General features: G+C 37.1%; 2 protein-coding genes and 1 non-coding gene across 4 annotated transcripts; 2 read left to right on the top strand and 1 right to left on the bottom strand.

Annotated features, from left to right (window-relative positions):
- Nucleotides 1-33427: 33427 nt before the first annotated feature.
- Nucleotides 33428-59521, bottom strand: HEPACAM2 (HEPACAM family member 2). Its single transcript, XM_054563855.1, has 8 exons — nt 59128-59521; nt 54880-55164; nt 47099-47395; nt 38449-38574; nt 38339-38363; nt 38210-38247; nt 36868-36941; nt 33428-33541 (listed from the first exon to the last, which is right to left on the bottom strand). The coding sequence occupies exons 1-8, from the start codon at nt 59519-59521 to the stop codon at nt 33428-33430; spliced, it is 1353 nt and encodes a 450-aa protein (XP_054419830.1).
- A 14637-nt stretch (nt 59522-74158) lies between these two features.
- VPS50 (VPS50 subunit of EARP/GARPII complex) lies at nt 74159-203083 on the top strand. 2 transcript variants are annotated; one of them, XM_054564240.1, is made up of 28 exons: nt 74159-74289; nt 81965-82033; nt 96334-96456; nt 97486-97557; nt 100432-100485; nt 101305-101375; nt 102055-102172; nt 102257-102292; nt 103617-103699; nt 116375-116417; nt 117759-117857; nt 119134-119274; nt 139462-139594; nt 143475-143563; nt 148339-148433; nt 148746-148844; nt 155312-155402; nt 157968-158144; nt 160931-161049; nt 163156-163262; nt 176044-176165; nt 183789-183869; nt 191846-191994; nt 192807-192903; nt 193941-194099; nt 196925-197046; nt 199474-199663; nt 202370-203083. In XM_054564240.1, exons 1-28 carry the CDS (start codon nt 74257-74259, stop codon nt 202487-202489), a joined length of 2892 nt encoding a protein of 963 aa, XP_054420215.1. In that variant the 5' UTR covers nt 74159-74256; the 3' UTR covers nt 202490-203083. The 2 variants fall into 2 exon arrangements, with proteins under 2 accessions (XP_054420215.1, XP_054420218.1); XM_054564243.1 differs by lacking the exon at nt 81965-82033.
- LOC129063626 (U6 spliceosomal RNA) lies at nt 156968-157070 on the top strand. Its single transcript, XR_008528394.1, has one exon. It is a non-coding gene; the product is annotated as a U6 spliceosomal RNA (small nuclear RNA).
- Nucleotides 203084-234530: the final 31447 nt, after the last annotated feature.

Below are 234530 nucleotides of genomic sequence, written 5' to 3'. Positions count from 1 at the left end.
AAATGTGGTTCTTGAGGCTTGTAGCTCTCATCTTTCAAGTCTGATCTGCCATTGCAGAAGATCCAGCTGGGCTGATCATAAAGATTCAGAAGAGAAATTTTCTCCCTTGTGGTAGTTGTCTTTTCCTCATATTGACTTGGGAAGTGAAGATTTGCTACGCGGTCTTTCTGGTAAGCTTTGGCTACCCCCTTGCTCTCGGATTCAGGATCAAAGTCCAACACAGCAAACCATTTAATTTCCTTTAGAAACTCTAGGTTCTTTGTTTGGCTTGGATGGCATTTATTAGTTACAAGAATATACCAATTGTAGTATGAATTATCCAGTGACTCTCGGTTTCCTATGAGAAGTTATACCTGCTTATGACCTTCACTCTCTTTCTTATTTTCCCTTGCCTCAAATTTTTCTTCAGCCTCTTTTCTGGATGCTGCTAGCGACTTTAGTGTTTTAGAAAATGCTTTCAATTTTATATCCCGTTTCTTGACATTGGCCCAGATATCCTTAGAGATAACCCCCTCCCTCACAAACAATGAAAGTTCTTCACTTTGCTTCCATGTTCCATTGTCACAGAGATGCATCATAATGTAGAAACACTTTTCTTTACACACAGAGTGTTTTGGAATGACATCTACTTCAATGACAAATCTGTCAGATGGTGTGTTGTCCTGCAGGAGGACTTCCACAAACCTTGGCTCCCGAATGCACTTCCTGGCTTCATTGATCTCACTGTCTTCAAAATACTTTGTGATCATTTCATTGAAGTGGTTAATGAAGCTATCTTTGCTGGTGACTGTCACTCCAACAATTTCTCCATGGGGTTTGTCCTTGACCCCAAAATGGATGGTGCCATTGGTGCGCGAATTCATACAAGCTGATGCGAATCGGAAGACTTCGTTGCTAAATTTCATCCTAATGTCCTTTTCTGTGGCCGTGCCTGGGTTGGTGAGGGCTTTGTACTCATGAGTTGGGTCTATGAGATTGCCTGGTCCTGTTTCAGGTGGTAGAAGGTAATGTTCTATGTAGTGATGGCTGCTCTGGGGCTGATCAAAAGGATGTGGCATGCAAGTCAACTGTTCAGGTTTTCGCTTATTATTTTTTTTGTCTTCAGCGGTTGCTACTTCATTCGAAGCACTTTCTTTCAGAAGAACTGACTGTGGTTCTGTGGTATCTCTGGTCTTGCTGAGATTATGATCAATATTGGATGACGCTGACTTTTGCTCTTCTTTTCTTGTCCGTTGCGTCTTTTCATGGTGTCCTTTTTTGGAGGGTTTTGTATGATCCAATAGTCCAGAATTCTGAGCGTGATTATCCGGGAAACCATGATTCAATCTGTCAAATGCTCGTTTTATCAGAAGTGCTGGGCCCCGTGGTAGTCCCATGTCTCTAAGATCCTTTTCAGTTGATTCTGACAGGACTAATCCTGTCACTTCTTCTACGAACAGCATCTGTCCATATTTTTCATCAATGTTAAGGTCTTTGGTCACCCATTGTTTCACGTGCTCTTTGTTCCAGTCTTTGGTCGCTTCAGGTAGATTTACTTGTTCACTCATATCACAGCTGCAACCTTCTTCCTTGGAAAAAGTAATACGGTAAGTATTTAATATGATACTTCCTCATTAAAATCACAGTCAATTATATATATATTTGTATATATATATATATATAAAATGCCACATAAACAAACACATAAAATATTGTTCAAGGTTGATTCTTGAAACTGCTTGGTACTTAATTCTAACTGTTTTATAGTTCCCATTAGTGCTCTTGTTTCCTAGATGATTCTAATTGTGGTTACAAAATAAGCAGTAGCTGCCTACTAGCATGACACAGCCCCGTATCCTTATTTTGCCCTTTCAAGCTTCATGTAGTTAAAGTTGTTTTTTGTTTTGGGGGGTTTTTTTGTACTCAAAACCAGGATCTTAAATAATAGAGAAACTGGTTCCCAAGTCTGAACATTGCAAATTAAAATACAATCCTGTGTTAGTGGAGGTGGGTTGGAGAATAGTAAACTTCATTGGCAGCTAGGAAGCTGGCCATTTTTCTTACATGGTAACAAGGCCGTGTAAGGTAAACTCATCAGCTGTTGTGTTTTGGAACTCAAGGTGTTTGGCCAATGATAGCTGGAGCTTTGGGGGATGTGGTAGCAAAATGTTAGGTACTTGATTTTGGTTGGCTGATTCTTGTGGCATTCAGAGGCATTTTGGAGTTAACTGAAGTTCAAAGTTGCCTGGCCTGCCTGAAATTAGAAAAAGAAAGTAGCATGCATTTTTAACTTCGTTTAAAATGTTTTAGCCTAAATTATGGATATGAGACTAATGAAGATTCTACAATTATGCACTTTGTTAAACTGCAAGAGCTGAGTATCCTTGAGCGCCCCAGATTAAGTATCCTAAACCTTGGCCCCACATTAGAATCCCTGTGGACTCCACACTGGAGACTCTGATTAATTTATAGAGGGACTGAAGTGGAGTTGAGGCATTAGTACTTCTCAAAAATTTTCCAGAGAATTCTATTGTACCGATACGGTTTAGAGCAATTCTCAAAATGTAGTCTCTGAATTAGCAAAAAGCATCAGCCCTACGTGGAAGCTTGCTAGAAACGTAAATTTTCAGGCTCCAACCCTGACCTACTGCTCCTACCCCAAATCAGATTAAAAACATGAATCAATAATGTGTTTAAATAAGGGAAAATGAGACAGTAAAAGTATTATAAGGATAGCCTAAAAGCATTAAGGACCAACAGAACAAAATATTATATAAACAGAAGAAATACAAACATTTAAAAAGCTTTTAACTTTTTAAAGTGAAAGACTTAAGGGACTAGGTTTTTAAAACGTTTAGTGCATAACCAGTCACAAAGCGTAGCCAGGCTGAAAAGTTGACCCGCCAGTGTGGCATTGCTTGCAAAAGCTTCCTGGTAAGGCCTCCCGGAGGTCAAATGTGAACAATGAGCTAACTGAGGCCTCAGCCTGCAGCCCTCTGACTGGCCAGAGGAGAAAGCCATGCTTGTCATTTATGGTGTGACTCTCATCAACTTACCAAATCCTGTACCCTGTCTACAGGTGCGTCTCCACTGTGTGTAGAAGCTTCTTCTTTCCTTGATGGAGCTAGCCTTGGTGCCTTAGTGCCTCAAATCCTCTTAAGTCACACTGAGTTCAGTGGGCAGGGCGCTGAGTCTGTTAGCAGGACTTTAAGCCCCTGGGAAAAATGGACATTATACAAAGATGGTCAATGCTGTTTACTTACAGTGTAGATGGAAGAGGTTCTAGAGGTTTTACCAAAATCAGTGCATACATTGTTACCTGAGATAAAAATTATTTTACCTTGAATTGTGTTATTTATTCATTCATTCACCTGTTGTTTATTGACCACCTATTATGTACCAAGTATTAATTGAGCACCTGCTAGGCATCATGCTCAAGAAAAATAGTGGAAACCAGAAGAAATGCAAAGTTCCTTCATAGTACTTACAATCCAATGGAGGAAAACACACGCACACCCCCACCCACCCACACTCGCTCACTCAAAAGTCTTTATCAGAGTGACAAGTTGTGATAAGTGCTTTGTGTAAGACACATAAGGGGCAGAGGACTGAGACCTGTGAGGAGGAGGGGAGTATTACTTGGAGCACAGTGGGGACATTGTGCAGGTGAAGTTAAAGGATGGCTGCTAGAGTAGGGTGTGAGGCAGGCGGGGGGAGAAAGCGGAGGAGACAAATTAGGGCATAAGAAATAGTGCCTGGTAGACCACCAAAGGCCTGTCTGGTGGGTCTAAGGAGTATTGGTGAGGTGGTGCTCCAACCGCAGCAGCCAGGTCCTGGTCCTGCCAAAGGGAATTCTGGGCAGAGGGCATCACAGACCAGTAGATGTCCCCCTGACCCTGGGGTCCCGGGAGGCTCCTCCCTGATCCTCCTGTCTGCCCTGCAGCGGCCCTAACTGTCAACTCAGCTAAGAGTCGAAGGAGAGGCTCTGCCTTACCTGTTTATGAGCACTATATGTAGCCAATAGTGTAAGCAGTTATTAATGACCGTATCCCTAATGAAAGATGTTTTGAAGTGAGTGGGAGAAAAGGCAGAATAAAAAATAGGACGACCATGTTATTTTAACCTTCAGTGTTCAACTATTTCATACTTTGAGAATTTGCTGAATATTTGTTTTTTATACATTTTAATATATTGGGTTGGCCAAAAAGTCTGTGTAGTTTTTTTTCCATAAGACAAAAGACGTTTTTCATTTTCACCAATAACTTTATTGATTTGGATATTTTAAAAATTATATTTTAGTGATGATGCAATTACAGGAGCCCCAATATTTCCCCCTTACTCCCCAGTAGCCCTATTTTCTTCGGTAATAAAGCACCCCGCTCTTGAATTCATGTCTGTGGTTCATGCATATAAGTTCTTTGGCTTATTAGATTTCCTATACTGTTATTAACACACCCCTGTCAGTTTTGTACCTACCGGTTTGTACTTCTTTTTTAAAAAAAGATTTTATTTATTTATTTTTAGAGAGGGGTAAGGGAGGGAGAAAGAGAGGGAGAGAAACATCAATGTGTGGTTGCCTCTCACGTGACCCCCACTGGGGTCTTTGCCCACAACCCAGGCATGAGCCCCGACTGGGAATCGAACCAGGGACCCTTTGGTTCACAGGCCAGCATGTAATTCACTGAGCCATACCAGCCTGGGCAGCCAGGGGTACTTCTTAATCCCTGTACCTTTCTCCCCATTCTCCCCCAGGCACATGCCTGGGTCGTGGGCCAGCTCCCCAGTAGGGGGTGAGTGAGGGGCAACCACACACTGACGTTTCTCTCCCTCTCTTTCTCCCTCCCTTCCCCCCTGTCTAAATAAACAAAGTATTTTTTTAAAGGGATAATCTGGATCCAGAGGCACATACATAAGGCAGTCATTTCACTCTACATATATATATAAAGTCATTATGTTTTATACATTAAATATATATAATTTTTATTTTAAAATGCTGCATTTGAAATCTTGTGAGATACAGTGTCAATAATACTTGGAGAGGATATTTAAAGCCTAAATGCTTTTATAAAACTAGAAGAATTATTAAAAAGCATAAACTAAATATGCATTTAGTAAGTTCAAAGAACAAGAGAATAAGGCAGAAGTATGTAGAAGGAAGGAAGAAAAAACTAAAGAGCAGAAATCTATGAGATGGAAAACAAAGTTACAACAGAGAGAACCAAAAGCCCCAAAGTTGTTCTTGATAGAGTAATAAAATTGACACACCTGTGGAAAGGGTGACCAAGAAGTAAAACAAGATGGCACAAATAATATCAGATGCTGTAAATTTGAAGACCGAAGTGAACTGAAAAAGTTCCTTGAAAAATGGACCTACCAAAACCAAATTAAGAAGAAATGGAAGGAGTACAACTTCCTGGTATGATGTAGTAGATTCCACAAATACTCCCACTGTATCAGCTAGGAAAAAAAAAAATCAGAAAAATTACAAAACATATTTTTGAAGTTATCACAGAGATGTAGATGGACTTAATGACAAGGACTGCTTGAACTAAACTTCCAGAGAGGGAAGACCCCTTCCTAGGTAAGCTTTGTGGTACGTGTTCATTCTGGGCTGGGGTTGAGGACTAGACTTGGCCTGATTGGAGGAAGAGGAATCAGCAGGGCTTTTGACAGTCACATGGGTGGATATGGTGAATTGGAATCTAAAAATGCTCCAAAATCTTTAACCATCATGGAAATGCAAAGTAAAACTACAATGCTATGTACCTAGCAGAATGGCTAAAAATAAAGGCTGATAATACCAAATGTTGGTGGTGAGGCAGAGTCAATGGAACATTCATACATTGCTGGTGGGAACGTAAATTGTTTTAGCCACTTTGGGAAAACTATTTGTCAGTATTAATAATGTAGGATACCATTTACCTGAAGTTCAAGAACAGGCAAACTTAATCTATTATAGTAGAATTCAGTGGTTACCTTTTAGCAGGGAGATACTTTCTGAGGAGTGGCACAAAAAAACTGTTTTGTGAAAGTGAATAAAGGAAACCTCTTTCAGCACGGCGTTGGAAAGCCATGAAGGGAGAGCTCTCCCTCTTCCCTGCTTGTCTCCACAATAGCAACTGCCTTCCACTCACTGCCAGTAAGAAACCGCCACAACCTTGTACACTACCCCCACCCCTGCCAGTGTGCTCCTGTTAAAACAACCCTCCCCAGTATCTAAGAACCTTCTCCCAAACTGACTTCCCTTTTGTACTTGCTGTGGTCTGCCATAGTTTGCAAGTCCCAAATTGCAATTCCTCTGCTATTCCCAAATAAACTCATTTGCTGCTTGATGACCTTTGTTGTTTAATTTTTAAGATTGATAATTTTATACCTTGATCCGGTTAGTGGTTACATTGATGAATACATTAAAATTTCATAGAGCTGTATGTACCCTTAAGATTTTTTCATTTCATATAAATTATACTTCATGTAAAAAGCCAATGATGCCTCCAAAATGCATAATACAATAAATTAAAGAGGTGAATGAAATAAGAGAGGTAATTGGCATAGAAAAAGATAATGGTATGTCACCAATAAAGGATAATGATTAATTCAATTTGGGGCATCTGAGGTCTGGAAGTTATACTTGAGATTTATTATTGCAGCCTCAGATCACGGATCAGCTTTTAGTTTTACATGCCACTGTTGATTCATACTAGTTTTATCATTATCTAAAGCCCAGTCCCACATTCTTTCAGGACTCTCTGCTATATGAGTCATTTTCATGTGTCCATCGGCCAAGCCTCATCTACTCCACCCTGTACAAGTTCAGCTCCCTTCTGTTGCACCCACACCATTGTAACTCCTACAGCAGGGGGCGCCCTGATCATTCTGTTGGCTGCGGTGTTTAGGCTCCTGAATCCTCCTACCTGGAGTTTTCATGCCCCATCTATTGCCCCATCGTACCAGTACATTTCTACAGGGCTCTCCTTGACTTCCAGTCCCAGCTTTATAAACTTAGCCCTTATCTCCTAAGTGATATTCAAAAATCAGATTGTGAGACTGAGTGTTGAATTAGATGGATTACTTGATTCATGCATGAGCTGCATACCATATTCATGTGAAAACATAAATCCAAGTGGATGGGGAACAGAGCCTGAATGTTTGGGAATGTGAGCAAATAAAAAAGGAATGACTTTTAACTATTTTCTCTACCAGATTATGGATCTTTTCTATTTTCTTACATTAAATTTATTGGGGTGACATCAGTTAACATCATACAAGTTTCAAGTGTACTGTTCTGAAACACATCATCTGTATATCGCATTGTGTGCTCACCACCCAAAGTCTGGTCTCCTCTTGTCACCACGTATTTGACCTCCTTTATCCTCTTCATCCTCCTCCAGCCCCAGACCCCTCTGTTGCCTGTGTCTGTGATCTTTAAGTCATGATTGAATTGCTTGCGCTTTCACACTGCTTCCTCTAAAGACCTTATCAGAGTCTTGATAGCTGTGCCTTTCAATAACTTACTTTAAAAAAATTGTTGAAAATGCCACTCTGGGAGAATAGGCACTATAGCAGTGATTTTCAACTGATGTGCCGCAAGAATTTTTAAAACAAGCAATACCTGACTATTTAGTCAGGGGCACTGACCTCTTTTCCTTTAGATTGTCAAATAAGAAAGTGGCAACTGCCAATACAACAATAGCCATCTTGTGTGAATGAATCAAAATTACACCTACTTTTTTGTCACATCGACAAAAAATATATTTTTTGGTGCCTCAGAATTTTGATAATTTATGTGTGCCATGAAATGCAGAAGGTTGAAAATTGCTGCTCCAGAGGAAAATTGCTAACATCTATGTTTTCCATATGTATGCTACTGTTCAGAGGTATTTCACATACTAATGATTCCTTTATATCCTCCCTTGTTCTAAAATAGTGTTTAGATAATTCAGAAAATTATATAGGCTCATACATATGTGAAAACACTTGGATAAAAAATCAGGGGGAAAGGTAATCAGAGGAGATAGGAGGCAGAAAAAAAAAATGAAGCCATGGAGTAAAGTTAGTGCCTAAAATAACTTTTCAGTTCTATATACTTTATTAGGAGTGGCCTGAAATTTTGGTTCTGAGCATCTCAGTTACCGACATATAAAAGGAAACCATTTGTTACATGATCGAAACCGCATACATTTATTAGCTGTAGGGTTAACTGTTGCATTTGTCAGCTTTTCTAAAGAGAGTTGAATTTCAGGCCTTTATTTATAACTGTAATCCCCTATCCTCTTGTTTCTTGCTGTGGAGGATATCAGACATAAAATAGTAGCATTTTACAAACCATTTTCCATTTGACCCAAGAATACTCGCCATACTCTCCAGAGGCGCTTGCAGCTGCGGTGTTTATGCCGAGATAATTCGCTGCTTACTGTCCTGACTTTACCCCCAAACCTTGCCACGAAATATCTCCCTTTATTATTATTTTCGCATCACTCTAGTATATCGATAGTCTTTGGAAATGAATGACATCATTCTATTTATAGCATTCTGTTTTTAGTAGTGGCAGTGAGTGCACTTTTTTGTCCTAATGGGAAGTGGGTTAAAGATTTAATTATTTACTGTGAGAGAGAGGGTAAGGGAGGGAGAAAGGGAAACGTCGGTTGCCTGCCCTACATGGCCTGACCAGGGACCGACCCTGCTGCCCAGACCTGTGCACTCACCGCGAATTGAACCAGAGACCTTCGCTGTGCTGCGCAACCCACTGAGAGCTGCACCAGTCAGGGCAAAAATCTAGAATGTTTAACAGGAACATAAAGCTGCCATAATTTCAAAGACTCCTGTAGCAGTTTGTCTCATTGTCTCTCTGGTGCTGGTCTGTCTATATCTGACACTAATCTCTGAGAATCTATCAGGTAGTTTTATTTTCTGGCAGCTGCCTACTTCTCAGAGAGATGGTGGAAGATATCTTTGATTAATGCGAAGTACGTCTTTATTTTTTAAAAAGAAATTTATTTATTTTTAGAGAGAGGAGAAGGTGGGGAGAAAGAAGGAGAAAAAGCAACATCAACGTGTGAGAGGAACATTGACCCATTACCTCTCACACACAGGCCCCCAACTGGGGAGTAAAGCACATCTTTAAATTTTCATTATGAGACTGCACAGCCCATGGTTCCAGTGCCATGAAGATGAATTCCCATAACTTCTGGCTATTAAAATAAGTGGGGGCATCAGAAGAAACAGGGATTTTCAGGAAACTGCACTTAAAGGACCTACACAGACTTAAAACATACGCAAACCCACCCCTTCTGGGATTCAACATCAGGGCAAGAGGTGGAAAGGCGCCAGTCGCATATGGGAGTGGGTGAAGTGACTGGAAACAGGGTAAGAGCCAGACAAACCCCCAGAAGCCAGGCAGGCACAGTCCCCTCTCCGATCCCTCCCCCACATGGAGCCACAAAGTGGTGAAGCAGGTTGTCCCATCCTGGCGATTACCTAAGGCTCTGCTTACACAATTTACAGGGAGTTGAAGCAGCTCTACCTAATACACAGAAATAAACACAGGGAGGCTGCCAAATTGAGAAGACAAAGAAATATGGCCCAAACGAAGGAACAGAACAAAACCCTAGAAAAAGAACTAAAACAAAATGGAGATAGCCAGCCAATCAGGTGAAGAGTTCAAAACACTGATGATTGTGATGCTCAAAGAACTCTTTAAGTATGGTAACAACATAAAGGGAGAAATGAAGATTACACTAAGTGAAATAAAGAAAAATCTACAAGGAACCAACAGTGAAGAGAGGGAAGCTGGGATTCAAATCAATAATTTTGAACATAAGGAAGAAATAAACATTCAATCAGCACAGAAAGAAGCAAGAATTTTAAAAAAATGAGGAGAGTATAATTCAAAAATAAGAGGCGATGTCTTGAACATTTTCAAACATGCCAACATCAGAATCAGAGGGATGCTAGAAGGGGAAGAGGAAGAGTAAGAAATTGAAAACTTTTTTGAAAAAACAATGAACGAAAACTTCCCTAATTTAGCAAAGGAAATAGACATACAAGGTCAGGAAGAACAGAGAGTCCCAAACAAGTTGGACCCAAAGAGGACCACACCAAGACACCTCATAATCAAAATGCCAAAGGTTAAAAGTGAAGGGAGAATCTTAAAAGCAGCAAGAGAAAACAGAGAGTTACCTACAATGGAGTTCCCATTAAACTATCAGCTGGTTTCTCAAAACAAACTTTGCAGGCAAGAAGGGACTGGCAAAAAATATTCAAAGTGATGAAAAGCTAGGTCCTACAACCTGGATTTCTCTATCAGCAAAACTATCATTTAAAATGGAAGAGCAGATAAAGAGCTTCCCAGACAAGGTAAAGCTAAAGGAGTTCATCATCCCCAAGCCATTATTACATGAAATGTTAAAGGGACTTACTTAAGAAAAAGAAGAAGATCAAAACTATGAACATTAAAAAGGCAACAAATTCACAACTGTCAACAACTGAATTAAAAAAATAATAAAGCAAACTAAGCAAACATCCAGAACAGGAACAGAATCATAGATGTGCAGATCATTTGGAGGATTATCAGCTGGGAGGGGGAAGGGAGCGAATGGGGGAAAAGGTGCAGGGATTAAAAAGCATAATTGATAGGTACAAAATAGACAGGGGGATGTTAAGAATAGTGCAGGAAAAGGGGATGTGAAAGAACTTAATATGTATGACCCATGGATATGAATCAAGGAGAAGGGAAGGCTGGAGGGAATGGGGGTACCAGGCAGAGGGGAGGCAAAGGGGGAAAACTTGGGAAAAGTATAACAGAATCAAAAAATATACTTAAAAATAAATTTTCATTATATGTTCTTTCTGAAGATGCTAATACCTTGAATGATTTCATCAGTAAAAGTGCCTTTTGTTTACAGTTGTGGAATGTTATTTTTCATCTATAAAATAAAGCCAATACCTGTCAGAGCAATGAAGTCTAGAGTGTCTAGGCTTAAGTATTATTTTCGGTATTGGGGTATATTTCAATTTTCTAATTGTAGATTCCTTCCTATTCAATAAAATGCTGCTATAGATAGTAATGATAACATTAATAATAGCTATTGTACTTACCCAGATTGTCTTGCAAATCTCTTCTACATAAATGAGGGGGGAAACCATGTATTTCAGTGCAGAAAATGCCCAACGTCTGTGTTTTCTTCCTCCTACGATGTCAAGGAAAGACGTTTTCTTCTTTCCAGTTTTTAAGGAAGTTTATTTATACTCTGCTTCTATCGCAATGCTAGCTCTAATTGGCTCAGAAACAACAGGGTGTGTGTGTCTTGGAAATGGACATGTCAAAACTGGCAAGTATGGGGAAGGAAGTCTGTGGTCTACTTTCAGTTTCGTTTTCCTAGATCTGAGTTTATAGAAGTGACTGCTCTCTAAAAGGCATTATTATTATTACTTTGGAAGCCTTTACTCTGCCACCTTACTCTGCTACTCTGGCCTGTCTGGGTAAAATCCAAAGGTTTCAAATCTGTCTCTTGAGAGAGTTGAGGACTGCTGAGAGCCCTGTTGTTGTGGCTACAGACAAACTCTGCGACCGTTTGAGTGGATCCTCTGGGAATACCCATTTTCACTGTTGTTGGGAGCCTTGTGGAGCATCCTTAAGTTTTCCTAAAGTGTAAAGGAATGGCATTCAGACTCTTGTGAGCTCTCTGTAAGTGCTGAAGTTCTCTGAATTAGATCTGTAGGGCATATCAGTGTTGGGGTCCCTCGTGGCTACTTTGCAGGGATTTATATTTTCAAGGGCAGTCTCAGGACAAGGTAGAGAACTGACTGAGAGCCACAAAAGAGCCATCCTTTATTAGGAATAAAGAAATAATGATACTCTGCACATCAGCATTAAGAGGCTGAGGCTGCCAACGATATATGAAAATAAATGTGTTTTTGGCTTCTCTGAGGAGATAAATTTTGACAGAATGTTTCTGTATTTTGCATCATCACAAGCCAAAGTGAGACTCAATAATATACTGTAAGATCTCAGCAAAGATGGAGCAGGAAATTTGAGCCTGAGAATACAGACCCCCAAAAGGACAAAATCTGTCCTATTTGCCGTCAGAAACCACGTTAACACATGTGGTGGTAGATTGTAAGTGCATTGTATGATGGTGTGAAAATGGCAAAATATAATCCTGAATGGGGAAATCTATCTCCAAGAGGTACTCTTTCCTTACTCTGAATTTAATGCCCAGCTGAGATATAATGTCTTATGGTGAAATAGGTAGAAATGCTGGTATTACCTTGGAAGAATATTGAAAAAGAGGGCACAATGCTCAGAGAATAGAGCAATTCAGAATACATTTATTGTATTACTCCAATGAACCCAATATTTGGTATTTTCTCTGGCAACTGAGAAGAGCACACTCCTTTGCTTAAGGCAATATGGAACGTACCGCTGAAGGCAGCACTACAGTCTTTGAGAAGCTCGGCGGTGGCTGTCTGCTGAGGGCCAGCATTGACAGCCCGAGATAGAGCCGTAGAACTGGCTTCAATGAGGATGATGGCATTCTGGCAAGACAGTGTCCCGGGGGAAACACTTACATAGAGAAGCAAGGTGGAAAAAATAAAAACAATGAGCAGCAAGGTAAGGATGGCAAACCAGGGGCTTCTGGTTTGTCTAATGGGTCACAGTGTGTTCCTAGGAATGAAATGCACAGGCAGTCAAAAACTATGATAAGTATGACAAGTATAACCGAACTTGCACAATCAAAAAGACCAGAGCTGGAGAGCAGATGTCCATCACCACATTAGAAAATTATGTTCCTATTGCCAGAGTCCAGATCTAAGCCCATTTAGAGATCTAGAGCCCATTGACCAAAGGGCAGTTCCTCTTGATGATGGCCCTGCCATATCATAGCATGTAAATATGATAAATATTTCCCCAACCCTTCCCCAAGGGACCTGCATTCATTTGGCTGAGTGTGTAATGAGAAAAGGGGATTACCTAGACTTTTTTTGAGGGATGTTGGATCCTTGGTTGACACTGATGTCAAGAAATCAAAATGCTATTGGTCCTCTGGTTAGAGTGGGGGCTTATGGAAGAAGAAAATCAATAGAGTCCTGGTGCAAATTCATCTCACAGGTGGGTCGAATGCATTTGTAAACCCACTGGTTATTTCACTAGTCCCAGAGTACGTATTGTGAAAAATATTCTTATCAGCTGGCAAATCTCTCACATTGTTTTCATGACCTATGAAGCAAGAGCCATTACAGTGGAAAGGGACAAGATCCTAAAATTACCTATACATTTTCTTACCAAGACAGTGAATCAGAAGCAGTACTTCATTTGAGGAGAATTGCAAAGATTAGCTCTCCCATCAAAAACTTAAAAGAAAGACGAGTAGTCGTTCTCATAATATCTGCGTTCAAATCATCTGTCTGACCCCTGAAAAAGTAGATGAATCAAGCATACAATGGTGGACTACCATAAGCTTAACTAGGTGGTAGTCCCAGGTATGGTATCTTTACTGCAACTGATGAGCACAATCTCTGGGACTTGATATGCAGCTACTGACATGGTTAATGAATTTCAATCTCTATCAGTAATGATAATCAAAAACAGTTTGCTTTTATAGTAGAAGGAGAGCAGTACATATTCATGTGGTTGCTCCAGGGTTACAGTAAATCTCTTAATGTGGTCTGCAAGGACCTGGATCATGTGGATATTCCACCAAACATTGTGCCTGCCCACTATGTTGATAACATCATGCTAATTGGACTTAGTACAGGAGATGGCAGGTACTCTGTATTCCCTAGTAAGACAAACACCTACCAGAGAGTGGAAGATACACCATACCAGTTCAGGGGTCTGTTACATCAATGAGGTTTTTGGGGATCTCACGATCTATAGAGTCTAGAGAAAGATGAAGCTCTGCAGAGAGACCCCAGTCTGTGGCACACGCTGTTCTGCTCTTCAGGCCATGTGGTCTGCCAGATCCCAGGTATCCACCACGGGTAAAAATGCTTCATGGAGGCCCTAGAAAGGCATAATATAAGAAACACATTGCAGATTCTGCAAGACTCTGGAGCAATGGCAGGGCATGTGTGACAAAAAACCAACTGATATTTGAAAAAGAACCTTACATGATACCATATGATCTCACTTATATGTGGAATCTAATGATCAAAATAAACTGATGAACAAAATAGAAACAGAGGCATGGACACATGGAAAAGATTGACAGCTGTCAGAGGGGAGGTAGCAAGGAGAGACTGGTTGAAAGAAGGTGAAGGGATTATCCAAAGAACATACATGCATGACCCATGGACACAGACAACAGTGTGGTGATGGCTAGAGGGGAGGGGGGCGTTGGAGGCTGGTGGAGCTGAGCAAAGTGGGGAAGGATGGGGACATCTGTAATGGCTCAACAATAAAAATGAAGAGCTATATGTATATCATCTATATCTGTATCTCATGTATATGTATATGTATATGTATATCTATAGCTATCTGATACTGTGTGTCTGACCATGTGATATCAAGTAGATGAAGAACATCTACAAAAAAGTCTACAGTTAACATCATATCAATGGTGAGAAGCTGGATGCCTCTTCCCTAAGATCAAGAGCAAGACTCTCAATAAACATAAAATTAACTAAACTATCCTTTTGTGCAAAATAATTGAAGATTGTATTGCACTTTATTAAATTTTGTAAAAACAAAAACCCCAACCAAATCTAAGTGATAAAGTTAACAAGTGAGAGATTTCAAAGACCTATTGATTTAAAAGAGAAACTACCATAAATTTTAGAGCTGATGGACTAGCCACAGTTAGTTACACATTACAAAGACAGTTTCACCCTGGCTGGTGTGGCTCAGTGGATTGAGTGCTGGCCTGTGAACCAAAGGGTTGCCAGTTAGATTCCCAGCCAGGGCACATGCCAGGGTTGTGAGCCAGGCCACCATCTGGGGTGTGAGAGAGGCAACCACACATTGATGTTTCTCTCCCTCTCTTTCTCCCTCCCTCCCTTCCTCTCTAAAAATGAATAAATAAAATCTTAAAAAAAAAGATAGTTTCTAAAAATCCATTTAGATAGTTTCTAAATGTTTTCCAGCTTTATATGTTCAAAGATGATTGGAAGGTCAGGATAGAATACATCTAAGTGATTAGAATTTGAAATAACAATATAGATTTCCTCTTTTTCACTAAAGAACATTATACATTAATTCGGATCAAATTGATTTGTTTATTTTGCAATCTTGATTGGTGTTCATTTTGGGATGTAAATTGAAATAAATATTAAATAGACACATAGCTCTCATCCATATCTAATTCTGGTTGAGAATTTCTAAGGAATGCCAATATGATTTTAGAATAAAGATGTACTTCCCCTAAAAGGAGAGAATTCCTTTTAAAAATAGTTGTTCACCACCAGAGATATCACCAATGAGGAAATGCTAATCTCATCTATAAATGTGAGATGTGAAATAGGAGAAAGAAGCAGCTTTTGTGAAATGCAGTGAGGCAGTGAAATGCAGGGCAAGTTTTGACAAATCTTGATTATGTTATTTCTTATCCTTTTGGTTTGTTTTGTCACCACAACACAACAAAAACATGAGACATAAACTCAATAATTTTAGCACAAAAGATAGATTTGTCAAATGGTATGTACTGTTTTTGTAACTGTTGGTAGCAATATTTCTGGGGCTTAAGACTTTCTTAATGTTACTTTGTAAAATAGGTTTAGGCAGCAAGTAATCTTCAACTTACTGATATCTGTCAAAGTCACTCAATTACTATTTTTATCAATCATAATTTGTTTACTTATTTTGCCATTTGCTCACATGTAAAAATGCCATATAATCACTTGTTCTCTTAGCCATTGAAATGTATGAATTACATGTAAAAATGTAAAGATTTTCATTTTCTCATTAAAAAAAATTACAAGTCAATGATGTCCTCTCTCACCACTCCTCCTCAACATCATAAGGAAGTTCTAGCTAGTATATTTAGACAAGAGTAAATAAATGGTATACTGATTGGGAAAAAAGAAATAAAACTATTAAGACTGTTAAAACTTCTAAGACTAAGGCAGACAAGAAATAACGGTAACCTGAATCAGTGCGGTGATGGAGGTGGAGAGATGATGGATTTAAGAGGTAGGAATAAGAAGCAACAGAGCTGAAGATGGGTTAAATGTGCATGGTGAAGAAAATGGAAGCATCAGGAATGACCGTTAGAATTTTAGGTTGCTTAACTAGATTGGTGATGGAGCCATTTATAGAACTGAAAGAGGGGACTAGCCCTGGCCGGTACTGCTCATTTGGTTGGAGTTTTGTCCCATAACCAGAGTGTTTGATTCCTGGTCGGGACATATGCCTAGGTTGGGGGTTCAACCCTGGTCCAGGCGCAGATGATCCCCAGTCCAGGCACCCATGGAAGGTGGCCTATCAATGTTTCTCTCTCACGTTGAAATTTCTCTTGCTCCTTTCCTCTCTCCCTTCCTCTCTTTCTTGAAGCAATGAAAAAAAAAAAAAAGTCCTCGGGTGAGAATAAAAAAAAACTGAAAGAGGAGAATAAAAGAGTAAATTTGGAAGGAAAAATCATGAGTTAAGTTTTGGTCAAATAGTGATTGAGATGTCTTAGAGACCTCTAGAAGGTGGAGAAAACTACCTATGTATGTATGTATATATGTATCTATCTATCCAGACATGTATTCCTGGAACTCAGGGGAAAGCATAGGGCTAGGGATTAGGGCATGTGAATCATTTGTGGTAATTGAAATTATAGCTAATAAGAAATTGCCTAGGAAGAGATTAAGGAATGAGAAGAAGGCTGAAGACCAAGCTATGATATTTAATGGCAAAGAAGAGGAGGATGAGCAACAAAAGAAACAGAGGAGTGGCAAGAGAAGAGGAGGGGACCAAGAGTAGTAGGTCAAGACTGTTGACGACTGCTGAGACATGCAATGAATACTGAAAAAAATCCATGAATTTAGTCGTGTAGGGGTCACTGGTGATTTTATAGAGAGCTGTTTTAATGGAGCAATGGGGGCATATACTAGGCGGGAGTGGGTTTAGGATTGAGCAGCAAGTGTGAAAATTGTGATAAAAAATAAAAAATTAAAAAGATACACTGTGAAGTGAGAGATAGAGCTAGGACTAGAGTTTGCTGGAAGTGAGGGGGTGGAAAACGTGGGTTTGAATGAGGGATTATTCATTATTATTTTAGGTAACAGGCACTTGAGTATAGTTTAAAGCTAGGGGAACACATTGAACAAAAATGTGGTATATGAAAGAGAAGAAAAGGGATGTTGGATGGTGTAAGTTCTTGATTAGGCAACAAGGGGTAGATCCCAAAGCAGAAGTGATGAGGTTAGGTAGGCCCTTTTATGATTACGAGACAGATGCAGACCCGGATAGAAGCCCAAGGGAAGTGTGTATGTTTTGTTTTAGAAAGATGGACTTCCATTTGGTAACTTATGGGTTTTTATTTTTTCCTGCAAAGTAGGAACTTTATCTCATTGACTTGACTGGTAAATAGGTGAAGGACAATAATCTCTTCCAGCATATTTATACATTCTATATTTCAGGCACATAGTAGTTTAGTTTTTGGGATTATAAATTATATTATTTTAGTGTGCTATTGCACAATGTAGAGTTATATATCTCTTCAGGGTTCTGACAGTTTATAAAAGACCCAAAACCCCTTTTATAGAAAGAAATATTACAGAAATTGATTAAAGGTAATTTTTTCTTTTTGATATATTTTAATTGGATGCATCATATTCCATCCTATATATGTGGTATAACCATTTAAGCATTAAATTCTTTTAAACAGTACTTTAATAAATATTCTTATACACAATAAATATTCTCATCATTTCCTAAATACAGATGACTGCATTAAAGAGTCCAAACCCTTTAAAATTTCTTAATGCATATTGTCAAATCCCTCCAAAATGATATTCTGCCCAAACCCCAAAGACAAAATATAATTGAGTGATAACTATGATAATACTTAAAACCACAATACAGTTCACAGTATCTAGACTTTATATTTCTAACTGACACTTTCTAATTTTGAACCACAGGTGGCACTACAGGATGAAGGACTAAAACCAGACTCCTAGGTTGGAAGGGATTTTGACTGGACCTCTGAGTCACCTGCTTTTATAGCAGACAAGCAGTAAACCATTCCAGGAAAAAAATCCTTTCTCTTCTTAACATCATCTGTAAATCACCTTCGTTGCACATTACACTCCTATGCTTTTAGTCTTAACTGTCTCCCTCACTTGAGACTCTGCAACAATGCAAACCCATCTGCATTTATCTTGTCTTCTAGGCTGTGGAATATACGTCATCACATCATTTGCAAATTATTCTTTCACATCAATTGTCTTATGCAAAACCTTTCACTCTGCTTCTATGATTTTTGTTTTGTTTTGTTTCTTTAAAGATGTAAACATGGTCATGAGTCAGAAAGTTAAAGGCCTCTTGTTTGGTGCCTTTCTAGGTTTTCAGTGTGAAAATTGTGTTTTAAACAAAATATGCAAATGCCAGACTGACGAGTCCTGGTAGAGATGGTTTGGCATGCCCTACTGTCCACTGGAGTGTTAGTGGGGGTTGCCCAGCTCTTGCCATTCATGTGACTTCTTACCCAATGCCTGAGATTTCATAGGCCAGTGACTGAGAAGCAAAGAGGCTCACAAGGTGCCTTCTTTTCTTGTAAGACCTAATAGCCCCTGCTGTTACAGATGAAACATACAGTAAATACTGCTTGCCTTGCATTAACTTGAAATGAAACTATGGGAGTTAGCTTTGCCTCTGCCTTTAGCAGTGACAGTAGAAAATGTTTTCATCAGTCCCAATTTATGGCAGAGTGATTTGGAAAGGAGGAGAAGCAAAGAGAAGCATTCACTGCAGTGCCTTTTTAAAGGTATGTCACAAAATGCTAACCTTTACTACTTGCCACTCAGACTGCAAATACATTAGATGCAGAGGACATATGAATTGGGTCTAACTGTTAAAACTAGTTAACACTAGTTTAAACAAGTACCCACAGTTTCAAAGACCTTTGAGAGAGACATTAATACATACACACTCTTCCTTCATCTGGGCCTTTTTGTTTCCATATAAATAAAGGTCTCACAGACAACATTCTGGGATCAGCTTCATATTAGATATGTGAATTAAAATTCTGGGTACCCAGTGCTAGGAATGTCAAGAACGCTACCTCATCTATTTCTCTCTGCAGATAAAGAGGTTTGCAGTCTGCCTCACTGCAATGGAAACACTGCCTCTATATAGACTTACATATACACACAAATAAAGTATTAATCGCATGACCATCATAGTGCCTCTTTACATCACACAATCACCAGAGTTAGAAACTGCTTTGAAAACTAGAAACAGGGCACAGTTCAATAATTAGAAGTTGCACACTGTTACTATATAGAAACCATGTGCTGATACAGTGCTGCTGTGCAAAAAATGGAAGCCTGCAGATTTGACAAGGAAGCCAAATCATGTGCTTTAGACAACTTTAGGAACCTAGCGATACTGCTGAAGCAAAACACTCAACACAGCAGGAAATACTTTTTAAAAGGCATTCTATAACCAAATAAACCTCTGATATTTCCTTTCCCTTTGAAAATAAATACAGTTAAGGTCACTTTTAGCCTTGGAATGGATATAAGTTTGCCTATGATGATCTTGCCAACCACTACACAATATCTGATGTCTTCTGCTAGGATTACAGTTTTAAGAAAGCCATAGTTACAAAAGGCATCTACTGTAAATACATAGAACTTCCATTTATGGCAATCACTATAGAATTCACTTGTCTTAAACAGTGAACAAGGGAAGATGGCCTCATGTTTCCTTTGCAATAATAATGTATGTTGAGGATCAAGTGGCTTTCAAGCAGCATGGTGGATGTGAAAATGTTTTCAGTTTAGATCATTCTGTTGTGTTTGTGGGTTGGTGAGTTTGCAATGACATTGCCACACTGGGCTGCGGTACACTTTCTAGTTCCACCATTGTCTGAGTGGAGTGCCATTTCTTCTGATATGAAAGTGTTCAAATCGACATCATGTAGTCCAATTCTCCTTTGACTAGCATTTGATCCACTGCTTACATATATAGGAGAGCATGGGGTTCTCGAACGCATGTTCATACTATTAGCCATGGCACCCTAAGACCATGCAGAGCTATGGCCTCCCAGAAGGCCATATATTTGAGGATATACTATATACATATCGGGAGAGACATACTCTTTTTGATTCTAGTTTGTTGATTCTGCTTAATAATAAAATTTGCCATTTTTGTCATTTCCATCTGGAAAGTGGAACCCACCTGAGCACTAAACAATTAAATAGTTGGTATTCTACAGCTGTTTGACTCTGGAAAGCTTAGAGGCCTTAGCTGGGGACACTGCAGGTAAACACATGGCTTGTTGAAGCCTGCCACATAATTTCACAAAGCAGTCTTTGCTGAATTGGGTCAGGAGGGAGCTGAGAGTGACACAGATATTTATTAGCTGGTGACATTGGAGGAGTGACCTAACTTACTCTGTTTCTTCAGCTATAAAGTAGTGATAAGACTTTATATAGTTATTCTGAGGGTTAAAGGAGAATATATTTTAAGCACCCAGCAGAGGTTTGCATATATCACACAATAAATTGCAATAGTTTTATAAGGAACTGCCAGACTGTCTTCCAAAGTGGCTGTATCGTTTTGCACTTTCACCTGCAATAAATGAGAGTTCCTGTTGCTCCACATCCTTTCCAGCATTTGGTGTTGTTGGCGTTCTTGATTTTGGCCATTCTAATAGGTGTTATCTGGTTGTTTCAATTTGCATGTTCCTGATGACATTTGATGTAGAGTATGTTTTTACTTTTAATCTTCAGCTGAGGATATGTTTATTGATTTTAGAGAGAGAGGAAGAGAGAGAGAGAAACATCTATGTGAGAGAGCAACATCAATTATTGATTGGTTTCCTTCCATATGTGTCCCAACCTGGGATTGAACCCACAATCTAGGTTATGTGCCCTGACCAGAAATAGAACCTGCAAACTTTTGGTGCGTGGAATGATGCTCCAGCCAACTGAGCCAATGCTGGAGCATCTTTTTATATTCTTATTTTCATTTATATATCTTCTTTAGTGGGGTGTTTGTTAAGGTCTTTGGTCCAGTTTATCTAATTAGGTTGTTTGTTTTCTTGTTGAGTTTTAAGAGTTCTTTGTACATTTTGGATAACAGTCCTTTACCAAATGTGTCTTTTGCAAATATATTCTCCTGGTCTGTGGCTAGTCTTATTCTTTTGATATTATTTTCTTCAGAGAAAATGTTTCTAATTTTGATGAAGTCCAGCTTATCCATTAATTTTTTTCATAGACCATGATTTTGGGATTGTATCTAAAAAGTCATTGTTATACCTGAGCTCATCCAGGTTTTCTCCTGCATTATCTAGGAATTTCTTGTGCCCTTATTTAAGTAGATAATTTTAAAAAGAAAGAATTCAAAAATACTAACTGGAAAAAGTGTGAACATTTTATTAGTATAGCACTACGCTGCATAATTACTTACTCATGCTTACACGAAACAGTGCCGCATAAAAATGGTATGGGTGCAAGTGAGGTGCCGTGCTATGTTCTCAAATGAGAAGAAAAATTTGTCTACTTTCCGGTTGACTTATTTAAGCAAAGGCAGTGGCAGCTTGCTTAAAATATTTGGATCTTAAAATAACTGTCTGCAAAGAAGGTATAGATATTTTTAGTAACTGAATAAAATCACAAGTATGGAATCTAAAGAAATTAAAGGGCCTATTTGATGCTATCCTTTCATATTACAGACTAGACAATCAGGATTATCACCAAAAGCAGTGTTCAGTTTTGCATGCATATTGCAAAAATTCACACTGGCATTGTGCTCATATGATTTCTCCATTTATAACCTGATGACCAAATGTTATTTCACTTATTTAGAATCATTTCCTCCATTGTCCTGTAGGAGGAAGTGGCCCGTGACCAGGCTCCAGCAGAGTTTTGTGGGCAGCAGGATGGCACCAGGTAAGCTTGCATTGCTGGGTTGGCCACACAGCAGAGGTGACACTGGCTTTCAGTGGGAAAGGAGAATAAAGGAGAATTTTCCAGAAGGACAAGGAGGCAGATCAATTTTCCATTATTGTTCAAATAGGGACATTTTTGAGAGCAGAAGGCATGAAGTGAATGCATTTGAAGTGCATGTGTTAGAACAGTGGGGAGATAATAGGCAATGTCCTTCATGACATGGGAGACTAAGTCAAAGTCACAGGTTGTCTGAGGGACAGGGAATCAAGCAGATCCATTGGTCTAGTAGCATCCTGTATGGTTGCTGGGCAGATCAGTCTCTACTGTTGAGGGTTTGACACTAAGAATCAGGGCTACCAGTTGGTTGATTTCTTAATATAAAAAATAATAAAGTAAAAATTATGTTTAATTTAATTATGTATTAAGCGTATGTGAATTAGACTAATAAAATTTCACTGAAAAAAACTATCAGAGAAAATGTGACTTTGGGTGGTGGTCGTTGTGAGCACAGGAACCTCCCTCAACGGGAGCCAGAATCTTTGGGAACACCCTCTTCCTTAGATATTTATGGATACATGACAATAAAATCCCGTTTTAGTTTCTCTCTCTCCCTGCCTATTTTTCAGTGGGCCCAGATTATCCTTTATTTTTGTTTTGCGGAGGCAGTGAAAGTTAGGCTCAGACACTGATTTTGTCTTTGCCAGCAATTTATTGAGCACAGGTTTGCTGTGAGAATTATAATAATAAGCCAATAGCATACAGGATATTTCTTAATAAGTCAAATAACTAACATACATCAAACACATGAGACTAATCACATTATCATTTCAGGCAAGGGAAAGTGAAGGAATAAAACCCACATTTAGTATGAAGTATACCTTTTTGTAACAGGGAGCACCTCAAGAGTCTGTGACCAACCAAACAAGTGCTGGATTTCCAGTTGCCAGTGGAAAAGTAAAAGTCCCCTGTTTCTAGAGCATGTTGCGAGGGAACAGAAATGACAGTGTGTTGGTAGGTGGGCTAATTTATATCAAGGGGCCACTGAGTGGTTATCACCACTGCCTTTGGGGTAGCTCCCCAAGACAGGAGCAAGTGCTCCAAGGGTCTTCAGAGTTTTTCAGTTAAGGGAGAGTCACCTCCCCTAAACCAAAACTTTCAAATAGTCCTCACAAACTCTCAGTATTTATAATCGAAATATGCCCTTGCCATAGATGCTTCACTACACATTTTTGTTAATAATCCCCCATTGTGGCTCCTCAGCTGCTGGGTTACTCAACAACAACAGATGTAGAATGATTACATCCTGGCAGGACTAACTTTATACTTATTTCAGAACAACTTTTAAATTTGTCTTTATCAAAAAAAGTGGATTATAACAATTTCACATAAGTCCTAAACAAATGGATTCAAAGTCATATTAAATCTACATACAACATCCTTAGCATTTGTTTCCAAGTTCTTTTACTCTCTTAACTACTTACTGCCTCTTAACCTTCCATGTGTCCTCTTTAACTTCCTGAAGCTGCTGTTTTCTTCTGTATTTGCTTTTAATCGCATCCTCTTGCATCCATTTCCACTTGTTTCTCATTTCCATAAGACCTTCGGCTTTATTCAGATACCCACCATTCTTCCACCCAGCCATGGGAGTAAATTCTGGGTATTGTATCGATTAAGATAATCCCACTCCTCTTGGTAGTAATTCCTTAGGAAAGAAGAACATGTAGTATGACCAAAGAAACACTCCTGGAATTTTGGTGGAGGCTGCTGGGAAAAGTTTATTTATACATAAGAATATAGCATAAGAAAAGGTGGTTTTTTCCATATTCTGGACTTTGTGGTGTCTGGATGTAATTTCTGGTATTGCTGCAGCCATCTCGTAACCAAGGGCTGAGAGATGGAAAAGATCTTGGGCTCTTGATGATATTTTTGAGTCCTTAAATCAACCAGTCCTGGAATCCACCTTGCATTTGAACTTTCTGTCAGTTGAGAGAATAAATTATTCTTTTAGTCAATTTTAATCAGAGTTTTCTGTTATTTGATGACAAATCATTGTAAATAATAACATAATTCATATTTCTTTCTTAAACCCAGATCATTCATTGAAGTTCTAATTTTGGATATAAACTACCTATCAGTCATTTGTATTTGGAATCCTAAATTAATCCTGACAAGTGATCTGTGGGTCATATAAAGTATCAGTTATTTTATAAATAATGAGGATAAAATTTTATAGATAAAATCATACTGTTACAACTCTGTGTTCTGAAAGACAAACAGTTTGACAGAGTTCTGGTGAACTGCAAGGAAAAATAGCACCCAAAGTTGTCAAGTGCCCCCGAGAGTCAATCTCAAAGGAACTTGGTTATTGGAAACACAGTAATTTATTTGCCTCCTATAGATGATATTAAATATACAGAGGCAGGTAATCCACTTCAGTACAATTTGAGAAACATGTATTGTCTGAGTTCTAAGGTGCGTACGATAGGATGGATGTCATTTGGGACCCTCAGAAGGGCTGGCTATCATGGAGGGTCTCTGAAAGTCCTTATTTCTTGGGACAACTGGTGTTTTGTAGAATTTAAGGTACTTCTTCTCTGGAGCTTCTGACAGCTTCTGTCATAAACCTAAAGAGGAATTCTTCTGCAGGGAGAAGCAATCTGGCAGTTTATGTCTTACTGTGCGGTGGACAATAGAGCCACCATCTTCCCAATGAGCATATTCAAATAAGAAAGATCTGAGACACAAACAAAAAGCAAATAAATTAATATTTTCTGGGCGACCAATAAGAACTGAAACTAGTGGAGTTCTTTCAAGGTGGGGCTGAGAGAATAAAAACTGGTGTGCACTGTGTATCCAGAGAAACTGTGTGGTGCATTTGGAATTAACCCTGGATTTGGAGCCAGAGGTGCTGTTTGAGAATCAACTCAGCCACTCACTGGTTTGGTGACTTTAGGAAAGTCTTTTAACTTCCGGAATCTTTGTTCTTTCATCTGTAAAGTGAGCATGCTTGCTGTAGCCCACAAGGTTCCTGAAGTAATGGATGTGAAAGTGTTTATAAATTTCAAGGTTAACATGGTAATTCCAATAAACAATGCGTCTGGGAAATGAGAAGGAAGGAGAGTAACAGTGTTAAATCCAAGTGCTATGTCTGTCTTCTCTCTGTTTATGAGAAAGAAACCTTTGCTTTCAACTAAAATACACACATTCATATCGTATGTAAGCATGCATAGGCAGATATTTGATAAAATCCTTTGAAAACCTTATTCAACACCCTGGTCAGAAGAGGTCAGGTAAACATTGGTAATTCAAATAGTTTGTGATGTGCTTACACACAGGGAAGTGAGGTTGAGAGCAGGGATGTTTGCTTTATTTTAAAATGGAGCTCATATTTATGATTTACACTTTATTTTTTTAAAACTTTCTAAACTAATATGATGTACTAATCTCTAATAAAAACAAGCCTAATTGCTTCCTATTTAGATTGCAATATAAAGGTCTGGGTTTTTTAATAAAAACATTGCTTGTTCTTAGATTACAGTATATTCATAAACTAACTCCTGTAGCCTATTTGTTTCATCTTTTTTCTAGTTAGAGAATGTAGCATTTACTTGCATGTAGCTGAACTCAAGCACTAGAGCAGAGTAGAATTACACTGGAGGACGTTTTGTTCTCTCTAAACAGCAGGAAGTCTATACCATCTCCATATTAAGGCAAAGAACAATAAAAATAAAAATAAATCACAACAATTTACATAAGTATTAGAATTTTCTTATTTTGTCTACCTAAAAGCTGTATTATTTTCTCGCATGGGAAAATCAACAACAAAATTCACAAACATCTGCCTGTATTTAGAACATGTTTACATTTTTGTGGTCTATGCCTCCTGAGAGGTAATAATAACATTCTAATTTGGCATCTCTGGGCTATCTTGCCTGGGGTTAACACTGCAATAAAAGAGTAAAGTTCAAGAATTCATACAAACATGCCCCTCTCCCCCTAAAACACAATTCTGAGACAGGGACCATTGCACTGTGGCGCCCTACCACTTTACTGCATGAATATAAATGGTAGCATCACAATTTGTTCCCTGGATCTAATCTCATCAAAGTTCAGTTTTGTTTCAGAATGGAAGAAAATACATAATAGGCTATGTTTGTCCTTAAATAACTCAAGTAAATTCCCTGAAAGTGACGCAGTCCTTCCTTGTTTTTGTATCTTCCTTACCCCCCTCCGCTGTACCACACTCATCTCAAGTGAAAGCAGTCTTATAGCCAGCCAAAGGGAAAACAAAAACAAAACAACCAAGTAAGTCTATCAGTAAGATACACTCTTTAAAAATAATATTCATTGGGAATATAATTCTATTCCATGTTAGAATCAGTAATAAAAAGTTAAAACTTTAACAACAACTAGGTTTACGTTTAGTAATAAAGAAAGAACTTAAGCTGGTTTTTAAAGATTAATTTGTTATAGGTGAACATCTGGGTTTGGTTTATCACTTCCCTTGGAAACCTTGATTAATTTATGAGATTTTCATCCCCATTTACTAAAAAAGCAGTGAGTCATCCAGTGTTACACACCAATGACAGCAAAGTTAATTGGATTCTAGATCCTTTCACATTTTTCCCTTCAGCAATCCTTGCTGCCTTGAGTGGAACCATGCGCTAAGAGAGTCTGTGTATTTCTGTGTGTGAGAGAGAGATACAGAAATGAGAGGAATCACAAGTGATTAAAAGTGAGTTTGAAAAAACAAAAATATGTGTTTGAATTTCCTTCTGCTTGTGGTAAGAAACTCTGGAGGTATACACAAAAGTAGCCAAACCAAAAACTAATAAAAACTGCTATCTTGGTGCATACTTTTTATAGGATTTTCATTTGTGAATCATGCAGACGTATTATCACCCACTCAAGAAAATGCTGCTTGAGATTGTCTATAGTTTGAAGTGTTCCCTGGTTGGTTCTAGGGAAGGGAACACAGAGAGGCAGCCATAGCTCATGGGGGTCTGGGGACTGAAGACTGAGACCAGAGGGAGAGGTGCTGGGGTAAGCATTCGGACCTGGGGTAAGTGAGTGACCAGAGAGGCTGACCTGCTCTTTCATAGCCCTGCAGAATTGCAAGCTTTCTTTGGCTTTGATAATTACAAATTGCATTCGGCTTAGACAGGCACCTGTGAAAGCTGCGTGATCTCAGCTGGATAAAACATGCTCCGAGATGAAGGGGAGTTCACCATCCTGATTATTAACATCATTTCTGCTTTCACCTTGCCTTTGTGAACTCTCATTGTTCTTTCATCCCATCTTCTTTGTCAACTTAATATTTTTAGGTGTATTGTATCTTGTTATATTATGCATTTATATGAGTTACCATAAATCCTTCCTGGAACTGGAATGAATATGAAAAAACATATGCATAACTAATCTAGGAAAATGTTAAAAGATTGTTTTTAAGAGGTAAGATTACAAATGATATTATATTGTTTTTTTAGCTTTATTGAGATACAATTGACATAAAATTGTATAATTTAAAGGTATAAAGATTTGGTATATTTATATATTGTACACTATTTACCACAATAAGATTAGTTAGCATATTCGTTACCTCACATAATTACATTTTTTTTTGTCATGAGAATATTTAAGATCTACTTTCTACTGTTGATTTTAATTATCTTATGGTTAGCCTTCTGCATTTCTATCTATACAAGAGGGAACCCCTAAAAAACCCCTGAAATTATCTTCTGGAGGGCAGGCCCCTTGTAGCACAGGCTTCTCTCGCGAGGTGAGTGTGCCCATTTCCTGATGGGTGATTTACCAGCGCTCCTGCCCACACCACGCTGAGTGTTCAGCAGTTTTTGACCAAAAGCATCATGATCCTCGTGCCCCACCCTCCCTATTCACCTCTTCTCACCCCAAACAACCTTTTTTTTTGTTTGTTTCCCTGATGAAAAAAGTCTTCAAAGGGAAACATTTTGCAGATGTGGAAGAGGTGAAACAAAAAAACAGCAGAAGCACTAAAAATCATCAAAATCGATGAGTTCAAAAACTGTTTTGAGCAGTGGAAAAATTGTCTCGATAGGTGTATTGCATCAAATGAGAGTACTCTGAAAGTTTAAACATATAAGAATAAATACACAATTTTTTATAAATAAATTCCTGGTTTTTTGGGTCCCCCCTTGTATATTTTTTACAAGGGGCATGAATTCTTTTTCTTTTTCTTTTTTTTCTTTCTTTTAATTTTATTTTAATTTATTTTTTCAAATACATTTGTCTCTGCCTCCCCCGCACCACTTTCCCTTCCCCCCCTCCCTCCTTCCCTCCCTCAGCTCTTCCCCTTTGGTTTTGTCCATGAGTCCTTGCTATATGTTCCTTGACTTTCCCCTTCCCTTTGAATTCCTTCTCTAATTAGATTAAATTTTTTTTGGTAACTAGAGAAGAAAACATTTGTGGTAGGACTGATAGACTTTTTCAGCAGAAAATATATCAGGGTGGTAGAGAAAGAAGACCAGAAAGGGGTTGTGGAACTTAGTCTTAATTTTCTTTTTACCATGTGCTTCTATGAAAATATTGGAGGTACAAGTGTAAATATGGTGGTTCACTTGAAACACTCTAAAAGAGAAATGCTATTCTTTTTATTTTTTTTCCTATATAAAATGATAGGCCAGGAGACATAGTTTAAAGTCAGTTTAAAATAGTCATATATCTTCTTTTTTAATAATTGCAGTATGAGCCATTGTATGACTCAAATGTCATTAATGTTATTTTAAAATCCCCTATGGTTGGATATTTGGGTTGTTTCTACCTTTGTTTGGCTGGAATAAAATCCTAAAAGGTGACGTTGTTAGGTCAGAGTGTTGGCAGACAGTATAATTAAACATAAATATTCATCTTTCATCCTCAAGGTCTATAAGACTCAGATGACTGCTCTGTCCCTGGTCCCTGGGCCTCACTGTACCCTGAACAGTTGAGTGTTGTCACTTTGTATACCTGTTCCTTTTTAGGCTTTGGACCACCTTCCTCTCACAGTTTCTGCAACCTGACCCTTGGTTACCTAGTAGTTTTATCTGGTGCCTTTTATCTAGCGCTCTTGCCTAATGATGATTGTTACCAAGATCATTCATTTAATTTGGGGGTTGTGAAATGGTGTTATCTAATTGTACTATTTGGTTTCTAACAGATTTTTTATAATATAGCAACATACAAACAGGAAGTCCTTACCAGAATCAATAATTCAATACCATAAAAATTTCAAGTCTAAAAAACAAAGAAATAGCTGTGAGAGAGCAAGATTCTTATTTTAGTAATTCTTTATAGTCTACAATTTATTGCACATTGGGAAAGAAGGAAAAGGAAACTAATTCTATAATCTGATTTTTATGTAAAATTTTTATTTTACAATACAAAGAATCAAAGCCATATAAAAGCAAAAACAGAATAATTTATTAGAAACCATCTTTTCTTGAACAAAAATAGAAATAAAACTTCAATGAGTCATTTCCTTCAGTGTTTTATGTCTTTTCAAAAATACCATTGGTGATTGACAACCTAGGAAAAGGCACAACCTTGCTTTTGTGACAACCTTCACTATTCTGTGGTACAAATAGCAAGAAGGTAATTTGGGAACAAAATAAAAAAAAATAAATATAGCAATCTTAACAGTAATGAGATCTAATAAAAGAAAACATGCCAAAAATTTTACAAATATGAAGTTTCCACATTTGTATGTTAGATGTGATAGTATCAGTGTTGATAACAGTGAAAGTATAGCTTAGAACTAACTGAGGTCTTGAGGGAAACTTGATACAAAGAGACAAACTGGGAAGTCCCAGTGTTTTCTTCCTCTGAGTCAGCATGATAAAGACTATCCACTGAGGGCATTTTCCCAGCCCTGTTCAGGCAGCACAATGCGTTCTGTGTATGCTAGAGAACCTGCAGTCCAGTCTGTATAAATGACTTTTGTAATGAGCTAGATGTATTGGGCTTGATTTCTTCACTGATTCGGAATGAATATACCTTTCCACTGTTTTTCCTCAAAACATTCCTTCATCGTTCCACTCCAGTGCGCTGCTTGCCCACGAATGCTCACCTGGCAAAGGGATGTTAAAATACGTGACTTACAGATTTCCGATTATAAAGGGAGACGAGCCTGACGTCCTTTTGTTCCTTTCCATAGCTGCAAATAACATGAGTGTTTTGAACTAGTTCAAAGTAAATTACATTTATAAACTAATAAGCATAAAGAGCAAGCAATCACTGAATTCTGTAATTTCCTTTTGAAACTAAAGGTTTACTTGTTTGAATGTCCTATTTTAAAGATTCTAACAGCCAGTCCATAGACAGCATTTAAATAAATGCAGCCGTAAGTTCAATGAATAAATAATTGGTCTGTGTACTAGAATATGAACACAGGTCAACTTACCAATTTGTTAAACACCAGTTCAATTAGGTAATAAACGCATGTAGTTACGAAAGTAACACTGCTAGAATAGCTAAAGAAAAAATCTTTTTGGCTGTCTTTCCTATAGGAGAAGCAACTGTCAAATAGAGGTGAAGCAAAGCAGTAGGTTAAGAATCGTTACCCAGAGCTGGCACATTCGCGTTGGGAAAGGGGGTGGGAGAGCTTCACTAACCACATGTAATACTGCATTATTCATGAAACTGATCTTTGAATTTAATTGGACCTAGAGCATAAAACCCCAGGCAATCAGGAGAGAAAAATGGTCTCTGTATGTTTAGGCCATGTTTATTCTACTGAGGAATATTTGTCCTACTAAGGACCACTAGTCTTTAGTTAAAATAAGCAAATAGAAACCCACTAAGGTATGAAATCCTTAAAAGACTCAGTCCCATTGAATAGCACGTAGTTAATATCCTGGAAATGTTTGTGGATTGACTATAAATAAAATAAGTGCAAAACAGTTTGTGATGAAATAAAAGGAAAATATGCTATTCATTTATTTTTAAAATTTAGAACAGGTGGCATAAATCTGTATTCAAGGAAAATAGCCCTATAACAAATATTGGGTCCCCCTGAGGAAGAGAGACAGAGCAGGAAAATGTTAAGAGATATGTGAGAGGAGAGAGACAGCCTTACAGAGGCAGGCGCAAGAAGGCCGACTCAGAGAGGGACAACATCAAAGGGAGGAGGTACAATAGAGGAAGAGAGTCACCGGAAGACAGAGACACCCAAAGGGAAACAAGGACCCAGCGGGGAAGAAGTTGGTGAGGAGAGAGAGGCCACGGAGATGGGGCGGCACCAGGGCTGGGAGGTGAGCTGATGTTTCCTGGGCTCACTCTCCTTGGAAGACGCACGTCCTCACAAGCAGTTTTGAATAGTCCTTTATGTGCTTGAAAAAGAGCATTTCTGCTTTATTTTCATTCTTTAAAGTTTGTTTCTGAAATAAAGGTTTATATTTCCAAAAAGTTGTAAAGATATTGATCCTATCTGAAAGCGTTTTTGTTTCAGAGGATGATTTTTTTTTTTTTAATTTAGAGATTAGGGGTTTGTTTTTTTTTCTCATGCAAAACCTACCTAATCATTTTGTGTTCTGAAATTGCAGCTGTCATATTCCACAGTTTAAAATGAGCATTTATACTCTAACTGGGAGGGCCAGCGGTCTGGAGCGTTGTCCCATTGACCAGAAGGCTGGGGGTCTGATTCCTGGTCAGGGCACATATGTGGGTTGCATTTCGATCCCCCGTTGGGGCATGTAAGAAAAGGCAACCAATTGATGTTTCTCTCTCTCTCCCCCTCTTCTCTCTCTAAAATCAATGAATATATTAAAAAAGGAAACAAGCATTTATTTCGTTATGAGGAGATTTAAAAAGATAAATCTCCAGTTTTCATTTGGTTTGTTTGCATTTTAACTGGAAAAATAGGTATGTAGAATAAAGGACATATAGAAAACCAGATGAATTTAAATAGGATATAATGTTTAATTGGATACAATCTTGAAATTAGAAAGCAGACAGCTCTGGCTGGTGTGGCTCAGTTGGTTGGAGCATTGTCCCATAACCCCAAAGGTTGTGGGTTCAATTCCCAGTCAGGGCACATGCCTAGATTGAGGGTTCCATCCAGGGTCAGGGTGCACACTAGAGGTCAGATCGATGTTTCTCTTCCTCTCTCCCTTCCTCTCTCCCTAAAATCAATAGGCATGCCCTTCGGTGAGGAGAAAAAAACAAACTAGGAAGCAGACATACTCTCAAAAATTCTTTCTATTCCTTATAGTAAACAAAGAAAAATATCCCTTAATCTTCTATCCCAGAAAGTAGAGGGTTAGGTATCATTTGAGAGAAGTGTTTTGTTTTTGTTTTTAATTATCATAGAATGCCAATGTTGTATTTTACTAGATTAAAAATATGCTTTTAAACAATTTTCTTTCGAAACTGAAAGTTTCTAGCTCCATCAGGGCCCTAATTTACCTGATTCCCTTTTCTCCAGGCTCCCTAGGACAAGAAGGAATGCACTTATGGGGTCCGCAGAGGTGCTCTTGCCATTTATTTATCCCTTCAATGACTGCATGGGTCCCTCGGACTCAGTCTGCTCCCTGTAAGGTGATTTCCCATGCACTCATCCACTGCTAGCTATTATTTTTGGTATTTACCCAGAGGTGTGCACAAAGTACTTTGCTAGACTGGGTTTCTTTTGCCAGAGGGGAAGTTCCCGTGTGTGGTTTTTGGTGTTCTTTTCAAAGTCAATAAATGACCCATTAAGAAATGATGGGAGATGATGTGTGGCAGTTATGCCCGCAGGCTGCTGAAGCCCACAGAAAAGGGAAGTTCATCACACTATTGCGAGTGGCTGTAGGTTTGGTTTCTCTGAGGCTGGAAAGGTTGGTGACTGCTCAGTGTTGGTCCTGAGGTTACCTGGATAAGCAGTCTCCTGGCACTGACCTAAGCTAAGGTTTTATCCTCAGTGCGAGGCCAGTCTGCTTCTATTTGCTTGTGGGTAGACTGCTATGAATCTGTAAAAGGTGGGGCATTTGGGTGGTGACAGTGGTGAGCACATTTTACAGGTTATTTTGTTGTTGTTTTCCTGACCCTATTTATAGCAACAGATCATTGGTGCTAAAGCCACCATTGCCACCGGAAAATCATCCAGATAACCAGAGTAGCTTGAGCACTGGACTGAAGATGGCTTTCATACACAGCTGTGGATTCACTGGGGGCAATGCTGGATTCTGGAATTCTCAGTTCCACCCTTCCGTTGGCCCAAGGGCATGGCCCCAGAGGATCCCTGTGTGTTTGCCTGTCTTGTTTCTTAAGATTACTTTCAGGTGGGGAATTATGTACAGAAGCTATACTTTCCCATATTAATATTTTTCTCCTGAGCTTTTCAAAAAATTCTGGGGAAAGTTGGGGGTGCTGAAGACCAAGCCCCTTCAAGGTAGCATCACCAAACACAAGTTCATACTTACTCTAGACGGTCTTGCTGTTGGGCAGGGATGTGCTGAATAACTTCATAAATCGTAAAGTGCAAATCTTGTCCTGCTACACCGTCAGAGGCTGGAACAGACCTACTGGGCATCTAGAAAATGTAACACATTAAAAGAAACTTATCAGACTAGTAAATAGTATTTCCACTATTCTGCACAGTTGAAAACAACTGGAAATAGTTGGGTTGAGAATTAGAACTGTTTATCTTCCCTACAATGCCCACTTTCTCTTTGCTACAGTTCCTGCTCTTACCCTGTGGTGTTTAGTGTAGCAGCATAGCTATGGGTCAGAAGAGGAGTATTTGACAAAGCAACCAATTTTTTCTTCATTTAAGAAAAGAGTTGGCAGTACTATAAAGGAAATACAATAGAAAGAAAAAATGGTGAAAGAGAAGATATCAGGACAGTTTACAATCAGAGAGCATATGTTCTTGTCTTGCCTTTTTACACCATTTGCCAATTATGTGTGCAAGGATGGTTGAAAAGAAAGACAAAAGCCCTCATCATACTGCAAGTTAGTAAAGTCAGGACCAAGAAGTATAGAACACAGTAAGGGAGATATTTTGATGTGAATGTAGTAATGGGATCTAAAAACTAAAGTCTTAGAAAAATGTGGAAAGTACAGGAGTGTATTTCTGTGTGGTAAAAACCAACATGCATTTTAGTGAACCTGGAATTCATGTTTTGTTAACTGTTATTTCTTGTATTTAATAGTTTTCCTGTAAACACTGCCTTCCAATTATTTAGCTAAAGTCTGGTTCCCCTCCTTATCCTGAACTCCTATTTTTATCATATTTCTGATCACTTTCTATCCTTTATGTAGCTCCATCTAGAGGACTCTGTGCCTTTGATAAAGCATCTGAAAGTGCTTTATCTCATCCCAGTTTGGCTTCCTAAGTAATACCGGAACACCTTAGCTTTATGTTTTTCTGGAAGCTACTTGTTTTCGTTCTGCTTGCTAAAGCTGCCATGGGCAGCCCTAGAAGATGTGGTTTGTCCTATTATTTTTGTGTCAGGGAGATTTTGGTTTACAGTTTGTACTTGAGATCAACTCTTGATTTTTTTTTTTGTGGGGTGGAGGTGTTCAGGGACTGTGATAAAAGCAATCTATAGATGATAACTAACTTACCTAACCTAATATTAGAGCTGTCAACAAGTAATGAATTTGTTCATTTCATGCTATTGTTTTCTGTCCAACTTCTGAAAGAGGTGCTAGGTGGACAGTGAAATGTATAGCAAGTAGAGAGAGGAGGAGTATGCCATCTGTACCACAACCAGGTGGCAGATGATTCTGATTTTTTAAAACTCCAAAACTTCATAGTTTATTTTATTTCCCTTCTTTACTTCAATTTTCAGATCTTGGTTTTATTATTATTTCTCCTTTTCTTCTCTAAGACATTGCATTTGCTGCTTATCGTCACACGTAATTGCCATTCTGGCTCCCTCTCACACAGATCCTCCTACATATGTTCCAGTCCTCATCCTTCTCATCCTCCTCCTGAGGTTGTTGGTGTTGATTTCTCACTTCTTCCCAAAGCACCTGGCACCAGTGAAAATGCAGCCCCCGCCGATTCCTTAGGAGTTTTCAGCTTTGAAGATGGGCATAGCTCCAAATTAAGTTATTCTACTTATGACAAAAATAAGCCAGGCTTTTGATATGTAATCAAAACACTCATTTCTCTTCCTCTTGTTTTTTAAAGAAATTGTTTATGCTATTACAGTTGTCCCAATTTCCCCCCTTTTCCCCTGTCCCCTAACCTCCCTTTCCATAGTCAATCCCCACACTGTTGTTCGTGTCCATGGGTGATGCATATATGTTCTTTGTCTAATCCCTTCACCTTCTTCCGAGTTCCAACCTTGCACCCCACCTTACAGCTATCAGTTTATTCCTTGTTTCTGTGCCTCTCATTCTATTTTGTTTCTTAGTTTATTTTGTTCCTTAGATTTCAGTTATAAGTGAGATCATATGGTACTCGTCTTTCATTGCCTGGCTTATTTCACTTAGCATAATAGTTGTTGCAAAAGGTAGAAATTCCTCCTTTTTTTCTGCTGCATTCCATTGTATAAATATACCACAGCTTTTTTATCCACTCATGTACTGTTGTCTGCCTCATATTCTTGATGATGTAGCTCTTCCAGCAAATAGAGGTCCTCCCAATAAAATCTTCAAACTGAGTACTTCCTAATCACAAGGCTAAATGTAAAGTTTCTCACATATATCTCACTCTTTTCTAATAAATTCCTAGGAATGAAAAACTGTTCCTGATTTAAAATAAACTGACTTCAAAAACTCAGTTTCAAGTCTTATCAGCTCATCGCTTTTCTGTTCTCCCATTTATTTAAAAGCCACACCTGCGAGGTGTGCTTTCTTCTGCGGCGAGATGCGTTTGAATAACAGATCTACCAAATATTGTTTTTGTCTTGTTGGCTGTAGAAGTGGAGGGTGAGCCTATCCTGCCTGAGAGTGACTGGGGCACTGCAAAGCTTTTGCAATGCAGCCCTGTCCTTCGTCTCTGCCGATGTGGGTGCTGGCGCTACTGACACACCCTTGGGAGGATGAAATCCAACTGGTCCCCCGCCGTTACTCACGTGGCAGTTTTGAAATAAAATCTGTGGCCAGAACACGTACTGGATGGTCCTTACATTGATAGAATTCTCTGAACAAGTAAGGTAACCATCCCTAACAACAAATAGTTTTAAAACACCTAGAAGCAAGAAGGCTGTTTATGGCCCTTCCCTTAAGTGAACTATCATAGAGGAATAAGGAAGCTGAGAAAAGATTGGTTGTGCACAAATCTGAGCTGGAAAGCTCAGAGAAACATTCTGCCTGTCTATAAAAGACCTTGTCTTCGCAGACTGAGAAAAAAAATGGCTTGAACTGTGTTAAAGCTCCCCTCTCACATCTCATGCACCTTTAGGATAAAAATAAAGACGTGTGCCTACATCCTTTGGGTTTACATGGTACCTTTCTTCTGAAGAGCATAAAGTACCTCAGGGATATGATCAGCTGTCTTTGCAATGTCCTCAAGAGCTGTGAGGGGGAAATGAAGGGAAAGCTGAGGAACAGGGAGTTCCGTGAAGTGGCAGGCTGCAGTCATTGAAGTGAGGCAGAGTGACTGAAACCAGAGTCTCCTCACTCCCTCTATATTCAGTTCCCCTGACCTTGTACTTTTTTAGTTCTCTCTTCACTGAGTTTACCAGGCCAGGAGTGTTTGTAAATTAGGAAAATCTCCTTATTTGTGTTAGCCTTATTTATGAAGTCTAAGAAAGATCCGGCAATGTCATTCAGAGTGAGCACACTCTGCTGACGATAATGCAGCCGTTGACCACACTGCCCAAGGGCTTACACGAGCGCTGCTTACACCTCTGGTGAAGCAGAATTCTATTTCCTTGCTAATCAGCCAGTAGGGAAACCAACCCTGGGAACACCAGAAGCATCCGGAAAAGCAACAAATTCATATATGCCGAAGTCATCCAAAGCATCTTCATGGCCTGAAATGGAAAGCAAATACTACTTATAAACCAAATGCCTCAACTTATCACTGTGTTTTTAAGCCTTTGTAAAACTTATCTTTACTGTTCTCTTCAGGTGGTATGTATATAAAGCTAATGTAACATCTCCTAATCCCCTGTATTCATATCACCACTAAACAGTGTTGGAAATCACTCCTTCTGAAGCTGAGAACTGAAACTGAATTGGGACAATTATTCTTAAAGCCTGGTGTGGGAACAGCGTATCATATATTCAAATACACACACGTGGGCTGGCTTGTCCTTTGTAACTGTCAGATACCAGAGATTTACAGCCACCGAGGCTTCAGCCTGGCAGCCACAGCAGCTCTTAATCCGCTCATAATATCTACTGCACCCAGCTAGATCGAACAGAGACTAATGAGAATAAATAAATGACGATAGCTGTCCGTACAGACAAAATATATTGCAATACATTGTCAGGGTCACGAACCTCTTATCTGAAAACCAGCGGGAGTGGGATGGATAGGAGGAACCAGATGGTCTCCCTGGGGCCTTTCCCAGCTCCCACTAGATAAGAGGAAGGAGTCCCGTATTTACCAAGCGCCCAGGCTTCCTATTGGGCACTCCACCCACATCATGTATTCAGTGCTCAAAGCCACCCTGAGGGGAAGTTAGTGTCTTTATTATACAGATGAGGAAGTTGAGGTCAGGAAAAACAATTTTCCCAAGATGACATTGGGGGAGAGTGGTATATATGGGCTAAAACCCAGCTCTGTGAGGCTCCAAGTCCCACTGTTAACTTAGAACAACTCAGTAGGGAGTGAGGGGTGATGGCAGTGAGGAGCATTCCGAGGACAAAAAAGCAGGAAACTGTCAAGCTGCCAGCGTTGTATCTGCCTTCAGAATTAAGAAAGTGAGGGAACCCTGGGCATTTTCAAAATCATAATAAGGTCAATGGAATAGGATTCAGCAGAACTCAGTGATGGTGGGCAAGTGACTTAATCTCTCTGAGCCTTAGTTCTCTTGCCTCTGAAGCGGAGTTGAGTGCCTTTCACTTGAAGAGTGCTCATCTTACAGACTTGGGTGACTTACATAAAACCAATGCAAGGGATAGCACTTTGTAAAGTGAGGCACTATTCAAAGGCAAGGGATTTTTAGTACTCTATCAATATTAGCTTTATGTGGATTCTATTATATCAATATTACATTATATGTAACAATTAATAGCAAAAATATAAATTAATGTACATTACATTGATAATAGCCCCTCTCAGCCTAGCCATTACCTGAAAATGTTCGTGCTTTTCTGTATTCTGTTTCTGGCCTAAAAGACAAATTGGCATTTCTGTCAGTCTTAACAATTGAGGAAAACGCATTAAAGAAAAAATTTATTTTCATAGAAACATGTGCATTACCTGCCTTCTAGCTTCTGTTTTATAACTGAAATCAAGAAAAAGAAACACAGTAAATACTTTTTAGTGCATATATAAAACCATTTAAATTTTTTTTTCTAATTGTAACCTACCTTTGTGGGGTTGATATTTTTTCCATAGGAGAAGAAAACACATGGATATAATCAAAAAGAGTGATATTGCGGTTATGCTTGCTAAAGGGGGCAGTGATTTCCCTTTTTGTGCAAGCTTCTCCAGGCCTAAATGAAAGGACAAACACAGGTTTAATATTTTTATTGAAGATCAATAATAAATTGCTACATTATTTGACTTTTTCATGCCTTATTTTAAATGAGACACCACTGCAAATACATTTAGGAGAGAGAATGTGAATGAGAGATGAAATGAAAGGAATGCACTTATTTTAGAATACACAAGTAAACTCTGAGAACATCCACAGTTGGAAGTAAGTGGTAGGCTGCCCAGGGTAACACTGATGTGTTGTGCTAGATACAACAAATAGCTCACGTCACACTTTTCTCCTCCCCTTCCTCCTCCTCATCCTCCTCCTTCTAATGTCATACCTTTCAGTCGTGTTTGCCATCATTTAACTTAGATCTGTTTGATCTGGTTGTATACCTCATCCCCAGATGCTAGGTTATTCTCTCTCTCCTTCCATTCAGTCTTTTCGTATAACTCAGGTATGTGAACTATCTAGGGAGGTGGTATATAATTAAAGGTGTCAAAGGGGAGGTGTTTATTTTAAATACACTTCACTAATTTTTGACCAATAAATTTCATTCTTAGAATAGAATGTGTGTATGATTGTTAAAGTATTTAAAGTCCCACCTTGTAACTAAAATTTCCTTTGTTTTGCAAGTCATTCCTTTCATCGGTATTCCTGTGTAAACCATAGTGTAATAGCTGAGTGCTTGCTTACAATATGTCAGGCTCTGTTCTAAGAACACATGATACATATTCACCCACGGAACGTTCACAATAATCTTATTAGGGAGCTACTACTATCATCCCCTGTTACAGATGAGGAACCTAACGCTCGCCTTGAGAGATTCAGGTAGTAAGTGGCTGAGTCCAGGGGGATCCCAGGCTTTAGATGCTTTGCGCTGCCTCCCTTGGATGTTATTTTAGCACAACTTATTAACCAGGGCAATGTTAGCACTAGTTCCAGATTATACTATGTTTAATCATAGAGTTACTGTAATCTATAAAGTGGAAAGCAGTTTAACTTCCAACCAATGGGAGTAACAGGTGTCTTTCATTTTGTCGTGGGAATCAGATACTGATGCGGAAATGAATCATGGGAGGTGCCTGTCTCAGTCCAGCTTAATGTGGGAGAGACAGTCATGGCACCTCACTTCTATTCCACGGTGGTGATAACAGCCTGGAGAATGTGGGCGTGGTGAAGACATGGTGGCCACTTGGCTCCGCAATAAATATCCAGCCTGCACTCGGTCACCTTGCACCATAAAACCTCTGCTGAGGGCTCCAGCAGCCAAGATAAGGGGAAGCTTCATCTTTCCCTTCTTTCACTGTGGACCTATATGCACTCTTTCGGCTTTCCACTTAAATGCTGTCTTTCTTCATTTTCTAGAATCTTATTATAATGCAGTGTAGATCATATATGTCAAACTCCATTAAAAAGTCATGGAAATCAGTCTGTCTCCTCTAATTTTCCCATACAATGCTGTTCGCATATTCCTTTAAAGTCTTTAGGAGTTAAGCAGGTTGTTCGTCATTATTAAAAGTTTTTACCATCTCAGATGAAAAATTTGTAAATTGCGTTCCTGATATGCGTTCAGAGAATTGTATTTTTAAAATGTTCTTTTTGTGAGATTGTAATACCTGTGTAACATCTTTGTACAGATTTTACTTTTTAAGTATATTTTATTGATTATGCTGTTACAGTTGTCCCAATTTTTTCCCTTTTGGCCCCCTCCGCCGGGTACCCCCCGCCCCCTAGTATTCCCCTCCACTTAGTTCATGTCCATGGGTCTTTCATGTAAGTATGAGAAATGGCTCCTCCCTTTCTTATACTAGTCTTATCATCCCCCTGTCTATTTTTAAACAGATTTTAAATTAAACTCTTTTTAACTCCAGGTGGAAGAGAGAAATGCAAGGTGGTCTAAAGTGAACTAGAATGGCAATTTATTGGTTCTACATCTAGCCTAGATTGCCACAAAGCTTATGAGAATTGTTTTTCCTCATTTTCTCTTTGTTAATCATTTGTAGGACAGTTTATATTCTCCTGCTGCTAGAAAGCTGACTTTTTAGTTTGAAACGGCTTTGGCACCTGGGTGGCCCTCTGAGAGTCTCAGCCTCACTTCAGGCTTCGTGCTCCTGCTTCCCAGGTTTGTCCTCTCCGAAGGGCTAGACAGCTGTGGGTGGGCCCTTGACTCTGAGGGTCTGGGTTTTCCCCATGAGTAAAACGAGGAGGTTAGAGTGATTCAGTTTTAAGTTCTCTGTTGTTCTGCTGTTATATGATTTGGAGCAGCCACAGAGTTTGGCAAAACGTTTATTAGGTAAATAGGACACTATATCCACTGGCATGCTAATTATTGAGTCTCAAAAAAGTTGTGTGCATGTATATATACACACACATACAAAACTTATAATGTTTACTGATACAAAGGATGTGTAGCACATAATTCAGAAATAATAATAAAAATTTCAATACTCTATTTTTTAATTCCCTATATAGCTAATTGATTCTCACGGGATGCTTTTGTTGGGCTTTATGTATGTATAAAACCAAACGTATCGCAGTGCATTTTTCCCATTTATTTAGGGTAGATGTATCATATTAGTAATAATGAAAATACCAAGAAAAATTAAGGCACCATTTCTAGGTACAGATAAAGAAATAGTCTTAGAGAAGCTAAAGTTTTTGCCACAGTCAGTAAGTCCAAGAGCTGAGATTGGAGCATAGGGTTTTTTTTTTCTTTTTTTATGACTGCAAGTTCAATTTTTTCCTGTTAACCTGTGGTTAAAGAATGGTTCTATAATTGGCAGGTGGAGTCCTATATATTGTTTTCCTTTAACCTTTTCTAACACCAGGCTTGATGTGCTTTAACTCTCTGTGTCTTCTTGATTACCAGACTACCTTCACCAAAATTTAATAACTCCTGACCGCTCAAAAAAGTATTCAATGTGAATTTATTCTAGTCAAGCTCCTGCAATGTACTTTACCCTGAGAAAAACTGCAGAAAAACGTTTTAGTGTAGTCTCTCTTTTTTTTTCCTCTTGTAAACATGCAAGTACGCTAATAGTTATTATCTCAGAGTACTTCTCATTCTTATGGTAAAGTTATACTCTGGTATATGTCAGCTCTTTGCCAGGCTCTTCCAAGATCCTGAGGCCTGGTGGTAGGTTTAACATATAATGACATATAAAGAATGGATATTTTTCACTAGATAAGACACTCTTCACCATTTTTAACTTTTTTTCACCTTTGATATATAGGTCCTAAAATGACCAAATTTGCACATTTGTCCTACAGTGGATCCCTATCATTTCCTTTTCTATTGTTTCTTTGTTTCTACAGACTCCTTCCAATCTCCCTGTTGCCTCTCTTCCCCTTGGCTCCTGTTTGCCCTGCATCAGAGAACCACCTGTGGCAGTGAGCGCCTGTCAGCCCAAATCCGCAGCTGTGGCCGCGGCCTGGCATCCTCCCCCTGGAGATGAGGAGCAGGGCTGATCTTTCTCTCAGAGCAAACGCGCTTTCCCTCTGGGCCGCCTTCTCCTCCAGCACATCCTGGCTCTCTGCTCTTAATACAGCTTCATTCTGTCTCAGGACATACAAGATTTCCCAGGTCCAGCCTTTGAAATTTGCTCCCTTTCACAAAATAAAGTGCCAAATGTGTCAAGGATCAAATCAAGGGGCATAGTTGCTGTAGTCTCAGCTGCAGGCAAGTGCATTCAGGGAGATGTGCTTCCAGAAGTACAACCTGAAAAGAAGGCAGCGGGGAAATTCTGACCCCGCCGCCACAGAGAATGCACAAGGATCCTGAATGCAGCTTGGGACACTTCCAGGAACCCCAGTCTTTCTCTTTTCAGAGATGTTTCTACTTTTCAGGACATAGCATGCCATTCTTCCTCTTATTTAAACATGATTGACTCATTTACCAAAGCCTTAGTGCAAATGCTATTTGCTCCCTCCTTAGGCAAACAAATAAAATGAAATAACATATTAAGTGCAAATATGGGCAAGGGGTGTGGTATCCATGGTATTGCAACCCGGCTGTTTGAGAGGCTGCACCTAAAACAGGATGGCCATATGCTACTAATCGTCATGCCTATTTCTAGATCAGAACAGAGTTCTAAGCTTGCTCCCGTCCAATATGTTTGTTGGTTATGGCAGCTGATTCATATCCCCGCGGAGATGTAGGTGCCATATTGAGAGATGTGCTATTTTCACACTCCACCGTGGCCCCACCTGACAACACAGTTATTCTGTGCTAGATGCTAATGGTGATGTCACCTAAGTTCTCAGGGTCGGGGTGTCAGGGATGTAGTTCTATCTCAGTCATTTTCTCCTGTGGCCCAAAGTGCAATACAGCTCCTGGACATCTTAACCTGAGAAATCTCAGGTGGATGGAAGAAATGAGTACATTTATTTTCCTGCCTTGGGTCATGTTCCTATTCCCTTCTTTTACTTTGTTTATGTTACACAGAAATACATTGATATTAAGTAGGAAAAAAAAGGTGTGCAATAGAAATAAATATTAAAAAGTGATTGATTTCTCAGGATCACATGCAAATTTAAAACATTTGTATTATGTGTAAATCTCAAACTACAGCCATATGGACCTTGGGAACTCTAATAATTTGAATGTCTTGATTAAATGTGGACACTTGAATGCTAATGGCTTGAACTAATTTATATATATAATAAATTATATATGAAATATAAATTTCATTATATATAAATATATCTATAGTATGGCACAATAGTGATTCAGACCACACTAAAACTTGTAAATGGGAATACCTGCATTCCAGGAAGTCCTTAATTTGGGTAATAAAATTATTTATTTTGAAAATAAAGATTCTAATTTATTATCTTAATTTCTATTCTTTCCTTGAAACTTATATTCTAGATATTATTTTAAGTTACAGGTATTTTACAATTTTTCATTAATATGAATGTATATACATGTCATCAACAAACCAGAGTATCTCTTTGTAGATAGCACAAAATTGGTTAAGGTGATGGGAAAATACATTTATCTGTATATGTGACATATCTTTTAGAAAGACCATAGTCTTGTTGATATTCTCAGTTCAAAACAGTTTATATAGTGGTTAAAAACAAGGGCTTTGAATTCAGATATCATTTTATTACTTATAAACGATGTGACCTTAAACATTGCCCTGTGTTCTTTAGAATACGTCCACTGAGATACAGAAAGATCAAGTAATAACTGAAATTAGATGTGAATCATAGCCCACAGTGGTGGAAGGCACCATCTTGTGCACACAAGAAAACAAAGAGCTCATTGTGACATTCTCTAGCCTTCCTCTCTCCAACTGAAAGTCCCCAATAAAACTTTTCATTGTTTCCTGACCTTGCTATTTTCTTCTATATTGGTAACCTCAGAGTCATCTTTGACTCCTCTTTCCTTTGCCTTCTACATCTTCTTGCTGAGACTTTTTGGTTGGCCATATTCTCTGCCTCGTTAAAAATAAAGAGATTCATCTGTTTCTTATAAGTTGATTCCAGTTACACCAAACATAGCTTTGTTCTGAAAATATCTCAAAGGCTGGTAAGATATTCCTCAAAATTATTTCAAATTCTCCACAGCTCTTAATACGGATTGGTCATCAGAGTGGTCAGTGAGTGTTCAATTGATAGTTCAAGTAATGTTCATTTTTCTTACTGTAGGTTGGTGTACACTTACCAGTAATCTGCATTGCAAAGGTACATTCATTTTGGAAAACTTTAAAAAAATAAAAATACTTAACGAAACACATCAATACTACTTGTTTTCTTTGCCATTTGTTGCTGTTTTAATGTTCTGTGGATGTCTGAGGGTTGAATACAGCTCTGAAAACCACAGACGTCACTAATGTTGACAACCCTGAATCCCTCTGAAAAACAAGCACCTGCTCCTCTTATTTACCATAATAACAAATGCCTGGTCTTTGTACAGGTCGAACAGGTTTTTCAGAATTTGCAAACGGCAATTTTTTTTGATATTAAGACCATCGCTGTCTTTGAACCTTAGTAATAAGCCCTTAATCAAATATTGGGGGCTTCTGATCTTATGAAAATATCTTGGCTGAATATTAATGGAGAAAGTTTAGGTAGTGGGAAAGGCAGTATACACCTACATATTATAACCATGTTTTCATTTTCAATAAGCATGAAGAACACTCTAAAATGACATCCAGATTACCGATAAACTATCTTATACACTTAATTATGGCTTGCTTCAAAGTCAGGTTTGGGTCACCCACGGAGGTAAAAAGTGGTCAAGCCTATTGAAAACCTAGTAAAATAGAAAGCAAAGGGATGCACTTTAGCTGCTTACGTGAGTGCTACCCAAATTAGGTCAACAAGCATCTTGTTAGCAGGAATTATTTCTTCAAATGGCATTCTCAATGCCTACCCCAGTATTTGACTCATAATAGGTGCTAAATAATGAATGAATAAGCATATGACTTATAGCACCCTATGTACATACAAGCTGTGTGATCTGTAAGGGAACTATATTATCTACTGCCCAAAAGAAACATAATTCAGGCAAAAATTGTAGAACAGCATTGTCCAATATGGTAGCCACTTGATACATGTGTCTATTTACATTTAAATTACAATTAATAAAGATGCAATAAACTAAAACTTCAGATCCTCAGTTGCATAACCATATTTTAAGTGTTTAAAAGCCAAATGGGACCAGTGGCTGCCATATTGGTTAGTGTAGATATTGAACATTTCCTTCATTGCAGGAAGTTCTACTGGATACTACTCTTCTAGAGAGCATGATATTTCCTTCACATAAAAAACCCCAAATCTCATCATGCCAGTAGATAAATTCCCATATGCTCAGATAGTTTTGCAATTATGAATACCCTCAACTTTAAAGAATCCAGGGTGGACCCCATTCACTATATATTTCTTTATCAATGTGTAGGTTTCTGATAGTCTTATAATACTTAAAAGCTCTTTAAGAGATTTTTATTAAATTCAAAAGGCAATATAGAGAAAAAAAACACAGTAAACAAGTGATTGTCACACATATACTTGCTAAATATTCAGATTCTCAGATCCTAGCTGTAAGTTCCTGATCCAATAGGTCTGAGGTGTCTTAATGAAAATACAGCATTTGATCACCCCGGGTGATTTTGATGTGTATACTAAAATGTAGCCTATGAATTACAAAGATTCTATTCTTGCTTCATTTATTTGGCAAAATGTACTGAATCTCCCTATAAGCATTATTCTAGGCACCAGAGCTATAAGACAGGGAAAGAGAAGACATCGATGGAGAAGGTGTTAATGGTTGTTCCTTTTGCAAATTTGTTCTTCCAATCATCAGCACCCTGAACACCACTGCTGTCCAAACCTGCTTTCAGGTGTTCCCCAAGTGGAACCTGGCTTCTTTGTCTGCAAAGGTAAGCCCAGGAAGGACTTGATAGTAGGAATGGAAGTAATGGTAGTAAAGAAAGAAAGGAAAGGAGAAGGAAGTGGAAGAATTGGAGGTGGAAGAGCAGGATGAAGTGGATGAGTGGGAGAGGGAGAAGGAGAGGGAAAAGACAAGAAAGAAAGAAGAAAGGAGAGAAGAGAATGGGTTTGAGAGACTGGAAGGAAGAAGAACGTATAAACTTGGTGATTGTATGTTGGGCAGGGAAATAGGCAAGAAAAAAGTCTGAGTTGGCATTTATATTTCTGGTTCAGGTTGATACATAGCAAGACCACTCACTTAAACAAGGAATACAGTAGTAATTTGGGGGGAAAGAAAATGATTTAGTTTTGGTGTGCTGGACCCATATGCTGCCTCTGGTACTTCAAAGTGAAGATATCTAGAAGGCAACTGGGTATGCAGTTTTGTAGCTTTAAAGAGGGAGGCTTGGGATGCACCAATGATACATGAGACCATGGGAGTGAATGAAATCATACAAGAGAATAAACTCATAGAAAGAGAGGAGTAGTCTTAGAAGAATAGGAATTTGGCAGATATAAATATTTTAGGCAATGATTCTTAACCTTTTGTGGTTTCATGAACTTTCTGAAAAATCAGATGATTTCTAGAGAATGTCAAATATTACAGACTTAACAAAAGTTTCCAGGATCCCCTTTGAGAACTTCCACAGACTTTGGGTATTTAAATTATGAAAGAGGAAGGGAATCCCATGAAAGACTGTGAGAAGGGGAGGCAAATAGTAGGTAAACCAGATTTCCAGCTCATGGAAATTTATTCATCTGGCTTAATGCAACACTAGCTATAAGACTGCTTCCATTATATTCCTGTTTGTTTGTAAAATCAGGAAAACAAGAATGCATATTTAGAAGTACAGAATTTATTGAATTCTCTTTTTCTTCTCAGTTCCTTGTTAGCAGTTAGATTCCTTCTCTTTTCTGTTTTGGGTTTTCTTTCTTTGACTCACAGAAGCCATGGCTTAGTTAACTCAGGAAAGACAGTTTCCTATAGTATATGGGCAATCCCACAATGATGTTCTCTACCACACAGTTATCAAACAGGGTGGAGCGAGGCCAGCATGCATTTGTTTCACGGGGACCCCTGCCTGTGGTGTCACACTCACCTACAGAAGTGATGATGACGGTGAAATGAGTTTCATCTTGCCTTCCAGTCACATTGTTGTAAGCATAGCACACATAGTCAGTTGTCTTCTGCGCCACTTTCTCAGATGCAACTTCCAAGCGGGGCCCATGCTTAATGACATATGTTGTATTGTCAGTCCTCTGGATCCAGGAGTAGGTGTTGGGAGGATACGAATCAGCAGAACAATCAAACAAGATGGCTTCTCCAATGTCAACAGTAAATACTTCCCCCACTTTTAGGCCTTTGTCAGAATTAACTTGAAGTCCATAAGGTCCATCTGCATTAGTTGAAAAAAACATAAAAGGGTAACATAAATAATCATGACATAGATTATAAATTTGGGAGAGCTTAGCCGCATTTCATTTTCTATGAAATTCTTCATGTTAAACTTGGACAAATAGATCCTCATTTAGGCTCTCAATATATGAAAAGGACCTAAAAATGTTTTATTCTGATATCCATGGAAATAACAATTATTTGAGATGTGATTGAACTTATTTGAAATAATGAAAGCCTTGAACCTTAGCATATACAGTTTATAGACGCTATTGTCATAATCATGATGCTAAGCTTTTAGGCAATATATTGATAAATATGCAATGTTGTTAGACAAATTCAATCTTTCTGAACAGTAATTGGATTTAAAAGCATTTTAAAAATAGATTATGGCCATTATTTTCTCTTTGACAATCACACTTTGAGTATTGTGTTTTTTTCTCAGTGCTAGGCAGAATATGTCATGAAAATACTTATAAAATACACTTTCACATGGAACATGTGAAACAGATATAAGGAGTGTTTCATATGTGCATATTTTCATGACATTTTAACAGTTAACAAATTTTTAAAATTCCTCTCCACAGGCTAAGCCTAGAATTCTTTGGAAAAAATATATCTTTATTATAATTAACAAATATTCATTGATCATTAATAAACTACTTAATCATGGATATCCCATGGTGTTTTCCTCACACTTTGATACTCCTGTAGCATTTTGCTGTTTCTGTAGCATCAGACTGCCTGCAGATGAAGATACATTTCCCACTGCTTTCTTCAGAGAGTAAAGAGAGAGTTTAAAAGAATATTCTCCACTTAGATAGGTTTTTCTCATTCAGTCTAAACCCTGGTTAATATTCCAAATACTTCAAAGTTTAGGCATGAGAGTGCTTGTTTTTCAGCTGACCACACTAGTATTTACTGGATATTTGCCATCTGAAGTCACTTATGTAGACAACCACATTTAATCTTTAAAGCAGTCACATTAAGTAGATATTATTATTCCCATTTTAAGATGAAAGAAGAGATATTTAAAAGATTAATTTTGCCTTGGTCACATAGCTATTATATAACATAGCTGGGACTTTAAAATACATGCATTTAATCATTCATACAGCCTCTCTAAAAAATGTTAAGTGACATAACTTTCTACATCACAATAATTTTTTGCCTAATATTATTAGTTCTACAATAAATTATTGTCTAATTAGATGTCAGTTGTTTACTCAGTTAATCAAGTAATCAGAAGTCATTTAAACTTTTTGGGTCTCATTTTTCTCACCTGTACTATAAAAAGGTTGACTAGATGACTGGCTGTTGAAATTCTTTTCACCTTTGAAACACCATGATTCATGCCTTGCTAAAGCTATTTTGTATACTGGCGAGCCAGCATCAAAGGTGAAGATTCCCAGAGTAGTTCCCTATTAGATCAGCATTTTCCTGGCCAATCTACCACTGGGGAAATAACATTTCTGAGATATAACAGAAACAAAATGCAAAAAATGAATTATATTTAGCTAGGGAACATACACTTTACACGTATTTGCTTCCTAAAGACACACAGGCAACTGAAGGAAACCTGCAGATTAATGTGTATATATGAGACGATCCTGCTTTCAGAAAGCAAACATCGAAGTTTGGAGTAACCAAGAACTGGAAATGGAGCATAAAGTGAAGAGAAGTGAATGTCCCTTTTCTGTGACAGCACTAGAGCCCTGTCATACTGTCATTTCAGGCTGTGAGATGGTCTCAGGGCAAAACTGTGCTTTAGAACTGTGTGCAATTCTAAGGGCCCAGAGCCCAGCAGGGTCCCTTCAAGCTGTCATCAGGGTAGAGCATTGGCGAAATAAAGACCCCCCACTGGCGGGCACTGGTTATGGTTCACACAGTAAAGAGGGAGGGCTCAGCGGAGGTTTGTAACAACAAGGGGCCCAAGCCTGTGCACAAAAACTAAAGTCTGAATGCAGAGCAAGGTAGATAAAGAAGAGAAATATGGTCATAAGATAGAGCCATTCAGTTTAAGCCTCAGCCTTCCCACTGGTTTTCAGGGTTTATAGATAGTGACTATAAAAACAAGTTGCCCGATAATTTAACAAACAAAAATGAGTGATATTTTGTTCCAAGCGTGCTGACATTACTCAAAGCCTTTTTTTTTTTTTTAAATCCTCATTTGGAATAGCCTTAGGACCTTGCAACATAATAGAATATGCTCAAAAACAGTAATTCTTCCATTTTAGGGAAATGGTTTGATTTGTAGAGAAAGCCCACAGTCATTTAGAGAGAAGGCTGGTGAATAAGAATGATCATCTAATTTAATGACACTACTCTAATTTAAAATAAAACATGCTTCTAAACAAAAGAATCTGATTATTTTACCTCATCTTCCCTACACTCATGTTTATTTTGATTTTGCTATTTCCCCATTTGTCCTGTTTCATGATGGCATAATCTTTTGTCCCCTGTCTTAATAACACGCTATATCTGGCTCCTCACAGCCAGCCTCAAACACCGCCAACTCCCCCAGGACCCCGCGCCAGCACTTCTTACAGTCCTTAGGACCTCACACCTGAAGCATTTTAGTTGCTTTCTTCTGATATGATTTCTTAAAATGTAACCTATTTTATTTGATTGTACAAGACATACATGTTCACTGCAGAAAATCCTAAAATTCAGAGAAACACAAAGATGAAAACTCATTTTTAATTTCACCACTCAGAGAATGAATATCCATATTTCACTGTATGATCTTCAAGTCTTTCTTCTATTCTCTCTCTCTCTGTCCCTCCCTCCCTTTCTCTCCCCTCTCTTTACCCTCCCTCTTATATAGATCTACCATCTTTCTATCTTTCGCACTCTACACATTGCTTATAAACTATTTCCTTCTTAATACACTATGATGCTATTTCCTTTTTATTAGCACTTCAGGCTGACCATCCATTTACTTGAGGTGCAGCTTAGTACATTATTCATGGGAACAAGCAATCCAATTGTATACATTTGGAGTAATTCGACCAATGTGGTCTCTGACATTGAAGATGAAAACAGAAGGACAATTCTGACTTTGAACTGTGGTTCAGTTTCTTGCCTTTGGCAATGAACTCCTAATAGAAATGAACCCTTGGCCTCAGGAATGGCTGTTTGCTAAATGACTTGTAAAATCACACATCATCTGCTCTCTTTAACAATTTATGGCTGGGTGGGGACAGTACCTAAATTTTCATCATGATGCTGCTTGCCACCCTGCTTGGGAGCAGATGGTAAGTATTTACTGTGAGTGACCTTTTTTTCCTTTAATTTTTTTTATCACTTTAGAGTACTTCCCTGCAGCAGTGCCATATGCTACACACAAAATGCCATGGTTACTGGGTTATTATTTACAACTGGAGCTGGAAGGCATATACATTTCATGAACTGCAAGGAGGTATTTGTCTGAATTACTGGCTTGACATTGTATTCCACCAGGACAAATACTAGATTATGACATCACATCCTCATAAATATAGGGTCAATTCTGATAGATTTTGTTATACTTTTTTTTCCTGCCAGAATAAAAAATAATTCTTGCTTTCTCGTAGGAAGCTGCCATAGAAACAGTGCCTTAAGAAAACAGAAGTGATTCATGCTGAAATTCTAAATTATGCTGTGGACCTCTATGGGAGAATATTGGAATATGACATTTACTAGATGATTGAGGGAATTTGATAAAGGTCAGAAAAAAACCAACAGTGAAGGACCAAAGCACTTTAGGCTCTTATTGTAATGGGAATGTAGCCACTCTACAGCATTATTTAGTAACACTGGAATCTGAAAGAGATATGAAGAAAGACAATGTGCTCCATTTTAGTCAAGTTCAAGAATGGATTGAGTTCTTAATCTGTGTCAAGTATTGCCGCAGGGATACAAAGATGAATAATGCGGAGCTCCTATTTGGGTTTGGGGCACTGATGAGGTGAAGAAAATCAAGGAAAATGCAGTGAGTGCAGTTAGTGCAAAGGGAGAGGTGTGTACATGGTACTGCACGAGCGCAGTGAACCTCTTAGCAGCATAGAAGAGGTGAAGAGAAAGTTGGGACAGAGAGCCTTTCTGGAGAAGGTGTGAAGGAATAGGATGTAACCCGGAGCATGTAAGCAGGTGAAGAAAGAGAAGCAAGAACAGCATCAACTAAGCACACAGGCCCAGTTTGCATGGAATGTTAAAGATCGCAAACATGTTTATGTCACATCAACAGAAAGGATAAAAGACAAATCTTCAGATTATATAGTTTATTTAATTCTTATAATCCCCAACTGAGAAAACAGAACAAAAGCAAATAATAAAATAGGGCTAAAATAGTAATAGCAAGAAGAATTAATAAATTAACAGGTCTGAGTTGCGTTTCTATTATATGTTACATACAAGTATATTCTATACATGTTTCTAAAGGTAGTATTGCTTAGAATAAACAAGACAATGATATTTGATTTTTGAATGAAATAAAAATATGACTGAATGAGTGAATAAATGCATAAATGAGTAAATGAATATCATTAAGTGGTTTTGACCAAGTGAAGCCTTTTGCATTTGAATGTAAAAATAATTAAGAGTATTAATTAATACTATATTCACAATTACCTCTTAAAAAGAGTAAAAATCTTAAACCATGCAGGTATTCATCTTAGCAATGTGCAACTAGAACCCACATTTGTAAATTTTCTCAATGATCTTCTTTCTACTCTCAATCTATATTCGTGACAGACATTTCTCCGTGAGATTTCCATAGACTATGTCTAAAAGAATGTGAAGAAGAAAGTGCAGGCTGTAAAAGAAGATATATTTGAAAATCTGAACATATTCAAATTGGGATATTTCAATTCTTTCAAATAACACAGGAAAGGAAATATGGTATAACATTTAAAGTATAATATTTAACATTTACAGTTGTGAGTATGGGTTTTCTATCCATTTTTATACTTTCTATACTATGTATCAGCATATTCTGTGATAATAATGAGATTGGGGCATGAACTTGAACATGTTGAAAGAAATATCTTAATTTTTGCTTTTCCAGATTAAAATAAACTATATAGCAAAACAAAAGTGTAAAGATGCAACTAATATTTTCATGTGTCTATAATTGCTTATGCAATTACCCCCAGGAATATTTTATTTAAATCTGTGGCCAGAGTTTAAAGATAGGCAGATAGATGGAGAGATAGATAATATAAGAGAGAATTGATGTAAAAAAAATCTTTTCATATAGAAAAATAAGGTATGTTAAATTAAAAAGTGATAATGTTTAGGGAAGAAAAAAATATTTTTCGAAAGGTATTCTTTCAATTTTCTCTTTTCAGGTATCTTCTAAATTATCCAGGCTTTCTGACAATTATATGGGCATAGTTTTGGCTCAAAGGAAAAAAAAAGAGCTAATGTTATTAAGTTCTTCCTATGTGTTACCGATGTCTTTATACAGAAAATTTCACTTAATCCTCTCCATCCCTCTTACATTAGGGAGATTGTAGATTAGGAGATAGGGAAACTGATGCACAGAAAGAGGCAGAACCAGGTCTTCAACCCAGGCAGTCGGATTTCACAGCTGAGGCTCATAACTTTAGTGCTCTCTACTCACCTCTCCAAATGACAAGATGTCAATTAGAGCATGTGGCCAAAACAAAACACCATCAGGTTTTCTACAGTTAACCAGGAATGATCCAACACAATCTCACTTCCTGTTGCCTATCACTATGTCGAATGATGGCTCGTTGGGATTAATATTCAGTAGTTAGTATCTGGTTGATTTAATACCTTGTTTTGTACTTTGTACCTTTTCTATGTGAATGTAAACAATTTAGACCAAATAATAGAGAATAATGTAAGGATGTATCTACATAGCCCTAGATTTGATTCACTTTGTTTACATTTCTTGCACCTTCAGTAACTTGAATGCTTAGGTGTGTGCTACTTCAATATGAATGGAAGTTTTAATTCATATTGGAATAACCTTATTCAGTGAAGAATATGACCACATAACGAGTAGACTGTACCAAATCTGATTTTTTTCACTCCAATTCAATGCTAGTAGTGCATGTAGTAACAGTTTATATTTTTTATATGAATCTATTTCTCAGCAGATGGGATTTTTAGAACGTTTTCTGAATATAAATTTATGTAAACCTACTATAATAATATTACTAAAACTAAAAGTTTAGCTATAAAAATAGTACCATTGTTAATAATATTATTACACCTAATGATTGTATCAAATCACATAATTTGCTTGCGGTGAATGGTGTTTTGGTATTTCTCGGTGAAAAACTCTAATTTCCTTCTTTGGCACTTTTTAATAAAATTTCTTCTTTTTCTGATCAAAGGATCTGGTTCATCTGTAAGACACTGAATTCTGAGTTTACCAGGCTTAATGCGACCCTCATGGTTCAACCAGCCAACACCTCTATTCTCAGGCCGCAGAGGGGAGAAGGCTCCCTCTGCCATGGCCCATGTTTCTTGTTCATGCTGCTACTGTGGCTATGCTCTATGCTACATGCCAACTGGTAAGGAGACTTTATGGTGGGATAGGCCTTTGGTTCTCAACTAAGGGAGATTTTGTCCCCTCTTTCCCATTCCAGGGAACAAATAGCAACACCCAGAGACATTGTTAGTTGTCACAGCTGGAGGAGGTTGGTACTGGTATGTAGTGGATAGAAGCCAGGATGCTGTTCAACATCCTATAACATCCCATAACAACGAGTCGTTTAGCCCCAAATGTCATGAGTGTGGAGGTTGCTAAACTGTGAAAAGCTAAAATTAGAATGCAATATGTAACATGTTAGAGGTGGTGCTATGGAGTAGAGAGGAGTGGGTTGAAAATATAATAAATAAAGAGAGGGGTCTTGTTTGGGTTGGTGATAATGTTACGACATGAACTGAAGAGTTCATTAACTTAACTCTGTACGAGAGGTTCAATGACAGCAGAAAAAAAGAACCAAAGAAGGTTGACACCTGAAATAATTACTGTTCCCTGGGAAACTGAATACCTTACTGAGGAATAATTAAGCCTTCTCTGACTATGATTCTCCTTACATCCTGACTCCAATAATGGAGCTGAGAAAATGGGCGGAGAGAACAGCCAGCCTGGGAACCTTTTTTTCCCCTTTGGTCAGCCACAGAGCACATGCCTCTCCTAGTCAAGGATGACCAACTTTTCCTCCTTGGGGATGAATAGCTGAGTGCCTTCTATGTAGTTCTGGGTTCTTGAAATTGAAGCTCCTATTTTCCACTGGAAATAAGGTTACACAATGCACTAAGTCACAAAATGTATCCTGAAAGGTCCCTGGCCAGTATCTCAACTTGAATTTCAAGAAATAGGGTAGTGCAAGTAACTATATTCCATGAGAAGACAGTGCCTAGGAAGTGTAAGTACAACAGCACTGCTATAATAGTCTCCATGACTACCCTTGTGAGAACTTCCCAGAGGAAAACTCGTTATTATTATTATTATTTTTGACTTACAGTATATGGTGGGCATAATGATGTCACTTTCCATCTGACTGACGTGATTCTTCACCAGGCAACTGTAATTCCCAATGTCTTCTTTGGTCACTGGAGCAATATGAAGGATGTTGTTTTGGGGAGAAAAAGAGTTGGTGGAGCTGATGTGGACAGGTCTCCTATTTTTTAGCCACTGGTAAACTGGTCGGGTGCCACCTTCCACGAAGCATGTCAGGGTTATGTTTCCTACATACTCCACAGCCCCTGAGGAAGGCTGAATCTGCACCACTGGCTTTGTGACAGGGTCTGCAATATCAAGGAAGAAAGGATTTTTACCACCACAACATTATAATAAAAATCTATGATGGGCATGGACAGTAGGATGGTGATTGCTGGAGGGAGGGGGGATAAGGGGAGTAAATGGTAATGGGACAAACTATATTAAAGATTATATATTTTAAAAAAGTCTATGAGATCTCTCAAATATTCAATCCTGGGGAAATGATTCTACAGTTTTATACTTTGTAACTGTAGACAGTTGGTCAATAATTAAAGAAGAGAATTAAAAAGTTGTGGAAATTCAAAATAATAAAATATAAAAAAATCATTTGCAACAGAAATAACCACATTCAAGAGTTTACTTTTCACGGATTTTATAATGAAAACATCTATAGATAATGCAGTTAGTGGTAGAGATTATCCGCTTCCTTCTTTCCTGTTTGTGTGCTTGCCAACATTGTAAAGGTATACTCTAGCAGACCAAATTAATATGGTTAGTCCCCTCTCTTGATTTGTCCTAAGTCCAAAGAACAGCTTGTAGGGTGGATGTGGTAAATCCAAATTTCTATCTATTATTTGCAAAATATAAAGCTCATTTATATTATCCTTGTGTGGAATTGAGGGAAAGTTTTAGAGAATCATATATGTACCAAGGAAATTTCCTTTTATGTAAACAAACTAATTATATATTTTAATTGCTCTGCAATTGTGTAGCAACATTTCATTTGTCACTTCAACAAACCAACACCCACCTTTCAAAACTGGCTCAATCTGAAAATAGGATGAAATCAAGTTAGAGATACAAAAGGCCAATCCAATAGAAATTCCTGTTGGAACTTCAAGACCTAAGAAAACAGTTTTATGTCATGAGTCTGATACACTGTAGCCACATAATATCTGTCAAATGAGTAAATTTCCAAGAATGAGTATATATTTCTTCCCTGAGTTTTAACTCTACAAGTGTTGGGTAAGTATGGAAATTAGATAAGGACCCACATCATTTTCAGCAACCTTCATTAAACTTTGAGGTTCATGACTTTGTTTGATAAAGGACGGTGGCTTGCCCAGAGCTACACAGCAGTCAGTGGCAAAATGAAGAGGGCATTAAGCCTGGCACTGCTTCTCTCCAGCATTTTGGAGAGACAGGCATTTAATAATCTCCTCCATGTATGACTCACTGAGAGAGTGAGATGATACATAAGTGAGAGATGATTGGCTCCAATATTAAGAATCCAATTTCCTATCAAGCTTTTAACTGGCATTGATGTATCGTAAGTAAATCTGTCTCGACTCAAATGATTTCTTGCACTGGAAAATGTTTACTATGGAACAAACAGACCCAACCCATCAGCACAGAGGACATAGGAAAATATGAAAGATCGGGAGGAGGAAGTTGAAAGGGCAGCCTCCGGGCACCTGAGCAGTTCTGAAGCCTCCAGCCTTTCTCAGGGTGGGTGCAATCGATTGGCCTGTCAGTTTAATTTAATCCTTTATCTCTTCTGGCAAGAACAAAGGATTTGGAATAGCTTTATTCACATTATTATGATTAAAAAAATGAGTTGTGTACATTTATTACATCAAGAAAGTATATGTTTCAAATATGTCTGCGTGTGGAAAAATACGTGGTATGAGTTAAGTCAAATAGGTAACATGTCGTATGGGGAGAATCTGTCCTGAGAATAGACGTTACTATTGTAATCACACTTTGGCCTAAAATAGTGTAACTCCGATGTGAAAGTTTCCTGAGAAGACTTTTTTTGTGCTCCCTAAACCCTTATTAAGGCTTTTTAATTGCATTTCTCGAAACAGATCCAATTTTACTACACATTAACAAGTAATGGATGGTCTATTAAAAGTTTAGGGAGAGAGAGGACACTACGCAGGACAATTTCATGAAAATTCCCTTTAAACTTTTCTCCTTTTCTTTCCCTGACTTTGCTCTTTAGGCATCCGCTTCCGCGTCCTGTGTGTTTGCTCCCCTGCCCGTGTGCTCTCCAGTCCCCACTCACTCCAGAGGTACACGCCGGGTACCTGCTAATGGCCAGCAACAGGTTCAGGCACTGAGGGCAAAGCAGGAAATAATACAAAGTCCCTGCTCTCATGGATCTTATATTCTATGTGGGGAAGAGAAATAATAAGCAAATAAAAATATACAATAATTAAGCCTGTCAGAGAAAGACAAGTGCCACATGATTTCACTCATATATCAAATATAAGGAACAAAACAAAGCAAAAAGCAAAATAAGGACAGAATCACAGAGGGCAGGCTGACAGGTTTTGGGGGGTTGGCCAGCTGGGGCCACAGGGTGGAGGGCTTGAGGAAAAAGAGAAAAAAAAAGAGAAAAAGCTCATGGACACAGACAACAGTGTGGTGACGGGGGCGGGGCGGTGGGGAAGGGAGGAAGGTGTGGAGGGGATCAATGGTGATGGAAGGAGACTTGACTCGGGGTTTGAGCGCACAGTACGGTGTACAGATGATGTGTTACAGAATTGTGCCCCTGGACCCTGTGTCATTTTGTTAACCAGTGCCACTCCAAAATTTCAATAAAAAAATAAAATAATAAAATTTAAAAAAATATACAGGGTATGTTGAGTGGAAATAAGTGCTATGAAAGGAACTTAATATAAATTGTTTGCCCCTCACCCTTATTTGGGAATGAAGTTATACTTTACATAAAGTGGTCAGGAAAGGCTTCACAGAGAGAGTGACATTTTGGCTGAGACCTAAAAGAAACAGGGCAGAAAACCATGCTATTAGTGAGGAGAAAAGCAGTTTAGGTAGAGGGAACAGCAAGTACAAAGATCCTGATGTGTGAATGTCTTTGGCCTGTTCTAGAAAGAACAGAGCGTGGGGAAGGGAGGTAGGAAATGGGGTCACATAGGTATTGGGTATGTTGGGGAAACCAATGCAGACCTTGTTGGGCATTGTTGGTACTTTGACTTTTATTCTGAGTGAGACAGAAGGCTTCGGGAGGGTTTTACACTGCAGGAGGGAGAAGCAAAGGCAGGGAGGCTAGGCGGCAGGCTCCTGGGACAGTCCAGGCCGGAGCTCGTGGGCGTGTGGAGCGGCGGGGTGTGCGGTGTGGTGGGACTCTCTGCTAGTTTGATGGTGAAGCTGACAGGATTAGTCAGGGACTGGATGTGGGACGGGAGAGAAAGGATGATGGTCGCAGCAAGGTTTTGGCCTTAGCAACTGACGGAATGAAGTTGGTATTTATGAAAATTTAGGAGAAATATTGTTAAAAGATGTGTTTAGTGGGGTAGAGGGTGGAGGGATTGAGCAAAAAGGGAAAAGGACTCATGAACATGGACAATGGGATGGTGATTGTAGAGGTGGGGAGGGGAGTATTAGGGGGACAAATGGTAATGGAAAAAATACAATAAAGATAAATTAAAAAGTTAAAAATAAAAAAATGGGTTTAGAGGGAAAAAGGTAAAGTAGGGCTTTGGACATAGTATATTTAAGGTACACCACTTAAATACCTCAATAAGGAAAACAAGTGTCTGAAAGTTAGCTGACCCACCACTCTCCCTCAGAGGACATTTGCCTTCTGTTTTTCCTAAAGCATATATGGCCTTTGAGCAGGTCTCATCCTCCCCAACAAAGTGTGCCAAAATAAAAAGCTTCATGTAACATAACTAGGGCTCTCCCCAGGGTGCATTCTGCTACTGAGAAAATAAAATTTTCTCCATCTTATTATATTATCAACTTTATATTTGATAGCTTCCAGGCAAATAAGTAAGTTCTACTTATTTCTTGATTACCTTCAGTTGGGCTCTGTGCATGTCCTTTACATGCACATCTTATGCAACCCTCTGAAAGCCTCATGAGGTAGATAATGTCATTTGTGCTATGAGACACTGAGACTTTGTGGATTAGTTAATTTGCCCAAGGTTGGAGAGCCAGGACCTAAATCTCAGGTCGTCTAATTGGAGTCATGCCTCACTGCCATGCTACCCAGCTACCCATGTCACTTGCAGTGGACTCACCATCAACAGTGACTTGTATCTTCTCACTAGCGGATAGAGTTCCATTGCCCTGAATGTTGACCTTCACAATGTAATTGCCTTCATCAGTGAACTGCAGCGGGTTGATGAGCAGAGATGCGTTGGGCGGCATCATGGTGAACTTGTGTTGGTATTCCAAGTCGGGAACCACAGACTTGTTCACAGAGCCCAGTAAGTACTTGGGCATCATGTGGTGTCTTTCAAACAGCCATATGATCTGGATGTCTGAGGCTGGAGTGTGGAATCCGTAGTGCACGGGGAGGTAGAGGGCCTGACCCCGGGTGCCATGGACGGTGTGTGATGGCACCACCACCTTCAGCCCCGAGCAAACACCTGTCACAAAGGAGAGGAAAGCAGTAAAAACCCTGAGCCACATTTCACATTCCCAAGAGGCAGTGCAGAGAGAACCTGATCAGACAATAATTCCCTTCACAGAAGAGAGGCTTCTAGGCACTGACCATTCTAGAACCGGTTACCTGTAGAAGTAAATATTTGTCTCTAAAACCTTGTGCATTTCAAAAACTCCACCCAAAGACTGTATTGATTGCGCGACTTCTTTAAGGAAAAGCAGAAGTTACTATTTATGACTGTTAAAAGAGAATGGGAAAAGGAGAACTGGGAAGGATTATTAGTTCTAAAGTACATGGAATCTTTAAAACATTTGAAATTGTGACTATATTAATGTCTCAGACATATCATACCCTAATCCAACTATATGATTTGAGAAGCATGAAGGGGCTGCTTCCTCCCAAGAATTATCTTTCAAAGGCTTCGGAAATGGCTAAATAGTCCATTATTGGTAGTTTTCCCTTTTAGCCTAAGTCTTGCCAAATGCAAATATCCCAAGGAGAGTGATCTTAAATCATTATCAGACATGATCAGTTCTTCCTGCCCAGAGGCAGGAAGCTGGCAGGTGTGTTTGAGAAACAGCAAGAGGCAGGAGTAGATGGACCAGAGAGGGGAAGGAAGAGCGTGGCAAGACATGAGTCAGCAGGTGGCCAGGCTGGACCAGGCCATGTCTCTTAGGGTCACGGAAAACACATTGGCAATTATTCTCTGAGCAAAATGGGGATGCAACTAGAATTTTTTGAGCAGAGAGGGATATGATCTTTCTTTTCTTTCTTTTTTTTTAAAGGTGTACTCTTGTAGTTGTGAGAATAGATAGAAATAAGGGCATGAGAAGGAGTAGGAGGCCACTTAGGAGGTGACTGCAATAAAGTAGGCGAGAGATGATTGTGCTGTAGACCTGCGTGATAGTAAGAGATACTGTGAGAAAAGACTGGTGGCACTAACAGGTTTGATGACACATTGGGGATGGGGTATACGAAACCAGGAAGAGTCAACAGTGATTCCAAGGTAGTTGATCAATTGGAAGAATGGAGTTGTCATTTATTAGTGGAGAACTAATAAATTAATCATTGGGAAGACTGTGGGGAGAACAACTTTTCTGGGGGAAGAGATTTGGAGTCAGTTTTGTACATGTTCATTTTAGATGCCCATTAGACATTCAAGAGGGAATACTGAAAGGGTAGACTAGACATGAAAGCCCGATTAAAGTGAATTGAAGAGGGAATGAGGGTCCTGGAGGGCCTTGGGGCATGGACCTCTGCCCAGTGCACAGCCCTGACTCCTGGCCTCCTAGTTGCCTGGGTTGTTTTGGCCCATGCACCTACTGGTGTGTCGGCAGGTTTCTTTCTAGTTTCTGGCACTTAGAGATCTCCCCATCTTTACCTTGAACCATGACACATTGTTTTATTTTACCTAGCATTTCTATGTATTCAAAATTGATTAGAAAATCTTCCTTAGTTTAGGCTACCATGTTGCTGAAGTCCTAATTAAAATCTCTTTGCTTCAAAGTCCTCATTTTTAGAAGTAGAAATATAGTAGCTACATCATTTGAACATTTGAAATAGTGGAGAAGGAAATGGAAGAAACTTAATGTGAAGTATTTTGAAGAGTATGGGGAAAAAGAAAGAATGGAAAGGAAATCAGAGACAGTGAATATAGACAACACTCCTGGGGAGTTTTGCTGTGAAAGGAACAGAAAAATGTTTGTGGCTGTTGGAATCATGCACTAGAAAGAGAAATCTTGATGGAGCAGAATACAGATGGATGAAGACGGAATAAAATATTGTGAGAAGAGATGGGAATTTGGGCACAAATAAATATCTTAAACTCCGGAAAAGAAGAGTTCGTCCAGCTGGCGCTAGCAGAGCCAAACACTAAACACTGAAACCCACAGTGGGGAAAGAGTTTACTAGGCATGGTACTGTGCAGGAGAACCAGAAACTAATGTTCAAAAGCCTGAACTCCCCAATGACATGTAGGCTACCTATTACATAGGGCAAAAAACACAAGACACAGTGGGTTAGAAGTTCAGGGTCATGTTGGGAGCTGATTGGTAAAAAATCATTTCTTCAGGTCTTGGGGATAGCTTTGAGGTCTGTTTTGGGGTTCCTCTGTCCGGTTCATGGAAAAGGAGCCAGGGGGTCATTTCACCTTCAGGTTCAGGAGCTAAAACACACCTAAGGTCAAGTTACTATCTTTTAGCTTAAAATACCTTTTAACTAATTCTTTGTCAAGTCACCGCCATTGTTTCTGGCTCCCTCAGGCAGGTAATGATTTGTCAGGGAAAGGCTAAGTTTTTCCTGGGCATGCTGTGAAGAAACTGAATAGAGTGTTGAATTCAAAATTACACATTAAATAAGTTTTCACAATTTCAATTTCCTCATATACAAAATGTTTATCTTCTTTAATTGCTCCCCCTTTCATCCGTAACTAGGAAGGGAAACTTTCAGCCTTACCTTGGTCTTGTTATGAAAAGCCATCACTATTAGGAAGGGAAAGGTATAAAGTCCTATTATACAATGATTTCTTTGGAGAAACTGAAAGACTTAGGCCTGCTCCTATGAGGTATCAAGTTCTACCGACAGTAAATTTCCGTCTTTCCTTCCCAGGGTAGAGGGGGAACAAAGATTTCCATGGTTTTGGCCTTTGGCTAGCTGGTAGCAGAGGGTAAGACCCTGGGGCCATCAGGGAAGTTAGACCAAAGAGCTCAGGAGGACAAAGCAAAAAGAGGAAGATCAGAGGAGGTTGGAGAAGGGACTCCTGGTTGCTCAACTGAAACTAACTATATGGACTGAAAGTTAGGTGACTGTGGGAAAAATAAACAAGTGTCTTATGGTCTGTCCTTGCCCTTTATGTGTATTTGTGGTTGACTTGTAAATTTTTTTTTTTTTTTTTGATAATGGGCTGTACCTGCACATTCATCTTAGTGATTTGGTCTGTAACAAAAGAGTTACAAAGGTAGGAGGATTTGCTTCTGTTTTCTTTTGTGGAAAGTGCAAGAATGTTAAATTTGAATCTGTAGAAAAAGGTGGAACTGGTTGCTGGGATTTTAGAGTCAGTAAAGTGGTTTGCAGGAAAGGAGTAATGGTTTCTGTAAGGAAATCATAACAGAGAGAGGAGGATGAGAGAGTAAATCTGAGACTTCAGATGGTAATGCCTGAGACATAAGACGCAGAGGCTGAAAGGAGGGAGCAAGGCTCTCGAAGTCACAGATTTGGGAAAGATACTGGGCATTTGGATGGGAGACCAATACAGGAAAAAATTCATTTCACTATTTGTGTTATCTGCACAAAACAACATACATTTACATGCCTGTCATTGAAATTGGTGCTAGGAAGCTCCTGACAAGTTCCTGGTAAGCAATACTAAAAACTAGTTTTTTAGTACCCATTATTATTAACTTATGTAAAATGTAATTTCCACCATATTTATTGTGTGTTGCTGTCTCCTTTTTATTATTAAAGTGCACATAAAAATATTGAAAAGGTTTCATCATTCACTCCTCATCTTGGACTCCCTTGTCCCACTTCTACCATATAGTCTTAAATCCATCGCTTGTTAATTGCCTTGAAATAACGGATTTCAGGAACCTGTTCTCTAAATTTGTGGAGGAAGACTCCTTGATACTTAAATAAAGTTAAAAATTCACCAAATGTGAGGTCTAAGTAAAGGACACACACTTGGGATAAAAATGGGGCTTGATCGGTTAAGTGACCTTAGTAGTCATTTTTATTATGCAGACCTTAGTTTTTTCCAGTGCAAAAAGATGAGATCTTAGATGAGATCTAAGGCTTTTTTTTTTACTCTTAATGTTTATGTTCTTGACATTCTTTTTTCAGAGTAGCAGGTACCTTACATTTGAAGGTGAAAGGCCCATATTTAATTGAGAGAGGGCACAAAGAATTTTGAAGTATTGAGTCCCAGGTTTTAGTGCACTTAATACATTGCCAATCCTTGGATACTCTTTAATAAAGTGGCAATTCTGTGTTTGTTACCAAGGAATCAAGGGGGATGGTGGGAATCCACATCATTGCCTTGAGAATGCCCTGGAAAAGCCTCATGGCCGCTGACACAGAGCTCAGTAGTTACCTCTTTTAGTGAGCAGTGTGGCCATTGATATATAGGTCCATTTAACACACTTCACGGCTCAACCTAGAAACCACTGTTGACTGAGATGTAGCTCTAGATGGCCTGAATGCAGTTTGGCCAGTCTGTTCTTGTCTTTTACGGAAGTCATTGCAAAAGTCCTTGTTCCCTTTTTTGAAAAGGGTAAGAACTCTTTCTTATCTACATTTTTTTCCTTTTTTTAAAAAAATTTTTTTTTTTGCGGTTGCAGTTGAAAAAAAAGAACTGAGATTGTAATATTCTTGAAATGATTGGAAAACACTTAAGTTCTGTGGAGTGCCAGATTTACAAGACCAGAAATGTTGGTGACTTTTAGATCTTGAATCAGAATGTTGAATCTGAATATGAAAAGACTGGTTAGGGAGTCTGTGACTGGGGTTATGAGAAGCAAATTTTATTTAATAAAATATTACACATGAATATTGCAGCCCAGGTAAAAATGACGCTACTTAAACAGAAAATAACATTTTTATATGGCACTTACAATATTGTTTATGGAGTGTGAACTAGTTCTTTGGACCATTTTAGAAACTACATCACATAATACCTTAAAAAGCATATTGCCATTAATACTTCTGCTTATGTTCAATGCTTATCACATCAATGATATGAAGTCGTGTCATTTGAATTATTTTAAATATATGTACGACAGTGAGAACATGTAGCACAGCTGTGACAAGAACTCTTTCCTTAGGTTGCCTGCACCATTTTTAATCAGAAAAAATATAGGTAGTAAATTATAAGAATGTCATCAAGGAATAACATTTTATTTCAGCCACCTAAAATCTTTTCATTTTCGGGGAAGACATGAATCTATTGACATGAAGCAACCCTTACTTGCAGTGAACTTAGGGGAATGAACAGATAATCAAATGCCTCCTCTACATCGTAGGAACACATACTCTCTTGCCATTGCTGTATTTCCCCCTGCAGATGTGATGAATTCATGTGTCAAACAGCAGTTTATTAACTTTAAAAAAATTAGTTTCATTATGAGTATTTTTCAAGTGCTCTTTTCTAGTTGTATGAGAAAACCTAAAGGACTGAAAGTATTGATTTTAGAAAGTCACCCTCTCTATGAACAAATAGATTTAAAAAATTGATATAAAATTGATGCAATTTTAACTTCCTTTTGATATTTCAAATATTTTGACTTAAATGAAAATTTATTTCATTATTATTATAGATCAATACTTTTTGAGATGAAAGAAAACTCATACACTTTTTGCAAATAAGGCATACTAATCTGGAGAAACATTTTTAATACTATTAATAATCTGACATCAAAATTATAGCAATAATCTCCCTAGTAGAGACACCCTTAAACAGTGTAGCAGCAGCATTTTAAAGAAATGTCCAGTGCTGAAGAACACCTGAAGTCATATTGTAAAATTTATCTAAATTCCAGAAACAAAAGTCTCCCTAGGCTGCTTTTACTGTGTTAAATATAAACATCAAACTTTCACAAAGTGACCTCTAGCTGTAGCTCATAATAGTTGGCATTTACTTCCCTATCATCAAGTGTGATATTAGCAAGCATAACACAGCTATTGTTGACTGAAAATAAACTCTTGCATATTTAGAAAAAATAGAAATTATAAAGTTTTACTTTGAATAGACTTTACAAGCACATTTTGGGCTTCAAATTTTTAAGTTCTTTTAAAAAAGAAAAAAAACAAACAGATAACGCAATATTCCGAAAAACAAAAAGATTCCTACGTCACCTGTGGTCTTTACAACATACTACCAATGGAAAAAAGTAAGTGTGTGTAAGAGACTCTTAAGGGAAAATAACTGCTTTACTTACGAACATGCTATTTCTTTAAGGTATATTTAGTTGAATATCTCAAGTGAATTGTCTCTAAATTCTTTAAGCTAATTACAAAAGCATTACTTATGAAATGACAGCAGTCCTCTTGTTATAAAATTAACAATAAGTGGGGCACTGACACACAGGATATTTTCAATTCACAGAAAAGTGCATGAAGAGAAAAACCCAGTTATAGCAATTGTTTGATTTTTCTAAAAAAGAAAAATCTGCATAGGTTTGAATTTGACAACATAAACACTGGAACAATCACAAATATAGAAAACTCAAACACTTTAAAACTTTTTACCAGTTGGCCCTGGTTGGTGTGGCTCAGTGGATTGAGTGCCGGCCTGCAAAATAAAGGGTCCCCAGTTTGATTCCCAGCCAGGGCACATGCCTGGGTTGTGGGCCAGGTCCCCAGTACAGAGGTGCAAGAGGCAACCACACACTGATGTTTCTCTCCCTCTCTTTCTTCCTCCCTTGCCCTCTCTCTAAAAATAAATGTAAGAGTCTTTTAAAAAAATCAAGTCTAAAAATTTTTTTTTACCAATTGCACATTTCAAACACATGGGATATACACAACATTAGATACAAATTTGAATAACAATCTCATTTACTAAAATGAAATACACCAGTGAAAGCAAGGCTCTAAATTACTGAAGAAGACTAAAACAAATTGTTCTTTTAACTAAATTCTTAAAATTTAAGAAATAGAATCTTTTAAAAATTCCTCTCTGTTGTATGTAAACAAGAACCTAACCTTGACTTTCAAAACTGATAAATAGGAAGGCTGAAAAAGAGAACATGTGGGGAAAATAATGGTGACAGAAACAGTGGGGATGTTGGAGGAAGACTCCTTTAACCTCTAAGGATAAAGATATAGAGGAAAAAATACTCAGGCAGAGAAAAAGAAATTTAATAGGAATAGACATTAGGCATAGAGGAAGACCGGAGGCATTTTGGAGAAATAATACTTCTTGAAGCCCATTTCTCCCAATAGCATATAAAATATTTTTTGTCAGTTTGGAACTTTACCTATTTCCATACTTCATAAGAAAGGTAATTTAAAATGAAGTAGAGCTAATAGTTTGCCACAATATCTTGAATAAAAACAGCAAGTAACCATTTTCATAAATTGTTTTGAATTTTACTATAAGCAGTCATAAACTCATGGCCTCTAAGAATATTTGCCAAAATGCAATGTACTGAGGACTATTGAACTTATATGTAAACTCTCTGAAAAGAAGAACTTCATTACGCTTTTAGAATGTCTTAACTTTCTTAATGAGTGCTATTGACAATAATTGTCATTCTAAGAAAATAATAACCATCTATTTATTGAAAACTTATTTCTCCTAAATGTTCCTGCTTCTTTGCTGGAACAAAATGTGTTATTGTTTAAAAGGTTCTGAGCTGTTCTTCAATGATCTGATTCAATCTACAGCCTGAAGCAAATATTTACCTTAAGCCCACAATTAAAAAAACAACAACAACACAGTTAAAACACCAATAGTGCAGTGTCTTACCTAAGAGAAGGAGGTATATTTTGCACTGAAAGACCCCCACGGTACTGCGGAAGGGCTCCATGAAAGCATCCTGTCCCGTGTATACCGCGTCCTGTTTGCAGTGGCAACTTGGTTCATGGACCAGCAGCTGCTGGTTTATTTGCTAGGGAAATTAGTAGTGAGGTAACAGACCCTATCCTGCCTCTTGCTTCTGTGATTTGAATACAGAATGAATGTGTATACAAAGGACACAGGGAGTGGGAACACCTGTTTTATGGTCTGCAAGAATATGGGCTTATGGCTTTCAGAACAGCTTCTTAGCAATTATCAGGGATTGTCAATATATTTCATGAGTTATTCATAGCTATTAATGATTACGTGAAGGAAAACATCCTTTTGGGTGACTTTATTGAAAAACAGTATGCTTTCATAATAAGAATATATTGTGAAATAGTCTGAAAAACAAAAGCTGTTTTCCTATCATGCAAAACTATGCCATTATTTTGAAATTAAATTTTTTTCCTATGAAAAATTGAACTATTTCACAGAGCTGCAAAACAATTATAAATCATCATGGAGTGACAAAGGAACATGTAAAAGTCGTACCAAAGAATCAAAACAGAGCACCTGAATATCTTTAGAAATATATTTTTCTATGTAGCATTTCCTATTACAAATTTTTGCCATGATTTTGTTGAATCTATGGGTTCATGTTCTTTTTCAAAGCAAACCACAGGTGTGTTTCCAAGTAACTCTGAATTATGGGCAAAATAGTTACTATGAAAAGCTTATGCCAACAGATAATATCTGAGGCCACATTTTCACAGCTGAAGCCCAGGGGAAATGAACCAATGGGCCGGAGAAGATCCTGCCACCGCTATGATGTCGGGGCCGCAGCTTGCCAGCCCGGCCTCTTTACTGCCATGGCAGCAGGCAGTCTGGGCATTTCTGCTTCATTTGCTAAGTTATAAGTTAACCCTCGTTTCATTTCATTTCTTGCAAGAAGGCTCTAGTGCAAGTGTTCCGCTATATAATATAAAAAGTATGTAACCAAACCTGCATCTGATTGAGCAAAATTCCTTGCATAAATTATTTTTAACCATAAAGGCACACTGAAGTAACCAGAGGGGAGGGGGGAGAGGGATAATGGGGGAAAAGAGGGGAAGGGTCGTCAAGGAACATATATAGAGAAACATGGACAAAGCCAAAGGGGGTAGGGTCGAGGGTGGGCGGCGGGGACGGGTAGGGAGGAGGGGGGAGCGGTGGGGGGAAAATGGAGACAATTGTACTTGAACAAGGATTAAAAAAAGGAATTTAATGATAATAGGGAAGGAAGACTATTCTTCAAGTGTATTTAAAGGAAAACAAGAAATGATAATTATTTTGGTACCCAAGTTTGGAAACACTTTTTGCACTAAAGCTTCCCGCTGTTCCAGAAGTGTTCCTATAGGCAAAGAGAGCGACTGTTGGAAAACCTGAAGCCTCCTCAGAGGTCACTTTGTAATCTCTCTGTGCTTCAGAAAAATGGCCAGAGGTTCCCCCCGGTAGCTGCTGTGCCACAACTTTCTCTGTGCTCGTACATGTGTCTATTGTAGCACGTATCCCATTAACCTCAATGAATCCATTGCATGTTTATTTTCCCTCTGGGCTCCCTGAATACAGACCAGTTTTGTTCATTTATGAATCTTTAGCACCTAGCATAGTGATTAACTAGTATTTTTGTTAAGTTGTTCCCCTATAAATAAACCCCAAATGCTCTTTAGCCCGTGTCTTCTTATTCTTAGTTCATGCTTAAGAAATGTATATAAATATTAATATTGGGTTGCACAAAATACAATTTGGAAAGTAACATGGAAATTCTATAGATTTCATGTGGACTACCCCTCACATTTTCTAAATCAATATTAATCTCCAATTGCCTTTATTAAAATAAGCTCCTTCCAATTTCAAATCCAGTGCTGGCTCATGATGAAGTTTTTTGGGTCCTATACAAAATGAGAGAAATAAATACAATGTAGTGACTTTTTCCTAATCTTAAATTTACTCAAAGGAGTAATTTTTATTTAATTTTTGTTTCTTTTGTGCTATATTTAAAAATATCCCTTCTTTTCTGACATGGGTGATAACAGGTGCTATGTAAATAAATTATAAATAAATAATTGGTAAATAATATTACCGATAAATAATTGTTAAATAAGTGTTAAAATTAATCATAGTTGCAATCTTTTCACGTCATGGCAAATATAAAAAATGTAGCAATACCTGTTTGAGACAGCTTCACGAAGCGCTCCAGGCATAACCATGACAAGGCGCCCTCTTATGGCAGGCGGTAGGTATAAAATCTTACCTGCTGAAGTAGTTTCTGAAATCATGATGTTTACACAGGAAGCCTTACAGATAATGTTAAATTATAACGTCAACTGTTGTAAATGTTCATATGTTGTTAAAAGTGGTTTAAACTGTTTAATAATTTTAAGAAGTTTCCCCCATCAATATCTTACATTTCACTTGTAACCCACTGGGGAGCTCTGTTCTACTATTCTATTTAGGAGCCTGTTTATTGATTTTAGTTATATTTGCATTTACAATGAAAAAGCTGATGAATCTAAAACAATTTATATCCATGGTGATTAAATTCAAGCAATGCAAGGAGCCACTGGGGGTTGTGTGTGTGTGTGTGTGTGTGTGTGTGTGTGTGTGTTGGGGGGCAGGGATGGAGAGAGACAGAGAGAGAGAGAAAGGTTGGTGAGAAGGTTCAGGGCTAACTGTCATCTTTCAGGTCACACTATAATTTACTAGTTTTAATAGATTGTAAGTCAGTCTGGTCTTGCTTTATAAAGCAAACACTCTGCTACGTTCATTGCAAATATCCACATTCTTTACTTACGAGTAGCATATGAGTAATTTGTAATGGTAGGAACAGTTAGGAAGGAGAGATGGCGAAATGACGCGTTAATGTAGAATCTTGGGGACTAAGGAGAACTGGGAAGGGAAGCCCTGTCTTATGCTGTAATTAGGTAGGTCCTAGCAAAGATTACAGCGTGCAGCGAAGAGCTGGCTGCTGCCTCCCAGAAACCTGGGTCCACTGATACGACTGTTGAATGACTATGCAGCAACATTTTCCTTCCCGCGTCCGTCTCGAGATCACTGTTTTATCTTCAGAAAGTATTCTATTTTCTGCCACTGCTTGCTCAGCAAGTGCAGTTACATCATCATGCAGAGGTCACATCTTTCCACTGTTTTGAAATTTATAGGTTGATTAGAAACATGTCTTCTTAATCAAACCAGGATTGCAGCTTTTATTTACGCTTCTCGAGGCTCCTCCCATTTGGATCATCAGAAATATGCCCCTATCCTACTTTACTGCTAATGCTACTGCCTCAGATCAGATCAACTTAGCTCTTAGACCTGATGTTCCAATCTGCAAAAATGGAGCCGGCACTCCTTTATAAAATGACTGTCACCTGGCAAGTTTTCCTCAGGACCTGTTGGCAGACCATCCATACTACCTGCTGCTGCGCACTACCCTCTCACTAACAGCCTGCAGGAAGCGTGCAAGTCCTAAATAAGTCTTATACACATATTTTTTAAAAAGTGGAAATGAAATAACATGCTTCACCTTGAAAAAGAGTGCTCTTTAGGGTTGCAGTTTTTTTTATGGGAGTTAAAAATGCATCATGTATGGCTCAATTATTTTCTTATGTTGAATTAGAAAATATAGTTTATGTAGACAACAGCCCTGATTTACTTTACATGTTTTCAATATTACAGTCACAGATTTTGAACTTTTAGAAGGCTGAATTGTCCATTTCTTTTTAGTTTATAAGAAATAAAATATATAGTATTAGAGTAAAACAAAGTTTTAAAGCTTTCTTGCCTTTTCAGGGTCAAATAGGTACAGGAAATACCAGTTTCTCCAAATTTGGCTGATAGGGAAAAAACCAAATACACTGAAAAAAAACCCCTTTTTAAAAAAAATTTGGATCTGCATTCTAGCTCTGGATCAATCTCTAGTAAGATGGGTGACCTCAGCAGCCTAGGTGGGTGAATTCTCCCATTTCATAAAGAATGGATTTGAAAGGCGAAGCTGGCTGCCTATAAGAATAACTTTATTTTTTAAACAGAGAACCCCAAAGAGAACAATAGAACACTCCTCAGGTGAATATAAACATTCAGGCTCAAAAACTGCTGGATTTGCTTTTCAACAAAATTGTAAACTCCTTGAGGACAACTGTGTTTTAGAATCTAAATTGCTTCTATCCTTCTGCCTCCTGCCCAACAATTGACTAATGTTTCCTGAATTGGGTTTTAGTTTATATGCTAATATGATCAACAGTTTCTGTTTTGATGCTTTCAGGAATATCTAAATTGGAAAGACTTTCACACACTTAGAACTATTTGGCGATTAAGATTAGAGCACACACACACACACACACATACACACAAAGGAAAAGAAGAAGAAAGAACTAATTAGCATTGTCCTAAAGTAACTGGAATTTCTTTATACAGTTAGCAATAATAGAGTCAGAGAAGCATATAGGTAAACATAAAATTTCAAAAGGAATTTTTAAACACAATTATAGAAGTATGTACAGGGTTGTTCCATTAGAGCAGAGAACTGGGCAGAATCATGACTATAATACCTCACAATGCACCTTGTAAGGTGCTTTGTAATTTATAAATTGCATTTACTCGCTTCATCTCCTTTATCCTTACAAAACCTTAGGTTAAATATTACAACTTCATTAGTAAAAATTAATAAGACTCTTAGAGGTCAAATAATAGAATTTCAGAGTTGGAATTAACTATATTACTATTCCCCAACTGTCAGTCATTTCCAAACCACATTTATTGTTTTTGCCATAACTGACTACCGAATATTTTTCATGCGTCACACTTTAACATTTTTTTAGTTGTCTTAAGAAATGCTTTTGAAATCATGGGTCTGGTTATTTTTCCCCTAATAAACACTAAATAAAAATAAATGAAATTAAAAGACCGATTTGTACCACATGTTGACAGAAGAAACATCTAAATCTATAGAGAATATTTTATGCATTTATTTGAGCCAAACTGACAACTGGCTTGGAAGCAAAATCTCAAAGAACCGAGAAAATGCTTCATAAGATGGTAGTTTCACAGTTTATTTTGCCCATTAGAATCAAAGGAGGAAACCTAGGGGGGATTACATGAAACCCATTGGTAGTAGATTAAGTAGAGAAGGGAAGGCAGGGAAATCTCTAAGACTGGATAAAGTATAAAATGGAGAGACACATACTTCTTTTACATTGGTGGGTACAGGATAGTTAACAATTAACATTTATTGCACGCACACATGGTATTCAGGGAACAAGATAACGAGATAACGGTGAGGGGTTCTGTGATCTCAGGCATGGGTGTGCCCTGAGGGGTCTGAAAAGGGAACTCTGACATTCCAAAGGTTTGTAATCTTAGATGCAGAAAGACAATAGACAGAGGCTCACTTAAGGTAAAGAATGACCTTTGTCAAGAAAGCCACAGACCCAGGATGTGAGTACCTGACCGGAGACCTTTAGCTTTGACGGTCAGTGCTCAACCAACTGAGTCACACTGACCAGGACTATTGTTGGGGTGGTTGGTGATGTGGGCTATGAAAGAATTCGCAAAGAGAAGAAAGGGCAGAGAATAAAGTTTTTATTCACTCTCCAGGAAAGGGACAGGGCATGGTGTAGAGAAATACACCAGCATTGAGGGGCTAAAAAAGGGTTGAGGGGCGGGGGTTGCTGTTGTATGTGCCCGGGGCTGTTGGAGCTTGTAACTTGAGGCTGCGGTGGGTTCCAATGTTATCTTCTGCCTGTGGCTGTAGGGAGCTGGTTAGTACTGCTGTTCTTGCTTTCCAGTAATTTCCAGTGCTGAGGACATAAGCTCAGAAAAGTAAAATGGCAGTCCTGTTTAATAAGGTCATAGGTGTGCTAGGCAAATGGTGCCACAATAGCAAATGGTGCTACAATAGCAAATGGTGCTGGCTTTGTCCTTTGACCTATGACCTGTTTTTAGTTAGGAGTTTTTATGTTCAGACCATCCTATGTGGTTACTTTAGGACGCTGAGTTTGTAAGCCCACCACACAAGCCTCCCCTGAGCTTGCCAGGTTTAGCGTGTGGCCCCTTTTTGTCCACATGTGCTTTAGGACTCACTCTCCAACCCTGTACATAAAACCTTTACTTAAAACATCTGGATAACCAGAACTTGAGTTTCTGCATGCATGTCTGCGGTAATGTTAAGCAAATCACTTAATTTCTCCACACCTCATTTTCCTCATCTTCAAAATGGGTGTAGAGTTACCAACCCCATAGGATGCTTGTGTGGATAAATCAGATAATACATGTAAAGCTATTAGCAGAGTTCTTGACATGTAGAAAGCTTTCAATAAATGGTACCTTCTATTGTTAGCTCTAGGTCGCTCCCTGCCCCCCTCCCATAATTACAAAGTTTTTTTCTTAAATTAAGCCTCAAATGACTTCCCTCTCACTTTCTGCAATTCAAACTGCTAAAATTTGAGGACTTTAGAGTGACCTTCGTACTTATTTTTGTTGTTCCTAACTTAATTTTTTTAATTTAATCTTTAATATATTTTGACATTTGTACTTACTGTTATATTATCCTTTTTGACTTGCCTTAGATTATGCTGGTAGTAAAGTAAGTGGGGGGTTAAATCTTTTAATTTTAGGACTTTTTGCAGTGGATGCCAAGACTGAGGAATGAGGGTGCTAATGTTGGCCAGCCCCCTATGCTTGGACCACACCTCTCTTTTCCAAGCCCAGCGCCGCCACCTGGGAGCCTCAGGGGTCAGGTCACGTCTAGGAGAACGCGTTCCCTTGAGCTCCTGCTGCTTCGCTGCTGACTCAGCTCCCCCACCCCGCCTCCCTAGGTCAAGTGGGGTTTCCTCCCCTCTGCCACACTCCTAGGGGCATCATGTCAGGTTGGTCTATATACTTTTTTTTGGTGTTTGTTCCTCTCTCTCAATGTCAGATCACCTATTTGTTAGTTTTTCGCCTCGCGCAAAAGCTACCGACCGCAAGTAAAGTCCGGTTAGCGCCAAGATCGCTAGAGCAAGGTTGGAAGGATTTATCAGAGCGCCAGCTGCTGGGCTTCCTGGGAAATGTGGTACCTAGAAATGTCGGCGGCAGGCGGAAGACTACAGTTCCCAGCATGCTTAGGGAAAGGGAAGGCGGCAACATCACGTGACCACTCACTATGGCTTCCCTGTGTCGGGGCTAGCCGGCTGGTGGTTTGTTGTGATTTGTTAGTTCTTTGCAGCAGGGAACCTCTCTAACGATTTCAACATGCAAAAAATCAAATCTCTTATGACCCGACAGGTAAGTCGCGGAGGCGGAAGCAAAGGCCTCCTTCATCTCCGCTGGGAGAGAGACTGAGATCTGCTTCTGGGCCGCGGCGTGTGGAGACCTAAGTTTTAGGTGGTGGCAGGTGTTTGGGGTACTCGCAAGCCGCTGAACGCCCTGAAGAACTCAAGTGAGCCCCGCAGCTCAGAGCCCTGCTCCAGCGGTTAACGGCGTTCCAGAAACATTTCTTTAAAAGAGACTAATGAGGGAATCAGCGCTAGCTTTGTCTCCCTTATACCCCTATATGCCATTTTTCCACGGACAGCCCCGGGGGCTGCCAGGGTTCCCCTATCCAAGCTGTCTATTGTCTTTGAGTAGGTGGCCTGGCTAGGGAGCTCAGGTCTGTGCAATAGAAATGACCTGGAAAGAGTGAAGACAGTGGATAATGTGGTGACAGAATTGGAAGCTTTATGACTTTTGGCAAGTCACCAAACCTTGTAGCTTAGGTTTCTGCAAGTGAGGATTTGTTGGGTTTTTTTTTGTTGTTGTTAATTCCATCTCACAGTTCTAAGGGTCATCAGTAAGCTAATGTATGTGAAAATTCTTTGTGAAATGTTACTTTTTATCATTGTCCTAGTAAAATAATAGTCTTATTTTTTGCCAGAATGATAATTCATGAATAAAACCCAGCTCATAAATGTTGGGGACTCCCTAGTAATGACTCAGATTCCTTCAAGCAGGAAGTGGGAGAAATTTCCCTTTCTTATTGATCATGACTTCGTTTTAGATAGCTTTATTTATTTTAACTCTCCTATTTCCCTATAACTGGCCATTCTGTATTATTTTAATATGAGAGAAAGATAATTCAGATTACAGTTTTCAGTCAATGTGGTTTTGAGAACTTTGGAGAAGGTGAAGAATAATAATTTAATGAGAGGTTTATTTGTGAATCTGTTGTCAATGATTAAAAAAAGAATACAAATTCCAGATTAAATTCTTATTTGGAGATTTAGAATTGGAGAGCTGTCTCAACAGGTTACTTACTATTTGTAGATTTCTGCGGAACAATACATGAGTCCTACGTGACATTTTATTCCTGTCAAATAATGTTAATGTCATGAGCATAGAGTAAAAAAGTTCTATGACTAACAAAAGATTTAAGCAAGCAGGTAGTAACATTTGACAATGCTTCACATTTTTTGAGCACTGGTGTTAGGCTTCATACCATTTCTTACTTGAGAATGAGTTCAGGTCCTGCTCTATTGTCTAGTACCTGCGTGACCTTGAGCAAGTCACCTAACTTTTTTTGTCATCTGTTTCCACATCTTCAAAATAGGAACAGCCCTGGCGGATGTGGCTCAGTGCATTGAATACTGGTCTGTAAACTAAAGGATCTGGGGTTCGATTCCTGGTCATGACACATGCCTGGGTTGTGGGCCACTTCCCCCGTGGCGGTGCGTGAGAGGCAACCACGCACTGATGCTTCTCTCTGTCTCTCCCCTCTAAAAGTAAATAAATAAAATTCTTAAGAAAATAGGAATAATAACCTCATGAGGTTAGCCAGGTGATGATGTTTATATGATAGGATGAAGGTAAAGAGATAAATAAAGGACTCAACTGAGTTCTGGGCCTTATCAAGGAAGTGTTTGATCATAGAGATCATCTCAGTGGCTGAACAGGTGGTGGGAAAGCTGGAAATCTGGAAGCAGGCTGTTGCAGTAATTCAAACAGTAGATGCTTTCAAGCTGACTTTGGTATCTGACTTTTAAAATAATATGCACTTTCATACATTATTACCATTAATACCCCTAAACTGCCTTGGAAAGCTGAATTTGGACTTCGGTGCATCAGCTAAGTTCAGTGCTCTCTCATGTTGCTTGCCATGCAATTCAGTGTAGTCAACATTGTCATTGTACAGCAGCTTGGGTTGTTCATTGTTTTTTAACTATATTTTATAATAATGAGTGGGAGAGAAAATACTTAAGTCCAGGACCCAAACAAATAATAGTTTGTGTCTCCTTAAATATAGTGAAATTGTGCTGAAAATGGTAACTTCAGCCTGAGTCAGTTGCTTATTAGACATGACCAGGTGAAATCTCTGCTTAGAATAAAAAAAAAACCACAAAACAAAACTGGAGAACATGTGTGAAAAGCTACAACTATGCTGTGTAAAAAGTGAGGTAACATGAGTTTTACAGATTTTTAAAATCATCCTAATTATGTATGTTTAAAGCTTGGCTCCACATATTTGATCATTATTAATATATAGTTCATGAACTTATAAGGTATTAAAAGGTAGGGTGCCACCTCCAGTTACACTGGGGATTTTATTTAGTACTGTTTATTTTTTGATTAAATGGAGAAGTAATGCAAATAAATACACACACAGATTTTTGTGTGTGTGTGATGCTCCAGAGCATGCTAGTAATATATTATTTATGGGAAGAGATGTGAAATAAAGATCTGTGAAACTTGGTGTGTTTTTTTGGCATTTTGACTCTCCCAGGACCTTGGTGTGGAATAGAGTGGGAGAGTGGGCTTTGTTTGATCCCTTTTTTTTAGATAAGATCTGCTGTTCAGCTTTCTCCTTTATGCCCGCCTCTGTTCTTGTCAGTTCATACAACAAATGTTTATCGAGCACTAGGTACCAGGCACTGTTCTAAGTATGCAGGATGCAGCAGAGAACAAAACAGACAAGGGCTAAGAGGCTAGGAAGTCCTGGAAGTTGTTAGCAATTTAGGTCATTTATAACTTTAGATTGCTAGGGAAGGCTTCCCTGAGAAGGTCACATTTGAGTAAAAACCTGAACGAGGTGAGGAAGTGAACCATGTAGATGTCTGGGAAGCAGCTTTTGGGGTGTAAGGAAAAGCAAATGCAGGGGCCCCAAGCCTGGAGCCTATCTGAGGAATAGCGGGAGTCTAGTGTGGGTGGAGTTAAGAGAGTGAGGAGAAAAGTAGCGGAAGAGGAGGTCCGAGAGCCGGAGCAGGGATCCAGATCAGAGTACCTTATCCTGACCTCGTCTCCTCCTCCTCTTCTTCTCACTCACGGCTTCTGTTGTGACTGAAATAGGCAGAGGAGGATTGTAATTATACATACACTTCAGGTAGATCTTTCTGGTCTATGCTGTAAGATACAACATACCTCATTTTATTGCACTCCGCTTTATTGCACAGATGTTGTGTTGTTTACAAATTGGAGGCAAGACCCTCCACCAGCAAACAGGTGACTACTGGCTTTATTGTGGTGGTCTGGAGCCGAACCCACGCTATCTCTGAGAGATGCCTATGGATCGAAAAGGGCAAAAGAGCTATTGCAGTAATCCAAGTGAGAGAGAGTGTGGGCCTTAACCAGGGTGCTAGTGGTGGAAGTGTTGAGAAAAGGGAGGACGGTGGCTATGTTGTAAATGTAGAGTTGACAGGATTTCTTGACAGGTTGGATTTGGCTGTGAGAGAAAAAGCAGCATCAAGGTTGATGCCAAATGGTTTGATCTCAGCAATTGGAAGAATGGAATTGCCATTTAATGAAGTGGGTAAGACTGAGGGAGGAAAAGATTGAGGAAAGAGAGAAGGCTTTCAGATTCATTCATTTGAAAGCCTCTTAGAAATTTAAGCGGAGGGATAAAGTAGGCTGTTGGTTAAGAGTCTGGATTTCTGAGAAGAAATCTAGGGTATAGATAAAAATATAGGAGTTACGAACGTATAGAAAGTATATAAACTGGCCAACATCACCAACAGAGTGAGAATAGATATAAAACGGGAATCCACAGTTGGAGCTTTTGAGAATTCAGTGTTGAAAGGTCAGGGGGAAGAGGTGGATCTAGCAAATCAGGTTGCAGAGGAGCCAGTGAGGTAAGAAGTCTGCAGCATCCTAAGGAGCACCTGCCCCATAACAGATGCTCAGTAAATATTTGTTGGGTGAATGTTGGATAGAGGGGGCAACCCAGCAGAATGGGTCCTGGAGGCCAGGTAAAGAATTTAAGAGGAGGGAGTGATCAGCTGGGTTAAATGCTGCAGATGGGTGACGTCAGGCGAAAAGGAGAGACAGCCTCTGGACGGAGCAGCATGGGGGTCATCAGTAACTCAACAACAGCACTTACTGTAAAGCAGTGGGGGAGAAAGTCTGATTAGATGAGGGTGCGTTTGAGAGAAACTGAGGACCGAGTATAAAGACTGTGGAATTTTGCTGAAAGGAGAAGGAAGCACAGGTCACTTCCCAAGCTTCTTTTGCTCGTCGGGACATAAGTTGCTGGTCCCATAAGTAGACATTGAGGATTTATGTAGACATAACGGAAGTAGTGTGGAAGTGTTAGTCTGATTTTGGTAAAAATGTGCTGAATTTTGTATAACTTAAGCTGAGGAAATTATCAAAACAAAAACCAAATATAAAAGAAAATCAAGTAATGGTTAATGATTACAGTGAAAGTTTCATTTTCATAAAGGGAGAGTACCACAGTTATAACCATGACTTCCTGCATCAGAGAGGTGAAGATAAAATAGAAATGATGGTCATATTTGTAGTAGAAATTTGCAATTCAAAGGAGTCAAGGTTTATAATCCTAAAATACAGGTGAATTTGAGACGATGTGTTCTGAGATATTTGTGTAATTTTTTGTTTTGGTAAAAGAAAAGTGTTTCTCTGTGATAACAGCCTCTGAGTTACTGTCACCGACATTAGCATAAAGTAGCAGGTAGGTTATATAAGTTATTCAAGGCCTCAGTGCCCATTCCTTGAATCACTTCACTCCCCACCTTCCTAACATGTACAGAGGGTTTCCAATTTTTACTATTATTTTTGTACATTTTTTTAAAAGTTGCCGTGTATGAGTGGCAAATTATTGTGTGTGGTGACTAATTTGGAAGTAAGACCTTTTTTGAGTTATTGGTATATGTGACTTGTTTATATTTCAGGCCCCCCCCCCTTTTTTTTTTTTTAACTGAGTAGTTCTGGGGAAGGAGAAAATTGCTTGTAATATATTTCCCCAATGTTTTCTGTTAGACTGGTTAAACAAATCTAAACTTTTTAAAATGTTAGTTTAAAAGGCATGGCAATTGTATTTTTAAAAAGATATTTTAAGGGTGGTTGTAATTTTGAATCAAATTAGGAAGTTTTATTCTCATACACACTGATATGTATGTCTGTTACCGCACAGCGGTTGGGGTCCTGCTGCCTACTGCCGCCCTTTAGGCAAAATTCCAGAGGCAAAAGTTCGGTGATAAAGAAAAGGAGTCTTTATTCAAAAGCTTCACAATTTTGGAATCACAGCTTTCCACATGAATTAGTCACTTAAGCCTATCAATTAAGGCTAAACCCCTAGCACCTGAGTTCTAGCATGCCCCCCCCGTTAAATATCTTATTTATCTGTTCTAATGATCTTATTTCTATTAATTATTTGTTTTAATTATTTTATTTCTATAGGGTTAGTTTACAAACTAAAACAACGTAAGATACAAACATTTCACAATTTTGGAAGAATGGCAGGCTTGTGCCTTTAGAGGCCGTCCCCTCTAGAACACCCAAAGAAGAATAATCCTGCCACCCTCTGCCGGCCAGCCTGACCCTAGGCCGTGCCCAGGACTCCTTCCCATCCAAAATACCGTCTGCTGGGAAACGCAGGCAGCTGCAGCACAGTCATCCAGGCATCCTGGAGGAGGGAGAACCCAAGAACCAGAAAAAGCCCACGCCCGCCTGAGAGACCTCCTTTTATTTCAAATCTTCTTGCCCATAATTCCTTGTGTTCCGGACATTCAGTTTCTCAGCCAATCCCATCCTAGACTGTTTACCATTGCCTCAGCAAACTCCTCCTAAGGTCCCTCCCTACTTCTCCCCAGTGATGTGAGAAGATCTCTCTGTATCATGCATGTGTGTTATGTATATATGTGGATGCATATAATAATAATATATAGAAGTTTAGTTGGGTTATAACCCAGCCTTGCCTTCTCTATCACCGTTGATGTTCTGCCCTCACGATGACTTTTGGTGAGAAACTAGGACAAGGAAGAACAAACACGAGTAGTTACAAGCTTTTATTTCCTCCTCATTGTGAGACAGTAATCGTCAGTGTGCTGCTTTTATTCTAGCAGACTTCCCTGGAAACTTCATTTTAAAGTCAATTGCATGTTCCCATGGGAACAATGTTCTAATTACTTGGAGAATGGAGCCTGACCAAGGACTTCTGCTGAATAATTTACTTATTTTTTTTGCTGTTGACTGTTCCTGGAGCTTTGCTGGCCACCGGGCTGTTGAGGCAAATAACACTTGGTGTCTCCCTTCTCTTGGGACGTCAGTCTGGGAGAGAAGAGATACATTTAATAATTAAAACTTCACTACTTTGGCAAAAGTGTTGTGTTGGAAAATGTTTAGCTGGGTTTCTAAAACATTAGTGAGTATATGAGTCACCTGGTTTGCTTGTTAAAGTGAAGTTTCTGATCGTAATCCAGAAATATGTATTCTTTAGATCTGTGAGGAGGCCCCAGGAATTTTTTTTTTTTTTAAATTCCGTGGGTGGTGGTGCGTGAGATGATCCATAGACAATTCTGTGAAATAGCATGTTCTCTGAAACAGATTTAGGAAGACTGCATAGAGTAGTTAATTCTGAAAGGGGGTTACTGGCTTCTTTAGGAGGTGGGGGGGTGTGTGTGAGAGAGAGGGAGAGAATGACAATGAGCCCGAACTCTGGGTCGGGGAGGGGAGAGAGAAGGGACTGAGTGAAGGCTGGGTGGGGCGTTCTGAGGGTCATAGAAGACCCTTGGGGGAGGCCGAGCACCTTGTCATAAACACTGTACCTGTGACTGGTAGTATTTTATAATAGGGAAGATATAGTATCTGTAAAATATAAAAATAAGCATGTTCTGCCCTGAGTCTCAAACAGTCGACCTAAATGTACCATATATTTTGATTACTAAGGACATCAGGGGGCCAGTATAGGACACCCAAATGATTAAAGTGACTGTAGCATAAATCTCTCCACAAACTCATGTACCAGCCAATTTTGCTTACAGACTAACATTATAGGAACTTTAGGCGTCTGCTTTGAATGACCTGTTTTTACAAAGAGGCTTTTAAAGAAAATTTAAATTGCTAACTTCCTTCTGTCTTGATAATTTTTCCTGGCACTAATAGACTTTCAGAATACTTCAGCTGATATGAATATAGAAAGTACTAGGTACCAAAGAAGTAAAGCATTGGTAGAAAGCAGAGAGACATGAGATTTAAGTCTCAATTATGCAGTATAAATTGGGTGCATTGGTGATGCATAATCAGGTAAAATCAAGGGATTACTTACACATTAATTAAGCAATTAGTATTATTTAAAAATCTTTGATTTGTTTAGTTGGTTGGTATATTAAATCTGCGAATCACAAATCATTGACCATTTTACCAGGTGAATTTGGTAATAATGAGTGTTTTTATAGAATGTTTTTTACCACTCAGTTTTTTTCTTTTGGTAATTTTTAAATTACAGCTAAGTTAGACTTTGTAAGTTTTGAGGTGCCATATAATATTTTTATTCTAAACTACCAAAAGTACATCTTTACTTGATTTAATAATAGTGCTATATGTGTTAAATGACATGTTTTTTAGAACATATGTCCTATATATTTTAAAGCAGGAATTTGTTTTTAAAATGGTGATTTCTATTTTAATAGATATGTTCTATCATATTGTAGTTCTGCAGCACAACTAAAGTTCTTTTTATCTTATTTTTTTTAAGGGTCTGAAAAGCCCTCCAGAGAGCCTCAGTGATCTCAGTGCCATTGAGAGTCTCCGGGTCCCTGGAAAGGTATTGATCTACCTGTGCGAGCATGACTTTTCACTGCCTTAAGTACCTGTTAGCGTCTCTGGATAATAAGTGATTCACAGATGCTTTTCCTTCCCACATGCAGATGATTGTTATGATAAGATAGGTAAATTTTTGTAGTGCAGGAGGCTTGGGACTTGTTTTTGCTTTATTACTCTTTGGGATGCTGTAAAATTCACTACAGTTAAGCAGAAAATGCAAAATTGATACATTGAGAGTTTAATATTATATCATATTCTTAGCCTGAAAACAGTTATATACATATATATGAAACTTACTGATTTATCTACTGTAACTTGGAGAAATAATATACTTTTATGAGGTAACATTCTGAACCAATCATAGTTAATTTTTTGTTATGGAGCAGAGATTTTTTGAATAGGTAGCTAAAGCATAACCTATTCTAAGTGGTAGATATCTTGGATTTTAATCCCTTGATATTCATATGAGTTTCTCAGTTTACAAATTTAGTAGGTGTTATTGGAAAGGTAGCTGGTGTCCCCTCAGGAGAATTATTAACAATTGTTAAATAAATAAATCCCTTCTGGTTCTCCCTCTGGGTCCTTGCCACTTGAAGCTGCCTCCAGGAATAGCAGCTCCATCACAGATGAAAGCTTGTTCTTCTGAGTGCATGCTCTTGTGATTTTCAATTTGAGGATCATATCTGAAACTACTGTTTGTTTTCTGTGGCTGGCTTGGCAATCAGAAGCCTCTTGTCATGCCCCAGTGTCAGCTGCTTAGGAGGATAATTTCCTACCTCTTTGAGGTGCCTTACCCCCTAAAGTGAATTTTGTGTTTAGTGCTTAGCCTTTATTTTAGGTCAGACCCAAATATAATCTCCAAATATAACATTCAAGCCAACCTATTTGCATGAAGTAGTTGAGACAAAAACCTTAAAGAGGCATTTTTTAAAAAAATTATTTATTTATTTTTAGAGAGAAGGGAAGGTAGGGAGAAAGAAATCTCAATGTACAAGAGACACGTCTGTCAGTTGCCTCTCGCACACCCCCAAGTGGGGACCTGGTCTGCAACCCAGGCATTGTGACCTGATGGGGAATCGAACTGGCGACCTTTTGGTTCGCAGGCCAGCACCCAGATCACTGAGCCACACCAGCCAGGGCAAGAGGCATTAAAGAGGATTTTATTTATATAGAGGCATTTTGAATAGTTTTATATAATCTTATAAAAAATTACTGAATGTGATAAAGTTGGGAACCAAGAGATAGCTGTAAATCCTAATTGACAAATAATTCTCTTTATTTCTTTGACTTAAGAAAATGAGATTATTATATATTATGTACATACCTTGAATTAGATTGCCTTAGGTATGTATTGCATAAGAACTTTCTGTTGTCTTTAAACCATGAGCCATGATGTTCTTCCAGTAGTGGTAGGCAGTAAATTTATGATGCTCTCATTACATGGTCTTCTTACTGAGTTCCCACCCTAGCCCCATCAGTGACCAGTGATGTGTGCTTTTCAGATGACTGGCTCTGGGTAGAGAGGCAAGTTGGGATCACAAGGTCAACAAGTGTAAATGGGTAGGTTAAGGTTAAGCTTGGGCCATTGATCTCATTGACACATACTAAGAAGCGAAGTTAATTAAATTGTAAAAGTTGATAGTGAAATCAGTATTAATGCTCTAAGCTTAAATTTAGCCTTACACTAAGAAAGCTATATAGACTTCTTGTGCCTGTTTGTGCTCTTCTGAAACATCACAAGTGCTGCAGGGTGAGCCGGGCTGCTGCCCCTACTCTGGGTAGTTTTGAGAACATCAAAGTTGTTGAGTGGCGAAGTGCAGTTTGCTGTCAGTCCTGAAATTAAGAGTTTAGGGGACTAATGTTCAGAAATTTCTGATACTGCGTAGTGCCGGCGAGGGGAAAATTTCCCATTTTCCCTCTCAGTTCTTCTGGCTGGTCTAATAATCAAAATGACGTGAGACAGATTAACAGGAGAAAACAATCAAATATATTATGCATGTACATACAGGGTTCCATAAGATGATGGGACTAGAGGACACATGGGGCATTTGCAGTTTATATGCCATCTTGAGCTAAGGAGGAAGGAGGAGTAGTGGTTTGGGACTCCAGAGGGCGGGGAGGTATTTCACATTGGGGTAGAAAAGCAAATGTTTGCTGGATCATCTTTAACAATGGGACCCTGAGAGGACTTTGGTCAAATGGGTCTTGCTAGGTTCCTCCCTGTCTGTCATACCTAGTTCATGTTAAATTTAGTCATCTGTAACGATAGCTTCCTTCCCTAAGCAGGTCCTCTGTCTATGTTATTTTAGGCAGCTAGGGTGAAGGTCAAAGTTTCTTAACTGAGTTTTTCTTTTCTTAAAAAATAACCAGCTTAAAATAATCAGTATCCAAAAGAGGCATGTTTTCGCATGGCAAACCCTGCTGTCTCTCAGTACCTTGCTATAACTTGAATGCTGAGTATTTTTCATAACCTAAATGTTACCTTACAATTAGGATATATGTATTTTAATTCAAAAAATTTTTAAATTAATCCCTTGAATTTATTCATCTTATAACTGGATGTTTGCCCTAGCCCCAAGTCCATGGTGCCCACCATTCTGGTCTCTGTTTCTATGAGTTTTGCTTTTTTAGATTCCACAGATAAGTGAGATCATACAGTACTCGCCTTTCTCTGTCTGACTTACCTCACGTAGCATAATGTGCTCCCCGTTCATGTTGTTGCAAATGGCAGGATTTCCTTCTTTCTCATGGCTGAATAATACTATTCCTATGTGTGTTGTTTGTGTAGGTGAGACTTTTTTTTTATCCGTTTATTCATTCATTGACTTAAATTTAGGTTATTTTTATATCTTGGCTATTGTGAGTAATGCCGCAGTGAAAATAGGAGTGCAGGTATCTTTTCAAGATCCTGTTTTTATTTCTTTGGTTATATACCCAGAAATGGCGTTGCTGGGTTGCATGGTGTTCTGTTTCTCATTTTTTGAGGAACCTCCGTACTGCTCTCCATGGTGGCTTAACCAGTTTACAATCCTACCAACAGTGTACAAGGGGTCTCTTTTCTCAACACCCTGACCAACACTAGGCTCTTTTTTAATTTAACTTTTTTAGTAATAGCCATTGTAACAGGTGTGAAGTGTGAGGAGCTATTTCTTTGTGGTTTTGATTTGCATTTTCCTGATGATTAGTGATGATAAATATATTTTAAATGATTTATTTTTATAAAGTTGCTTTAAAATTAATGTTGTAGCTAGCTCTTGATGGCTTGATCTTTAATGGTTTAAAAAAAGCTCTTTAAAGTTTTCAAATTGTTAAAAGCACTTCAACAAAGTATAAAATTTTAATTTGAAATGATTATTTTAAAATAATTCTTTCCTTTAATAAAAAGGTAATATATACTGTGAACAGAGAACATGGTAATCAGAAAAAGTACCAAAAAGAAAGTCACAAAAATCACTCACACAGTTAAGGTTATATTCATTAAATTTGTTGAGCATCTACTATGTGCTAGACATTCCCTAGGGAATGGTAATAATATAGCAGTGTAAAAGACAAAGGTCTTTTCCAAAGAACAAAACTCCTCTGTTGTCAGGGAGCTTACTTAGGTTCACGTAAAGGAAAGACAGACAGTAATCAAGGTGACTGCAAATTAAGACAAAATACTATGAATAAAATGGGGTGATGAGATAAAGTTCTTGAAGCTGAGGGTTATTTTGCATGAAGTAGTCAGTGTGGGTTCCTCCTTTTTTTTTTCTTTCTTTTTTTTTTTTTTAACAAAAATGGTGTTACACAATTCTCTTGAAGGTTGGATTTTAAACAATAGAATGTATTGCACAGAAAATGCTTACAATATATTACAGTATATATGGGTTTAAAAAGCAAGCTATGCAATAGTGAGGCTTAGGTAGATATTATTTGAACTTAGTAACAATTTATACCTATTAGAATGGCTCAAAAAGACAAAAATGCATGTTGGCGAGGATGTAGAGGAAAGGGAGGCTGTGTGCACTGTTGGTGGGAATGTAACTTGGTGCATCCATTTTTGAAAAACATTATGGAGATTTCTCAGAAGATTAAAAATAGAACTACCATATGATACAGCAATTCCACTTCTGAGTATTTATCTGAAGAAAACGAAAACACTAACTCAAAAAGATACATGCATCTCCATGTTCATTGTAGCATTTTACAATAGCCAAGATTGTTATGAAAATAACCTAAGTGTCCATTGATGGATAAATGGATTAACAAATGTGATATATATATACACAAAAGAGTATTATTCAGCCATAAAAAGAATGAATCTTGCCATTTCTCAAGGGCATTATGCTAAGTGAAGTAAGTCAGACAGGGAAAGACAAATATTGTGTGATCTCACTTATTTGGGCAATAAAACAGTAACAACAAAAACAAATAAACCCAAGTTCATAGATACAGAGAACAGATTCATGGTTGCCAGAGGTGGGGAGCAGGGGGTGGGTGAAATAGGATGTGGGTGAAGGGAGTCAAAAGGTACATAACTTCCAGTTATAAGTAAGTTAAGGGGATATAACATACAGCCTGGTGCCTATAGTTAAAATACTGTAGTGCATATTTGAAAGCTGCTAAGAGGGTAGATCTCAAAAGTTCTCATCACAAGAAAAAAATTCTGTAACTATATATGGTGATGGATATTCACGAGACTTACTGTGATCATTTCACAATATATAGAAATATCAAGTTATTGTTTGTATACCTGAAATGAATGTAATGTTGTATATCAATAATACCTCACTAGAAAATAGAACATTATCTTAGCTTGAGTTCTCCTGATACTCTAGTGCAAGAAATAAACAAACAAAATAGTTTATGCTTTTTAAATAGTCAGTGTGTAAATGCTTGTATAGAGAAACTCTTAAACATTAATTTAATGGCTCTAAGTCACTTAGGTATAGGTAGAGCATTAAAAAGGATGTTCTTGGTCTTTAGGAATGGAACCATTTCTATTTTCTTGTCATAATGTCTTTCTAAGTTGTAACAAGGAATGGTGATTTCAGTGGGGTTTCCAAGAAAGAAGTAGTTTAACTTGGGTTGTGTCATTTAAAAGGTTATAGTATAAAGGATAAGTAGGAGGAAGATATTAGGATAGATCATATGAAATGGCTGTTTGTTTAGGTTTGCAGTGGTGTAATATTGGCAAATTTCATATGGTGCAACTCACTAGGAAAGGAGGGTAGAAGGAAAACTGAAGGAAGGGCGTTCGGTGTGCTTGGTAATTCAAAACTGCTGATACGGTATTTTTTGAGAACTGTATAATTTGTAAGTGGGAAGAAATCTTAGAAGTCATCTGGTTCAGACTCTGCATTTTATAGACAAAATGACACTATTGTATCCCACTTTAAGAGGAGATGGGAGTCAAATAATAATCTGTATTTTGGAGATTTGCAATTTTGGTGGAGAGAATAATACAGGAAAAAAAAAATTAGGATTGTGTCCAGAATTTGCTATAGGAAAGGAAACTTTGTGACAAATTTAAAAAATTTTAGCTTAAATATTTTAGAGCCAAGGTCAGTGGTGCCCAAATTTGCTGCAGGGTAGAATTTACCAGCACCCAGGCTATACCCCATTTCAGTGAATTCAGTGTGTGCATGAAGTCAGGTGTCAGCAGTGTTTAAGGATCCTAGGGAATTCAAATGTGGAGCTAGATTTAGGAACTGTTGGCCAGATTGAGTTTTCGATAATGGGAATGGAGGAAGGGGGAGTACAGGAACTTTTCTTTAAAAAATTGGAAATTTTACAGATAATTTTTGTGGGAAAAAGTAGAATAAAGTTAGTGATGACCTGAATTTCATTCCTGAGAAATGGATTCTGTTATATTTCATATTAATGTGATTTTCATGCATAGGTAAGGGTGTAAGAAATTAATTGATGTAGTATTTATTGACTAAATTTGTTAATCATTTAAGAAATATATACTTTTTGAATTATTTTAAAGATATTTTACATAACTGGTTACAAGAATTATGAGCAGAATTTATTAGGAACTATATTTGAGAATATTTGTTAAATCCTGATTAAAAATAAAATATCACTATTCAGAACCTTCTAAATATACATCTAGATTTTAAATACTTTCCATAATACTTCCATAATGGTTAATATCATAAATGAGAAAAAGAAAACTAATATTGATAATTGTCTTATGCATTTTTATTGGAATATTGCCTTCTGATATTACTGTTTAAAGATGGGTTTTGTTTGGTTTTTTTTTTTTTAGGCCTTGATTTCACTGACTTATAAATACAAATAGGACTCAGCTGTATTTACTATTACCTGATTAATTTAGCTATGCCTTTGATTTGTTTTTCATTAAAGAAAAATATAGGGCAAGAGGACAAAAGAAATATCTGCTGCAATTAGAACTTGAAAATATATTTGTCTAAATATAAGAAAGTATTTTTTTTTTTTTTGTATATTTAATCCATCCTGCAAATAGTTACTTAATACCTGACTACTCTCTGGCATTTCTGTTTCATAACATTCTGCCCAATCTCCCAGAATGTAGAACATTGGGAGATTGGGCAGAATGTTCCCTAGCATTTAAACTTCTGTGAAGTGAGATTAATGGATTTGACTTGACTTGTTAGCATCTATGAAAATAATCCTAAAAGCAGACACTAATTACAGAGCTTTGTTTTTAAAACTTTACTGTGATATGAATAAAGTGTGCTGGAATAAGAGTCAAGAGAGCTAGATTCAAATAGTGAGTTAAATATTCATCTTAATGGCAACATCATGTTAATTGCTTTATGATTCAGTTTCCGCATCTGTGAAAAGATGTGGTTAGGCTAGATGATTTTCAAGAGCCCTTTTAGCTCTGATATTTTATATTTTTTATATTGTAATATTTGTACAAGAGATATAAAATATATATTTAAAAGAATGTGCTGAGCAGTTTTTTGGAAGATGAGTTTATTGGGATCTGTATTAGAGACAGGATTAGTATTGAAGTTTATGATGAGGAGACTTTTTTTAGCCTTAGTGATTGGGATAAAACCTTTTAATTTAGAATTATATATCATTTAAAACAGATACTTTATGCAGTTGGTACCAAGAGGGAATCCAACCATGCATCTAGAAATCACTTAGTTTTTCTTAGGCACTCATGGCTAACAATATTTAGCTGTGTTGCTTTTAACCATTACTAAGATTAGGCTCCTCTTGGCCTTCAGATGCTTTGATATTTTAACCCTTTTTTTCATAGCAAATCAGAAATGATCATTTACACAGTGCATTTGGCAATCATTTATTGAGCCACAGTTATTAAATTTTGAGGATGCAAAGAGGTGTAAGACTGTTTCTACCTTAGCCTATGTGGGAGAGACAAGCAAAAATAGATAATTGCACAGTAGTGAAAAATACAGTAGAGGTTTATAGTGTGCATGGGATAGTACAGTTAGGAGGGGTTGAGAGTAGGTAGAAGTGAGTGCAGTGTTTTCTAGAGTTGGCGATTAATTTGTGTTACAAGGATAACTAGTGTACAGGTAGATTTTTGAGTAGAAAACTTGGACACTAGGATACTGATTAAAAAGAAGGTAAGAACATGACGTTTAGGAAAGAAGGGTTAAATATGAGAGGCATTTAGAAAGAACTTAGGACTTAGAATTTTATTGGATGTGAAAAGTAAAGGAATTGGAAAGACTGAGGTCTTTTTAGACAGTGGGCTTGAAGGTGCTGTACTGTCTTTTCTCAGAATAGGCAGTATTCTTTTAGAGACAGGCTCTGATAAGACATTTGAAATCTGAAAGAAAAACAAAATTAAGAATTATACAGTGGATTTTTCTTTCTGTACTTCAGTTTGTGATGTGTCTTTTCTTCAGCATTACTTCCCAGATGGACAGACATGTGGCAAACAGCTCTATGTTCAGTGAAGTTGAGAAAATTTTAAAGATAGCTTTAAAATAAATTTGCCATCTTTAAAGCAATTATCTTTGATGTTTATCTTTCCATAAAAATAAATTAGGAAATACTTGTCAAAAATGTAATTATTGAATTAAGATAAATAAAAGTATTTGGCAGAGTATCAAATATGAAAGTTTTGCTTTCTAATTTTGTCTTTTAGTACATGTTAAAACTTAGTACCATTCTATAATATAATCAGTTTATTTCGTGATCTACATCAATATCTGTTAAAGGTATTTTAAAGAAACATTTTTAAAAACATTTGTGTATATTTGGAAGGCCATTATTGTAAATAAAGTGATTAAAATACATTATTTGAAGTACTTAATGTGTATTAAAAGCTGGATTAAAACAATGTCATTTATTTTTATAATCTTTTATAAATCGTTTTGCCAAAACCTCTTTTCACATTGTAAGCTTCCCAATGTTCCACTAGATGGCACTGAAAGACTGAAGAAAAACAGGCTAGGCTTTAAAAGCTATGTTTTATTTAAAACACGCAAATACAAACTAATGAACTGGCTGTTTTGATGGATTATTATTGTCGTTCTAGTGGGACTTTAAGAAAATATGCCATTTCCCCACCTAATCAGACATCTGGAAATTCATTACAAATGTATGTGGTCTACTCGTATGTATGGTTTTAGGGTATCTGTGATCTTGAATGCTACTTCATTTGGAAACAGAAAACCTATTTTTATTCATTACTTTATAATTTTTATAATGCTGATTGAATATTGAAAATTTCATGCTTTTGTTCTTCCTTTAAGTTCTGTATAGACTATGGTAACAAATTTTTTTTTGCTCTGTGCTAACTGACAAGACTGATTGCCATTTTTAGAATTTATTATAATAGAAAAACCTTTTATGTTGACTGATGAAGAAATGGAAACAATAAAAAAAAAGCTTTTGATAAGATTATCTTGGGAAACCCAAATTCATACTATGAAAATGTAAAATTTCTTCCTTTTCTCCCCCACTCTCCCCCCAACACAGTGCGTTCTGCCATTCAGGTAATGTAATGTAAACTGTGGTCTGGTAAGCTAAGTTCTGAAATGGAAGATGGTTTGCATTTCATATTTTGTTTCATAAATTTTCTGTGGGGTTTTGAAATCTGACCTGTGAAATTAAGATTTTTGCATTCATCTTTTTGTTTGAATAAAAACCTACTACTGAAGATAGTGAGTTTCCAAGCTGTTCTTAGGCTTTAAAAATTAGGTTAAATTACTTTCCAAAATTAAAGAGAGAGTTTGTTTAGTTAGGCAAGTAGAACTGTGAAGTTGTTTATAACTAACTTTGTGCACTTATAAAAGTGAATAGAGTTGAAAGTCCTGAACTTGGGTTGGTGTTTTTATTTGTGTTATATTTTATTTAATTTGAAAGTAGTGATTAAATGCAGAATTTGTAGTCTTTTCTTTTTCTCTCCTAAACTTGAATACATTCCATTAAGAGATAAACTTTTAAGTGAAAAGTTGCTTTGTAAAGTTAGAGCCTACTTCCTTAGAAAACATAACATGCTGGAAATGTTTTATAACACTGTACCCTTGAGGGCTGCCATCGTTTTGTAGGCTTGGATCCTCAGTTCTTACAAAACCTTTTGTTGTCATGTTGAAAGGAGTAAACATTCACATTTGGCTTGGCTAAAATGTTGACTTAAATTTCTAATTGCTTTTCATTTTTCGTAACGTTATATTTGTGGTGTGCATTTTTGTGTGTATGTTCATGTAGCTTCATCTCAGAGATGATCTAAGGAGAAAAATATGCTAGGTAACATTATATGCAACCATATAGTGTATTGTAGCTGCTGGAAAAGACAGCCTCAAAATACTGAATAACTTCTTTGTTGTCTACCACCTTCCTAAAATAATCTTGCTTTGTTTATTATAAGAAAATATTGAATATTTATACTTTTTGATTTAGCACCTGGAACAATAATGTGTGTGTTGAATATATTTTATTTTTAGTAAGGGAAAATATGATTCTAGTATATATAGGAATATATTGTATTTAAAAAAAACTCAATTGCTGCCTTTTATTGCCTCTTGGTGTATATGCACACTCTTCCCCTGTGACATTTGTCTGCCCTGTGAAGCCCCGTCTGGTGTGTAACTTACTGTATGCTTCCCCACTGCACTGTTTTAACATGTGCTTTGCTTTATTTCTATAACCTTATTCCCCCAGTTTCTCAAAATTGAAATTTTACCTATTTTCATATTCTTTAAATGCCATCTCTTTCATCAGATGTGAATTGTCTTGATGCACATCTTTGTTGTCTGCATCTCCCTCCCTAAGTCCTGCCTTGCAACATTATTGTTTATTCTTCTTACCTTCCTGTTACTTAAGCAGCTATTTGAGGGGAAATATATCCAGGGTCTGGCAGAAGCCTGCTTCAGTGTGGTTGGTAGGGTAATAATATGGATGTAATAATTTATAGTTTTAATTTGAACATTTCACCTAAAATGTCATATGGTGTGCTTGACTGTGATATTATGTTACAGAATTACACGCTTATGATTTTGTAATAAAAGATTTTGCAATAAAAAGGAGCATTGTTTGTGCCAGACCCTGTATTTTACTCATCTTTGTTTCTGTGTGCCCTAGGGTGGAGGATTTTTACATAGTAGGAATTAAAAAAATGTTAAATTGAAGTATATGACTTGACTGGGAAAGGTAAAGTGATAGAATGTAGAAAGCAGGCAGGTTATTTCCTCTTGATTGTGTGGGAGAGAGATTTGATTTTTTCTTTTTTGACAAAAGAAATTTTGTTTTTATCCCTGTACAGCTTAATTTATTATTTTAATTGTAGTTTTACTCCAGCTTTAACGCTGGGGTGACATTGAGGTACTTTTTCTTTATTTTAGGTGTAGTTCATTACCATTGGCAGGCAAGTTGTAGCGTATTTGATGACCTGTAGTTGTTGACAAATCATTTTTGAATTTTTCAGTTGTACAGAATTTTTCTGCCACTGTTAATGATAAATATTTTTTAGCTACTGTGTAACATAAAATTTACTATAAAAATAAAATCCTTTAGGAATATTAGTAATAATATAATAGCAGTCTGTAAGACTGAAATATTTTATTCCCAACTTAGCTTAAGTATCTAATATTATTGTAATTTTATAAAAAGTCACATATTTTAATATGGTATAAGGAGTTTTGTTACTCTGTTCTCCTGATTTTACCTTTTGAATTTTTTGGCAGGAAATCTTTAGTGCATTTTGTTTACATAAAATTTTGCCTCATACATATTGGTTTGCAAATTTGGTTCTGATTTAGGTGACGAATTAGGCATTTTGTACATCTTCAATCCTAGGAAACCAGTCAGTTTATGTAAAGGCAAAATTATGGAGTAATTTTCGTGAGAATATGCAATCTAGATAGGTGCTTCTGTTTTTTTTTAGTGTACATACATAAATTGTTCCTAAAATCATTTAACATTTATTGTTATTTCTAATTAGAAGAAATAAATCTTTCATTAAGAGTTTGTGGAAAAATTTGGCTATCAAAACAAGACCATATTGTTTTTCCTTTCTCTTGTTCTTACATTCTTTTTTAAAAAATATAACTCACTGTGTAGTTAATTTTAGGTTGATCCGTGGTTATTATCTGCACTTTGCCTTAACACTGCAGAGCATAATGATAGAGAAATAAGGAGAAATCTCAGTTCTCGAGATATGTGCAATGTGATCGAGCAGGCAGTACTAATAGGAACAGTCTCTTACAGCGTACAAGTGCAAGGGATAAAAAGGTGGTTGGGATGCTAAACAGAATGGAGCTTGTCTGAATGAATTCAGATTTATGTTTTCACACAGGAACCATTAAGTTGTGTGAAAGGAGAGGGTATTTTATAGGAATGTAGAGTGTCGGGCATTTGCTTTGGATTGAATCCTACTTTGTGTGCTGTTGTTTCTTTTTCTGGCTTTCTTGGTTTATTCCCTTCTTTATTCTAGGTTACTTAGAGTGTCAAGTGTTACATGTCAGTTCTTTTAAATTATATGGGTTTGCCTGCTCTCTGTGATATAATTGCTTACTTTTCTGGGAAGAAATGACATTTGACCTTTTATATACATACACAGATTGTACTCTTTTTACAGATTCATCACATTTGTGAAATGTACACTTGTGAGATATTTCTTACTGAAATCATGTTTTCCCTTTGACATTCTTAAAATTGGTGTATATGTTTCATTGTCATTTTGAGAGAGAGAGAGAGCGACAGAGCGACAGAGAGAGAGAGAGAGAGAGAGATTATTTATGTATGTTCTTTATAGGCGACAAAAACTAGTCATGGAAAGACCAAGTAAGTTGCCAAAGGTTAATAGCAGAGTTGCAGTTAAAACCTGTCTTTACCTTTAGATCAATCATTTATGTAGTATGTGGGTAACCTCAGTGTGTAGTAATATGTCACTGGCATTTACAAATACATTTAAGATGAAAGTGCTCATTCGTTGCAAATTATTTCAGTTTTTGGCTTAGCTCCATACCCGATGTTTTCCAATCTTAGCGATTTTTATAATCTTCAATTTTTGGGGGTGTGTGTGTGTATGTGTGTGGTATCAAGTACATTTGCTTGCTGCTGGTGCTGTGGGATTTCTAGGGAGGCAATGTTGCCATATCCTCACTTGGGCCTTATTCTCATCCTCAGCTTGCAGCATTTTGAAGCTGATATTTCAAACGTCTGTGGACTTTTAGCGATGGAGAGTGCCAGGAATTTCTGATCTCCTTTTTCATTTCATATCTCAGTGTCATTTCACATTTCCATTGGATGCAGGCAAGTTGCGTGGATAGGCTAGCTGGAAATCTTTCTTCAAGTGGCATAGGTTTAACCCAAGTCGGGTCTACAGTGGTGCTGTCCAGGGTGCTACACAGATTAGAGTGTTGTAGAACCCCAGCCCACCGGGAACACAGCTCCCATTGATTTCTTACTGTACTCATAGTGTCTAGTGGAATGCTAAATCGGTGATGGCTGTACCTTTGGCCTTTTTTTTGGTAGTGTATTTTATAAGTTGAGTTTTGGTACTGAAGAGACATTTTCTTTTTCGTGCACTTTTAATTATGCAGATTTGATTTTTATATGACTTTGCCTTCTCTTTTAGATTTACTGGCATTTTAAATTTAAACAATTAAATAGTCTCTTGAGTTTCAGATTTATTGCTCTAATATTTTAGTTTAGATCTCCTAAGAGGAGATAATTTTATGATTAATAGGTTTATAAGTTTAAAATATAAATTAAAGCCTAACAGATATATTGCCAAGGTATAAGGCTCTTTTTTTATGAGGATTTCTTTTACTGAAACTGTCCTACAATAAAATAATCTAGAGTACTTCTATTTGGAAAATAGTGTCCTCTGATTGACCATATAATTTTATATAGCTAATTAGCGAGAATTCATTAAGAGTTTTTGCTAAGTATTGTTTTAATGACTATAAAATGATTTAAAATACTAGTTTCTTTTTGTGTACTTATTTGAGAGTAATGTGAATTAAAAAATCGAATTACCGTATTGTTATATGTCTATAACAATGTCTTGATTAATTAGTGTGGTTGAGAGAGGCTATCTGGATAACTGACATCTCCCAGTTAATTGAAGGTTTATCCAGTTATGAAGTGAAATTGTATAGGATAGGGATGTTAACATTAGGGGTAGAGATTTATTTGTCTGCCTTGCTCTTTTTAGTTATATGAAGTCATAGATGCCCCATTCTGTATTATTAGAAAGGAGCATTTGATCAAATACAGAGCACTGGGTTCATAATCATATCATTAATTGCAGTATTAGTACACTTTAAAGGAAGTCTCATAGACTTACAGAGCTAAACCTGGGAGCCTTTTCTGGAGCCAGTGCTGCTTGGCTGAGCAGCGGGATTTTCAACAGAAGAAAAGTGACTGCTACTCAGGGTTCCAGTGCTGATTGTGACCCAGAAGTCACTGAGATACGGTTTCCTGTTTATCTGTGGTGAGACAGATTTTAGAATGCTGTTAAATTGTGAAAATGTGTATATATGAAAGATACTAGGTGGTTACTTTGGTTTTTCCTTTCGTCAGACATGTAAGTTCTCTCAACTACTGATCTGGCGCGCAAGGAACCAAAAATAAAATCTGAACTTTGAAACTGGCTGGAACTGAAAATAAAATCTGAATTATGAAACTGGCTGTTTTTTCTTCAATAGATGAGTAGTTTTGAGCATTTGGCTTTCCTAATTTTCCATGAACTTTCCTCTTTTCTATCAGTTAATATCCTTGATCAGAATGGTTCCCAGGAGATTTGTGACAGTTAAGACAGATGATTATTTTATTTCCATGCAGATAGAATTAAACAACTACAAGTACTGTAATTGTGTGTTTTTTTTTTCCTTAAAGGAAGAATTCCGAGAACTTCGAGAACAGCCTAGTGATCCTCAAGCTGAACAAGAACTAATTAATAGTATTGAACAAATATATTTTTCTACAGACTCATTTGATATTGTTAAATATGAGCTGGAGGTAAAAAAAATTTCATTAAAACCTACCAAAGCCTATTTGTTTCAGTGATTTAATTTGAGATTTGAATCCTTTTTAGGGATGTTATTTTTTTTTATATCAGGATTGGTCTATAATGATCATATTGTGATTAAATGAACTGTCGGCATTGTTTAAAGATGAAATTATTTTTTAAAAATGTAAAATTAAGTGCAGCTGTAGAACCCAGGAAACATTTCTATATTTTTGGATTTTTAACTGTTAACATACAGTATATTAGTGTACTGCCTCTGTTTTATTTTATATTGGCTAAATATGTTTACAAAAGCTCTAGGACTTTTATCCATGAATATAGATTTACACAATTGTTTAGTTGTGATAAATATCCCTATTCTATAATGTTTATAACATTGGCCTTTTAAATTTACAGGAACTTCAAAAAAAGAATAGTAAAATTTGGTTTTAAAACCAGATACAGTGTGCATATACATACTTTATATGCAGTACATACAAAGTCATTCCACAACTTATTGCAGTTTCTTCCATCATTTGAGTGAGACTTGGAGACTAACTTGAAGTCTCACTTCTACATAGTAGTATACATTTTTTTAGTTTCCCATACTATCTGAAAGCCAATGTATAATCTAGAATGTACTCCAATAACTGTCACTATCTTACTGTAATGCTTAGTTATTACTCATGTTTCGAGAGGGGAAATATGTTCAGGGCCTTCTTCAGATTCTCCTGTACAGGTCATGGTGGAAGCAGTGTCTCCCAGCCCAGGAATCAGGGGCTCCCATTGTGACAGGCTTTCCTGGAGGTTAGAGGCAGCAACAAGTGGAGATAGGGGGCCGGGTGAAGAGCACCAGAGGGTTGGGTAACAAAGATGTGTAGGCTTTCGTGTCTGGGGTTTAGTGGGGAAGTGGGCAGGACAGGAGGAATGGATGCGAATGGGATATGACACTGTATGCACAGTTTGTAAGTCAGAGTTGTACAGGCAATGACACCAAACTAACGTTTATTTCACTTTTCTCTAATGGGTTTGTTTTTTAGAAGCTCCCTCCTGTTCTCAATTTGCAAGAATTAGAGGAGTACAGAGACAAATTGAAGCAACAGCAAGCTGCAGTAAGTAAACACATTTCTTTGTGACCTAACTGTAAATGAAACAGCAGGAAGGTGTAATGTTTTCAGATTGTATGGTTTAATATATTAACATACTAAATAAATCTTATTTAAGATGACTTTGATTCAAATGATACATTTATATTAAAAATTTAATGCCTACTCAGTTTCCCTCACTTTACCTTGGTAGATTTGCTTCTAGAACGTGAAGTTCTCTCTCTGGAATCCTAAAGGTGATCAAAGAATTTTGAACTTTTAAAAATTTTTTTTCAGATGACTAAGTACCTGTAGGCTGCCTGTCATGCAAAACTACTCACAGTTTTGCAATGGAGGTTTGTTTTTTTTTAACCTAGGAATAAAGGTGCCCATTTCTAGTTGAAATGTGTCCAAAGAGAATACCAGGATAACATTCAGAAAGTCTGAATTGTAACCCCTATTCAATTAATTGTGTGACGTTGGGCAAGTCACTTAGCCTTGGTAAATCTCTTTTTGAAGTGATGGGTTAGACCCTCATTTTCTCTAATGCTGTAAAACTCTCTGATTCTGTATTTTCCTCACATTAGGATGAACTTCTAAAAAATTCAGACTATAGAACATTAAATAGTGGTAGTATGTGGTCTTGTTAAATTTTTTAATAGTAAAGTAGCAATTGTAGTATGCTTACCTGTTTGGATTTAAGATATTTAATAATATAGCTGACAAATAAAGGAAGATGCAGTCATGCACTAACTACACAACGATGGTTTGGTCAGTGACCAACCACATATACAGTGATTGTCCCATAAAATTATAATGGATGATAAGCAGAAGCTTTGTGATGTTGAAGGAAAAGGCTGGACCCGACTAAGACGTTGAAATTACTGCTAGCCCTGGGCGGTTTAAGCAGAGGAGGAGCTAAGCATTTTGTCCCCCTGCCATTTGCCTGCTAGAGGCCGGGGCCAACAGTTGGGGGAGCCTGGGCACCTTATCCCTTTTTCCTCTCCAGTCCTGCTACTTATTCTTCCCTCCCTTTTCTCTCCCTTTCCCTCTCCCTTTTATGATTTCTCCTCCCAAGCTTTCTCTCTGTTGGTCTCTTTCAATCTCTGCTTTCCCTTCTCTTTTCTTTTTTTCCCCCATCTTCCTTTACTCCCCCTGCCATACACTCTCCCTCCCACATCTACCTCCACAGCTCTCCTTTTGCCCCCGCCAACATGTGTGCTGCACACACTTTATCTTTTCTACTGTATTTTTACTGTACCTTTTCTATCTTTAAATATGCTTATATACACAAACACCATTGTGTTAGAGTTACCTACAGTATTGAGTACAGTAAAATGCTGTTGCAGATTTGTAGCCTGGGAGCAATAGATTGTATCATGTAGCCCAGGTGTTAGCAGGCTGTACCATCTAGGTTTGTGCACTTGCACTCTATGATGTTTGCACAGAAGGAATTACCTAACAACACAGTTCTCAGAACTCTAGGCGAATGACAGTTTACTTCTCTTTCTTTGGCATTGCAACCAGAAGTCACAGTGTGTGTTGGGATCTCCCTGCGGGTGGTGGTCCTGGTGTGGGGAAGGAACTTGAGCGCTAAAGGGTTGTGTAGTAAAACTATGTTGTGCTTTTGGAGAATTATATTTCGGAGGATGGTGGCACCTTTTTGCCTTCTCTTGGTTTCAACATATTTAAATATATGCTCCTCCACCTGCGTACTTTACGTGGTGGTACTTTTTGGGAATCTGCCCCATCACATAGTGACCTTTGGGATTTGATAAACCTGGGTTTGAATCCTGGCCTTGTAACTACTAAGTGTAGGACTGTGGGCAAGTTACTATTGTGTATAAGGTCACTCATCTAGAGAGTGAGGATGCATGTAACCCATTTCTGTAGATTGGTGTGAGTGCTAATTGAGGTAATGTAGGAGCACTTAGTACACTGCCTGGCACAGTGCAGACTAACAATAACTACGTTGTCTATTTATTTATTTATTTATTTATTTATTTATTTATTTATTTATAGGAAACCCAACTTCATAAAATTAGGTGGGTTTTTGAGTACATCTATAAAGATTCATATCTATATACATCTACATGTGTGTGTGTCTATATCTACACACACACACACACACACACACACGCACAGAAGGCAGATTAAGAAAACATGAGAGGATTAATGCAGTGCATAAATATGTGCATAATGTTTTGTTCCCAGCTAGCCTGGGGAAGGGGAGCCCATTGTGTTTCTGAACCAACATTCTCTAAATACCTTCAGTGTGCCATGCTTTGTGCTCGACTTGGTGTCTCACCGTGTAGTCTGGTAGGGGCCCCTGAAATTGTGAAATAAGAACCTTATATTCAGAATCATTATAATTCTAACTTGTGTACACTACCATTGTTCATGGAGTTGGCTAAGAAAACATGAGATATCTTCATAACATTCTAAAAAACAGATATTTTTAATTTTTCAAGAAGAGAGGGCTGAACTCTGTCTTATGTGGTACAAAAGGATCTAAAGGGTACAAGGACATTTTCTGTTTGCCAGATATTGTCTTCATAAATTCAGTTGATTAAACATTTATTTATCATACCATTTTTATCTTATAAAGCAAATCCTGAACCCTTAAGGATGATTAAACTTTTGTGCTTGTTAAATAACAATACTCATTATTAATAGTTATAATGACCATTTATTGAGTTTCTCTTAAGGACCAAGTACTGTGCTCTGTATTATACCTCTTTTACTAATCTTATAGACCAGAGAATTATGTGTGGTCATAGCAAGCTGTAGAATTTATAGAGAAGACCTGTGGAACATTCTTGGAAAAATTTTAAATATAAAATGTAATAGGAAGTATGAAGATTTTTCTTACTTTCTTTGTTCAATTGCACATTCTTATAGGTCTCTAAAAAAGTAGCAGATTTAATCCTTGAGAAGCAGCCTGCTTATGTGAAGGTAGGATAATATTTGTTATTTTCAATAGTGAAATGTAAAAAATGTTTGTGACTTACTCCTGTAACTGTTAAAGTATTTTAATTTATTATGTAGTATATAGTTCTGTGGCAGCATAACGACCTTTCCTGGGGTATGTTTGTGTGTGTGTGTTTCTCTCATTTAGAAAAATTTACCAAACTTAAGAAATGAGAGAGTTTTTATAACTGATTCTAAAGTAACCTCTTTGGTTTTTCAAACTGTAGAATAGCCAGTGAAAATTGCTTCTATGTATTTTGTAACACTTAGATTATTAATAATGAACACTCAAGGGCAATGTAACAATCTGTCTTTAAAATATGATAAAATTGGAATTGTTTGGCTAAATCTGTCTTTTCATTAGAAAATCAGACTTCAAAATCTGTTGAAATATTTACTAGGGTTCAAATGAAGACATTCATTGCCAGAGCATCTTAGCAGACAAAAATTCTATTTGTCCTATCCTTGATTACCTTGTGAAATTATGTTGGGTAGAAACATTAAAATTATTTTAAATGGATATATTAGTCTTTGTGCCTTTATAAAGCAGATTTGGTCTAGATTTCCTTACAAGCATTTCTTACCATATGCCATAGTGAAAATCAGTTAAGTAATTTTGTTAAAATATATACCAACAGTTTTCAGGTTCAGGTGTTTTTTTTTTTTTTTTTTTTTTGCCATTTTTCTTTCCTAGCAGGTTTTTCTTTGAAACACTTTCTTTTAAAGTTTTTGTTAGAGTTCCTTATGAATAGGAAAGGAAAATAAAATGCCTCAAACAATAACCTCTGCCTAATCTTTCTGTAGGAACTTGAAAGAGTTACCTCATTGCAGACAGGTCTTCAGTTAGCTGCTGTTATCTGCACAAATGGGAGAAGGTATTACATTTGATCATATTTTGTTCTTTAAGCTGGAAAACATTTCAAGAAAAACTGTGAAACTCATTGATAATTGGTTTTTTTATATGACTATGGTTTCTAGAATACCATTTAGTAACAACATACCATGATTTAAAAACTACATCAAGAAGATATGTGGGAAATTTCTATAAATCTAGTAATGGAATAAAAACATTACTGTTTTTGTATTGCTTAGATAAGTGCTTCCCATACTACCTGTGGTGAAGAACCAGTTTGTTTTTTCTGTTTAAATTTCTGCCTTGTTAAAGAGTGTTATTTTTGTAAAGTGCAATAAAAACACAGTACTAGGGAAATGGAAGAAAAACAACCAAAGACATACAAAATACAGTCCCAATTTTTGTATCATTTATTCATGAAATATGAAATTATTATGTCAACTTTCGATCTAAATGTTTCTTTACTTTTCTTCTGATGGACCAGTAAAAGTTGAGGATTGGTACTAGTCCACCCACCACACTTTGAGTAATGCTGGCTTAGATTGAGCTGTTGAATAAATTTGTCAAATGAATTTGTGATAGTAGTCATAATGGTTTTAAGAGTAATCAAGGATACTGCCTTATTAGTAGCCTGTTGTTCTGTGTGGATAGATTCTTATTATATAAGAAAAAAATTAATTATTTATTGTTCACTTTTGCAGACACTTGAATATTGCAAAGGAAGGTTTTACTCAAGCTAGTTTAGGCCTTCTGGCAAATCAAAGGAAACGTCAGTTGCTCATTGGACTTCTGAAATCTCTGAGAACTATAAAAACATTGGTATATACAGGTTACTTTTTAAAAATTAAAACTTAATTTTATGGTTGAAACAAAATTTTTACTTTTGATTTTTTTCCCCCTCAGCAAAGAACAGATGTACGCTTAAGTGAAATGCTAGAGGTGAGTTAACAAGGCTTGGAAATTTGATGATCCTGATAGTAGTAAATATAAAAATTATGGTGAAAAAATTCAGAGGAGCTTTTTTCTTAAATTGGTATGTGATGTAAAGAGCCTTTTTAGACATGTAAATGTGCTTGTTCTAGAGCATTTTTCTATTGACATACTATACTTCATTTAGAAAAATTTACTTGGAGAAATGTTTGTAGCAATGTGAGAATGTTAACTTTAGTATTTTTTTCATTGCATTTTCACTCAGGAATAAAATTACCTTTTTCATCTAACACAGTATTTAATGTATATTTCATATGTTAGTTAAGATTGATACATTAATTGGATTCTGAGTGAGCTGTGTGTTTTCTCTTTGATGGCTTCATAGCATTCTCAATCTACTTCTGTGGTAAGGTGCACAAAAGTTAACCTTACATGTTACGTGTGTGTTTCCCTGTTAACACTTGAGCTCCTTTGGATAGGTACTTTGTCATCGCAGCATCCCCAGTGATTTGAATTGCATTGTTGAATTTAGATATGAGCTTGAGGAAAATTTCTTTTTAGGGTTTTCTGTATAATCACTATATTAGTTCTAAACTATTTTCACTAAGCTGGAGTTTGAGAAATCCATATGAAAAATTCTTTTGGCATTAAATTACTGTTTAGGGGTTAAAAATATTCTGAGGCTATTAATGAATATTTTACTTTTTTCCAAATTTATTTGTTTAAAAATAGCGATTTCTTGGTTTCAGAACTGATGAATGTTGTGGTAGAACTGCTGAATGTTGATTACAAGTAGAATGCATATTGTTTGAAACACTTTATGTAAACAGTACTGAAAGTAGAAATGTTTATAATTAAAGAACACCTCTGTGAAGACACTTAAAATTCTTCATAGGCTTTGTCCACATCATGGTCACAGAGAGTTTTACTGTGTATTTGAGGGAGCAGAATAATTTTCCTTTTTTAAAAAAATTTATTGATGAGAGAGAAAAATATCAATTTGTTGTTCCACTTACTTATGCATTCATTTGTTGATTCTTGTATGTTCCCTGACTGGGGACCGAACTCATAACCTTGGAGTGTCAGGATGACACTCCAACCAACTGAACTACCTGGCCAGGGCCAAGAATATGTTTTCTATGTGTACATTTTAGGTCTAGACCTAGTTATCTCTTTTATTATTTATCTGTTGTTGGTATTCTAATCCTTATATAAAAGAAATTAAACTTTTCTGGTTCTGTAACTTCTGGATAGAGCATGAACAGACATTTGTTTTCTTCAGGGGCTTTCAGAAAAATGTTTCCAGTCTAATGACTTCTCTTGTTGCCTTAAGGAGGAAGACTATCCAGGAGCTATTCAGTTGTGCCTGGAATGTCAGAAAGCTGCTAGCACTTTTAAACACTACAGTTGCATAAGGTAAGGTAATGCAAACATTTTAAAGCTGACTTCTGTTGCCTGTTTTTAATGTAGGAGTTGTGTAACAAACAATGTTAATAAACATTAAAAATAAATAGTAAGTGCCTAGTTCTGTTAGCATTCCTGTTCATAAATGGGCAGTTCAATAAAATTATAAATAGTTCGTAAGGTGTGAAAGATCAGATACTTTTTAATTCTACCCTTTTCATATCACCAAAACTCACATTTTTTCCAATCGGATTGATTTCATTTTTATAGAGTAGAAGAGGAGAATAAATTTATCTGTTCATGTGTCCATTTTATCTCTTGAGAATCTTTCCTCCTTAACTTTGCCCATCTTATAAATATTGGGAGTGTTATTGTAGTTTGTTTTTCAGATCCAGATGGTTCTAGGGTTAGGCTTATCCTGATAATAATTCCTTTTTTTTTTTTTTTTTTTTTTTTTGGAAAATTTAAGTGGAAACTCACTTTAATAGTCATGCTTGTAGTATTTAAGTGACTATATATTTAATGTGGTACATTTTTTGTTCAGTTAGGTGTAAAATGTACAGTGTAAAAATGGCTACTATATCCTTTTCTATTCTAACTTTATTAATGGATTTTTGGTTGGCTTAAAAAGGTTTTGTATTACTGATGACAGTACCTTGGGGAGGCTCTAATCCCAGGTGCAATTTCCGTCATTCCTCTAAAGCCATCACAAGTTAAACACACAATCTAAGTAAAATAGCATCCTTGCCAAGTCAAATTAAATCCATACCTCTCATAGAATACAGCCCCTCAGTCTCTCCTTTATAGAAATTCTGGCAGTCAGTGAGCATGACTTACTGATGTTGTCGATGTTGATTGCTAGTATTTGAAAAATAAAAAGACTATGGTACACCAAATATTAATACAGCTTTGAATTAAATTTTTTCTTTAATACACTCTGACATCATAGGTTTCTGCTGAGAGTAGGATAAGGGCTATAGATATTTTCCCCACAGAGATGTTCTGTAAATATTTATGGTATTTTTTTCTTTAGGATTATGCATTTTGAAGCAACATACTTTTTATTGGATCAGTATCTACATAGTTGTGTAGTGCTAGTGATATTTTGGTTTTCTCCATTTTGAGAGTGATTAAACAGTCAATATTAAAATTTTGGTTGTATCATTTACAGTTTTTCAAATGTTTCCTTTTATTTTTTTAATTTAATCTTTTTTTTGTATTTTTTTCCCATTACCATTTAGTCCCCTTATATCCCCCTCCCCCCAGCAATCACCACACTGTTGTCCACATCCATGAGTCCTTTTCGAGTGAATAGGGAATTAGCTCCAGTATGTTGAATATACTTGAAAATTTTAACAAGGCCTTCTGGGTCCTGGGAAAGGACAGCACACATATTTTGTGGATAAATCTGTTATAATGAGAACATGTCATTTATGATTGAGTGAACATAATTCAGGCAGTTATGTATTTATTGTTTATTATATGCCAAGTGCTTTGCTTTGGATTTGGCTGTGTAGTGACCAATCATACAATGCATAATGTAACTAGTATTACCGCTAGTTTTCTAGAGAACATAATCTGTCAAGAAGGACTTGAACTGAGGAAGGCACAAGTGGGATGGGACCTTAGGGAGAAGGAAGTTGAGCATACAGTGGCACCACTGGGATCTCATTCTCCTCGAAGGGTCAAGACGAAGGAGGACCTAATGGAGGAGCAGGAGGAGTTAGCTAAGCCAACATCTGAGGGGCTGTGGGTGGGAGAGATTACAGGTATCGTGATGAAGTTTTTGTTTCAGAGATGCCAAGCAAAATGAGGACTAAAAATATCTTTTGGCTTTAAAGCAACAAGGAAGCCAGACTTAAATTTGTTGGGGACAGATTTGGTTGACATATAAGTGTAGAATGAGGAAATTTTATAAAAAGGAGAGATGTGCAGTTGAGAGGGAAAACCCTAACTTATTGAAAATCAGTGGGAAAGAGATGTTGAAAATAGAGAACATAATATATTAAGGCTTTGCAAGGATTATGGCAGACATTGACTTTGAAGGAATGGTGGGGAAATTTGGTGGCAGGGAATTGAGGAAGTTGGTGACATGTGTTGACACTATTTTTCCATTAAATACAAATTATATTTTAGGTGTGCTAAAGTAAATATTTTACTGAACAAGCGTTAACTATAAAAAAGTTTTTGAAAGAAATTCTCATTTGGGATTTTTCAGGTTAGCATGAAGCAGCTTCTAAGTACTTTTTCATTAATGTAAATTGTGATGTGTGGAGGAGGTATGACTGCAGATGTCTGACATGGTCAACTTTGAAATTGAAAAGATCTGTATTTAAATTAATAATTCTTTTATTTTAGAAAATACAATGTATAAGAACCTGTGTTTACATGTGTGAGTCATCCAAGTCACAATGAGAATAGTTTGTGTTGTACTCTGAAAATAGGTAAAAATACATGCACAAATACATTGATGGCCAGAGGAATTCATTGTAATGGGGTTTCTTGGAAAAATTTTTAGTGTTGTGTTTTTAACTTGGTGACTTAGTGACAACGTTGTGGGGCTCAGAGAGGCTCAGAGAGCAGAGGTGCTTGTTGGAATCGCTTGGTGGAGGTGACAGCCGCTCCCCAGCACGTCTTCTGCCTCACACACCAGCACTGTTGCCTTTGCTAGCCACCGTTCATCCTGCCTAACCCAGTCCACTGTTGCCTTCGCCTCTCATCTTACCTTTCGTTCCTAGTTGGGAAAACATGAGACGTTTGTTCACTTCTTACAGATAATGTGACATGGGATATATAGGTGTAGTAAGTTAATATGTTGACAGGTTGAGTACATAAAAATAACAGGAATTTTATTCCAACTTCTTTTTATTTTTACCTTTATTAATTAATTAATTAGATTCACTTTTTTATTCTATATATTTATTTTTCTTCCCCCCTTCCCCCACTTGTCTTCTAAATACAATATTGAACCTGTTCTTGAGTTCTTTAGTTGAGCTGTAGAATTTCCAAAGGCAAGATTTAGTCTTTGCTTGGACCTGAGTGAATCATAGTAAAAAATCATTTGACACTCTGGTAATAATAGGAATAGTAATTAATTTCCAACTCAATTTGCCCTCTTATTTTCTTAAACATTTGTATTTATTTTCATTCCTGTTGATGTCTACAAAATCATCAAATACACTCCCTTGAAATGAAATATACTCCCTTTAGAAATGTCCAATACGAGAACCATGATTCAGAGCATTTCTGCATTCTGGTGTGATTTTTTTTTTATTTTTTATAGTGCTGACAAGTTCATATGTAAGAAGTAGAAGTTTGTTTACTTCTTAATTTTTCCTTGATAGATTCTGTGGTCCTCTTTTCTTTCCTAGTTACATTGCTCCTTTATTGGAAATAAAATTTTTGGTAGAAGGCAGAGACCCTGTGGTCTTAGGAGTAGAGTGTGCGGAACAGCTGGGGGGAGCTGACTCTCATGATTCTGAAAGTAGGAAACACGGAACTCAGATACTTGCTTCTTTATAAAGAGCCATTGACTGTGTACCTAGTAAGGCTTGGGTTATATGACTATATATAGTTCAGTACAGGAAACATCAAATAATAATGGTGCACCCAGTTGATTGAAAAATGAAAGAAAATGGGTACCTTGTATCTTCCTTAAGGTTGCTGTGTTTTAGCATATTTAATAAAAGATACTGTAACACCAGTTTTGTTCACTTTTGTAACTGACAGGGAATATTTTTATATTATTTGACATTTTTTTGAGTTGACTGAAAGAAAGTCATATAGTTGGGTTTTAAGAATCAGAGTGTGTTTATGTTAAGGTACATCTGAATGAAGCACTGAATTTCTTTTTCACTTGAAATTTATCTAAATTAGTTTCAAGAAAAATTATTCTTAAAAGTCAAAGCTTCTGTATTATTTTTCATTTCACTTGAAAGAAACTACTCTAGTGAACCTGAGTATTATTCTAGATAATGCACTGAAAAGTTTGCATGCATTCAGAAATTGTTTGTTTAGTACCGTACTTTACCAGAGACAGATGTACAGTTGGACCTCCATATCCATGGGTTATGCATCTGTGGATTCAACCAACCATGGATCAAAACTGTTTGAAAAAAAAATTCCAGAAAGTTCCAAAAAGCAAAATTTGAATTTGCCATACACTAAGCACTATGCTTATGTAGTGATGTGTAGGCATACCCCTGCTATAGCCTATATGCAAAGGTAGGTTATATGCAAATACTACATCATTTTACATGTGGGGATTGATTCTCAGGTTTTGTTGTTTTCAGGGGTCCTGGAACCAAACCCACGTTGGTATTAAGTGATGACTGTACTTAATTTTTTGTAATCATTAAAATATCCTTTTTTCCCCCCATATGATCTTGGCAGTTGAATGAAAATTGTAGGTTGTGGAACTTTTTAAATCATAGCATATTGAATGCAGCTATTAGATACAAATATAGCAGTACTCCGGATTGTTCTTCCCTTGTTGCCCTTGATCCTTTCTAGCAGCTGTGCCTGCCCTATTTCCTTCTAATCTCAGGCAAGGGGAACCTAGAATACTGCTCAAGCGGCGAGTGTTTCTGTGGGGTCACTAGGTCTGCTTAGCTGGACCTACATGTCTGGAGTCCTCGTTGCTCAGTCTGCCTGGGCCGAGTCATTGACACCATGTTGTTCCGACACTACCTGTGCTCCTCCTTATTTTAACTTGTTGTGCTCTGCCTCCTTCCCCCACACCACACCATTTAAAAAATAATGTAAAGTAAAAATCACATGGGAAAAACATAATATTTTAAGTAAAAGGGTCTTAAACAAAAGGTAAAGGATTTTCTTTCTGCCCCATTTATTCCCTTTCCTACTCCCTGGAGTAAACTACAGCTTATTAATTAATTTTATAGCTGATTAATTTTTCCTAATAGATTTAATCATAATTTAAAATAATGCATTATGATTTTTTTTCAGTTTATCATTATAAATAGTTGTTTACTTCCTGTAATAAAGTATGTACAAGAGATAGGAATTTGGTGTACTTCCTGTTAATTTCTCTTTCCTTCTCCACTTTCCAGGTTTTGTTAGTGAAACTTATTTTTACTTGGTCAAGTTTATATTCTTTTTGCAATTATAATGAAATCTTTACCTTTTTGGTAGGTTACTTCTAAAAAATTAACCTAATATAAATCATATTTACTGTGTTATGATTATATAAATATTATCTGCAGAACTAAGAGTGATTAGACTTTAAAAAAAGGAAAATTAATCCTTTGTCTCTAAATGAAAATCAAAATTCATTATGTTTTTAATATTTTTGTTGAACATTTTTTACTTTCCTTAGGTCCTACTCAGCTGCTGTCCTCTTTATGAAATTCTTTCTTTGTGTATTGCTTTGTCTTGTCCTATGACTGTTACCTCAGAGGACTTTTTTTTTTGATATGAGATACATAGGGGGTAAATTTTTAGGTTTTGAAACAATCTTAATTTTGTTTACACATGATTGAATGAAAACTTATTTTTTTGTTAGAAAATGGAAGGCATTCCTCAGTTGTCTTCTAGCCTCCTGTTTTGTCAGATGCTATTCTCCTCCTCTTTTCACTATAAAGGGTGTCTTTTAGGAATTTATAGGAATTTTCTCTTTTTACTTGAGGTTCTAACTTTCACCAGTCGCCTAGAAAAGTCATCTGCATCAAATTCTTTGCCCCTATATAATGAGACAGGAATGAAATATTATGTAATGGTTATCTGCATGAAGTGATGGATTACTTGTTATGCCAAGAGCTTTTGAAAATTATTTGTTTCTAGGAGTTTAAAATCGCAGACAGTTAACAGCTAGGACTGTGGAACAATATGCCAGTTCAGAGCACCGAGTGCACAAACAAAAGACCATCAGAGATGTTCACGCTCTGAGTGGCTGACTTCTTATCCCCCTGCAGGAATGGAAAATATTGACATTTACAGGAGCGGTAGTAGAAGTTAGGCACCGTCAGCTAAGGCGGCACTGGTGGTACAGTAATTCTAAGTTAGACTTTTAAGGTTTCCTCACTAGAGCATTATTTTTTAGCTTTTAAAAATTGAATCATGACGATGGTAATACTGATGGTGGTTATGATAATAATATTTGAGGTTACTTTGACCTTAACTATGTATCAAGCACTGTACTAATCATTTTCCTTTTCATATTTAGTATTGATAGAATATTCCTCAGAGTTGTTGTTATTGTCTCTATTTTATAGATGATGAATTGATGCTTTGTAAGATAGGTGGCTCTACCAAGATTTACACTTAGGTCTGTTGGAATGCTAGTTGCTTTTAATCTCTACTGTTCTGTACTGTCTACTAATGTATAGCTGTTGTATGCAGTGGGAAGCTTGTGGCTAATAACCTGATTTTTGTTATTCTGCTTCTGTAGTTGGTTGTATACTTCTAGAGTTAACTGTATTTTCCTAAACCAATTTCTGTCAATTGTGTTTGTTACTGTTATTTATGTTAAGTAAACTAATGAATTGAAACAAATTTTTGAAAGTTAAATTGAATGTGTTGAGAAAAGAAAACATTGTTAAAAATAAATTTCCTTTTTAATTGTTTGAAAATGAGACAACTGGTAAGAATTGGGGGATATAAAGTAACTAAATGTGATTTGGCATTCAACTTGTTTTTCATTTGTCTTTTAAGTTCTACTTAACTACTTAACTTGGTTTAGAGAAACTAAACTTGCAATTACAGACCATTTATTCGTGATTTGGCTTATATGAGACTAGGAAGTTAAACCTCCATTCAAATGAACAGACATTGGCTTTAAATCAGAAATGAGTGAATGTAGTACACTTAAACAGTTTTAGTTAAAATAACAATAGACATCTAAAAACACATAAATATTTCTGTTTTAACTCTGATCAGTGGACCAACTAACAACTCTCCCACTAAACTCTAGCACTGGTTTGGCAGATTTTGTCTTAAACGGGACACATAACAATATTTTAAGCTTTGCAGGCCATAAGGTCTTGGTTGCAACTATTCAGTCCTGCCCTTGTAGCCAGAAGACAGCCATCAAAAATGTAAACAAAATCATGTGGCTGTGATCCATTAAAACTTTATTTAGAAATATAGGCTTTTGGTTAGATTTGGCTCCTAGGCCTGATCTTTGCTCTAGAACTACAATTCATCAAGTTTGGAGATGTTTTGAACAACTTTCTTATCCTTAGTAATGGACTCTGAGCTTTCTCTGTGGTGAATGATTATGTTCTGGGTTAAGTCAGGGATTTATGAACAGAGTTCAGACAGAGATCTGCTGGCTAGTTCCGGAGTAATCTTAGGAGTTCTTTTACAGTCTGCTTATGGTTTGAAGGATCATGTGGACGCTTCATGGTACCTCAGGTTGTTGGTCTGGCTTCAAAGTGTTTGAAAATCAGGTTTTTTTTCCTGAGATCTATTGATAAACTCTGCCAGCTATGGGTAGATTGAAACTACTGGAATAGACCATCTAAATAGACTGTAGTTTTCTCAGGCCATGGACATACATTATAAACTTAGAAGTATAAATTTTACTTAAGTTTATTCTAGCATTTACTTAAGTTTATTCTAGCAGTTTTAGTACCCTACCTAATCATATATAAAGATGTGATAATTGGGTAACTGGTGTTCACAATATAGTAGAACCTTGAAACTTTAGGGATGGTAGCAACCTTTAGATCTAGCCCACTTTTGTATAGGAAACTGATGATCAGAGATACTGAGAGACAAGACTTAAATTACATGGGTCATTAATAAGGGACCAGGGAGAGATCATCAAGATGCTAGTTATGTCTGGCCCATCTTACCTTTTTGTACAGTCAGATTTGTACCAAATTTGGATTTATATACAACCTTTCAAGTACTTATTTTCCAAGTGTGTGTCATAGATCAGCTATTTAAAAGAATACAGTTAGTTATCTATGGATACATTATCTTTAATATTTTTTGTAGTGAGGGTAAAAGTGCCTGCAGAATTGTTTGATTCATTCCATTAAGCTTACAAATAGCCTTTAATAGCTTTTAACCTTCCATCTTAGGACTACCATACTAATTTTTGGACAATAATGTAGCTTTTATTTATCCATATGTTCCTGAATACATCCTTTTAACATACTTTGATTAATTGACTTGAAATGATTTGAATTTATGTTTCTAAATGATGGTGTAGGGTTTCTCTAAAGACTGTACAGTTAATACATCTACTCCTTAATCACATAATTTTTATATATGTATTTTTAATTAGCAGATTGTTGTCAAGCTGCTATTGTAGGTTTTGAAAGCATTTTTAATAAAACAAAAAATTTAATTTATAAATTTTACATTTAAAATCTTCTATATACAAATTTCGTTTTCATGTTTGTATTAACTTCTTTTAAAAAATTGAATTTGTTTACTTTAGAGAGAGAGGGAAGGCAGGAGAGAGAGTGAGATAGAGAAACATTGATTTGTTGTTCCACTTATTTATGCATTCATTGGTTGACTCTTGTATGTGCCTTGACTGGAGATAGAACCTGTGACCTTGGCATATCAGAATGATGCTCTAACCACCTGAGCTACCCAGCTAGGGCTTGCATTAACTCTTAATACATATATAGAGTCATTGTAACTATAAATAATAGAAGCAACAAAAAAAAATCTAGTTTTATGATAATTTTATAACACCCAATTTCAACTGAGAAACTAAAGAAATTTTTATTACTCTCACCTATTTATCTATTTAGATATATTTCTTTTTCTTTGAAGCTCAGAATATTCCCTGAAAGAACATATTTACAAGTTCTGACCTACTTAACTATTCCAGGTATTCTTGCCTCTTCATACCTGTGTTTATCTGCAGCCTTAGGTGGACTTCTGAGTCCCATGTGATAAAGGAGAGGAGCTTGTTTTAGCTTTGCTTATCTTTTTTTTTTTTCCTCTCGTTAAGGCACCTGTAGACTCAAGAGTGTAGTGTTGCTTTTTTTCTTCTAAAACATCCTCCTCTTTTCCCTATCTCTATAGTTTTCTTTATTGAGGTAGAAAGTAGGGGCTAATGGAATGATAATATAATTTTTCCATTTTTGTTGGAACTGCAGATTTGACTCTGCAGATATATGTTATCTGCTTTGAGTCAGATGTGAGTTTATGTAGTCCTGGGAAACTACTGGACAATAAGCCGCAGTCTCTGCTTAGAGAGACAGTCACAGATACTCCTTACTGTAATACATGGTGCTGTGAACAAAGCATTCTGAATCTTAAGGGAACAGTTACTTAGCAGGGGACGATTCCTAGAAAAGATGGCCTTTGGATTGGGCCTGGAAAGATAGATGGACATTTGTGAGTGAGACAAAGAGAAGGTATGTTTTAGTTATTGGGGACATTATATGTGAGGGTGTGAAAGTCTGGGGATTGTTTGGTGACTTGCACATACGCATATGACTAAAAAACAGGCACTGAAAAGTGAATGGGAAGTTATTTTTTCATGTTAGTTGTTGAGCCTTACATGCCATATGAACTTGGGACTCACCCATTATTTAATGGGAGCCACCAGAAGTTTTAAAGCAGTGGGTTAATGTGACTTTATTGCTGCTTTACCTAGGAGCCGCAAGCTTAGGTGTCTTTAGGGCCCAGGTGGGTAACATACAGGTGAAGCAGGAAATGGTTAGGCCCACAGGACTGGTCAGGCCTTGCCTAAAGCCTTTTATTCACAAGCTCTTTGGAAACACTGTCTGCCAGATCAAACAGAATATTGATGTAAATCAGTCTGAAGTTAGATACCTGCTCAGAGCTGTCCCTGAAAGTTTTTTGGAGGACATCGTACAGTGTTTGGTAAACCGTAGGTCAGTAGTATTTGTTGAGTAAATGCATGGTTGGATTGAAGGGTAGGGTATGTGTGTTGTGTGCAGATATTCATTAAGAGGCTATTAAGATGATTCAAGGAAAAGGTGATAATGCTTGAGGTAGGACACAAAATTGAGAAAGAATAGGTGGGTATGAGAAATACTGAAATGGTAGAATCATCAAGATTTGATCACCGGTTACATACGAAGAGAGGGAAGAATTAAAGATGCCTTTGAGATTTTCAGCTTTGATTGAATGGGTGGTGGCAATGTGAATCAAAGAGAGAACACGGGACAAGGGGCAACTCTGGGAGAAGATGCTGATTTTTGAGGGGTTCGATTAGGAATTTAATTCCTTCTAATGCTAAGGCACTATAATGACTACTCTTTTATGGATATTATTTTGGACTCTCATTCTTATTTTCATTCATTCATTTATTCATTTTTTATTTTTTGAACAGAAATTGTCCCAACAATCATATTTTTAAGGAAAATCTCAGTTTTTTCCACAAGAATTCCCTTAACTTGTACCTGGCTATGGCTAGTTTTCAGACAAATTCTGTTTAGAGATGTTAATATTTCTAATAAGTTATCAATCCTACAGTGTTGGTTGTCAAAGGATGTCATTTTGCTCACTCTCAGTTTTTGCTAGAGAATGTAATCTATGTATTACCAGTTTTACTTTGCTGACAAATTGCTTTGTATCTGTCTATATATCTATATCTGTATCTGTATTTATATTTATATCTATATCATCTATCTATAGCTATATCTAGTCATGTCACTCTGGCATTATCTCCTCAGCTGGTAGTAAAAGGCTCTGTTAAGAAGCACATGGAATCCATGAATCCATTGTATTTTTTGTAAGGTTTTGCCAAAGATGTTGTACCTTAAACGATAAAAGTCATTGTCCCCTTATCAAGACTGGCAAAGTTTTCTCTCAGAACTTAATGCCAGAAAAAGGGATTTTTGTTCCTTTGAACCCCCCACCCCCGACTTCGAGCCGTTAGTATGCTTTGATATTATGAATACTGAATTCCATACTGTGGCCCAATGTGCTTTTGTGCTGGACTTTGAGAATCACATTTATAATCATATAACAGTTGTAAAAACCTTGTATGATTCTGGTGTACCAAAATACATCTTTTACCTGTTCTTACTATTTTACTTATGCCTAATTTTTTTTTATTAAAATGTTTTCCCTATGATTTTACTTTGTTAGACATCACAGATCTTATTTAGTAATGGGATAGATATTATAATTCAAGAAACAGTTCTGTTTTTTATTGTTTTTTTTTTAACTGACCTAGGGAGAATTAAAGGGGACAAACTCAGATGCAGGCACATATCCCAAGTGCATAACTTAATGAATTTTTACAAAGTGAACATAGTTGTGTGAAAACCTCCTAGAAATAGAACATTTTTAGTACTCCAGAAACTTCCTTTCATGCCCCATCCTAGTCATTATTCTGCCAAGGGAATCACTGTTCTGGCATTTGTCACTAAAATTAGTTTTACCTGTTTGAACTTTCCATAAATGTATTCACACAATATGTACTTCTTTTTAATTGACTTTTTTTGTCCAGTATTACGTTTTCAAAATTTAGGTCATACGTTTTCATTGCTATAGTAGTCAATTGTGTAATTATATCACACTTTATCCATTTAATTGCTCATAGATAATTGTGTTGCTTGAATGTTTTTCCCTATTACAAATAATGCTGCAAGGATTGTGCATGCATTTCTGTTAGATACATTTCTAGGACTTTTGGGATATAGAGTGTGTGTTGAGTTTTCATTAGATGGTACAGGTTTCCAAAGAGGTTGTATAAACTTCCCCTTCTCCAGCATTGAATTGAGTGTTTCATTTGCTCTCCATTTTTGCCAGTATTTGTTGATGTCTTTTTTAAAAATAATTTTAGCTAGTCTGATTCATTATGGTGTCTTACTATAGTTTTAATTTGCATTTCCTGAATGCCTATGGAGTGCCTATTTGTATTTAGTGGCCAATTAAATACCTCCTTCGTCAAGCATCTGTGCTAGCATTTTGTCCATTATTTTTATTCTATTCTGTTGACCTGTTCATTTATCCTTATGTTGACACTGCCTCATTGCTGTAACTTTATAAGCTTTTATCTGTTTTAGTATATGTCCTCCAGCATTGCTCCTCAAGATATACTTGACTATTCGTAGCCCTTTGAGTTTCCATGTAAACTTTAGAAGCAGTTTGTCAGATTCAATTAAAAAAAAAATGCTGCTGGATTTTGATTAGAATTTCACATATTTTAGGATATCATTTTGTGAAAATTGGTATTACAACTATATTAAAAGTTTTAGTCTTTTACATGGTATGTTCCTTCATGTAGTTAAGTCTTCTTTTACCTCAGTTTTGTATTATATATTTTTATTAGATTTGTTCCCAGATATTTCTTTTATTGAAATGGGATTTAAAATATTTTTACTGTCTAATTCCTTAATATATAGAAATTTTATTTTTGAAATTTAAATATATATAGAAATATATAGAAATTAATTTTATTTTTGAGATTTTACTTTTCATCTATATTATACTTTTTATCTTTAAAACTTGGTATCAACTTCTCATCCTTAAACCTTAGTTTATAGATTCTTTAGTATCTGCTACCTGCGCAATCCTGTTGCTATTAGTAATGACACTTTATCTCTCCCTAATTCTTTTCCTTTTATTTATTTTTCTTGCCTTATTGTAGAATCAGCAGCACAACGTATTGCTCATTCCATTGATTTGTGAATTTATTGATTATTTATTCAGCTAGCATGTATTTAGCACTTAGTTTTTCTCTTTTAAAGATTGGCACATTTAACTCTCTGTTTTATTTAATAGTGAACTTAATTCAAAGCTGCAAGATACTTTAGAGCAAATTGAGGTAAGAAAGATTATATCAGAAGTTAAATAACTTTCTTTTCAGAGGTTTTTGGATAACATAGATGACTCTTATGTTTTGATTTCTGTGTTAAAACAAGTGTTTCTAGATCACTATGCTGTTTTTATTGTTTTTCACTTGGAATATCTGTGCATGGTCAAGTTAATGTTGACCTATTTGTAAATGAAGTAATACTTTCAGAATTGTGAGATCTGAAAACAGTATTTGAAGATATCATCATATCCAGAAAGATCCCCAGACTTTTAGTCCTAGGTATGTTCTCATGTAAATTACAGCCAAAATACTTAACATATTAATTATTTTTTGATGATCAAATACTACTTTTTAGTTTAGTGAGTTAATTTATTTAAGAACAATTATTGGCTGATGAAAACCCTCCTTAATTCCTAACCTCATTATATTTCATACAATTCATGAAAATACAAGACTGGAAAGGAAAAGATACGTCATTGTTAACATGAAGCTTTGTTTTTCCTCCTACATTTATTCAGAGTTTATCTCTTTCCTCGGCAATCTTCAAAGCAGGGTATTCATTTTTATAAAATTAAAAATTATTTGGTTTCTTCTTTTATTTTATTGTTTTTTTGATAAGAGTAGTTATAAAAATTGAGGCTGGACTTCCAAATGACCTTTTTTGTGAAAGTAGTTTTGATCATAAATGCAATTATTTATTAATTGGAAGAAAGATATTTGATAAACATAAAGATAAATACTTTGAAAATCCTTTAAGTAAATAATCACCTGAATAATTTAATGAAGAATTTCTTTTGAAAGCTATGTATTTAGTCACTCTCAATATGCAATATTTTCTATATGTATGTAGAAATATCATTATTTTAAAATGAAATCATTGCTTTAAACAAAGTTGTACTTAGATATAAAGTTAGGCATGTACTTTTTAAGTCAATTTAGATTTTTGAGAATTACTTTTCAGTGTTTACAATAGGATTGTTTTATTATTTTTTACTAGTCCTACAAATTCAGTTCATGTAATTGTAAGATTTTAGTAGGTGTTTGAAGAAACAGAGTTAAGTAAAATAAAATTTCTTTGCTAGCTAATATACTGGTTTTGTGTCTCTTAAAACACTAAACATGGGTTTTTAGAAACATGTTAATAACATTTCAGTAAAACTTGATTATAGTTGGTAACAAATGAGAATTATAATTTATATTTTAATTTAAATTTGTTTTTGACTATTAAGTCCAATGATAGTAAATACATTTAGATATTAGATGAAAGTGAGAAATTAATCTTGATATTCTTTCATTGCCTTGAGAACACCATTCCTTAACTGCCTCTTGCCTCCTCTTTTCACTACTTAGGAACAGTTGGATGTTGCTCTTTCTAAAATATGCAAGAATTTTGACATTAACCATTATACCAAGGTTCAACAAGCTTATCGACTTCTTGGAAAAACACAGGTTAGTTTTGAAAGGTGGTGTGCTTTTTTTAAAATCAGGAATCTGCTGATATTCATGATTGCTTAGGTCTAAATATTATTAATGTGGTGTCCTTAAGGTTTCATTTAACAAAGTAAATTTTTAGATGTATTCATAGTAGTAATACGGGTGTTCACATAGGCTCAGAGTATATGTAGTATGATTAAAACATTACACAATTTGTTTTGAACTGTGAAGTGTTTGTTAGGTTTAATATTTTCACAATTTTATGTAGGTTTTAAAACAAGTATATTATAAGATTATTTAGTGGGAGAGGATATGTAGTCTCTTTTACTTCACCTTTTGGTCCTGAATGAGAACTTCTTAATGTGGAGCTTCATGGTTCTTAGATGGGCCTATGTGACTACCTCAGAGTGGTGTGTAAACTTTTCTGCATTCTATACATTTGCCTGTGAAACAGGTAAATTGTACTTACCAGATTTTTCAGAGGATTCTTATCACCAGAGCATCCTCAGTACTCTCTCAATGCCTGGCTTTATTTACTTGTACTGCTCAATGGCTTCTTTGAAAAACTTGAGAAAGAGACCATGGTTTGAAAGTTAATTGTACCTTCTGTGTGTATAGGATTATATAGTATCTTAACATCTAAACATGATAGATGTAAATGTTTCTTCCATTAATTGGCCTCTTGTCTTAGAAAGAAATTTAAGACTTTACTAAGTCATTTAAACTCTATTTACATTTTAAAATTTGAGTAAAGAAATTTGTTTTTTTAAATATATTTTATTAACTTTCATGTCTTAAACTATACCTACAAAAAATATATAAGAATGAAGACAGTAATTTTGAGGGACATGTTGAAAGACCTTTGAAAATATGATTATAACTTGTAATTTTCCCTGTTAGAGGAATTCTTTTATATAAGATGGTGAGGAAAGTCTTCTCTGAGAAGGTGACCATTGAGAAGCATCCTGAACAATGTAAGGGAATGATGGCAGAGGGGATCCAAAGATGTGATTGTACATGACATGTTTGAGAAAGAACAGAATGGGTTCCAATCATAAATACAGACCAACAGAGTAGTGTTCATGATTTCGATTTATCTTTAGTTGTATGATGTTCTGGTTACTTAATGGGTTATCTGCAAATAATCGGCATTACAATTATAATTCTGTGAATTATAGTGATCATTGTGCTATAGCTGTAATCTGTAAAATTTTTTCCTGTGTCTTTCAAATATGTTGAAATTTATTCATTTTTATAACATGGAATTATGTTGTATGTTTTATTTCCATAGACCGCAATGGATCAACTTCACATGCACTTCACTCAAGCCATTCATAATACTGTGTTTCAAGTTGTTCTTGGTTATGTGGAACTATGTGCAGGAAACACAGATACAAAATTCCAAAAACTGCAATATAAGGATCTCTGTACAGTATGTAATAACTTAATTGCTATTCATACGTCTTAGTTATTAAATTCACATCCCATTTTTTTTTAGCACCTATTATGTGAAGATGCTACTAAAATAGAAATACTTTGTTTGTCCGAAGATGTTTTTTCTCCCACATTTTTTTCCTTACATTGAGTAACTAGAAGATTCAGTCACAGTCACACGAATGGTAAAGGTTGGTGAGATAGTACAGGTTTGTGGAGTGCAGTTGCTTGTAAATGAACTGTCTACCCTCTCATAGCTTCTTTCGCCATTCTTTCTCAGGCTCTTAATTCTCCTCTATGATTGCATCTGAGGTGCTTCTACACAATCATCTTGGCTGGTTTTTTATACATAATTTCGATTCAGTCTTTTTGGGTGTATAAATGCTGTTTCTGTAAGCAGCTGTTACCTTTTTTTTTCATTTTTAAAGAAACATAGGTCTATAGGTAAGAAGTGAACTGAGTTGGACCCTGTTTTAAAATTGGTCCTACTGTAGAGTGATATAGAGTGTGAGGAAAAGAGAATGATGAACACTGGGAGAATGGAGCTGTTATTTGCTTTTACAAGGAAGACTGGCCTGTAGTAGAAATTCATGAATTCTGTTTGTTAGCATTCATTCAAGTGGACTTGTTGAAGAGGCAACAAGGAGATGAGGGTTAGAGTTATGAATTTGGGAGACATCAGCATAGAACTGTATTTAAAGCCATGATACTAGATATGGAAGTTGGGGGAGAGAGTGTAGACAAAGGAGATACAGTTCCATGGACCTTGTGACATTCAGGGGTTGGATTGAGGAGAAGAGGCCAGTAGAAGAATCTAAGAAAGAGCAGCTAGTGGGGTAGGAGTAAAAGTAGGAGATGGAGTCACAGCAGCCCACAGAAGGAAACGTGTTGAGAAGAATTGGCTGTAAACCTATCTCGGATACTCCTGGGAGTCTGAATAAAGTGGTGGCACAGAACTGACCATTTGATTGATTTGTCAGTAGGAAAGTCATTGTTGATGTTGGTCTCTAATTCTAGCCCAAAGGTCTCTCACTGGAGACTTTGATGAGTTTTCTCCAATGTCAACTCAGAAAATAGTAGTTCTATGAAGTAGATATAAATTTTCTACTGTAATTATGTCCAGGAATTCATGTGAAGTTAGGTTGATCTTTAGTTTTTAGTGAATTTATTTGTCAAAAGTTCAGGTTATGTAACTGGAGAAATATTCTTACTTAAGCTACAACAAATATTCCAGAAGAATGTGATGATATGACAGATGATGCAGTAAGTTAATAATGACAGTGGATGGTTGTTAATAGAACTAAAAATTTCATTTTAAAATCACTTGATAAATCAGGAGGTTTATTTTACAATTTTTATGATTAACTTTAAGTGTGATGTAATCACAGTGTAAGTAAGTGTAAGTAAAATATAATAGTTGCATAATTACATTTTTCTCTTTTTTAATGGTTTATTGTTTATGCTGTTATAGTTGTCCCAATTTTTTCCCCCTCTTCACCCCCTTCAACTCACCCTCCTCGCTCTTCCACAGTCAGTCCCCACACTATTGTCCGTGACCATGGGTCCTTCATATATGTTCTTTGATCCCTTCACTTTTTTTGAAATGGTCCTCCCTACCCCATCTTCCTCTCTCAGTGCTGTCAGTTTATTCCACAATTCCATGCCTCTGGTTTTCTTTTGCTCATTAATTTTGTTCATTAGATTCCAGTTACAGGTGAGATCATACGGTATTTGTCTTTCACTGACTGTATCATTACATTTTTAAATATCAAGTTTTAGGTACAGTCATCAGTTGCTAAATTTTGGTGATTTTAAAGTGTGTTATTTTCTTTATTTTATTTTTTCAATGTTTTATTTTTATGCTGTTACAGTTGTCCCAATTTTTCCCCTTTTCTCCACCCCACCCAGCCTCACCCCCACTTCCCTACTCAGTCCTCTCACCATTGCCCATGTCCATGGGTCCTTCATCTATGTTCTTTGTCTAATCCTCTCACCTTCTTTCAAGCAGTCTCCACCTGTGCCCTCCCCTCTTACAGCTGACAGTATAGTCTATGATTTTGTGCTTCTGGTTCTATTTTGCTCAATGTTTATTTTGTTTATTAGATTTCATTTATAAATGAGATCATATGGTATTTTTCTTTCACCAACTGGCTTATTTTACTTAACATGGTAGTCTCTAGTTCTATCCATGCTGTCACAAAAGGTAGGAATCCCTTCTTTTTTCCTGCCGTGTAGTATTCCATTGTGTAAATGTACCACAGTTTTTTAATCTACACATCTATTGACGGGGAGGGACTTAGGCTGTTTCCAAATCTTGGCTATTATAAATAGCACTGCCATGAACATAGGGGTACATAAATTCTTTTGAATTGTTGTTTCAGGGATTCTTAGGGTATATTCCCAGCAGTGGAATCACTGGGTCAAAGGACAGTTCCATTTTTAATTTTTTGAGGAAATTCCATACTGTTTTCCACAGTGACTGCACCAGTCTGCATTCCTAACAATGCATGAGGGTTCTCTTTTCTCCACATCCTCAATAAGGGCTGAAGACAGCCCTTATTGTTGACTTATTAATGATAACTATTTTGGTTGATGTCAGGTGATATCTCATTGTGGTTTTAATATTTATCTCTGATGGCTAGTGATGTTGAATGTATTTTCTGATCTGTAGTCAGACGCATTATCCATTGCGTCACTGAGCCCGTTGAATGTTTTTTCATATGCCTATGGGCCATATGTATATCCTCCTTGGTGAAGTGTCTTATTCAGGTTGTTTGCCCATTTTTTAATTGGATTATTTGTCTTCTTGGTGTTGAGTCATTTGAGCCCTTTATATATTTTGGAGATTAAACCCTTATCTGATACATCGTTGGAAAATATGTTCTCCCATACAGTCAGTTCCCTTTTCATTTTGATGATGGTTTCTTTAGCTGCACTGAGGCTTCTTAGTATGATGTAGTCCCCTTTGTTTTTTTCTTTCCTTTATTTCCCTTTCCCTAGGAGATATATCGGCAAAAATATTGCTAGGTGGGATATCTGAAATATTAAAACTGTCTATGTTTTCCACTAGGACTTTTATGGTATCATGAAGTACATTTAATAAGTCTTTTATCCATTTTTATTTTGGTGTTTAGTATAAGTTGGTGGTCTAGTTTCTTTTTTTTCCTCTTTCTTTCTTTCTTTCTTTTTTTTGCATGTAACAGTCCAGTTCTCCCAGCACCATTTATTGAAGAGGCTGTCTTCACTCCATTTTGTGTTTGTGCCCACTTGTCAAATATTAATTGACCGTAAAGATATGGGTTTTTTTTCTGAGTCCTCTATTCTGTTCTACTGACCTATGTGTTCTTATGCCAGTACCAGAGTAGTTTTTTAGTGGAGCCTGTTGGGATTTCTATGTACACTATCGTGTCATCTGCAAATAATGACAATTTTAGTTCCTCCTTTCCAATTTAGATGCCTTTTATTTCTTCTTGTCTGATCACTGTGGCTAGTACTTCCAGTACTATGTTTAATGAGAGCGATGAAAGCAGACACCCTTGTCTTGTTCCTGATCTTAAGGGAAATGCTTTTAATTTTTGCCCATTGAGTATGATGTTGGCAGTAGGTTTCTCATATATGGCCTCTATATTGTTGAGATGTGTTCTCTGTATTTCTACTTTGGTTTTTATCATAAACAGGTGCTGGGTTTTATCAGATGCTTTTTCTGCATCTGTTGATATGATCATGGAATTTTGTATTTTGTTTATGATGTATTATGTTTATTGATTTGTAAATATTGTACCATTCTTGCATCCCTGAATTAAATTCAACTTGATCATGGTGTATAATCTTTTTAATGTGTTGCTGGATCTGCTTTGTTGGTATTTTGTTGAGGATTTTAGCATCTGTGTTCGTCAGAGATACTGGCCTGTGATTTCCTTTATTTGTTGTGTCTTTACCTGGTTTTGGAATTAGGATAATACTGGCTTGTAAAAAGAATTTGGGAGTCTTCCCTCTTCCTGAAATTTTTGGAATAGTTTGAGAAGGATAGGTGTTAATTCTTTTTTGAATGTTTGGCAAAATTCTCCTTTGAATTCACCTGGTTCAGGGCTTTTGTGTGCCAGGAGTTTTTCGATTATTGCTTCACTTTTGCTGGTTTTTATCGACCTATTCAGGTTTTTTGCTTCTTTTTGATTCAGTTTTTGAAGGTTGGATGTTTCTTGAAATTTATTCATTTCGCACAGGTTATCCAGTTTCTTGGCATATAGTTGTTTATAGTAATTTCTTACGATCCTTTGTATTTCTTTGGTATCAGTTGTTATTTCTCTTTCATTTGTGATTTTACTTATTTGGGCCCTTTCTTTTTTTCTTGGTGTTAAAGATTTGTTAATTTTGTTTATGTTTTCAAAGGACCAGTTGATCAATTGATCCTTTGAATTGTTTTTTTAGTCTCTTTGTCATTTAATTCAGCTTTGATCTTGAGTGTTTCCTTCCTTTTGCTCACTCTGGGCTTTGTTTGTTGTTGTTCCTCTAGTTCTTTTAGCTGTAGGTTTAGGTGGTTTATTTGAGATTTTTCTGTCTTCTTTAGGTAGTCCTGTAATCCTATGAGTTTCCCTCTCAGAACTGCTTTCATTGTGTCCAGTAGGTTTGGGGTTGTTGCGTGTTCATTTTCATTTGTTTCCAGATATGTCTTGATTTCTTCCATGATCTCTTTGTTCACCTGTTCATTATTTAATAACATGTAGTTCCGCCTTAGTGTATTTGAATGTTTTTGAGTATTTGTCTTGATATTGGTTCTAGTTTGAAACCATTGTGATCTGAGAAGATGCTTGATGTGATTTTGGTTTTCCAAATTTGTTAAGGCTTCATTTGTGTCCTGTTATATGGTCTATCTTTGAAAATGATCCATGTGAATTTGAGAAGAATGTATATTTTGCTTCTTTGGGGTGAAATGTTCTGTAAATACGCATTAAGTCCACTTGATCTAGAGTGTTGTTCAGTGCCACAATATCTGTTGACTTTTTGTTTGGAAGATCTTTCCATTGTTGACAGTGGATTGTTAAAATTCCCTACAATAACTGTATTGATTCTAGTCTCTTAAAGTCCTCCAAGATTATCTTCGTGTATTTAGGTGCTCTTATATTGGGTGTGTGTATGTTTACAAGGGTTGTATCCTCTTATTGTACTACTCCCTTATTTATTATGTAGTGACCTTTGTCTCTTGTTATGACCTTTGTTTTGAAGTCTATTTTATGTGATATAAGTATTACTATCCCAGTTTGTTTTTTTTTATGTCCATATGCGTGTAGTATTTTTTCCCATCCCTTCACTTTCAGCCTGTGTATATTTTTGTTCTCAGGTGTTTGGAGTATTTACTACATTTATATTTAAGGTTATTATTGATAGGTACTTAACCATTGGCATTTTCCCCCCTGTACTTGTGTTCTGCACACGCTCTCTCTTTCTCTTTTTCTTCTTAAAGTGGTCCCTTTAGCATCTCTTGTAGTGCTGATTTGGTGGAGATGTATTCTTTTAGCCTTTTAAAAAAAGAATCTGGGTAGCTCTTTATTTCTCCTTCCATTTTAAATGAGAACCTTGCTGGATAGAATACTCTTGGTTGTAGTGTTTCTGTTGAGACATTAGCTGATGGCCTTATTGGACCTCCCTTGTTTGTTACTAGCTGTTCTCCCTTGCTGCCTTTACGATTCTCTTTTCGTCTTTAAATTTTGCCATTTTAATTGTAATGTGCCTTGGAGTGGGCCTCTTTGTCTTCATCTTGATTGGGACCCTCCTTGCTTCCTGGACTTGTGTGACTTTTTTTCTTCACGAAGTTAAGGAAGTTTTCTGTCATTATTTTTTCAAACAGCCCTTCTAGCCCTTGCTCCCTTTCTTCTCCCTCTGATATGCCTGTGATGCAAATATTGTTATGTTTCATGTTGTCATGAAGCTCCCTTAAAGTGTCCTCATTCTTTTTAGGTCTTTCTTCATTTTTTTTGTTCTGACTGGGTGTTTTCTCTTGCTCTGTCTTCCAGCTCGCTGATTCAGTCCTCTGCTTCAGCTAATGTGCTTTTATTTCCTTTTAGTGTATTCATTTCAAATATTGCATTCTTCATTTCCACCTGGTTCTCACTCATATTTTCCATGGCCTTTTTCATGCTAATGTAATTCCCACTACCTTCCTTGTAGCTCTTACTAAGCTCCTTGAGCATCTTTGTAAGCATTACTTTGAATTCTTTGTTTGATAAATTATTTGCTTTGATTTCACTTAGCTCTTTTTCTGGAAATTACTTCTTTTCTCTTTTGGGGCTTGTTTCTTTGTCTCCCCATTTTAGTTGTCTCTTTGTGTCAGTTTCATTGTATTAGATTGATTTACTTTGACTATCTATTTTGTGGATTGACCTTATGTGGTGGGACCCAGTTGTGCAGACTCCTTGATCTCCTGATCTGGATATTCTAGGAATGCTCTTTGTATGTGTTATGTGGTCTCCCCTGTTGTATTTGGGTCCTGATTGTTACCAGCCTATTCGTTGGTGGGATCTCCCCTCTGGCTGGCTGACTAAGAGCTTCATCCCCTACCCCATCTTGTATGCTGTTGTATATGTGCTAGCAGAACAAAGCAAAACCACACAAAACAACACCAAGACAAGCAAACCCCCTACCCCAATCTCAACAGCAATATCAAATTACAAAAGAACAAAGAATAATAAAGCAGAAAGAGAAAATGGAATAGTAGAGAAAGGGGAAAAGAAAAAAGAATATGAGAAGACCAAAAGAAAGAAAAGTGATTATCATAGGAGAAAAGGGAAGAGAGCTAATACTAGTGGTGAATTAAAAGAAGAAAATGAGGAGAAGGAACACAGAAAGAGAAAAAGTAACAATAATAATAAGAAAGAAGAAAGGAACAATGAGAAATCAAAGGGGAGAGTAAAATAAGAGGTATGAAAGAAAAAATAGAACACCAAAAGTATAATAGGAAAAAATAGATAAAAAAACAATAAAAGGCTATGAAAAAGAAAAAATAGCAAAAATAGTGAAACAAAGAACCAAGTATATTCATCTTAGCAGAGTTTGATTCCCGCCTTCTGCTTTCTTCCTTTGGATGCGGCTCTCATGTCTGAGTCTGGTGTAAGCCAATGTCAGGTGCCTCCCAAGTCTGGCCCTTAGCAGCCTTTTCTAAGCTACAGTTCATCCCCAGCTTGCAGCTGATTCCTCTGGGCTTTGCTGCTCCCAGGATGGGCCAAGCTTCTCTGCAGAGCTGGCCTTTATCAGCACTGGGTCTAGGGGTGTGTCAGCAAGTGTCCCACATCACCACAGAATCCACCTGTGCCTCTCTCTATCTGCCGGCCTGTTGTCAGTCTTAGACTAATTGCAGACCCAACTATTTCTGAGAGCTTCTGGTGGAAACAGAGAGCTGTGATACTTGGATCTCCCATGGCAGGTGCCGTTCAGTCTTCAGGGAGGATGGTGGGTTTGTTCCCCCTCCCCTGAGCCTGTCCAGAACTTTTCCCCTGTACTCAGCAGGGCAGGGCCCTAATAGGCCTCCAGAGCCCAGCTTTTGGGTCTGCCAGATGCCAGGAGGGTGTTTCTATGGCTCTCCCGTGAGGAGAAGTGCCTCTGTTTCTCAGGAAAGTGAATGGGTTGGCTGCTCCCTATAGGCAGTCTCTGATACCCCCTGAGTGTCTTTATGTTGCTGTCTTCTTAGATGCAGGATAGGAATAAAGAAAGAAAGAAATAAAAGAGCAAACAAACAAACAAACAAACAAAAAAACCCTAAAACAAAACCTCCACCAAGGCAGAGCCAAAGTGAAAGTACAACAAAAAAAGGTGCATGGAGGAGTAAACAGGATTCCAGGGGGCAGGGGACAGCGTCCCACAGGACAAGACAATTGATTTTTCCCCTGGAAGGGGCTAACTCTTCTCAGGAGATGGCTGCTCTGGAATCCAGGTATATCCCACCCCAAAAATCCCACAGCTGAAAATAACTTTTAATATTAAAATAAGCATTTTAAACAAATTAATCTTTTGTCTTTCAATCTTTTTGACTTTGGTTAAATATGGTGTGTATTTGTTTATATATAAAGTATATTTTGTTAACACTAAACTTTTATGTGCTTTTAAAAATCAAAGACACATTTTTGTTCATGCTTCCTGAGAAAGTCCTCTGCATTTATATCATATAAAGCTGAAAGTTATACTTAGGTTATAAGTTTTTATTAACAAACATTTGTGCTTAACGTGTTTATCATGGCATTATTGTTAGTTTTTTTGGAATTCCTTTCACTTTTTCTGTAAAGCTTACTGTAAAATAATCTTATCTTTCTTGACTTCATCTTGAGTAAATGCTTGCTTAAGTTGCTGTGAAGAAATATCTAGTACTTCTTTATAAAATTATCCATATATGTGTGACATAGTAGGTAAGGTGTGTATGTACATACATAGTGTGTTTGTGTGTATACATGTAATTAAATTAAGGAAACAAGTGATTCATTGGTGTACAAGAGCTTAGTCATAGACCACCTGCCCCAAGAACAGCAGGTACATATCAATATATTATTATTCATCCAACACAGTTGTGGTCTGGTTTATATTCAAGCTATTAGAAGTAGTTTCAGTTTGAAGTGGTTAGAATAGTAGCAAATGTTAATGATGGCTTCATGTAGGAATTTCTTTTGAGGAAAGGATTTATCAGAATTAGGTTTGGCATATTCTTTATTTTGAAAGAACAGACTTAGAGTAGCTGAATAATGAGATGAAGAACGCAATGCATTTTAAGGTGGCCCATTGTCTTTGACACTATCTCGATAAAAATTTAAGGAAGTTCAGGAATTATCCCAGGCCTCTTATAAGTATTTAAGTCAGTGCTGCTACAGGCAGGCAGGGCTGGGGACATCTCTTTGAAACCTAATTAAGTTTTAAGCTATTTTTATAATACTGAGTCATATTTGACATGTTGAAACCAGGTAAGATTAGGAAAAATTATTTCACATCATATTTATTTAATCGGTTTGATGGAAAGATATAAACTTTTAGTAACTGAGTTCTATAAATTAATGTGGTTAGCTCAGGAGAGGAAAAATGGAGGGAACCCTCAGAAGTTTAATGAATAAGCTGATAAAAGGAAATTTAAATATATTTTCCCGATGAGAATACATATTCAGGATCTAGAATGGCACAACTCAGGCCAGGGAGATAATTCATGAAAGAGCCTTGTGTTAGAATGTAAGGTTCTTAATTTTCCACATGTGGCAATTGGGAGCCATTTTAGTCCTGATAAGAAGTAACTGATAATAATTGAGGATGTACTTGTGTGAGAGTGTATGTGGCAATGGAGTGTCAGGTAAGAAAGGAGCAGCAGAGCCCTAAGGAAATATGTATAGAGCTGCTCCTTTCAACCTTTTTTATGTCCTGGCACATATGCACTAATTATGAAAATTCTGTGGCACGCCAAAAAATATATATTTTTTGCCGATCTGAAAAAAAAATAGGTGTAAATTTGATTCATTCACACCAGACAGCTACTGTTGAGTTGGTTATTGTCATTTTTTTTTTTTTAATTTCACAGTCTAAGAGAAAAGAGGTCAGTGTCCCTGACTAAATAAGTTAGGTATTGCATGTTTTAAAAATTCTTGCAGCACACTGGTTGAAATTGCTGGTATAGTGTGTTGACTGGCAGATTTTGGAAGTGAGAAGAAACAGCCAAGGCATTTGGGTAGTTGATCCTCTCTGTACAGTAGCAATATGTTGAAGGAAGTCCTTAACTATAGATAGAGTTTAAATATAACATTTAAAAGTGAAATGAATGAGATGGTATGCCAATCAGAGTTGACAGAGGGATTGGAGTTCCTGTAAATTGAGCAGTTGTGTTCTTTTAAATGGAGAGAGATTGGAGATTAAAAAAAGATAATCATCTGCTTGCTCCTAGTCATATTACAATTTTAAATCTTTAACATATCAGTCTGTTACTACATGGGCTAGAATGAAATTGAACCAATTTTTTAATATCCCTTTATCAAGAAGTCTGAGGGAAAATTTATGTTCTGTTTTTATTTACTCTGGTAAGCAGAGAACTTCAAAATTCTTCAGGCCGGCAGCATCCTGTCCCATTATGAAATTTCTGACCTTTCTGTCCTATCACCACTGCTCTGAGTTTAAAAATTCAGTTGGCTTTGAGCTTTTCGAAGTTATTTTGCAACTGAATGTCCTTATTTTTCTTTCTTTACCAAACAATGTTTTCTAAACGATTTAATTGGTAGCACAGTTTTTCAGGGGTTTTTTTTTTTAGTTTATCTTTCAGTCTGATTTTCCTGTTTTTCTTGAATGTATTGACTTACAGTTTTTAGATTAGTAATGCAAATTCTTTTTAAAAAATGAGTACATTATTTTGAAGGACAAATAAAAGACTAAGCAGCAAAATTTTCAAATGAGAATTAAATCTCATTCATTTCTGGGAAGGGCCAATGAAAAGAGGTGTAGTGGTCATTCTATGTCAAACGTTTAGTCTTGTTTGTGATTGCATTTCCATTTCCATGTACCTTACGTGTTTTCCCCAGTGTATGAAGAGATTTAAAGACACCCAAGTAGTGATCTTGTAGAGAAATCATTTGTAGGTTATTTGAAAGTTTATGAAGTTTGCATCAGTTAAAAACATTTTTTTTACAAAAATTTTTTGACAGCCTGATGGGTTTCCCTGGGTAGCTTATTTCAAGGTGTTAATTAAGGTAGTATTGATTAATTTTATGATAACAAAGCTGGCTAAGTGGCTGGACTTTCCCCAGCCATTTTTCTTTCTTTTTTTAAAAGAAATTTTTATTGATATTTTTTCCCATTACCAGTGAGCCCTCTCCTACCTCCTCCCCTGCCACAGTCACCACACTGTTGTCCCTGTCCATGAGTCTTTTTTCCTTTTTGCTTGATCCCTCCGCTCTCTAACACCACCCCTCCCCAAGCCCAGACCCGTCAGCCTGCTCTCTGTCTATGTCTGTCTCCATCTTCCATGTGAGTTCAGTTTGTTCATTAGATTCCACATATGAGTGAAATCATATAATATTGGTCTTTCTCTCACTGGCTCATTTCACATAGAATAATGTTTTCCAGGTCCATCCCTTTGCCATTGCAAAGGGTAAAATTTTCTTCTTTTTTTATAGTGGAGTAGTAGTCCATTGTGTAAATGTCCCATAGTTGTTTTATCCACTCATCTACTGATGGGCACTTGGGCTGCTTCCACATCTTGATGATTGTAAGTAATGCTGCAATGAAATAGGGGTGCTTATGTTCTGTTGAATTAGTGTTTTTGATTTCTTTAGATATATACCCAGAAGTGGGGTCACTGGGTCATAAGGCAGATACTTTTAATTTTTTGAGACATCTCCATGCTGCTTCTCACAGTGGCTGCACCAGTCTGCTTTCCCACCAACAGTGCAGAAGGGCTCCCCTTGTCCACATCCTTACCACATTTGTCAGTTTGTTGATTAAGAATAATTGTTCTGACAGGTATGAGGTGATATCTCATTGTGGTTTTAATTTGCATTTCTCTGATGATTAGTGATGTTGAGCACCTTTTATATGTTAATTGGCCGTCTGTATGTCTTCTTTGGAGAAGTGAGTTTTGGGTATTAATCCCTTATTAGATATATTAGCAAATATGTTCTCTGTTCCGTGAGTTGTCTTTTTATTTAGTTGATGTTTTCCTTTGCTGTGCAAAAACTTTTTAGTTTGATGTAGTCCCATTTGTTTTTCTTTTGTTTCTTTTGCCTTAGGAGATATATCAGAAAAATTATAGCTATGAGCAATGCCAGAGATTTCACTGCCTATGTTTTCTTCTAGGATTTTTATGGTTTTGAGTCTAACATTTAAGTCTTTGATACATTTTCAATTTATTCTTGTGTGTGGTATTAGAAGGTGGTTTTGGTGTCATTTTTCTGCATCTATCTGTTCAGTTTTCCCAATACCATTTATTGAATAAACTATCTTTAGCCCTTTGTATATGCTTGCACCTTCTATAGAATATTAATTGATACAGAGATGTGGGTTTATTTATGGGATCTCTAGTCTATTCCATTGAATATGTTTGTTTTTATGCTAATACCATGCTGATTTGATTACTATGCCCTTAAAATACAGTTCGATATTAGATAGCGTGATTCCTCCACCTTTGTTCTTATTTCTCAGAATCGCTGTTGTTATGCAGGGCATTTTGTGATTCCATATATATTTTTGAAATATTTGTCCTAGTTATATGAAATACATCATTGGAATCTTGATAGAAATTGCGTTGAATCTATAGATTGCTTTGGGTAGAATGGACATTTCAATGATAGTAATTCTTCCTGTCCATGAACACAGTATGTGCTTCTTCTTATTTGAACTTATTCAATTTCTTCAGTGCCTTAAAATTTTCAGAGTACAGATCTTTTACATCCTTGGTTAGATTTATTCTTATGTATTTTATTTTTTTGAAGCAGTTGTGAATGGGATTATTTTCTTAATTTCCCTTTTTGTTAGTTCATTATTGGCATGTAAAAATACAACTGATTTCTAGATATTGATTTTGTATGCTGCTACTTGGCTGAATTCATTTATCAGTGGTGGTTACTTCTTGGTGGAATCTTTGGAATTCTCTATGTACAGTATCATGTCATGTGCAAATAAAGACAGTTTTTCTTCTTCCTTTCCAATTTGAATGCCTTATGTTTTTTCTTATCTGACATCCATTTTTCAGTTGCTCATTCCCAAATGATCTTATTGGGGTTTGAGTTCTATTTTTGAAATAAACTTGATAATGTAATATTTTGAGGAAAAGTTCAGGGTTTCTTTTGAATAAACTTTCTGAAATCATTTCAGTGTTTGTTTTCTCAGAGTCTGGTACATTGGAGGTGTTTAATACATGTTTCTTGAGTAAATTGGATTGTTCTCTTTGTCTCTAACTGGTATGGTGCTGACACATTTCAAATTTGATTAAGTGGGAGGGAAAGAAACCAACATGGAGAACCTCCCCTGTGTCATGAACTTTTACAGCTGTTTTATATGTGTACGTAATAGAAAGACAAACTAAAGGCTAATCTAGTGATCCATTGTTCTAGACTTTTAAATTTTCATTTTTATAAGTAATATCTCTTACACTGAATTGTAATTCAGTGTCACTCTTTTGAAGGTCAGTACATATCTTTAGTAAGATCCCTTTTGAAGATGTAGTTTATTTTGATATTTATTATTGTGAAAACTGAAGACAAATTCTTCCTTTGACAAAAATATGTTTCTGTTTCTAAATTCTCAGGGCACTTTCTGTTGTGAAGAATTAATATATTTTCTCTTATCAAATAGTGTGATAGTATAGATTTTCTCTTGTACAGATGGAAAGTTGCCAGGAAGTTCAGTTAAATTTAATGTTCATGTGTAGTAACCATCTTGTTTTGGGTTTTCCATGGAATTTCCTGCCTCTTTGTCCTTTTCCTGTTTTCTGACTTCTTAAACTAGTCTGTTATTTATATTTTTTCATCACTTACAGTCTTTATAGAGTTAGATATAAATTATATAAGTAGTTCTCATTAAGCAATCATTAATTAATGTTTACTCTTAAAAATATACATACTTTAAATTGTACAGCTAAAACATTAAATGTATGGAAATACAGATAATCAAAAAGGAAGTAAAATTAATATTTTCACATGCAAAGCTGGTTCTTCTAAAGTGTATATACACAAATAGCCTTTTAAAGTAGGATTATGCTGTACACACAGTTTTATAACATTTTCCCCACTTGCTGTATTATAAATAATTTTCCATTTCAGTGAGTATGCTACCCACATAACTTTTAATAGCTTGACAGTATTTCAGCATAAGAGATTCTGTGGATTAATTAACTGATTGCCTATTCTTAGATATTTGTTATTTCCAGCTTTTGTCATGAACAACACTGTAGTAAGTATTCTTAAAGCTAAATCTTTGCATACATCTTTTACTACTTTAGGATAACTGACAAAAAATAAAAATGCATTGTAAAAGGCTTTGCATTTTTGGAAGTTTGGTTCATACTTCCAAAATTGCCCTCTAAAAAGTGTGTTTCAGTTTACACTACTCATTGGCTGTGTCTACTTTTATCCCTTTTCCTGTATACATGTATGATGATTATTTTGTGTTTAATAGCTTGATTATCAGATACCAGAAAGTAGCATATCAAGAATAATTTGTATATCATTCAGGCATATTTAGGATGTGAAGGCAGTTAAACTGGGACATTTCATTAATTGTTGAGGTTAATTTGGTTGGATAGCTGAGTGGGCCTTTCTTACTGGAAACTACAAATTTGAACATTTGGTCACAGTGAAACCTTTTTAATTGAAGGAATAATATTATTTACTTGACTGCTTTACCAGGTCAGTTTTAGAATACTAAGAATTCACCTCTCAGATTTATTATCACATATATGTAGCACCCACCTAATCTTCTTGAATATGAATTATATATTGATTTCTAAATATTTATGGAATATTAAAAGTAGGTTTTAGTAATTTTTAATATTTAAAACTTAATGGTCAAAAGGTAAATAAGGGAAATTTATCTGTCTCCATTTTTTCCTGACATTTACTCTCTGGACTGTGAAGAACTTGAAGGGTCTTAAATTTTATCCTACTGCAAACTATTAAGCTAGCCTGTGCCACTTCATGAAAGCTGGTAAAAGACACAAGCCTCCATGTTCTTAGGACTCTTGACTTGCCAAGTTTAAACCAGTCTGTCATTACTCAGCTATTGTTAGTCAAGTGATCAGTTTAGCTCAGTAAGATAAATAAGGCTTTAAAGAGTTTATAACATAGAAAGATCACATTAATTATGATCAGAGGTAGAATTAAAAAAAGGTTAAACAATATAAAGTGTCAGTGGTATCAACACAGTTCTTTAATGAATCTGAGGAAGTTAAAACTATCTTACTGTTAAGAGGAGGCTGTAACTTTTGAGTTTGGTCTTGGATTTCAACAAGCACAATGTATGTGGCTGGGTCCAGGGGTAGAGAGGAAATATGATCAATGGCATGCAAGAAAGACAACATAGGACAGGTGAAAGGAACAGTAAGTTGTCTAACAGTAGGTTTTAACTGATTTTCAGAATCGTGGTTTGGATGTTTTTAGTATATTCTGGAACTAATGAGTGCCTATGGAGTGCATGCTAGGGGCTGTAGTTACCTGGGTAACCGGCATTCTCTCTCTCTGCTGGATGTAGAGGGGTCTTCTAGTCATTTGAAACTGGCTTAGGTGTGGCAGGGCCCAAGTCTAAGAACCCTTGGGTTGTTAGGCTGACTGCTGAGTGACTGTGTGTGTGTGGGAAGGATTGGGGTAGATGTAAAAGAGCCAATCCATTTTTACAATGTGGCACACTGCGTGCAGCAGAAACAAGAAATAATTTACTGGTAAAAAGCCATTCTTGAAACTTGCCAACAAACCCAATTCTTAATTTGATAGTGTTTGTACACTTAAACATTGCCCTTTTATTGGTGACAGTCTCAGCATGGAGGTTCATACACAGCATTTTATCGCTTGAAATTTTGAAAGGTAAATTATGTATTCTGATTGTACGTGCTCGGCGTGTTTTATAGTATTAAGCTATTTGATTAAGGCCATTTTAACAGCAATTAGAAAAACCTGAGAATGAAACTAAAGGAGGCCCTTCTGTTTAGTTCATGATTTACTTCGTTCCAAGCTGGCATCATTTATATCAGACATATTGCATATGTCTTCACGTAGATAAACATTTAGTATTAATGATAAAATGCTTGGGAAATGAGAAACACTATTTTTTTCACCTTGGTGTTTTTGTATTTTAAAATCATGAATGAATCCAGTATGGTACAAGGACAGTTTTGCTACAGCATATGCATGTATTTATCTATGGAGAATTATAGTTTTTAAAATTTCAAACTCTATGTTATTTGCTTTACACCTTGGGGTTTAGATGCATGAAGTACTATGCTGGAGTCATGACCAAGGAAGTCGCGAAGTTGGGCCCCAAGCCCTCATGTGGGCCTTCCAGTCCCATATACCATGCATCTCCCTGGCTTCCAGTGGTTAGAAAGTACTTAAGATATTAGTATTTTGTACAGCTCATCCCTTAAGGAAGTAATTACAGATTGGAAAGGCTTTGTAATTGCTTGGCCCAGCCGCTTACTGAGGTCCAGCCTCCTTAGAGATATTTCCATTCCTTAAGCTTTCTGCTCTTTTGACCTGCAGCGTTTCTAGAAGCTGCCCAGAGAAGCAGTCCTCCTCCCGGCAGCTCCTGGAGATGTGAGATAGGAACGCTAACAGCAGTCATGTAGATAGAAGTCCTGTTAACTGTTGAGTCTTGCAGTCCATCTATCAGTTGGTGTATGGGGTAGGGGGAGGCAGAAGGCAGCACTGGGAGTTTGGATCTTTGTGAAGATGTTAAAACATGTGTTTCCTCTATGTTTGTCAGGATGTAAGAGTGCTAAATCAAAGCGAAACAAGAACAAAATAATACCTAAAGGATACTCCCAAGAATTTTTATTTTGATGTTTCAAGATGATAAAAATCATCTTGAAATTTTTGTAGGTATTTGGTTGTAGAAATTTCTGACAGGTATAAAAGTAAATTTAGTAAGAATTAAAAAACTAAATCTAACAGCTTCCTTTTTTTTTTTTTTTTTTTTTTTTTTAGTATTTACCATTTAACTCTGCACTTGAACAACTTTGAATAGATGACCTTTTTTCATTATGTGCTTCAAATTTGAAAGGGCTGCTTATGTTCATTTCTTGGTTTATATTCTTTAAAAATGCCCTCTAGATTTTTATTAAACTTATTTTTAACTAAGACCAAGATGCTGATGGTTGTAATAAGCTAAATTTCATCATTTTTATTTTGTCCAGTTAGGTTGGTTGAGGTGATTGATAGTAGAAAATGAATGTGCAAAATATCATTCTTAGCTGATAGTGATGAGACGGGAAATTAGATTTTGTGAAAGTGTTAATCAGAATTTGAGTAAGGAGCCTATTTTCATGTTTGAATAGTGAAACATTGTGTTGAACTTTTTTTACATTATAATATCCAGATTTATTGAACCTTTTCAAAATCCTGCCCCATCAGATATTTCTTACTTTTTTTAATCAACAGTCACTAGGCATATACGTTACCTGTGTAGAGGTTGTGGATCTAAAAATACAGTGTCCGGCAGAAGTAAGGCTTGCTTGAGTGTGGGTGATAGGGTATGTGACTCTCTCGCATGAGAGGGACAGCAATTTGAATATTTCACCTAAAATGTCTTATGGTGTGCTTGAGTGTGATATTGTTATGTTACAAAATTACATGCTTATGATTTTGTAATAAAAGATTTTATAATAAAAGAGGGCCATTATTTGTGCCAGACCCTGTATATATTTTAGGTTACTTAAAGTATTTCTTCTTTTCTGCATGGTTTTTGAGATGTTTCTGAAATACTGAGCTGTTAAAAAACTATATTATTATTTTGTTTAAATCTTTAGAGGCCAAGGTGGATACCTAGTTGAGTAGAGGGCTTGGAAGAATCTGGCTAGAATTTGGTCAAGGACGGAATCATTGTCAGTGGTCAGCCTTAAAATTTTTAACCAGTTGGATGGGTAGACAAGAATTAGCATCATAGTTCTAATTTACATTTGTCTTATTGCACTGAAGTTGAACATGTTTTCATATGTTTAAGGGCCATGTAAATGTCTCTATTTGTGGTATGTTTGTGCCTTCTTCCCAATTTTCTGTGCTTTCTGGCCTTTTCCCCTCAAACTTTTAAGGGTTCTATATAAATATGGAATATTATCTCTTTATTGAGATGTATGTTGTGAATTTTTTTTTGACGTTGCTTATGGTATATTTTTGCTGTGCAAATTTTTTTTTTTTTTTATGTAGTAAAGTTTATCATTTTACTTTTATTACCTCTGAATTTTGAGTAAGTCTTTTCCCTTTATGTTTTCTTCTTAGGATAGTAGAGTTTCATTTTTACATACAGATCTCGTCTATCTGGAGGTTTTTTTCTTTTTCCTTTTTTTTTTAAAAGATTTTATTTACTTTTTAGAGAGGAGAAGAGAGGGTGAAAGAAAGGGGGAGAAAAATCAGTGTGTGGTTGCCTATTGTGTGCCCCTTACTGGGGACCTGGCCTGCAACCTAAGCACGTGCCCTGCTCTGGGAATCGAGCTGGCGACCCTTTGGTTCGCAGGTGGGTGCTCAACCCACTGAGCCACACCAGCCAGTGCTGGAGTTTATTCATGTGTATGATGTGATGAGTGGGTCCGATTTTGTTTTTGTCTAGCTGACTATCCACTTGTCCCAACGCTGAAAAAGACTATCTTTACCTAAGTGAATTGAAGGTGCTATCTTTATTATATTCTATGTTTTTACATGAGGCTGAATCTATTTCTAGACTTTTTTTATTGGTATCTCAGTAAATTTATAAATTATCTTAGGCAGAACTGATCTCTTGATGACGTTGAGACATCACAAGCAGGAATAAGGAATATCTTTCTGTTTTCAAGTCTACTTCATAGAGATCTGATAATTTCTTGTTAAGTGTATTTCTAAAAATTTTATATTTTTTGTCATTGTAAATGGAGTTTTCTCATTAAGTATATCTTCTAAATGGTTATTGTTTGTGTATATGCACACTACTGTTTTTTGCATGTTAACTTTATAACTGGCTACCTTGCTGAATATTTTCATTGTTTAAGTTAGCTTTATCATTGATTTTTCTAGGAGTTTTTAAGTAAACTATTATGTCATTTTTCACATAGAAATAGCTGTATTTCTTCTTTTCCTGTTCTTTGCTTCTACTTTTTTTCTTTAGTTTAATTACACTGGCTAGTACCTCCAGGACACGTTAAGTAGTAGCGGAGATAGAGGGCATCCTTGTCTTGTTACTGACCACAGTGGGCATGCCTTACCGAGTTTCCTCATTTAAGGAAATATGTATCGATTTTTATTCTCTGATGAGTTTTTATTAGGAATGGCTGTTGACTTTTGTCAGAAGTTTTCTTTAGCATCTATTGGGATAATTATTTTGTTTTTTCCTTAGATTGATTAATATGGTAAATTATATTAATAGATTTTATAAGATTGTATGATCCTACTTCTTGGCATAAAACACACTTGGGCACTCTGACTCCAGAACTTAACAACTCCTTTATTTTACTCCTTTCTAGTTGAGATTCATATATCTGCTATGCTTACACAAAAATATACTGAGTAATACAAGTTAGTATTTTTATTAATTGCTAGATAAATATTTTAATGAGTTTAGAGGAAGGAAAAGTCATTATGGAGATCAAAAAAAAGCAACAGACTTTGACAGGACGAAGATCCCTACCAGCTGTGATAGCCTGAGCATCGCTCCCAGAATACCTGCACTTTGCTATATAGCTCTTTACCTTGGAGGGCGTACACCAGATCTTAACCTTTCAGTGTTCTGTCAGCATGATTGGTGGTGGATTGATTACAAACTGAAGAAGTGCTAGGAAATCTCCAATGATGGAGCAAAATGCTGCATTGTAGATAGGAAGCCTGCAAAATAGAATGGAGACAGCACTCTACTTGCAGGTAGAAAAGGCAGAATGACAACTGATAGCTTTATAAGGGAGAGCGGGGGAAAATTCCTATTTTACATTAGGGAGAATTTTGGGACCACATGATGTTTCATAGGCATGTCATAGAAAAATTATTTTAAAATGTTATTGTTAGATGGGGAATATTTATATCTATGTTATTTAAGTAATTTAGAAATTGTCAAAGGTGTTTACTAATTTATACAAATGAAATGATTGAATTGTAAATCTGACCATTTTTTTAAAGTTGTGACTCAGCTCCAAGGATGAATATAAAGTTATGTTTACATGCTAAGAAACATGTCTTTGAAAAAATACATCTGGGAAAGTTTACACTGCCATTTTTGAGAACACTTGTTTATTTGGTAATTTTTGTAGACTCTTTGATTTCCTGACTATAACTTGATAAATAGTATATGAACTGATACCCATAATGAATACTGAAAGCCAAGTTGAAATGAGCTACTTGAACAATATTTTCTTGCCATTGAACTTTCTCTTTAGTCATGTCAGTGGAAGATTTTTTTTCTTAATTATCTGTAATTCTTGAATGAATTTGATTAATAACATGTGTTATTTTGATTAACTTTGTGTTAAAGTATATGTAATAATTTGCAAATTGGCCTTTCTCATTTTCTTCAGCATGTTACACCAGACAGCTATATTCCATGCCTTGCTGACTTGTGCAAAGCACTGTGGGAAGTTATGCTCAGCTATTATAGGACTATGGAATGGCATGAAAAACATGACAATGAGGATACCACTTCTGCTTCTGGTAGGAAATTACTTCGATTTTTTTTAAAAAAATTGCATTGTAAATATGCCATAGTTCTGGAGTAAGGTAGAAGAAAAAGAACAGCCATTCTTTTAGAATTTCAGGGACTATAGTGACCATACATTAAATGTTTACCAAAGAAAGTGATTCAGCTACAATAAAAGCTCCATTACCTTTGAGGATTTACTAGATTAAAGGACTTCTAAGGAACAGATAGTACCAGTTTTCAGGAATATGTGCTGATAGCTATAGGACTGAATTATTAAGAAAGGGCTTATATATATGTGTGTGTGTGTATATAATTTTATATATGTGTACACATACATACATATACAGACATATATACATATATTCATATATAAAATTAGCTTTAAAAAGACATTGGTCTGTCTAAATTTACTGTGAAATTAATACTAAATGTTCAATTTTAAATCTATGTTGCTGCCTGGCTGATGTGTCTCGGTGGATTGAATGCTGGCCTACAAATCAAAACGTCGCTGGTTCGATTCCCAGTCAGGGCACATGCCTGGATTGCAGGCCAGGTCCCCAGTAAGGGGCATGTGAGAGTCAACCACACATTGATGTTTTTCTCCCTTTTTCTTCTTCCCTTTCTCTTTAAAAATAAATAAATTAATCTTTTAAAAAAATCTATTTTGCTAATTTTCAAGTTGTACTAATAAAGCTAGATCCTAAGAATTAACAATTATACTGATACTTTTCTTCCTGAAAATATAGCAGGACTTAAAAATTTCATTAAAAATGATTTTTAAAATATTTGTCTTCAAATGAAAAATATAACTTTAAATTATGGTATACTCAGCTAAATAAATAACAGATCTTTGAGAAATTAATTATTATATTGAAATTACTTTATTTGTATTAATTATATATCTTTAATGATTACCCTTGAACAATAAGATTAAGTGTTCGAAAAACTTTAAAAATTAATAGATTATTTTATCAGCATTTTAAAAAAAGTCCTCACCTTAGGTTTTTTGATTTTTATGATTTTTGATTTTTATGTTTTTTGATTTTTAGAGAGGAAAAGGGAGGGAGACAAAGAGAGAGGGACAGAGAGACAGACATAGACTCAAGACTGAGAGAGACTGAGAGAGAGATGCTCTCCTATGGGCTCCCTGACCTGGGATTGAACCTGCAACCTTTTTGGTGTATAGGACAGCACTCCAACTAACTGAGCCACCCATCCGGGACTCAGCATTTTTTTAAATATGGGCAAAATAAACTATAGTGCATTAACTTTTTTGTCTTACATACAATTTAGTGTAGGTTGTCAAAAGTTATTTTAGAAATTTCTCATTTCTGAGGTGATTGATTTCTGTGGTTGGGTGGATGGAGGAACATAATTTTGGTAGTATAGAAAATGTTAGTTTAATACTTGTCTTGGCTCATAAGAAGTTCATGCATATACATAGCAAAAAAGAAGAGAGGGAATGTTCTATGGAAGGATTTTTATCCTTTTAGAAATATTGTTGGAGATGTGGGGATAAAGGAAGGAAGAGAAAGAGAAAATAGAGAAAAGGAGTGGGTACTGAACAGGGCTCGAGATCAGTCTGTTTTTACCCACTTCTTATACTTTCATCCCTCTGCTGTCTGTCTTGGAGCAATAAGCTTTGTAATCAGATACTTGACTTCAAATTGTAACTGCTGTTTAATAAGATGAGAGCACGAAGAAGTTACTTTATGTTCTCCAGGTCTCAGTTTCCTCCTTAAAATGACAGGTTAAAAAACCAAAACTAACGAAAAGTTCCATAGGGTTTCTTTAAAATTTAGACAAAATATGAGGTACTTACACTTCTTGTTGTTATATCATCAAAGGAAATGGATCAAGAAACGATGATGATGATGATGATGAAGAAGAAGAAGAAATGTACATAGGCCTTTTCTTTTTTTTTAACCAGTTTATTTAGAGAATTCCTGGGCTTAACTGGGATTCCAATTTTCCACAAAGTATATCCTCTTTTAGCAACCTTTATTTTTTTCTAGATGTAGAAACTTAAGACATTTCAGCACCTTTTCCCTTTCCTAATACATTATTTAAGGAGAGACCAAAGGAAAAGTTTGGAACAAAATTAACACATACTTAGATGTAAGATAAAGAGTTTAGAAGACAATATATGTATTTATCATGGTGAAGCCTGTGTTTTACTTCAGGCTAATAGTTTACATGTACAGTTGACCTTTTAGCAACATGGGTTTTAACTTATAAACTATTATATAAATTATATTAACTTGAATTTTCAATGAATACATATAGTCCTGTAAATGCATTTTCTCTTTTTTATGATTTTCTTAATAACAATTTCTTTATTATTGTAAGGATGTAGAATATTATACATATAACATACAATGTGTTAATCAGCTTTGATGTTATCAGTAAGTCTTCTGGTCAGCAGTTGTCTATTGGTAATTAAAACTTGGGGAGTCAAAAATTATATATGGATTTTCAGTGCAAGGCTGGTCAGCACCCTTAACCTCCATGTTGTTCAAGTGTCAACTATATTATGTGTGTATATACATGTATATTTACATGTATGCATTTTCATTGTGATATAGAGTCAGACTTAAGACTCTGAGTCTTGTATACAGTACTTAATCCTCTTTGCTAAAATTTCTTGACCCTAATCTGTATACTTTAAGAATATTCAGGACTCTGATTAGTCTGGCAGCCAGCTGACAGTGTCTAGGACTCTAAAAAGTCGTTTGTTCACCTGGTGATACAGGATCTGGCAGGAGTAAGGCTTGCTTGAGTGTGGTTGGTAGGGTATGTGACTGTCTTGCATGAGATGGACAGCAATTTGAGCATTTCGCCTCCATTACAGAATTACAGGCTTACAATTTTATAATAAAAGATTTTGTAATAAAGGCGTGTTATTTGTGCTAGACCCTGTATTTCTTTCATATTCGCATTGAGGAATAAAATTGTAGGAATAAATCATTTGAAAATTCCTCATCACAGAACTTCATAAAGCTGAAAGGGTCTCTGTCATTCATCTGCTGTAGCTCTAGTGACACTCTGGTATCCTAACTCTTTGCCATTTTAAAATAAAACTCTAAAGCTGTAGGGGAGGTGCATTGCCCTGAGCTGCTGGGTTCCTGATAGCGAGGCTATATGGATAATAAGGCTTAAGCTGTAGGAGTGGTGAGAGGTATGTTAGGCAAGCACCTGGGGTCTTGGCTTATGCAGGGACCTTTTATTGGTTACCAGTGGGATGCCCTGCTAGCCTAAGATGCGATACTGTCTACCACACAGTTTTGTTCCACACAGTTAATTCTCACAAAGATAGAATCTTTTAAATATAACCGTATATGTGTATTTTCAGTTGCTGTTAGGGAAAAATATGTTTTAAAGAAGGTCATCGATCTTACCTGTTGAACTGGACATTGTTAGGTTATTTATCTGGAGTGGATAAAAATATTCTGAAAAATAGACAATGTTTGCATCATTACCTTACTGCTTGAGCAGTTCTACAATCTGTAATCTCTTGTTAACCTGCAGATTGATTGATAATGGGGTTAATTGGTCCTGCAGTGCTCTTGGTAGTAGGGCGTGTGTGGGTCCTTGTGAACCTGGTCTCTCGGATCACACTGTGCAACTTGCAGTCCCAGCTCCAACCCCACACTAAAAACTAAGTGATCTTAGGTGTAAGGACTTAACATTTCAGGCTTTAAGTTTACCTGTCTTAACAAATGGCTTTAATCCTAATAATCTATTTTTTTGACATTATTTTGGTTGTATAAGTATTGAACGTATTTTCTGTATTTACATAGGCTTATAATATAAGAGAGTCTAAATGAAATTTTTTTTGAAAACAAAATGTTATGAAGCAAATCAAAAACATATACCATCTTTTATTTTCAGAAGGGAATAATATGAGTACTGAAGAAGCTAATTTTGATCGTGGCTACATTAAAAAGAAATTAGAACATGGACTTACACGAATATGGCAGGTTTGGTTTAAAAAAAATTCTATTTTTTTAAACAAACGCAATAGAAACCTTCATGTTGAAGTTGTTTTAGAAATTCAGTGTTTACATTTTGTTCTGTATTTGTATTTCTTGCATATTTAATCATATTTAGTTTTTCTTTGGAATAAGTTGATCATTTAATTTCTATATTTAGTTGATAATTCTATTTGATTGCACATGGCAGTAGAAAAAGTCTTTTAATTTGAAAATTTCCATTGGAAATATTTTATTTTTCCTAAATTACATTTTTGCTTTTAGTGTGCTAGCAAATGTATGCTTTCATAAAGAAATTGCTTTCTTGAGATACTCTTTATTTTTATTTTATATATTTGTGTTTCCTTTTCTATTAATTTTAAACTAAATTAAAAAGATAACTAAGTGACTTAGTTGGGTCAGAATCTAATATAGAATGAAGAATTCTTTTATAAGTCAGTGATTTTTGTGCCTTGAGAGAATCTCACATGTTTGTTGCCTAAATGTAAATACCTTCTTCAGCTTCTCTTTTGTGGCTTAGTAGCTCAGTTGTTGTTATCAGATGTTAAATTTGTTAACTTACTGAAATTTGTTACTTCCTAAGTAAAAGTGTAATTTCTTTGGAGATAACTCATTGTTTTTCTTTGTTAGTTTGTTTTTGGACTTTGAAGCTTTGAAGACTATACACCCTTTCACTATGTTATGGTCTTTTAAAATGTATTTTTCACTTTTCTAATGAGGCTGATTTTTAGTTTGATAGTATTTAGTTTTATAGGCATTCTTTGAAAAAATTATTTAGGAAAATACAGGGTGGGGCAAAAGTAGGTTTACAGTTGTATGTAAAACAGTTTATTGTTTTATTATTTATTAATTATTGTATCATTTTCCATACAAATAACTGTAAACCGGCTTTTGCCCCACTCAGTGTATACTGAAACAAATTTCCTCAAGAACCACATAGCAGTTAATAATTTATTTCTCTTCTAACTTTTGATAACTTTACAGTGAATATGCTATTTGAGTTTTTAATTTAATATTTAAAATATATTTATGTGGTATTTAATAAGAGCTTCAACTTCTGTATTTTCTGATATGACCATACTAATTTTTATTTTACCATTTTTATGAGTATTATGTATAATGGAAAGGGAAATCTCATACTCATTTAAAATACAGGGTCAAATATGTGTTTATTTCTGATTTAGTCTCCTAAAAGACTCTAATTGTACGTTATTAAAATTGTATTTAGAATCCGTTGATATTCTGGTAATTCATTGTACTTTGAAATACTGACCTGGCATTTTATATAGCTAGTTTCCATTCAGTCAGGCAATTTGATATCATTCCTAATATAGGAAAATCTATTAATATACTGTTTGGTAAAACTATACTTACTTAAGGATTTGGCTAGTTTTATAAAGAAGTTTTCATCCTTTTGAGAATGTATGGATTATTGTGTTGTAGATTTCAAGCTTTAGAATATCTTCATCTCCACTACTCAGAGGTCTCTTTTGCATCCCCAGCCCCAATTCTCAAATACTTTTAGAATAGGACTTTACATACTTTAGGAACTTTTAGAATAGGACTTTACATACTTTAGGAACTCACTGCGTATTTGTTAAATTGAAACCACAAGGCCCAATGCAATTGAAAAAAGCAAAAGCTCTGAGAAACATGTTTTTTGATAACACATTTAGCAGGCAAAACCTGACCTGAATTGAGTTCCTTTGGCACAGAACCTGACCAGTTTATCATTAGGCTTTTTATAGTATTTATCCCATTAAACATTCATATATTACAGGAATATTAATGTGTTTTTTAAAGGATTTTATTAATTTCTAGAGAGAAGGGAAGGGAGGAAGAAAGAGAGGGAGGGAGAAAAATGTCAGTGTGAACGAGAAAGATTGGTTTCCCCTGGCACACCCCCACCTGGAGACCTGCCCTGCAGTGTGTCCTGACCAGGAATCAGCCAGTGACCTTTTGTTTTGTGGGACCATGCCCAACCCACTGAGCCACACCAGGCGGGGCACTGTGTTTTATTTTGGGACACTGCCCCAGGCCCCACTGGGGGTGTTATATAATACACAATAATACCGTAACACATTTTTAACATCTGAAATCATCCCAAATTGCAAAGCACAAGTGACCATGTGACAATTTGTAGACATTTATCATTGATATATTAGTTACAGAGGTTAACAATGAATGATGGTTGAAAAGCATAAAATGACAGTTAACCTTTCTGACAAAAAAAGAACTCAAAATCACAATCATTTTGATTTTTGATATGAAAAGTTTTTAAAATATTGTGGCAAATTCCCCATGCCTTTTGACTCAACCAGAATTTTTTAAGGAAAAAGGCTGTCTCAATTACACAGTGTGGAAGATGCCAGTCGGGGGATGTGAGAGCATGTGAATGCATGGTCCTTTACCTCCTGGAGCTACCAACCTAATCATGTGAAAGTTTTCATCTTCCAAGATTTTCTTTTCCATCTTTAAATATTTGATATGTGAGAAATGGCATTTTTCTTCTTACTGTAGCAAATTAGGGTTACATTATTTCTACTTTTTGTGAATTTGAGGTAGTCTTTACATTTTAGTATGATGCCCACTTTTAAAATTCTTCTTTGGGCATTTGAAACATTACTTTTCTTTTTTTGTTGGGAACTAGGTCCTATATGCATTTAAAGAAAGCTTATTATTATACTGTTTTAATCTATATCCTATTTTATTGCTTTGTTTTCTTAGTCTATGCAATTCTGAGTGAGGAGTTTTAATCTTCCAGTGACTCTAGTTTTGCCAGGGTTTTGTTTTATTTCTAAGAGCTTTTGCTTTTTTGTACTTGGAGGTTATGTTGATTGATGCTGCTACGCTAATAACCACTTTACTTACCATCTTTGTACATAATTCCCTTCATTAATTGAAAAAACAATAGTCCTTTGGTCATAAGGCATTTTGCTAAGAATTCTAATATGTTATTGCCATTACTATTTTATTTTGTTCATAGTTTTCTGGTAAATCTTTGACCATCTGTTTATTTTAAATGTTTTTGAATCAGATTTTAGTTGTGTTGCCTATAAATGTACAAAACCTTTTTTTCAAGACAAAGACTTTATTTTTTTAATATGGCAATCGAATCTTCTCAGTTATACTTTTATTAGTGTTTTAATTCATATTTCTCTCATTGTTTAGAGCAGTGAAATATTAAAAAAGCTATTAATTATTGATTTGTGATTTATTTGCTTATGTTTTTTCCTTAGGGTCTAAATATGTGAGAAATCAGTTATACTTTGTATATAATTTGTCTATCTTCACTTATATTTTCAGTATGCAGATGGTTAAGTTTTTTACTTTTGACTTGTTACATTTATTCTTAAAACGTTCTTTCCTTTGTAAAACTCAGATAAATATTCATATGGTAATTAAAAATATATTTATCTACTTCGTAATACTTGTTATATCGCCAATACCTAGACTCATGCCTAGAACACTTAGTAGGTACTTGTACAATATTTTTGCTTTATTGAATTAATTTTTAATCTTTTGAAAACATACACATTTATTTCTTCCATTTTATGTAACTTTTGATATATGATATAAAGAGAGGACCTCCACCCCCTTCCAATCTAGTTAGTTTTTCCTTCATTATTAGCTGTGTAATCTTTTTCTTCCCTCTTTTGTGACTCTTATTTGTAGCAAGCACAATGAAAAGAGTAGCCTTTGAAGGCAGATAGACCTGGATTCAAGTCTTAGCTTTGTCATTCACTTAAGTTTCTCTTCTTTTAGGGGGATAATATATGCTTGCCCATCAGGGCTGTTTTAGGATTCACAATTACACACATGTAAAGTTCTTATTGAAACAAAGTAAATAATCAGAAACAGTGGTTTATATTGCTGTTTTCTAAGCTCTAATGTATATGTTAGCACTGTTTCCGAGTTATTTGTTCTATTACATTGATTTTTCTGTATATTGCTAGCATTCTTTTTTTTAATATATTTAATGTAGGTAGTACAAATCCTCCAACATTACTCATAGCCTTTATTCCATCTTCTCAAAGCTTTTTTTAAAAAAAAGAAATTATTGCCTATTTATTTTTTTCTGGTGAATTTTAGAATAGTTATGTGGAAGAAAAGTTTTGGTTGTTATTTTAATTAAAATTTCATTGAATCTCTACATTAATTAGGACAAATTGACATCTTAACATTATTTAGTTACAATCCTATTCCTTAACTTGCACTTCATTGAAATTTCTTTTGAATCCTGGTAGAGTTGTTAGTTTTTTTAATAGGTCTGATATTTCTTATTCAGGTTATTTCTTGTTATATTTTTAATATCTGAATATTTTAAATAGAATCTCTATTTTAAGATGCTACAACAGATATACATGAAAACTATCATTTTTTAATATATCATCTTGTATATAATCATTGCAGCAGTTGTCATTAATTCTAATTATTTTGAATTATTTTGGGGTTTTTAGCTTACTGAGTTTTATGCATAAATAATGATTATTATCTTCATATCCTAAATGAGGATATAATTCTTATTTCGCATGTATGGGTGTATGTATTAATGATAGTCATAGCCATTATTATATTTGATGTTCATGGAATTGTCTCTGTGATATCACCTTAAGGATATTGGCTATTGACCTAAATAGATATTCTTTATCAAGTTAAGTATGTATTTCTGTCTCATTTTGATGTATAACAATAGAATAAATGGTTCTAAGAACTTATTTTCCATATTTTGGCTTTACCTGATTTTTTTTTTTTTTAAACAGGATGTGCAGCTTAAAGTAAAAACCTATTTGCTTGGAACTGATTTGTCTATATTCAAATATGATGATTTCATCTTTGTTTTGGATATAATCAGCAGGTAGTGTTTGAGATCTTGTCTTATTAATTTGATTCCTTCAACCATGATAAAGAAATCATGATTTCATTTATTTCATGGAAATTAGATTATGAACATTCATGATTTAATTTCTGCTGGGTTTGTGTGTGACTCTTTAAATATTTCTGCCCTTTGGTTGTTTACAAGCCATAATGTATTTGTGATCTTTAGAATTTCTTCAGACATCCAAATTTCATACTTTGTTGTCTTTGAAAAAGATGGTCTGGACTTTTTTTTAATTTACTATAAAAAAGGATGTTGCTGAAATTTATATAGATGTTTTTATCCAACTAGGTTAATGCAAGTTGGAGAAGAATTTTGTGGTAGCAAGTCTGAAGTTTTGCAAGAGTCTATTAGAAAGCAAAGTGTCAATTATTTTAAGAACTACCACAGGTAAGAACTTGTATAAAAAATATGGACAGACGGACTTAGGTGTGGAGAATACTTTTGTCTAATGCTTATTAATTTTATAGCATTAACTGGTTTAAAAGTTACTTTATAATTTGACAGTATGTGTTCTTCATAGCTCTTTCTAGGGTGTTTCAGGATTTTTTACCAAAAATCTTATAAAATATTCTCATTACTTATTCGTTGTCAATTTTAACATATTCTTTGTTTTGAGGGTCTCAAAATATTGAGCTGATTTCTTTCTGGGTGAAAGATGATGATTATTTCAGGGTTCACCAAAAGTTCTGGCCACTATTCTGTGCCTGAGTATATGGTGTGAACCAGTAAGAAAGTTCAGTCAGCAGAGGCAGCACTCAGTCTGCGGGTGCTTGACTGTGTCTGCCTTTGAAGAGTGAGAAGGCTTCCCAAGAAGAGGTCATGAAATTCGGAAGGTAGCTACAAAGATTATGTACTACATCGCTTGCAAATCACTAGTGATTTTAATAATGGTGACTAGGAATGGTTTTGGGAAGGGTGGAAGATGGGATATAATGTTCATATAGTAATGTGATTGTATGCTTAAAGCCGCATTAAACCAAGAGAGCTAATGTGTATTAGAACTTGGCTGGACTCTTTGCTATAACCCTTATGTACATTTTATTGTTTCAATTGAATTCTGCCTTACTTTTTATTCTATATTTTTGTTTTTTTAAATTTTTTTAAAATCAATTCTTTTATTTTTTCAAATACATTTGTCTCTGCCTACCCCCCACCACTTTCCCTTGCCCCCTCTCTCCCTCCCTCAACTCTTCCTCTTTGGTTTTGTCCATGAGTCCTTGCTATATGTTCCTTGACTTTCCCCTTCCCTTCCTTTTCCCCGCCCCCCCTCCCTCCTTCCCTCTTGTCTCTGTTGATTTCTTTTCCTTTCAGTGTTGCTGGTCTTATTTTCCTTGCATCTTTGTATTGTTGGTTAGGTTCCACTTATAGGTGAGATCATACGGTATTTGTCTTTCGCCCCTTGGCTTATTTCGCTCAGTATAATGCTCTCCAGTTCCATCCATGCGGTCGCAAAGTTTAGTACTTCTTTTTTTCTTTCTGCTGCATAGTATTCCATTGTGTAAATGTACCATAATTTTTTGATCCAATCATCTACTGATGGGCATTTAGGTTGCTTCCAACACTTGGCTATTGTAAATTGTGCTGCTATGAACATTGGGGTGCATAGGTTCTTTTGAATTGGCGTTTTGGGATTCTTAGGGTATAGTCCCAGCAGGGGAATCACTGAATCAAAAGGTAGTTCCATTTTCAGCTTTCTGAGGAAATTCCACACTGCTTTCCACAGTGGCTGCACCAGTCTGCATTCCCACCAACAGTGTACTAGTGTTCCGTTTTCTCCACAGCCTTGCCAGCACCTGTTGTTTATTCTATATTTTTAAAGTTCAGTTTTGAGTTTGTTGTTTTTATTTGGCGCCAGGGAGAGTTAGGAATTGAAATTCTGCTTTCTCTCCTTGTTTGAAGTCAACACCTTGTCACAGTGATATTTGCAACGTCAGAAGAGAGATTATGGGACATCATGCCATTGACTAAGTTATGAAGAGTGTTAAAGTACACGTTTGCTGTTTTCTGTGTTAATTGTAAACTATTATTTGTTTTGAAAGAAAATCTAAATCAGTCTTGCACCAAAGCAGGGACTTTGAGTATTACAAATTAATGAAGAGAATATTTAAAAATTAAAAACATTTTTTTAATTGGTTAAACCTCAGGAAAACAGTGGTAAGGGAACAACACGAAACCCGAACACTGCCTTTATTTATAACTTTCTTTTTTGTTAAGATGTAAGCCCTGCTAAAACAGAAGGCCTGGCTTCTGCAAATTGCTGTACAAAAGAAGTGGGGCTTTTTAACCATACACATAAGGAACCCTGAAGAAGCCAGAGGCTTTCCTGACTCTGTTATAACACAGGCCTGCCAGATGTCCATTTCCCAGAGTGCTTTATTTCCAGCAGGATAACTGGGAGGCCTTTTGGTGTTCCTAGTGGCTGACTGCTAAATGTGTGCAATGCCAAAACTGCCTTATTTAATGGTCTTCATTCTGCGTTCTCCTTTACTTAGTGTCAAATGTGTCTGTCATCTGTGGCAAGCAGGCATGAGCATTTCTAGACTCTGGTCAAAATGAAGGTTCCTCACATGTGTTCACTTGGATGAAATTAGAGAATATAGAAATGAATTATTGGATGTTTCCAAAAACTAAACATTGTAATGGATATCTTAGAACCATTTGTTAAATTTGTTTCCCATAGAAGAGGCTGTGTTGTATCTTGCTCTGGCATTGGACAATCCACTTAGCCCTCTGGGCTATGGTTGTATTGATTGTAAAACGAGGTGTTGGCTGGACTAAAAGGTCTCCATATGTGTTGCCTGTAGATCTTGCCCTTTTTTCTTGCTGCCTTGTGTATTGGAAAAATTAGAATAGACTAAAAGTAAAGATTTTATCTATATATTTATTTTTAGTATTCTTCTCTTTCCCCAATGTTTCCCCAACCACCACCATGTTCCGAAGTATGTGTTTTTTAAATGAAGCAAGATAAATTGGACAGGTGGTTTAGAAGTGATGCCAGTGTGCATCTGTTGAATTGATGAAAAGTCATTACATTAACTATGGAATGAATAGTTACATAGTGATGAATTTAAATGACCAAATTCCAGTTTAATATCTCCTTCACCACATCATAATACGTAAACACCGAAAAGGCTTATGAAACATGGTGAAGTATAGATCAATTGTTTAATTTTGTTCATAAGTGTTTGCATATGCTTACAATTTGTCCATGGTTCTCTACTGTCAATTAGGGCACTTGAGAATGAAGAAATTCTTGAACAAAATCGTTCGAACTTGGAGTCCATTTAGGCTTGTTGGTTCAAAGATGTAGGCATAATGAAAAGGTGAAAATAGAAACATTTTCCTCTTTGGTGGAACACCTATTATAAAGTGCACTCCTGTTGCTTGTGGTAGTTGCATTAAAGTTTGCATGCCATTATCTTTCTCTGGAGCAAAATAGTATGAGCATTTGAGGGAGCAGCAGTCTCCATCAATGTGAATTCTTATCTTTCAAAAATATATTTTATTCCTTTATGTTCGAATGCTAAGTTTGTGTATGTCCAAAGCTACCACTCTTCTGTTATGTGTCTCAGAATTTCCCAAAATGCAAATAATCTAATTTAAACAGCAGTGGCAGAAATTATATAGCAATATATAATTGCCAAAACATTCTAATTAACAAGTATATGAGGGGGGACCACCCAAAAAGTGGAATTTATTTATAAAAAATTGTGTATGTATCTTAACATGTTAAACTTCAGTTGCCTTCAAAGTACTGGGGTCCTTATTTTATTGCTAGATGTCAGTGCCTGGCCCCTTCTGTTTTAAAAGCCAGCAATGGCACGTCGAATTTTCCTCCCGTGTGCTTCGATTCTCTCTGAGGCCCTCTTCTGCCATTAGGCAGAGAAAAACAAGAACTCTGCTTTGAATGGGCTCATTCAGTTAGGTTAGTTGCACCTGAACTATCCCCATTTTGATTAACTCAAAGTCAGCTGATTAGTAATCTTAATTACATCTGCAAAATTCCTTTTTGCAATATATGGTAAGGTTATCATGGGTGTAATCATCATATTCAGTCCTGGGGATTAGGGCAGGCCGTCATGAGGGGGCCATTTTAGACTTCTGACTACCTCAATAATTTTTAAACTAATAGCTTTATTGAGATGTAAGTCACCCAAAATACCAAAAATTCACCCCTTTAAAGTGTATAATTTCACAACAACCATCACCATTATCTAATTTCAGAATATTTTTATCATCCCAAAAAACCCCCTTATAACCTTTAGTAGTCACTGTTCCCCTCTTGCAGCCTCTGATAGTCACTCATCTAGTTTTTGTTTCTATGTATTTGCCTATTCTGGACATTTCCTAAAAGTGGAATCACACACTGTATGGCCTTTTGTGTTTCGCTTTCACTTAGTATAATGTTTTCAAGGTTCATCTAGTTGTAGCATGTAACAGAACTTCACTCCTTTTTATGGCTGAATAATATTTCATTTTATAGCTGCATCACATTTTCTTTATTAATTCCTCAGTAAATGGACATTTAGGTTTTTTCGTCGGGGCTATTATGAATAATTTTACTGTGAACATTCATGTAAAAATTTTTGCATAGACGTGTTTTCAGTTCTCTTGGCATATACTGAGGAATGAGTGGTAGGCTAAAAAGTGATTTTCTACTCCTTCTGCCACCCGCAAAATCAGGTTCCATTATCTGGAAACTATAAATGTTAATTTGGAAAAAGAATATAGATGTTAATAAATTAATGAGCTTGTGATCAGATTATTTTGGATCATCTGTGTGGGAGAGCACAGTTAAGAGGGAGACACAGAGCGTTTGACACAGTCACAGAGGAAAAGACATAAACGTACAGGAGAAACCTACATGAAGACAGGGGCAGAGATTGTAGTGCTCTGGTCATTAACTGAGGGATGGTAGCAACCACCATTAGCTGCAAGAGGCAAGGGGAACTGATTCTCCCTTGAATCCTGGAGATTCTGTAGCGCTGCTTCATTTCCGCTTGGTGATTTCAAACCTCTGACCTCCAGAACTGTCAGAGAATGTTCCTGTTGTTTAAAGTCACCTAATTTTGGTAATTTATTACAGTCACTGGCAACCAATACAGAGTGGAATTGCTGGGTCATGTGATAACTCTGTTTAACATTTTGAGGAACTGCCAAACTTTTCTAAAGTGACTGTACCATTTTACATTTTCACCAGCACTGTATAAGGATTCTAATTTCTCCAAATCCTTTCTAATACGCACTGCTGTTGTCTGTCTCTTCAATTATAGATATCTTAGTGGGTATGAAGTAATATCACATTATGGTTTGGATTTACAATTCCCCAGTGAGTGACAGTGTTCAGCATCTTTTTATGTACTTACTGGTCATTTGTATATCTTCTGTGCGAAAAATGTTTGTTCAGAACGTTTGTCCATTTTTTAAATGGGGTCATATGTCTTTTTATTGTTGAGTTTTAAGACTTACAAAGTTTTATAATTTTAGTTCTTACATTAGGTCTATGATCCATTTTAGTTAATTTTTGTATATAGTGTAAGGTATGGGCACAATCACTTTTGGGAAATTTTTGACCATTACCTCTTCAAGTATTGCTTCTGCTTACTCTGTCCTCAGATTCAATTTCATGCATACTAGATGTTTTGACTGTGTCTCACATATCTCTTATATGATCTTTCCTGTTTCTTCCATTTTTAAAAAATTTGTGCTTCAGTTTGGACATTTTCTATAGATCATCTGTCAAATTCGCTAATCCTGTCTTCTTGTCCAATTAATTTTTAATTTGAGGTATTGTATTGTCCAGTTATAGCATGTCCTTTTGTTTTTTTTCTTTTATTAACACAGTTCTTTGAAATTCCCCTATTTTTACATATTTTTCTCTAGCTTATTTAACTTAACTACTATAGTCATTTTAAAGTCTTTGTCTGCTAACTCTAATATTTGAAGCATTTTATGCTTTTCACAGATTTACCCGTTTGTTTTCTCTTTGTTTTAGAAGCTGTAGATTTTTTAAAAACCAAATCTAGATTTTTGTTTTTAGCATGAAGAGGAAGAATAGGGGAGGCACTGGACATTCATCATTTCCGCTTTTGGCTAATATTTTAACTTTTTTGGCCCTTTGTGTTCTGAGTTAACTGGAAGGGTTTTATTTGTTTGTTTTTTATAATTGCCCATACAATGTGCTGATTATTCAAGATAGACAGAAGAGCAATAGCATTAAAGAAGGAAGAAATCAGTGTGATGTAAGTGGGTAGTTCAGTGTCAGGTACATAAGTTGTCATACTTGCTAATTTGAAAATGCTGTATGGAGATAGGAACTGAACTAAATATGTTTGGAGAGTGGTAATCATCTTGATATTGTGGTTTAGTAAGCATGATCAAAATCATAAGTTTAGCTGTTTAGCATAAAGCATTTATTAGTATTTATGATCTAATAAATTCTCTAAGTTTTTTCTCTGGTGTTTTTTTTGTTTGTTTTTTTGGTATGGATATATGATTAGCTGAGGATATTTTAAGTACATGATTTGGTGAGTAACTTTTAGTTTAGTCCCTAAATAAAAATGTCATTTTCTATGTATTTACTATTTTTGTAATATAGTAAAAAAATATTCTGAGTTTAGTAAATATTTGATATTTTTAGTCAATGTAAGAGTTTTCTTTTAAGGATAAAATATTAACAAAAGTAAATATTTGTGTTTATTGTGTTAGTCTGAATGGGTTCTCAATGCTGATTATAATCATGATGATCTCCTATAATTATTTATATTGCATTTTATTTTCTTAATTCTTGTGTCCATTATACTTCTTACTTTTTGGAGTCTTATTTTTTGTTTGTTTGTTTGTTTTTGTTTTAGGACACGGCTTGATGAACTGCGAATGTTTTTAGAGAATGAGACCTGGGAGCTTTGTCCTGTTAAGTCAAATTTCAGCATCTTGCAACTTCATGTAAGTGTTTCTTAAGAACAAATAAATCTGTCTTTTATTTAGTCACAGAAGATATACAAAATAATTAAACAATAGTGCTCTTTCTTAAAAGTGATTAATAGCAAGCCTCTTTTACAAGAGTGATCTTTTTTGGATTTCAAAATGTATTTTTACAAGTTCAGTTTACAGATTTCAGGAAAACTCTTGTTTAAGAAGAATCACAATTAAAATAATGTTTTTCTTATATCAGAAGAGGGTCTGTTTATTTAGATTTTACAGAAAATCAGTTATATTTTGGTAGTCTTTAATGAAAATGCTTATATTTGTAGGATCTTTCTCATTTCTTAAAAGGCCTAATAGGTTCTTAATTTATGCTGCAACTCATAAATTTGCCTATAATGAGGAAATGCCTCAGAAATAAAAGAGGCTCTTATAAAAAAAAACCCTTATCTATTTATATTAGTTAATTGATTCCTTGAATCCCTGTAGAATATGTAATCTGTAAAAATATCTTTTAATTGATTAGATTCTTCCCATAGGTTGTAACACATTGTAAATAAATATTCCTTGTGTGATAGATTATGTCTTACAAATACGCAATGTCAAGATTCAATGTATAAATGTAGATCTCTGTTTAAAAGGTCCAGTGTGTTTAGTTTTGCCTTTGGAAGAATGGCTTTCTAGACGCGATTTTCTTAAGCTGGATAAATGTAAAGAACAGGTAGTTAATAGTTTCTTTGGTTTTTTTTTTAAATAGGGTTAGTCCTTACGTTCATATTGTGTAATAGCTTACTTGTTACCCAGTTCTATCTTAATTGTTTTCCTAATGTGGAAATATTAAATAATTGAAACATTCTGATTAATAACTGCTTTAAAATACAGCAAACTTAACATTAATTTAAAAATTACTTTAGAATTTATATATTAAGATGATTCTTTAACATTATTTAAAATTTTAACATTGATTTTAGAATCTCTTTAGATAATTATTTTTGAATTTGTCTTTAACCATCACATTGTGTGTGTGCACGCACATATACTTGTTGTAATTATAAGACAACTTATTTTACAAGGTACACTGAAACATTTTCATCCAAGTGAGCATTATCTTCTTTAAAGTAGTTACCTTGATGTTTCAGTTATGCAAAATGAGTAAGTTCTAGAGACCTACTGCACAAGATTTTACTTGTAGTTAACAATACTGTTTGTACACTTTAATTCTTTTTAAAGGATAAATCTTATCTAAGGGCTCTAATCATAAAAAATGTAGGTACCTTGAAAACTAATCACAAATGAGATAGTGTCCACCTGGCACATATTCCTGTAAATCTGTTATTTAAAAAATAAATGTCTTATCTAGAATTATAAAAATAATGGCATTATTTTTAAGCAGTATGATTGATACATAATGTATAGTTACAATTTAAAAAGACAGTAAACACATCACTTGAAACTTAAGCTAATGTACTTTTTATAAGACGATTACCATTGCATATGAAAACTTTTTAATTAGGTATTAATTTAAAAAATTAAAAGGTATAAGAAAAATTTAAAATGAATTTTTATTTAAAAAAATCACCAAATCAGCACTCGCTTGGCAGCACATACGCTAAAATTGGAATACAGAGAAGATTAGCATGGCCCCTGCGCTAGGATGACATGCAAATTTGTGAGGCGTTCATCTTTTTAAGAATAAAATAAAAAGAAAAATCATCAAATCAGTAGTTTTGTAATTCAGAGGAACTTTAGAGATTATTCCGTTTCTTCCTCTAATTATCTCTGTGGCCTTCAACTTTGCACTGAATCCCTTCAGGCCGCCTCATTTTCCTCACCTGGGAAATGCGTGGTTTGGACTGGGCGCAACAGCTCTAACTGCTTTAACGTTTGTGATTCTCTCATTCTAGATGACCCTCTTGTTTTACAGTTGAGGAAACTGAGGCACACAGATCCAGCTGACATTCCCAGTATTATATAGGAAGTTAATGGACTATAACGGATTAATGGCAAGCCAGGACCACATGATATATCACCTGATCTGTGTGTGGGTTTGTGTTGTCTGATTCTTGGAATGTGAAGAAAAATAAATAAAAGTTTACAGACAACAGTATAACAAAGAAAGTTATATCTTCATACTTTGTTTTTGATGACTTTGTATAGAATATCTTAAATGGTGCAAGCATAAGTATTCAAGGTGTATAACCTAACAACAATTAGTTTTTTTTTAAAGACTATTGATTAAAACCATATCCTACTAGCGCTTTCACTGCTATGTTAAAATTTTTAGAATTATTATTCAAATTTAAATTATTTAAAAATTTTTCTGTGCAGTTATATCAAGTAACCCAAAAGTAATTTGATGCAGACAATACTGTTGTGATGTCAGCAACTGAGTTTTTCTTTATAAAAACTTTTGAGGGTGTATTTCTGAGTGTGCTTTCAGACAACTCGCAAGATTTAAAAGGGAACAATTCAAAGAATCAGAATGAATTTTTTCCCCACCAACTACATTTACATTGATGGCATGTTTATGTACTTGAATGTTATTGATGTGTCTAAAAGGTACCTGGCTCCTTTTTCAATGTCTAGGAATTTAAATTTATGGAACAGTCTCGATCCCCATCAGTGTCACCTAGTAAGCAGCCAGCCTCAACTTCCTCAAAAACAGTGACCTTGTTCGAGCAGTACTGTAGTGGTGGGAATCCATTTGAAATTCAGGCCAACCACAAAGATGAAGAGACAGAAGATGTCCTGGCTTCTAATGGGGTATGTGGTGTTTTTAAAACATTTTGTGGAACATTATTGAGAAGTATTGTACCCACTGAGCAAGGTAGTTAGCTAGACTGATTTATCTGTTCACCACCCATCTTCCTACCTATATACTTATGTTCCTGTGATACTACTTGTTCAGTAGTGGTTTTACAACATGCTTTGTTGATACTGTCCTTTTGAGCGATAAACTATGCCTATACCAAATTACTTTATGTTCTTAACAGATTATTAATCAAGAAGTATAGTTTCTTTATTGCATATTTACTTGATTTGTTGGATACATGCATGAGGGAATAAATAGATCATCCGCATGTTTTTCTCATCTCCACTCTTGGGCAACTAAGTGTCATTTTGTTCCATGTCCTTTACTGAGAGAGGATAATGTCTTGCTTAGTTACCTGGCAGGGTTGTAGGATTTAGAAATACAGTGTTTTAATAACTTTGAGCAGCTCAAAAAGAAAATAGAGAGGTGTTAAGTTAATGGAATGTGTTTGAAGGCAAACTTTTTATTAGCTCTGTGGCCCTACGCAAATTATGTCACCTTTTTCCCTTTGGTTGCCTCATAATCATAATGAGGGAATGCTTACTTCATCATTGCCTACAGGATGTTTTCACAACATTTAATTTGGATGGGTCCTTCTGATTTTCATGATTTCCAGAGGGACACCGTATGCTTTTTTATTTTAGGTTTGCTGTAGCTGAAATTGAAAACTCTTCAAACAAAAATCTGTTGAATTCATCTGTGTGTTTTAGTCTGGGCATTTTATATTTTCGTTTAGTGAAGATAAAATTTTTAAAAATATTGCCATGAAAGTACACCATCATCACTTCTTATCATGCAGTAGAAGTTATTTAAAATAATAATTTATTGATTCTTTGTGAAAATTTGCCTTGGTAAAGTAGACTAAATAGAAAGGAATTAAAAATCATTCCTGTATTTTTGAACTAATATCCCCTCTGTACTGGTGATTTTTTAAATTTAAATCTCACATAGCATTTGACTCTCATTTTTGTGGCAGTTGTGTTCTATAAAGTTGCGATGAACCCTGAATTAATAAATATAGGGGCTGCTCTTCCTAGGGGAGATAAGGGTTTAGGTACCTGTGAACCTCTAGTCACAAGATTTTCATCAACTGATTAATATATGTATTTTTGTTTTATGTGTGTTTTTAATTAAAGACACCTCATTTAATATATAGTGTTTTCATTATCATTGAACTCATGGCTAATAGCATTGTAACTCGTGCCTGCATAAAGCTTATGTACTACATTTGTTTTTTGCAGTAGGTTGCATTGCAGTCCTCTTGCACTTAAAGGACACTAGACAACACCTGATATTATGCTTAGGGGCCATTCTGAGCAGTGAAATTACCAGCAAAAAACACCAAAAAAAAGGTTAAAAATGTGACACTAAATAGGCTGTGAAAAGGATACTTGTTTACAGCAGGAGAGCTGCTGCAAGAAGGAAGACTTCGTTTGCCTGCAGCTGGGAACACACATGTTAGGTGACACAAAAGTTTTACCACTCTGCCTATACTCATGAATGAGCATGAAAGTGTCATGAAGTATTATTGTTGGGGTTACAAATAAAATTTAGTGAGTAGGAAGATTTGTGCATTCAGAATCCTTGAAAATGAGGATCTGTTGCCCTGTGGAGTCATGAAGCCCTGTTATTACAACCAGGAGACCTAGGTCTTTCTAAAGGTCATCAGGACTACCTGTGTATAAGGGGGAGCAGACCGTAATGGTCATCTGCAGTTACTCATGTGTAATCTAATCTTTCCAGGTACAGCGTATGTTCCTGAGAGTCAGGGTCCACATGGTACTGTGGCCTGTCGTAATGCTTTAGACTAGAGTCTCAAAAATAGTTGCTGAATTAGGTTAACGTCTATCTGTGTCGTCGTCATACTAGTGTCCACTGAACTGGCAACTGGGGATAAAACTTCGTAATAGAATTGTTTTGAAAACTTAGCTAGATAATTCATGAAAGCACTGAGCATAGTATTTGGTTAAAACTTCATAAATGTTAGCTGTTATCTAGCCATATTAATTTATGATACTTGGTGGTGATGATGACGATAATGATGCCACTGCTTCCTTTTGCTGTGCACGGACTTCACCCTTCTCCCGTGCCGACTCTGGCCATGGTGCCCTAAAGATGATGAAAATGTGAGGAAGGCACCCATCCTTTAAAAAACCCACCATTTTTGTCCTTGGTCTCAGTAGTTCCTAGTTGCTAAGCCTAATTTTTTAATTTGCCTTTGGATTTAAATCTCATCGTAATACATGAGCTAGAACATCAGCATGTGTGTTTTGTGTGCTTACTAAGCTGCATTAACACTTCTGTGTGCCTGAATTGGATATTCAGCCTCTTTACGAGTTAGCAATTTGGAAATTGTGATGAAACCACTTGGAAGAAGAGATTTAAAAAAAAAAATCACATGAGGACTGTTTTGTTTTTTCTCCTAAGGACTAGGTGGATGTTTTATTGTTGTTTATTTTCTTCATGTGCAGATTTTATTTTTTATTTTTTGACATTTGCAAACTCTTGTAGATACAGTATTTGTTTTTTCTTTTTCTTTTTTCTGAGCTGGTTAAGGTAGAATAATGAAGAAAATGGAAGGGTAATATGATTCTTGATGGCAAAATGAAAGCTAAATTATTAAGAGCTTCCTTCTATAACTACGTCTTATAAAATTGGATACTTTTTATTGTGTCAAAAGACTTCAACAGAGGTTGGCTTTTCATACCCATTGCTGACTAACCTGTGTTTTCTTCAGTATGAATCTGATGAACAGGAGAAAAGTGCCTATCAGGAGTATGACAGCGACAGTGATGTCCCAGAGGAACTGAAGCGCGATTATGTGGATGAGCAGACAGGTGATGCCCCTGTGAAAAGGTAAAATTGCTCTTAGATTGTATGGTAATTTGTATTCAATGTTGCACGCTTAACATACGATTTCCTTTAAAGGGTAAGAAAAAACAAAAACCAAAAATTAAAATTTTCTGTTGGTCATAGCATCGTGACAGAAGTTAATATGTTTTAAAAAAAAGATTCCTGAAAGGCTTAAAATGTATTTTTTGATAATCGGCCTAAAAAGCTCTTAATTTAGAGATCAGTAGTTTTGCAGAAAAAGCAAACTTTCAATTATATGAAGAATGCTGCCTTTGGAGGCAGTTTGTGCTTCATATAAATCAGAAAACCTCAGGGAGGAAGGTAGTCATTTTTTAAAAATATGTAGTTTCTGCCTCAGTCCAGGAAATATACAGGATATCCACTTCCCTTCTCATGTTACTTATATTCACTGTTGGAGCCTTCTGTTAGACTCCCTTTTCGTACTCGAGTTTCCCCTTATGATAAACTGTCCTCTTCAAAAGCTTTGAGAACTAGATTGATTTTTGTGTCACCTTCTCTCAGTTAAGTGGGCTTAATTCTGATATGTAAGTGGATTAATTTCATGACTAACAGGCATTTAATAACCACAAATATACTTTATTTTTAATGACAGATTTAAGTGTACTCTTCTCTGTTTTACCCCCAAAGTACCTAGTTACATTTAATTGATTTGAAATCTCAAAAGTGAGCAACTCATGTAGTTGTATTTTAATTGGAAAAATTTATTGGTTTTCATATGTGTGCAATATTTAAATATCTACATTTATGATTCATTTCGAACTGAGTAGAACTGTTCTTTTGAATGTTTTGGGCGGATTCAATAATTTGACACAATATATTCTTTCTTACCTTTGGCACCAGTTATTGAATCAGCCCCCTTACCTTGGCTTCCTGTCTCCAATTTTGCCACCCTTCGAATCCAGTCTTGGATACAAATTTAGATTTTTTTATTATATAAAATTTTTTTAAATATTTTTTTGTATATAGAAAGAAGGGAAAGGGAGAGAGAGGAGGAAACATCGATGTGAGAGAGAAACATCCATCAGTTGCATCCTGTACACGCCCTGACTAGTGACCAAACCCTCAACCCAGGCATGTGCCCTGACCAGAAATCAAACCAGCAAACTTTTGCTTTGTGGAACGACACCCAACCAACTGAGTCACACTGGTCAGGACTTTATACACAAATTTGATCACGTCCTTTACCTGGTTAAAATTTTAATGACTCACCACTGCATGCAACATAAGGGTCACACTCATTAGGTTTGACTGTTTTTGGTGATCTGGCCTTTACTTACTTCCTTTCTTATCTCTTTGTCTGCCCGCTCATTCTCCATGCTAGCCTTGTGAACTTGGTATGCTTCTCAGAGCATGTTCTTTTCTTTCTTACCTTTGACCTTAGTACTTGCTGTCCCCCCTCTTTTTTTATGTACTTACCATATCGCTTCTACTTTTCCTTTGAATCTAGATCCCCCCTCCCATACCCCAGACTTGACCGTCATATCTTATACTTACATCAGATTCTAAGGAGGATATTTTTAAAAAATATTTAGAAGTCTGAAATCAGGATGTTTGGTACATATCATGTATAATTCCCTAGAACACTTGTTTTTTTTAAGTGACATACCTTCAATTAACTTTTGATGCCTTGGAATCAAAGAAATGCTGTATTTTTTGCTTACTAATTTCTTTTTCCCTCTGGACTGTAAGTTCTGTAAATACAGGAAGATAGCCCTTACTGGTGTGGCTCCATGGATTGGGTGTCGTTCTGCAAACCAAAAGGTTGCCAGTTTGATTCCCAGTCAGGGCACATGCCTGGGTTTCAGTCTAGCTCCCCTGGTGGAGGAGTGTGAAGGACAGCCCATCAATGTTTCTCTCTCATGTTGATGTTTCTCTCTCTCTCTTTCTCCCTCCCACTCCCTCTCTCTATAAAGAAGTAAATAAAATCTTAAAAAAAAATTGTAGGATAATCTATATTCTCACCTGATACATGGTAAAATTGTCAGTAACTAGTTAGTGAACAAAAGAGAGCTCCTAAGCTGGATGGATAACTTACTGGTTTACTACATGACAACCCTAACTGCAACTCTTTTGTTTCTCTATATTAAGCATTTCTCGAGAAACTCTAAAGAGCAGGAAGAAATCAGATTACAGTCTAAATAAAGTAAATGCACCCATCTTAACAAATACAACACTGAATGTAATAAGACTTGTTGGTAAGTAGCCATACCTTTTTTAAGAAAATTATTATAGCAGTTAAATTAGTGTATTCTTGTTACCAAATAATCTTGCTTGCAGTTTTTATCGTTCACTCCAGTGCCCACCATAGTGAAGGATTTAAGATGGTCATATATCAATATTTTCTTATCTCAATTGTTCCAAATTGTATAAAATTAATATTAATATCAGTTTTTCTTTTTCAGTTAACTACTTAGTATTTGTGTCTTTTATTTTTTCTAAGAAATCTCAATTGAAATGTAATGAAAAATTCTCTGTGTGAGGTAGAGGTATGTGTAGGATGATGATAGTATCAGTTTTACATTTACACAATACTTTTTTTACTTAATTGCTTCATTGGTCTTCACAGCCTTCCTCAGATAGGCAGAGGGACTTGTAATTCTCTGGCATTTTCAGACACAAGCATTCTATGAGCTAAATATTCACACCACAGGAAGTATAGTTCTTATTACAGATAAGATCTGTATTGATGATTTTGTAGATGGCAAAATCATGAAGAAATGTGATATTTAAAATATTTAGGTTTGAAGATGATGTGGATTTTTTAATGTCAGCATTTCAACATTTTACATGCTATCTCAGCCTTTAAATCTCACAAATAAATCTGTACATTCGACAAATAATTTACAGAGATGTCTTCTCAAATTGAGTCATCTGTACTAGTCAGGAATTAAAGTGGATTTCTATAAAATTTACTGTATTCTTTTTATGGAGATGATAACTTCCTATTACCTAGTGTAATTATACTTAGCTTTGCTAAAATGTTCTGTGTTGTTGAAGATAATATCTAAATTTCATTAATGAGTAAAATAAAGTAGACGAAATGGTTTTTAGAAGTCCCACTTTCTTTAGGGGAAATAGTGGAAAAGTAATAATGAATTGAGAGAGAAAAAAAGGTATATATTTTCATGACAAAAAAAAATGACAAATTCTAAAAAGCTATTGCATGGTTGATTATTGCCAGGGAAATTAGCTTTTTTTTTTTTTATCAAAGAGAGATAACTAAACAGAGTCATGAATTACTCTAGTATTTGTAGAATCAGGATTGTAAGGATTCTGAGAGATCATCTGGTATAAATTCCCATAAAATAAGGATTTCTTTCTGTAATGCCCCTACTATGTGGTGGCCATCTAAGTCTTTGCTTTATGTCTCACAGTCACTGGAAGCATATTATTTTACAAGACTACTCGTTCTACTGTTGGACTGATTTGATTTGTAGAATTCTATTCCTTAGGGTAAACAAAAATATCTCCCTCTCTGTAATTCTGTTGTCTTAATTCTGCCCTTGAAAGCGGAAAGAGTAAGTCTCTATGTTTTTCTCTTTTTCCGTGTGGTCACATTTTAGATGTGTGGTGGTAGTAAAACTGCCCTTCCTTTTCCCATGCCCTCCTCCCCGTTCTCAGGGTCAGTGTGCTCAATCCCGTATATGGCCCTCGCTGACACAGACACTCCGAATTCTTGTCATTCTCCTCCGCCTCCTGGACTCACTGTAGTTTTTGGTGTCTGAACACGCTGCTCGATGGAGTTTAATGAGGTCAGCTTTTGCTTAGTCATGTTGAAGTAACTAACACACATCAGTGGCTTTCAATCACAAAGGTTTATCACGACGAGTGCTGTTCCTAATCGTCTTAGTTCTGCTGCACGCCATCTTCATTCTGAGATGCAGCAGAAGGAATAGCACCAACTTGAACGTGAAGAGAAGAGCAAGAGCTGAACCACGTTATGACTCTTAAAGCTTTTGCTCTGATGTGTCTCCAGAACTTCCTCTGACGTGTCACTGGCCCTGGCAAGTCAGGCTTGACCCTGGGAGAGAGAAGTATCCTTCTGCCCCTGGGAGGCACTGCAAGTCCAGAGCTGTGAACAAAGATGCATCATCTTCTTATAGGGAATGGGGAAGAGAGGAGACTGATACTTGGAAAAAATATAAAATAATATAGTTACCAACTTTTAAGTGGTTGTTTATATATTCATTTTAACTTAAACCTAGTTCAGAAATGACAAGGGCATCATGTTATTTATTCTTAAACACTTACATTCAGAACAGTCAAACCAAATAAAATATAAGGCTAAATAAAACAAAATTGAGGAGGGGAGAAATCATGTTTCAATAAGTTGAATGCAAACAACAAATGCAGATCTTCAGTTCTTGGGAGGCATAAGGAAGTGAAGAAGGAATGCATTCTGCTATTCTCATTATCTAGGAATGGGATAAAATAATAATAAAAATGTACTGTGAGGGTTAATTTTAGAAGACAGTAACAGTTCTTATATAACGATTAATGATCATAGTGGACATTCTTTTCTGATAGTGGATTTGTAGAAATTCAGAAAAACTGCATTCTTCCGGGCCTTTGATGTGTCAGTCTATAAAGCAGAACAGTCCTGAAAAAACCCTTAACTTTATGAAGAGAATCTGACCATTGTAATTGGGAGTAGGTGCTGCCATTATTTCCATAGTAGATTTTTATGCCTGCCACTGTCGCGGTGCCTGGGATGTCTTTATCTTCAGTTTGTACATTTTCATAAAATAGAACTTTAAGAGAACCACTCACCAAGGGGTCTCTGACTAGTAAATGCACTATTCCATCCCCTGTAGTTACTGCATAAGGTGCTTAAAGATTATCAACTGGCAAAGGTAATGTCTCTTTACAAAGTCAGAAGTATACTTGTGTAAATAAGATTAATTTTTGGTGCCTGGGAAGATAAAGGAACTAATTATTCAGTAGTTGGGAGATACATTTTAGAACATTGAAGGCATATTCAAAATGTCCTTTTCAACATATTTATTTGGCAGATAATTAGGAGAGATTAAAGAAAAGAGTGTTAATGGGGCTTCCAAGCCCCTGGTGGTACCTAAATCTTTCAGAGTGTTTCACAAGTGCAGAGCACTAATCCAAAAGCTTGTTTGTATTGGAGAAAATTCTGTCAGCCTGATGGTTTGTTGCAGACAGAGGCAGAGAAATTTTAGTGAATCTGGCACCACTGAAAGAGCCTTGGGCTCTAGATCTGTCCCCTGGAGGGAGCTCTTACAGGGGCGAGCAGGATAGGGCAGGGCTGAGGGGCAGGACATAGGTTGCCAAAACTCATGCTTGTAAAAACTACAGACCTTACAACAAAATTGTTACTGTCGCAGCGGGAAAAAATACACACCAGCACATGCACCAGGATCTAACCAGAGGGTCTAAGGGATTTTGAGGCAGAGGTAGCTGAGATGCAGTGCATGTGGGGGAGAGAACACCGAAGGAGGACGGAAGAGATCCACCACTTGCCTCATTAGTACATTCTTTTAGGTGGATCGTTAATCTTATTTTATCATAGAGTGTTTTAAATTGAAAAAAATAACACATGAAAATACTAAACAATGAAAATACCCCAGGATATAAACTGAGCCCCTGACTTCCAAGTCTCCTTCCTCAGAGAAAACTACTGTTTCTCTTTGGGAAATATTAATATGTTTTTACAGGTATATTTAATATGTGAATCTCCATGGTGTTTTTGTTGTTGTTGTTATTTTTGCTTGTTTCAAAAATTAGATCACACTATATATAGTATTCTTTATCTAGCTTTTTTGACTTCAGCTCTCTAGGGTTGCAGTTAAAATATCTTTAAGATATTACATATCTTCATATGCATAAAGCCCATTCTTTTTTATGATCCTATTGTATAGATACACCATTTATAAGTCCTCTATTTTTTTTAACATTTGTTTCAAGTCATTTGGTACTACAAACATCACCCATCACAGAAAATATCTTTGAAATATTTTTGCCCATAAAGATAGAGCTGTAGGACAAATTCCTACAAGTGTGTTCTCATGCTAGGTCAAAGAGCTTACGCATTTTCAGTTTTTATGGATATTTTCAATTTACCGAAGAAGTTATTAAAGAACTTTCTAAAGAGGTTCTGTTAGTTTATCCAACAGTATATGACAGTATCTCTTTTCCCAGTCTCTCAGCAACACTGTATCATCCAACTTCAGATGGGTTAGAATGTCATCTGATTCAAAATGTATTTAATTATGAGTGAATTTAAGCATCTTTTAATATGCTTAAAACAATATTTCCATTGATTTGTGAACTTACTTAATTGCCCATTTTTAATAATAAGGATATTATTATGTTTTAATTTCTATGCTAAGGAAATTAGTCTTTTTTTTGCCATGTGTATTAATTCACTCATTTTCAACTCAACAGAATTTTTTTTTTTTTGAGCTACTATTTTGTTCCAGGCACTCTGCTGGCTATTGGAGATACAGTCATGCCTAGGACATAATCTGTATAGTTAGGAGCCTAACTTGGGAAATAACATATGAAAGAAAAAATTACATTCTGGTGTTATAGGTGTAAATAACCAGAAAAGAGGCAAAAAAAAAAAAAAAAAAAGAATGATTATCTTTCCTTTTGGGTAGCAAATGAAAGGAATGGCTCACTGGCTAGCCAACACGCTAGCTGACTTTAAAAGATGAATAGACTTATGGCCTTAGTAAAGGCATTCTAGCCAAAGTGCAAAGAACAACATGTGCAAGAAATGGCTTATTCACAGAAGACATCGGTTTAGTTGGCTGCCTGTGAGAAGCATGATGGGAAGTGGGAGATAGAGGCAGGGGAGATGTGGCAAGAAAGGTGGGCAGGAACTGGATTTTAGAGTGCCTCATGTAATGTCCTCTGGACGTGCACTTATTAAGGGTTTCAAATGGGAGAAACAAGCAGATTTTGTTGTTATTGTTGTTGTTGTTTTTAAAAGATTACTCTGGCCACAGTGTCAATAATGGATTGACTTGGAATAAAGGAGAATCTGGGGGAGGTCAAAGGTTAGATGGGGGGCTGTCGAAGTCTCCCAGGCAAGAGATGATGCGGACTTGAGTCTGCTTAAAGCGGTGGCCATTGTAATAGAGCAGTGGAGACAGGTTTGAGAGATTCTGGAAATGTAGTGGGCAGGAGTGGTGAATTTGTTATGACAGATCATTCTTAAATTTCAGATTTGTGTGACCAGTTACACTATTGCAACTAAAACAGGTGAGATGAAAGGAAGACCAAGTTTGGGAGCTGATAATAGGTTCGGTTTTGGATGTATGGAGGTACTTGTGGGACATTTAAATAGAAGCAGTCTCTATGCATTTGGATAGATAGATTTGGAGATCAGGAGAATAAACGTGGTCGAGATACACATATTTGGAGTCATTAGTATGCTAAACCCTGGAAGTGGATGAGTTTATCTTGGCAGAGGATGACCTCATCAGGCAGAAGCCTGCAAAGGAGGTTGTGAATGAATGGTAGAGGCAAGAGAAAATTAGGAAGTGAAGAGATCTTAAAAACCAAGAGATAAAAGCCTATCAAGAAGATCATGCTTTATTGGTCTTTTATGATGATCTAAGCCCGTGATTCTTAAATTTTAGCATATATCAAAATCATCTAGAGGGCTTGTTAAGCACAGATCCTTGGACTTTACCCCAGAATATTTAATCCAGTAAGTCAGGGATGTAACCTAAGAATGTGATTTATAACAAGTTTTTAGATGATGTTAATGCTGCTAATCCAAGGACCAAACTTTCAGAATCATTGGTTCCTTTCTATGTTGTCCTAAATGAAATATAAACAATGTAAACAGGAACATTTTTGACTGTATAACAGTTTAAACGGTAGTTTTGTGTTTTATGAATATAAGTAATCATATCAATTGTTTCCAAAATACTTATTTCAAACACTAGGAATCAAGTTTAGTGTCAATTAAATCACAAATACAATCTTATGTAGAAGTATCATAATACATTTTTGTTTTAAAACTTTAAAGTCTTGTTTTATGATTAAATTAAAACATTTTTTTTCCAAGAACCTTAATATATTTACATGTGATGTTTAAGGAAAATTTTACCATTGTTTAAATTGGATTACATTCTGTTATTAGTTTCTCTAAAAATACTTACATTTTATTTATATTATTTATATGAACTTATATTTTTGAACAATTTTAAAACACTTTCTGAATTGATACCTTTTTATACAACATGGAATTTTGAGAGGAGGATCCAAGAATTGTCATCTCTCACTACATGTTATAAGAAAATGATGTCAGAGATTTGGGGGTAGAAGGCTAAGATGTAATATTCAAATAACAGAATAAAAACTGGTAGCCAGGGACTTAAGTAACAGACCTGTTCATTTTTTACTCTGATCTTCACTTCATTGTTCCCTACATTTTTTCTAAATTGCTAGAGCTGAACTAACTTTCCCTTCCTTTCATTTGTGCCTCATTTGTAGCATTTCCAGTGTGCCTTTATGTGGGAGGGAGCGTGGGGCTCCTGGGTCAGAGGGTCCCTGTCCAGGGGGCCAGCTGAAGTGGGAGCGTGGGCTCTGATCCTGCAGAGCCTGTCCTGGGGTTGTCACTAATGGGGGGAAATAATACATCGTTCCAGACACTTTTCTGTCTGTCTGCCAGGAGAGGGGCATGGCTCTTCCCTCTAGTGGAGAAGGCAGCCCGAGCCCCTTTTTCCAAAGGCTTTTATTGAAAAAGTTATCAATGGGGCTAGGTAATAGGAATGTACAGGTGATATCAATATATCAGTATGTTAATATCAACAGAGAATAGACGATGCTTGGAAGAAAACAGATGGTAGGAACACATCAATTTACATGGGTCCAAGAGGAGACGAGTAAACATGAGAACATAAACATAAGAGTGCCAGAGGGTTTAGGGTCAGGGTCTGTGAGTAATGTAATTTTCCCTCCCAGCATGAGCTAGTTATCATAGCTGTTGAGGGAGAAATAAAGCATGCTTTGAAGAATTTACTTCTAGGCCTCATTTCCCCCGGGAACCACCAGATCCAGTTTAGGGCTGTCTCCAGTATTGTTTCAAGCCTGAGCCAGGTGAGGGGGAGGGAGCCACCAAGAGATAAGGAGACTCCTTTCAGATAGAAAGAGGACCCCGGCCATATCAAAGCTGAGCTGAGGGGTGCACATCTTTTTTGCCCCTGTTCTGTGTCCCCCAAGTTTTTCCCTGATGCCCACTCAGCCGTGCCTGTCTTAGGTTGCCCCTTCCATCGAGGGGTCTTACCCATCACTGACTAACCAGCCATCTTCCAGGGCCAAGCAGGGCGATGTGAGGGAGGCAGGGGCTGCACCTCTGCCAGGGGGACAGGTTTTGACTCCTCAGTGGCCTGTTTTCCCAGGGCCTCCTTGATTAGCTCCAGCCTTGGGGCCCTCTCGCCTGTCGGTGGGGCTACAGTCCCTGAAACCAGACGGGGCATTTCCCAACACCTTTACGTGCTCTTTATGCCCATTCCTGATCTTTCAGCCTAGTGCACTGTGGTAAGAATAACAAACATCTTTCCAGCTCAATCAGTCCTTGCTGTTGCTCTTGCTCTATCAGATTGTCAGCTCCTACAGATGAAAAGAGAGTTTGGATTATGTGGGAGCATAGAGAGCACCCAGCCAAATGAATATTGGAGAAACACTTTTTCCTCCTCTCTTGTCATCATCCACTGTGGGTGGGAGAAATCATCCTTCCTCCCCCAACACACACTCACTTCCAGTGCCTTCTCTTTACCCTGGTGTTCCCTCTGTGTAGGTGTGGGGCACTGATTGGATTTTCCTGGGCCGCTTTTCTGGTGGCAATCACTCTTCCCTCTCTGCCTCCCACCGACGGGCTGGTTAAGGCACGCCTGCTGTTCTCTCTCTTGGCTCTGGTCCTTGGCCGTGCTGTTGCTATGGTTGGTTTCTTTGCCAGGCCCTCTGTGTGTCCCCTCCCCATGGGCATGCAGGATACATGGTCTAGCTTTAGGAGGAGACAGTTTAACCAACATTTCCCCTGGGAAGCTTTTCTTTACCTCCAGATTAGGTTAACTTCCCTTCTAGTAACAACCTGTACTTATCCCTTATTGTGTTCATAATAATTATAATTATTTTAAAATAATAGCAATAGCTAAGTATGTCAACACTTCACTTGCATTTTCTCGTAAATTCTTCACAGTATCCCTTTATGCACCAAATAATTGAAGCCCAGAGATAAATAACTTGCCTTAGCTCACACAGCTGGTAAGTGGTAGAATCCAGGTTGTCTGATCCTAGAGCCAGTAAGCTCTTAACTGGCATGCTTCACAGCCAGTGGAGGAACATTAATTCTTATCTCTGGACAGAGTTTAAAGAGGTTATAATATATTGTACGTTGGAGGCAGGAAAAGGAACTTCTCGCTGTCGAACACCTGGGAAGAGATGGCTTTCTTGGTCGTCTGCGCTGGATGTGAGGTAGCCCTCCTCAGCGTCCCACAGCTCGTGGTGCCCACTCCTTCACTGCGCCCCGTGAGGGATTCGAGAGGGAAGAACGGGAGAGTGGCGTGCATCTGGGCCATTTCATCCATTGGCCACGTTTTCTAAACTGAGGGGACTGACTGCAGAGCTGTATTTTCATATTTCTTATCAAGATGGTATGTCTCATAGTGACACATTAAATAATCAAGAAGAGTTTGTGACAACAAGTGGCAGTCTCCCACCCCACCACTCCCTGCTGCCAGAATGGGGGAGGTTTTTTGTCTGTTTCTGTTTTTCTTCTAGTTATGATTGCCTGGGAAAAGGTAATGAGAGGTAAGTTTTTTTGACTTTGTGTCAGTTTGAATATGTTTTTATTAAGACTTTTTACTGAAATACAGTTTAGTCATGTATACAGTTAGGGATTGAAAATCACTTCTTAGAGAGTTAAAATCTCTAATGTTCTTTGCTCATGTTATTGTAGGTAAATTTCTCTCTTTCTCCGAAAGCTTTTAGTATTTTTATCTTGAATATTTTATCAAAATTCTCTATTGAGGTATCTAAATGTGAGTTCTTTTTCACTTTGTGTTGGGAAGTCTGTGACTCTTTCAGTCTGAAGGTTTGTGTGTTTCTCAGCTGTGACTTACATTGCCATTTCTTTGATCATTTTCACCTCTCCATTTCTTCTGTTCTCTTTCTCTTTACTTTTCCATTACCCAAGTGTTTAGCCTCTTAGTTTGGCTGTTTAGATCTGTCACTGTTTCCAATTTCTAAATTCTTGTCTTTTTGCTGTACTATCTGAAATGCTTCCTTTTCTGCATTTATTTTATAAATCATATTTTTTAATTTTTTAGAGCCCTTCTGTATTTCCTGGTGTTTTTCTTCCATACGCTCCTGTTAATGGAGTTTCTAAAAATACATTTTTATTTATTGATTGATTTTAGAGAGAAAGGAAGAGGAAAGAGGGAGGGACGGAGAGAGAGAGAGACATCAATTTGTTATTTCATGTATTTGCGCATCCATTGGTCGCTCCTTGTGTGTGCTCTGACTGGAGATCGAACCGCAGCCTTGGCCTATTGGGATAAGGCTCTAACCAACAGAGCCACCTGGCCAGAGCCTCCTGTTTTACATAATTATTATTTTTCTCTTCTTTAGCTTTAATTATTCTATTTCCTTTTGGATTAGCTTTTCTTTCTACTTTTACTTTCTGAGTTTTCCTCATGGGCCTGATGCTTTTTGATTATCTATTCTTATCTAAAATAGAAGGCCTATATTGTTATTATGGGTGTCCCTTTCTGAGTAATTAGAACTGTGATCCAGTTGGCTCTTTCTCCCCCATGGGAATCCTGACTGGAAACTTTGTATAGAGAAGGGCAGAGCTGGGTGGATTTACTGGCAGTGTTTACTTTATGGGTATAGACCCCCAAATTCCCACAATGAGGGAGATTTTAATACGTGATACCCACATTGAGACTAGGAACCTTAGCTTTTCTGGTTTATTATTTTTTAAAGTTGGCTCACCTTTGGTTTTGGTTTAGTTTGCTTAGTTCTTTTAGAAAGGAATCCTAAGACTTTTGTTTTTGTTGCAGGAAAATTCTGATAGCCTATACTTTTATCAGGGGCCTCCGACCCTTATTAGGGGCCTCCGACTCTTTAGCGTCTCTGTGCTACACTGGAAGAAGAGTTATCTTGAGCCCCACATTAAATACATCGTGACACATAATCACAAAAACACTTCATAATGTTTTAAGTAAATTTATGATTTTGTGTCGGGCTGCATTCATAGCCATTCTAGGCTGCACGTGGCCCGAGGACCGCAGGTTGGACACCCCTGCTAACTGCTGACGAGAATGGTGGTAGAGGGGGACATGCAGACGGGTACAGTTTGTCCCATAGGTGGACCTTCAGTTCACCTATCATTGTCCAGCCCATTTCTTGCTCCTGCTCTCTTGCTGTACCTGCTGATCCTAAGCAGTCACCATCCTATCTAACATCATCCACCTCCTTTGTGGTCCTCTTATGCTTTATTTTCCATCAATCTGCCCCCACTTACTGTTTGTCATCTAGTACAGCAGTTGGGAAACTAGAGCTGGCAGGCCAAATTGTCTGGCTGCCTGTTTTTGTAAATAAAGTTTTATTGGAATATGTCCAGCTCATTATTGCAGGTTGCCTGTGGCCGCTTTTGTGCTACAAAGGCAGAGTTGAGTTGTTGAGACTGCGTGGCATCCAAAGGCTAAAGTTTCTACTCTTTGGTCTTCAAAGGAAAGGTTTGCCAACTGCTAGTGTACACATTTTTTAAGATTTCTCATTTTCTGGTGATCCTAGCTACCCACCTTTACTTCTTCACTCTTCATAGTTATAGTCTTGATTCATTGTAAAATTCTCCTTTAATTCAGTAATCTGAGGAGGTACATTAGCTTCCCCAGGCCTTGAAAGACTGCTCGGCTCTCTTGAACTGGAAAAGACAGAATTCTCTCTCTTACACATTTTAATATACTGGCAACCTGCTTATTGATGACTGCCTTCCATATGTGATCATTTAAGATGTGAGAACAGAGACTTTGTAATTCCTTGTGTCTTAACACAAGGCCAAGTACAAGTAAGCCTTCAAAAGTGTTTATTACATGAATTGATAGAATGAATAAATATAATTATTTAAAAATTTTTTTCAGAGTAGTGGGGAACATTTAATTATTTTTTCTTCTGAATGCACATTTAAAATAAGTGTTACCTATTAATAATTATTTTTATATACTTCCTTAAGATTAATTACATGAACAATGCTTAATCTTATTTTTAGGAATAGAGAGATGCTCTGTTTTTTGGGCCTGTCTCACCCAGATATTGGCATTCTTCCTTATCCTATCTATTCATCTTTCTTTTTTTCTTTTATTATGTTTTTTAACATTATTTTTTATTTTTTCTATACAACAGCTCATTATGTGTAAATATTTGAAGTTTAATAAATTATATATCTGTAGTTGGTTAAATATCTGTAACCTAGAATGTCCTAGGAGCATACTTTTCAACTATTTTTCAACTGTGATTTAAAAAAAGAATGTCTAACTGTATGAAATAATTACAAAAGATGAATCTGAAACAAAAGACTTATAAATAAGAAGAGGATTGAACTCTGAGTTGAATGTTTTTTACTTTTTGACGTGTGTGGCTTTGTCTTTCTCTTCCTGACCATCTGACTATTATTTAATATATCATGTAAATTAAGACAGATGTACTCAGTTCTTAGGTAATACAGACATGGTTTTGATAGTAGACATTTCCATTAGAGTAAATTTGTCTTTTTTTCTACTTCCATTAATGTGTTTTCTCTTGAGTCATGGTGTCTTTAATAGTGCCAATTAAAATTTATAGCAGTTACATGAAGTAGAGCCAGTACCTGAATTATTTGCTCATTTGGAAATTAAGGAAATGGCTTGTTTTAACATCTTCTGTAGAAGAGCATTTTCTATAGATTTGCTTTTTTTCCCTATTATTTTCCATTAAAAAAAAAAACAAACCCAACTACACACAATTAGGGACTTATTCTTTATTATTTGATTTAGCCTATCTCCCATGCAGACTTCATATATATTGTTTATAAATGCATAAATTTTTAAAAAATATATTTAGACGGAGGGGAAGGGAGGAAGAGAAGAGAAACATCAATGTGTGGTTGCCTCTCTTGCACCCCCTACTGGGGACCTGGCCTGCAACCCAGGCCTATGCTCTGACTGGGAATCGAACTGGAGACTCTTTGTTTTGCAGGCCAGTGCTCAGTCCACTGAGCCACACCGGCCAGAGCTAAATACATAAATTTTGGTTTTTAATTTTGTGTGTGTGTAACTGTATCATGTTTAGAGGAAAGAAAATGAAATGTTGGCCTCTCCCAAAGGAAGGAATGTGGAGTATATGTTCTTGGCATTTTGAAAGTATTGAGCTGTTGAGTTATATATTGATAAAGTAGTGTTCTTGGTCTTGACATAAGATTTCACAAGGCTTGGATTTAAGGGAATGGGAAATGTCTTCCATGTGTCCTTTTTCTTCTTGCCTCTTTACTTTTCCTGTGTGTGTATAGGCTTATGAAAAACACCCTACGTTTTCTTAAGTACATTGTCTTCTGTTTTATTACACCTAAACATTTTTGAAGAAATTATTTTAAGCGGGATCTCCAAGAAATGAGGAATTGTGTCTTGCGCTTGTACGGTGTCAGTTGTAGGACAGCATAGGATTGCCATGAATATTTGACAAACAATAAAAATAATGATTTAAAAAATCTTTGTAGGTCTTATTTGTATCATTGCTGTCCAGTAGTACTTTCCAAGATGATATAACTGTTCTGTATGTTGCCATCCAGTACTGTAGCCACTAGCCATAAGTGACTGTTGAGCACTTGAAATTGTAGCTAATGTGGCTGGTGAATGTAATATTTCATTTAAAAAATATTTTGGTAAAGTATTTTATTGTCACTTTATAATTAATAGACTAATTTTAATTTTCTACTTAATTTTTTCTTTTTAGGTAAATATATGCAGATGATGAACATTCTGAAACCAATTGCCTTTGATGTCATCCATTTCATGTCTCAGCTATTTGATTATTATTTATATGCAATATACACCTTTTTTGGTCGGAACGATTCAGTAAGTCACCTTTGAGGGGAAACAAAGTGTCTTTTAAAATCTTTATTTTTTAAATGTAAAGTTTGGTTCATTCCCTCTGTATAAAATATACAAATAGCATTATTTTGAAAATTTTCCATCAAAAATCTAACAAAATTATTGATACCAGCTTTCTGTCTGCCTAATTGCCTTATTTATATGTTAATTTTAAGCTTTGATATGATAAACATATTGTATGTTATTCAAATTTTTGGCAGAAAAAAATATAGCATCTGTTTCTAACCTTGATGTTTCTGGCAGTGAAAAATGTGCAGGTTGCTTTGCTTAAATCTGGCCCAGTGTATAATTACTACATAGTAAATGAGACATTTTAAATACTGGCTAACAACTTTAGCAGACACTACTATGTTCAGAATATAATGGCAAATATTTATAAAAATAATTCAAAATCTTTGAGCTGAACCATCTGCCTGCCACAGAGTTAATGTTTCTGCTCCTTTTTGTGTTTCCAAAGCTCATACTGAGTTTATTTTTTTCTACTCCTAAGGAGAAAAACACAATATTTGGCAAGTAACTGACCTGAAATTTGAGAATTATTATGTGGTTCACTTAGATAGTTGATAGTTTTCTGTGCAAAAGCATACTGGTTTGTTCTATATATCATAATGCTCCTCATATACTGTATTTTGTACCTTTTAAAATGTGAATTTTAATGGATCACTACATTCATCATGTAAATGTTCATATTTTTACTGTGATTACAAGTATATAAAAGACATGATCTCTTAATATGGGACCTGAATTTCCTGTGTTCTTAATTCTCCAAAATGTTTCCTTAGAAAGAATTCTAATATAATCAGAGACAAAGTGTTGATGCAGAATTTATTACTATAAAATATATAGGGTCTGACAAATAACGCCCCCTTTTTACTATAAAATCTTTTATTACAAAGTCATAAGCATGTAATTCTATAACATAATGTCACACTCAAGCACACCATATGACATTTTAGGTGAAATGTTCAAAATAAAACCATAAATTATTACACCCATATCATTACCCTACCAACCACACTCAAGCAAGTGTGTTCTGCTGGTCCCTCTATACTAATTCCTCACTATGAATTTGGAAACTCAATATGTAAATGTTAAAGATGAAGGACATTCTAGAGTTTTAGTTAGTTGTCAGAATCTTTCAGTCTTCTAGATGAGTCTTCTGTCTTCTGGGCTATGCCTTTTGGCTAGTGCTGGCCAAGAGAAATTTTGCAGTAATGGAATATTCTGCATTTGCACTGCCCAGGATGGTAGACACTAGCCACATGTGGCCACTGAGCACTTGAAATTTGATGTGTGACTAAGGAACTAAAATTTTAAATTGTATTGAATTTTATCTAATTCGTCTTTATATATAAACAGCCACATGTGGCTAGTGACTGTGATATTGGCTAGAACAGTTCTAGACCATATCATTGATCAGATGTGTTAAAATAGAGTCCTTTGGAAGACTAATTGCTTTTCGATGTGACTTTCCAGCTGAGTATATTCTGCACAGATTTCTTTACAGTGAGGTTCACTAGAGCTTGAGAAAGTTAGCAAGTGTAGATAGTTAGGTGCTGATTGTAAAATATGCTGCGTATTTTATTTAAAATCTGTTATGTTGTAAAGAACACATTAATCTGATTTTTTTTTTATTAAAAGCATTTTCAATCCTTTTTTATTATAAGACTCAATAAAAACTATTTCATTGTGGTCACACAATTAGCTTTCACCTGCATGTTTACCCCTATGTGATATTAGAAACAGTTTGTATTATTTGAATTCAGTATTTTCAAACAATTAGCTGTGAGATGGAAGGTTCTACTCTTAACCTGGGTGTCTACCCATATATCATATTAGAGATAGTTTGTATTATATGAACCAGTACAAAATGTGCATATGAGTGCATATGGATGAGTAAATATAGCACTTACCCTGCCTCTTACTCATATTTTTTAAGACTTTTGCTACTATTAGGTTATGCTTAGTAATAGAAGCTTTTAGTTACCATGCATTGAATATTGAATATAGTCAGTGTATTGACTATTGAAATATATACATATATCTGTAATTAAAACAGTCTATAATTCAGACCTTATTATTTTTCATTTTTAAAAATGGAAGGAAACACTATTTAAAGCAAAACAAAAACTTTGCATCTCTATAAAAAGGAATTTTTCTGTACAATTTAGTATAAAAACTTCATCTGACTTTCTACTCATATTTTGCTTTGTTTACTTTTATATGCATTTAAAGTTTTAATGGGGCAAGGTTATATTCTCAGTTAGCTACTCTAAATAAATTTTGGAATGACAATCTAAATAGATGGCATAAATAAGCATATGCAGCAATATGATATTGAAGAGGTAGCTTTTACTTTCCTAAGAAGATAAACTTTTCAAGCCTATTAGAAAATCTAGAAGTTTCCATATCCAAATAAATGCTCCAAATTGCTTTGTTAAATAACTGTTGAGTCTTAGGTAGGTGGGATTGGAGGGGGAATCAGGTAATTAGTAGAATGATAAGAACAGACAGCTTGCCCCTGCTGCTTTCCCAGAAGACAGTGAAGTAGTGAATTTAGATAAGATACTGCTTGTGGAAGAATAAACATCTTTTCTCCAGGGTTCTATAAAGTCATTGGCTGGAAGACTAGAGTGTATGCACAAAGCTAAGGGACTCCTTCTCTTCAGAGCAGTTCGTCCTGAAACTCCTGCTCTACACTGAACTGGTTGTAACCCACTACATCATGCTCAGTTATATATCTAATCTATTTGATTCTATGATAATATTTTTCACAGGGTTACTTGCCTTGCTCCAGCCTTCCATTGTTCACCTCTTTAGTTACATCCTCTTTGCTTCTTCCTGTTCACATTCTCTTGTGAAGACCATTCTGTAGCTTACCTTAACACAGTAGTAAGCACATAGTAGATTCTTAGGGCATGTGGATTGATATCCTAATTGTTTCTTATCCACATAAATCTTACGAGGGTTCTTACTTGACAACAGTTTGTGAGCCTCATTTAAAGTTATAGTTCGTTAATGACACTTTTTTTGTAGAGAGTCTGTGATTCAGTATCTCAGCTTTTAAGAATGAATTAACACTCAGGGGTATGATGTACTAAGCCCTTTCTGGATGCTACTTCCTGCAGAAAACAGTGATAAAACCTGCCTGGTATACAGAGGGCAATTACCTGAAGTTCCTGGAGGAGAACGAGAGCCTAAGACTGTGATGGGGAGTTGATGCTAGCATGCAGGTTGGGGAAAGAGAAGCTATAAAAATAAATTACATCTTCATGGCCTTTACTCTAGGACTAAGTGATGTCCACATGGCACACGAGTGGAGGCAAGCACAATGAAACCTGCAATCTCTATGGATTGGGGAACCAGAAAAGTAAAACCAGGGTAAGGGGAAGTTCAGAAGGGAAAGGGCCAGAGAGAGGGTCCCAAATTCTGTCTACTCCTGTCTCTGACTAACCCATGAACCATTTTTATATGGAACAGACTGACTGTAGCCAAGCAAAGAAAAAAAATGTATGAACAGAAACTGAAGTTGCCACATAAGAGATAGTTTGTAATTCAAGCACAGCCAAGAAAATTACATACTGAAAACAAAGGAAACAGTACTCATTGGGGAAAAAGAACAGAATCCAGAATCTCCAGAATCAGATTGATGATACAATCCGACTTTACCCAGCATGCAATACATAGAACCAAAAGAAAGTGGACTACATCCTTAAGTAAAAAGAAAATCAGTCTAGTCTGACTTGAAGATGTTGGAACTAGGGGATAAGGAATTTAAATGGACTATTACACTGTCTTCAGTAAAGCAAAACAAACATTTTTTAAATGCATGGACATCCCAGTAGAGAAATAGGAAGTCCTAATAGAAACAGTAATAAAAAACAAACAAACAAACAGGGGAATCCTAGGACTAAAAAATACAACTTCACAATAAAAAAAAAAACAACACTAAAAATACTTAACAGCCAAATGGACATAATAGAAAAGAATTTGTGAACTTGAAACTAAACTAATAAAAATTATTCAAAATGAAATAGAGAAAAAAAGATTGTAAAACAAAAATGATCCAAAGCCTTATGAACATTTTAAGTAATATCAAATGGTCAAACATACATGTATTTGGAATACCAGATGGAGACAGGAGATAGAATGAGGTAGAAAAAATATTTGAAGAAACATTGGTCAGAACATGCAGATACAAGATACTAAAGGAACAGCAAGCAAAATAAGCACACAGAGACATGCAGTGGTTTACCTCCTGGTGAAACTGTCTCTTGAAAACTATAGTAGACATGACAGCCCTCCATCTCTTGCAGATTCTGCATCCCTAGATTTAACCAACTGAGGATGGAAAATATTCTGGGAAAAAAATTGTGTTGTTGCTGATATGTAGTATATAGTTAGGCCTACGATGGTTGTGTCCATACTGAATACATACAGACTTTTTTCTTATCATTATTTCCTTAACATTACAGTATAACAACTATTTACATTGATTTAAGTTTTATAAGTAATCTAGAGTTGGTTTAAAGAGTACAGGAGGATGTGCATAGGTTATTTGCAAGTACTACGCTATTTTATGCAAGGGGCTTGAGCATCCACAGATTTTGGTATCGGAGGGGGGTCCTGGAACCAATCTCTGCCTGATGCTGACTGTACATAAATGGACCAGTGATTTGATTAACAGCTGACTTCTTATGAAAAACTGTGCAGGTTAGAGGAGCATTAAACAATACCTTTCAGGTACTGAAAGAAAAGAAAAAAATGTCTATCCAGAATTTTATATCCAACAGAAACATGATTTAAGAATGAAGGTGAAATAAAGGTATTTTTGGATAAAAAGAGAAAATAAGAATTTGTCACCAACAGACATGTAATACAAGAAATGATGAAGTTTTTCGGGCTGAAGGTAAAAGGAGCAATATGAGAACAGGGGTCCTCAGAAAAAAATGTAGAGCATTGATAATGGAAGCTACTTGGAGAAATCCAAAAGATTATTTTTAGAAATTTTTACACTTAATTTCTTTATAAACCAGATAGTTGTTTAAACTGAAATGCTAACATTGTTTTCTGGAGTTCCTAATAAATGTAAAGGTATTACATATTGCAACTACAACAAGGTATGTAGGGGAATGTGGACTTAAACAAGATGGCAAGATTGTCATATATTATGTGAAGCAGTATGTTGTTAACACTATATGGCTGTGAAATGATACTGTAATTCATAGGACAACAATGAAAAATAATACAAAGAACTTTTAACTGTCTTGCCAACAGGAAAATTAAAATATAATTAAAAAAACCTCGTACATTCAGGAAAGGAGGAGCGAAGGAACTAAACGGAGATAGCATATAATAGTAGATGTAAACCCAACCAGTAATCACAACTGTTAATGGACTAAACACTCAAAAGGCAGAGATTGTCAGAATTGTTTACAAACAAAGCCCATACTTAATAACAAAAAACCTCAGTTGAAAGCAAGTGGATTATAAAGATACGCCATGCAGACAGTGATCATAAGGAGGCTGCATTAATATCAGATAAAATAAATTTGAACAAATGTATTACCTCAAATAGATGGATTCATAATAACGTAAGAGTGAATTCAACAGGAACACAGAATGATAATAAATGTGTATGCGTGTAGTAACAAAGATTCAAAATAGATGAAGCAATAATTGACAGAATGCAACAGAAAATGAAAAAAAATTGAATGATAGCTGGAGATTTTAACACCATGCAGTAACTAAATAGGATAAATAGACAGAAAATCACCTGTCTTCTAGCTGTATCTTCACAAGGCCTTTCCTCTGTGCTCCCTTGGAAGGAGAGCAAGCCTTTGGTGTCTCTTCCTTCTCAGGAGGGTACTAATCCCATTATGGGGACCCCACCCTCATGACCTCATCTAACCGTAGTTATCTCCCAAAAGCCCAGTGTCCAAGTAGCATTGCATTGGGGTTTAGGTTCCAACATATGAATTGAGGGTGGAGAGGAGCAGCAAACACTTTATGACATGAAGCATCTAGAATTTGTATACATTGCTTGTGAAAATGCAATATGGTACAGCGACTTTGGAAAACAGTATGGCAATACCTTATAAAGTTAAAAATATATGGACTGGAAATTGCTAGGTGTTCACGCAAGAGAACCGAAAATGTACATATACATAGACTATACATAAATATTCATAGTGGTTTTACTCAAGTAGCCAAACTGGAACCCAGTATTCATTGACTGGTGAACAAGTAAACAGAGTGTGCTGTATTCATACTATAGAATGCTAATTATTAAGAAATAAAAGAGCATGGAATACTAATAAACTTACAACATGGATGAGTCTCAAAAGGATGCTAATCACAAGAAGGAAGTTGAACACAAAGGACTATATGCTGTATGATTCCATTTATATGCAATTTTAGAAGAGGCAAAACTACAAGGACAGCAGATAAGGGGTTAAGTAAAAGTGGTGGAGGAGCTGAAGTGCAAAGGCAGGAGGACATTTTTTAAAGTGAGGGAACTCTTCTATATTTTGACTGCAGTTGCAGGTTACCAGGCTGTATACAAGAACCAAAATTGATTAAACTGTGCACTGAAAATGGCTGAATTTAACTATGTTTAACACCTAATTTAAAAAAATGAAGTTTAAAAACCTAGAAAAAATTAAATATTATAAAGTTACCATATAAAATTAGTTCATGTTTTACTATATCATGCCATCACACAACTGTTTTGGTTTGAGACTTTCTAACACATGTTGTGTAAATAATTTCTCATTCTTGTATCTCAGATAGGAAGGGATGAGGCACAGTAATGTGTGTGTATGCTTTCGTATACACACACACACACACACACACACACACATTTTCTATGACTCAGATTGTATATTTTATAGTTCACTGTTAATAAAGTTTTAAGCTTATTGGTTCATACAGAATATTATAACATTTTTCCAGATGTCTCTGTGTATCTATGATTACCTTTAAATTAAATTTTTATTCATCCATTGAATCATCATTCAAGGAGCCACCTTTTCATGGCCTAGCAGTCGAGTCTCACTTCTCATTTATGTTCTTGAATAAAGATTTCTATAAATGCTTTGACTTTGTTGTAGTGAAGAGAATTCTTTTTTTTGGAATGTTTACTGAGCATAACAAAAAACGTAATTTTTGAATGAAGATTTAGGCTGTCTCTAAATTGTGTTAAATAAGCAACACTATATTATTATGTTTCTACATAACTGTAACAGTGTACTGTTTTTAAGTATCTAAAATCTAAAGCTTTTTAAACTAAAAATAATAACTTGTAGGAAAGAAATTCTGCTAAACTCTCCTGATATTTCATTGGATTAATAGATGTTAGTGTGGCCTGTAAACACACATGTGTAAATAGTTCTCTTGTTATTGTGAGAGCTGAGATTTGAGTTCTTTGCTTGATGTTTTGGAATTTTTAAATGCAGTTTGGAAACCCTCTGAAGACTAAATGTCTGAGTGAAAATTCATTGGATTCTTTATTTTGGTTAATTTAAAGTTACAACATTCATAAGATAATCTCTGCAGTGATATCATGTGTTTTGTTTTCTTTTTCAGTTGGAATCAACAGGACTAGGCCTTAGTAGTAGTAGACTAAGAACAACTCTAAACAGAATACAAGAGAGCCTTATTGATATGGTAAGTAATCAGTTGGAATCAATTCTTTGGGGTTCTATATGACAGAAATTAGCCATTAATGAACTACGTATAAATATATGTCTACATGTATAGTGAGTGCCTGAGTCTCAGTATTACACAAAGTGGTCAGGGGAAGTAAAGTGGTTTCTTATAGTCTGACTGGAGAGAGAAAACAGAAGAATATGGTACTGGCTATATATCCAGTACAAGTTCAAGAGAGGAAAAGTGTATGTGCAAATTTCATGTCAGGTAATGACTAGAGGAGCAAGTGAGACTTGTACTAGACTTTGATGAACAGGCCTGGGCTTTGTTGGAAAAAGAAGGAAGGGCATTCAGATTAAGGTTCAGAGGCTGAGCAAGGAAAGGCCTTGAGGTGGAAGCGAGCCTGGCCCAGAGTTTGGCAGGTCTTTGTGATGGGGCACTGGTATAGGCTGAAGAGCTGTGTTACAGTGTTTCGGACCTTTATATGAGTGGCTTTGAAATTCCAGTCTGGGTTTAGTTGGCTCTGCAGTGGGAAGTCTGGATTCTTGACCATGTCACATGATGAAATGCATGTTCTAGGAAGATAGGTTAAGGTCGCAAAACAGGGCTAATGCTCTGTAGTGTTCACGCTGACATAAGCATTCAAAAACTTCTTTTTCCTTGTGGTTGGTTACTGTAGCCAGACATTTTTGTTGTTCAGTATGCTTTTCTGCACCTAGATTAACTCCAGGATTCTCCAAATTTTCGTTTGTTCCTTTACTTACCTAAACAAGCAGTCGTTTTCCTCTTTTCTTAAAAGCTCAATATTACCTGCATTCTTCTGTTACAATGTTTTTATAAAGCAATGTAATCATTCAGTCTTTTAACTAAAACTAAAGGAGTTTATCATCACCAAACCACTATTACATGAAATGCTAAAGGGACTTATTTAAGAAAAAGATCAAAACTATGAATTATAAAATGGCACAAAAATACATGTCTATCAACAATTGAATCTAAAAAAGAAACTAAGCAAAAAAGAAGAACAGGGACAGAATCATGGATATGGAGAACGTTTTGATGGTTTTCATGTGGGAGGTGGGTGGGGAAGAATGGGTGAAGAGGTGAGGGGATTAAGAAGTACAAATAAGCAGTTACAGAAGAGCCACAGGGATGTAAAGTACAGTGTAGGAAATGGAGTTGCCACAGAACTTACATGCATGACCCATGGACATGAACAATGGTGGGGCGATTGCCTGAGGGAGCTGGAAGTACTGGGTGAGGGGGGCAAGAGGGGAAAAATCAGGACAACTGTAATAGCATAATCAATAAAATATAATTTAAAAAAAAAGAAACACTTATTGAAGTAATTATGATATGTTGGCATTTCTGTAGTGCTGGGAGTGCCTCAGTGCACAAAAGAGGTAATTCTTGGCTTCTTGGAACTTGTATTTTCTTCGGGCAGAGAAACAGATCAATATATAATAGAGTGTCAGATCCTTCTAAGTGCTAAGAAGAAAATGAAGTAGAGTGATAGGGTGGTGGTCTTGGAGCAGAGAGGTGAATAAAGCAGGAGGCATGTGCCGGTAACTCAGGCGAGCGCAGGAAATAACCTGTATCCATCTCATCACCTCCCTTACCATTTGGATATATTTTTGCCTTGCACATATTTGGAAATATGTACATATGAAAGTGTATATATATATATATATATATTTTTCATAACACTGTGGCACATGGCATTTCTTCAGTAAATTTTTATAGTGTAAATAAACAAACTCCAGTCTGTGAGTCTTGTGTCTCCTGGCTTAACCTGGCTTGTTTTCTTGGCCTCATGTATTTAACCCTGATCTTTATTTTCAGAGTAAAATCTCCTTGTTTGACTTAGCCTTTTTTTTTTTGTCTTTGAAAGTCCTTTGGCTTTCAACCTCATTGGCAGTTATCTATGTTTTGATTTTGCTTCTCCTTGTTTGATACTGAGTATAACCTTTACCATTGGATCTTTGTCTGTTGCTAAAGTTTTTCTTGCTTCTCACTTGCCTCAAGATTGATGGGCTGAATTTACCCCTAGAGTCATTCACTCTGATGTCTTCCATCATCTCCTCTGGTTACTAGCTTATGATGGTCAAACCATCGTCCCAGATTTGACCCTTAAGGTGTGGATTGAATGCTTCAGATTTTGCCATCCAGTGTTTAATGAAATAGCATCACCTAGTCAACAGTGGGACCACACTAGGGGTTCTTTGACACAAGCTGCCCCATCTCCTGATAACAGTGCATCCATAGTATCTGTTTGACCACTTCTGTGTTCATTAGATACATTTTTTCCTGCGTACCATGGTGTAGTAGTTAGATTTAGAAATGTGTTTGTAAAAACCAACCATATCTCCCTTCCCAAATAAATAAGTCTGTCTTTCTCTTTGGCACCTTGTCTTGTAAAGATATCTTTTCTTTACATCCTTATTCTTCCCATCTCTTAAAGACAGCACTTTGGACCAGAGGCTGTGCAATGATTCTGGTTTCTGAGGTATGCTGACCTCTGACCTCTCCGTGGCCCTTACTCCTTTGGAGGATAAGCCTCTACAGCCATATATTAGAAGTTGTCCTGAAATTTTCCATTAGTTTTCAGTGTCTTGCATGTTAAATTATTACTCATACTGATAAGCATTGGTTTATTATTTTAGAAAATACATCTGTCATTTACTAGGCCTTGATCTCCGGTTTTTGTAAGCTGGTGTATTCTTTTTCTTCACCTCATTAATTTGCATCAAGATTGTCAGGGAATATTAGTTGATTTCTTATTGAGTACATTTGTTTGCTATTAATATATAGCCTAATCAATTTGGGAAAACTAGATTGAAGTAGTATTTTTCTTTATATTTTTCGTTAGTCACAATTTTAAACAGTATTTTTTTAGTTATTTTATTTTCTCTGTATTTATTTTCTAAGTTTTGCTTAGCTGTAAAAAGCAAATAGGATCATTATGTTCTTAAAGATGCCACCTGAAATTGTTTATCATAAAGTCAAAGTAAACTAAGAAAATTTGTTTGACACATCACATAAAGTCTACGAAAAAGAGTCTCATAAGGGAAGGGTAGGAAAGGAGCGGGTCCAGGCGATAATGGCACCGGAAATGTGAATTTTCCACTATCCACTTGGCGGTGCTGAATTGTTTGCTTAAGACCTTTGGCCAACTTTAAATCTTTGATAATAAAAATGTATTTTAAATTGGTCCATAAAGGTTCATAAATACGAATTCTCTTAGTAGTAATAATTGGTGGCAGGAAAGGCTAAAAAGAATAGGATGTTCCCTGTGAGAATAAAGAATGATTAAGGTTTTATTTGTCAGTGTCTTCAAAAGGTTTATATCCTTTCCTGATTTCACTGGTGTAACCGAGACACTGATCCATTTCAGTGAGCAGTACGCACGTTCCATTTATTTATATCAGCTTGACATTTGTGAGACTCTCTTGCTCTCTTCAGGCATTACTTCCCTATATGTAAACAATGAACTCTAGCCTTTCAGCAGGTAATTACCATAATTTTATGCCTGCCTACGAGCTGTGGAAGGAGGGACCTCACCACATTTGAATTGGAGGTAGGCAAGGAGCTAGTGAGGTAGGTGCTTTGGCCTGTCCTGTGACACCCAAATAGAAACCACATTTCCCTCCAGCTACACATGATGGCCTCTCTCTGCCTTCCATCACCTTTTAGTTCCTTCTTCTTCTATCCTAAATTCACCAGTTAGTATCTAAATTCAGATAAGCTTTTAATAGTAAATGTGTTGTCTGCGTCATGATAGCTGATCATAAAAGGATGAAACTCAGAGTAACTCTGTTACTGTTACTATAAATGTATGGTATTCATAGTTATCCTGGAGCTATTTTGAGTGGGAGATTATACAGTATTGGCAGAAAGTTCTTGTCAATTTTTTAAGTACAAAATATTTTAAAAGAGCACATGCTCAATGCTTAAAAGGAGACTTTGTTGTACTTGTAGAGTATAACACTTCATAGAAGGAAGCTTATCTGTGCTCATTTAACCTGTAGAGTATTCATACACAGAGGGTAGCTGTCAGCTTCTGATTGAACCTCCCCTTCCACCAGGAACTCATAACTGCCCAACACAACCCTCCCTGCTTAACACCCTGCCTGATTGCCTGTGCTTTGTTACGATGCAGCCAAATCCATCTTGCTGGGACTCTCTTCTGTGACTCCTGCTTTTGCCCCACTGGGGCTGCTTTGGCTAGCCTGGTCATATGGCCGAGGGAGTTTTCTCTTCTCCCAGTTCCTTTATTAGTTTTTCTCGTTTCAAGGTTTCAGTTTTCCTTACCATTCTTTGACTTGTTCTGAAATGGATATTCACAACTCTAAACTAAGAAAAGACACAGAGTGCTACAGGAGGTATTGGAAGTAGAAGGCAAAGAGCTCTGTGATGAGCGGACAAGACTCGGGGGATGCACAATAATTGGGTAGCTATCTTTTTTTTAAATTCTCACCTGAGGACATGCTTATTGATTTTAGAGAGAGAGGGAGAGAAACATTGATTGGTTGCCTCTCATATACACCCCAACTAGGGCCGAACCTGCAACCTAGACATATGCCCTGACTGGGCGTTGAACCTGTGACCTTTCAGTTTACGGAGTGATGCTCCAGCCAACTGAGCCACACTGGCCAGGGCCGGGTAGTTGTCTTTACTGTTTTTTTTCTCTTTCACATTTCCTTCTTTTTTAATTAAATTTATTCAATGACATTGGTTAATAAAATTATATATGTCTCGAGTGTACAATTAAGTGATACATTGTCTCTATGTCGCATGGTGTGTTTACCACCCAAAATCAAGTCTCCTTCTGTCGCCATATATTTGACCCCCTTTACTACCCCTCCACCCCTCTTTGCCTCTGGTAGCCACCATACCATTGTCTGTTTCTATGAATTTTTGTTTGTTTTTCTTGTTTGTTCATTTATTGTGCATATTGAGTTCCTAAATACTTTATGGAAGACCAGAGGTCTCTCTAGTGGAAGAAGCAGATGAAGAATAAATGACTGTCTCATTTAGCATCAGATTGTTTTGAGAGTTATGAAGAACTAGGGAAGAAGGGTAGAAAGAGCGAAAAAAGCATGCGATTTTGTTTAGGTGATCAGAAAAGGTCTCTCTGAGAAAGTGACATTGAAGTAGATCCCTGAAGGGAGAGTAGGGAAGTGAGCCACCTGAGTGAGAGTTTATTTATTCAGCAGTCACTCATTTAGTGCCTGTTGATCAAGCATGATGCCAGGCACTTTCTCAGAGTTCAGGATACAGTTTTGGTGGGTAGGGGGAATAAGACAAAACTCCCTGCCTGTGTGCAGCTTACTTTCTAGTAAGGAGGGGATGTTTGGGGGGGAAATGTTTTAGTTGAGGGAACGTGCAAAGACCTGGAGGTGTGAACCATAGTTGGCCTATTCCAGGAGCAGCAAAGAGGCCAGTGTAATTGTAATGAAGGAAGCAAGATGGTAGTGATAGATGAAACCAGAGAGGAAGCCAGAGCCTAGATCATGTAGAGCCTTTGGATTTTACTTTAAGGAAGGCAGGAAGCCACTGAAGAGCTTTAAGCAGAATTGACATGATCTGCCTTCATTATTTAAAAGAGAATTACTTTGGCTGCAATATGTAACAGAGAGAGAGATGAAGTAGTTTCTACCAAAAAGTTACCAGAGGAGATAGAGAGACATGGTCAGATTCTGGACCCATCAAGATTTTTTGATGGATTGTAAGTGAGGTATGATACTGAGAGTAGTCAAGGATGACATCTGACTTCTGGAGAAGGGAAGTCCCATGGGTGGAAATAGATAAGACTTTTAGAAGGGACACATTTGAACAGGACATCCAGAGTTCACTTTCAGAGGTTAAATGTACTAAAGGTGAGAGTGAGGTAAGGTGAGTAGGTAAACTGGGGGCTCTTGGTAGGTGGGTGGCATTTAAAACTGTGCGGCTGGATGAAATGCGCTAGGGAGCAGAATGTAAATGAGCAAAGTCTGAGGACTGAACTGTAAGGCTCTTTGGTGTTTAAAGGCCAGGGAGAGGAGGACAGACTAGCAAAGGAGTCTGAAAAGTATACAGTGGTATAGGAGAAAAACCAAGAGGGTGTGTTCTGGGACTAAGTGAAGAAAGGTTTTCAGGATTCCCCATGCAAAATGCTGCAGATCGGGTAAGGAATATGGGTACTTAGAACAGACTGTTGGGTTTGGCCGTAAGGCCGTCGGGATCCTTGATAGCTGCTGCTTTTGAGTGGGGCAGTGGAAAGCCTGATCAGAATGGGGGGGAAATGAAGACTCTTACCATCCTCATTGTTACCATTATCTCTGTCAGTTAGACTGTTCGAAGGCCTGCTAATGCCAGGAGGCATGCCAGGGGCTTGAGTCGCAAAGATGATGGAACTTGTCCCTACGCTGAGAACTCACAACGATGGGGGCGGGGGCAGTAACTGGTAAAGTGGACTTTATGTCACAGGCAAATGTATATGTGTTGATAACAGTAACACAGGTAAGAACATTATAAAGAGAAGGAGAATATGAGCTCAGAGTTAAGAAACGAGGAGAGAGCTAGGCAGACAAGGGGAAGAGAGTTGGCGAGCGGGAGTGTCAGTGGGACACGTGTAGCAAGTGGTCAGTGTGGCTAGGTCTTGGGGATTAGAAGATTACCTTGAAACGAGGCTGGCAGGGTAGCGGGTGTCATTTGTAAAGGTAGTATCATATGAGGTTAGGCTTTCTCCTGCATGGACTGGATAGTCATTTGGGATGTTTAAACTAGAGAGTAGGGTGGTCTAAAATGTCTTCATTTTAGAAAGATCACCTGTGTTTTATAGAGAAATAAGCCAGTTAAACCTGTAGAAAATGGAGCAGAAACAGGATGAACTAGTGGGAGAAGTCTCTGTTAGGGGACTTGTAGAATGATAGTTCAGTTCAGAATGTGGTGGCCTTGGTCCTGATGAAGTGGTGACACGAGGAAGAAACACACGAGAGAGGTGTCTGTTTGGACGTGACGCAGGCGAGGAGCACAGGGGTCATGAATGATTCCGGGGTTCCTCAGGGGTGCGGTCTGGCAGGTGGCAAGCACACACTCACCAGAATTAAATTAAATAGCACAAGCAACCAGGTGATACCAAACAGTATGTAATTTTGTGAAATTTTTTTTTTTTTAAAGGAATGGGATGATTATTTTCCTTTTTTAGTAGAAGGAAATAAATAATGGAACTACAACATTGATTAACTTGCATAGTTCCCTTATCCTGATTCTCCCTAAAGAAAGCATGGTTGGCCCCCAAATAACTAATGAATAATTAGAGATTGAAAAGCAATAATATCTTTTAGTAGAAAATAAGATATGGAAAAGAATTAATGAAGAATAAAACCATTTTCTAACTTTGTGCATGTCTAATTTCTGTGCTTTAATTTTCTTTGAGGATCTTTTAAAGCTCAACACACCCTGCTTTGGGGGCATCTCTTTCTCTTATTCCCATTAACCATCTTCTTTCTCATCAATAATCTGTCCCAGACAGACACAATACAGTTGGTTCTGTTTCAGTTTATAACACATTCAAACCCTGCATCCTTGAGATTATACCAAAGTTACCTTGATTAGGTTTGGGCGTGCGATGGTTAGTCACACCATAATTTTGGTATTTACCAGCTTAGTTCTCAAGAGGCAATCTTGTTTTCCCTCATTTACAAGTTCTTGAAGGGCATCTCACTACTGCCTTTGTGAAACATCTCTCAAGTCAGGAGATTCCTCCTGTTGGCCAACTTTAAGTCATGCACAGATAGCAGCAAATAGAGTTGGGTCATTTTCACTTTGTATAAAAAGGAAAGTTCCAATAGTTAGGAAATACAAGAGGGGGAAAAAAGAACAGGAACTAAATGTAATTAATGCATGCCTAAGCATGTGTTAATTTTAGCTCCAGTTCGGTAAAATCACATGGTTTATTACTATTACATTTGCTATTTCAGACTGTGTATGTATGTATGTTGTATTTTCAGGAAGTTTCAGCTGATCCGACTGCCACGCTCACAGCAGCAGAAGAGAGAAAGGAGAAGGTACCGAGCCCACACCTCAGCCACCTAGTAGTTTTGACGTCTGGGGATACACTGTATGGGCTGGCGGAAAGAGTAGTAGCCACAGAATCCTTGTAAGTTGTTAAAAACAGTTGCCTTGCCAATATTTAAGAAAGGTTATTAAAGTAAATATTGCATAGACTTCTAGATCTATACAAATTCCACTTCCAAATATTACTTATGTATTTCTGAGAAGTAAATCCTAAAATAGATTACCAGTGGATTTTTAAAATCCACTAGTTGACCCTTGAAATCACCAAGAGTGTTTTCTGACCTTTATAAATCCCCCAGTTCTTAATACATTTGAAGCATATAACTTTCTAAAATGTAGTCAATTATAACTTAAGAATTTTTGGGTACGTAACAAAAAATAGAGAAAAACAGTGCGGCTGCCAGCAGTGTTGCAGCCAAATGACTCGACTCCTGCACACCAGCTTGTTGACCTGAGGTTCACATGTGTATGTCTCAGCCAGTTTAGTTTGTTGTATGTTATGAATGTTTGGGTAACTTCCGAAAAGTGTTGTGAATTCACGAGCCTATTGTATATAATTAAATAGGATCTTTAAAAGAAATCCTTTCAAACCTTTCTGCAATCTTTTATGTTATGTGTGCTCCTATCTTAACACACAAAGCAGCATAGCTCTACACAGTGGAATCCTGATTATCTTTTTCAAAGTCACCCTTCTTCCATCTCAGGTCACATTCAGGGATAGGCTGGCTTTAATTGTTGTGTAGATAAGCCTGTCAAGAGGGAGTTCACTGAGGTGGAAAATAATTTTAATTGTTAAACTTTTGCTTAGAGACCTTAAAGATTACTTATACAAAAGTATCGGCAGGCTTTAAATCCTGTACTTTGTTTACAACGTGGGTTATTTATTCCTTTCAGAGTATTCTTGGCTGAACAATTTGAGTTTCTTCAGCCGCATCTGGATGCTGTGATGCCTGCCGTCAAAAAGCCCTTCCTCCAGCAGTTCTATTCTCAGGTCAGAGATGGCCAGTCTTCTGTGTCATTTCAACTGTGAGCAAGATAAGACTGCCACGTGTTATTTAGGTGTTTTTGTTGTTATTGTTGTTGTTGTGTTTAAATAGTGGTCAGTTTCTAAATCCCAGGAGAGCTGGATTAGCATATTGGTTTATTCACTCCTGAACTCCTGTATTAAATACTTATTGAGACTTTTAGTGTAGTGAGAGAGAAAGCCAATTTATTTAAAGTATAAAAAGGTTGAAAAGCAGCAGTGGCAGGGTGTTTAATCTTGACTGCAGGAGGGAAGGGGGTGTGATTGGAAGCAGGTGGTCAAGAAAGGCTATCTGGAGGAAGTGATGTTTAAACTTGACCAGCCAGGCGAGTGAGGAGTGTATTCCAGATTGAGGGAAGGATTTACACAGAGGGCAGCAGGTGAAGGCACGCATGGTGCACTGAGCAGCTGAGAACAACCCAGACTGTCAGAGCAGGGAAGCGGGCTGGTGATGAGAAAGATGGGGGGGTCGGCGGGAGCCACACAGTGTACCGTGCAGCCAGGAGAGGTTGGACTTCATTCCAGTGGTGCTGGGAAGCTACTGGAGGATTTGAACCAGGTGAGTGGTGTGGTCAGATGTGTGTTGTAGAAAGTGTGCTTTGGCGGCAGTGTGAAGGAAGGGCTTTGGATGGCAAGCCTGGAGGCCGGGGGACTGGCTCGAGGGCTCTCACAGAAATGCAGGGAAGATATGATGGAACCCTGAGGTGGGGGAGCAGGGGTTGGAATGGAGAGAAGTGAGAGTTGGAGAAGTATTTGCTGGTCTCCAGGAAAATCCGTGGTTCCTTCAGAGTTGTGTGGTCTGGGTCCTCAAGTGTATCAAATGTCTCAAAATTATGTTTTGAGTAAGACCTTTGCCCTCGAATTAAAGTATTTTCATTAATATAAATCTGGAAATAGATAGTTTTATTTTCAGGCATCATATATACTTGAAATAGGAGCATAATCTTTATAAATCTGATACTTTTAGAAAACATTCCTTCTTATTTCTGTGAAATTTATTTCAGACAGTCTCAACTGCCAGTGAACTACGGAAACCAATTTACTGGATTGTAGCAGGTAAAGCCATTGATTATGAACAAATGCTGCTCCTGATGGCAAATGTGAAATGGGATGTAAAGGAAATTATGTCGCAGCACAACATATACGTAGATGCATTGTTAAAGGCAAGTACTCTGGGAAACATCTTTGTTAAAGACGCTTCTGCTAAGAGAACTGTTCCTACAATTGCAGTGGCTCTAAAGTAGTGAGATTATAGTTACCGTGATAACTGTAGCATCGTGATATTAAAGTCCCTGCATTGGATTAGGCTTAATTTCCAAATTGTGTTGTTTTTGACTCAGGAATGCTTTGTAGATTTTTTTGTTTAATTCACTGATTTTCCTCTTTGGGTTAGAATTTGACTGGCACGGCTTGGCTGACAGTCATACTGTGTAATCCCAGTAGCCGTGACTGTCAAGACAAGAAGATACTTCTGCAGTTGTGTATATTCATTAGCAAGAGACCATACCATACACCTGATGATTCTAAGTTGTCTTTTGCAGAAATCATATTACCTTTGGATTTAATGATTTAAAACATAATGATAAAACATTTCAAAGTTTTTCTGGAAAGAATTATAGCCACTTTTTGAAACTGTATTCATGATGAGATATATATGAATTACCTGACAAGTCCCAGCACTGATCTAGGTGCTGGCATTGTAGTTGTGAAGAAGGAGTTCACATGCCCTGAAAGAATAAATAAGCAGAAGAGGGACAGAGAGTGGCAGGGTATGAGTGGAGGAGTAGTATCACTTACTTGCTTGTGGTCAGAGGAGGACTCTCATACCCTGAAAACTGAGGAGAGGCCCAGAGGAAGTGAGGAAGAGAGCCGTGTGGGTGTCTGAGGTGAGGAAAGAGCATCTGAGAAAATGAAAACCAGCTTTCAGGAAAATTCTGTTTTTTACATCTGTTAGTGAAAAAAAATTGGCCCTTCTTAAGCTCCTGACTTTTACCTCATTCATTCACACAAACATTTTACCTGCTTCCAAGGCGATGAATAACAGCCTGGGACACTTGAGAACCAGTGAACAAAGCCAGAGAGCAAAGCCGAGAGAGCAGTGGAATTCATCCAGAGTGCCAGCTCCCAGCAGTGCACCGTCCCCTTCCAGGGCCGGGTTGAGTTTCGGGAGTCTGTCCCCAGACTCACGGACGTAAGGGTGCCAAGATAAGTTAGCAGTGTCTAGGGGTTATCGGGAGATCTAAGGGGCAGTGACAACAAGAGTGCTCTGTAACTGCCATCCGGGAAGACCTTTGATTTCTGGGGGACCCAGGGGATTTCAAGTGGGAATTTTAATTCAGAATGTAAAAGATAAGTGTAATTCACAAATAATTACACTCTTTTTTGAACAGTTCTGTTTTTAAGAAGTTGATTCTGTTTTGTATGACGTGCTACCTTGGTACTCATAGGGACACAAGAGAAAAAGAGACTTCTGCGCTCAGTGACTGTTCATGCCAGAAGGAAGCTGCCTGCTTCAGTCTTAATTCCAAGAAACATTAATACTATATTCTAAGAAGGAACATTATAAGAAAGAACCAATGCTATTCAGATTATTAACCTGAACCCAGTCTTTAGCAGCTTAAAACTTTTCATCAACTTTCATAATACATTTTGTTCTATTACTTTTCCAAGTCCAAACCAGTAGGTAAAAAGCATTATGCATTGTTGCCTCAAAAGAATGCTAAGTAAAATGAAATGGTTTTATTATTCACTTAACAACAAACATTCTTGCATGAATTTAGCAATGAATAGAATGACATTTTATATAGTAAGTATATAATTTTATTTTTAAAATATTAATGAAAAATCATGACACCCAAAGCAGAGTTTACTGTAGTGAAACATAAATACAGTAGCAAGTACTCTGCTATATTAGTTTCATGAAATGAAGACATTGAAGAGAAATTATTTATTTAACTTTTATTTTCAAAAGTAAGTTTAGTGGATTGAAATGCACTTTTTTTGATAAAGCAATTAACTGTCAATTATCAAAAAAATAATCAAAAAATTGTAATTCAGAAAGTGGCAAAGGATAACACAAAAATAATTATGTGGTAGCTTGAGTGGTGATGATCAAATTAGATTTTTTCTTCCTGTGTTATTAGAAAATTTGAACACATGTCAGGGTTGAACTGTATACCTTCTCTATTGAGGAAACTGAAGGGAAAAAATGTCATTTTAAGCCTTCTTAAATTTTGAAATATATTGGCAAGGAAGGATCAACAGCATTTACTTTTGTAAATGATCCTATTTAGGTGTTAATAGTCCAAAGAAACCAGAAATACAAGTACATTTATTGAAGGGTGAACTACCTGCCTCTTCTATGTAATTCAAATTGTTTAAATTAGTTACATATATTATTTTTAGTATAGTGTTATCTTAAAAGTTACTAGTAAGTAATAAAAATGTTCAGTTTTCTGTAGCTAATAGAAAATATTTTTATTTTGTCCATCTTACTAAAAATCTGTAGCTATTATATGACTTTCAAATCATTTACTATATAATAATTAATTTACTTTGAAAAAATATGCAGGAAAGAGAATAACTTATCAGATTGCTCTAAGGGAATATAGAGAGCAAAATTGTTTTTTAAACTGGGTCTCTTAAAGATATTTTAAAAACAGATTACTGAGTCTTTAATCTATAGTGACAGTCATAGAAAAATACGAGATATAAAAACATTTGAACATTGTTAGCATTGTTTAATCAGTTGATGACACTTCCTTTAAGATGAAATGTAATGTACATAACTGTGTTACAACATAATTTAAACAGTATGAAGGTTTTTTCCAAATATATCAAATTGAATAAATTTGGCATTTTCTTTTTGTTTTATTTGGTTTGATTCTAAGTCTTTCTGAATCTTTTTTTTGGCGGGGCGTCACTAAGTTGGAAAGCAACGTGGCATTATAATTATATTCACGTACAGCTGTGACTTTTGTCTTCTTAGGAATTTGAGCAGTTTAACAGGAGGTTAAATGAGGTTTCAAAGAGAGTTCGGATACCCTTGCCTGTGTCTAATATACTTTGGGAACATTGTATACGACTGGCTAATAGAACTATTGTGGAAGGGTAAGTTTTTTGTGAAAGCATTATCTGATTCCTCAATGATAAATCATAATATATGAAAAACATTACATGTTCTCACTAACGGAAGGCGAGAGATAGGTAGAGATAGCGATAAATAGCAGATAATTCTGTAATATTTTAGGCTTGACTTTGGAATACAATTAGGGAAGAAACCCTAAGCCTGACTGTGCTGCCTCTGTGCTTTCTTTTCTAGCTGGTGACCTAGACCCAACTCACAGAAGAGGGAGGAGTGCAGCAGCTAATGGCTCTCTGAAAGTCAAGCTAGTAGTGATCATTATTATCTAATAATATAATTATGATAATAATAATGATTCATAACATTTATTGAGCACTGTGTCATTTACTGAACCAAGGACCTCACAAGATTATATTATGTCAGTGAGCATTCCAAGCCTCAGAATTGAGGCTTAGCCAGGTTAAATAACTTGTCCAAGTTCACAATTTTTAAAAAAACTATTAATTAATTTATTTAGAGTACTCCCATTGTATTTTCTTCATTGGCAGTCAATATTGTATTCATTTCAGGTACACAGCATTGCGGTTAGACTTTTATATAATATACAGAGTGATCCCCTGACAGGTTCACAGTTTTTTAAATGCAGAGAAGGCTTTAAAACTCCTCCTGATTTTGAACTCCTGATTTTCTGAAGGCAAAGTCAGTCCTCAAAGCCCCTATATCACTGTTAATAATGTCATTATTTTGTCATTGTGAACTGTATAAATTTTTCATATGTTGATTTTGAAGATCTATCAGTAGTGATTTTCTGCTTGCTCAGACACTGTGCTTCCTCTGCCCATAACGTCTACAACGCAAATGAGAAGCAGTCATACATTTAAAGTATCCCTTAAAGCAAACGGCCAGTTCGGAGCCCATTCAGAGTGATCTAGAATTGCTGATAAGCTGAATTTACATACATTATTTATCTGATTTCTCTTCAGTTCTTATTAGTTATAAAAAGAATGTATTAGGAAGTGAGAAGGTGACAGGGACAAACTGACACCAGCCTGGGCGTTCTGTTTTGACACCAGCAGTGCCATGAATCATAAAGTGACTCTGTGTCAGCAATCCTGATTGAAAAGTATTTTTAAAAATTTATTATTATTTTTTAAATCTTCACCTGAGGATACGTTTTTATTGCTCTTTTTAAGAGAGAGGACGAGAGATGGACACATTGAAACGTTGATCCCATACACTCCCCGACTGTGGATTGAACCCGCAGCCTGGGTATGTGCCCTGACCAGGGATCAAACCCACAGCACTTTGCTGTATGGGACAGTGCTCCAACCAACTGAGCCAGGGTGAAAAGTATTTTTAATAAATTTGTTTAACAATGTAGAAAACTAAATAATATTTTTATTCAGGGTGAAAAATATTTTTAATAAATTTGTTTAATGAAGTAGAGAACTGACTAATAATGTTACATTTCTGTATAAACATTTTAATTTTTTTCACTCGTATTTTATTTAAAAAAAAAACACTTGGTCACTTTAAATAGTGTAAGTTTTAGACTTCTTGCAAATTTCCTTGGGGGAAGTACCTCATTCCCTAGGGTTAGAGTCTTCACATTTTGTATGATTGAAAGAATGAGACACTGCTGATGAGTAATAAAATATATGTGAGAATAATACATTCATTCTTATTACTATTCAACCTTCGAACACACAGTTTTTCAGTAATGTGGGTATCTTAAGTCTGTTAAGTGTTTCATTATCAGATACATGTGTATACTTTCTATGCTTATATGCTCATACATTTTTCAGGTTTGATGAATGCTCATGGGAGAATTATTTCATTTGTTTCCTCTGTATCTAGTAGTTACATGTTAAACAGTTTTATGAAACTAAGATTACTTCGGAGTATTTATAGCTTAGTTTTAGAAATAATTCTTGGCAGCCAGATGAAGTGGAATGCCAGTTTAACTTTCTTTAGGTAATTATGTTATTATTATCTTTTTTAATCCTCGCCCGAGGATATGTTTATTGATTTGGGGGGCGGGGGCATCGATGTGAGAGAGAAACATCAGATCGGTCGCCTCCCGTTTGCGCCCCGACCTGTGGATCCAACCCACAGCCTACGTATGTGCCCTGACTGGGAATTGACCCGCAGCCTTTTGGTACATAGGACAGTGCTCCAGCCAAACAAGTCACTCAGCCAGGGGGTGGGTGATCGTGTTACTTGAGCATGGAGAACAGCAAAGAACCCTAGAAGCTGTATAGCCTTTTAGCTTTGGACACGAGGCAGCTGCGGCCCAGAAGGGTAAAGTGACTGCTGAGTGACATGGCTCATGTCCATTTCCCCCTATAAATGGTGAATTTGTCCAGTTTTGGATTAGAGAAAAGTTTAGGTACCTAAAGATTTCTTTTATCTAACCATTCCATCACTTATGTTTTTTTATTATTGTGTCTTAGATATGCCAACGTCAAGAAGTGTAGTAATGAGGGTCGTGCCTTGATGCAATTGGATTTTCAACAGTTTTTAATGAAACTTGAAAAGCTGACAGATATTAGACCCATTCCCGATAAAGAATTTGTGGAAACCTATATTAAAGCCTACTACCTAACAGAGAACGACATGGAACGCTGGATCAAAGAGCACAGGGTGAGAGCTGGGAAGCTGCTAATTACCTTTGTATTCCTTTTCCTTTGTTCTGTTTCTGTCTGGTATATTATATAATTCAAAGTCATGAGAATGAAATATAAAGAAATATTTGCTTTTTTAGCATGAACTACTTAGGCCATGTCTTTATCGTATTCACACCATGTCTATGCGATACCCTTTGCCTAATGAAATCTTACGAGACCTTTGTGAACTGTAACAGTAGTTATCTAGAAAGATAGCCAGAGTCTGAATGTTAGCTATATTTATCCTGCAGCTGTTAACAGGAAAAAGCTGAAGCTGGTTAACACCAGGACAAATTGAATACAGCAACATTGAGGTGATTCACAAACTCTAACTTAAATCTTCTTATAGCCCTCAACAATGAATGAATTAGTGACATCCTGAACTCACTGACTTGTAGTAGTGATGATGGAGTATATTAATATTAAATGGCTCCATGTAACTTCATCCTCCATTAGATTTTGCCGTAAGTGTAGATGAGATTATTTTTTCGTGTGGATATATACAGGGTCCAACACAAATAATGCTCCTTTTTTATTACAGAATCTTTTATTACAAAATCATAAGCATGTAAGTCTGCAGCATAACAATATCACACCCAAGCACGCCATATGACATTTTAGGTGAAATGTTCAAATCAAAACTATAAATTATTACACCCATGTTATTACCCTGCCAGCCACACTCAGGCAGGCCTTACTTCTGCTGGACCCTTTAGATAAGTAGGGAAAAATATAATTTATTAAGTGATACTTAGAGTGCTGAAGTTTTGATACAGTACAAATCAACATATACCCTTAGAGCATTAATACAGGGAGCTTTTCCGTATGATTGTTACAGCATTTGTCTGGATAGACAATATGTGAACACCAATTTAATGAAAGTGTGGGAAGTGTTAAAATTACACCAAATCTTATTTCTTCAATAACTAGAGTTCACATTTATTTATGCTATAAACATCATCAGTAAAGGCCAGGTAAATTTTTGTTTCATTTGACTGGGTAAGGACAAAAGGAATTACTTATATTTATTTTATTAGGCTCATTCTTTCTGGTGTCAACATTTTACAAAAATAAAATGACTGTTAGCCTGGACCCTTAGCCTGAGTTTTTTGTTCACGTGCCCACTTGTAGGTCGGTTTCAGATCTCTCAGAGCAAAGCAGAAATGTGCATGCTATTTTCAGTGGTTTCAGAATTGAGAAAAATGTTACCACTTCTAGTCCCACTGACCTCTCATATTTGAGAACCAGGATGCTAGCCCAGGTGCAGATGGACTGCTGGATGTTGTTAGGGTCAGTGTAGCAAAATAAGCTGTAAATACTGTGGGGCTGATCCTGAGGAAAGAGTTTGGGGAAAGGTTACAAGGAGCTGAGGAGCATAAGCACAGCTCTTAGATACCCATTATTTGATGGAAGAATGATGCCCATTTTGTGTTTTCTTCTTGTAGTATAGTGGGTTAAAATTTTTAGTTTGGTATTTTGGAAGAGCTTTAATTAATTGCTATTTGTAATTCAGTGAAAATTTCCCAGCAACAGGGACTGTCCTGTCTCGAAGGGAACTCCAGTCCCACAACGCGTACTCTGGTGCTTCATGACAGTTGTACTCGCTAAGTGTTGACTGGTTACTTAAGAGTATTTACCAGGTGTTTACTGGTGCTTTCGGAGGTCAGGTACATAACCTAAGTAGTCTGCTGAGTTTTTTATGTTTTTGAAAGATTTTATTTATTCATTTCTTTAGAGATAGGGGAAGGAAGGCAGAAAGAGGGAGAGAAACATCAATATATGGTTGCCTCTTGCGTTCCCCTTACTGGAGGCCTGGCCCACAATCCAGGCATGTGCCCAGACTGGGAATCAAACTGGTGACCCTTTGGTTCGCAGGCTGGCACCCAGTCCACTGAGTCACATCAGCCAGGGCAGTTTGCTGAGTTTTTTAAATGGACTCTTTCTTATATTTTGAAATTGCACTGTCTTTAGCGGTCACCTCCAGTGAAGACATGTTCTTATTAGGTGGTCGCCACAACCCTCGCCCTGAATTTGGAACTCTTGATATTCCAGAACCACGTCAGTGTGTAACACATTCTGTTGAGTCCCTGTTCCTTCTCATCCTAACAACTAGTTTTCTGAAGTTCAGAAGCCAAATAGATTTGTACAGTGGAAAACACTTATAGTCTTAATTTTACTTACTAGCTACCAATAAAAATGAGAGTTTAAAAACCAGTAACTTCCTGACCTTTTTTACCTTATTCATTTATTATATCTGAGAAGAGTTGTTGTTCCATGATTGGAGATTTTTGTCTTCAATCTTAAGTATAGAAAATACTTAATAGCATTTTAAAAATTGGAAATGTCAGTGTATATTGATAATAACAAAGACCATCACAGAAATAAGCAAAAGGTGTATGATCTTCAACATAACAAAAGGCATAGGCTTGTCAAATTATCTACCATATTAAAAAGATTCTAGTCCTTCCTATTGCAAATGTATGCTCTGGTATCCTTATTCCCTGTTATTACAGCTCAGTAAGCAGTTTGTCTTGCATGTTGCAGCTCTAATTTCCACGGCTTTCCCCTGGTTTGTAGTGCTCGGTAACTTTCTGCTGAGGCCTGACTGCCTGCCGGCCCTTTCATTGTGTTGATCCAATACATCTTGCGGTGTACTAAATCTGGATCTTCTCTTTTTGAGCAGGAATATTCAACGAAGCAGCTGACCAATCTGGTAAATGTTTGCCTGGGATCCCATATTAATAAAAAAGCAAGACAGAGACTTCTAGCAGCCATAGATGACATAGACAGACCCAAAAGATAATAAACACAGTTCTTTTTCCTCAACGCCACTGATCTTCTCTCAACACACTATGATGTGAAAGCCAGTTCTTCGTGTCCTTCTGACAACTGTCTGCTAAGAATACTTTGTGCATGTTCTTCCCAACTGGAAAGTGGAAAACCCTGAAGTTTGTGTGGTGTTCTGAAATGACTTTTATATGCTCTGATCTCTCCTCTTCAACTTTGAGTCTCATTTGTTGTATTCCTTTCCTGAAAAGATGATATTGCCTTGTTATAACTATTGTTATATGATTACTATTATACATTTTACTGAAGAATCTACTGGAAGTATACAATTATAGGGAACTGTGACAATATAGTCATAGGCAGTTTTTGGAGAATGAATTTATGTTGACCTTTTTCTACCCTCTGACTTGGTTCTTAATAAGCATAATATTATAGGGTTATTGTACAGTATCTTCTAATTATGAGCACTGCATGAGAATTGAGAAGTACGTGTAAGCAAATAGTTGAAAAATCAGTATATTTTCTGTGTTTTCAAATGTGAAAGTTTGTCAGGTTTAATTTGGATATAATCCAGTGAACATAAATGATAAAATTTAATAAATGCTATACACCAACATGACCAGCTTATGTGAGACTGTATTTTGATACTTTTCCACAGCAGGCAGATTTCATGAAAGTACAATGGAATTTTCTTTACATGTTCTAATTTTAGTCATCTTATATCCTAAAACCAATAGTAAAATGTAATTTCATAATGTATACCTTTTCAGTGCCTGGATAGCATGCAGAATGGTGATTGTGGGAATTTTTTTTTTTTTTTTTTAAGCATAGGACATTTTGATACAAGCTTTGTTCTCTTTTTGTTCAGCTTTTGCCTTTGGACAGCAAAACCTGCCTTAGGTGACTCATGGGAAGAACTGTCTGTTAGGCGCAAGAATAGGGTCATGTGTTTGCCTTTCTTAAATATCTGCTTTGTATGGCAGATGTAATAATGTGAGGTTAGCCAATGATAATCTTTGGAACTCAGAACTGTATGCTGTTCCTCCAAACTTTGTGTTGAGTCAGGAATATTCTACCATCATACAGGAGAAAGTATGTTTACAATTGTAAGTATGTGAAACAGTTTATTCCTGTATTTTTATTTATTGTATATTATTTTCTGTACAAACAACTGTAAACCTACTTTTGCCCCACCCTGTATATGACATGAAAATCAATTTCCCATGCATCCTGCCAACGGTTTGATAAGGAATTTTTTGCATGTTCTTTCTGACTGGAGAGTAGACGATGTCTAAGCTTGTGTGGTGTTGGTCCAGGATTACTGGACATGAGCTCACTGAATCCTAAAGCATCTCTTGAGAAAGGTGCCTTGTGTCCTGTGAGTCTTCTGGGAGCTGAGATGCTGAAGTGGTAGGCAAAGGGTGATCTATCATGGAGATGATCAGGAGGTGGTTGCCACTCACTGTCCCTCAACCCCTGCCCGTATCTGTCCCTGCCCGTATCTGTAATCAGCACAGTACAGGATGTATGTGTGTGGAACTAGACTGGGAACTTGGAAGGTAGCCGTTATCTGTATCCAGCCACTTGAAGAAAACACGCACGAGAGAAGCTTAGTCCTGGTGTTTAAACACCATATTCAGCTAACTCATAGGGAGCTAATCAATCTCATTTATTTCTCAGTAGATTAGGAACTGCTTATTTATTCTTTTTTACATGGATTATATAGTTGCTGCCTTTACATTTTTACTTTAGTTCACTCTTATCCCACCAGGCAGGTAGGATGCTTTCCAGGGTGCATCCAGGGTGATAGAAATTAGTAATCAGACCTTACCGCCCCCCCCCCCCTGCAAAGGGAGGGGAAAGGAGGGAGAGAAATATCAGTGCATGAGAGGTATATGGATCTATTGCTCTCACATGCCCCCAACTGGGGACCCGGCCTGCAACACAGGCATGTGCCCTGACTGGGAATCAAACCAGCGACCTTTTGGTTCACAGACTGGTGCTCAATCCACTGAGCCACACCAGGCAGGGTGTTATTCAGACTTTGCTTTCTTTTTCTTCAAAATAAAAATAACAGATCTTTTTTATGCTTTTTGAAAAAGTATTTTGTGCATTAAATGGTAGCTCAGTAAGTGCAAGAAAAAAATCAAAACAGTAACATTTGAATCATGAAATTACCTAATAGCAGATTATGAAGTTATATTGAATTATGTATGACCATATAACATTTTTGTGAAACTGATTTTAAGATAAATAGAATTGAAAAGCTTGAAAATGTGCATGGAATTATACATATTCCAAAACTTTACTGTTGTAAAAGAAATTTCTTTTTGTGTCTAAGTTTTCTTTAACTTTGACATTTTATTTGAAAGTGTCTTACAGAATTTAAAATGTTAAGTTGATATGAGAGCATGGTAAATTATTCCCTGAGAGAAAATTATAGTTACAAATACATTGTCTTGCATTAAAAAAATGCTAAGGAGATACAGAGCAATTCAAGTGAGCTGGTTTGCTTCAGTTTATTAATATAAAACCCGTGGAGACCTTGTAAGTTCAGTTGGACTAATAAGCGCATGTGCTGAATTTACAAGATGAAATAGAATCTCTCTTGAAGCAAGGACCACATGGTACTTACCATATCTTTAGGCAGAGTTCCTTTGAAAGTTTTTATTTAGCTAAGTATTGAAGTGAAACTTTAAGTTAGATTAAATAGCTTTTTCATTACCCACTCACTAGAATGTAGCCATAAAAAATGCTTGTAATCTAGTTTACTTTGAAAGCATAGTTATCTTTGTAATGAAAAATTGGACCTAGGGATAAAATATAAGGTGTGCTCAGCAAAATGAAGTCCTGGGGAAAAAATATTTGTATTAGATATTTATTCTTTGGAATAATTTTAATGCAGACTTAGTTGTTAACACAATGTTATTTTTAACTCTTCTTGACAGTAATAATGACAAGGGAATTATTAAGACTCTGGCGTAAACTTTGTAAATGTTAAGACCTGTACAGCTTGTTATATATCTTCTTCTTATTATGAAAAATATATGCTCAGCTCTTTCCACCCACAAATTTTTAAAGACATGAAAAAGTTTATGCTGCCCAACTCTCCCAAGGACAAAAACTATGTCAGATTTCATACATGAGAATTCTTCACTCGTTCAAAATGAATAGAAGAAAGTAGGTCATTAGCTCTAGTAATGCTTTTCTTCATCAGCACATCCTTTTGTGAGTATTGCTAAGTATACTTGAATCATTTTTTAAAAAGCTGAAAACAAAACCACAACTAAATAGTCTCCTTCACTCAGTAGGGATATTTGGGTAGGAACTTGGGGAAGGAGGATAGCTAGTCTCCTTCTGGGATATTGGTACTTAAAGATGTGATTTAACGAGAACTTGTTTGCTTTGTTTTCTGTTTTTATGAAGAACCATTTTTGTAAGTTACTTTAATGATCACTTCTTGATATCAAGACTGAGAAGATTGTGCCCTGCTGAGGATATTCAAATTTGCTCTTTAAGGAGTTTTTTCACTCAGAGCTGAGCTGTTTAATCCACAACAGGGATTTTCTTGATCAACAACCTATGTTTTTTTCTTTTTTTAAAATGTATTGGGGTGGCATTGGTTAATGAGATCATATGGGTTTCAAGTGTCCATGTGTATGATACGTGGTCTGTATGTTGCACTGCGCGCCCACCACCCACAGTCGCATCGTCTTCTGTCACCACGTATTTGGCCCCCCTCACCCTTCACTACCCCCTGCCCCAGGCTGCTGTTTGTGTCTATGAGTTTCAGTTTTACAACCCACGTAAGAGTGAAGCACATGGTTCTTAGCTTTTTCTGACTGATTTCACTTATAATATTCTCAGAGTCCATCCATGTTGTCACAAATGGTTGTATTTCATCCTCTTATGGCTGAGTAGTAGTCTGTAGTAACACCTGTACCACATCTTTTTTATCCAGTCCTCTCTCAAAGGACACTTCGTTTGTCTCCATGTCTTGGCCCCTGTGAACAGGGCTGTGATGAACATAGAGGTGCATGTATTTCTGCAAATAAATATTTTCAAGTTTTGGGGGTAGATAACCCAGAGGAAGTGTTGCTGGGTCATACAGTGACTCTATTAAATTTTTTGAAGAACCGCCATACTCTCCCATTGTGACTATTCCAGTGTACATTCCCACCAGCAGTGAACGAGGGGTCCTTTTTCTCCACAACCTCTTCAACACTTGTCATTACCTGTGTTGTTGATAACAGCTGTTCTAAGAGGTATGAGGTGGTATCTCATAGTTTGGATTCTCATTTTCCTAAATAGCTAGTGAAGTTGAGCATCTTTTCATAAACAACCTATATTTTTATCTCTTTCTTCCCAATCCCTTGTCTTTTGATTCTGCCTATCAATAACCAAAAGAATTTATGTTTTAAAGAAAAAGCGTTTCCATACTGAGGGCATTTTTGTCCAGCTCCCGTGAACAGCATGCTAATCTTTGCCTTAACCTGAGGGGACATTTAGTCAGGGTTTCCATTTCAGCAGCGGTCACTCTGGACCTGCACTAAAGTGTGAACTGTGACAGCCCCAGGTAACCAGTGGAAGACAATTTTCTGCTGACTACCTGCTGTCATGCTCTCTCTTATGCCTAAATCCTAGTCACAATTCTACCTTTAGGAACCCAATCAAGATGCTGTCCCTTCCATGAAACTTACCCTTTTCAAGAGTAGGTGCTGCAGAGAAAAAGTGATAGGGAATGGTGGTTGGTTGCGGGGAGAATACAACAGGAGAGACTGCAAAAGGTCTCACTTGAAAGGAAGTGAGGAGGTTAGTTATGCAGATACCCGGGGCAGAGTGCTGCAGGCTGAGGGACAAGTTAGTGCAAAGGGGCTAGTGTGTGGACTGCTGTTCTGACGACAGTGAGGGGCCCAGTGTGGCTGGCGCGGTCGGTGGGAGAGCAGAAAGGACGTGGCAGGAGGGTCCCCAGGAGTGAAGGCCTGTGGACCATAGAAAGGACTTTGGATTTTACTTCTCGACAGGAAGGATTTGGAGGGTTGTGAATGGAACTGATTCCTGACTTCGAGTTTTAGTAAAATCACCCTACCCATGTATTTGAGAAAAGGCCATAGGGGGACAGGGACCGAAGCAAGGAGGCAAAGTAAGAAGCTAATTCAGTAAGCCAAGAGAGGCATGGTGGGGGCTCGGAGGACAGTAGTATTGGCGGATATGGTGAGAAGTGGTCAGATTCTGCACGTATTTCAAAGGTAGAGGTGATAGGATTTGTTTATTGGTTGTGATGTTTAAGAAGAGAGGAATTAAATATGACTCTAAGGTCCTTGAGGACATAGAAGTCTTTGGGAGAACTGGGTTTGTAAAGATCAAGAGAACAGTTTTGGAGAGGTGGGTGTGAGACACCTGGAGGTGTCCACTGCAGGTGTAGGAGAGGCAGCGGCACACCTGGGTCTGGGGAAGAGGTCAGGGCTGTCGGCGAAAGAGTGGGAGTCATTACTATGCATTGTAACGCCAGAGCTGGCCTTGAGGGGTGGAGGGGGCGCAGAAGAATCCTGTTTGGCCTGTGAATAGGAAGTATTGGTCACGCAGGCTTGGTTCCTTCACAGTTGCCATCTGCCTTGCAGTCGGGCTTGGGAAAATTTCCACATCACACAGGAGGGGTAAGGGATAGGCTTTCCTGGGGGGGAACTTATAAGCCTGGGACAGCAAAAAAGAGAAGATGTTGTCCCCCACCCCCCTGATACTGTCACCATGAGAGATGAAACAGGGCTAACAGTACAGAGATTGTACTGGAGGAGGGGTTTTAAATATTAAATATATTGGGGTAACATTGGTTAATAACATTATGGAACTCAATGTTGCTCAGCCAATAAATAGAGAAGGTGGATTTGACTTAGATATCTAGGCATCCATTCTGATTCCATAGCCCATTCGTTTAGTTACACTCTTTAAGCCATCCCAAGCAAATACTTTTTGTTTAATTAATTTAGGAAAAATATACGTTATTCTATACAGAGTTAATAAATAGAGGATTTTTACCCTCCTATTTATTCCTAGGTCAGAGTTTGTATGACTGGATGTGTTTTTGTGCCTGGGTTTCTGTTCGAGTTCATTTTTTTTCATTCTTGCTTAGTCTCTAGTTACCTTTCTGTGCCATAGTTTAAAAGACTATTTCTATTTCTCCAAGATAGGAATAATAATTGTACCTATAAATTAACAAACAACAAGTAGTGGCAAAGATGTGGAGAAAGGGGAACCCTTTTGCATTGTTGGTGGGAATGCAGTCCGGTGCAGCCACTGTGGAAAGCAGTATGGAGGTACCTCAAACAGTTAAAAGTGGATCTGCCTTTTGACCCAGCATTTCTACTTCTGGGTGTATATATATCTGAAAAAACCCAAAACACTAATTTGAAAGAATATATGCACCCCTATGTTCATTGCAGCATTATTTACAACAGCCACGATCTGGAAGCAGCCCAAGTGTCCATCAGTAGATGAGTGGATAAAAAGAGGCTGTGGTATGTGTGAAATACTATTCAGCTGTTAAAAAAAAAAAAAAAAAAAAAAAGGAATTCTTACCTTTTGGGATAGCATGGGTGGACCTGGAGAATATTATCTAACTGAACTAATCCAGTCAGAAAGACAAACACGTTATGATCTCACCTACATGTGGAATCTAATGAACAAAATAAACTGATGAACAAAATAGAAACAGAGGCATGGACACATGGAACAGACTGACCAATGTCAGAGGGGAGGGGTGTTGGGGGGCTAGATGAAAGAAGGTGAAGGGATTAAGCAAAAGAAAAAAGAAAATAACATATAAATAAACATGGAGACCTAGACAACGGCTGGTGATAGCCAGAGGGAAAGGGAGGGGGGAAATGGGGAAGGAAAGAGGCTTTCCTTGGGCCAATGGGTGCACGATGCAGTGTTGAGCTGTATACTTGAAACCTGTATTAGTTTTCTGAACCAATGTCACCCCAATCAAATCAAGAAAAGAAAAGAAAGAATTAAACAATGTTTGAAGAAAGTTCTTAGAGCAGGACCCAGCATAGAATAAGAGGTCCATAAATGGCAGCCATTATGTTAACCTGGTCTGTGGAGACGGTGACGGGGGCCCAGGAGGCCGAAGCAGTGTTCCCAGGGCCACACTGCCTGGGACGGAACCGGAGCGTGAATCCAGCGCTCTTCCCATCGCTGCTGTGAGCTGCCTGCTGGCCGCGGAAGGCCCTCATCACGTTGCTTCTGAATGCGGTCTGCCCGAATGGCATCCCAGTGTCAGCTCCTCGGCTGGATGTCAGCCTCCTTCCGAGGGGTCAGCTGGCTACTGCAGGGAGCGTGCTGCTCCTCAACAGGACTTCCTTCCTTCTGAGCATCTCCGATCAAACAGCACCCCTGATCAGACAGCAGAGACTACTTACTGCAGGTGAGCGAGCTGTCCTGATTGGGGGATGTGAGAATTGGTGGTCATGCTGTTAGGAATTTCTAAGGAAATTCCAGGTGTTATGTTCAGTTCCACCTGAGGAGCGGCGAAGATTTCTCTGTACCATCTTCCCCATAAGAAGTCCAGTCCTCCCAATCTCCATCAGGAGGCTGAAGTCTGGGGCTGGTGAGTGGCAGGTGGCTGACAGGTAATAGGAAACGCCCACATTTGGGGCGCCGAGTCCCCTCTGCTTCGCTCTCTTGCCCATGCTCAGAAGCACATCTTCCCTGGCCCTGCTTCGCGCTCCCCGCGCCTCCCTCTCCCGCCTTGGTCGCCCCCCTACCGCCCCTTTCTCCAGCCTCAATCTTACGTTTTGGGAACAGAAATTCTTTAGTGGACATTTTTTTTTTACGCTTAGCAGTTTCTTAGACTCATTATTTCAGCTTCTTTGAGAAAAGAAGGAGGAGAAAATGGCACTTAAATGCTAGTGAAAAGCAAAGCAAAAGGAATTACCCAGAAAACCAACAAAGGCATGAGTGGAGATAGAACCCTGCCAGCCATCAATATCTTAAGGCTGTTAGGAGAATACTCTCAGTTCTTTTAGTAAAATTCTTTGTCATTTATAAATTTATAAATACAAGGACCTGATATTTCCCTCTCCTGGTCTACATGTTCACACATCATCCTGCACCCCCGGCTTCATAGACTAGACCAAAATACTGCCTGGTATCTATCTCTTCGGGTAAGGGGATGGCTGTTTCAAAATGTATTTTGGTTGAGGTCCATCAGTTACCCTTTCCGACTCATTAATCTTTGAGACAAGGCTCACTGCAAGCAAGCTCCCTGCAGTTCTGTCCCTGAGTTTTAAGTGTGTGTCAGTAATAAAATTCTAAGTGAATTTATCAGTGCACACCCAGCGACTGAGACTTGGCAGTGCCTATACACGTTTTTCAGCAAGTACTTCATCTTTAAAAGCTCACTTGCTGGAAGCTGATTTAAATGCTTTTCTAACCATCTTGCAGAGAAAAGTCAAGATGATTTTTATCAGTGAAGTTCCATTGATCTCGTGCCCAATAGAGGGGTTTTCCACATATTGACAATTTGAAGTGGTGTTTGGCTGGTGTTTGACCATTATCATAGGAACTTGGCTCTGTGGTTTTAGGCATCTTGGTTTTTTTCTGTTTGTGTTTTTTAAAGCAAAAAGAGATTTTTGTCCTTTTGTTAAAGGTCAAACTCCTCTTTTCCTGGTGGCTATTCTTTTTGCTCTTTCAGCTCCTACATTTCATCTCCAGGAGAATATGAAGAGAAAATGTTGGAAGAGATGACAAGTTAATAAAAATGACCGTGGCACAGACGACAGCTCCCGAAGTTTCAGGGACAACACATAAGTAACAATTGTAGCATAGGAAATGGGAAGATTTAGCAGTGGCAGCGTCACACTAGAATTGTCCATGTGGCAAGGTAGAGTAGGAGGGTAAAAAAATAGTAAAAACAGGTAACAAAAAAGACAAGCAACGATCCCTTCCCATGATTTGGGGGAGTCCACAGGGGATCTGTTGGAGGCGGGAGAGTAACGAATGAGTAGGCAAGTGGTGTCTGGAGTCTTGTGAACCCAAAGCTCAGGAACATCGTGTTCAACCAGGACCCAGTGAATCTGCCAGAAGGGAGCGTGTGGGCCTGGCCACAGGGATCTCATAGTTTGTAGCCCAGGGGCCAACATGACAAGGGGCTAAGAAGCTTCCAGAGTAAAATCTAACAGTTTTGAAGCGGGTGGAGACTCAGAGGTCACCTAGTGCAACCTTCCACTAGATGAATTAGGGGCATGCACCACCTCTGGGCATCCATCTGTGAGGCAGGATATTCTTTCCAGCATTCCCACCAGGTCAGCCCTAGCTACTTTCTGAGAATTTCCAGCCACAGGAAACTCGCTTCCTCAAAAATCCTGATCATAAGGGATCTTCCTAGATCTGAAACTGCCTTCTGTGGGGCCTGCGTTCCTTGTGCTGTGTTCTGCCCTATAATTGGAGGGGATGTAGAAACCCAACTCCCTCACATTGATGCTTCCTGCAGCTGCACTGACCAATGATAACCACAGCATATGCAGAGTGTTAACTCATTTTGAGCTTGTTGTCAACTGAAGCTATTGAACTTAGCGCTGTTAAAATCTATCCTCTTCAGCATCTGTACAGTTTTAAGTGTTAATTCAAGAACTTATATAATTTTCATCTAATTATTGCTTTACATTTGGCCTTGTTGCAGCCTGTCTAGAATTTGTATCGTTCCAGATTCTGTTATTTAGAACAGAGGTCCCCAGCTTCCAGGCCACAGACTGGTACCGGTCTGGGCCTCTTAGGAACCGGGCCACACAGCAGGAGTTGGGCTTGAATGTAATGCGCTGGAATCATCCCAAAACCATCCCCCTGCCCTGCCCCCATATGTGGAAAAATTGTCCTCCATGAAACTGGTCCCTGGTGCCAAAAATTTGGGGACTGCTGATTTAGAATATGAAGTTTGTGTTACTCTGCGGCCCTAGTAATAAGGAAGTACTTCTTTCTTTTCTTAAAAAAAAAAACTGATTTTAGAGAGAGAGAAAGGAAGGGAGTGGTAGAAAGAGAAAGCAAGGGGTCAATTTTTGTTGTTCCACTTACTTAGACATTCATTGCTTGATTCTTGTGTGGAACCTAACTCGGATCTGCAACCTCAGTGCATGGAATGATGCTCTAACCAACTGAGCCACCCAACCAGGGCAAGGAAGTGTTTCCTGTATGTCCTCAATCATGTGCATAAAAATGGAAGTGGGACAGAAAAAAATGTAAGTGGCATAGAGTCAAAGAAAGAGCTCTCAGGCCCAGCCTGGGCAACTCCAGCAATCAGGACACTTGACTAGGTGTGTAAGAGCCAGGAATGCTCTACGTTTTATCACTTTCCCATTGTTTTCCCAATTTGACTACAAAGGTAACATGAACTTCTTCTGTGAAATTCTTTGCTGGGAATAAAATACTAGCAATGCCCTCAAAATGGAAAGTGGAAACATTTTGGTATTCTTCCCTCACTTGAATCCATGCTGGCTTTTGATGATGACTTTTTATTTCTATATGTCCCCAAACTATTTTTTTATACTTTATTCTTGGAATCTGCCAAGTCCATGGTAGATTTCAAGCTTACCAAAATGGCTGTATGGTAAGCTTAATTCCTCTCTAAAAATTAGAATGTTATTCACCTAATTCCAGACTTTAGGCACCTCTCCTCTATTCATACAATTGTGCTGGAATTTCTGCTGTTCTCGCTACCTTTATAACCACAGACAAACATCCTGTACTCATGTACTCATGCAAAGGCGTGTGTTTACTTACTGGAGTGTTAGCTGTCTCTGACTTCCATTTTTCTTAATTGTTTTTTTTCTCTTTCTAATTGTAATGAACATTTTTGGGGGAAAATCTAATTAATATTACACGTGCCTCAAGCAATGATGTGCTTTCCTCCTTCCTGCTTGGGACACTTATGTAAAAGCCTAGAGTGTCCCGAGGCTTTTTATATTTCAGGTCATACTGTGCTTTAACCTCCGAAAGGCCCCTTGTCACTCTGATCGTGCACACGCCTCTCTTTTCATCTTTTGTGCTTTTACAGTGACACAAAGCAGAATGTTCCTTTGGGCAGGCACACTCTTCACATGCCTCTTTCTCCTTCTTCAGAATGACGTCTTAGAACTCCACAGCCAGAATTTCTTTCTCTTCAAATGTTCTTCTAGAGTTAAATCCCCTTTCAGTCTACGGACACAAGACTATGAGTTTTTTTTATTGACCATTTTCTAAAATCTGGTCTCTCTCAAGAGAGATAGTAGAAAGCATTGTGCTTAAGTGACTCAGCTCCAGAGTTTAATGTGGTAGGTGAACTTGGGCGAAATTACTTAACCGCCTTGTACCTCAGTCACCTTATCTGTAAAATTAGAATCATTGGGTATGTCATACAGGAGGATTAAATGTGATAAAACATGTAAAATTCTTAGTAAAGACAATACATAGCCAAGACAGTAATATATTAGTTATTACTATGGTCTAGTGACCATTTTTGACCACGCTACTGTGAATCCTAGGAATCTGGTTTTATTCTTATATGATTCTCATCATCTTCACCTTAGTAACCAGTTTTCCCCTATTTGAAGGACATAGTTTTAAAAAGCTTCCTCCAGGGCTGTGTGTTGTGCGCTGCACAAGAGCAGGGGGCAGCAATCGCAGAGATGCAGCGGGAGGCGTGCCTCCGAGGCCATGCAGGGCGCGCATGCTGGTCCTGTTCCTCCCGCTCCTTGCTGAATGATGACACCGTCAGTGAGGCAAAGCAAGGGTTCCTCAGGTGGCCCGGCCTCTAGTGGAATAAGCCTTTTAGAAGAGATCTTGGGATCTGAGGTCCACTTCTATTGGAGGACGCAGATGCCAAATGAGAAAGAGCTCCTCAGGGAAGGAAGGAAGGAAGAGAGGAAGGAAGAGATTATTTTTATTGATCACATTACCTAAAGATTCTAAAATTATACAAACTTCATCATTGAAATTGTCAGGAATAGAATAGTCACCCTCCGATCGGGTACACAGGGGACCATCTTTCCCTTACAAAGAAGTTGAAGACTAAATTGAAAAGCACTTTGTTATTTTGATGCTGTGTCAAAGTAAAAGGTTAATTCTAATGCCATTTCATTTTGTTTTTATAAAAGCAATCTTAGGAATTTATGTAAATAGACATAGTTTGGCACTGTAAAAAAGACTGTTTTGAATAGAATATTTCTAAAAGATTTTACTTCTTAAAAAGTACTTCTTAATTTTCACTTATGCATGACATTGGCCATGTTCAGATTGAAAAATACTTTTTTTAAAATTGAAAATTTAAAAATTAAGAATATGGAAATGATACAGATACTAAAAACTGAAGCTCGTCCATCCAGAGAAATACTTTCACAAATAATTTTTGAACTACAAGGAAAAACTCAGGGAACAGAAATGCAATTGAAGTTATTATTAGTAGACCAAAAATCATGCTCCAATCTTAAATGGGAGAAGGATTTTAATGACTTATTAAAAAGCATAGCCCAAGGAATTCTATCAGAATTTTGGGAGGCAGTGTGTTCCTGTAGTTCTTTGGTGAGTAATGTATTCAGTCCTGACCATCTCATTTCTTGAGAAATGCAGGCAAAATGAAAAGAGTTCAGAGATAAGTAGCAGACATGACCAAAGGCCTTGAGAATCTCATTCACTGGGAAGATACTTCCAAAGGCTGACAACCTGCCCGGGAAGATGGAACAAGCATTTTGAGCCGACACTGGGGGCTCCTGAGGGGCACAGGAGGCAGCAGCACTCTCGCAGGAGCCGCGTGTGGTAGGCAGAGCAGCTTCATCGCAGGATGGCAGCGCTCTGGGGTTGTGGACACACAAGCCCGAGCAATTAAAACTTGATAAATGAACTCACAGGCACATGTCTAGGATTGCTAAAAGATAAATAGAGGCATATTAAACATTTTACAAATTTATTTGAACAAAAATCAACTCCAAAATCACAAGTGGCTAGGAGTGCTTCCTGACAGGAGTCGGGGAAAGATGCAGAAGCAAAGAAGGGAGTGATTTGATTGGCTGGAGCTTAAGCCTAGATAGCTCTTTGCAGCTGATTGACCTTAGTGTTTTGATTTTGTAACTTTGAGGCATTCGCAAGCTCAGATTTTGGTTTGCCTATCAGGGCATTAGAGCCACCATAAGAAATTTACATGTACTTCATTTTCTTGCAAGAGAGGTTCCCAGCATGTTTTTTTTGTTTTTTGTTTTAAAAAGACCAGATTCTCCACAATGTTGTTTATTGTAGGCAAGACTACCTATTGTTTAATATCAGTGTAGAGGGGTTAAATAATTGTCAATTTCCTGTCTTCTCAGCCAGCTTTGAGTCTGTTCATCTGATCTCTGTTAACACGATTAAACATGGTCCTGACTTCAAAATTCTTTTTGACAGTTCAGTGGCTCTTCTTGGATGCCTCCCAGATTGGAATAGAAAAGTGATGTCCAAGCTTTGTCTCTTGGCTCAGCTCACTTGCTTGGCTTCTTTCCAATTTGGGGAGATCGAAAATATCAACAGAGTCTTCTCCTTCCCTGGGGAGTGGAAGACTTGAGTTAACATGGCATCAAATCATGAGTCAGGCCCTTCTCCTTCTCTTAATGGCTACCTATTTTTCTTCTCCGGGTTGCTACGACCTTGTCAACGAACCCCCTGAGTCCAGTCCTTCCCAGAATCCTTACAGAATCTTGGCTCGTCATGCTCTTTCCTACCAAATATCTGTTTAGAATCCCATTTCGTGATCTAGCCCATTGCCCAGAAGTTGCTAAACTATATATGTAAATATATGTATTGTTGTTTATTATTGTGTTCACCTTTCTAGCTAAGGAATTTGCATTTGACAATAGTCTTCCTCTAGAGAGTCTTAATATAAAGTGATTTACAAGGTGAAAATTTCAAGCAACATGGCATCCTGGCAGGAATTGTTTATGAGCAAGGACCCTTCAGGCCCTCTCAATCATAAGGTCTTTGCCTGGGTATATTTTATGCAAAAGACAGGAACCCCATTCATTCTTGAAGACTTGCCTGAGGCTTACCTTTCTTGAAAGTTTCCTCTGAGTGACTCCCCCCATTCTGGTAGTTGTCCCTGCCCTCTGTGTTTCCATAGTGCATGACAAGCCTCTGGCCATTGCTCTTATCCTGCAGTGCTGTAGTTATTGGCTTATTTGCCTGTCTCCCTTACTGAGCTTTAAGAAAGGACCCATTTTGATCAACTGGATAACCTCAAGAGTCTGCCACTGCAATTGTTCATGGAAATACTCAATAAATATTTGTTGCATGACTGAATGAGTGAATAGACCTAGGTGAAGAAGGGAAAAGGCCTTTTATAAGACTTTTTATCTTTTTTTCATTTGGTTTTGGGAGGATAGTGTCTTTCTCATTTAAACTTACAAAAAACATGACTACCATTTGGAGGCAGGGAACTGTAAGTTATAGAGCAGAAATCTTGTGTGAAAGGTTAAATGAGTGTAGCTTATTATACAATTGAACTTTAAATATAACACAACTGGTTTTATAGGGTGGAACTATTGAGGGACCTTTCATGGGAATTTGAATATAAAGCTTAGAATGAAGAACAATCCATCAGGACAGTACTTGCCTACTGTATCAGAAAGCAGAATAATCTTTATTGGTGCAAAAGTCTGAAATGGACTATGGTCTGAAGTCAATATGATATGCTAGATTATACTTTTAAATATTACACTGTATTATAAAATGTATATATATTGGATACATAAGGGAAGTTGGTAAAGGAAGTCTAAAATGAGCATAGTATAAGTAATATTCCTCCTTCCTCAACTGTGTCTATGCTAATCTTTAGAAACAAAAAGGTGAACTTTTTTTGGTTGTGAAAATGGTGAACATGCTTATTACACTAGTGGTTTATTATTAGAAGTTCATTTAATAACATAGGAAGTTTTATATGCTCACTGTTTATATATAATTAGAAGCTATTAAAGAAGTGTGACTATATAGTCTGCCTTGACTCCAGGCATCCTGGTTCATGAATATAATTGATTGGTTATTAGCTCCTTTGCTGGGGAGCTGAGTCTTGGGGAAAGCAGGATCAATTTATTTATATATATATATATTCCCCGATCTCATAGTAAAGACTGGATTTTTAGACTATATAAATTGCAGCAAGAAAAAATTAAAATGTCAGAATTTAAGTTCTTGACCAACTTGGATTGTGTTTTTCATGCTTTCATTTATATTTGAAATGTTATGACTCCATCATGAGATTTCATTCACCTAATCCTTTCTCCAAACCTCTTCCTTTCCTGAAATCTCTCCTCTTAGTTAGTGTCATAAACATCCTTGTAGTCACCTGGCTGGAAATCCTAAGGCCATTCCAACTCCTCATTTTCCTTCATCTCCCCCGTCCTTTGAAATACCAATTCTGGTTGGTTCTGCCCACAGGGTTCCTCTCGTACCCGCCATTCTCTTTTGTTAGCACAGGCATTGGCTGATTTCAGGGTCTTAGTGTCTCTTGCTTGAATTAGTACAATATTCCACCTGCCTTGAGTATGTGTTCCTAATACTTGCCGTTTTCCATCCATGATGCCTCTGCCCTTCTTAAATGCTGTGAAAGTCTGTGCATTACATTTGAGTCTTTGCATTACATTTGATTAACCTCTGGTTCAACCACCGCTGCCCACTGTTCCCCAAGGGAGAAGCCATTTTCATATCTCTGCTTGGTTTATGTTAAAAATGGCAGAATAGGTCTCAACCCTTGGTCCCAAATCAGAAACAACCTTTGAGATTTTCCAGGCAGTGCTCATCCTTCTGAGTGAAGTGGCAGGGGAGGTTTGTTCATATGGCAAAGGGAGAAGGAAGAATGCAACAGGACAAGGGGCATATAATACTGCTCCTTTTCCCTTCCTCAGACTCTCCACACTTCCAGTGTCCTTCGGCTTTCCCCTCAAAACCTTCTGAATGCCCCTGCACACCCAGCTTCCTGACCCGGGGCAGGGCTAACTGGGAGGATAGTGTGGAGAGCTAAGGAAAAAGAGAAAAGCTAAGCTTCAATAAGCCTGCAGTTTTTGCATCAACGCAAGGTCTGAGGCATTCCTTGGGGACTATGTAGAATCATAGGCTTGGTATTGACCCAGCCCAATTTATTCACTTATTTAATCCAATTTTATGGCTGAACAATTTTCTCAACATAGAGGCAATGTGCATAATTCCATTGGCACCTCAGTTCTCTCCTGTGTGATAAGGTGATGACGGATTCGAAACAAGCATGCGTCTGCTTGACAGTGCATTCCTTATCACAGCGAAGATGTTTGGCTGAAGTGGTTTCACAGAGCAGAAGCAGCACAGACATCATGGGGCTATGTGTGTGTGAAGTGGATGTGCTTCAGAAGTGTACTCCTGGTGCTCTCTTCTCGAACCTTCTCTCTGGCTGCATGCATTAGGAATAAGAGAACGATGGTCAGGAATTCTCCCTCACTGCCGATAATGCATCCACTTTCCACATGCTTTGCCAAAGCACATGCAGGGAGAACACAGGCAGCCCTCAGATGGCCCACAGGCTGCTGTTTCATGAATCCTAACCCTACTAGCTGAGAGCAGACAGACAGGCAGTACCTGTTCAGAGGAGGTCGTGGCCCAGACTCTAGGCTGGAATGAAGGCCTTTGGACCACTGAGTTAGAGAGTTGACTAAGGTTCTTAGGACTTAACAACTAGCAACAGAACCTGGTGCTGTGAAATGTGCAGGCCATGGAAAAAAACAAACTGGTAATGATGAAGCCCGTGGATCCCATTCTCCAGGGGCAGGTGACTGCTCACACTGGTAGATTTGCTAGAAGGGATAGGTTTTTATCAAAATGAAAAGTCGTAGCCAACAATATTAAGTGGCCAGCTGTGAACCACTGCAAAGTCAACCTGGACGTAACTTTAATTAGAACAAGAGCAAGAGAGGTGGCCCAATGGGCACCTGGCAGAGGAAAGGAGGTTGTCTTGGTAGAACCTGATTGACCAGTAGGGATGGAAGATGGCACATCAAGTGGTGGAAGCTAGAACTTTGTGAAAATGGAAACGGACTATAAAATATGGCAATTTAGGTTTGCTTTCTACAGATTAGCGATGATGCAAAAGTGGGTAAGTCAGGAGTGCATCCATCCTTTAAATCTTAACATCTTTGGAGAGAAAATGTCATCTACCTAAAGCTATCTTCTTTAGTTCTGGGAAAATAAACATTTAACTTTAATGTCAATGTGTATATTTCTTCAGTTATTATCATTGATAGACTTCCAAAATGATAACCCCACTTCGATATAATACAGAGCTGATAAAATTATTTAAGCTATGATAAAATTAATTAACAATTACGCAGTGTTCTTGCTAGATTCTAAATGGGTACGTCTGAACAGGATGGTGGATGAAGTCACCTCGAGCTACCTATCATCCACGTCTATGCCACCCATGACCAGGGGTTTAACAGCCTGTCCTCAAATGAGTTCTTTTCTTCATCTTCAGTTATTTTGAACTTTTTCATTTTAGGACCAGACATCTGAGCTGTGGGATGTGCACACATTCAGAGAAGATCATAATTAAAATGCTGTGATACACACACTCAGGAGGCATAAGAGCTGGCTAGCCCATGAGATGAGGGATTTGTACGTGACTGAAACAGGGACTCAATTAGTTTGGAATGAAAGTTTGTTTGCACTAAATTCTGAGAGATAAAGACAGATGAGCTAATTGGTAGCCCTCACCATTATCCCCGCCCCCCACTGCAGGTAACATAAAGCGACTCTTAACTTTGCTGAATGTGAGGACCAGTGCTATGGACATATTTCCTAAAAGATTAGCATCTCCAACTGATCTCCCTAAAGTGGGCACATGACTATGAAAAGGAAATACAAATCCAAATGGCACCTGGTAGTACAGAGAATCTAAGAGTTGAGACCGTATTTCAATTAAAAATGGAAAGTTATAAGTAATTACAGTAATTGTATTAAAATGTGTTTTATTTTTTAATTTTCAAGAAAAAAATGAAGCAATTACCAGTCCAAACAAAGGAAATCAGCTGATAACACTCTGGAAAGTGCTAATTGCATGCACGAGCAGTCCGTGTTTTGCTTGCTCCTCGAATAGAATATTCTGTAACTTGAAATTTTCTAGTGTTTGCCAGGCCCTGGAAAAGTCAACAGTGGTAAAATGAACATAAGAGTAGTTGGCTAGGAAGCCTGAGGAAAAACATACTCAGAGGTACCATCATGGCCTGCAGGGAGTGGAGAATTTCCTGGGCACTGGAATCCGGGGTTTGGGGTGGGTATTTAGGGTAGACACGGACTTGCCTTCTCTGGTGTCTTCTAATGAGGGATGCGGTTCTTCTATACTGGGATGGCTTAAGTGCCATCCTTTTGGGGACAGATGTCCTTTTGTTCCTGAAGTTTGACATGCCCTTTCACCTGGAGTAGTTGTGATACAGGATTGCATTTAAGTGACCTGTTGTTGGGCTTGAGTTTCTTACCTCACCACAGCGTTACCCTCAGACCCTCCCACTGTCCTCGCAGCTATTTTTCTGAGCGTTGAAGGGAGTTCTCCACGCCCAACAGGGAGAACAAGGTCAGTGAAATGCCAGGCCCAGCGAGGCAGAAATAAAGAAGACCTAGCGGTCAGACTGGAGGGCAGCAGGGCTATGTCCTGAGAAGAAGGAGGCAGGACTGTTTCAAGAACTTAGGGGACCGTTTGTCTGGGTGCTTTCTTTGTAGGCCCTGGCAGAAGTCTGTCCTTGATTCACTGTCAAGAACAATGTCCTCTTCTCCTTTTCCAGCCTGCATGTCAGAGATGTCTGTTCCATGGACAAGGAGTCGGTTTCCACTGATGGGCCCTTAAGTTCTGCTGAGATCCGTACCAAAACGTCTAACCATTTCCTGTGGGCAGCTGAAATCCAAATAGAACCAATAACCAGATAACCTTATTTGCTTTCATTAATTAATTAAAGCTGCTAAAATTTATTTGTCAGGCTTTCCTTTGAAAGCAGTGGGAAATTTGAGGATACCTTTTTGCTGAGGAATAAATAAGACAGGATCTTAAAGGTAAACTTAAAAAGGGGATCCTGTCCCACTAGCCCAAAGAGTTTCCATTGTAATGGTCCAGCTGTTGTACCTGGCCGTATCCATATATTAATGCAGCGGTGACACATTGGCAGATTTTGCCATCAAAATGCATGCAGCTAAACCCAGTGGAGCCACCTAACACCAGTGGGAGCAAATGGGGAATCCACCAAGATATAAAATGCCATAGTTGTTTTCTTAGAGATCGTTCTTCCTACATTTGCTGATTTCTTTTTAATAAATATAGAAATAGAGACTATTTTTGTTTAAGTTTCTATTCAAATGTGGTTTCCTGTGATATAGGGAACATTTTTATTTTTAATTTCAGAAGTGCCCAGAACTGAAATGTGACAGTAAAGAAGTCAGAGTCAATCTTAAGATGTTTGGCTTCGGCCTTTGCAAAGGAGGATGGTTTCTACCTAGAGTCTTAGTTTGATGGCATTGGAAAATGACAAAGATAAGAAGAATGAATTAAAGGCAATTCAACTAGACACCTGGAGAGAACAATGGTCTGAGATTGAAAACTGCTTTGCAAATCAAATATCTGGTAACCACTTCAGGCTCATTTACCATCATATCAAGAGTACAGTCAAGTATGTGTAACCAGAAAATACCCACTTGCAATCAGTTTGTGGGTATGAAGACAGCTTTAATTTCCCAGTCTCACTCTGTGGTGGCTTTTTCGTGTGCGACGTAAATCACCAGTTCCCAGCACAGCTGTCCCCGTAAGAGCCCACCACCTGCGCAGGGTGTGGCCGCTCTCAGCACTGAGCCCCCTCACCTTGCCTTCTGGTCATCAGCCTGGTTTTGTTGACATCTCCTGCATTTGGCCATCCGCCTCGATGCTGTCTTCTGAAACAGCTCAAAGTGTCACCACCTTCGATTGCTAAAGTGACAAAACCCTAAGGTACAAAACCATTCTGTCGCCTTTAATCCTCACTGTACCTAGGTCACACTGTAGTCTCTGGGGGAGGGGGTTGAATGTTTTTTTTTTTTTTTTTTCCGATTTGGAGCTGCACTCTGGACCTGAACCTGAGCATTGCCTTTTGAGCTCTGAGTCTCAGAAAGTCACTTGTGAAAACAGTTCCTTGATTTTCTACTTGAAAACTACCTCCTTGTAGACTAAAAAACTAGCTGGTATAGGACCAGCTGCAGTTCCCTTTCAGCCTTGTCCTTGTTTTCAGGAATAAATCAGCTCCCACAACTAGACCCTGAAGTGTTGCTCCAGAAGGAGCACTTCATTGTACACACCCTGAAAGGGCTGCATGTCCTTTAAGGCCAGCCAGGACCACTCATGACACAGAAAAACCAACTCTATTGTAAAGACAGGAGAGCCATTAAACTCTGCAGAATTCACACATCAAAAATTGTTTCCAGACAGACCTAGAATCTTTCAGATCATCTCTGTCTCTCCTCCAAACAACTCCTTTTTGACTTAAAGTTATTGAAGAACTAATACTATTAGTTCTTTATAAATTGGTCCAGAGAAGCATGGGACAGAGAGAGGGCAAGAAAGTTATCCTTCCTTTAGGAGATTTCAGAAAATAATTCCATTCATCAGAGGTATATACCAACTAGTAGACTCTAGGCTTGATGCCAGTTTCTTTTGACTGGACCTGTTAGTGCTCAAAATACAATGCATTCTCTTCCTTACTGAGAGAGAGAAATTGTGTCTGTCTTCAATGTCAGAGACAATATCATGTCACAACTAAAAGCTGACCATACGGACAGAAAATTTAGTATTTTGATCTTCATCTTAAGGGATTTCCTACTGATTGGATAATCTTTAAGGAACTCTATAGGAAATGTTAAAGTAGAGGTCTTTTTAAGTAACACAATTTATCTTACTATCGTTTCTTTGCTCCCTCCTTCCCAGTGAGCCTTGATTGCTGTTGGAAGGTCAATGGGAGGGATTTACCCAGACCAGTCATCTGCAAAGACTGGCTATGACCACTCACCACCAAAATCAACTCTCCGTGGAGGATCAGCCGTGCAGGGGCAGGGTGGTGGTGCTCTGATGTGGTCTGTAGCTGCCCACTGTGTGTGCAGGCTCTGGGGTTTCCCAGGTGGTGTAGGCCAAGGTCATCCACCACCTATGTTTTGCTCAGGGCCATCCTGCCTGAGCTATAAAGCAATCTGAGATGGCTGCTACTTGTGCTGGGCTTGGAGATTTCCAGGTGAAGCCAAGCTCTGAATCTAGGCTGGCTGCCAGGTCTGAGGCCACTTAGTGAGAGGTACAGGCCCTGGAGACTCACTGAGGCCGGCTCTTGCTTGTTTGAGAGGATGTAGGAAGTTGTGAAGCATGAGCCAAGACTAGACATTCATGTGGAAAAGTCTCTGTTAACAGCTTGGGTGGGCCCATAGTTGGGTGGGATGGAGTCTCAGGGGATCTCCGGGGTGGGGCAAATGCTGTTAGCCAAGTTGGTAGGGTCTCATATATGGCATCTGTTTGCTGGCTCTGTGGCTTTCTGGGGGGAGAGTTCAGAAAAGGGACAATGGCCTCTGCCTGCCTTTTTGTCTGGGAGAAAGCTGTCCTCCAGCCCTCGCCTTGATGCCAGATACTTCAGTTCCTCCCTGTGTGCCACTGGTGCCTTTCAAGCTGCTATCCTGGTGCTGGAGCTCAGAGGGAATGAGTTTGAGTAGGTCTGTGTGTGGCTTCTTTAAGAGAAACTGCTTGGGACTCCATAATTTTCTTCCATGAACTCAGTCCCCACTGGTCTTTGCAGCCAAAAGTTTTGTGGACTTATCTTCCTGGTACTGGAAACCTGGGCTGGGGACTCTGGTGTGGGACTGGGACTCCTCACTCCTGGGATATCCCTCCTGAAAATTTACCCACCGTGCATGGATGCAGGACCGGCCCATTCCACATCTCTGCCCTCCTATCAGTCTGGATGGATGTGATTTCTTTAGTTCCATACTTGTGAGTCCATTCAGCTTGATTTATGATGGTTCTGGGTGAAGGTTGTTCTATATTTTAGTTGTAATTTTGATGTTGTGTGAGGAGGTGAGCCATGTTTACCTATGCTGCCATCTTGACCAGAAGTCCTCCCCCTGACAAATCTTAATTGGAATTTGGCTGGGCAGGGAATCGGGGATATGCAGTTTCCGGAGTCCCAGACTTGGTCTTGCAGAGAAAAAAAGAGAAGAGAGTGTTAGCACTGAGAGTGGACTCACCCTGTTATCAAAAATGTTGGCAAACGTGCCCAAATTCACAGCTGGGAAGTAGAAGAGTTGGGATTCTTGGGGGAGTATGTGGGGATTAAAGAAGCCATTCCTTTTTCTCATTTTAATTTGTTTTTATTAAAAGAAATATCAGTCAACTTCATTAAAAATGCAACATACCTAACTAGTAGCACAAATGACAATTAATAGTATATGCACTTTATTGCTTAAAGTTAATAGAGACCATGTGGAGTAAATATATACTATTGAAAGAACTGTGGTTAACTTTTCTCTTTCAAAATTGAAATGGCATTTTATGAATATAAGAGTAATATATGCCCATGGTGAAAATTCAGGAAAAAACAAAACTAAAGGAGAAAATAAAAATTGCTGAATAGTATAGTCCATTAACCAGGGGTAATCTCTGTTAAGTTTTAGTAACTATTATTTCAGTATGGCGTGATATAAAATGAAAGCAAACACTGCATTTATTTATTTTTAAATATTTATTTACAATAAAACAAACCCATTTGCAAAATAAATAAATGATTTTCTTATAAAAAAACTATTTTCCAAACAATCTTACCACTGTCCCCTCCCACCCCAAAGAAAGACAACATTTAATGAGAAAAATGGCATTATTTTACATCTTTGCATCTCTCTTTAGTGACTGGCTTAATGAAGATTAACTGGATTTTTGTATCTGCTCCTGCAGTCTGTTGAAATTATTGTTTTTGTTTAAAGTATATAAAGAAAATCTAGCCTCACACAGATGTGTACTAGAAAAAGGAGGAGTATTTTAATAACTCTTTTGGATATTTGTGGATATTCTTCTTTTATTTACAACCTAAACTCTTAAAGGTTAGGTACAATGCATTCACTGTATTTAGATTTTTTGAAGTTTTATCATGGCTATGAAAATTCTTCTTGTAGCCTTAGAACTCTATCGCCAAAAGGAGTGTCATTTCAGATGTGCAAAGTGAGACACAGTGTGCGAGAGCCGGGAGGGGAATACGGGTCTTCTGACTCCAAATCCATGATCCTTCTCGCAGGATCCTTCACCTCAGGTTTCTCTGTCATTGCTTTTTTACTGAAACACACACACCCGCCTTGGTTTTTCAAGAAAATGAAAATGCTATTTGTAAATTATATTTTTAAAAATAATAAATACTAAATTTTATTTTTCCTGTCTGTTTACCATGTAGGATTCAAGTGTTTTGAAGAAACAAAGTTAGAGAGTTGCTTGGCTGTTGCAGACTATGGATCAAGCCCGTGGGACCCTCCCTCTCTCCCACAGGGGGCCTCGTGGTAGAGCCCTGCTCTAACTGCTGGCAGGCGCGCGAACGTTTGCCAAGCCGAGTAAGACTTGCCATAAATACCTGACAGACTGGAATTACCATCTGCAGAATGTTTTTTCTGTTAAAGTGATTATGAAGTTAAATGTATTCTTTAAAGTTCTGTTAATTAGTAATTAATATAACTAAAGTAAAAACATTTTGTGGAATCAAAAATTAATGTTAGTTCTACCATCATTCAGGAGAGGCAATTTAAAACCACCTGGATTCTGCTTTCTTGGCCTATGGACCTCATTTAACTGTGTTGCTTTTTTTTCTCTTGTAGGTGAGAAGATAGTGATTCAAAGAATAGGATAAAATATAAATGTCTTCTTTTTAGGACCTTACTAATAAAGATAGAAGATTTTATTTATTTATTTTTTAGAGGGGGGAAGGGAGGGAGAAAGAAAGGGAGAGAATCATCCATGTGAAAGAGAACCATTGACTGGTTGCTTCTCATATGTGCCCTGACCAGGGACCGAACCTGCAACCCAGGCCTGTGCCCTGACCAGGCATTGATCTGGCAACATTTCGCTTTGCGGGATGATGCCCAACCAAGTGAGCCACACGAGTCAGGGTCTCTTCTAGATTTTTAAAGGGATGGATTATTCAGCAATTTAGTAAATCTTTAGGATTCAGAAAAACTCAATTTGGGTTTGGTCGCATACTTGTATTTATTATTTTTGACACTACATTCCTTTTAGGGCTAATGTAATGTGTATGTTTGATTCTTGAGCACTGAAAACTCCACGAACACTTGAAGTTGATAAATAAGACAGAATTTCTAACATGAAAAAGGTAAGAGTTTTGCCTTTAGCAAATGAAGTACAACGCGGGCTTACCTCCCATAGAATCTTCTCAGAGGTCTCAGAATTTGAATACTTTGTCATTCTCTCTTTTGCTTCACAGTCCCTTTGGGAAAAATTCCTTGAACTAGAATCTAAAGATGCTGAGGGGTGCGCTGGTCTCCTTAGACTGGTTACGTTTCCTACCATTGAGTTGATTTTCAAAATCTTAACTGGAAATAAGAGTAGCTGCTCTCTCTTAGTCAGAATGTCTCTTGCCATTTACGGTTGTGTGACACTGAGCTAGTTAGCTGGTTGAGCCTTACTTATGTGATCCATTGAATGGGAATATCTTCCTTGATACAGTGTTTCAGGAGATAAAAATAAAATAATGTATGTAAGGCACTTAGCAGAGGTTGTGACCAAAGTCAGAGCTCCTTTATCATTATTGAAGGAGCTCTCCTGGATTTCCAGATACACTATGCTCTTCCTTCCTCCTGTAAAACGTGCTGGTGGGTGCCCCGCATGGTGGACGCACAAGGCTGGAAGCCAGTCAAGAAGGTGTGGCTGAGGACCAACAGCGTTGGTATCATCTGGGCGATCACCTGGGTAGCACCTTGTTAGAAATGCATTCTAGGTCTCATCTCCAGACCTGCTCTATATTAACAATCCCCAGGTGTTTTTTTAAACATGTTAAAATTTAAGAAGCACTATGACAAGTGTACATGCTTAATACATGTTTGCTCCCAAATCATTAGATACCAGTTGTTCTTGCTTTTGTGATTATATAATTTATGTAAGTATCACATAAAGCTAAATAAAAGAATGAAAAGCAAGTTGTTTGTTAAGACAATGAAATTCAGTGCTTTGGAACAATAACGATGACTGAGTTATAAAAAATGCTGTTCAGGTAAGTGTGGGTGAGACAGCTATAAAGATAGGGAAAATAATAAAAAAAAATCTTAGGATTTTGAGCTTTGAGTTCTTTTCTTGCATGTTTTAGCTTCTTAGACTTTACTTTAAAGAAATCTAATTCCATCTCATACTTGGCAGGGGCCACCCTGAAAGGAACGTGTGCTCAGCTGGAAAGATGAAGAGGACTTGGCACGAACAGCTGGTGACTGCAAGCTAGCCACGCACCTGCGCGGCAGGGCTTTTCTGAAAAGGAGAACCAAATGTCACTTGGCAACATCTGCCTCAATCCCAACCTCTTTCTTTAAAATCTGCAAACCTATGGATGTACGCACAGTATCAATAAATGAGATTGAGACCAGTGTCTTACTTACTTTGTTTGGATAAAGATACCTACAAATGTAAAGGCTTTGACCATCTTGAGGCAAAAATACATTTTAATGATGGTGTTTTGCACTTGACAATTTTCAATCATGTTCTATAAATATAGTCATCAACAGCCATCTCCAGAGCTGAGAATTGAATCTTAACTGATTTTCAATGTATTGTGAATTTGCTAACGAATTGAAATTCTGAATAGAATGGGTTCATTCAGGATGCATAATGCACATCTAAGCTGCCATGGAAATATCTGAGTGGGTTCAGGAATGTGTCCTCCACCATCTGTAGAAAAGTGTACAGACTAGGAATAGCCAATGGAGAAGGATATTGATCTGAAACATCTATCACAATCTCGATCTTTCTAACATATAGACGAGCTGATGTAGTAAAAGAGGGACATCTGCAGTGAGAAGGCCTGTGTTTGAGAATGGTCCCTGTCATTTAGTTCCTGCTGTGACATCCTTAGGAAGTTGGTGATCACAATGTGTATCTCAGAAACTTGGGAGAGGATAAGGAAGTAGATTTGCTGATTTCCTGTAATGAGTGAGTAATGCTATTATACATATTTACTTATTAACTAGTGTAATTCTCAACATGCTGCAAACTTTGATATCTACATTTAATGGGTGAGGAATTTGGTACATAGTTACTAAGTGGCCAAGATCAAATTTGAACCAAATTCTATCCGCTGCTAGAAGCTGTGTTCTTTTCTTTATACCAACCTGCCTCCAGATAAAGAGTCTGTGAAATTCATGTACATCTTTGTTAGTTAATACTATAAATAGAACGTCAAAATAGCCCTAGTTATGTCTCAGTTTTGACTAAGACTACAGTGGCCGAGAACAACGTGATATGTATCCAATATCCCTAAGGAGTATCCTGCAATGGAAGGTAGCCCACACTGGAGGTCTCTAGGGAATGCAAATTAGTTTTCCAACATTATCCTGTCACATACTTGGAGAGTATAAAAGAGCTGAGGTAAAGGGGCCTTGGGAGAGAGGATTTCTCAGGAAAGTTGTAAATATCCAACTCCCCTCCTTTTCCCACCAGTGGCAGAAGGAAGGTGGTTGTTTCCTCCCCATTAAAACCAAATTATAAATGCTAAAAGAAGAGCCATTCAGAGAAGAAAGCTTGAAATGCTTAAAGAAGCATAAGAGGAGATATTAAGTACATGCAGCATAGGGAATATAGTCAATAATATTGTAATAACTATTTATGGCGCCCAGTGGGCACTAGACTTATGGGGGATCACTTTGCAGATTACATAAATGTCTAACCCCTATACTGCACACCTAAAGATGGTATAATATTAAATGTCAACTGTAATTGAAAAATTACAAGAAAAATTTTTTGAAGCTTAAGAAAAGAAAAAGACTGATATTTGACCCTCACCAAGAAGCCTGTCACTGTGAGACCGGTTGCAGCTGCCTTGCCTGATGTCACCGTGGAAAAGGTCTCAGCCCTTCATGGCTAATGCGGTAAAGGCGCGGCGTCTCCAGCAACCACAAGTTCGCCTTCCTGGAAGGAGGCCAGCCTGAGTGAAGATGTGGCCCTACCAGAGGGAGTGGAGGGTGGGAAGTTGAAATTTTCTAGTTTATCCTGAGGGGTGGAATGGGGTATAATTTCATAAAAGTAATTGCTCTTTAATTCACCCTCATCCTGAATTCTGATGGTGTAATCTTTTGTGGATGCCAGCTCATTGTGGGGAGGAAGCTTTTTTTTTTAGTGTCCGTCCTCTCTGCCTGAATTAAGGTTCACGTTGGCAAACGCCCTCAGTGTGCAGTTGCCTTCTGCGAGCCCTTATCTCCCTGGGTTATTATTTCCCCTTCGCTTTTGATTTTGTGATTTGTTTTTTTCTTGCTCTCACATGTTTTTAATATGATCATTTTAATATTTTTTTCAATATGTTTTCAATAGTTGTTTTCTGAGAAAGAATTAATCTCAATTACGTAATTGACTACTAACAGAAATAGGAATTTCAGCTGTGTATATTCCTTCACGGTGTGCTGTATCCTGCTCAGTGAGCTTTGTGTTTACCATGCTGGTTTCTTTAGATGCTCTGTTCCCTTTCCTCCTCAGGTCCACTACTGATTTTATAGGCAAATCAAAGATTTTTCCAGACATTCTCAGCGTGCTATTATAGTCTTCTACTCCATCAATAGCTGAGCTTTTAAAAAGATATATAAGGTATCATATCAGCTCTCTGTAGTACTGTTGTCTCTCCAACTTTCAATAACATCATGCAACAACCCTTCTCTATGTGTGTTAAGATTTCAGATTCCCTTTGTTACTCTCACACCACTTCACATGGTTATATAATCTTTGCAGGATGCAAGAATTATTTTCTGTCTTTCTTCCCAGATAACTTCCCATAAAACGGATCCTATTTCTCTCCGCGGCTCTACTTTATCTGTCATGCTGAGGTCCTCCAGAGAAGGCTCGGGAGCCGTATCCGGGGCACTAGTATTCCTCTCGTCCTCATTTTTCAGTTCAAAGATTTTTTTTTATTTTGTCAGTAGGTTTTCTGCCCAATAGGGTCCTCTGTGTCTTTAGGATGGGCAGACAAGTCCTCAGCAGGGGCTCAATGTGCTATTGTAATAAGGTTCAGAAGACCAGATTCTGTTTTTCACCGATAGTCTCCAGTTAAACACTTCTCATTCTATTTTCTTTCTCTGACAAATCTACTATCTTTATTTGGAAGAAGAGATGAAAACCATCTGTGCTTCCATGACCTTCAGCTTTTTACCTAAAATCCTCTGACAGGGAACATTTTTTTATGACATTTGCTATTCCTATGCGAGTAAGAAGAGTGTGTCTAGCGCATTTAATAAGCCTTGGGTAGCTTTTGTTGCAGAATTTAGACATATACTCTAAGAAGTCAATTATCTTAGTCACATTGTAAGATTAGGACAGAAATCCACTGAAATTATTTTAAGGAAAAAGGGATTAATTTTAATGAAATTAAAATTTTAATTTTAAGGAAAAAGAGCACGTAACCAGGCAGATAATTTTTCCATTTCTCTGTCTCATCATGGTTCCTTGTCTCTGTTCTCTTGTTGTGTTTGTTTTGTTTTCCTGGTTCTCTGTCATATTTATCAGTGTACATATGGCAAAAGATGGCTGCAAACTCAGAATTTTTGTGGACTTATATATTCAAAGTTCATCACCATATAATTAATAATTTTTATGTCACTTAGTTAAAATTTTGGAGACTCCGATGAACTCAGCTTAGGTCAGGTGTCTGTCCATGTTCTAACGTGCTATGGCAATGACAGTGAGGTCGTCTGGTCTAAACATAGGAGACAGTTTCTCTGAGACGGTGGTACGGGCGGATACGTTGCAATTGGTTTATCGGTGCATCAGCATACTTCCTGTTCTAGAATGGAGAGAGATTCATCCACTTTTTAATTGTGTGAAGTACCTTCTTTGAGTCAGTTATTTCAACACTCGTGTTCATGCAATGGAGGCAGGTTATTTCTTGTTATTAATTGACTTTTAGATAGATGGGGTTTTGGCTGTTGTTATTGTTGTTGATTAAATGCTTCAGTTTCACCTTCCTTGACTGTATTGCTATCACATGAATCAGATCAAGTTAGATTTCCTAAGTATGTTTTTCTAATCATTAATTCCCAATGGCTGGCTTTGCTTCCTTTCTGAACTGTCAGAATGTTTTCTATTTTCTTCTAATATTTCTAGTCTTTCAGTGACCTAGAGGAGGGTTGCTTTCCCCCAGGTAGAGATAACTGCTTGTTTCTAAAATAGAGATCAACTGTGAAACTTTACAATTAGACAAACCTGACGCCCACTTTGCAGGTTCCTCTTTCTCACAAGATGAGGCCCAGATCTTAGTGGTTCTCGCTGGGAATAGTCTCGTTCCACATCTCATAGCAATATTATTGTTCTAGCAAGCACTTCTCTGCTACCTAACAAGTCTGTGTGTATCTTATGTGCTTTTTAACCTTTGAATGACCTCTTCTATAACTTGCCTGTGCATATGCCATGCTATTGTTTTTCTTGTTGATTTGCTGAAGTTCTTTTTTATGTTCTACATGTTCAGGCACTGTCGGTTTTATTTTCCATTCTATCATTTGTCAGTTAAAGGTATTTATTTAACAAGGGACACTGTTCATTGTTGACCAAGGAGCTCTATTTTAATGTAAACAAACTCATATTTTCTTTTCCTTTTAGTTTATGCAATTTGTTTAAGAAATCTTTCCCTGCTCTCAAGCTTTTTACTTACATATTCTTTTCGTAAATGCGTATATTTATCTTTTACAATTAAATCTTAGTCTCCCTGAAATCTACCTTCTTATGTTGATTTAGTAAGAGATCCAGTTTTATTTTTCTCCATGTTCTGAGCCAGTTTTTCCAATATCATTTGTTAAAAAACTCATTGTTCTCCCCCAACTTGAGATGTCACCTTTGCTATGTATTCTGGAAAATATTTTAACAGAGGAATTAACTATTTCTCAATTACTTTGATAGAACTTACCTATAACATCATCTAAAACTGTGGTTTTTCACTAATTTGTTCATTCAAGTTCTCTATTTCTTTTGCTCAGTTTGTCAATTTTACATATGGCATATTTTTCTAGAAATTTAGTTTTGTCATTTAAGTTTCCAAATTCATTAGTGTGTAATTGTACATAGAATATGTACCATATGGGAAACTCCTTATTTCACCTTCCAATTTAATTGAGTGCCTTTCTGGGTGGAGCAGTCTTGGTTGCAGGCCTTTGCTTTTCATGACTTGGAATATTTCTTGCCGTTTCCTTCTGGCTTGTAGTGTTTCTGTTGAGAAGTTAGCTGCTAGCCATACCGGGGCTCCCTGATATGTTACTACCTCTTTCTCGCTTGCTGTCTTTAGGATTCTCTCTTTGTCTTTGATATTTGCCATTTTAATGATGATGTGACTTGGAGTGGGCCTCATTGGGTTCCTCTTGAATGGGACCCTCTGTGCTTCCTGGACTTGTGTGACTTTTCCTCTCCTCCAATTAGGGAAGTTTTCCATCATTACTTTTTCAAACAGGTTCTCTATCCCTTCCTCATCCTCTTCTCCTTCTGGTATCCCTATTACATGGATAGTATTACGTTTCAAGTTGTTCTGCATTTCCCTCAATGCCCCTTCATTCTTTTTGAGTCTTTTTTTCATTTTCTTGCTCTTTCTGGGAGCTTTTTTCTACCTTGTCCTCCAGCTCGCTGATTTGGTTCTCAGCTTCATCTAGCCTGTTTTTGATTCCTTCTACTGTGTTCTTCAATTCAGAAATTTTGTTCTTCATTTCCTCTTGTGTCTTATTGATCATTTCTATGTACTTTTTCACGCTGATATAGTTTGTAGTAAGTTCCTCGTAGTTTCCCTGTAGTTTTTGGTAATTCTTGCTGAGCTCACTGAGCTCATTGAGCTTCCTTAGAACCGTTGTTTGGAACTCAATATCTGATTGTTTACTTACCTCTATTTCATTTAGTTCTCTTTCTGGGATTCCTCCTTTCTCTTCGCCTGGGGTTTTTTTCTTTGTCTTCCCATCATTTGTGAGACTTGTTTTTTTGCTTCTGCTTCTTAAGTTGATCTGTCTTGATTTCCTGACTTTGTGGTATGAACTTTTTATGGTAGGAGACCGCTGTTTTTTACTTCCTGGATCTGCCTCTGATGATGTCAGATGTCGTCCCTGTCTGACCTTAGGCAGTCTGTTCGAGACTTCCAGTAATCTATTGTCTGTGGCTGTCTCCTTCAGCTGTTAATCTAGTCACTCTGCACTCAGCAGGCCGCCTTAGACAGCTCAGGTTGGAGCAGAGTCCCTTCTGGGGGCAGGGTTATTGGGTCCTTTCAGGCTGCTCCCATATGGGGGAGGAATAAGCACTGGGATCCTGCTGCTACTCTTTCCATTCTCTCCCCAAAGCCTCCATCCCCAGTCTCTCTTCAAATGTCTCCAGACCTCTCTGTGCCCCCTTTAGCCAGGGATCTACCGTCTGTGGCCACACTGCTCTCAGCAGGTGGCTTAGATAGCACAGGGCGGGGTGGAATCCCTGCTAGGGGTGGGGCTATCAGGTTCTCTGACACTGCTGCCACTCAGGGGGAATGGTTTCTGCCTGAGCAAGATGGCTGCTGCCACATGAGGGATGAGTCTGCACCGAGATCCTGCAGCTACTCTCTCAGTTCTCTCCCCAAAGCCTCCTTCCCCAGTCTCTCCTCAAGTGTCTCTAGCCCACTCTGCCCCTGCCTTTGCTGGATACCAGGTAAGTGGCTGCAAATAAAAATTTATGTGTTGGCCCTTTAAACGCTTCTTTGGGGTGTCCAACCTCCTATCTCTGGCAGAGAGCAACCCTGCCGCTTTTTCAGCTGTCTGTTTTCTGTGTACTTTTTGGGCTGTGGTGTTGTAGGCTAGAGATCCCCACTTAGGGTTTAGAC

The sequence above is a fragment of the Pteronotus mesoamericanus genome, unplaced genomic scaffold, assembly GCF_021234165.1.
Source record: "Pteronotus mesoamericanus isolate MK-2021 breed Mesoamerican mustached bat unplaced genomic scaffold, CSHL_Meso_final scaffold_85, whole genome shotgun sequence".
NCBI classification, from domain to species: Eukaryota; Metazoa; Chordata; class Mammalia; order Chiroptera; family Mormoopidae; genus Pteronotus; species Pteronotus mesoamericanus.
The sequence above is the reverse complement of the archived record's forward strand: the minus strand, read 5'-3'. Positions and strand labels throughout refer to the sequence as shown.

Bases quoted from the DNA above. Each gene is read 5' to 3' on its own strand.
- HEPACAM2 (XM_054563855.1), bottom strand. From the start codon at position 59,521: ATGTGGCTCAGGGTTTTTACTGCTTTCCTCTCCTTTGTGACAGGTGTT. The intron at 55,165-59,127 runs GTGAGTCCACTG...TTGATATTGCAG, and splicing joins GATACAAGTCACTGTTGATG to ACCCTGTCACAAAGCCAGTG. The intron at 36,942-38,209 runs GTAATGGCTAGG...TTTCCATTTCAG, and splicing joins AAAAGCACGAACATTTTCAG to GCCATGAAGATGCTTTGGAT.
- VPS50 (XM_054564240.1), top strand. From the start codon at position 74,257: ATGCAAAAAATCAAATCTCTTATGACCCGACAG. The intron at 97,558-100,431 runs GTAAGTAAACAC...ACATTCTTATAG, and splicing joins TGAAGCAACAGCAAGCTGCA to GTCTCTAAAAAAGTAGCAGA. The intron at 197,047-199,473 runs GTAAGTTTTTTG...ATTGTGTCTTAG, and splicing joins AATAGAACTATTGTGGAAGG to ATATGCCAACGTCAAGAAGT.